At 49.1% G+C, this 271737-nt stretch overlaps 89 protein-coding genes across 89 annotated transcripts in view; 51 read left to right on the top strand and 38 right to left on the bottom strand.

The window, feature by feature from the left end:
* The window catches only part of CTRU02_215494 (uncharacterized protein), a gene marked incomplete at both ends in the record, with an annotated part of 990 nt that extends 228 nt beyond the window's left edge, over window positions 1-762 (bottom strand). Inside the window, one exon of the mRNA XM_036723804.1 lies at window positions 1-762. This exon is cut by the window's left edge and continues 228 nt beyond it. Coding sequence (XP_036584487.1) covers window positions 1-762 — 762 coding nt within the window.
* Window positions 763-2040: 1278 nt separating this feature from the next.
* On the bottom strand, window positions 2041-2157 carry CTRU02_215493 (uncharacterized protein; the record flags this gene model as incomplete). The annotated part of the gene is made up of 1 exon (XM_036723805.1): window positions 2041-2157. One exon carries the CDS (start codon window positions 2155-2157, stop codon window positions 2041-2043), a length of 117 nt encoding a protein of 38 aa, XP_036584488.1.
* Window positions 2158-2780: 623 nt separating this feature from the next.
* Window positions 2781-4581, top strand: CTRU02_215492 (major facilitator superfamily transporter (efflux pump antibiotic resistance); the record flags this gene model as incomplete). The annotated part of the gene is made up of 4 exons (XM_036723806.1): window positions 2781-2933; window positions 2982-3295; window positions 3357-3792; window positions 3841-4581. 4 exons carry the CDS (start codon window positions 2781-2783, stop codon window positions 4579-4581), a joined length of 1644 nt encoding a protein of 547 aa, XP_036584489.1.
* A 1765-nt stretch (window positions 4582-6346) lies between these two features.
* CTRU02_215491 (uncharacterized protein) lies at window positions 6347-7540 on the top strand (the record flags this gene model as incomplete). The annotated part of the gene is made up of 1 exon (XM_036723807.1): window positions 6347-7540. The coding sequence occupies one exon, from the start codon at window positions 6347-6349 to the stop codon at window positions 7538-7540; it is 1194 nt and encodes a 397-aa protein (XP_036584490.1).
* Window positions 7541-8659: 1119 nt separating this feature from the next.
* CTRU02_215490 (uncharacterized protein) lies at window positions 8660-9199 on the top strand (the record flags this gene model as incomplete). The annotated part of the gene is made up of 1 exon (XM_036723808.1): window positions 8660-9199. The coding sequence occupies one exon, from the start codon at window positions 8660-8662 to the stop codon at window positions 9197-9199; it is 540 nt and encodes a 179-aa protein (XP_036584491.1).
* Window positions 9200-10245: 1046 nt separating this feature from the next.
* On the top strand, window positions 10246-11016 carry CTRU02_215489 (uncharacterized protein; the record flags this gene model as incomplete). The annotated part of the gene is made up of 2 exons (XM_036723809.1): window positions 10246-10362; window positions 10420-11016. The coding sequence occupies 2 exons, from the start codon at window positions 10246-10248 to the stop codon at window positions 11014-11016; spliced, it is 714 nt and encodes a 237-aa protein (XP_036584492.1).
* Window positions 11017-12894: 1878 nt separating this feature from the next.
* CTRU02_215488 (Initiation-specific alpha-1,6-mannosyltransferase 2) lies at window positions 12895-13834 on the top strand (the record flags this gene model as incomplete). Its single annotated transcript, XM_036723810.2, has 2 exons — window positions 12895-13076; window positions 13132-13834. The coding sequence occupies 2 exons, from the start codon at window positions 12895-12897 to the stop codon at window positions 13832-13834; spliced, it is 885 nt and encodes a 294-aa protein (XP_036584493.2).
* An 862-nt stretch (window positions 13835-14696) lies between these two features.
* On the top strand, window positions 14697-15963 carry CTRU02_215487 (indoleamine-dioxygenase; the record flags this gene model as incomplete). The annotated part of the gene is made up of 2 exons (XM_036723811.1): window positions 14697-14975; window positions 15022-15963. The coding sequence occupies 2 exons, from the start codon at window positions 14697-14699 to the stop codon at window positions 15961-15963; spliced, it is 1221 nt and encodes a 406-aa protein (XP_036584494.1).
* A 4299-nt stretch (window positions 15964-20262) lies between these two features.
* Window positions 20263-21477, top strand: CTRU02_215486 (uncharacterized protein; the record flags this gene model as incomplete). The annotated part of the gene is made up of 1 exon (XM_036723812.1): window positions 20263-21477. One exon carries the CDS (start codon window positions 20263-20265, stop codon window positions 21475-21477), a length of 1215 nt encoding a protein of 404 aa, XP_036584495.1.
* Window positions 21478-21536: 59 nt separating this feature from the next.
* On the bottom strand, window positions 21537-22262 carry CTRU02_215485 (TPR domain-containing protein; the record flags this gene model as incomplete). The annotated part of the gene is made up of 1 exon (XM_070206475.1): window positions 21537-22262. One exon carries the CDS (start codon window positions 22260-22262, stop codon window positions 21537-21539), a length of 726 nt encoding a protein of 241 aa, XP_070059853.1.
* Window positions 22263-26287: 4025 nt separating this feature from the next.
* On the top strand, window positions 26288-27382 carry CTRU02_215484 (uncharacterized protein; the record flags this gene model as incomplete). The annotated part of the gene is made up of 2 exons (XM_036723813.1): window positions 26288-26851; window positions 26939-27382. The coding sequence occupies 2 exons, from the start codon at window positions 26288-26290 to the stop codon at window positions 27380-27382; spliced, it is 1008 nt and encodes a 335-aa protein (XP_036584496.1).
* Window positions 27383-28621: 1239 nt separating this feature from the next.
* On the bottom strand, window positions 28622-30505 carry CTRU02_215483 (uncharacterized protein; the record flags this gene model as incomplete). The annotated part of the gene is made up of 4 exons (XM_036723814.1): window positions 28622-29151; window positions 29209-30189; window positions 30249-30308; window positions 30367-30505. The coding sequence occupies 4 exons, from the start codon at window positions 30503-30505 to the stop codon at window positions 28622-28624; spliced, it is 1710 nt and encodes a 569-aa protein (XP_036584497.1).
* A 593-nt stretch (window positions 30506-31098) lies between these two features.
* On the top strand, window positions 31099-32526 carry CTRU02_215482 (O-methyltransferase; the record flags this gene model as incomplete). The annotated part of the gene is made up of 4 exons (XM_070206474.1): window positions 31099-31450; window positions 31505-31631; window positions 31683-32140; window positions 32204-32526. The coding sequence occupies 4 exons, from the start codon at window positions 31099-31101 to the stop codon at window positions 32524-32526; spliced, it is 1260 nt and encodes a 419-aa protein (XP_070059852.1).
* Window positions 32527-32995: 469 nt separating this feature from the next.
* CTRU02_215481 (PHO85 cyclin-1) lies at window positions 32996-33289 on the top strand (the record flags this gene model as incomplete). The annotated part of the gene is made up of 1 exon (XM_036723816.1): window positions 32996-33289. The coding sequence occupies one exon, from the start codon at window positions 32996-32998 to the stop codon at window positions 33287-33289; it is 294 nt and encodes a 97-aa protein (XP_036584499.1).
* Window positions 33290-35236: 1947 nt separating this feature from the next.
* CTRU02_215480 (zinc C2H2 type domain containing protein) lies at window positions 35237-38016 on the bottom strand (the record flags this gene model as incomplete). The annotated part of the gene is made up of 3 exons (XM_070206473.1): window positions 35237-36348; window positions 36383-37727; window positions 37795-38016. The coding sequence occupies 3 exons, from the start codon at window positions 38014-38016 to the stop codon at window positions 35237-35239; spliced, it is 2679 nt and encodes an 892-aa protein (XP_070059851.1).
* A 1373-nt stretch (window positions 38017-39389) lies between these two features.
* CTRU02_215479 (uncharacterized protein) lies at window positions 39390-39941 on the top strand (the record flags this gene model as incomplete). Its single annotated transcript, XM_036723818.2, has 1 exon — window positions 39390-39941. The coding sequence occupies one exon, from the start codon at window positions 39390-39392 to the stop codon at window positions 39939-39941; it is 552 nt and encodes a 183-aa protein (XP_036584501.2).
* Window positions 39942-40374: 433 nt separating this feature from the next.
* Window positions 40375-41635, bottom strand: CTRU02_215478 (C2H2 finger domain-containing protein; the record flags this gene model as incomplete). The annotated part of the gene is made up of 3 exons (XM_070206472.1): window positions 40375-40389; window positions 40476-41318; window positions 41414-41635. The coding sequence occupies 3 exons, from the start codon at window positions 41633-41635 to the stop codon at window positions 40375-40377; spliced, it is 1080 nt and encodes a 359-aa protein (XP_070059850.1).
* A 791-nt stretch (window positions 41636-42426) lies between these two features.
* On the bottom strand, window positions 42427-43065 carry CTRU02_215477 (uncharacterized protein; the record flags this gene model as incomplete). The annotated part of the gene is made up of 1 exon (XM_036723820.1): window positions 42427-43065. One exon carries the CDS (start codon window positions 43063-43065, stop codon window positions 42427-42429), a length of 639 nt encoding a protein of 212 aa, XP_036584503.1.
* Window positions 43066-46664: 3599 nt separating this feature from the next.
* Window positions 46665-47630, top strand: CTRU02_215476 (uncharacterized protein; the record flags this gene model as incomplete). The annotated part of the gene is made up of 1 exon (XM_036723823.1): window positions 46665-47630. The coding sequence occupies one exon, from the start codon at window positions 46665-46667 to the stop codon at window positions 47628-47630; it is 966 nt and encodes a 321-aa protein (XP_036584506.1).
* A 199-nt stretch (window positions 47631-47829) lies between these two features.
* Window positions 47830-49514, bottom strand: CTRU02_215475 (uncharacterized protein; the record flags this gene model as incomplete). Its single annotated transcript, XM_036723824.1, has 6 exons — window positions 47830-48304; window positions 48434-48810; window positions 48863-48967; window positions 49016-49200; window positions 49298-49400; window positions 49449-49514. 6 exons carry the CDS (start codon window positions 49512-49514, stop codon window positions 47830-47832), a joined length of 1311 nt encoding a protein of 436 aa, XP_036584507.1.
* A 2738-nt stretch (window positions 49515-52252) lies between these two features.
* CTRU02_215474 (uncharacterized protein) lies at window positions 52253-52825 on the bottom strand (the record flags this gene model as incomplete). Its single annotated transcript, XM_036723825.1, has 1 exon — window positions 52253-52825. The coding sequence occupies one exon, from the start codon at window positions 52823-52825 to the stop codon at window positions 52253-52255; it is 573 nt and encodes a 190-aa protein (XP_036584508.1).
* Window positions 52826-53086: 261 nt separating this feature from the next.
* Window positions 53087-53383, bottom strand: CTRU02_215473 (uncharacterized protein; the record flags this gene model as incomplete). The annotated part of the gene is made up of 1 exon (XM_036723826.1): window positions 53087-53383. One exon carries the CDS (start codon window positions 53381-53383, stop codon window positions 53087-53089), a length of 297 nt encoding a protein of 98 aa, XP_036584509.1.
* Window positions 53384-55611: 2228 nt separating this feature from the next.
* CTRU02_215472 (cyclopentanone monooxygenase) lies at window positions 55612-57261 on the top strand (the record flags this gene model as incomplete). The annotated part of the gene is made up of 1 exon (XM_036723827.1): window positions 55612-57261. The coding sequence occupies one exon, from the start codon at window positions 55612-55614 to the stop codon at window positions 57259-57261; it is 1650 nt and encodes a 549-aa protein (XP_036584510.1).
* A 1266-nt stretch (window positions 57262-58527) lies between these two features.
* On the top strand, window positions 58528-59927 carry CTRU02_215471 (endochitinase; the record flags this gene model as incomplete). The annotated part of the gene is made up of 4 exons (XM_036723828.1): window positions 58528-58640; window positions 58689-58787; window positions 58841-58890; window positions 58942-59927. 4 exons carry the CDS (start codon window positions 58528-58530, stop codon window positions 59925-59927), a joined length of 1248 nt encoding a protein of 415 aa, XP_036584511.1.
* A 707-nt stretch (window positions 59928-60634) lies between these two features.
* CTRU02_215470 (nuclear pore protein-like protein) lies at window positions 60635-62619 on the bottom strand (the record flags this gene model as incomplete). The annotated part of the gene is made up of 6 exons (XM_070206471.1): window positions 60635-60679; window positions 60792-61014; window positions 61067-61085; window positions 61301-61973; window positions 62064-62269; window positions 62526-62619. 6 exons carry the CDS (start codon window positions 62617-62619, stop codon window positions 60635-60637), a joined length of 1260 nt encoding a protein of 419 aa, XP_070059849.1.
* A 4818-nt stretch (window positions 62620-67437) lies between these two features.
* On the top strand, window positions 67438-69392 carry CTRU02_215469 (uncharacterized protein; the record flags this gene model as incomplete). Its single annotated transcript, XM_036723831.1, has 4 exons — window positions 67438-67531; window positions 67577-68289; window positions 68348-68704; window positions 68757-69392. 4 exons carry the CDS (start codon window positions 67438-67440, stop codon window positions 69390-69392), a joined length of 1800 nt encoding a protein of 599 aa, XP_036584514.1.
* Window positions 69393-70153: 761 nt separating this feature from the next.
* Window positions 70154-70306, bottom strand: CTRU02_215468 (reverse transcriptase; the record flags this gene model as incomplete). Its single annotated transcript, XM_070206470.1, has 1 exon — window positions 70154-70306. The coding sequence occupies one exon, from the start codon at window positions 70304-70306 to the stop codon at window positions 70154-70156; it is 153 nt and encodes a 50-aa protein (XP_070059848.1).
* Window positions 70307-71170: 864 nt separating this feature from the next.
* Window positions 71171-71830, top strand: CTRU02_215467 (uncharacterized protein; the record flags this gene model as incomplete). Its single annotated transcript, XM_036723832.1, has 1 exon — window positions 71171-71830. One exon carries the CDS (start codon window positions 71171-71173, stop codon window positions 71828-71830), a length of 660 nt encoding a protein of 219 aa, XP_036584515.1.
* A 375-nt stretch (window positions 71831-72205) lies between these two features.
* Window positions 72206-72983, bottom strand: CTRU02_215466 (uncharacterized protein; the record flags this gene model as incomplete). Its single annotated transcript, XM_036723833.1, has 3 exons — window positions 72206-72432; window positions 72480-72570; window positions 72621-72983. The coding sequence occupies 3 exons, from the start codon at window positions 72981-72983 to the stop codon at window positions 72206-72208; spliced, it is 681 nt and encodes a 226-aa protein (XP_036584516.1).
* Window positions 72984-79134: 6151 nt separating this feature from the next.
* CTRU02_215465 (endochitinase) lies at window positions 79135-80534 on the top strand (the record flags this gene model as incomplete). Its single annotated transcript, XM_036723835.1, has 4 exons — window positions 79135-79247; window positions 79296-79394; window positions 79448-79497; window positions 79549-80534. The coding sequence occupies 4 exons, from the start codon at window positions 79135-79137 to the stop codon at window positions 80532-80534; spliced, it is 1248 nt and encodes a 415-aa protein (XP_036584518.1).
* Window positions 80535-81682: 1148 nt separating this feature from the next.
* Window positions 81683-83231, bottom strand: CTRU02_215464 (nuclear pore protein; the record flags this gene model as incomplete). Its single annotated transcript, XM_070206469.1, has 4 exons — window positions 81683-81750; window positions 81911-82646; window positions 82737-82942; window positions 83078-83231. The coding sequence occupies 4 exons, from the start codon at window positions 83229-83231 to the stop codon at window positions 81683-81685; spliced, it is 1164 nt and encodes a 387-aa protein (XP_070059847.1).
* A 3422-nt stretch (window positions 83232-86653) lies between these two features.
* Window positions 86654-87388, bottom strand: CTRU02_215463 (uncharacterized protein; the record flags this gene model as incomplete). The annotated part of the gene is made up of 1 exon (XM_070206468.1): window positions 86654-87388. The coding sequence occupies one exon, from the start codon at window positions 87386-87388 to the stop codon at window positions 86654-86656; it is 735 nt and encodes a 244-aa protein (XP_070059846.1).
* A 6225-nt stretch (window positions 87389-93613) lies between these two features.
* Window positions 93614-97090, bottom strand: CTRU02_215461 (phosphoribosyl transferase domain protein; the record flags this gene model as incomplete). The annotated part of the gene is made up of 1 exon (XM_036723838.2): window positions 93614-97090. The coding sequence occupies one exon, from the start codon at window positions 97088-97090 to the stop codon at window positions 93614-93616; it is 3477 nt and encodes a 1158-aa protein (XP_036584521.2).
* Window positions 95385-95732, top strand: CTRU02_215462 (uncharacterized protein; the record flags this gene model as incomplete). Its single annotated transcript, XM_070206467.1, has 2 exons — window positions 95385-95405; window positions 95469-95732. 2 exons carry the CDS (start codon window positions 95385-95387, stop codon window positions 95730-95732), a joined length of 285 nt encoding a protein of 94 aa, XP_070059845.1.
* A 6002-nt stretch (window positions 97091-103092) lies between the features above and the next one.
* On the top strand, window positions 103093-104825 carry CTRU02_215460 (uncharacterized protein; the record flags this gene model as incomplete). Its single annotated transcript, XM_036723840.1, has 2 exons — window positions 103093-103444; window positions 103495-104825. The coding sequence occupies 2 exons, from the start codon at window positions 103093-103095 to the stop codon at window positions 104823-104825; spliced, it is 1683 nt and encodes a 560-aa protein (XP_036584523.1).
* Window positions 104826-107354: 2529 nt separating this feature from the next.
* CTRU02_215459 (uncharacterized protein) lies at window positions 107355-108972 on the top strand (the record flags this gene model as incomplete). The annotated part of the gene is made up of 3 exons (XM_036723841.1): window positions 107355-107381; window positions 107481-108394; window positions 108453-108972. The coding sequence occupies 3 exons, from the start codon at window positions 107355-107357 to the stop codon at window positions 108970-108972; spliced, it is 1461 nt and encodes a 486-aa protein (XP_036584524.1).
* Window positions 108973-109252: 280 nt separating this feature from the next.
* On the bottom strand, window positions 109253-110889 carry CTRU02_215458 (uncharacterized protein; the record flags this gene model as incomplete). The annotated part of the gene is made up of 2 exons (XM_036723842.2): window positions 109253-109918; window positions 109969-110889. The coding sequence occupies 2 exons, from the start codon at window positions 110887-110889 to the stop codon at window positions 109253-109255; spliced, it is 1587 nt and encodes a 528-aa protein (XP_036584525.2).
* Window positions 110890-111157: 268 nt separating this feature from the next.
* CTRU02_215457 (uncharacterized protein) lies at window positions 111158-111742 on the top strand (the record flags this gene model as incomplete). Its single annotated transcript, XM_036723843.1, has 1 exon — window positions 111158-111742. One exon carries the CDS (start codon window positions 111158-111160, stop codon window positions 111740-111742), a length of 585 nt encoding a protein of 194 aa, XP_036584526.1.
* A 1795-nt stretch (window positions 111743-113537) lies between these two features.
* On the top strand, window positions 113538-114710 carry CTRU02_215456 (uncharacterized protein; the record flags this gene model as incomplete). Its single annotated transcript, XM_070206466.1, has 2 exons — window positions 113538-113896; window positions 113960-114710. The coding sequence occupies 2 exons, from the start codon at window positions 113538-113540 to the stop codon at window positions 114708-114710; spliced, it is 1110 nt and encodes a 369-aa protein (XP_070059844.1).
* Window positions 114711-125646: 10936 nt separating this feature from the next.
* On the top strand, window positions 125647-128097 carry CTRU02_215455 (interferon-induced GTP-binding protein Mx1; the record flags this gene model as incomplete). The annotated part of the gene is made up of 6 exons (XM_036723846.1): window positions 125647-125745; window positions 125794-126207; window positions 126262-126316; window positions 126370-126442; window positions 126493-127342; window positions 127399-128097. 6 exons carry the CDS (start codon window positions 125647-125649, stop codon window positions 128095-128097), a joined length of 2190 nt encoding a protein of 729 aa, XP_036584529.1.
* A 2541-nt stretch (window positions 128098-130638) lies between these two features.
* CTRU02_215454 (uncharacterized protein) lies at window positions 130639-131508 on the top strand (the record flags this gene model as incomplete). The annotated part of the gene is made up of 2 exons (XM_036723847.1): window positions 130639-130732; window positions 130793-131508. The coding sequence occupies 2 exons, from the start codon at window positions 130639-130641 to the stop codon at window positions 131506-131508; spliced, it is 810 nt and encodes a 269-aa protein (XP_036584530.1).
* Window positions 131509-138298: 6790 nt separating this feature from the next.
* On the bottom strand, window positions 138299-138853 carry CTRU02_215453 (uncharacterized protein; the record flags this gene model as incomplete). The annotated part of the gene is made up of 2 exons (XM_036723849.1): window positions 138299-138780; window positions 138835-138853. The coding sequence occupies 2 exons, from the start codon at window positions 138851-138853 to the stop codon at window positions 138299-138301; spliced, it is 501 nt and encodes a 166-aa protein (XP_036584532.1).
* Window positions 138854-142667: 3814 nt separating this feature from the next.
* CTRU02_215452 (uncharacterized protein) lies at window positions 142668-143078 on the top strand (the record flags this gene model as incomplete). Its single annotated transcript, XM_036723850.2, has 2 exons — window positions 142668-142865; window positions 142911-143078. 2 exons carry the CDS (start codon window positions 142668-142670, stop codon window positions 143076-143078), a joined length of 366 nt encoding a protein of 121 aa, XP_036584533.2.
* A 1030-nt stretch (window positions 143079-144108) lies between these two features.
* On the top strand, window positions 144109-145498 carry CTRU02_215451 (serine/threonine-protein kinase SRPK3; the record flags this gene model as incomplete). Its single annotated transcript, XM_036723851.1, has 2 exons — window positions 144109-144697; window positions 144753-145498. The coding sequence occupies 2 exons, from the start codon at window positions 144109-144111 to the stop codon at window positions 145496-145498; spliced, it is 1335 nt and encodes a 444-aa protein (XP_036584534.1).
* A 3170-nt stretch (window positions 145499-148668) lies between these two features.
* CTRU02_215450 (transcription factor atf21) lies at window positions 148669-149622 on the top strand (the record flags this gene model as incomplete). Its single annotated transcript, XM_036723852.1, has 2 exons — window positions 148669-149157; window positions 149203-149622. 2 exons carry the CDS (start codon window positions 148669-148671, stop codon window positions 149620-149622), a joined length of 909 nt encoding a protein of 302 aa, XP_036584535.1.
* A 1335-nt stretch (window positions 149623-150957) lies between these two features.
* Window positions 150958-152646, bottom strand: CTRU02_215449 (C6 zinc finger domain-containing protein; the record flags this gene model as incomplete). The annotated part of the gene is made up of 5 exons (XM_070206465.1): window positions 150958-151062; window positions 151127-151456; window positions 151516-151837; window positions 152228-152430; window positions 152623-152646. 5 exons carry the CDS (start codon window positions 152644-152646, stop codon window positions 150958-150960), a joined length of 984 nt encoding a protein of 327 aa, XP_070059843.1.
* A 3461-nt stretch (window positions 152647-156107) lies between these two features.
* Window positions 156108-157892, top strand: CTRU02_215448 (uncharacterized protein; the record flags this gene model as incomplete). The annotated part of the gene is made up of 1 exon (XM_036723855.1): window positions 156108-157892. One exon carries the CDS (start codon window positions 156108-156110, stop codon window positions 157890-157892), a length of 1785 nt encoding a protein of 594 aa, XP_036584538.1.
* Window positions 157893-159895: 2003 nt separating this feature from the next.
* CTRU02_215447 (peptidase family m13 protein) lies at window positions 159896-161756 on the bottom strand (the record flags this gene model as incomplete). The annotated part of the gene is made up of 3 exons (XM_036723856.1): window positions 159896-161074; window positions 161122-161176; window positions 161737-161756. The coding sequence occupies 3 exons, from the start codon at window positions 161754-161756 to the stop codon at window positions 159896-159898; spliced, it is 1254 nt and encodes a 417-aa protein (XP_036584539.1).
* Window positions 161757-163004: 1248 nt separating this feature from the next.
* CTRU02_215446 (chromate ion transporter) lies at window positions 163005-163501 on the top strand (the record flags this gene model as incomplete). The annotated part of the gene is made up of 3 exons (XM_036723857.2): window positions 163005-163139; window positions 163226-163273; window positions 163334-163501. 3 exons carry the CDS (start codon window positions 163005-163007, stop codon window positions 163499-163501), a joined length of 351 nt encoding a protein of 116 aa, XP_036584540.2.
* A 465-nt stretch (window positions 163502-163966) lies between these two features.
* On the top strand, window positions 163967-164749 carry CTRU02_215445 (chromate ion transporter; the record flags this gene model as incomplete). Its single annotated transcript, XM_070206464.1, has 1 exon — window positions 163967-164749. One exon carries the CDS (start codon window positions 163967-163969, stop codon window positions 164747-164749), a length of 783 nt encoding a protein of 260 aa, XP_070059842.1.
* A 341-nt stretch (window positions 164750-165090) lies between these two features.
* Window positions 165091-165288, bottom strand: CTRU02_215444 (uncharacterized protein; the record flags this gene model as incomplete). The annotated part of the gene is made up of 2 exons (XM_036723858.1): window positions 165091-165159; window positions 165241-165288. The coding sequence occupies 2 exons, from the start codon at window positions 165286-165288 to the stop codon at window positions 165091-165093; spliced, it is 117 nt and encodes a 38-aa protein (XP_036584541.1).
* Window positions 165289-166422: 1134 nt separating this feature from the next.
* CTRU02_215443 (uncharacterized protein) lies at window positions 166423-167268 on the top strand (the record flags this gene model as incomplete). Its single annotated transcript, XM_036723859.1, has 5 exons — window positions 166423-166477; window positions 166530-166588; window positions 166652-166750; window positions 166805-167119; window positions 167170-167268. 5 exons carry the CDS (start codon window positions 166423-166425, stop codon window positions 167266-167268), a joined length of 627 nt encoding a protein of 208 aa, XP_036584542.1.
* A 2069-nt stretch (window positions 167269-169337) lies between these two features.
* Window positions 169338-170252, bottom strand: CTRU02_215442 (GDSL-like Lipase/Acylhydrolase; the record flags this gene model as incomplete). The annotated part of the gene is made up of 3 exons (XM_036723860.1): window positions 169338-169850; window positions 169902-169960; window positions 170042-170252. 3 exons carry the CDS (start codon window positions 170250-170252, stop codon window positions 169338-169340), a joined length of 783 nt encoding a protein of 260 aa, XP_036584543.1.
* Window positions 170253-171039: 787 nt separating this feature from the next.
* Window positions 171040-172518, top strand: CTRU02_215441 (transposon I factor; the record flags this gene model as incomplete). The annotated part of the gene is made up of 1 exon (XM_070206463.1): window positions 171040-172518. One exon carries the CDS (start codon window positions 171040-171042, stop codon window positions 172516-172518), a length of 1479 nt encoding a protein of 492 aa, XP_070059841.1.
* Window positions 172519-173161: 643 nt separating this feature from the next.
* Window positions 173162-173898, bottom strand: CTRU02_215440 (uncharacterized protein; the record flags this gene model as incomplete). The annotated part of the gene is made up of 2 exons (XM_070206462.1): window positions 173162-173604; window positions 173664-173898. 2 exons carry the CDS (start codon window positions 173896-173898, stop codon window positions 173162-173164), a joined length of 678 nt encoding a protein of 225 aa, XP_070059840.1.
* A 6366-nt stretch (window positions 173899-180264) lies between these two features.
* CTRU02_215439 (TRAF-type zinc finger) lies at window positions 180265-180880 on the bottom strand (the record flags this gene model as incomplete). The annotated part of the gene is made up of 2 exons (XM_036723862.1): window positions 180265-180704; window positions 180763-180880. The coding sequence occupies 2 exons, from the start codon at window positions 180878-180880 to the stop codon at window positions 180265-180267; spliced, it is 558 nt and encodes a 185-aa protein (XP_036584545.1).
* Window positions 180881-181521: 641 nt separating this feature from the next.
* Window positions 181522-181626, top strand: CTRU02_215438 (uncharacterized protein; the record flags this gene model as incomplete). Its single annotated transcript, XM_036723863.1, has 1 exon — window positions 181522-181626. The coding sequence occupies one exon, from the start codon at window positions 181522-181524 to the stop codon at window positions 181624-181626; it is 105 nt and encodes a 34-aa protein (XP_036584546.1).
* Window positions 181627-181725: 99 nt separating this feature from the next.
* CTRU02_215437 (endonuclease reverse) lies at window positions 181726-182469 on the top strand (the record flags this gene model as incomplete). Its single annotated transcript, XM_036723864.1, has 1 exon — window positions 181726-182469. The coding sequence occupies one exon, from the start codon at window positions 181726-181728 to the stop codon at window positions 182467-182469; it is 744 nt and encodes a 247-aa protein (XP_036584547.1).
* Window positions 182470-183416: 947 nt separating this feature from the next.
* Window positions 183417-184296, top strand: CTRU02_215436 (zinc finger protein; the record flags this gene model as incomplete). The annotated part of the gene is made up of 2 exons (XM_036723865.1): window positions 183417-183746; window positions 183793-184296. The coding sequence occupies 2 exons, from the start codon at window positions 183417-183419 to the stop codon at window positions 184294-184296; spliced, it is 834 nt and encodes a 277-aa protein (XP_036584548.1).
* A 4781-nt stretch (window positions 184297-189077) lies between these two features.
* CTRU02_215435 (uncharacterized protein) lies at window positions 189078-190232 on the top strand (the record flags this gene model as incomplete). The annotated part of the gene is made up of 2 exons (XM_036723866.1): window positions 189078-189233; window positions 189294-190232. The coding sequence occupies 2 exons, from the start codon at window positions 189078-189080 to the stop codon at window positions 190230-190232; spliced, it is 1095 nt and encodes a 364-aa protein (XP_036584549.1).
* Window positions 190233-192742: 2510 nt separating this feature from the next.
* Window positions 192743-193108, bottom strand: CTRU02_215434 (uncharacterized protein; the record flags this gene model as incomplete). Its single annotated transcript, XM_070206461.1, has 1 exon — window positions 192743-193108. One exon carries the CDS (start codon window positions 193106-193108, stop codon window positions 192743-192745), a length of 366 nt encoding a protein of 121 aa, XP_070059839.1.
* Window positions 193109-194102: 994 nt separating this feature from the next.
* Window positions 194103-195064, top strand: CTRU02_215433 (uncharacterized protein; the record flags this gene model as incomplete). The annotated part of the gene is made up of 2 exons (XM_036723869.1): window positions 194103-194212; window positions 194281-195064. The coding sequence occupies 2 exons, from the start codon at window positions 194103-194105 to the stop codon at window positions 195062-195064; spliced, it is 894 nt and encodes a 297-aa protein (XP_036584552.1).
* A 1176-nt stretch (window positions 195065-196240) lies between these two features.
* Window positions 196241-196654, top strand: CTRU02_215432 (kinesin light chain; the record flags this gene model as incomplete). The annotated part of the gene is made up of 1 exon (XM_036723870.1): window positions 196241-196654. One exon carries the CDS (start codon window positions 196241-196243, stop codon window positions 196652-196654), a length of 414 nt encoding a protein of 137 aa, XP_036584553.1.
* Window positions 196655-197057: 403 nt separating this feature from the next.
* On the bottom strand, window positions 197058-197629 carry CTRU02_215431 (uncharacterized protein; the record flags this gene model as incomplete). Its single annotated transcript, XM_036723871.2, has 2 exons — window positions 197058-197335; window positions 197404-197629. The coding sequence occupies 2 exons, from the start codon at window positions 197627-197629 to the stop codon at window positions 197058-197060; spliced, it is 504 nt and encodes a 167-aa protein (XP_036584554.2).
* Window positions 197630-202577: 4948 nt separating this feature from the next.
* CTRU02_215430 (ankyrin repeat domain protein) lies at window positions 202578-203606 on the bottom strand (the record flags this gene model as incomplete). Its single annotated transcript, XM_036723873.1, has 1 exon — window positions 202578-203606. The coding sequence occupies one exon, from the start codon at window positions 203604-203606 to the stop codon at window positions 202578-202580; it is 1029 nt and encodes a 342-aa protein (XP_036584556.1).
* Window positions 203607-205312: 1706 nt separating this feature from the next.
* On the bottom strand, window positions 205313-205438 carry CTRU02_215429 (uncharacterized protein; the record flags this gene model as incomplete). Its single annotated transcript, XM_036723874.2, has 1 exon — window positions 205313-205438. One exon carries the CDS (start codon window positions 205436-205438, stop codon window positions 205313-205315), a length of 126 nt encoding a protein of 41 aa, XP_036584557.2.
* A 1137-nt stretch (window positions 205439-206575) lies between these two features.
* CTRU02_215428 (uncharacterized protein) lies at window positions 206576-208125 on the top strand (the record flags this gene model as incomplete). Its single annotated transcript, XM_070206460.1, has 2 exons — window positions 206576-206999; window positions 207056-208125. The coding sequence occupies 2 exons, from the start codon at window positions 206576-206578 to the stop codon at window positions 208123-208125; spliced, it is 1494 nt and encodes a 497-aa protein (XP_070059838.1).
* Window positions 208126-208889: 764 nt separating this feature from the next.
* Window positions 208890-209048, top strand: CTRU02_215427 (uncharacterized protein; the record flags this gene model as incomplete). Its single annotated transcript, XM_070206459.1, has 1 exon — window positions 208890-209048. The coding sequence occupies one exon, from the start codon at window positions 208890-208892 to the stop codon at window positions 209046-209048; it is 159 nt and encodes a 52-aa protein (XP_070059837.1).
* Window positions 209049-209942: 894 nt separating this feature from the next.
* On the bottom strand, window positions 209943-210047 carry CTRU02_215426 (uncharacterized protein; the record flags this gene model as incomplete). The annotated part of the gene is made up of 1 exon (XM_036723876.1): window positions 209943-210047. One exon carries the CDS (start codon window positions 210045-210047, stop codon window positions 209943-209945), a length of 105 nt encoding a protein of 34 aa, XP_036584559.1.
* A 641-nt stretch (window positions 210048-210688) lies between these two features.
* CTRU02_215425 (TRAF-type zinc finger) lies at window positions 210689-211304 on the top strand (the record flags this gene model as incomplete). Its single annotated transcript, XM_036723877.1, has 2 exons — window positions 210689-210806; window positions 210865-211304. The coding sequence occupies 2 exons, from the start codon at window positions 210689-210691 to the stop codon at window positions 211302-211304; spliced, it is 558 nt and encodes a 185-aa protein (XP_036584560.1).
* A 2106-nt stretch (window positions 211305-213410) lies between these two features.
* CTRU02_215424 (C-x8-C-x5-C-x3-H type zinc finger protein) lies at window positions 213411-215209 on the bottom strand (the record flags this gene model as incomplete). The annotated part of the gene is made up of 5 exons (XM_070206458.1): window positions 213411-213467; window positions 213544-213675; window positions 213749-214789; window positions 214876-215019; window positions 215123-215209. 5 exons carry the CDS (start codon window positions 215207-215209, stop codon window positions 213411-213413), a joined length of 1461 nt encoding a protein of 486 aa, XP_070059836.1.
* A 3333-nt stretch (window positions 215210-218542) lies between these two features.
* CTRU02_215423 (2OG-Fe(II)oxygenase superfamily protein) lies at window positions 218543-219798 on the bottom strand (the record flags this gene model as incomplete). The annotated part of the gene is made up of 4 exons (XM_070206457.1): window positions 218543-218676; window positions 218986-219028; window positions 219107-219407; window positions 219461-219798. The coding sequence occupies 4 exons, from the start codon at window positions 219796-219798 to the stop codon at window positions 218543-218545; spliced, it is 816 nt and encodes a 271-aa protein (XP_070059835.1).
* A 2336-nt stretch (window positions 219799-222134) lies between these two features.
* CTRU02_215422 (uncharacterized protein) lies at window positions 222135-224480 on the top strand (the record flags this gene model as incomplete). The annotated part of the gene is made up of 3 exons (XM_036723880.1): window positions 222135-222811; window positions 222891-223589; window positions 223640-224480. The coding sequence occupies 3 exons, from the start codon at window positions 222135-222137 to the stop codon at window positions 224478-224480; spliced, it is 2217 nt and encodes a 738-aa protein (XP_036584563.1).
* A 4257-nt stretch (window positions 224481-228737) lies between these two features.
* CTRU02_215421 (uncharacterized protein) lies at window positions 228738-229701 on the top strand (the record flags this gene model as incomplete). The annotated part of the gene is made up of 2 exons (XM_036723881.1): window positions 228738-229002; window positions 229055-229701. The coding sequence occupies 2 exons, from the start codon at window positions 228738-228740 to the stop codon at window positions 229699-229701; spliced, it is 912 nt and encodes a 303-aa protein (XP_036584564.1).
* Window positions 229702-235434: 5733 nt separating this feature from the next.
* On the bottom strand, window positions 235435-236025 carry CTRU02_215420 (mule transposase domain protein; the record flags this gene model as incomplete). The annotated part of the gene is made up of 1 exon (XM_070206456.1): window positions 235435-236025. One exon carries the CDS (start codon window positions 236023-236025, stop codon window positions 235435-235437), a length of 591 nt encoding a protein of 196 aa, XP_070059834.1.
* Window positions 236026-237961: 1936 nt separating this feature from the next.
* Window positions 237962-238378, bottom strand: CTRU02_215419 (BTB/POZ domain-containing protein; the record flags this gene model as incomplete). The annotated part of the gene is made up of 1 exon (XM_036723882.1): window positions 237962-238378. One exon carries the CDS (start codon window positions 238376-238378, stop codon window positions 237962-237964), a length of 417 nt encoding a protein of 138 aa, XP_036584565.1.
* Window positions 238379-240770: 2392 nt separating this feature from the next.
* On the top strand, window positions 240771-242036 carry CTRU02_215418 (indoleamine-dioxygenase; the record flags this gene model as incomplete). Its single annotated transcript, XM_036723883.1, has 2 exons — window positions 240771-241046; window positions 241092-242036. 2 exons carry the CDS (start codon window positions 240771-240773, stop codon window positions 242034-242036), a joined length of 1221 nt encoding a protein of 406 aa, XP_036584566.1.
* A 1034-nt stretch (window positions 242037-243070) lies between these two features.
* CTRU02_215417 (uncharacterized protein) lies at window positions 243071-244349 on the bottom strand (the record flags this gene model as incomplete). Its single annotated transcript, XM_036723884.1, has 2 exons — window positions 243071-244060; window positions 244128-244349. The coding sequence occupies 2 exons, from the start codon at window positions 244347-244349 to the stop codon at window positions 243071-243073; spliced, it is 1212 nt and encodes a 403-aa protein (XP_036584567.1).
* Window positions 244350-245138: 789 nt separating this feature from the next.
* Window positions 245139-245405, bottom strand: CTRU02_215416 (uncharacterized protein; the record flags this gene model as incomplete). Its single annotated transcript, XM_036723885.1, has 1 exon — window positions 245139-245405. One exon carries the CDS (start codon window positions 245403-245405, stop codon window positions 245139-245141), a length of 267 nt encoding a protein of 88 aa, XP_036584568.1.
* Window positions 245406-248614: 3209 nt separating this feature from the next.
* On the bottom strand, window positions 248615-249058 carry CTRU02_215415 (uncharacterized protein; the record flags this gene model as incomplete). Its single annotated transcript, XM_036723886.1, has 1 exon — window positions 248615-249058. One exon carries the CDS (start codon window positions 249056-249058, stop codon window positions 248615-248617), a length of 444 nt encoding a protein of 147 aa, XP_036584569.1.
* Window positions 249059-249315: 257 nt separating this feature from the next.
* On the top strand, window positions 249316-249624 carry CTRU02_215414 (uncharacterized protein; the record flags this gene model as incomplete). Its single annotated transcript, XM_036723887.1, has 1 exon — window positions 249316-249624. One exon carries the CDS (start codon window positions 249316-249318, stop codon window positions 249622-249624), a length of 309 nt encoding a protein of 102 aa, XP_036584570.1.
* Window positions 249625-251613: 1989 nt separating this feature from the next.
* On the top strand, window positions 251614-252564 carry CTRU02_215413 (uncharacterized protein; the record flags this gene model as incomplete). The annotated part of the gene is made up of 2 exons (XM_036723889.1): window positions 251614-251955; window positions 252013-252564. 2 exons carry the CDS (start codon window positions 251614-251616, stop codon window positions 252562-252564), a joined length of 894 nt encoding a protein of 297 aa, XP_036584572.1.
* Window positions 252565-253510: 946 nt separating this feature from the next.
* CTRU02_215412 (cyclopentanone monooxygenase) lies at window positions 253511-255136 on the top strand (the record flags this gene model as incomplete). Its single annotated transcript, XM_036723890.1, has 1 exon — window positions 253511-255136. One exon carries the CDS (start codon window positions 253511-253513, stop codon window positions 255134-255136), a length of 1626 nt encoding a protein of 541 aa, XP_036584573.1.
* Window positions 255137-256353: 1217 nt separating this feature from the next.
* CTRU02_215411 (uncharacterized protein) lies at window positions 256354-257334 on the top strand (the record flags this gene model as incomplete). Its single annotated transcript, XM_036723891.1, has 2 exons — window positions 256354-256616; window positions 257013-257334. The coding sequence occupies 2 exons, from the start codon at window positions 256354-256356 to the stop codon at window positions 257332-257334; spliced, it is 585 nt and encodes a 194-aa protein (XP_036584574.1).
* Window positions 257335-257798: 464 nt separating this feature from the next.
* On the bottom strand, window positions 257799-258350 carry CTRU02_215410 (uncharacterized protein; the record flags this gene model as incomplete). Its single annotated transcript, XM_070206455.1, has 1 exon — window positions 257799-258350. The coding sequence occupies one exon, from the start codon at window positions 258348-258350 to the stop codon at window positions 257799-257801; it is 552 nt and encodes a 183-aa protein (XP_070059833.1).
* A 1271-nt stretch (window positions 258351-259621) lies between these two features.
* On the top strand, window positions 259622-260830 carry CTRU02_215409 (chromo domain-containing protein; the record flags this gene model as incomplete). Its single annotated transcript, XM_070206454.1, has 3 exons — window positions 259622-259721; window positions 259769-260476; window positions 260757-260830. The coding sequence occupies 3 exons, from the start codon at window positions 259622-259624 to the stop codon at window positions 260828-260830; spliced, it is 882 nt and encodes a 293-aa protein (XP_070059832.1).
* A 4737-nt stretch (window positions 260831-265567) lies between these two features.
* Window positions 265568-265967, top strand: CTRU02_215408 (uncharacterized protein; the record flags this gene model as incomplete). Its single annotated transcript, XM_070206453.1, has 3 exons — window positions 265568-265622; window positions 265736-265802; window positions 265856-265967. The coding sequence occupies 3 exons, from the start codon at window positions 265568-265570 to the stop codon at window positions 265965-265967; spliced, it is 234 nt and encodes a 77-aa protein (XP_070059831.1).
* Window positions 265968-268494: 2527 nt separating this feature from the next.
* Window positions 268495-269053, top strand: CTRU02_215407 (uncharacterized protein; the record flags this gene model as incomplete). The annotated part of the gene is made up of 2 exons (XM_070206452.1): window positions 268495-268725; window positions 268799-269053. The coding sequence occupies 2 exons, from the start codon at window positions 268495-268497 to the stop codon at window positions 269051-269053; spliced, it is 486 nt and encodes a 161-aa protein (XP_070059830.1).
* A 709-nt stretch (window positions 269054-269762) lies between these two features.
* On the bottom strand, window positions 269763-270499 carry CTRU02_215406 (Ankyrin repeat domain-containing protein 50-like protein 3; the record flags this gene model as incomplete). Its single annotated transcript, XM_070206451.1, has 2 exons — window positions 269763-270155; window positions 270206-270499. 2 exons carry the CDS (start codon window positions 270497-270499, stop codon window positions 269763-269765), a joined length of 687 nt encoding a protein of 228 aa, XP_070059829.1.
* Window positions 270500-271737: the final 1238 nt, after the last annotated feature.

Genomic DNA, 271737 nt, shown 5'->3' with positions numbered 1-271737 from the left:
GCACAAGCGGACTCCTGCGTTGGCACACAGTTCCTTAATCCTGTCAGAGTGGTGAATGGAGGCATTGTCCATCACCAGGACCGAGTTCGGCTCCGGCCACCGCCCGCAGTGGCACAGGAGCTGCTCGATAAAGTTCTCATATGTGCTAGCATCGGTTGAGCCCGAGTAGACTCGAGCAAGCTTTACGCCGTTCTGTGTATACGCTGCGAGAACCTGGAACCTCTGCTCGCGGCTAAAGCGAGCAACCTGGACGGGCGTTACACCTACCGGCGCCCATCCGTACCGACGGTGGCCAGTCCGCTTATCGCAGCCCGACTCGTCGATAAATACGAGTTGATACGATTTATACTCAGAGACTCTATACATATAGAAGTCTCGAAGGTCCAAATCCCGTTGTTGGGCTACGCGGCCATTGACCTTCCTTGACCATCCAATGGACTTCAAGGTTCTAGACATCGTGGTGGGAGATACTTCGACCCCGAACTTCTCGCGAATAAATTTTATCATCTCGTCTCGGTACATAGACGTGTTATTCGCTAGCTCCTCGCGGAGCGCCGCTCGCATGAAGGGGTCGATCTTGCCATAGCGGCCAACACGGGTTGGAGGCGACGTCGTGGTTCCGAACCGTTTAAGTTTCGCTTCTATTCTGCGCACAGCGCGGTCACTGCAGCCAACATGTTCAGCTATCACAGCATATTCAGTTCCACGACGAAGCAAACCCTCGATTTGTGCATGCTTCCAGACAGGCAGTCGGGGAGCCATAACGAGACGCAGAGAAGCCAGCTCCGGCTCGTCGGATGCAGGATGCAGGACGCAGAACGGCCAGATTGACTCGCTCCTCTTCGTCCCTGCGTATGACTCACAGGCCCACTCTGAACAGAGGCCAGAACAAGATCTTCGGCTAGATCAGGTACAATCTACCAGTGGGTCAGGTACAATCTGGCAGGGCCCACCTTGCACGAGGAGCCAAGAACGCTATCTCTGTTAGGCATGTTGAAGATAGATACAAGGCCGACTTGCCCCACTACATGCGCCACAAGGCTAGCTGGTCTGTGCTATAAGTCGTTAAATCTTAGAATCTGGACACTGATTTCGGTCTTTACAATAGCATACTGTACAATACAGTAGTTAAGCAGCAGAATACAGATTCCAAAAGTGGTTCTTGCAACCCACTCACGCCATATGTTATATAATGTGGACAGTCCCAGCGGCTTCTTGCAGCAAGGCTATGCTGAAATGAGTTATATCATGGATTTCAAGACCGAATCTACGTTTGTGCAGTTAGAACGAACAATGGCTGATGTTTACGAGGATGTGTTGTACTATCCTCAGTTGGCAACCACGCCGCTTTCGCCCGTAACCAATCCTGTTTCTCCTTCCTCATCTAGCATTTTTCTTCAGAGATTGCAAGAAGTGAATAGACACAGGGTGGAGTTTATACCTACAAAGGATGCCGCGTCACCATTCCGGTTGGGAAGCCCTTTTGCATCACAGGCATCTGTTTCTGAGTCAAGCACAATTATGCCTCAAACCATATCATGCAAACAGCTAAATTTAGAGAGAGTTCCCCTTCCCAGCTCTCAAAATCGGATCATACCTGTAGCCGGAGAAAGCCGCCGCCGGAGGAAGAGAACTGTTAGATAGAGATTGAAGATATGCCACATTAGGCCCGGCTACCGGCACTTACAAGAGCTGAATTCAATACAGTGAAAACTCGTACTGTACTGTACCAACGGGTGGTAATGAAAGCAGTTTCACCCTCTAAAACCCTCAATAATACATACTGTAATGACTGGAGGTTTTTTCTGATTGATTAGATTTTGACTTTTGCTAGAGATCAATCTAACTCCACAGTAAGAGCACAATACTGCTCTGCTGCTAAGGTGACAGGTAAAATGAGCACTGCAGTGTTGTCAGCTATTGCTAGAGCACTATTGCTTTATTCAACGGCTGGGAGGTTGACACAACTGCGATCGATGGTGTCGCGATCCCAAATAGAGTCAACATGTAAACACTGGACGGCGTTGGCTATTAGAAAGGCTATGCCTGTAGAATAATCAGTAGTGCGAGAGCGCGAGCAAGCCTTCGAAACGAGATCAACGGAAAGATTCGCACCAAGAAGGGCACGATGGAAAACTTCACCACAGCCTGAATCATCGCATAAAGCAGTAAACCGACGTACAACAGCTTAAGTTAGTTAACATTCCTTCAATCCTTATGAGAGATTATCAAGTCCATGTACCTTAAGAATGACCGTACAGTTCCCAGCAGGTATCAGCACCTAGGATCATGATGTAATCATCGACCCAAAAGCCTTTTGGCATATTAGATTCGGGCGAGCGACCTGAGAGCGACGACCGGGAATAGAACAGCAAAGCCGACAAAAATAGTCAGCTTAATAGCCTGGCTGCGCGACGCTTTCGGAAATGCATTACACAAGGCTCCTTCAACCAGTATAAGCACGTCATACGAGCACGTCACGCCGACAGACTCTTTTATCAGACACGCCCGATAGCCTAAAAAGACCGCATTTTTGCGCCGCGGTTTGCATCGAAATAAGGGTGGAGCGCCTGAACTGACGCTTAGTGAGCAGTAAATGGCTCTTTGCGGAGCGACGTTCTGCCGATTAATGATGTTTTCTTTCCCAGAAACCAGATGGCTTATAACAAGAGCTTGTTCTCCGTTTGGAAGTACATATGTACAGTACAGTATCTTAATCTTTCACTACAATACAGTTATTCTGAACATCACTCTCTCCTCCGATCTCAAGTCATCCGATCATGAACTGCCAGGATAGCCGCAAGGAGGAACCTCCAAACCAAGCCGGCCCTGATAGTGAGGTCGGCTGCGAAAAGCTCATCGTCATGGGAATTCTCGCCGTTTTATCTCTGATGGTAGCTCTTGATGCCTGCGTTATCGTTACGTCCCTGCCTGTATGTTGATGTTCCTGATGTCGACTATTGTATGCTAACTTCTCGCAGGAAATTGTCAAAGGTTTAGAGACCAATACTAGCGGAGGCTTTTGGATAGGCACCTCCTACCTGCTGGCTAATGCTGTCGCGATGCTCTTTATAGCCGACCTGAGCGAGGCTTTCGGCCGTAAACCGTGTCTGACGGTGTCCGTAGCTTTCTTCACAATCGGCACAATCATCTGCTGCCTATCTGACACCATTGCTCAAATGCTTACTGGACGTTCTCTGCAAGGTATTGGCGGAGCTGGCATTATGATGCTAAGCATCGTCATTTACACGGACTTAGTCTCTCAAAGTATCCGGCCGAAATGGTACGGAATAATGTGAGTAATCTTCGCCCTTAGGATGAAGTTAATGGACGCATCTCATGTAGAATTATTCTAGACTCGGAGCGTGGGCCTTGGGAAATTGTTTGGGCCCAATCATCGGCGGCGTCATTGCTCAACATACCACTTGGCGCTGGGTATTCTATATCATGTTTCCCTTCTGCGCTGTCGGTATGGTCCTCGTGCCATGGAAGGTAAACGTCAAGCCACGCTCGAAAACAACACATGAGAAGCTGGCCATGATCGACTGGGCTGGTGGCGTCTTATTCATAAGTTCTTCCACCCTTTTTCTCGTTGCCATTTCCGGTGGCGGCATACAGTCTCCCTGGAATAGCGTCGGCACACTAGCACCATTATGCCTCGGCATAGCTGGTTTTGTTTCGACTCTCGTCTATGAGACCCGAGTAACGCAGAAACCGTTCCTCAATCGCAATTTGTTTTGGGGTCCGAGCCCCATCGCTGTCTACATTTGCGGAGCCGTCCAAGGGCTTTTAGTAGGTTGAGTAAATCTGCACAAGGAAACAGCACGCTGACCCAAATAGCTATATGGCCAGCTTTATTATATTCCTCAATTCTTTATCCTTGTTAAAGGGTTCTCGCCTGTCAATACTGGTCTCGCGCTTCTCCCCGTGATGTTCACACTCATGCCAGGCTCTATCGCGACTGGCTTCTTTATAACTCGAACCGAAAATTGCCAATACCCAATATGGGCTGGCTGGATGTTAACGACCATAGCAACCGGTTTGACGATTCTTTGGGATGCGAATACGCCAGCGAGTGTCTGGGCCACAACGCTCGTGCTCCTTGGGTTGGGTCATGGAGCCGTTCTCAACGCCCAAACCACCGCCGCCTCTCAGGCTGCTTTTAGCAGTGTCGCCACCGTAAGGGGCACTGAGCCGAACGAAGGCATCGCAACTGCAATGTACGCATTCTTAAGGCAGTTCGGTATGGCAGTAGGCGTCGGTATTGGTGGCTCCACCTTCCAAAATGTCTTTTTACTCAATCTGGACATGGATGGCCTGCCGGGAAACCACGAGGCGAAGAGCCAGGTAAATGTGGCAGAACTCTTGCAAGTCGTTATAGATAGCAGTGCCAGAGCGGAAATCCTGGACGCGTGTATTCTCGGGCTACGCGGAGTGTCTTGCCTTTACGTTGGGTTATCAGGGGCTGCTTTGTTCGTGAGTATGTGGGTTAAGAGGTACCACTTGAATCAGTTTGTGACTACGGAACAGAAGCTACAAAATAGCGGGAAAAGGGTTTTAGGAGTAGCAGAGGCTGCCTGATAACAACAGGCAGAAAAGAAAAACCGTGATGAAATCAGGTTCTGACCTATAGGTCCTCATATCTTAGTAGGTAGTGAGACGACAACTTGAACTTAATGGTTAATCACTATCATCCTTTTTTGAATCATTTGCAAGCCACTAAGAGAAGCCGTTGTTAGTATTATGTTGGGCAAGTTAACATTCTACATGCCCGCTTAAGAACTGCGATGTTGGGGAGCGTTTCCGTTTCACAATATACGCCTAATCGCTTTCTCATTCAAATTCCAATAGCTCCCATAGAACACAGTCTGGCCTAACTCCGTAGTGGATTGCATTTTCTCTCTCAATAATCCATTGATATATGTATGTATTGACTATACGGCTGTGATTATGATTTGGTCTTGATTGCATGTGGGGATCTTTGGTTTCTGAGCACAGGACAGGCTGCAGCCAGTTGAGGCTGCATTAGTATTTCTATTGCGAACAAGACCAGAACGCCTCACCGTTGTGAAGTTGCTGTGAACGCATATCAAAGTTGAAGTCACCGTCTGAGGAGTCACCGTCTAAGTTCAAGCAGAGAAATGTCTCAACAGGTGTGTCCACCAACTGGAACGACGTTGGTTTCCTGGTCGTTTCGGTGTGTCCGTTAGGTTCCACTTACGTTGTCTCATGAATAATTGAGGCTGCCAGCTTTATGTTCACAACGTTAACGCCAAGAAATACAGGGAAGACGAACGTTCAAGTGCTTCTATTCGAGGACTTGAGGTTTACATAAAAGTCCGGTGCCTCCGGTCCCTATGGGATATTATGGCAACTGCAGTCCGTGTCATAGCTATGATCAAATGCCATGCCATACTAGTGACACCTGAATTGCAGCAAAATTACAAAGTAGGTTTAGAAATTTGTTCGCACCGGTAGTCTATTCGACTTCACTGCATTTCTATAAGATTTTTATCGCTACTAGGAGGCATGTGCAGACTATGTCTCCTGAAGAAAGTACCTAGCTATAGCTCGTTTCATAGTAACCTGAAATCTGTTGATGCAACCCCATGCTCCCTGAAACATATACTTCGAAGCTCATACAGATGTGCTCCGGATTTAATCGGACCGAGTTAATGCTTTGTGGATCCTCGCTGAATGCTTACGGCCAAGAATCCTAAACAAGGTTTGCCGCCCTGGACACATCGCTCCCAAGAAAAGGACTCTCTTGGGTAACACCGGGTTTTGCTGCTTGCATCCAGTTACTGCTCAACCTATTAATATCTTTATGAAATGAAGCGATGGCATCAATCTGCGTTTCTACAGTTGTGCGGAGTCTGGCTCTAGGTGTTTTCAGGGTGCCAATGGCATTTGTGCTACGTCCTCATGCTATCACCTCGTAAGCAATATCTGTCGGTATTTGTGGCCATCCATCTATCGACACGAAGTGGGCTCTCTGGCTCCTATACTTAGCCATTGCAAATATACTAGACAATCAAGTTATTAATTCACAAAGCTTAAAATGTCGCTCCAAAGATACAGTAGACATGCTAGCAACTCTTCGCTTACATACTTGGCAGTTCAGCCAAATATGGATCTTGGTTTCTGACAGTAGACGGTTCTACCCTAAACAGTCCAAGCTATTTGGTAATGCACTCGGCACAGTATATATGCTGTGTGGCGTCCAGGATAAGGCAAATAGGAGAAGAAGCCGTGTGACCATTTTCCATATGTACACAAGTTAGTATACAGTATTACTTCTTGTTTCGCATCCCGCACTCTTTCGGGATATTATACACACAACATAATGGGCAGCTGTTTCTCTAAATCTTTGACAAATGACGCCGAGCCAGATTTGTTCCGCGCCGCAGACATTCCTAGCAACTTACCACATGCCATCTATCCGTTCAATGAGCACAACGAATCCTGCCGCGTGCTGCGACCCTGGCAGATTCACGGAGAAAAGTCTCGCAATTTCAGATACGTTATATACACTATTAATAACAACCTTCTTACTAAACAACAATCTATCGCCCAGGAGGTAACCTTGAAACACATATTACAACTTGCGAGTATTCATGGGTTGAATGTCTTGGTTAAATGCTTGGACTACTCGTCAGACGCAGACCATGACCCAGAAGCAGCAAAAGAACAGCAGCTCTATATGGATATGCTGGCGGCAGATTTCGCGTCAGACCTCGTCTCTATGTGGGACTGCCGACGGCCTCATCCAACTTCTAGTCGTGGTACTGCCAGAATCCTCACAAGCGAGGAACGCATTGATGCAGCAATCAACAAGATACGGCATAGCCGGGAGATAGGCGACTCAGACGCTAAAAGCCAGGTTGAGCCGGAGCTGGTAGCTGCTCTATCCCGCTTTACCCAAGAATGGCCTCTAGACGAGTTTCTAATGAGGAAAGACGAGATATGTGATCAAGCGCCTACTGTTACCGCGGAAGGAATCTCCAAGCTACAGGCGCAATTTATTCTGCAAACACGTGTCGCCTACGCTAGCCTCACCAGCGAGACTGGCGCTGCGCCGACAGTAGCTATTAGTTTTGTCCCAGACGAAATTCCGAACATCACCCTTACCAATATCAAAAGACACCTTAAAACTGTTTTCGACATTTTGTCCGAGGAAGTAAACGAGTTTGGAAAGGCTATGCGCCACGATCTATATACGATCCAGTTGATCTCGCTTGGCACGACCAGCAGCAGAGGCGGTGGGCAGTGGAACATCCTAGACGGCCTTGGGCAACGAGGCGGCGACATAATCGACCATTTGCATTTGGACTGTAATGCGCTCCTTACGCATGGCCCGGGGCCCTTTCTTGGGCAGAAAATAATGCTCGGATCAATTGAGCCCGAGATTGATCGTGTTCCCGCAGGTGGAAGCGCAACGCAAGAATTCTATGGCAATGGGGGTTTTCCAGTAACGAAGGAACATATGGAAGAATGTTTCTGTCAGAAAAAGCCAGCTGAGGCGTACATCGTCAGGTAAACTTTCAACAAACGGTTGTACAGGGGGGAGGCAAAGGGTATCATGGCAGTCATTACAATAGAATACGGTCGAATATAGCATGTGTCGTTCTGAGAACCTCCAGCAGCTAGCTATTGGGCGTATCTATCATGACGTGTGTGTGATATATGTGTTCCAGCACCAGCATTGATACATTCACCATCCAAAATCTGTGTCTAGGGTAACTGTAATAAAAACCAGGTTCCGCTTCCGCCATTAAGCGTTAAGGGTATTATAAATTAAGTTACTGCCTAAGGTGCCCGTGTCACCGAAGCGCCTAACAGGAGCCACTTTTAGTCCACTAAAGGCCCCAAAACCCAATTCCCTAAGGAACCCCGTCTTTGTCAAAAACCAAGCTCGGAACATCACGTTATCACCGAATCCACTTTAGGTGAGCTCACCGCGACAAACTTTTACTTTTCGTGCAGAGTACGAAAGAGGCGCATGCAACCACAGCGGCGATACTGTACTATATAGTGTCGGATAGATATTTTGTCGCGGGATATCCGACACGCCGACGATGACTCGCTCACAGGCGGTCTAGACACGAGCTGATAACACGGCCCATCCACTGCCTTCTGGTCGCTATAAATCCACATTATTGTCTGACAAATATCTGCAGAGTATCTCCGCAGCACCGGGTGTCGGTTCTCCTATAAGACTCCTTACAACTCTCGGTTTTGCTACCTGTGGTTTTTCATCTTCCCATCTTGACTTATTCCATTCTTTTCTGTTGATCGTCTTCAAAACAAAATGCTGTTTGGCAAACCATCTCGCACGCGATGCAGCTTCAAGCGACGGGGAGAAAGGAGGATATGCGTCACGTATCAGCGCGGTACACCTATATAGAGACTTCCTTACGAAATCCTGCTGATGATTCTCGAACGTATGGAAGATTTCGTGGACCTAGCTGCTGCTGTCGAAGCTTTCAAGCCTTTCTACAAGATTTATGAGAAATACTGTGCTGTAATTATCAGAAGCATCTCGACCAACATATGCGCCAAGGTCCGCGGTTACAACGTGTGGGATTTGTATCAGTAACTGGCATTTGCAGTTCACCGCTGCTTTATACCAACAGTCTATGCTAAAGAGGCCTTCATTATGTCGTGGCCGATCTTTTCAACTCGGCAATTAGAGGAAACGCTCTATCCACTAGCAAGGGCTTTGGCTTGGTCCTACTGTATCGACGGTAACGAAGAGGCTGCCGTCGAATTCCTGAGGGCAATATGGAATGAGTCGCAGCCGTTCACTGGAAGGTCGTTTAAGATAACGAATGCGTCACCTCGACCACCACTCCGATCACCCAGCTATGCCTTTGTAGGGTCATTACTTCAAGGCCTGATGGATAAGGCCGAGAAAACATCAATACAAGAACAACTGGAGGAAATGAAGTCTCGACAGGAGCTCCAGTTCTGGGTCGGAGTTCAATTTAACAAGGAAGGCGCCCTAGTTGTGCGAAAGACAGTCGGTTCTATACGTGTCTACTATCCACCACGTATTCTCCTCAGCCAATCTGGTGTTAAACTACTAAGAGCTATGCCCGGGGGGAAAGCGCGGGCGAAGGAACCACGCAGGAGGCACAAGCAGCGGGGCGGAACCCGAGCGACGTTTGTATACCGCTTACGCTCTCTGCAACCCTGATTGCGTACAGCCTGCGCTGAAACTGCGGAAAAGCCGCAAATGGTATGTATGATTCTCTTTCTTCCTTTAAGCTTAGATCACTACAGTAGATCCACCCCTAGAGTAATATAGATGTAGGCTTAGGTGTTTATACATATATCTAAGACTTCCTTCCTTTCCCATAGTTAATTGCTAATCATATAGCGGTTGCTAGTAATACCCGGTTTATTGTATCATATTGTTAAAGTGAAGGATCAAGTAAACCTGCGTCCTCGCCTCACATCTGTATTGTGAATAAGCTTGCAAGCTCCAAACATACTCTCGATCGTCAGTGGCCGCACGCTCTCTCTATCCAGCAGCCTCTTTCCCGTACATGAATGTCGGTCACAGCAATGCAGCGCTTACAAAAACCGGAACAAGCGCAAGCAAAACAGTAAAGCCCTTGCCATGCCGTTGTGAGCCGCTACTGACAATCCTAGAGGGGCTAGGGGCTGTGGGTGTGTTGTACGTCCATGACGGGCTTGCCGTTGCACTAGATCGATTCCATATGCCTGTTTCGATACCGAGGCTTGATATACCGAACCCAAAACTGGCAGGCTCTCGGGTCACCTCGGCAGGTAGCGTAGTCTCCGTTACCACACTGGAGCTTACTGGGCCAAGCTGGATAGCAGGAAATAGTGTTGGAGGTGGTTGCGTTGTAATCGAGGGAGTGGGACAAGCGCATAAGCAGTCGGCGCTTGATACAGATTGGTGCGCGACAGGTGAAGAGTCTAAGTCGGCCGTGATGATCTTCGCGGCTCCCCAGATCTCCATGCTGGAAAGAGTATCTTTTTGGTTTTGTTTTATTTTCGCTGGCTTTGAAAACCTACCGTAGAGCAGTAACCAAGGAAGGCAGGTCCTTATGTATTTTCTGTTCTTGGAGCAAAAATCCGCTGTTGATATCTAACTACATCCGGGCTCCGATGCAATAGTCACGTGCTACCAGAGATTGCTTATCTACAACTCTAGCCTAAGCTGATTTGAAACTAAGCTCCAGACAACTTACATCGAATTCCAAAATCACCATTATGATTTCTAAGGTTATAATATTCTTTCATGTCGTCTTCGTCGGAGTAGTCTTATACCTTACCATTAAGGTCTTACGCGACGAGGACAATGAGAAGCAAGGCATAGTGCAGATCTTAGTAAGTAAGCCCCGACACAGCAGGCAAGATGCGGTATGGTTCTCATTACAAAGACAGTTGCGTGACCAGGAAAAGCGGTTCGTGCCTGTCCCAGACATCGTCGACTCCGTAGGCGCCGTTGCAACCGTCATTAAGAGTGCAGCTTCGAGCCTCGCAACATCTGCTATTGCTGCGGGCGAGTCTTTGATAACGGAAAGCCTTCCGTCCAGCATCTCAATAGGGACAAAATTTGCCTGCATAGGATCCGAATGCACAGCGATTCCGGGTTCCGGGTTTCAACTGGGCGAGAGTCTGGCTGTATTCGTCCCTTCTGCCGAAAAGATCCGGGAGCTTGAAGGATTTGTAAACAAAAGCCCGAATTTTGAGACTATTCTGTCGGTTGGACTAGGTCTGGTCTTAATCTCTGCGATATCACTACTCGCAAGCCTCAAATTCAGACCACTTAGATTCGCAGCCCTGGGATTGAACATTGTTGCCACAGTTCTATATCTTACGTTAACAGTGTTCACTGTGTTGATATGCGAAGCATCTCGAACTGTGGGGGACCTACTCAAAGCTCGGACAGAGCGAGGTGATGTGTTCGAGACGTCGATCGGGAATCTCGTCGTTGGTGTATGCATGTGCGGCATGACCCTGGCGTATATGTTTTTTTAACCAGATAAGTAGATAGCAAGGATGTCTAAGTATATTCGTTGTTAAGAAGTTGAATCCTTGTGAGTATGATTTGAAAAAATATGACTTGAATTACTTTTCTACAAATATGTGGTTCTAATTGAACAAAGACCTTAGGATTCTAGGTACACCAGATGTTGAGCCTGATGCTAGTCCTAGTTAGGGAATAAACAGCATGTTATAAATTGCAGATAAATGCATACACGTTTATGATCTAGCTTCTACAATGTTAGTAAAGGGTAATGCTTATTAAGAATACACATCTCCAGCATTTAATGGGCTCAACTGTCTATCGCACCGCCGGTACACCTACATCACCTAAACCTAGACTCAACCCTTCCATGATCCGGTCAGCCGATAATAGCTGGATAAATTACTTTCCATTGAGTTTATTACGGCCTCCTGCGATACGCTGCAAGGAACTTATTCAGAACTAGCCGTTTGGTGCTGGATTGGAGCGGCAAAGTTATCCGATCCGTCACACAAAGCGGCAAAGATTATGTATCAATTGGTTCACTTCATAGCCTCTTCCCAAGCCGCAATCTTAGCTATCCTCTCCCATCTGCATGTGCTCATCAGCCAGTAGTGGAAGTGGTAGTACGAGATTGAGGCACATAATCAAGCGTCTGCCATGCTCATAGAGTCTAGTAGATCGCCATTCTGATTTAATAGAGAACGTGTTCGAGTTCAAAGAGGAAGATGGATTTGCACATAACTGTACATCGTTGAATTCAACATTGTCTTCAAGCAAATGGAGGTTATATATTCAATTCTGTTTCTTCAGCATATGGCTACTTTAAAATTGCTTGGGAGCTGGATCCGTTGACTGGTACCGCGAAGTTCCAATTTCTTTTGATCACTTACGAAGAAGATAGATCGACATTAAAACCGACAGCCACCAAATTTCTTCCTCTTTTACTTGATTAATAATCATCTAAAAGTGGGTTTAAACCAAGCTGCAACGTGGTGGCTTCTAGTCACTCATTACGAACGGCTGAACGTTGCTCCAAGCCGCTCTATATCTCATACTTTGACCCTCGCATTCGTCTCTAAAGCCCACCAGTGCCTACCTCTAGCGGTGATTATCCCCATCACAATGCCTGACGCTGGGCAGTGTTCGACCAGTAGATAGCCCATATCTTCTGTTGTGACTTTGTCGGGGAAAGTTGCCTATGGAAGTCACCGGGATGACACGATTGGCCTTCTGTCACTATGGCTTGTGGTCTCATTGGGTAAAGTCTGTCTTACTGAGCTTCTGGCTGCTGATTGACGCACAATTTGAGTTGCGGTCGTGTAGAATGAAATGTTGTCAAGAGTGATGGGCATTTTCGGTTGAACGTTGGGATATTTCAAAGTTCCAAGGTTTGCAAAGTTGAGAGCTGAAGATGGAAGGAACGCCATTAAGCTTAAAAGCTAGTTTCGGATTTCTCGATCTATTTTAATGCCATCTAGACTTTCTATCAATTTACAAGTAAATTTCGTCGTAAAACTAAGTACTGTATTGCGTACAGTACTATAGCAGCATAACCACTTATCAATTGCGCCAGGTTTAAACAGGCAACTTACTTACTGATATTTCCTCTTGATCCCTTTTCCAAAGTAGGCTATAAAGTTCTACCTTATATTTATGTTTTAAACGAAAACATTATTAACAGACATAGTCAATAGAAAACGATGACAATCAAGTTTGAGGATGTTATCGGCTTTGTGTTGAAGAAGCGTATTTATCTTGTTCTGCTATGGCCGCGGTATATGCCCCGAGCCTTGGCAAAATCTCTATTCATTTTGCTGTCTGTTCTCTGGCTTTCTAATGTCTTTCCCATCAAGGGAAATATCACACAGCTCAACAGCGCTGGGTGCATGGCAAAGCACAGCGTAAGCTCAGCCCGATCAGACTGGACAGAGCCGCACGCGGAAAGCCCAATCCCCAGGAAGATCTGGCAGATTATGTTACCCAGAGATGGCACCAAAAATACTTTTTTCACGCCCGAAAAGCTAAAGGAGACAACAATGTGGCTAGCCTTGAACGTTGATTATCCATAGTGAGTGCCTCCAAAGTTGATATTCTCACTCCTCTTCTAATCGACATGTGATTAGCATGCTCTTAGGCGAAACTGGAAGCAAGTCCTTTATCAAGCGCTGCTTTACGCATGACCCAACAGTGTTAACAACATACAACTCCCTCCCCAACGTTGCAATGAAATCAGATCTTCTGCGGTACCTGCTCCTCGCCGTAGAAGGCGGAACTTACACGGATACTGATACCGTCCCCCTTAAACCGATTGATCAGTGGGTGCCCTACCACCTTCGTGGACTGACGAGGCTTGTTGTCGGTATCGAGTTTGATCAGCGTGAAGGTACCATCTGGTCTGGCATGCTACACCCGCTACAGTTCTGTCAGTGGACAATTGCTGCCGCGCCCGGCCATCCCGTTTTTCAGAAAATATTAGCACGTATTAGCCGTTCCACCGCTGAGCTAGTAGAAAAAAACAAGGCAAAAGAATTTGGGTCAACTTGGAAACCTACCAGCTTAGAGGTCATGAACTCAACAGGCCCAGCGGCTTGGACGGATGTAGTCTGGGAGCATCTGCAAGGAATTGACGAAGAATTAACAGACATTAGGAATCTCTCTTACTTAGAGGCACCAAGGCTATATGGTGACGTTTTGGTTCTGCCAATTGATGGGTTTGGAATGGGTCAGCGACATTCAGGCAGTACTAATGATGGAAGCATTCCTGATAACGCGCTGGTGAAACATTTATTCGAAGGTTCTTGGAGAGAAGATACCCGCTCGATATGATCTCATGTGTTCCATCACTACTCCGTATATCCCTCGGGTTTCAAGGCATACGAGCGTGTTTTGTTACAGTTGTAAGACCATTTGAATTGTATTTTTTTTCTCAATTCCAGTCCACCTGCTCCGTGTCTCTACGAAGACTCGTACAGGGGATTCATCGACACATCGTCCTGGCAAGCAGCCGATCTAATCTGGCAAGAAGAGCTGAAAAAAATGCGAAGGATCGCAACGGATCCTATCGTCTACCAAGGAATCTGGCGCGGAAGTTCTTATCACAGGATGCGCATTTCGGTGATCTTAATCTGTATCAGCACCATGTGAGTTGCTATTGACGGCGATATCTTCCAAACATCTAGGCCGATGAGCTGGGCGGGCTTCCGACACTGACGATGGAATTCAGTTCCGAGATGACCCACAACTTCAGTGCCAGTCTCCACTCTGACAAACACTCAATCCGGAGCGCCCTTAGAACCCGGGTTGACATCGGAGCCAGTTTTGGCTCCCTCACCATGCAAAAGGACGCCGAGAGACCCACTCTCCCAAAGAAATTCTCTAAGAGTCGCAAATGGCGTCAACTTCTAAGTGTGGTCAAAGTCGGCCGACACTCTGTTCACTAATAAGTTGAAAGTTGTGTTTCATGATCAAGGTTGTCAGGTGCCGAAATAGCTTTTGGATCGAGCGATACCAACAAAATTTGGAAAAAGTTACCGCCAATATTGTCCCAAGTTAAGACTAATACATTAGGAGAGTGACGAGAAGAATAATTGGAAGCCATCACGGTCATATCTTTGTCCCCGATAACCCACGACAATGAACCTAACTGAACAACGTCAATTTTACTCTAAATTCTAACAACTGTACGGCAATGGCATCACAACCTGCAATCTTTTTCGATGTTTCCCACGGCTTTCTTCCCTTCGAACCTTCTGCGGAAGAATTTTCCGACCCAATTTACCAACCATGGGACCACTTGATCAAGCAGCTGCCGGCATTGATCAGATCAAAGAGCATTCAGTCAGTGGTCAGAACCCTCCCGCTTCTTAACATAGAGAAGTTGAGAGGCGAAGCGGAATTTCGACGCGCATACGTCGTTCTTTGCTTCTTGTCCCATGCTTACATCTGGAGTTCTACTCCGCCGAAAGAAGTACGCCAGTCCGTCGCTTGGGAACAAGAAACATGCTTATTGTGTTCAGGTATTGCCTCCTACTCTGACGATACCTCTCCTTGAGATCTCTGTGTTTTTGGAAGTACCTCCAGTCACTACATATGCTGCTTTAACCTTATGGAATTTCACAAGCACCAAAACCGGCAGCTTCGAACTAGATGATATCAGGATCCACTACACATTTACCGGTACGATCGATGAAGCGTGGTTCTACGCCGTGTCCATAGCTATTGAGGAAAGGGGTAATCAGATAATTCCTCTCATGCTCTCCACCATTCAAAGCATGCGAAACAAGGATTATCTGACTGCTAAAGACGGTATGCATCGACTGGCAAACCATATCGATGGACTGTGCAGCGTTTTAGGCCGCATGTATGACAAGTGCGACCCAGACGTGTTCTACCATCAGATCCGGCCTTTTCTGCAGGGGACGTATGACCCATTTCATCTTCCAAACGGCGTGTACTATGCCGAGGGAAAAGGTAGTAGAAGCTGGAAACGGTTCAGAGGAGGGAGCAATGGACAAAGCTCTCTTTTCCGGTTTCTCGATATCACACTAGGCATTGAACATGGCTCAAACCACTTTGGCGGCGGTAGCTTTTTCCAGGAGATGATGGAATACATGCCGGGGCCGCATCGGCGATTCCTTGACCTCGTCTCTCGTGACACCAGCCTCAAAACACATGTCATGTCAAGCGAAGACACGGATCAGGGAGAACTATTGACTGCTTTTAGACGGTTGATTACTCAAATGACGAGTTTGAGAGACAAACACTTGGTCGTTGTGGCTCGATATATCACCATACCCTCCCAGCAGAGTGGCGATAAGCATCAGGGAAGCGAGGGGCTTCGTGGCACAGGCAACACTTTGCTCATGCCCTTTCTAAAGCAGTCAAGAAACGAAACAGAACTGACAGGCAACGAAGGCTTCAGTTTAGGAGGCAGAGACGGGGACTGTGCTGCTTAGTTATCGACGGTTGTGGTGACGGAACGAAGGGCATACGGAATGTGTGTTGAAGACGGGTGTGAATAGGGGTATGGAGCGAAGGGTAGATACGTTTGTAGAAAAGGAGCCACGTCAATGCCTCCATGGTGGGCCACCTAGAGAGCCGAGGATAGTCAGCGCGAAACTGTTGATACGGAAGTATTGTCCTATTCGTCGTTTCCGAACTGATATATAGGGGTGACGATGCGCATATTCTTGGCCTCATCTACCTAAGTCCCGGCTAGCACAACAACCGGCGCTTTCTGCGGCGTCAATCTCAGTCATTGATACCTTCTCCACTTCACAAAGCCAGGTCCGCACAACGGCCCGGATGAGCAACCAGGTGTTATAGAACGAGCCGTCAGAAGGGAGCGATCAATCAAATCTAACTCTTCCCACGTGATTAAACTCCTACCTTATCTGGATCGGATTCTGATTCGCCATCTCGAGGAGTATGTCGATGTGGACCGATGTGAGAAAAATATCAGGGGCATAGGCACAGATAAGCCGATTGACCTTCTTGGGCTTCTTATATAAATGCTGATTCCGGGTTGTTTGTCCTTGAAGTATCAGAACTCTTAAGGTCACCCACACAACATCACACTTTCGGGGCCGGTAGTCTCAAAGAAATGGAAGCATCCTCTTCCAGGTAAATCCTAACCAATTCCAATCCCCGCTAACTTCTGAAATCCTTCTGTTCTTGATTATGCATCCCTAACCCTTTTCTCTAGTACTAAAGTTCCAGTCGGGAACTCGTTGCCCGAGAAAACTTTATTTGACGACCCCGTTGTTCTTGAACTAAAGAGAAAACTGAACAAACAAACCAACGCATACTTATGCAGCCCTACAACGAGTGCGTTGCCAGTCTCTGACAAAATTACTTATACCGAGCACGATTACAGCCACCCACCTCCGAGACCAAGACACAACTGTAGTGACAACTCAACACTTTGCGATGAACAGACGGAAAATGGTTCATCTGACAAGCGCACTGTGATAGATCTTACAGGCGACAGCGACGAGTAAGTCTGGCCTTTTAGAGCTGGGGGGTGAGAGAGTGTAATAACACATCGTAGAGAATATGAAACTAAAACAAATTCACAACTCAAATCCAAAGGCTGGAGCTGCTCGGCCATAAGTTGGATCCAAACATTTCACAAAGATACTGTGGACGAAGAGGAGGCCTATATATGTGGTTACTGTGGCAAGTTTTACTACACGGAAAAATGGAAACGCCAGACGGGTTACTTTCATTTTTTTGATAAGCACAGATCAAAAGAATGCGACAGAAAGAAAGTGATTCATGACAAGTTGGATGATTTCAGACATCATACGAAGTATATGCATGGTGGAAAATTAGGCACGTGGACAGGGGCATTAGAGAAAGCTTGTATCGTAAAATAAGTTTCAGATCTCACGCTTTAGTGCCGTCTATTCATATAGCTGTGTTGACCACGTATTACCAAGAAAATGGCAATGGGCGAGGCTTTGTACAGAGATGGTAATGGCGTATGATTACAATATTAACGGGATTGGTGGTAAATGTGGCAAGCAATTCACACCAGAGCATATCTGTTGCAATAGTCAGAAATCCGGGTAGTTAGGGCGCTATGACACCCTAACCACTCCGATTACTACTTCGGCCGGTTATCACGTGACCGGCATGCAAGAGGCATGGCAAGGGGGATATCTCCCTGCCACTTTAACTTTGCCATCAATAAACATCTATCCTCGCAAGGGTGCGGGTGGCGCCAGGTAGGTCGTTATGGAGTGCTTCCAGTAGCTGTGTCCAGCCGCAACTGAACCGACAGACCCTCATCCCCCATCGTCTATTCCCGAGCTTTCGGTGATGCCTCCTCATTACCGGTTGCCAATTACTGGCTGCCACTATTTTTATCTCCGTTTGAGCGAATCTAGTCTTCACAATACCCTGTCCGCCCGGTTCCTCTTCCCTAGTTGGTCTAGGCCTCCAGCACATGTGGTCCGATCCCGGATGATGCTGGCTCTGCCTGCATGACCCCACCTGTCCTCCTCCTTCGTTGGTGTTTTGGGCTGTATGATTGATACGAACCGCGTTGCCCACTGGCCTAGACCTGTCGGCTACAATGACATCTGTGTCAAGGTATCTAACGGGGAGCGGAGCGTTCTACTCATTCATATTGATAAATCCGGCGGCGCTTTTGATATTCCATATGACGCCTGGAATTATCTGACCACAGGGAAGTCGGCAACTGATGACCCAGTAACAGGTGGTGGCATCCTGATGACTTGGGAGACTGTCGATCCCAACGATTGTCGATACCTACTGAAGAATGCCAAACTATTCCGTTCTGCTATAAAAACATTTTGGGCGCTCGTCTTCATCCCTCTTGCTATTACTTTGGGTGTCTCACACTAAGTCCGTCACTTCCGCTCGATCGCCTTCAAACTGGTCTTCTACAAACGTTATCTCCCTGGCTGCCGCCCTCCTCGCCGTTTAAATCGACCAAGAATGAGCAAAAATACTACCAATCACTCAATCGCGCCGATACAGAAACTTCACAACGACATATTTCTAGAACTCCTCCTTCGCATCGAAGATTTCACAACCCTGGCCAGTGTTGTCGGAACCTCCCGAAAGTTTTATCATTTGTTTAGGACTTATGGTCGTGTTGTTTGCAATAGCATCTTAGCCAAAATGTTGGCTAGCTGGAGCCCCTGTGAGCTCCAAAGTTTGTTAGACCAGCTGGATTTTGCGGTCAATCGCTGCTTTATACCAAGGGTCCAAGTGGAAGAAGCCTTCACTGCTGCATGGTCGGTTCTTGCTACCTGGCAACTTCAAGAACGGCTTCTTGAGCTGGCAAGGGAGCTGGCCTGTTCATACTATCTCAACGATTGCAAGGAGGCTGCTGTCAAATTCCTCAGAATGGTATGGAATGGTTCGCATCCGTTCGAGTTGCCACAACACGCGGTACCTATGACTTCGACTTATCGGCGTTCACAAAGTTATTATATGATAGGGGCATCCCTGTTATACATGAAATGCGAGGGTGAGGCAGGGGATAGACAGATAGCGGGAGAACTTGAGCATATGCTCTTCAAAAATTTATATCTGAGGTAGCAATACAGGTAAGACATTAGCCAACGTTACAGTACTGTATGTATAGTACAGTACAAATCACTACTTCTATCCCGTATTAGATGGATTCTGCCCCATCAGACTAAATAATGCTATCCAAGGGAGTGTGTATAAGAGGTAAGGGAAGCCTGCTCGAGCCGAAACTGGCTTTCTCAGCCGCAACAAGAAAAGGTATGTCGCTTTACAAGAGATATAGTATGTACTATTTCTGGGTTGAATGCGAAAGCATTGGTCCTATGGTGGGAGAATAGACTTTTCAATGATGACAGGCGATCTCTAGAACTAGCTTCACAAGTTGCTCTTCCATATCTGCATTGACCAACCATGCTCTGCTATGCACTATTCGGTCTCTATAGCGGATTCACTATCGGCTGCCATTAAGCTTCATGACTCCTGAAGTACAGTAAAAGGCGAATAGCGTGTCGCGAAAAATAACAGTTATTAGTTTTAGGTTGGATCCACTTCTGGCGACTTGTGGCTTTGCAACCCCACAAAATTGTATTCTGGGGGTACCATTTGATTACTCTTAACAATTGCAAAGGAGCCAATTCTGGTTGTTTCTGTCTGTGCCGTTCTTATTATGTGCTTACTCCCCTGTCCCTTACTGTAACTCTTCTGGATTTTACATATATGATCAGTATTCCACCTCCAGCCTGATTTCCAGCCGTCCAATATCTTCAACAACTAAACAGTTGCGTGCTCTCTTTACCATGGGCTAGTCCATAGTATCTAGACATTGTAAGACCATTCTGGCATTATCCTCGATATGATTAAGATGCGTCGCACAGACAGCTCTTCCCTTTTAGGCAAGAGAGGGGGCTTTTAGCCAATTACAGCTGCGTCATGCAGCCTGACGTTGCCACATTATGGCAGCAAAGTGCATTTGGCTGATGAAGCTAGCAATGGTGACCACAATCCAGGATCAAGTGTTCTACATAATTTTCCCAACGCCTTTTGATCAGTTGTTGAGAAATGGTATCTGTTGATTTTAGCCAAGTTTCCAAGTGGGTGAAATGATGGACCCACAGAAGCCCGTAGAAACTCGTAGAATTATGGGGGGGAAACCCCAGCATGACCATACTGGCAGCTAGCGACGAGCGTGAGCGACGAGGCAATGTGGCAACAATCGTTCTCCAATTCCTCAGCTGAAGAGACGAGCCATCATGGAAGACCTCAACTTGGACTGGTCGTTCGACTGCGCCAGTGACAGCGCAACAGCTGAACGATATAACCATGTCGCCGACCATCCTACCCTGGTAGCCCAGCAGGCAGACCAGCCCAGCAATGACGATGTTTTATCACTCTTGCGCCTTAGTGATTGGGACCGCAACAAAGAGTATAACAAAACTAACCTTGAATGTATTCAGTACGACCTTATGTGGAAGGTATCCAAATGTCAGAATATCAGAGCGCAGTGTGCTTTTCAAGATACAGATCCAGATCTCGTCCTAGCCCCGAGCGACCTCTGGAGCGACAGCCTTGAAGCACAAGTCAGAGCTATCTTGAACGACGATAAGACCTTTCCAGGTGATTTATACGTATGCGAAAAAACGATTATCAACATCTCCATTAGTTCCAGCCGTCAGCGTGGCCTGAAGAAGTCATTCAAGGGCTTAGATATCGATTGGAAGCTTGTGGATAGCCACATGGAAGGCCTTAGTGATCTGCTTATAAAGCGGAAAAAGATAACCCTGAGTATCGAGTTCATTTATAGGGAGGTTACTAGCGAGTCTACGACTGTAAAGGGCAAAAACAAGGCGCGCAGCGCTACCGCGAAACAAAAACTTCAGAGAGACGCCGAAGCTGGTCTTTGGGCTCGAATCTACGAAAAGTATCGTTGTCGAGGCGAGAATTGCAGGAAAGGACCACACTGCTGGCCGGACGGACGAGGATATCACCATGCGCTGCTGCCGAAGCACCTCGAACCGATCGCCGAATACATTAAAGGGACAATGAAGGAAGGGGAAACAGAGGAGGATGTCAATATTGATGTTGAGATCCCATCAAGAATCCTTGGCGAAGTACTTAGTGACAGCCGCAAGCGGAAGGCAGAGGACTCTGCCGACTGCCGCAGCTGTAAAGCCTATGGGAGGCATCGTGATGCTGGTTGGGACCTTGGGGATGTGGTGGGGGATAGAAAGGAGAAACTAGAAGAATATTGCAGCTGGTCCTTGCAACAAGTTGAGAACGACGAGTGGAGAGCGGCGCTGCAGGTTGCGATTACCTGGTCGTTGCATGAATACCTAGACCTGAATACTATCAAACAGCACCCGAAGGACACTGCTGCTTTGATGGTTGCTGGCGGGGTGAAGGCGGGCATTGCCTGGCAATTTGTGAGCAACGTTAGAGTGTTTCAACAAGAGACAAGGAAGTCTTAGAACACATAAGACACAGATAGACTTTCATCTTAGACTCTGCATTCATAAAGTTTTTATATTCAATTGGGTGGCTGTGTGATATGTATTCTTGCATGTCGAAAGTGACCTTCCGCCACGTCCTCATCGTCACCGACCACGTCGACGCACCACTCTAAAAACATTTTAAACTGCCTTGCAATGAAATCTTCATTCTCATGCCACTTTTTCTTAATGAACTTTTTGAGCACTCCAAAGTGCTCCTCAATAGGGTTAAAGTCGGGTGAGTATGGCGACAAGAACTCTAGGACAACTCCTGCGTCTCGGCACATTTGCCTAATCTTCTCGGAATGGTGCCACGAAGCGTTGTCCATTACGATGACGGATTTAGGCTCTGGAAATCTACCACAGTGATGTAGCAATTGAGCTATGAAGTCTTCGAATAAACTACTGTCCGTTGATCCTTGGTATACTCGCCTTAGCATGATGCCATCCTGCGCGTAGGCTGGGAGAATATGCCATCGTTTTCCGCGACCGAACTTAGTGACCTCTACAGGGGAGGACCCTTTCGGTGACCACCCCCAACGCCGGTATCCGGCCCTTCTGTCGCACCCAGATTCATCAACAAAGACTAGTTGATAGGACTTATATTGCGATATTCTATGTAAATAGTGGTCTCGGAGGTCGTCATCTCGTTGCTTCGCGATTCGACGGATTGTTTTTCTAGTCCAGCCAATTGACCGCAGGCTCCGACCGATCGATCGCTCCGAAATCGTCTTTCCGAATTGGCGATAGATGAAATCTGCCATCTCAAAACGATACATGTACGGCTTTTTAATCAGTATGTCACAGAGAGCTTTCTGCATAGACGATGACATGCGGCTACGGCGGCCACCGCGCCTTGTTCTTTGGGCAGTCATTTCTAATGGTTGTCGCTTTAAGCGTATTCTCTGAACGGCGCGCATGGTGCACGTAGCTGCAGAGGCAATTATCCGGTTCTTAAACCCTTTGGTTAGTAGAGCTTCAATCAGAACACGCTTTGCAGCATCCAGTTGTGGCGCCATAGTGATTGGTAGCTGACATGAAAGCAAGAATAATGAAGTGGAAGAAGAGCGAAGCGGGAAATGCATTCGAGAGGAAGGCGTTGATTACCCTCTCTCTTTTTTCCCTTTCCCCGGGGGACCAGCAGCCAGTTCTGGCTCTGTTAGTTGTTCTTCTCTAAGTACAATTCCACAACAACCGTAATCAACCAAGCCACATAAGCCACAGGCCCACCCCACCACTACTAAAGTTGTTAACTTAAGAATCAGCGACACTCAATTCGCCTTCTACTGTAAAGCCTGGATTTAGTGCTGTCAAACTACAATGATAACCTTCATGATTGACTAGCCAGCGGCGAATATGCTAATAGAGAATGAAGCCAAAAGGAGCGCGTCAGTGTCGAAGAGTCAGCAACGGCGGCTCGTTCTCATCTTGGAGGACATCGTGCTGTTCGATGCCATGTCACCAGCGAGACACGTATGGACAAGTCTAAGATGCAGTCCAGTCAATTCGGAGATTACGGAGGTCACTGTGTCCCCGAAGGACTCATAGCCCACTTGGAGAGGTTGGAAGCCGCTTTCTTTAGAGAAGTGGATGACCCAACTTTTTGGGACGAATATCAGTCCCAGTATGACTACATAGGTCGACCTGGCCGAGTTTATCTTGCTGGACGCCTAACTGAGTATGTTGGCGGCGCGAATATTTGGTGCATCCGCGAAGACCTAAATCATACAGGCTCCTACAAAATCAACAATGTTATGGGCCAAGTTCTTCTTGCAAAGACGATGGGAAGGAAAAAGATTATCACGAAGACTGGAGCTGGTCAGCACGGTGTAGCGGCGACTGGCGGATGACTCTAGCAGTAACTGGGAATCACAAATGGCCAACCCAGCCGCAGAAGCCAGTACAACTGAGTCGAGAGCATTAAATTCAGCGCCTTCCACTTTGGCGGTGTGCGACGGTGAGTGACAAGCAAACATCAAAGGTGGACGGAAACATACCTCAAATTATTATGACTAATAAGCCGCAGGTCGACTTCACATACCATGTGCTCAGCTGGTACCCAATGCGCCGAAGCAAGCCATGGGAACCTGAGGGCAGCTTCAGAAAAAAGACTCTTTCTGGGCTCCGGAACGAGTTGCCCTTTGACCTCTGTTCGTCAAACGCAAAAGCTCTCCGTCTTCAAAGGGTGGCCCCTCGGACAAACACGGAGAATCTCGTCTATCCCGAGCAGGAAGATCAATTCAATTTCATTAAGCGGCGTCTTGCAAGGTTCATCATCGCTTGTATCGCGGAAGCAGTGGATGGAGAAACTGTACATGTAGATTTCGAAATTGAGATGCTGCCTGATGCGGACTTCGCAAAAAGAATAAGAATTTATGAAGATTTAGACTTTGAATGGTAGTTGTAATAAATTTATATATGGTTTTTGACGTTTGGACTGCTGTAGCTATAAGCCAGTGCGGAGGAAGGACCAATCAGGGACCAACCAGATTTATTTTGGACAATCAGATACAGCCTGTCAGGGTCGCAGCTTCACGGAGCAGACTTAGAAGCAATAATTAGATTATGATAGCCCGTAAGGTCAGATCTAGATACAAGACGTAGCGCGAAGAGGAAAGAGAAGTCGCGCTATGCGAGCGGCGCGTCGCCGCAAGAAAAGGAGTCATGGCGAAGGCGAAGCCATGACTCGTGATACCTCTGACACCACCCTGGCACGCGATCCCGTGACACAGCCATACCATGAAGTAAATGGAACAGTACTATCAGAATGCTACTGTACCTCCTTGGGCTTAGGCCGCCAGAGAATATATATATATATTTGCGAACATATGTACACGCGTTTTCAGAAATCGGTTTGAGCTGGTGGTCCTATGAATAGAGAAGCGGGAACTCGGTTTTGGAGGAATCCAAACTCAGTACGTAACGGTCCAAACGCCCACGCCACTTCTGGCTAATGCACTCAGGTGCTAAGGCGATGGAAACCAGTCGCTCCTTGATGATCGCGGGTGGTGTAGGTGTGACGTTGACAAACGGTCTTCTGATTGGTTGTAGTTGGGCGAAGCTGGGCATTCGGTGTCGGAGGAACCAAAGTCAATGCTCCGGACGTAATGGTCAAAGCGTGATCCGACTCGATGACGGCGCCCAATCCTGCTCTCCAGGCGGTGAGCAACTGGTCCAGCTCAAATGGCTCACATGGTTCCGTATCCACTCTCATGCGGAGACGAGCTTGATTGAAACTTCTGGGAAAAGGCGCATTCATTGGTGGGCCGCTTGAGTGATCAACCTCCCCGCCACCTTGTCCGTCACCTCCCACTCTGTTCTCTGCACGACGGAGCTACCTGCGCCATCCCGGTATGACTAGCCCTCAGTTGATTGGATTATGTGCTATAGCAAGTGTCGCTGTCCGCCTTACGTTCGGTTTCACTATGGATCTAGTATGTGAGGGGATAGGCGACAATTTCTCCGTAGTGTGAACGTCAGACCAGCTAACTTTATACAAGCTTGGCGGAATGCCCTGTCTCGGGGCTGGGCGGCCACGCCTGCAAGCCTCCACTTGCACTATTTGGTGTTTACGTATACGTAATCAACAGATTGTGCATATCCGCTTGAGCAAAGCCAACCAATCATACTCGCCTCCAGCCTGTCACGGAATAGCATACTGCCGATGTCCGCCAGTGCCCACTATCCAGGCCCAATCATCTCAACTTCATCTTGTACATCACCTGTTGTTTTCGCTCTCCATCCTCAACTCTGTCTAATTTGAACCCCATCTACATCAGCGTCTCGGCTCGCCTCCCTTCCACCCTTCGTCTTGCGCACGCACTCGCTCATGTCAGACAGATCTGTATCCAGTGTCCTCTTTATTCATCTGCTCCTGGCTGCTTGTCCGACTCCTTGCGCGAGTAGGTCTGGAATCCCGTCGGAACTCATCCAAACGTCGCCTTCGCGGCTTATGTTTGGGTCTGTCACCCGTCGCTCTAGTCATTCTACTGCTAGTTCAAGGGCCTTCAATGCATCTCGAGTAGGGTCTGGATCACGCCGGCACTTGTCTTGTCTATGACCAGCCTGCGACGGGCTCGTTGAAAGGGAGGAAGGGACGACATGATCACGGTAAGTATTAACCCTTCTGGTGCCTGTCTACTACGTTCTCTACGTATACATCCAGAGTTTTGAATAAAAGCGAATACAATATGTCGTCCGACGAGGAGATTTTCCTTAAATGCAAAGAGGTCTTTGTCACGTACGGAATTAAGGGGTAATTAGGATGGTGTCACGGAAGGCACTATGAAGGACGTGGAGATTAGGGTACACTAAGGGGATATTAGTGTGGGATGAAGGGAAGGGAAACCACTGCACACCAGTGGTTCACCAGAGCTATAAAAGGCAGCGTCCAACCTAACAAAGGGTTGGGAGGCGAGAGATGAATGCAGTCACCCTTGAGAACCCTATATTCTGACCTCTCCACTCTGTGCCACGAAACCTTCTGACAGTCTTCGCGGTGCGTGAAGATATTAAAGGTAGACGACGGCCCGAATTCATTGACCAGCCCTTCAGATTTGTCGCCAAGTATAAGTCGTCAGGTTCGGTCGTCTTTCGTCTTAGCTTCTCCATCACCGACAGCGCCTTAAATGAAACCGTTATTTATCTATAAATTACACCCAACCGTATTGCATCACTGAGGTCTATTATCTGCGACACGAGCAATACAAGCAAGGCGCCTCACATTGAAATCGTCAATCAGAAACTAGACTGCAATGTAATCCGCCTCCAGTTCCAGCTGCGGGGCGACATGCATGCCCAAGTCATCGTGCCGACGGATTTCAACCTCGATGAGTTCCCCGACAGCCTAGCGCGGTGTGCCTTTAACACTGCCACCTCACTCGCGGCCGCTTCATTATTTTCCGTGTACGTTCCGCACAATGTTTTGTCGTTGAAGCAGTTGGGAAATCTCGTCCAGGCAATTCCGCAGTTCCCGAGTTTGACGACAGCCCAACAGAACGAGTATAATCGCATGGTGGATTTGCGCGGGCTAAACAATGGCAAGGGTGGCAAAGAGTTTACACCCGATGACCAACGGACACCAGCCACGAGCGAGCCGCATGATACCACCATTCCCTTTAACACTCCACGTTACCCAGATTCACCCCCCGCATATGAAGAATGCCTGAGTGAGGGACAGCAGTCGAGAGCCAGGTCCGATGTTGCAGCCATCTCTGCCGACAGTCCCGTCGGCGACCGTGCCTTGTCGGAGTATGGAGGCAGGGAACGGAATGCTTTTAAACGCCTGCTCAATCGCGGGAGCGAAGACATCGACCTGCCCTTATCTAAAAGAAACGCCCAACTCTCAGGAAACGTGTGGCGATCCCGTCTTGCAAGTCTTGACAGCCATCAGAGCATGTTGAAGTTGCGGCTCGAACGCCAGTGCCAAGAAATCAGATAGCTAAAAGAGGGTGCCGAGGAACTTCAAAGGCAGAATAAAAGAATCGAGGGACAGCGTGATGACGGGGAAGAATACTGCTGTGTCTTGGAGAAGCGCCAAGTTGAGAACGAGGAGGCCATCGAGTCTGTAGCCATCCATGCTGACGAGCTGGCTGGAGAGTTCGAGAAGCTCCGGAAGCAATTGCTTGACGTTTGTGATGAGGTGAAGGACTGGGCGGAGAATAACATGCAAGAGATGATGGACAAGTACATAGAGAATTGGCTTGAGGAGAACATGAGCCAAAAGTTCATGGACAAATGGCTTCAGGAGAACATGGGCGAAAAGTACATGGAGAAAAGGCTTGAGGAGAACATGGTGAAAACCATGAAACGTCACATCGAAGACCAGGTTGCGACTAAAATAGCTGAAATGAAGACGAAGATGCGCGAAGCCCTTTTAAACTAGGGACTGCTGCTGCTTGGATACCAGTACATTTTACATCGCGACAAAAGCTAAAGATTATGTGCAAAGAATCCAGGCCCATTGCTCGGAAACAGAAGTGAAACAGGATGAGTTGTGGGTATAGACGCTGATGATAGTTCTTCTCTGCTGTAATATAGCCATACCAGACGACTGTTTTTATTGCTGTGCTTCATTTGCCGACGTAGCTGGAAGCTTAGTAAACAGGTCGAAAGAGCATGAATACACATCGAACGACTCTCTTTCTAGTCGTATCCATATCCTGACCACAGCTTTATCAGAATAGATGTCACCAAGCAACATTCGAAATACAAGCTGCAGCTTTGCTGCTCCAGCAACCAAGCATAAGGCAAACTATATGACGACCTGTCGATTGGAAACATACTCGCGGCTTAGATGTCGGGCGAATGCAGGAGGGTGTTTAATACACATCCCTGGCTGTCGATTTAGGTGGTTAGTGGTCTAGGGACAGCACAGGATGTAAGGACTGGACTGCTACCGATTTTGTGCTTTGTTCGTCTAATTGGAAACTGATAGAATGATAGTAGACGTTGAGCTTGTAATAATGCTCCAATATTCTCATTGTAGAAGGCTATAGTACGAGATAGAACTCGGCCTATCTCATCAGCCTGGAAGAAGTCGATCTCGCTTCGCGGTGAAATGCCTACAATGGATACTAAATAGGTGCGATTCTGTTGATAGGTGTAACTTGGGTTAATCTGCCCTCGAGTATTAGAGATAAGATGACTTATTAAGCTGTACAGTAGTGAAGCCTTCTGTTTATCGTCCGCATCTTCCTTGGTGGTAGTTTTTGTTCGGCAATTAAGCCAAAATGTCAGTGTGTCCGTGCAAAAGTCTCTGGTTCGGATTTCGTCCTCTAGCGCTTTGCAGTTCTCAGTGGCAACACAGTACATAAAGACTATCGACTTGACAACGTGTAATTACACTTCTAGATTAGCCTTGCGAACTTAGACACTAATTGATACTAAGGATAATTTACAAGGTGTACCCGTCTTTTGCTATGTATCTTCACTGTCTCGTTGCATCGACTATAAAGCTATGTTACGAGCAGGTCAGGGCAACCAACTGTGGCACAAAGCAAAAGCGTCGGTAATGATGACTCCGGCATTATTATCCCCTGTTCTACACGATATAGCTACGCCGCACAGCGACCAACTGTACCGACCGTAACACCTACAACAGTACTTGGTCTGACATCCTTTATCAAAGCCTCGACTTGTGCTTCAACTGGCCTAGTATGTCGTCCTTTTCGTTCCCAAATGTTGTTAATCCACCAATAAATTGTTCCAGCTTCTCTTCAGTAACGATTGGGGCTGTGATGTAATCTCTGGCGTCCGTCCTTGCTACCAACTCAGGAAGCATGGGATTTAACTTAGTAAAAGCCTCGTCCTCATCATCCCAGATTTGGTTATGGTTGCCAAGGCCATGTTCGATATACCAGCTGGCGTCTTCTCGGATGCAAGACCGCACGAAAAGATCTAACACTTCCGGGGCCACACAAGGGCTCCGTAAAGCAGCTTCGTAGGCTAAGCGCTGCCCGGTGGCTTCAATCATTCTCCTGCAGCGGGGAAGAATGTTATTATTAAAGCTGTCGCCCCGGTGGCCGCCAGGCATGGAGGAAAGCTTCGCAGCAGCCTCTTGAAAGAGGCCGATTTCGTGTTTTGCTAGCGGGCTGTTACCATCGTTTGGCTCGGGCAGCGAGTATTTGCCCATTAACAGCTCCGATGCTAGACCTTTTGGTCAGGTTAGCAATATACCGTGTCGAGCGGGAGAGAAAGAAAAAAACCTACGAATGCAAATAACTAGCGTATCGCCCTCTGCTATCGAGTTTCCTTGGAAGGTTGATGCCAGTTCGATAATCTGGTTGTAGGCAAATAGGCCCTGCCACCCGCACCGCTCTGCCAGTTCAGTTATCAGATGTGATGACTGTACTACAAGCGTCTTGAAGGCAGCTGCGAGGCCTCGGCGCACATCCGGGTTATGCTTTGGGTTCATAAACTCCTGAACAGTCCACAGAGCATATGCGTGGAGCACCTCGCCATACGCAAGCGCTTTCAGGATAGGGCGATTCTGGGTACTAAAGCGTATAATTGGCATAGTTTGGCCATCTCGGCCAGTCCCAATTTGCCGACGCTGGCTATATGCTGCAGCGATGCAACCTGCTATTTTGATGGCTGACACGCCCATAATGGACAATGACAAAGTTCCTACGGATACCCTCCAGATCTGCGTGAGAAAGTCTTCTCTCTCATTTTTTGCCTTTGAAGTTGATCCGAGTAGTGCGCTGGGATGTAGCCGCACGTTATTGAATGTCGTCACGGAATGATCAAGTGGTTTTGTACCGGGCCGTATCGGGAGGAATCGTGTCACGATTCCCGGACACATCCCCTCCGTACTGTTAATCGGCGTAAGGAACGGTTTCACCCCCCGGTCTTCACCCTTTACGAAAAGGCGTGCGAAAACGACAGCAATCCGAGAGATACCTGCTAGCGGCGTAGCAGGCGGCATAGCTTTGGCAGCGGCAAAGGTAGGCGTATTCAGAATAAAGAAGCCGTTGTCTTCCAGAGTAGCAGTTGTTTCCAGATTACGGGCATCGAGGCCGTGTCCCGTTTCTGTAAGCATGAACTCTCCGCAAGTCCTGAAGTTGAGGAGGTCATCGAGTGTCGTAGCCAGGTCGGGTCGGCTCGCAGCAAACCCAGCAATTGTGCCAATGCAGAGATTCAGATGAATTGTCGAAATGATGAAAGCCGTCATGTCTCTAGCGGAAACCACTAGTGGAATTCAGTAACCAAGAGTGTTTCCACTTTTTCTTCTTAACAGACGTACGTACTATCAAAGTGGAAGTCCCAAAACTTTGGTGTCAGGTGAAGTACGTCATCAATCGTCAGACCTGCGCCTGAGTTAATAACAAGTAAATAGTTACTGGTCTCTAATAAAAAGGTACTCGCCACTTGTTCGACAAAGCAGCTTAGCACGCTTATAGTGTAATTGAATGTCGGACTCTGATGCCTCATGGCGACTCTCATGCTCTGGCTTCCACACGTCATGCTGAAATATAGATGGACGAATAGATGAACGAGGACTCATTTTGTAAGATGAGGGGCAGGATCGAAGTAGGTAGAATGTTGATTTGTGGTGTTATCGTTGACCGTGAAATGGCTTGGACCAGAATAGAGCATAGTTTGAGATTCTGTCCAACTACCAGACTCTACAACCTCGCTAGGGTATTATACCGTCGTAATATATAAATGGCGAAAAAAAGTAGAGTATTTTCTTACATCCGTACTACAGTAGATACGTAGTGTTAGCGTCAAAATGCATTTGTGCGGAAATTTGCGTTAAGGAGCTTCAAACGGCTTACCCACGGGGCGCTGATCGTTTATCCAGATTCGCACATCTTCTACACCACAGGTTTCCGTATGTGAATATAGGAATCCATAGTCAGCTGTACAATAAGGAGCCAAATAAAGCTTCGTTGTATTGTAAATCCGCTTTGCCTGTTGTCACGGTTAGGGTGGTATTCTGCGTATCTCCGTGTTAGCACCTACGCCACCACGGCCATTCAACATAGCTACTAGGTCATGTTCGCCACATATTTAAAGAATAACTTAGCCTTCTAAACAGAATATTCTACAATATTCAATTCACGACTTATCAGTTCTGCTTATATCTTGGATACAATGAACCTACCTCAAGAAGACGTCGCTTCGCCGCGATCAGTTGAGAACTGCCACAAGCTTCGGCAACTAGCGACAAACCTTCTTGGTGCCGTTACGGAGTATACCCTCCGCGGCAATATGAGTGGGACCCAAGAGACTTCTTTGAAGTCTAGGATTGTCAGCATTACCCAAGATATCCGCAGCCTCGTTAAGGACCCGAACGATCAATGGCAGCTGCACAACATCCAGAGCCATAAGATGGCCGCCATCAAGCTTTTCTTTAGCTGGCACGTCTTTGAACATATCCCCTTGTACCAATCCATCTCTTACGTCCAACTAAGCGACCTGCTGAGCGTTGATTTTCCACTTCTCGGTAGGCGTTCCAACATAACCCCATACCGAATACAAGCTTTATTAACTATACAAGTCCGAGTTGCACGAATGCTGATCTCCACTGGGGTTCTGGAAGAGGACGGACCCGACCGGGTTGCGCATACTGTGAACTCTAGGATCTTTCTTCCCGATAATCCTTACGGAAACTTGAACCAAGTTGTGTAAGAATCTGCTTAAAGAGTAGTAGTGCTTCCGTTTAGCTAACTGCATAGGCTGGAATACGGATTGTCTAACTGCCATGCCGTTCAGTATTTCGACAAAAATGGACGAAAAGAACCGGATGGTGTCGGACCCAGTCCTTTCACATTCACAAACGGTCTGCTTGATAGCAATATATGGAACATCTATGAGGACCAAACGAAGGCGGATATCTTCATGCGCGCAATGACAGCGTTAGACCGCTTCGCGCCTATTACCGGTACTGGACTATATAGCTTCGCGTGGATTGCAAATGCATCCACGACGGAAGACAGTAAAAGGCCGCTGCTGGTTGACGTTGGTGGTGGCAGGGGCCACGCTGTTGAGGCTATCTGTAGAAGCACTGGACTGTCATTGGAACGCTGTGTGCTGCAAGATAAAGAGCCTGTCATCTCTAAACTTAAAGGATCGGAAAGGCTCTCGGGTCTGCAGCTAATGTCTATCGACATGCACAAGGAGCAACCAGTTAAAGGTGTGTTGCCACGCTCTCGGCTAGATCCAAGCCAAGCCCGTCCTTCTACTGACCTGTGACCAGGAGCACTAGTATACTACATCCGCCATTGCCTCCACGACTACAGCGATGACGTAGCCCGCGGCATTCTTCGGAATATCTCCGACGCGATGACGGCTGATAGTACGCTGCTGATTGCCGAGCAGGTGATAGGCTGGCCTCCGAAGCCTGAGTCTACCGCCATGGACATGCTTATGCTAGCTGTTGGTGGGAAAGAGCGGACCGAGGCAGAATGGCACCGTCTTTTGCAAAGCTCCGGGCTGGTGCTGGCACGAATTCACGAGACCCCTGGCTCGTCGCATTGTGTCATTAAGTGCATTAAAGCCGCTCCTACAACGCCTAACTAGCGTCAACTCGCGTAAGAGCATAGATTAGGCCTTGCTGAAGAACGGGTTACGAGGCCGGGAAGGAGTAGTCGATAAAATAGAGCACTATTTGGATCTGAAAACTGGGGGAATGGTGATACATATGAGACTACACTCCACATTGGAATCCTTGGAGCCAGTTTCGTGTGTCAAATTGGGGACCCACACTCCCATGTTCTACTCGATGGGTCAAGATATAATAATTAGTTATCGTAGTTATCGTACATACAGTACTGTACTGTGTAGTACTGTATATATCCATATAGACCGGGAAAATATCAGGTTCCCCAAATTGGCTACATAAGTTAGACAGCCATATAATTTCGCATCAACCTCTCCTCTCTGTTTATCCTTGCTCGCAAAAGGGCCGTAATCAATGAGGACAGTAATACAGTTAAGCGACGGGCCTAGATGTCAGCCGCGGAGGGTCTACACTTCCAGGTACGACCAAATGGTCTTGGAAAACGATAAAGATATTGACTGGTGGTGGTCTCTGCTGGCTAAAATCTTTTCGTGGTTGCTGTTAGCGGGATACATCGTATTCCCCTCCACATTTGCATCCCTACAACGATCGAAAACGCTAGAGAGTATCGGCAAGGTTGGCCACATCGTATCCGGATGGGTGAACGACTTCCTAATCTCCATCGCCTCTATTCTCTCAGGAGGGGCTTCCATTGGCCTGGCTTACTTATGGTTCAAATGGCGCACAAATTACATCTGGGTAAACCAGCAAATCATCATGTGAGTCTCACGATCCGTACCCAAATCCGCCGCTTATAGTCAGCCCTACGCTTGTAAACTCTCTCATGGGGTTTTTCTCGACCATGCTTAATCTTTATACTGTTCATGGTGGCGAGTGGTCGACGACTTCCATAATCACAGCCACCGTGACGGCGTGGTGGCTTTGCCTATCTTGCATATTATGTCTTATCTACCGTTACCTGCTTGGGAAACTTCAATCAGTTAGTGCACACGATGTTGAACAATGGAATGATTTGGACAAGAATTAGAATATACATAACGCTAGGAAACCTATTAATCATACTTAGCTTTGGCCTTGTGTCTAGTTTTAAATCTTTCGCACGTCTTGGCCTCTTTGTTCTCCCGCCTATAACTAAGCAGATAGAAACATTTCGAATACTGTATCTGAGGATTTGAAGAGGAGTACTGTACAGTAGCAAACGTACTGTAATGTTCACTAGCACTATGCGGTTTGAGGTCTATCTCCTGCAGGCTTCAGCGGTTTTCGGTATGTGCCCCGTTCGAGTTTCGCCCCAAAGGGAAGGGGGGCTAGGACACTTGCACTTTGTGCAGTTCAGTAATGCGTCAAAAATTGACTGTGCTGTTTTTCCAACGGTAAAGGACGGCTCCTCAACTGAAAAGACGAAAGGTTTGGCTCCAATCATAATTATAGGCCAATTTTACGATTGTGCGCAGGAGAAACTGGATTATAGTATTGAGCTTTTGCGCGAATTGCTAGGGTAATGCCATCATAGATTAGTGCCCCCTCCATCGTCAACCACCTTATGAACAGCACACCCATTTCCTACTCCTCTTCAACGTCATGTGGGCAATCGCTTTCCTCATGCAAGCAAAATCATTTTGCAGCGGCTTGTGCGCGCCGTTATTTTTCAAAGAAGACAAGTTGGAGAATGGCGAAAACATATGGATCAGCACGGCACATTCTGGCGCTGCCATTCACACCGTAGTATGGGATCTTTCTCAACTCGCGAAGAGTACATGAAACACATCCAAGAAGGTCATAAAGTCAATCTGAACGACTCCCAGCTACGCGCTTTAGCGAAACAAAACTGTCGTAAGACAGCAAATTAGTGTTTGCAATGTAGAAAAGATGAGACCGCAATTCAGGGTGATATGGAAAGCCACATTGTTACAAGTGACTAAGGGAAGACAAAAAAGGACGCCTAAAGTGGCAAGCTCTCTTCTGATGCTTCAGAGGCACAGGTTGAAAGCATTCGTAAGAGCCAATCGATGAAAAAGGTAGTACCCAAGGCGCTGGATTATACGCTGTCAGCAAGCTTTATATTAACTTGTCCCTAAAGTTTAAACACGGAAGCTGACCTGATTTTGATTGTGAAAAATGGAAAGTTAAAAGTATATAAGAGGAACACGTACATTTTAGGTACATAGAACGCCAAAATCTGAGATCGTTATTAAAAGTCATCTTTGTATTGCGAACTGTACCCTTTTGCTTTCCCCAAGCCTTGTGTTGATAATGAAATTTTGTGCCATATCCATCAACTATCTGTGACCTTGGTAACCCCAAACAGGTTTCGCTTGTAGATGTCTTGGTCAGTCTTCTTTCACGGACGTCGCATTGCGACATAGTGCAAGATAGACCAATCAGATATCATGACAATTTGAAATACCTCGTGAATAATCTAATACTCATATCTTCTCGATTTTGATTCGTCCAATGCCATGGTAATGATCCCTTTATATCAGTCAAGTCTGTCACGGAATAAACGTCAATAATGCCTACGAGCAGCAACCGATTGCACGCCGTCAGCCTTGGAAATTTGAAGTGACCAGAGTTTCGATTGTGTCTTAAACCTCCCACAGAACATCCACGTCATCGAAGCGGCTCGTGGGTCACAAACTTTATACATGGCTCGGCAGGGTTCTTTCCCGTCCAACGAGCCTGATGAGTGAGACTGGGAGACCGAAACACTTATCTTAACGTCTCTCGGCAATACCTTAGTCGGTCACTGGCTTCCAACAAGAGCTCCGAATGTGACTGCTCAAGAATCCGTCCCAGTAAGCCTAGCAATTCGGCCAATCCCTCGCTAAGGTTCATTGTCGACTCGTCATTCAGCTCATCCAGCGTCGCAAAGCGGGCAAGATATGGAGCAATTTCGCTGTGTTGTCCCGGCGGCATGTTTTTACTAGGGGCCTCTTGTGCCTGGACAAACGACCAGATAGTCAACGCAGCGTAGTACATGATCCACGGTCGGTGAGGATCAGGTTCGTCGCGGCAAGAGTAGAAGACGGATATGGGCTCGGGAAGCGATCCAAAGCTATTAATCCGTGTCTTTGGTTCTCGCTTATCGACAAGGACACGGTATAATAGCTTGAACGCATGTAGCACGGCGTGTCGCGTCGATGGAAAGGTAGACCAAGTCCTTATTCGTGCGACAGCGCTACAATGATCCCCGGTGGAGATATTCCTCCCAATTAGGCGCTTTACGCCGGCATATAATTGACAGTCGACTATGTCAACGTGGAAGCTGATGTGTGCCAAGTGATAGAGTACGGCGGCGGAGTGGATGGGGCCATTTGAGCTTGTGGGCTGTCCCGGCGCTTCCGGTGTGTCATCTGCCCCAACAGCATTGTCGAAGCTCTCCTTCCACTGATCGAAAGCCCGGAGAAGGATCCTCTTCCAGCCTTCATGTGTCTCCGTGCTTGCTGTGCGAAGGTCATGCCATTTGAGGTGTAATTCGCGGCGGGAGAGATGCCAGCCGACGCTAAGCAATCCGGACATGATGATCATGCGGCCAAATATGTGCGTCTTTACTTCTTGTCCATGCAGAGCGCTCTTCAAGCCATCGAGGAAGGACACCTGCTTGATACCATACATTCTATAGTTTCCTTCAAGCTGGCGAAAAATTTCAGGCGTGGAAGCCGTCCAGAGGCCGTCATCGCAAGGCAACGGAAGCCGTATCTCATGTGGTGCTATATCTGCTGTATGACCGAACATGGCTGCGTGCATGATATCCAACATAAAAGCCGCAAAGACGACACGATGCATGGACTCTGTTTCGGCCCATCTGACCTTCGGCCCATCTGACCCAACATGTCCTCAAGTCGAGCGAAGTACTATTCCTGGATGCCGAAGCTTGTTCTTCGGGAGGGAATCCACTGCCTGCTATCCCGATGAGGGGACTGCCTCTGCGAAGGAGCGTCAAGGTAGCGGAGTGATATTTGTGGGCTCGCTCGTGGAAACGCCTGGAAGAGAACATCTTCTCGTAGAACTCGAGCAACAGAAGCGACTGGGCGATGAAAAGTCCCTCTGACGATGATGCTTCCTCCTCGGCGGTAAGTATTTCCCAACGAAGACTAGATATTATGACATCGGAAAAGCCTCCGTATTGTTCTAGGCTACCTGTCGAGTCTCTACTGCTTAGCGATGCGGCTCCAAGGGCTAGCATGACCATTACCAAGTAGATAGGGCAATAGTTGGGCGCAAATGTTGGCTGATGTACGATCGGTAGCCTTGGTGAGATGTTTTTCCAATATTCCTGCAAGCAGTCTCTCATCATATCCAAGTTCAGTGCAGGCAAATCTCCGCCACTTTCCTGCACCAAGTCATGGATTCGATGTTCGAATTTAGGTTGTTTCTGGCGGAAGACCTGCAGCCAACGCAAGACCTCTTGGCGGCGATGTTCGCTAATAAGCATGTCGCTAGCCTCGACATGAACCGGTAGTATTTGGTCAAGCTGTGAACGACTGTCAAGCGAATCGTAGTCGTAGTGGATGTTGTTGTTGAACGTCGACTCTAGGCCGCCTTCCAAGAACGGGATGCTTGAGGTACTGTCGAAATGGCTGAAACTTGCTTGGGGGTCGAACAGCCAGTCGACAAAATTGCCTTTTGACAAAGCCTTGCCAGACTGAAAGTTGAATAGATTAAGCGATGGTACTGTTGATGACGCCTCCGGGCCTGACGGTTGACCGCAGCCAAAGAAGTCGTTGTTTTGGCGCACTATGTCGATTGATACCTTGTCAATGGACGGCCATGTTGATGTATGTCCAACACAAGCGGTCAATTCGAAACCAGGCGTGGCGGTTGTTAGCATGGACGCATTATCAAAGTCGGGATTCAACAGGATGGCTGCGTCATGAGGTCCTCTTGACGGTAGCTGACTTGTTACGGGGAACGGCGGTCGCGATGACTGATTTATTTTTGGCGACGACACGACAACTCTGGGAGGCGCATCTGACGCAGCGGAAGGAGTAAAACTTGGAGCGTCCTCTGAGGTCTCTTGTTGGCGCCGCACGGAGGCGGTGTCTTTGTCTCTAACCGCCGCTGTCGCGCTTTCGCTGTCGCTTGTCTCCACCATGATCTCTTCTAGAACAGGGCTGCTATCCCGATGACGATACGTAGTAGAGCGCGTATTGCGGCGTCGTCGGCTAATAGGGGGTAGGCCGTTGTACAAATCTAGTAACTAGCAACTAGCTGTCAGCACTGCGAGCAGACGGTGGGAACCTCTTAACGTTATAGCGGTTGCTTACGAATCGATTTACGTCAGGTATTTTCTGACCCTTGGGCACGTAGATTGCTCCGTCCAGTTGTTCGTACGTGGGATTGAAGTGTACGGTGGCGGAGAAGACCTTTGCGTCTTTACCTAGTTTGACGGCTCTGTGCTTGGCGGTGCCGCCACGCTTGCGAACTTTCTCCTTGGACGCGTGGTCGTAGGTATAAACAACCCCATCAGACGAAGGCTTCGGTGCCATGATGCCCGATGAATTATGATACAAGGCTTAGCTCTTCTTTCTTGACCCCGTTTCGGATCTTATGCCCTCTTCTTTTTTTTATTAGGCTTATAATGTTATTATCTTTTTCAACAAGTAAATCCATTTCTGGCTTCGCTACTGACGCGGCCAGATACAAGCTGGGAGTCGAAATTGGCTCTAACAGTCTCTCCAACGAGTGCGATTATGGAATACAGTCTCTTACAGTATCACAAGTACTTCCGCAGCGTCCCTGGTACATATCTCCATAGCTTACCACACAGCTAGTTAGTATAGCTCAGAGGTGGGAAACACCATGTAGAAGAAGTGCCAGTGTTGGGGCGTCGGGGCAACAGACCGCATATCACCGGGAATCTTACTTAGCAAAAGACGAAACATAGAAAGACTAAAAGAGTTTGTGCATTCAGGACGATATTGTAATTTTCCTAGTTACAACACTATAACACCAACCCAACAGCAAGGACACGGATCGGACTACCAACAAGATCTGCCACGCCAAGCGCTTTTTTTTTCGGAACAACTTTAAGGGCAAGGTTTACTTTCCTTTCTAACCTACTATCTTAGGAGCTAGAAACGGCTTTTAACTATTGCAACTGAAATCCAGCATATAGGCAGCAAGTCTTTCGAGCCTGGCACTATACCCCCGAATTGACGGGCGTATATGCTGCGTTTTCTGCATTCCTATATACAGTGCCAAACTAGCCTGTGTTTGAAGGTTTATATAGTCTAGTAATAGCTTTTAACCTTAGTGTGGACTGCAAGACTAAGCACATGGTCGTAATAATAAAAACGGCTTCGGTTAAAAACTAGTATTTAAAGGCCGCAGTCGATACTTTTCGTCAACAAGGTTACGCTTTCTGGGGCCGGATTGCTTTACGTTATAGCTTGAACTATAACACACAACTCGGAAAAAGCCTCTTTTCGTACTACACCATGGAATACTACGATGAAAGTCAAAATGAAGTAATACTTAGCAAAGCCATCCAACACGACTTTGTCGGAGTTGAGAGGACAGCCAACTCCACCGATTCTTGGTCTTCCGGCTTCAATACACCCTCGTCCAGCAACAACGGGTTTCCCGCTGCTGATTTTGAACAGCCACCAGCAGCCCTACAAGGGGACTTTTACGTTAACCCGGAAACAGAGGACGCACCCACGACGACAGTTATGCCTTGGGGGTTGCCCGGTCAAGTTCAGCATGGAGTAGCAACAATGACATCAATGCCGTCACTAGGCCGAATGGACAATCTGGATCAATACAATAGCAATGAAGTACACATGGTAATTTGCCAAACTGTTCTCATTAGTTCCCTGGTTATTCGTAGGATAGGCGATAATTTGTTCGTTAGGATGACATGATTTTCCATGTCCTAGTGCGAACACCTGAACGACTTTTCAGGCGGGAAATCGCCGCGGACGCATTTCAGCAGCACCAACTTGATTCACAACGAAAGTCAGATACACTACGCTACATGCTCACGACCAACACAGACCTGTTATTGAGAGACTCAATAGGAGACACAATTCTGCATACGCTAGCTGGTGACTTCGGTCAGCCGGACTTGTTTACCGAGACGGAGGGGTATGATATTCTTAGGCTCTTCTTCGACATAGGCAACGACGGATTCGGACCATTAGTCAAGTCTTGTTGTCTCTCGATGATTAACTCTCAGAACGATGGATACAGCTTTACCAACGAAGGAATCATGGGACCGTTCATGCATACCCCTCTCGGCGTAGCCATCTTGTATAACAATATTGAATGTGCGAGATTGCTGCTCCAAAACGGTGCCGACCCTAATATCCCAGGCGAATGGGGAAAACCGCCACTCTTCTTTGCACAACGGAACCGCAGTGACGAAGCCATCAGGTTGCTAATTGAGTCTGGGGCATTTGTTGAACCTTAGTTGGTGAGTTGAAGGCTCGCAGTTGAAGCCCTGCTAGCTATAGCTTTTTTTGCTCAACTGCGCTGGTGTGAGCGCACTGCGTGTATATTAAGTTAACAGCCCCCGAAGAGGCGCCCCCTGAATTTGATGGCGATGTGTAGACGTACTGAGTGTCTTGTGGATCTAATCTAATGGCTTTACCATGTCGCGAACACAATGGAGAGAATCACCAGTTTAGTCTCTGTCTAAGAATCAATCTTAGTATATTTATTATGTCGTTATACACACGCGTAATACTCGTTCAATCATTAAATTGGCGTCGAACGAATATCTTCTGATTATCCGCCACAACAGATAATAGAGAAGCCAATATTATCGCCAGTGTGGGTAATTACCTCCTTCTGCCTCCAGTGCTCTAGCCTGACTTTGGAGATGAAACCGCAAAGCAAGGGCCTTAAAGAAACGGCTCCTTTGCTGAATGCGAGCGTCAACCCCTCGCGTGTTGTCGGATACTTTGTCGGATACGGTTGTTGGCGAGTTGCCTAATCGACCTACACGGTCTCGACGACCTGTGCTATTCTTAGGGCTAGACAACTCCTTCCGCAATGAGTTGTTTTTGGCCTCCCTCCCGCCCTCACTGCTCTGCTTCGCCTCTTTCGCCTCCTTCGCCTGCCTCGCCTGCCAAAATGTTATTGCTATATGCTTGAAAAGCTTAATCCTGTTCGCATCCTCGACTCCGGTATGTTCTCCAGCGTCGGGCACTGCTTCAGGCCTGGGTGATGATAGAGTCACATTGCTCTGTTCGTCCCCAACATTCTCAAAAAGCCAACTGGGCATTACTGGGCTGTCTTCCTCCTCAAGCCCCGCTATGTCCGCCAGTTCCCCATCTGGGAGGAGAAGCTTGGACCAATCCGCGGAGTTTTCTCTGAGAGTGGGCTGCTGCGCCTCGGCGTCATCCATATCCACTTCGGCAGGGTTGCCTGTGTCAGTTACGAGCCCGTCCATAGTTTCTGGTTCTGCCACAACATCCACAACTGGGCAGCTTTGGGCGTTAGCAGGAATGTTATCGTTCTTTTCTTGCTCGTAGTCCTCCTTGTCGTCTTCCTCGTCGTCGTCGTCGTCGTCGTCGTCGTCGTCGTCGTCGTCGTCGTCGCCGTCGTTATCCGAGTTGGGGGACGTGTCTTCTGGGGGCTCTACTATCCCAGAGCCCTCTTGTTCAAAGTCCAGGTCGTGCTGAGCGTCTTCCAAGACCTCTCGTTGGTGCACTGCGTTGTCTTTGTCTTTGTCTCTGACTGCTTCACTGTCGCTTGTCTCCACCGTGATTTCGTCTAGGACGGGGCTGCTATCCCGACGCCGATGACGGGTGGAGCGCCTGCTGCGACGTCGCCGGTTGATCGGCTGGAGGCCGTTATACAAGTCTAGCAACTAGCAACCCACCTATCAACACTGCGAGCGGACGGCGGGAACCTCCTAACGTTATAGCGGTTGCTTACGAATCGATTTACGTCAGGTATTTTCTGACCCTTAGGCACGTAGATTGCTCCGTCCAGTTGTTCGTACGTGGGATTGAAGTGTACGGTGGCGGAGAATACCTTGACGTCTTTGCCTAGTTTGACTGCTCTTTGCTTGGCGGTGTCACCACGCTTGCGAACTTTCTCCTTAGCCGCCTTGTCATAGGAATATACAACCTCATCAGACGAGGGATTCGGTGCCATGACGTCTGAGGACTTATAATGTAAAGCTACTATCTTCTTCTTGACCTCGTTTCGGATCTTACTGCCCTACTATCGGCCCTGTTCTTTTTACTTAGGCTTATAGTGTCAATATCTCTTTCGAAAACAAAAGTCATTTCTGGCTTCGCTACAGACATGGTCATACACGAACACCGCGAGCCTGGAGTCAAAACTGGCTCTCACGGTAGGCTCCATAATACTCCAACAGGTGCATTGTTAGAAGTCAACCTATTCATCACCAACCAGTGCAGGGGCAATCCTAGCCAATTCCGCGGCGCGCGTTCCGGACTACCATAGTTTGACACGCAATGACTCCGGGTTGTAGCTTAGGGTCTAGAATTTCCCACGTAGCATTCACTGCGGATAGGAACATTGATTCCGCGACATCGGCTATAGCGGGATTCGTTCGGAGGTGTCACGGCACGTGATGAAAGGAATATGCGGACCACTCCACCGCAATTTTACCAAATTTATAATTTACGTTGAAAAAAGAAACGAAAAAATTGCCAAATTGGACTACCGATCTGCAAAGGCCCTGTATCATTACTAATGCGCATTAGGATAGAACACGGTCTGGTCGGTCGAAGGAAGCTGCAAACCTGACTCAGGGACATATCGCAATTATCCTAGTCAACGTTCAACACTATATACTAACCCACATAGCAAGGACAAGGGCCGTAGAACCAACAACGCAAAGCACTCTTTCTAGGGATAACAAAGGACAATCTTTTCTTTCTTTTCTCTTTCACTGCCTTTCTCCATCTGTTTACGCATTATGCAAGTCGAATTTTCTTCTTTGATACCCCGCCCATACTCTGGTCCCCACTCTTTGGAGAGTATTCCGGGCTGCTTGACATCGCGCCCTTCACGGTAGCATGATTCGCGTTCATGTTACCGGTCGCCGCTCCTGCCAAGGCTAATAGCGGATAGAGACCCTCGTCAAGACCCTGATCAAGACCCTGACCAACACCCTGCTCAATACCCTGATTTGAACCCTGATCGGCGCCCTGGCCGATACCATGACGTAGACCTTCCGGAAGATAGCTATTATAACTCTCACCCCCTACGCTAGACTGCAGCTCAAGTATGGAGCCTGGACTGTCCGATACTTCCAAGTTGACGGCGTCAAGAAGGCCCGGTGACAAAGGCTCGGCAGCTACTCGGAACCGCATCAATTCAAACTCCAGGCTCCTAATATACATCGTTTGGCTGGCGACGGTCCGACTTTGCAGCTCGCTGTCAGCCTTGGTTTTGTCGTAGTCTCTTCTGAGTTCGAATATCTCGGCGTCTTTTGAAGCAGCATATTGCTGCCACCGCGAGACACATTTCTCCATCTCCACAATGACAAGTGTGACAAGTCTTGCCGGCAGGCTGTCGAGACCCCAGTCGGTTGTGTGCTGCGGCATCTCCATTGTGAAATACTGTAAGGGTGCTCGTCTAAACAACTTAGAGCGCTCCGCTAGCTGAAAGGTAGAGGAGCCCAGTGCCTTTTCAGTCATGACTACTGATATTGGTTCCGGGCGGTTGGTAACGCTTGTGATTGGCTTTTCTGATACTGCTGCTCGTGCTTCCCATGGCTGACTGACACCGAAATCTGCTCTGGTTCTGCAGCCATAAAAGGCGCCCACCCAAAGCGAAGATTTTGGCTTCAGCAAGCATTAGAAAACCTCCAATACCCAGTATCAGACACCATGGACTTTTCATTCCCAACTGCATTCCAGAAACCGCCGGTCATGTATCAACATCAGCCTCAAAACCAGACCTTCCAGTCTTCGCGTCAGGCTTCCCGGCCGGGGCCATACCAAACCCCCCGAGGCCAAACCGGCCCTTCGCGGCGAATCCCTTACCAGACGGCTAGGCAGCCGAACGTTCCCCCGAGTATCTCTCGGAACGATGTGTCAGCCGCTTACCCCTCAGATAGCTTACCTCAAAGTCCCTACGGCCATCAGGTAGAAAAACCTTCAATGTAAGAATCAACCCGCTGCTGCTTGCCTGCTAGCGGCTTACATGTAGCAGATCCCCAAATGCTCCCGAGGTCCAGAAGGCCAGCCAAGGAGTCGCGAATGAAGAACAGATCCTCCAGCATCTGAGGGACATCAGTGCCGCATTATCTGGCATAAAGCAACAGTTGTCTAATCACGGGCAGGAGTTTTCCACTTACCGACAGGAAACATACAATCATGCAGCCAGGTAGATCACGCTCTCGGCATTCAATGTTACTACTGCTAATTTTAACTCCCAGAATTGAAGACCTGACAGATGCGGTTGATTATATACGACAAAATTTAGAAGCAGCAGGCGCCTTTCTTGTATCGGGCGATCCTGCTCTCAACGACAACGGGGACATGACCAAATTACTCAACTGCTAGTTAACAATGCGAGATGGCGGCTTGTACCAAGACGGACATTAAGGGAAAGGGACTCTTGCAATAGCTTTGCTTTTACATGTTATCTATCCTAGTCTCATGAACGCCTTAACATTTTCATGATTAGAAATTATCATCATTCATTTTCTTTATTAAACTTCTAAACCGCCTTTCCGTTTTACCTACTTCCTAACCCGAATGTCCCGAATAACGCAGATTTCGGACATGTGCTTTTAAGGCCGAGGACATCTCTAACACACGCTAAATCCCGAAGTCCCTCACTTCGCAATCTCTTCCGCTTCGCCTCCTTAACCTGACTCTCGCAAATATCTCCTCGCAATTCTTGTTGCCTGATTAAAAAGGGAGTAATCTAATATGCTGGTGAGAAAACAAACTTTCCGGTTGTAAACAAGGTCCAAATGATGGCGGCCTACGACCAACCCACATGGCGCATTAGCGTAGATCTAGCCCTGTCTCTGCATACGTCCCCATCCCCGTGGACGGGGCATGACCAATCTCGAAATGGCGATATCTGCCGTGCAAGGCTGGTTTAGGCAATGAAAGACATACCCCTTGTCCACCTCGTGTAGACGTCCAATAACAGTCAACCTTATCCAGACAACACTGTCATGAGAGACCTACTACGTACATGAAAGTAAGCATTCTTCCGCTTGTTAATTGTCGGAAGGCGTGAACTGCATGCTTTTCACCGGCTTGCTGTGCTTAGCCTCCGCTTCCCATTGGCCCTGACGGATGCGTCTGCACACAACGGAGCTCTCCTCGATCCAAATGTCACACTTCGTAGAGTTCAAGTACAAGGGTCCCTAACCCTCATGTTTCGACGTTTTTCACTACAAATGCCGCTATTTCTAATTCTTTATTTGCTTAAATTCGTCGGTTAATCGACACGCTGTTTTGAAGAATAGCGAATTGCTGTTAGAGAGAAGCGCATCCAGCAGCCCTGGAGGTCCTACCAAGCGACTGCCGAGATCACTACGAAGAGAAATATACTCCTCTTGAGACCTTTCAGCCGCCAGCCGCCTATTGTCCCAACGACCGGGCCTGCCGTCTGGTCGGCATGGAATCCATAGGAAACTTCAACAGCGGATTAGACCCCAACCTTCCCGTTTATTGGGTCAATCGACCGTCTTTGACTCCTCTTTATCCCCTCCCCCACCACAGCAACCATCCAACGCACAAGCCTTCCGACTACCTATCCGGGGACTATCACACTCTCCCCGGAAAGCTGTTGCGGATTGCCAACTCCCTTGCTCAATGCCAGCCGGCCAACAAAGAGCCACTTGGCCGGCCCTACATTCGAGTGGGGACTGGGGCATGGCAAGGGGGGTGGTCACGGACCACCATGGGAACCTGCCTGGAGCCATATGGGAGACTGCCCTGACAGAAGATCCAACGGCGAAGCTTATGGCCATGGAAAGAGATAGTCTTGACGATTTGGCCTGCTTTGTATGCTACAACCTTAGGCCGCGATCAGATTTCGATCGTGAGCAGCCGAGGACTGCTGTTAAGCATGCAAATGGACGGCCTGAGCCTTATGACGACGTCAAGCAGCCTGTGGTCTCGCCGCCGGCGCACCAGCATACATGAGCGCGGCCAACGTCTGACTTCATTGGCCGGGTTGCATTACTGGGTATGCTACTGCCAGACTTTGCGCGCCTCATTAAACGGCCCGAATCGAGACATTGATGTCTGCCCGGGTTGCCGCCAAGCCTGTCCTTTACGGAATCCTGCACTTTGTTGATCGGGCAGACATACCTCAAATGCCCTCCAGCTATGTGGGGTTGGAGACCGGCATTACCCTGGAGAGTGTTTGGTTTAGGGTAGGTGTACTGTAGTAATTGCAGGGAATATGTCGCTATCCTGCTTTACCAGAATAGGAAAGCGTGATGTGGTACCGGCAGGGGTTATCGCTACATGGAGGAAATCGTGAGAACCCCGAAATACAGTAGACGCTGTAATTAATCTTTTTCACGGTTAGTAAAATAAGAATCAGACTCCGTTTCAAAATCATGCTTGATTTTTTCCAATGACTTGTGCCACCTTGGGATCCTTCCCGGCTCCGTGAGTGTGAGTAAAAGTACATTATCCATTCTACATCCAACACAAGGTGGCGGCAGGCCGCGCACTAGTGCAAGCGGGACCATGCCGCTGTACTCCACGGGAAAGGTGAACGTGATTATTTGCGGATACCAAGACAGAAACGTGCCAACAACAAAGGAACAAGCAACGGATGGACCCCTTGGCAAAGGCTTATTGATCCTATCGGGTGCGTGATGCATATGGCCGTACACTGAATGATAGCAAGCCCTATTTAGCCACTGATTATCCCGTGTCTCCCGAACTCAACATTTGCTAACTATTCGGCTGGGAAGATCCTAGAACAGTCCATTATACCACACGCTTGATCGCCTTCTTTCGGCACTATGGCGGCGAACAAAGTACCCAATGAGCTTTGGATAATGATTGGCCGAAAGATTGAGTCAGCAGCAGAGCTCTTCGTGATGATTCAGTTAAGTCATCGCTTCAATCAGCTTTTCGGGCCTCTCCTTTATTGGCACAACGTCAACATTGACAACAGCTCTGCCCTGCTGTGGGCTATCGAGCAACGTTCGAATCAGCCACAAATGGTTTCAATAATCAGAAACTTGCTGGAAGCAAACGCAAAAACCGACATCACAGATGAGTCTGGCAGGCGGCCACTGCTTCGGGCAGCGGAGTTAGGTCATAGCGATATTGTACAGATACTCCTCGAGAACAACGCAGACGTCAACGCACAAGGCGGTCATTTCGGCAACGCTCTCCAAGCTGCATCCTCAGCCGGCCATCTGGTCGTTGTGCAGAAACTCCTCGACAACGGTGCAGATGTGAACGCACGAGGCGGTTATTTTGGCAACGCTCTCCAGGCTGCATCCTCAGCCGGCCATCTGGTCGTTGTGCAGAAACTCCTCGACAACGGTGCAGATGTGAACGCACGAGGCGGTTATTTTGGCAACGCTCTCCAGGCTGCATCCTCAGCCGGCCATCTGGCCATTGTGCAGAAACTTCTCTATAACGGTGCAAATGTCAACGCACAAGGCGGTCGTTACGGAAATGCCCTCCAAGGTGCAATAGTAGAAGGTCACGACGAGATTATAGAGCAACTACTCAGTGCCAAGCCACAGAGTAAAGATCATGAACTCCGGGTTGCATCCTTTATGGGCTACGATAAGGCCGTATGCATGCTTATCAGTAAAGGTGCAGACGTAAACGCTCACGGCCTGTTTGTAAACGCTCTCTACGCTGCTGCTTCAAAAGGTCACGATCATATAGTTAAGATTCTTCTCGACAACGACGCAGATGTTAATGCGCAAGGTAGTCACAATGAGAACGCACTCTACGCTGCAGCATCAGAAGGACACGAGGAGGTTATCCGCATGCTCCTCGAAAAGGGTGTGGATGTTAACATGCGAGGTGGTTGTCATGGGAACGCTGTTCGGGCTGCGTTTAAGAAGGGTCACAGCAATATCGTGAAGCTTCTACTTGATCATGGTGCGGATATCAAAGCACACATTGGCCGGAACGGCATCTTCGAGGGCCGAGGGTATGAGTAGAGAAAACAGCCTAGGTCACCCCTAGCAATAGCAATACACTGTGGAGGCCCAGGTATAAGTTTTCTCGGGACCGTAATGGCAGTTTTGACTATGCTCTTCAACATAAGGTAATTCTTCTGACTTAACCTACGTAACCAGTCATATCAACGTCTTTAACAAGTCAAAACATGAAGCTAAGTATACACTATTTAGATTTCAATCAACCCCTATAATGCGTGGCCGGCGGTACGGAAAGGAGGTTTGCATCGTACGTTGTATCTCTATGATTGCTCACTTTCGACCCAGGCCATGATATTTCGAATGCTCTCGTAACTGTAATGCCTCCGTTGGTATTTATCCGTAGAGGCGAGGGTATATCCGGCTTTTTAGAATGTTGCGCTTCATGTGTGTCTTGGTTCCTAGGTTCGTCAACCCCAAGAGATGTTATTCCATCAGGAGTATGCTGAGTCCGAAAGTGCCCCTGTTGTGATCTCGACGAAGATCGGTGCTTCGATTTGAGGTGGGCGAGCAAATTCACAACCAAAAGGCGTGCAGCAGGCAAACTGGCACAGAGTAAGGCAGCCGCCTGTTCGATAAAAGACCACATAACAATGTCAACATGGTCCCAAGTCGCGTCAAATGTGTCGGCGTACTGGACTAGAAATTTCATCCGAATCATGGAGGTTAAGCAAGCACTAGAAATCGACGTTTAGGTTAGTCGCCGATTGTCCGCATGAAGGAAAAATAGTAAAAAATTGGAAAAAAAAAAGGAAAAAAAAGGAAAAGAAAAGAAAGAAAAAAAGAAAGAGAGAACGGATGCGTACAAGAAGCCGATGCTGAATAGGGCTAGCAATGCAAGACGCCGATGGAGCGAGATCTGTAGCCGCCATATTTGTGGGATAGGAAGTACAAGAATCGCAACGTCTTCCGCTATTGCCAGAGCACTATTGCTGTAGCCGACGGCTGTAAGGTTAACGCACCTCCTTTCGGTTATATTCCGGTCCCAAATCGAGTTTATGGGCAGGCATTGTATGGCACTAGGTATAAGCAAGGCCGCTCCGTGCAGAAAGATCAATAGAGTCAGAGCACGAGCCAGTCGCTGAAAGGAAGTTAAAGGAAAGATCCGCATCAAGAATAAAACGATAGATAGCTTTCCGACGGCTTGGAGTACTGCATACAACAGTGAACCAACATACAAGAGCTAGAGTTGGTTAGACCTCCTGTCGGATCAACGGGATAAATGCTTGTTAAACCTTGAGAATAACGGTGCCGTTGCCAACCTGAATCGTCCAGTAGTGCATCCCAAATCCGATGTATGCAATATATAGATACGTAGTAGCGAGTGCGCCCAGCAAGCCCTGGTCAAAGTTATCAGCGATAGTCTCAATTGAAATTCGAATACGTACGGCAGCCAGGATTGTGATGTAATCATCGATCCAGAGTCTTTTGGCGTATCTCGCTCTGGCGAACAGTCGAAGGACGATAGTGGGAAACACAACGGCAGAGCCAACGATGATGGTACGCTCTACAGCGAGGCTGCGTGAAGCTTTGGGATACGCCGCGCATAAATCTCCTTCAACAACAGCAGCGGCTTCTTGGAGTCAGCACGCTTTACAGCCATAAGTTGTGAGTCCAAGTATGTACATGCATACCCAGTTGGTCTCCAAAAGAGCAATAGGTCTGCGCGCAGATTGATAACTCTGCCTGTAACGTGATGTTGCTGCAGACGCAGGTCGTCACATCTCCCAAACCGCAGGCAGCAGACTTAAAAGAGTCGATAACACAGTCGTACTAGTGGACTTAGGCATTGGAAATCAACAAGGAGTGACGGCTTCTTACAGCGCAAGCAGGCGTCTTGGACAGAATCTCGACTGCATCAGCGGCCTGCGCCTGTTGAGGCCACATGAGAAACAGAAACGGTAGCAAAAGTTCAAGGGACATGGCGCTGGAGTTAGCAGTGGCCTACGAAATCTTGACCAGGAGCCCGTCGTCTTTCAATGAATCTGAAACCAGGCTAAGCTCGTCCTGTATAACAACTAGCAAGTTCTTGGACTCGCCAAGGATAACGGTCGATAACGACTTCACATTCAAAGCGGCTTCCTCTGGTGCTCCGAAGCTGGAGACATGACTTGGTTGTATTCATTAAAACAAACGAGTCTTACGCTCCGCAAAAGAAATCATCAGCATCTCTAATCGACCGTAATTTGCGATAGTTAGAATTATTTACGCTGTCTAATTGACATCTATTTACGTCCTCTACGAAAGTTTCTCTGTCTATTTCTTACTAGTTACCAAATGACTACCCTGGGATCCCAGTGTGGGTGAGTCAGGCCTTGGTATTTCCGTTCCAAAATTACTATCAATCCTCCTTCTCAGAGGGCTAACATCTGAACTAGATCCCTTGGTACCATCGGCCGCGTTCGTCCAACCCCGACAGGAAATAATGCGTCCTAATTCATTTACGATCGAGAAATTGATATTGTTCTCTGAGATGTCGTCTTCGTATGCATGGATTACACGATTGTAGCGATGCATGGGCCTCCGCAGATTTGAAGTGTCCGTTGTGGGCTCTTTGCCGCATATATCGTCGTTAAGTATAGGCTCACAGGGGCTTCTTTGTTGAATAGGGATAGCCCGGGTTAGCCTCCATAGAAACGTAGACTTCTGATACTGGCCATAATCGTCATCCGAATCCGAATATAGAAAGCTCTGGTCAGAGGTATCGACTAGTGGAGGTTCCGCTTGAGTCCTCGAGGTTGGGCCGTTTGGATGCGTTCGTTTTGGCTCAATTGGCTTCTTCATCTTGTTGTCAACGGTACTACTACTGTAGCTGGCTGCGTAATATAGTTGCTTTAGAAGGGGTTATTTCAGTTTATGTCTCTCTTGTTGGTATGTAGCAATGCAAGTAGAAATGATATTGCAAAGATTTCACCCATGAGCTAAAGCAAATGGAAGTGAAGAACAATACCACGCTATTCGGCAGTATTCAGGTACTAAAATGGATATTCTCCTCTTGCTTGAAAATAGGTATACTACGGAAGATTGGTTATGTTTAAGGTACTGTATTTTATTCGCTACATGATATCCTGTAAATCTTAGAGACTATAGGGCTGGAAAGATGACGTATAACCCCAAACACCCGGGTAAACGCCAGTGATAGATCCATTTCTGGCTATAAAGTAATATACTAAGCCTCCGTTAACGAGCTCTGCAACGAGCTTGCCATCGACCGCCCAGCCAAATTGTCCACACGAGCTGCTCGGCGCTTGGTCGTCAGATCTAAGAATATCTTGGCGCCGGGCAGAGTTGCGTTTTCTGTAATGACGGCTATTGAGTGAGAAACATAAGTCTGTCAACCGTATCTAGGTTTTGCTGCTTACCGTGGCATCCTTCGGCTGTGTTGAGCAATACCGTGGCAGTCCGAACCTCGCGGCTCCGCGGCTCCTAATGATTATGACTGATAAAGTGTACTAGGTGAGTCTTTCGAGGCTTGCATACGAAGCTGTTTGATACTGTATCAATTGAGATGTACAGTAGTAAAGATTGATTCGCGGCTTAAACTATCGGTGCAGGCGCGAGGTTCCTTGGACCGAATGAATATAAGTCAGATAGATGATATCCACTTTCGGCTTTACATCTCACCCTATTATCGCCAGACTCGGAGACATTTGATAGCCGCGGTGGCGCCATGTTTTAAGTGTTGTCTTGGCTGGACTTGGTCAACTTGACAGAGCGGGACGAAGCCTTATCCCATCGGGTGCGGCAAGGCAACAGGTACAACATTGTGAACCACAAACCGGTCCATATTTCTCCAAGTTCAGTGAGAAACAGGCATAGGACTGGAAGGAAACTCACACTGTCTGTTCCTGATTAGCTATAACTCCGCATGCTATGTATCTGTTGCCTTGGCGCACTCGATGGGATAGCATCGCTTGATCCTCACATCACATGGTTGCAGAATTCCAAGCCGTTATTAGAACATGACTACTACAGTGTACAGTTTTCTCTTTGACTATTGTACAGTACAGTATGTCTTTGATTACTATCAAGTTACTGTAATTCTTTCTATTTTACTGTGTTTATGGTGTAGCTTCATCTTCGTCCCTCTGATTTAAACCTGATAATAAGTTATCGTCGCTGTTGTGTACTATTAGTGCTATTCAACCTAGAGACAGTGAAGCAACTTTGATCAGGTGAAGCATGCCAGTGTAAATGGGCGACTGTAGTTATTTATGTCTCTGATGATAGTATTAGTGGTCCTTGAATACTTCGTGCTCATAACATCGTTCCTTGGATTACGTCCTATTTCGGTGAGCTTAGTTCGTTCGTCACAGTGTCTCTTTAGCTTAGGTTAATATAAAATACCCTAGCAATAGTGTCCACGAGTCTACTTCTCGTCGGGTCGTAATTCAAAACATCTTCATAATTGCAGACAAAAAGGCTCAAAGAATTAGAACAACTTTGTGGTAAGAGACAAGTTGCTAATGAGTAATTGCCCCCGCGTAAGAATCCACCGACAGATTGAAGCCGTAGCAACAGCTGTATGCTTTGCAGTACAACGAGACGGTTGTGTCCGCCGTTAATCCTATTGCAACTAAAATAAAATCCACAGTAAGCCCCTTCGGGGGCACTATCCAGAATAGTTACAGCCAGTTGTGCCGCGACCTCCCCGGTATTGACATTATCTTATTGTTCTTAGCATCTACGATTTGGAAGTCATACTGCTTATCGCTGGTCCTGACGGGAGCAAAGGTAATGCTTTCTGGGATTTCCTCGTTTGGTCCTTGCCGGATGTTCTGACCAGGGGCGGGGCCATCACATCGGTCCCCCTTGGGGAACAAACGCCTACCGACACCGATTTCCGCTTCTTGCATCCACTCGGTATGAGACATTTTTGTCTCACGATCAAAAGAATCGACAATACCGATTAGTTGTTGGGCGATTGTATCGAGAGATGTCATGAGAGATGAGCGCCTGTTGGCGAGGCTTCTCCAGTAGTCAAGCTCATGCCGAAGACGACCTACCTCGCGGGTAAGCTCCTCTAGTCTCTTTTCTTTACTAACAGGCGTTTTCTGAAATTGTATATTGCCTGCGAGAGTGTCCATTGCATGCGTTCTACCTCCCAAGGCTCCTACTTCGAAGTCAATGTCCGTTGGTATTTGTGGCCATCCATCTGATGGTAACAAGCGGTCTTTGCGTCCCCGAGATGTCGCCATCATGCTCTAGGGAACAATGTGTTACTACAAGGTTTACTCTTGTGTTCCAAGCGGCTCTGACTTTCGTATAGGGCTGGCTCTAAAATGGATTTTTCTGTAAGTCTAGAATAGATTTTATGTTTCTATGTAAGGAACTTCGAAGGTACAAAGAGCGGAATTTGGATTCTAGCTAGTGGTATTCTAGGACGTTATGTATAACGGATACACTCTAGTATACATACATAAATTGGGGACAGTACAATGGATTTTTTTTATATATGGTTAGAATGCCGTACAGTTTGCTAAGTACTTGTTCTTATCGCTGCGCATTGAGGAAGCTGTCTTTGCTAACAACATCCGCAGCCTTGTCGTCAGCTCGCGAAGCTCGTCTAGAGCTTTGCAAGCCGTTAAACAGACTTGTCTATAGGCTAGGATGTCTTTCTCTAATTCACCTATCTCTTGATAGAGCGAACGCATGGCAGCCTCGCGCTGCTCGCTGGTCTGCTTGGAGATTCTAGAGAGCAGATCGTCAAGGTCGAAAGTGTCTGAGTATACACTGGAAGTTTGTCTGGCTGCCATGTTCTATGTACTAACTTGCGCGCAGAGGAAGAAATGGAATTTTTCTAGTTTTATTTTAATATGCTTATAAGCATGCAAGGAAAGTGAAGAAAAGCCGGAAGCACGAGGGCCGGCTTTGGCTTCAAAGATTCTAAATGTATCCTGCCAGCACTGACCAACTACATTTAACCTATAGTAACAAGAGCAGTCTCCAGAGATGTATGGAAGAGCAAAGCAGTCAAGAAGCAAAGACTGGCTCCATAGGTTACATTCTTAGTTATCGGCATAACTTTTACATATATAGCTCACGTTTCACGAAGCCTAGGGTTGCCCACCTACCCTCTATCTAGCTAGGTCTACCTTACAGATTTCCCATGGGGGCCGAAAACACGGGGACAGCACGGCGGATGTTTTCTACTCGACTCGACAAAGAGGGAATGGAAAGAAATAAAATGCATTAAATTACAAACTTCTAACATGCTAGAATTGTTTACAATAGGTGTTAAGTTGAGCCAGGGTTTCAAATTATCATCGCTGGCAGGAAGCCACGTCAACAGCGGAATGAGATGGCTCAACGCTGACGGAAGATACCACGTCGGCAGCGGAATTGAATGAGATTGTTCAACGCTGGCAGGAGAAACCACGTCGACAGCGGGATAAAAGTAATGGAAAGTGTTCATCGCTGGCAGGGGAAACCACGTCGACAGCGGGATAAAAGTAATGGAAAATGTTCATCGCTGGCAGGGGAAACCACGTCAACAGCGGGATAAAAACGAGATTGTTCTTCGCTGACGGAATATACCACGTCGCCAACGGGATAAAAGTAATGGAAAGTGTTCATCGCTGGCAGGTGAAACCACGTCAACAGCGGGATAAAAACGAGATTGTTCTTCGCTGACGGAATATACCACGTCAACAGCGGGATAAAAGTAATGGAAAATGTTCATCGCTGGCAGGTGAAACCACGTCAACAGCGGGATAAAAACGAGATTGTTCTTCGCTGACGGAATATACCACGTCGCCAACGGGATAAAAGTAATGGAAAGTGTTCATCGCTGGCAGGTGAAACCACGTCAACAGCGGGATAAAAACGAGATTGTTCTTCGCTGACGGAATATACCACGTCGCCAACGGGATAAAAGTAATGGAAAGTGTTCATCGCTGGCAGGTGAAACCACGTCAACAGCGGGATAAAAACGAGATTGTTCATCGCTGGCAGGAGAAACCACGTCGACAGCGGGATAAAAGTAATGGAAAGTATTCATCGCTGACGGAATATACCACGTCGCCAACGGGATAAAAGTAATGGAAAGTGTTCATCGCTGGCAGGAGAAACCACGTCAACAGCGGGATCATAAAAGAAATGTTGTGGCTGCCGAAATGTCTACCATACGGATGACTGCTCCTTTTATATTTTTTCTTAATAAACATGCTTACTAACGCAACCTAGCCGTTTCATGCATCTGGGGTTGATCATTTCCATTCCAGGTGGAAATGCTGAATCAAAAGCGGATAATGTGGGAACCGTGAAGGCAAAGGACAAGGAGCTCCCCTGGTTGTGAGGGGAGTAAACAAAAGATCCGCAATCGGTTTGCAATCACCTCTTAAGACGCCAGAACTAGCTGAGTCTTCTATGAAAGACCCGTATGCCTTCGGGTTACAGTATCCTTACATATCACTTGGTACATCATTTCCTGATCAAATTTGACACTTGGGTAACAAGCTGATGTCCTTGGAGCCGTATACGCCGCCCCTATGGACTATCTTAAGCCGTCAGTATCTTAATGTGGAACCATTGATATAATATTCATCACTGACATAATGCCTGCTACCTTGATTACTATGTAGGTAGTAGCCGAAATCGCAGTAAATGTATGGCCGAAGCAGCACTTCGGTGTGTAGCATACTCACGAAGGAGAATAATTATTCTCTGTTACTAACTCTGAGTTCAACATATTGGGATACAGTATGTATCAATACCTTATCTGCTCTATACTGTAGTTTGCTCTCAAGGATTCAGGTGGTTATGGCGTTTAGCTACAGCTAGAAAAAGACTACTGCTGATGACGAGGACGTGCAAGCAAAAGAGTAAGAGAAGCATGAGGATTCCGCATTCACTAAAGAATATTTGAAGGCCCTTAGACCTGACGATTTCTTGGTTGTTATAGCGTTTCTACTTTACTAAATATATGGTGATATCCTACTTTCAACAATCCTTTCCTCCAAGACCCTTTTTTCACCCATACGTAATGGCCGACTATCAGATCGGAAGTGAGCACCCCCAATCGCTCACCAGCGACTTCGTCATTGTCGGTGCTGGGTTTAGCGGCTGTTACGCTCTTCACAAAATCAGGGAGCTCGGGTACTCTGCCAAGATCCTGGAGGCTGGTAGCGACTTTGGAGGCGTCTGGCACGTTAACAAATACCCTGGAGCACGAGTTGACTCAGACACTCCGTCATATCAGTTTAGCCTGCCCAAAGTCTGGGAAACGTTCAACTTCGAGGAGAGATTCCCTGGGCATGAAGAGATTCGGCGGTACTTCGCACATGTCGATATAACTCTCGGACTACGGAAGGATACTATTTTCAATTCTCGTGTAGACGAGGTAAAGTACGACTCGAAAAGTAAGAGGTGGCTTTTTCGCACAGAAAAAGGCCAGCGTATTGAATCGAGGTTCGCTATTTTCGCCTGCGGATCTTTCAATAAGCCTTACATTCCTGCTTTTCCCAACCTAAATGCCTTTCGCGGCCTACTTATCCACCCATCGGCTTGGCCCGAAGGTGTCAAACTGGACGGCAAGAAAATTGGTATCATCGGCCAGGGGGCATCAGGGCTGCAACTCGTTCAAGAACTCGCGAAGCAGGATATTCTGTTAACTGTTTTCATACGAGAACCATGCCACACCCTTCCGATGCAACAGAGGCGACTATTATATCGAGAATCCGAGGAGCTGAAAAACTACTATGATGGCATATTTTCCAAGGCTAAGTTCGGCTCTTCGTCAGCTATAGGGTATAATCAGAACTCCGATTTCTATCATCAGGCAAGCGACAGCGACAGGGTTGCGCTTTACGAACGCCTGTGGGATAGAGGGGGCTTTGGGTTGACGTTATCAAACTATCGAGATATTATGTACGACAAGACGGCAAATTCAAGCCTATACGAGTTTTGGATGCGTAAGACTAGGGCTCGAATGTCTAATCCTGAGAAGATGGATATCGTTGCACCATTGAAACAGTCCCAGTGGTTTGGCGCCAAACGAGTCAATCTCGAGATGGACTACTACGAAATGCTAGACCGCCCGAACGTTAAGCTTGTTAATCTCAAAAAAACACCGCTTAAATCATTCTCTCGAAATGGCGTTGTGACTGAGGGCCACGACAGTACTTTGGACCATCACGAACTGGACGTCGTGATTTTGGCTACGGGCTATGACTCCGTGACGGGAAGCTTATTGGGTATGAATATCCACGATAGGCACGGAGTGCGCCTGGAAGAGAAGTGGAAAGACGGAATAAGCACCTACCTCGGCATGCTAGTACCTGAAATGCCGAATGCGTTTCTCCTGTACGGGCCTCAAGGGCCTACAACTCAGACAAACGCCCCATCTTTTATCGAGTTGCAAGTGGACTGGATAGCCAATCTTCTTAAGAGGATGCGAGACGAGAGTATCGACTTTGTGGAGCCCTCCCAGGAATCTTGTCGGTTATGGACAAAGCAGGTAAACAATGCCTTTGAGCCAACGTTGTTTCGAGAAAGCACGGCATGGTGGACTGGTGCGAATATAGAGGGGAAGAAGGTTGAGCCACTTGTGTTTTTCGGCGGTGTTCAACGGTGGTGGCAAGAGTGTCAAAGTTCTCTGAAAGACTGGTCTAAGTTTTGTGTCTCTGGGATGTAAAACAGTCATATAAAGATATTTGTATATGCTTAGTCTTTCTGCGAATTCATTTCTCGAAGCAGAATGCGCTGGAAGGCTCCAGGCTTTATCGGCCTGAGCTGTGATAATGGACCTGCAACTTGAAGTGCATGGATGGTTTAGTTTTTATTGTGAGAAGTATGAGCACATCCAGCAAACTCACTCGAACTGTTGTTATTGCATAGCTTAATCAACATACGTGAGCGTCTCCAACACATGTTATTTGACCGAGCTGCTTCGACCTCCTACGAGTAAATTAACTACGAAAGCGCCAGTGTCCTCTCGTGAACTCTGCAGGGCGTGGCTCATGGTGGACATTTTGCAGGCAGATAATAAGGATTAGACGGTTCAACGAAAGCCAACGGAGCCACACTTGAACATCGTCTGGGATACTAGCACGGAAATGGTTGTTGTTGTCAAAGGCTTTGTAACATATGCCGTGCCCAACAAAATCCTAGTGACACAATCTGCTGCTTCTGTCCTCTCCATCATACCACCAATCCATAAATCTCTTTAAGGTTCGTCATTTGGAGCCCTAAAGAAAAAGTAAGCCCAGGTCTGTTTGTGCCTTTCAGCCTACAATACCAGAGGGTTGACTTGAACCGACTGCTATGGTAAGTCCTATTGAATAAATGTACAAATTCCTAGACCGAAAGCGATACCGATTTCGTCTCGGCCAAGGTGTTCTCACTGGTTTCATCGTCATCCAGCCCTGAGTCGGTTTCGTCAGAAGTTCCGCCAGATTTTTGCAGAGGTGATATGTGGATAGCTAAAACTCACCCCATGGGCAATTTCGAGTGCAAAATCGGGTTTCATGGTCAAGGCCTCACTTCATTTATTTGGTGCGTCAGGTTCGTGTTGAAGGGATCCCAGATCTGGAAAAAGGGAAGACTTGATGTCCCGAGGTAACTGTCGGCCTTGTCGCAAGTCCAACTAACCCAATCACGTCGCTGCTCGCCGTTGACATGTGGCTTGAATCATGCCTATTATATGCACCGACTCTGTCATCTATAGCATGCCTTACCGTTGGTCGTAATCCTTGTTCTCTCGTCGAATAGGTGACTTTATGAGTAGTTGACTTTAAGCAGGTAGAGTAAGTGGTTGACGGCCATCTATTGTGGCCCTTCGATAGTGATCTCTCTGCTGTTCAGCCAGAACTGGACGCCTGCTCGCTCCAAAGTTCTTAAAGCGCGACGGCCCCTAGTATAATCCAATGCCTTTTCACAACTTACAGTACTGCCAACCGCCATGTTTCAAATCGGCTGGGTAATACTTGCTTTCATCTACGCTCAAGCCGTGGGTATATGCGCAAGCGCCAATTGCCTTTCAGGATATCGCAATGCTGTTTATTTTACAAACTGGTGAATGTATAATCGCTAGGATATGAATTAAATACTTACGGATAGAAGGTCTATATACGCTCGGGGATACCATCCTCACGATCTTCCCGCAGAGCAGATCAGCGTTCTCCTCTATGCATTTGCTAACGTGCAGAGCGACGGTTTGGTGTTAGTACGGCGAGCCATATTGATCAAAGCCTTCTTACTAGCGTTACAAACAGGGTCTCCTCTGATTCTTTTGCGGACCTTGAGAAGCCATATGACGGCGATTGTAATTAGTAAACCACCCAGATTATCTTTTCGGACCACTTACGGCTCCTAGCTAGGAAAAAGTGCGAGAACGACGTCTGCGGATGCGTGAAACAGCTATATCTCCTCAAAAAAACCTACCGCAAGCTTAAAGTGCTCCTTAGCATCGGCGGGGCGACATATTCAAGCAACATTGCTGCGGCCGCTGCTACCGAAGCAAAGAGAGCCCTCTTTTCACGAAGTGCGATCGCCCTGATGAAAGACTGGGGGTTTGACGGGCTTGATATTGATTGGGAGTATCCCGTTAATGAAAAGGAGGCGCAAGACTTCGTCCTACTATTGGGCAAACTACGGTCGGAGATGGATTCATACGCAAGCCAGTATGCGCCTGGCTACCATTTTCTCTTAACGATATCGTCACCCGCTGGGCCTTCGAATTACGACATATTGCCGCTCAGTAAGATATCGGATATTATTGATAATTTCAACCTGATGTCCTACGACTATTCCGGTCCATGGAGCTCTATGACGGGACACCAAGCCAATTTGCACTCAAGTCCCATCAAGCCTAACTCGACACCGTTTTCTACAGATGCCGTCGTCGAGGACTATATATCCAAGGGCGTGCTGCCTACCAAGATTCTTCTTGGTATGCCCGTGTACGGCAGAGCATTTCAGCAGACTGGTGGGCTCGGCCAGGCCTACTATGGCGCGGGCAACGGGTCGTGGGAGCAAGGCGTGTGGGACGCCAAGGCCCTGCCACGACCTGGGGCGATGGAGTATCACGACACGGCAGTTGGTGCCAGTTACAGCTACGACACAGATACCCAGGAGCTCATATCCTATGACAGCCCGTCAGTGACCAGACAGAAGGTTGCGTATATTATTGAGAGCGGGTTAGGTGGGAGTATGTTCTGGGAGGCGTCTGCCGACCGAGGTGACGAGACAGGACTTATCCACGCCAGCTTCAACGCTTTAGGAGGGGCCGCCAATGTAGACTGTTCTGAAAACCTGCTGCATTATCCCAACAGTCGATATGCAACTATCCGCAATGGATGAGATACCTCCAAGTCGTCAATATTGGATTTGCATTGTTTTTGGAAGTCGATGGATATCATCATTGGGTAGTACGCCCTCTAGTTAAACAATGACTTTGTACCAAAGAACGCAAATCTCATCTAGTTCTCTATTTCTCGACCGCCTTTGTTTTCGAATCTAGCATTGCCGCATGGAGCTTGAATAACACCTAATGCTTCATTACAGCAATAATAGTGCCCTGCAATAACCAAATACACCACAGGCTTGTGGGATGTATCGCAAGGGAGCATGCAAGTTCTGGCTACAGCATGGTCGTTTTGACTTATCCGGTCGAGTACACGTTTGAGATTCGGGCTTTAACTTCTGCAACGGAGACGAGGGGGTCGAATAATCTTGCGGGTCCTCCAGAGGTAAGGTGCAATAATAATACTGCACGGCTTGTAAGTAAATGAAGGGAAATTATGTACTGTACAGTAAGTAACGCCTGAAGCTACTTTGTCAAAGTCAATCGTATACAGAAAACAATCCCTAAATGCCTGGTCTCGATGTATAAGCCATTTATACTCGTTTTGTGCCAGGTTTGAAGCTGGCTAATCCTGTAGGGATTCACACAGTCGTGTGGCACTAGACGAACGGGGTGAGAGAATCATGCACACGTTGCGAATGAGGCCTTTTTAATCTATTCTGTCTCTTTACTGTGCAAATCACAGCTGATGTAGCGTTCCACGCTACATCATCCTTCTCCTCCCCATCTCGTCGGGCGCTTGAAACTCCTAATGCGAGGAATGTTCTTCATATTGCAAGCTATGAACGGATATTTATTCTATTTTCTGTTTTCTGTTTCCTAAGTATAGGAACCGGTACGAAGTCACATGATATACCTACTATAGCAAATCTGTCCGTCAGATGGTTGAGCTGCATGTCATTGGCGAATGGTGGTTGCTGGAACGGCACATCTTCGATTCGCTTTGATATCTTGCCGAAATCTCCGCAGTAGACCTTTGCCTGCTTAGACGAATGACGGCCGTCTCTTCTAGTTTGCTTGAAATCGTTGTTTTCACAGTCTGACAGCTTGATATCAAGGAGCCTTGTCCGCAACTGGGCCGGGCTGAGTGGGACGTCTTTAGCATCCCTTCTCGGCCAAAGGTCTTCGGACAAACCGAGAGTCAATGACCCAAACTGGAGTGCAACGCAGTCTCGTTTGGAATGGGCGCACCGCTGAACCTGGGGAGAGCTAACAGAGGGGTTAGGGTCATTGACCCAGTCGATCAATGCTTCGCTGTACTCGTACAGCCCCGTCAGCATGCACTCGATCATCCTTTCCCTCATCCGCGTAATAGATTCTTTTCAAGGTCAATACCTCATCAAGTGCGTTTATGGATCCTTTTTCTTACCTTCGACTCCCGGAGGGAGCGCCATGGAGCTGAATGAACTGACGGTGCTCACTTTGGAAAGTTCGTTGAGATAAGATACCTGCGGCCTAGAAACACCAAAAGCACCGCCAGGAGAGGTGAAAGCTGAGGAGGCAGGCTTGGTTTCTGGAATGGGAGCGCCAAATGCTAGTCTTTCGCCGACCCTGTTGAACACAGCAGTAATGCCGAACTCCCAAGCGATCCAGAGCCAGTCAGGCTCACGCCCTTCTATGTCAATGAGAAGAGAGAGTTGCTCCACCCATCCCTGGACCCATGGTTCAAAAACGGCGGTGAGAAACCATTTGTCTGAGAATATTGCAATCTCCCTTAGCTCAGAGAGGGTTAAAGTGGAAGGCACTTGCCCGAACTGGATGTGAATGATATTCATCAAGGTCATCACAGCAGTGTGGCTATCCTCTCTGTAATCTAGGACAGGCCGCTCATCTTTACACGCCTCTACCCATTCACCTTCAAACATGCGTCGCCACACCTGAGAGGCTCGGGCCATCGCATCTGAAGAGACAAGGAGCGCGTGCAAGACTGATTTACCGTTTTGACGGCATTCAGTGACAATGGTTACGTTGTTGGAACCATTTCCTATGGTAATTGTCCGTTCAATGCGCCCAAGAAGCTCACTGGGGGCGAATATCCCTGACTATGAGGCCGTTAGCCTCATTCGAAATTTTCCCAGCTCCATTTCTTGCAAGGGAGCCAGGTTCAGCAATCTATCAATTCAATCACTGACCTGCGTCTTCTTTGGCGACATTTCTAGTGGCGTAATCGAATGATTGCTATCGTTGAAGGGGCCGGGGCAGATGGTCAAATATCCGTCGTTGAACTTGGGGAGAAAGTAGATGGTTGAAGCATCGGAAGGAGGAACTGAAGACGGGAAAATGCGAGGGGGGCGACACGCCTCCACGGTGACCTTAAGGCGGCGCGTACTCCTCACAGCTATCGTTCTGTTAGCCGGCTGGCTGTTCAGTCTCCGATCGGGTATGTTGAACGACGCTCGCTCATGGCGGGGGGCATGCTACACCCCGTCCTTTACCTGCACGGCGCATCCGAAGCCTGCGTTTGTTGTCTCACTCCCACAAGTGCTGCCCTCCCCCGCCCACCCTGACCCCTGAACAGTATTGTGATACCCCACAGGTCGGTCATACAGGACAGGGGCATGGCGCTTCCGCTCATTTGAAGCATCTGTACTCACCGGTGCCTTTATACCCCAAACAAATTGGGAGGGCCTTTATGGAGAAGACGAGGACGTCGGAACCCAGCTCAGTTGGGAAGATGCCGTTCTCCATGAAGTAGAAAGAGATACAGGAGCTGAACAGTTGGAGGCTGAGTCTGATCAACCAGCTGGTACCGACGAAGGCTCTGGACAAACCGGGGACGCGGAAGTCGACCTGGGGAAACCAGAAGGCGGCACGGGAGACCAGGCAGAAGCCGGCACCGATGACCAAGCCAAGAATTCTGATGCCCAGAGTCGTCCGTACCCATCCCCTGTGTCTCTTCCACCGACAGCACTTCTAGCTATGACGATTCGGGATGATTCGGAATTCCTACAAGCAAATGCTCAGAAAGGTGAAAGTTTATATGATGTCTTTGAAGCATGGAAGGCAGCGTTTGCGGCTGGACGACAGGCCACGCCGGTGGGCATCTTTGAAGGAAAGCAGATCGACAAAGCAAAGCTTCAACGACTGTTAAAGAATCCAAGTTGCCTACACAGGCGGCAGATGCCTCCGTTACCGCGAAGCCATGCTGATCTTAGAAACCACCCCATGGGTACGCTATTCGAGACGGCGGAACAACAACATCTACGCAGTCACGCCGAGATGAAATCTTGGATTGAAATAAGTCGAAAAGACACCCGTGCGAAGGACTGTCAGGTCCTAGACTGCATGTGGGTATACGTATATAAATTCGACAAGCATGGACGGTTTCAAAAGGGCAAAGCACGCCTCGTGGTCAGAGGAGACCAGCAAATCAAGTCAATACATGAAGAAACCTATGCCGCAACACTAGCAGGACGGTCTTTCCGGACACTGATGGCGGTTGCTGCACGCTTCGACCTCGAACTAATCCAGTATGATGCCGTTAACGCGTTTGTAAACGCAAAGCTAGACAAGGACATATTCATGCGCATGCCTCCAGGCTATCGGAAACCAGGAATCATCCTGATGCTCCAGAAAGCGTTGTATGGCCTAAGAGAGTCACCACTCCTGTGGCAAAAGGACCTTATGGCTACGCTGAAAGACCTCGGGTTTGAAACCGTTCCACATGAGCCCTGCTGCATGATCAAAGGAGCTATCATTATCTTCTTCTATGTGGATGATATAGTCCTGGCATATGAAAAGAAGAAAGAGAATGAAATCAAAGAAGTAACAGGAAAGTTACAGAGACGATATAAATTAACGGGGGAAAACCACTACAGTGGTTCCTTGGAATCGAAATCATTCGAGACCGAGACAAGAAACTTATCTGGCTATCACAGTCAGACTATATTGACAAGATTGCTAACCTATCTGAAGATAGAGATCAGCGACATGACATTCCCATGAGACGCGAAGAGCTAAGACCGTATGAAAAACAAGCTAGCATAGCGTCCATAAGGCGATACCAACGCAAGATTGGATCAATTCTATATGCTGCCGTTATTACTAGACCTGACATAGCTTTCGCAGCATCAAAACTAGCCAGGTTCAACGCAAACCCAGGTCCAGAACACCACAAAGCAGCAGACCAGGTTCTGCTTTATCTGAAGAAAACCAAATCGCTTGCCTTGCAATTCGGCGGAGACGATGAGTTCTTCGTAGCAAGCGATGCCTCGTTTGCAGACAATACAGAGGACCGCAAGAGTTCCCAAGCCTATGTAATGCGATTGTTTGGAGGCACTATCGGTTGGAGAGCTAATAAGCAAGCAACCGTTACTACTTCAACAACAGAAGCTGAGCTACTTGCTCTTGCTCAGGCAGCCAAAGAAGCTATATTCGTATCGCGACTACTTAAGGAACTTGGACTTCAATTGGATGAATCACGGATACGAATACAATGCGATAACATCCAGACAATACAACTGATCAACAAGGACATCACCAAGTTGCAGACAAAACTCCGACACGTTGATATACACAACCACTGGTTGAGACAGGAAGCTCAATTGAATAGAATCAAAGTGGAATACAGACCTACTGCAGATATGGTTGCAGACGGACTGACTAAACCGATGAGCCATACGCCATTCAAGACGTTTATCAAACAAATCGGCCTAGTGGACATCTCCAACCACCTAGAGAAGAGAAAGCTGCCCACACTGGGAGAAATGGAACTTCTAGGTGAAATGGAAAAACTGGAAAACTAAGTAACCCAGCGGATCAGTCTCTGCCTAAGCGGCCTCAACTGGGGGGGTGTGTTAGATTGACGCCTGCGTCCGGATAAAATGCTAGGAAATCTAGCTTAGTTGCATTCTTGCAATATGCTGAAACCGGGAAGAACGGGTAGATACAAAACAGAACCCCGCTTCAACCGGAATGGGTAGAATCACTCAATCAACAACATGAATCACTCTTTGCTCAATGAACCCCAGGTGTATTGCATCAAACTAATATCGTTTATCTAACACCCCTAGCAGCAACCCGGTACGACCGAATGCACGTTGATAAGTGGGGCCGCGGCAAAAAATTCATGGCGGTATCCCATCGACTGCGAGAAGGCAACAGGTACATACACATGAGGGGAATTAGCCAGTAAGAATACAGCCAAGACTTTTTCTAGCCAACCATATGGCCTAGATATTTGGTATCTCTTTTATCTATATTCTGACTATGGAAGAGGTACCAGCAAACATCTGTATCACATATCGCTACTCCATATTGCTGGCACCCTGACCTCGTCTTTTTCCCATGGGATCGTGAGTTTCCTGTAGCCTCACCTAATGCCTTCTTCTGTCGGTTACAAGCCACACAGCGTAGGGATTCTTCCGTTTATCCCTTGTGAGTTGTTACCGATCCCTAATTTCTTATATAGTTTGTGGCTTGCCTTCTTGCTCTTCAGCTTTCCAGCTTTCCAGCTTTCCAGCTTTCCAACTTTCCAGCTTTCCTGCTTTTCTGCTTTCCTGCTTTCCTGCTTTCCTGCTTTCCTGCTTTCCTGCTTTCCTGCTTTCCTGCTTTCCTGCTTTCCTGCTTTCCTGCTTTCCTGCTTCCGCCCTTCGGGCCGCCTTCATTGGACTCAGGCAGCAAGGTGTTCTCGGGCACACAACAGTTTGCCCCGCAACTCAAGCTTTCGCCCTCTTCAGTCGAATTTTCTCTCCAACACGACACCCATCATCACTATGGTCATTCCCACCATCAAATGATTAACCATAACTACGACATATAGATACTATTCGAAGTAAAGGTATCACAAAGGTCATGCGTCAAGTGCAAGCTGAAGAAGCTGATGTTGGGACAATATGCGCCCAGGAGGTACAGGCAATGCCCTCAAAGTTTGCGAAGTAATCAGCATGCTGAAACGTCAACAGCTGTCTCTGAATGAAGTCGAACTGGAGTGGCAACTGGTTCCAGATCTGCAAAAGAATACACCGACACAGCATGCAACTAAGGGGTCGGTGTTGGCGATTGTAGTTGACATGACCGAACCGAAGGGGCACATCCGAGTTCATGATAGCCAAGACGAGCAAGTTGGTGTGGTCCAGGGTCGGGCTAACAAAGGCTGCATGGTGATAGTCCCCTGGACACCTGGGTGGCAATACATCTGTTACGGTCCGAACCGTGTTGCTTATGTCTATTCTCAAACTCAGAATCCTACATAATCTGCTCTAATTCCGTTGAAAGACGCATTATCTCTCCAGGGTTGCATCTGAATGTGACAAAAGGCCACTGCTCACTGTCAGGTATTGTGAGTTGCACTTGGAGATCTGATTCCTTGGTCACCGCTAACAGCCGGAAAGTGTTCAAAACCCCCAACTTGTAGACCTTCCCAGTGAGTGGAGCTTCCCACCAATCAGTGTGTGCTGTGCTGCTAGTGGAGTTGTCTTACCGTCGGACAGCCGTGGGCCATTTCTTGGCTCAGCAATGTCCAAATCACTCAATTCGTGCTCCTCTGTAATGCGCCTGATCTGCGGAGCTGGTTCTCCACGAAATTCAGTGTCGGCAAACTTGCGTTTACAACCTTGCACCACTTTACAGTGGTCGGCCGTCGCAATGGCTGGAGGTTCTTGATATCAGAGCTGCTCCAACCATGGAAAGAGTACCTACAATTTTCTTTGATTCCATTCTCATGCTTTTCTCTATATTTGCCAGCCACCATCTTGAACCCGTTGGATATTGTGATTATCCGTTTTAACTGCTCGAGGAATGCGTCATGTTTCTTTATCTCGTAGAGTGCAGTCTATGAAAAAGTGAACGAACACAGTAAAAACATGTCAAAGCCGACATCGTCATGAATCCTCTTCAGGAGTTTGAAGGCGGCCTTGCGCTTCGACATAGTGGATGCGCTGTCTTCAGGGCGGCACCCCCCATCTGGAAACATGCTGATGGCTGTGGAAAGGTTGGCCTCGTGCCTGCTAGTTGTTTCCACATTGTTCTCGAAATACTTCAGCAATTTCTGCAAGGATTGAATATGCTTGTCCATGATGAGGAGAGAGACGAGGACACGGGAGAGAACGAAAAGTTCAAATTAAGGAGAGGGAGAAAGCAAGAAAGTGAGAAAGTGAGAAAATGAGAAAGTGAGAAAATGAGAAAGTGAGAAAATGAGAAAGTGAGAAAATGAGAAAGTGAGAAAATGAGAAAGAGGAAAGGTGAAAGACAGGAAATAATGGAGCCTCGGCTGTCTTCAGGTAAATTCGAAGTCATTTCGGCGTATGGCGGATTCGCACCATTCAAATTATAATAGGCTAGCTTATCGGTCGATACTGATTGGCTATACGCGGAGCAATCCTAAACATGTCCATGGCTCTCATGCGGATATTAACGTAGTGCCCAAGATCAGATGGGCAAGCTGAATCATCAATAGACCACCGGATCTGGCGATATGAAAATCCGAGACACTTGAGATACTACTACTAGATTCAACAACGAAGAATAATATTTGTCGTTGCTCGCAACGGTTTCAAGGCACACCGCATGAATGTCAATACCACAATGAAGTCTGTTTGCGTACCCCCACGTTGTGGAGTTTGCCGTTTTGAGATCCAACACGGCGACAGCATCGTTGCAGGTAAGATCCACATAATATTTGTGACCACTAATCTGATGTTCTTAGTGCGGCCGCTCGACTCCGAACGATCTCAGCCTTACAAGCATAGTATTGTGGGCTTTACCGACAGCGACCCGGACATGGAGTTTTTCGAGTGCTGTGGCAGATGCCATCATGATGAGCAAAGAGTTGGCTATCATGTTGAATGTATTAGTGGCATATCCAACGCAACACTATCAAAAATTCTCGAGACAACTGCATCTGCATACGACCCCCCCGTAATTGCCCAACAAAGACGCATTCGATGGTTTCAGTCCCGTTTAGCTACAATCCTCAAAACAGCAACCCGCCATATTCTCCATTTACCGGAGGAAGTTCGTAACATCATCGCCAAATGGGCCTTGGACTCTCGCATTACCCGTCATCGTTTGGCCACCGATTATGCTATCAAAAGATGCACGGGGGAAATGGGCGTCGTGTCGTCCGGGTTGTCCGTCAAGATTTGCGAGAAGATTTATGCAAGATATGTCGATTTCGAGGGTGTCCAATACATTGCCTACTTGACGAATACAGCCAGCGACGAGAGAGACATCATCCTGTTCGATCCAAGTTCACCAACATCCATCGACAGCTTGTATATTTCAAGTGATCATCTAGGCGTCCGACAGCTGTTGTTTGCCTGTTCCTCAGAACAGTGCACCATCGAACAAGCAGTAGGTATTTGGTGGAGAACAGTGAAACTGGAAAGCCTCGGTGGTCTTATCCGGTCTCGTAGTGATGTAAGTATAGGTCTGGTACGCAGGTAGTCCCGGCAGCTAAATCTACTTCTGACATTAGGGATTGAAACTGCGCGATCTCCATGGTGCAAATACTGTGTTGTCCGATGTCTTTTGGGATCTTCCACAGTTTCCACCCAGGCATATTCGGTTTGAAAGCCTATGCAATGCAGAACCAGGCGATCACATGTCGACAGTATCTTGTAACGATCCACAGAACACGGCCTATTCTCTCTGCTGGAATCGAAAAATTGTGATGCTACATTCACACCGAGCCGAGGAGAATCTCGACTTTTATCAATACATGCGAACCACGGACGAAACTGCCTTGTGGTTGTACATGCCAATGCATGCGGATGAGATACTGACTGAAATTTGGAGATTCAATGGTCCATTCAAAAGTGCTATTGCTCTACTAGTTCGTCTCGTTCTCTTCCTGAGCTGTTTTGAGGTCTGCTCACATCGCACAGTTGGTGACGAATCAGGGACGCTCGATCTTTCTAGGGGTGCAGCCTCGCACAAACTGGAGCCGTTCCGACTACACTCTTCTTGACCTACCTAGCAAAAGCTCGAGCCGTATTTACGCTGAGACGACAACATTTGGTGTACGAAGTTTAGGCTTCGAGACGCCCCGACCTAATCCCCAAGATCGAATACCCAGAGTTGATTGGCCAATCTCGTCATATCCGATATTTCGCCCTCATGAGAACTTTGCCTGGAACAGAGCCAAACTCAGTGACGTAGTTCAGTTTGTCCCATGCTACGGCAATATCCACCGAAAAACTATCATCATTGGACTCTTGCTCCATTATACCGACGGCAAAACAGCTTGTGTTGGTCAAATCAGACTCGATCGCTTAGGAGATGCTTTAAGTATTCATTCTGTTCGGAAACTTTGGCTAGGTTTTTGGCTGACGGACGACGGACCTTGTGTATCGCATGCTGTCTTGGCCCCAGAACAGCCCACGCTGCTAGATTGCGAGAGTTGGTTCGGGGTGGACTGGTGTGGCGACCTTGAATGGTGGTTTTCTAACCGACAGTGTCAGCTATTTTACCAAGGGCGGCTCAGTCCAAGAACAACCATGTTCGGGAGGAGCAGAGTATGAAAAGTGCACTGGTTTCTAAGGACCTGTTCGGAGAAAAGGTGTGTTTGGGTGAGATTGTACTTCGTCCAAAAAGGACGTTGCTCACATGCCACATCATCAACAACCACAACAGCAACAAACAAATGGCGATTATTTGATAGTTGTAAGAAATTTTACGATGACAATAGCCTGCATACTTAAGCAACCCTAAGCTAACCCTGAGGAACTAGAGTGCTTGGCGAAAATGGCTTCTTGTGCTAGTCGATGGGATAGGCCGACCCTTAATTTTATTTCATCAATTTCCTCCCACGCCTCAGCAAATATCAGCTGCCATTCCACCAACTTATGAGCATCAAGAGAAATCGATAATGAAATATCGTAAGTCACACTGTTCCACTTTCAGCCTGTTTCAACTGTTGTACAATCGACATGAGTGTCTCTCTAAAATCTGCTACACACACACACAATTTATTACGCCCGGCGGCAATGCCGAAAGGGCAACTAAAGCTGATTACATGTACATTTCTGACTTTGTGCCATGGTCTCCTTGAAGCCCATACTGTCTCCATTTTCTGCTTCCCCCTCCATTTTCTGCCCTACTCGCTACGGATTCCCGCGTTTTAGTGTATTATGGATTAGCATGCAATCTCGGAGCCTATTCTGCAAGTGTTCAACGTCCTATCTACGGCGGCTGAAGCGGTGCGTGCTGTCTGTCGCGGGTTGATGGTTGATTGAGATTATGTCGGTTTTGATTAGTTAAGGTGACTCTCCCCCTCCGTTTCTCATCTTGCGTCCAGCCGACCTGTTGCCAGCGCGAAGCGTATCGTCGCTCGAACTGCTTGCATGTTTGGCGTCCATTTATCGTCATCCGTTGCGCTTTTGCCCCAAAGGTAAAAGGATATGTTACTTCTCTGTGTTTTTGTGCATTGGAGCATCTCTGCCTGATGTGTCGTCCACTTTGTGCAGCGGAAGAGGAAGTGCTCGACTGTCTCTGTCGCTCGACCGCAGACACAGACGTGTGAGGGCACTACATCTATCCGATGCAAATAGTAGTTCAGTCTCGCCATCCTGGTTCTAAGCTGTGCAAGAGTGGAGGCTTCTTTCCAAGTGGCTGACGGCTCTACTCTCCGGAGTACGAGCCCATGTGTTGTAAAGCTAGAGATGCCCGACGGCGCTGTCGCTGATTACATGAATGGGGTTCATCATTCAGTTGATTCGTTTCACATCGGTACTCTTCGCGTCTCCGGCATGATGGATGCCGCCGGGCGTAATAGGCCTAATAAATTGTGTGTGTGTGTGTGTGTGTGTGTGTGTGTGTGTGCCTGTTTTCGATAGGTCGCATAGAAGCCACGGCAGTTTTGCACATAACAGGTGATTCAAAAGGAGTCAAGAGGTTGATGGCGCCAGAAGTGGCCTCAAGCCAGGCATTGGCAGATTTGATTTCAGTGTGTCTCTACTGAAAGCGTTGCAGGCGAACTCAACACCAATTCATTTGGGAGCCAGAACCGTCTTTCTAACGAGAACCAATAAGCAATCCCAATGGCCTTCCTAGTTGTCTGGGTATTTAAGATTGCGCATAGCTCGTGTCGCCCTAAGTCTTTTTAAACGTACATACATACATCGAAACACCTTGGAATTAACTCTAATGGACTCTCTCTGGCAAGTAACGCGTTAAAATCAGTGAAAGTGAGCTTACAGGAAGTAGGAACAATCTAATCGTTGAAGACGAGCGCTGTTGCTTAGCAGTTTCCTTAGCTGTGAATATCCCACATGATGGCTCGCAGGAGATATCAGCGCAGATGAATGGTGCTGTAGGAGATCGGTTCATGTCATATTTGGTAGGTTGTCTCCGCGGCCCACTACATGGTCGAGAATTTATCACCAAAATCGCCGCGCTGCTTGCATGCTTCAAAATACGATCAAAATCAACAACCTCGGATCTTTGGCAAAAGGGAAACCTGGTTTTTGAACTCGATAAAATAATGGACTACGACTTCAGGCACGTCTACGTTAGCATGAGAGTGTTGGAACAGACCTTGCGGTTCTCTGTTCAGGCACTCGAAATTCAATCACCAGGTGAATCTTTTGCGCGCGGTTTACTTCCTCCGTCTTACGGCCATAATCCTGGCTTGGTGTCAAGTCGGCAGCTGCAGCTGTACTGCTGTATCCGTAGCTTGTTCCCAAGTACCCACGAAGCATCAATGTTCCGAGTTCATCGTCTTACTGAACCGGCCAGCTTCGACTTGCCTCGGTCCATTAAAGGCTCAAGCGAAAGCGATTTTGACTTCGAGTTTTCCTCTCAAATAGAATCAGAATCAGATGTTCTGTCATCTGAAGATGAACACACAGAATCTTCGATTTCAGAGTCAGATTTCAATACGGAGCCAACCATGTCAGATGATTACCGTTCCGGGGAAAGCTCTGAATCGTACATAGATGAGGTGGATGACCTAGATTGAGACCAAAAACTTCCTTTTCATTTCGTCCAGGGCTATTTTTACAGAAGCTGAACCTGATTTTGATTATCTGGATAGATTCTACTGACTACTCCGTTGCTTCATTAAAACTCGATGTAACTTCCATTACCGCTGGCTATGTCGCACTCTCTTTACAGGCTTAATAGTGCAAGGATTTTAAGACACAAACTCAAATAGTGCAAAAGTAATATATATATATATATTTCGGTTCGTTTTTTCTCCAGGCCGCTTACACGGCATGTCATCCCAACGGGCCAGCCCAAGAGTTTTACCTCCCCTTTTTACCAAGTATCGAGGCGAGGATTGATTGTAGCAGCTTTCCTCAACGCGTAAGGGCCATATGAAGCAGCTATGAAGTTACTCTGCATATGTCAGCACCAGAATACGTCTTGCGAGGTTCTCACATACACTGTCGTCTGGTTGGTGCCCCGACTCTAGTATTTTGAGAAAGTCCAAGGCATCGTCGGACCACCCAGGTATGCTAGCCCCCAGGTGCTCCATAATACACTGCAGAAAAGCGGCTGCAATCTTGGGAGATAGAGCTAAAGCCAGGCCGGGATACGAGGAAGTCTCAAATTCGGGTACTCAATGGTTATTGGCAGGTGCACGCTGTTTGGTTGTACATTCTTACCAATTTTAACAACACCAAAGGGCGAAACTCGAATAGACCGGACTCCAAACCGCATCGGCAAATCTTGGAGATGTTTAATGCCATGAAGGAGCTAGGAATGCTAAGCTAATGCGACCAATTGACTAACTAGGACTTACGAACCTGAGACATCACTGCAGCTACCTCCAACTCGGAAGTTATGCGAAGGTCAAATAAATTCAAATCTACAAGCTCATATGTTATATAGACGCTGTCGCTAAGGTAGAGACCAAAGAGTTGTACGATATTTGGATGTGATGATCTGGCCAGAGTTCGGAAGCATGCGATAGTCATATGAGGCACCTCCTTTACCACAACTGAGTGAGGGCCTTTGAAGTAGCCTCGGTGCACACCAATCCAGCTGACAGCATCACCCCGTGCTCTTTTGTGATCATCTTTCGGATGCCTTTCGGCATAGACTGCTGGAAGCGCTCTCACGTGGGTTATTTCGCAATCACCTTGCAAAAATGGCGCACGCCTTAACATGACTGTAGAGTGGGCAGCAAAAAGCAAACAAAAAAAACAAATTAACAAAATGACACGGCACTGCCAAGTGGACCTCATGGTATTATATGTTGGGCTGAAATGGGGACCACAACAGGACAGTCATGCATTAAGGTGAAAGAAGCGAATAAGAACCGTAGAGTATGTATCACGCTGGGTGTTGCAGGTTTCGGGGTTAGAATCATCGCTCCAGACCTGACCAATTTTCATGGCCTAAGCGAAAGAGCAGCTTGTGGCGTTGTCTAGTATCGGCGAACTCAACGAAGCCCTCCACGCGTCAATAAGATGCTGGTATCCTGAACTGGCGTTAATGGAGCGACAGAAAAGCGTCCCTTTTTTCTCCTGCGTCACTGAGTGCAGTTCTGTAAAGTATTATGGCACTGTGCAAGGCAGTATTGAGCTTAGAGCAACTATATCTCCACTTTTGAACACAAACATTTTCTCTTTCTACTGGGGAAGGCTACTGTACTGTACTCCGGGGTACGTTGATTTACTCAACAAAGTCAAAAGAACTTGGCACGGCTTGATTGTTACAGTTGGATCCGAAATCGGTTTCCGGCATTATTGTTCTGGCGTTTCCAACCAAGAGACAATAATGGACCTGTTTGCTGACATGGTACCTGCGAACGCCTCCACACTACTTGCTAGAGAGAAAAGGACACAGAAAGTGGCAGCTGTTGTGGGCGCTCAACCCTATGTTTGCAAGGTAAAGAGCTGATCATGGATTACCTACAGGGGTATCATCATCTTCTGTCAGCAAGTGGATACCAAAATGTCCAGGAAAGAAATGTTTCTTGTGTGAAAAGCATGAAACCGATTTCGAACACGACTGTAACAACAACTTCCGGGCGGCTTCAAAGGCTCCTGAATGTGTACAGATTCATTTTTTTTCTTTTCCAAATCTCACACTATCTATATTAGTGGTGATTTGGAGGGCAAACTTAAGCTTAGAGTGGCTCTTTGTGCTGGTCTGAAAGCCATGTAGCCCACTGATTTTAAACGGGGTCACATGGTACTGTCGTGCACCTGACAAGAACTTCAAGGACATGAAGGAAGGTTTCTATGTAGTTTTACACACACAGAGAGAGAGAGAGAAAGTTTATTACGCCCTGGCTAAGCCATAAAAGGCTCTTGTGTCTATCTTAGATGCTCCCGTTGTTGACTTTTACGTTTGGGCAGGGCATAGTTCCGGCTGAGTACTGCTCTAACACCTCCGTAAGCAGAGTAAAATGGTGTTCAATCAGTTCGTAGGCGCGATCCTCAAGAGAACATGAATTAACAAACCCAAAAGCCGTTTGTGGCTTCTTAACCCCAAAGAGTAAGTCCTGCCTTTCTCTGTACAGTATGTAAAAAATTAAAAAAAAAAAAAAAAAACTCGTAAATGCCAAGACTCAAAGTTATCCGCGAAAGCAGAAACCGACTTCGAGTATTTCTCCGAAATATTGCAGTCACCTGGCGCACATCTGGCAACACTTGCTAGTTCCTGCCCCACAGATTATGGTAAAGACCAGAAAATGGGTGGCATTAGGCGATAGCGATAATGGCACCACTGAAACCAGAATGGCTCCAGACAACGGTCCGAACATGACTGGATCGTATTGAGCAAACCTAAGTCGGCCTGGACTGGACCAGATTGAGCCAGAGGGAGCTTGACTGAGCCAGAATGAGCTTGACCGAGCCAGAATGAGCTTGACCGAGCCAGGATGAGCTTGACTGAGCCAGAGGGAGCTTGACTGAGCCAGAGGGAGCTTGACTGAGCCAGAGGGAGCTTGCCTGAGCCAGAATGAGTCGACTGAGCAAGAATGAGTGACTTCGACTGAGCCTGGCTGAGGCCAATCCAAGTTGACGGATTAGGCAAGGCACTTTGGCTGTCTTGAACGAAATTTTTAACACTAACTATGATTTTGTTTGTTAATAGCGTCCAAAGTCAACTTTTGTTCACGTCACGCTTATGAAAAAGTAACTCACATCATAGCTGATAGAGCCGCCACTACTTGAGTACCGGGGGGAACTTGATCGCCATAGCGCATCGACTAACAAATAAAAAACAAGAACAAATATACTCATAGCATCTCATGAGCAACGAGTTCAACGTTTCACACCATCGCTGAGTAAAAACAGTGATGAATCAGGGCGCTAACCCGGCTTTTCTTGCGATCCTGGGTCCAGTCAAACATTGGAAATAGTAACCACAGCCTTGTACTAGGTGTGTATACCTACTCCATCGTCTGTTTCTAGGCTGTATCCGGGTTTCAAGCCTCATTCTACCCGCGGAGACGACGCAGATGATAAGGACGATATTGTGAAACATATGATTTGAGACCCTGAAATCATTGAGAATTTCTGCGATAATCCGGCGTTACTCAGCTACTCGAAACATATTATTAAGCAGTTTTGTATTGCGTGTAAATGACTGGAATTACTAGTTCTATCTTTGTTTTGCCTTAGAATTATGTTTCGCGACATTTTCCTAATTACTGCTGAACGCTATTTAACAGCCGCTCGGCAACCACGGTTAGGGTAGCCTTTGTTTCCGGCCCGATGGTGATTATAATGAGCTTACCGTCATCTGGGAGTTACACTGGTGTCAGTAGCCCCTGGCGAAAGGGCTGTTTAAAGGAAAGAGAAAATACGAAGACAGCTCGCGTATTTGTCTCCTTATCGATGTCTTCGGGTTGGTGAAGGTGACGTAACTGTAATCCTCAAGTTGGGTGTGTCGGCTAATTTTCGGTATTCTTGCCAATATTGGTCATAATAACGACTCTTCCCTCTGCCAGGACAAATCGCGTGTAAGAGTAGTGGTCTGTATTTTGTCTGGGATGATGCCAGAGAGGATTGAACCACATTAATATTTAGGCTTCCTTCACATATGCTCTGATAATTGTCAACATTGACCAAAGTACAGTATGCCACCAATATCGGAACATGTTACTTCTGCAGAGCCATTCACCTGATCCTCTTTTTCAGGACGCTTTCTTGCCTCTTTCGGCTACAAAAAGAGTTACAAGATGTGATAGCTGCCCTCCAATGTTATAAACGTGGTTCTAGATTAGGGCCTATTTTACACGGTGCATCCTTTCTGGACTGGACAGTGTACGAATCATGTATCAGTGGCTTTGTCTCTCTATGTTCACTGGCCGTCGAGCGTGAAAATCACTGGAGTGGCGGGAGTTTCAAGTGGTTAGTTCAGTGTGTATCTTTGAGGGCGGCTGGAGTTGTCCACTACCGCAGGCTTTGCGCAAATCCCAACCCTGTAGTTAGCGTTGGACATTGGGATTGATCTTCTGTTTAAAGCCTCCCTGTTAGTTTTGATTCCATTCGTGCTACCCTCATTGCCTCCTTTTACTTTTGCGATCCGCGTTTGAATGCGTCAAAAGTGTTCCAGTTGCTCAACTATCTCTGGGTAGAGGTATGACTTAATCAACCAAAAGAGGAGAACGCATGTCGCTGTTACTTACTGAAAATACACTGTTCCAAGTCGCAGACACATCAGTACGCCTAGTGGTGGCACCGTGCACCTTAATCTCGCCTCATTATTGTTACCCAGCTGTCCATTTGCTAGTACGTAATGTGTAGTCTGAATGAAGCTATTTGAAATGATTTAGCCTTGGTTGAGTATCCCAGAGCCTCCAATCAGGATCCTTATCATAGTGATTCATCTTGGTGATTCTGGGGATGCTGGGATCACCCTGTCCTACCCCTGGCCTCACCATAGTGATACCCAGCTTCCCCTGGATGGTGAGCTTAAAGCAGCGAAATGCACCCAACTCACCCTATTGGTCAAAGGGTGATGACCCGAGGAACCTCCGAATGTAGATTCCGTCTGTTGGCATATTTTCCAAGGCTAAGTTCGGCTCTTCGTTAGCTATAGGGTATAATCAGAACTCCGATTTCTGTCACCAGGCAAGCGACAGCGACAGGGTTACGCTTTACCAACGCCTGTGGGATAGAGGGGGCTTTGGGTTGACGCTATCGAACTATCGAGATATTATGTACGACAAGACGGCTGTTACGATCGGTACATTTAGTTACTGTACGCCGTAGCTATATAGTGCAGAACAGGGGATAATGATGCCGGAGTCATCATTACCGAAGCTTTTGCTTTGTGCCACAGTTGGTTGCCCTGACCTGCTCGTAACAACGGCAAATTCAAGCCTATACGAGTTTTGGATGCGTAAGACTAGGGCTTGAATGTCTAATCCTGAGAAGATGGATATTGGCGCTAAACGAGTCAATCTCGAGATGGACTACTACGAAATGCTAGACCGCCCGAACGTTAAGCTTATTAATCTCAAAAAAACACCGCTTAAATCATTCTCTCGAAATGGCGTTGTGACTGAGGGCCACGACAGTACTTTGGACCATCACGAACTGGACGTCGTGATTTTGGCTACGGGCTATGACTCCGTGACGGGAAGCTTATTGGGTATGAATATCCACGATAGGCACGGAGTGCGCCTGGAAGAGAAGTGGAAAGACGGAATAAGCACCTACCTCGGCATGCTAGTACCTGAAATGCCGAATGCGTTTCTCCTGTACGGGCCTCAAGGGCCTACAACTCAGACAAACGCCCCATCTTTTATCGAGTTGCAAGTTGACTGGATAGCCAATCTTCTTAAGAGGATGCGAGACGAGAGTATCGACTTTGTATAGCCCTCCCAGGAATCTTGTCGGTTATGGACAAAGCAGGTAAACAATGCCTTTGAGCCAACGTTGTTTCGAGAAAGCACGGCATGGTGGACTGGTGCGAATATAGAGGGGAAGAAGGTTGAGCCACTTGTGTTTTTCGGCGGTGTTCAACGGTGGTGGCAAGAGTGTCAAAGTTCTCTGAAAGACTGGTCTAACTTTTGTGTCTCTGGGATGTAAAACAGTCATATAAAGATATTTGCATATGCTTAGTCTTTCTGCGAATTCATTTCTCGAAGCAGAATGCGCTGGAAGGCTCAAGGCTGTATCGGTCTGAGCTGCGATAATTGACCTGCAACTTGAAGTGCATGGATGGTTTAGTTTTTATTGTGAGAAGTATGAGCACATCCAGCAAACTCACTCGAACTGTTGTTATTGCATAGCTTAATCAACATACGTGAGCGTCTCCAACACATGTTATTTGACCGAGCTGCTTCGACCTCCTACGAGTAAATTAACTGCGAAAGCGCCAGTGTCCTCGCGTGAACTCTGCAGGGCGTGGCTCATGGTGGACATTTTGCAGGCAGATAATAAGGATTAGACGGTTGAACGGAAGCCAACGGAGCCACACTTGAACATCGTCTGGGATACTAGCACGGAAATGGTTGTTGTTGTCAAAGGCTTTGTAACATATGCCGTGCCCAACAAAATCTTTAGTGACACAATTTGCTGCTTCTGTCCTCTCCAGCATACCACCAATCCATAAATCTCTTTGAGGTTCGTCATTTGGAGCCCTAAAGAAAAAGTAAGCTCAGGTCTGTTTGTGCCTTTCAGCCTACAATACCAGTGGGTTGACGTGAACCGACTGCTATGGTAAGTCCTATTGAATAAATGTACAAATTCCTAGACCGAAAGCGATACCGATTTCGTCTCGGCCAAGGTGTTCTCACTGGTTTCATCGTCATCCAGCCCTGAGTCGGTTTCGTCAGAAGTTCCGCCAGATTTTTGCAGAGGTGATATGTGGATAGCTAAAACTCACCCCATGGGCAATTTCGAGTGCAAAATCGGGTTTCATGGTCAAGGCCTCACTTTATTTATTTGGTGCGTCAGGTTCGTGTTGAAGGGATCCCAGATCTGGAAAAAGGGAAGACTTGATGTCCCGAGGTAACTGTCGGCCTTGTCGCAAGTCCAACTAACCCAATCACGTCGCTGCTCGCCGTTGACATGTGGCTTGAATCATGCCTGTTATATGCACCGACTCTGTCATCTATGGCATGCCTTACCGTTGGTCGTAATCCTTGTTCTCTCCTCGAATAGGTGACTTTATGAGTAGTTGACTTTAAGCAGGTAGAGTGAGTGGTTGACAGCCATCGGTTGTGGTCCTTCGATAGTGATCTCTCTGCTGTTCAGCCAGAACTGGACGCCTGCTCGCTCCAAAGTTCTTAAAGCGCGACGGCCCCTAGTATAATCCAATGCCTTTTCACAACTTACAGTACTGCCAACCGCCATGTTTCAAATCGGCTGGGTAATACTTGCTTTCATCTACGCTCAAGCCGTGGGTATATGCGCAAGCGCCAATTGCCGTTCAGGATATCGCAATGCTGTTTATTTTACAAACTGGTGAATATATAATCGCTAGGATATGAATTAAATACTTACGGATAGAAGGTCTATATACGCTCGGGGATACCATCCTCACGATCTTCCCGCAGAGCAGATCAGCGTTCTCCTCTATGCATTTGCTAACGTGCAGAGCGACGGTTTGGTGTTAGTACGGCGAGCCATATTGATCAAAGCCTTCTTACTAGCGTTACAAACAGGGTCTCCTCTGATTCTTTTGCGGACCTTGAGAAGCCATATGACGGCGATTGTAATTAGTAAACCACCCAGATTATCTTTTCGGACCACTTACGGCTCCTAGCTAGGAAAAGGTGCGAGAACGACGTCTGCGGATGCGTGAAACAGCTATATCTCCTCAAAAAAACCTACCGCAAGCTTAAAGTGCTCCTTAACATCGGCGGGGCGACATATTCAAGCAACTTTGCTGCGGCCGCTGCTACCGAAGCAAAGAGAGCCCTCTTTTCACGAAGTGCGATCGCCCTGATGAAAGACTGGGGGTTTGACGGGCTTGATATTGATTGGGAGTATCCCGTTAATGAAAAGGAGGCGCAAGACTTCGTCCTACTATTAGGCAAAGTACGGTCGGAGATGGATTCATACGCAAGCCAGTATGCGCCTGGCTACCATTTTCTCTTAACGATATCGTCACCCGCTGGGCCTTCGAATTACGACATATTGCCGCTCAGTAAGATATCAGATATTATTGATAATTTCAACCTGATGGCCTACGACTATTCCGGTCCATGGAGCTCTATGACGGGACACAAAGCCAACTTGTACTCAAGTCCCATCAAGCCTAACTCGACACCGTTTTCTACAGATGCCGTCGTCGAGGACTATATATCCAAGGGCGTGCTGCCTACCAAGATTATTCTTGGTATGCCCGTGTACGGCAGAGCATTTCAGCAGACCGGCGGGCTCGGCCAGGCCTACTATGGCGCGGGCAACGGGTCGTGGGAGCAAGGCGTGTGGGACGCCAAGGCCCTGCCACGACCTGGGGCGATGGAGTATCACGACACGGCAGTTGGTGCCAGTTACAGCTACGACACCGATACCCAGGAGCTCATATCCTATGACAGCCCGTCAGTGACCAGACAGAAGGTTGCGTATATTATTGAGAGCGGGTTAGGGGGGAGTATGTTCTGGGAGGCGTCCGCGGACCGAGTGGACGAGACAGGACTTATCCACGCCAGCTTCAACGCTTTAGGGGGGGCCGCCAATGTAGACTGTTCTGAAAACCTGCTGCATTATCCCAACAGTCGATATGCAACTATCCGCAATGGATGAGATACCTCCAAGTCGCCAATATTGGATTTGCATTGTCTTTGGAAGTCGATGGATATCATCATTGGGTACTGTAGTACGCACTCTAGTTTAACAATGACTTTGTACCAAAGAACGCAAATCTCATCTAGTTCTCTATTTCTCGACTGCCTTTGTTTTCGAATCTAGCATTGCCGCATGGAGCTTGAATAACACTAAATACTTCATTACAGCAGTAATAATGCCCTGCAGTGACCAAACACACCACAGGCTTGTGGGATGTATCGCAAGGGAGCATGCAAGTTCTGGCTACAGCATGGTCGTTTTGACTTATCCGGTCGAGTACACGTTTGAGATTCGGGCTTTAACTTCTGCAACGGAGACGAGGGGGTCGAATAATCTTGCGGGTCCTCCAGAGGTAAGGTGCAATATAATACTGTACGGCTTGTAAGTAAATGAAGGGAAATTATGTACTGTACAGTAAGTAACGCCTGAAGCTACTTTGTCAAAGTCAATCGTATACAGAAAACAATCCCCAAATGCCTGGTCTCGATGTATAAGCCATTTATACTCGTTTTGTTCCAGGTTTGAAGCTGGCTAATCCTGTAGGGATTCACACAGTCGTGTGGCACTAGACGAACGGGCCGAGAGAATCACGCACACGTTGCGAATTAGGCCTTTTTAATCTATTCTGTCTCTTTACTGTGCAAATCACAGCTGATGAGAGTTCCACGCTACATCATCCTTCCCCTCCCCATCTCGTCGGGCGCTTGAAACTCCTAATGCGAGGAATGTTCTTGATATTGCAAGCTATGAACGGAGATTTATTCTGTTTCCTGTTTTCTGTTTCCTAAATATAGGAACCGGCACGAAGTCACATGATATACCTACTATAGCAAATCTGTCCGTCAGATGGTTGAGCTGCATGTCATTGGCGAATGGTGGTTGCTGGAACGGCACATCTTCGATTCGCTTTAATATCTTGCCGAAATCTCCGCAGTAGACCTTTGCCTGCTTAGACGAAAGACGTCCGTCTCTTATAGTTTGCTTGAAATCGTTGTTTTTACAATCTGACAACTGGATATCAAGGAGCCTTGTCCGCAACTGGGCCGGACTGAGTGAGACGTCCTTAGCATCCCTTCTCGGCCAAAGGTCTTCGGACAAACCGAGAGTCAATGACCCAAACTGGAGTGCAACGCAGTCTCGTTTGGAATGGGCGCACCGCTGAAGCTGGGGAGAGCTAACAGAGGGGTTAGGGTCATTGACCCAGTCGATCAATGCTTCGCTGTATTCGTACAGCCCCGTCAGCATGCACTCGATCATCCTTTCCCTCATCCGCGTAATAGATTCTTTTCAAGGTCAATACCTTAGCAAGTGCGCTTATGGATCCCTTTTCTTACCTTCGACTCCCGGAGGGAGCGCCATGGAGCTGAATGAACTGACGGTGTTCACTTTGGAAAGTTCGTTTAGATAAGACACCTGCGGCCTAGAAACACCAAATGCACCGCCAGGAGAGGTGAAAGCTGAGGAGGCAGGCTTGGTTTCTGGAATGGGAGCGCCAAATGCACCCCCAGGAAAGGTGAAAGCTGAGGAGGCAGGCTTGGCTTCTGGAATGGGAGCGCCAAATGCTAGTCTTGCGCCGACCCTGTTGAACACAGCAGTAATGCCGAACTCCCAAGCGATCCAGAGCCAGTCAGGCTCATGCCCTTCTGCGTCAATGAGAATAGAGAGTTGCTCCACCCATCTCTGGACCCATGGTTCAAGAACGGCGGTGAGAAACCATTTGTCTGAGAAAATTGCAATCTTCCTTAGCTCAGAGAGGGTTAAAGTGGAAGGCACTTGCCCGAACTGGATGTGAATGATATTCATCAAGGTCATCACAGCAGTGTGGCTATCCTCTCTGTAATCTAGGACAGGCCGCTCATCTTTACACGCCTCTACCCATTCACCTTCAAACATGCGTCGCCACACCTGAGAGGCTCGGGCCATCGCATCTGAAGAGACAAGAAGCGCGTGCAAGACTGATTTATCGTTTTGACGGCATTCAGTGACAATGGTTATGTTGTTGGAACCATTTCCTATGGTAATTGTCCGTTCAATGCGCCCAAGAAGCTCACTGGGGGCGAATATCCCTGACTATGAGGCCGTTAGCCTCATTCGAAATTTTCCCAGCTCCATTTTTTTGCAGGGAGCCAGGCTCAGCAATCTATCAGTTCAATCACTGACCTGCGTCTTCTTTGGCGACATTTCTAGTGGCGTAATCGAATGATTGCTATCGCTGAAGGGGCCGGGGCAGATGGTCAAATATCCGTCGTTGAACTTGGGGAGAAAGTAGATGGTTGAAGCGTCGGAAGGAGGAACTGAAGACGGGAAAATGCGAGGGGGGCGACACGCCTCCACGGTGACCTTGAGGCGGCGCGTACTCCTCACAGCTATCGTTCTGTTAGCCGGCTGGCTGTTCAGTCTCCTATCGGGTATGTTGAACGACGCTCGCTCATGGCGGGGGGCATGCTACACCCCGTCCTTTACCTGCACGGCGCATCCGAAGCCTGCGTTTGTTGTCTCACTCCCACAAGTGCTGCCCTCCCGCCCACCCTGACCCCTGAACAGTATTGTGATACCCCACAGGTCGGTCATACAGGACAGGGGCATGGCGCTTCCGCTCATTTGAAGCATCTGTACTTCGTCGGCGTTCCCTTCGACCCGGAGTGCTATTCCCATACCCTTTGCCTCGTGAGTGTTGATATCATTAACCATCCTAGGTCTGCAAATAATAGCTTTGGTGCTGGTTCTCGGTCAGCAGCAATCCCCTACATGATGGGGGAGGTGCCGGGATTCTCCAAGCATGGCCAGCGCCTCTGTATTCCTTGTCGCATCGAGCGCTTTCGGAGACTTCGACTTTTCTTTTGCCTGCACAATTATACCATCCTACGGCCAGCGGGCAGTAACACGAGATGCAAACCTGCGATGTGCATGGATGACGACAGTCTCCGAAGAAACGGATGAACGAGTTCGAATTCGTAAACTCATGGCCATCGTGAGATTTTCAAGTTGCTCCTGACGAACGGGGCCAGCGCATATTAACAGTGAAGGATTGACGTTGATTCTGCCTGCGTCTTACGATGGTGGACTCGACTGCACTGTCGTGCAAGGTGGGTGGGAGGCTGGTGGGATGACTTGCAACTGGAAGCTATGGCCACCAACTGGTTCTTCTACCAGGGTCATCCGCCCGGACCTCCAAGGGTCTCTCTTCCTCTCCACCTCTTTAAACTCACATCAGTGCATCCGGGTATTATCCGCGCACTCATGCTGCTGCGATGCGTGGTGGTCACAGCTAGAGGAGCTACTTCAGAGATGGCCAAAAAGCAAAATGATCCCACCTGCTCATTTACAATCGGCACTGTATGCGTTGGGTCCTCACCGGCTGCTGAGGCCTAGCACGTACCTCCCCCCCCCCGTGAGGTGTTCAGCTCAATCTGTTTTCATGTATCCTGCCAGACGGTGGATCCGGACATTGACCATTGCATATATCGAGGCATGCATTCAACTGTTAGATTGACGCCGGCGTCCGGATAAAAAGCTAGGAAATCTAGCTTAGGTGCATTCTTGCAATGTGCAGAAACCGGGAAGAATGAGTAGATACAAAACAGAACCCCGCTTCCACCGGGACAGGCATGAATCGTACAATCAACAACATGAATCACTCTTTGCCATACACTCGGTTATTTCTCCTATATTAAACTATCCAAGTCGGCATTTCGTTCATGAAACCTCCGCATGGAAGGACATATGTAAATGGCCGAATTGTCTGGAGAATCTTTTCATAATTCAAGCGCAACTTACTCAGAAGCGATGGGCCTATTGGCTGCGTGACATACCGCAACTATACGCTCATACGTCTGACATCATCCTTGTCGCTGTCTCCCGATGAGACAACTGGATAAAAGCCCATTTACTCATCTAGACAGTCTTTTCCTACTACATCACATCATGGGCGCAGCTGGCTGGTGGGACGTACTGCCGCGTGACATATCCTCCGCTCCACAACTCGTGCACAAGCTGTCAGGCTGCGTTCTTTTGCACGATTCTGTTACCTTACGACCGTACGAGCGCATGGACTCCAGTGCAGAGCGCTCTAAACTGCAAAGGCGCTCGCCTCAACGCTCTAGCAGCAGCGGAGCGTACGTAATGCGCCGGAGCAGGTAAGATCACCCTTAGGGCAGGCAGAAAGAAGCGTCCCATTCAGTCTCTCTACCGCAGGTCTCAGAGCCTGCATGCTCTCGACCCAAGCCAGAATCTTGACAGCCTCTATCGCTCCCCAAGTGCTTGGTCTGTGCGATTTGCCGCGAAGCCAAAAGAAAGGTGTGGGTTAAGTAGTGCTTGGTCAGATCATTCGGATCATGTGCTTGTAGCGGGCTTGTGTGACTTCGGAATGGCAGTTGCCCTCTGGCACCCACGTCAAATGGGCAGCTTCGCTGCCTTGATGGCCTGCTTCGGATGCGACGAGATGCTGGTGAATTATTTCAGCACGATGGCCGGATGTATCTCACCGAAGATGGATGCAGGGTGAATGAACGGTATTTAGTTTTGCAGAACTTCCCGACAACTTCTATCCCAGCTTAACAAGATTACGACAAGTCCATCACGACCCTCCAACCGAGAAGCTGAAAACAAAGCACCCCTTGAAATAAGAAGCTCTAATCTCTGCAATTAGTGGGCAAGACCCATTGGCAATGTATAGGCAAGTTGTGAAAGAAACATAAGTGAAGACAATGACCATCATTAATGACTGTACAATCTTCAAGCACTATTTTCACAAGCATCATCAACAAGTCGATAACGTAGTGAGGTGCAACGCAGTGCGTTGACACGCATTGGGTTGTTGATGTCTTAAGGATTTAGGAGTTTCCCTTACCTATTACAATAAAGTTGCGATCAACTGCAGGACGTGAACTGGTGTGAATTCGTGGCATGTTGTCGTGAATTCTGAAGCGCACCCTCGTTTACTACGCAGGAAGCGATGAGCTTATTCAACTGATCTAACGCTACTGGAATCTCACACGATAGTTGTAAAACCTTTGATCATGTATGAGTGAAGGCTTGAGCCCTGTATTGATTGTGATCCAATTGTTGCAATGGCCAGAATAATCGTCGATAACGCCAACGACTTGGATTTATTATTTACTGGGTCTAGGCTGGCAAGTTATCTACCGTCAAGCAGAAGAGCCTTTGTACTGCCCACAACGCGAAACCACCAAGCCGCAGCACGTTCCAGTTGCTCTAGTATCATACGTCTCGTGGAAATAGATACCACCGATACTTTAGGTATTATAGGTCTAGCGAGGATAGTTTGTTATGGCTATTTAGTAAATAGTTCGAATACCAAGACCGATACGAGGATATTCGGAACCCCGTCGCCACAACGTAGCTAGTTTCATTTAAGTAGATTCAAGGGATAACCAACTAGCAGTATATTACCTCGGCCCTATATACTATCTTATAGAGGAAAATATTCCTCGAGCTCTTTTACTACTTAGTAAGGTTAGGATAAATATCGACGACGGTATAGCGGCTAGTGAAGTAATTAGCAGAATAGGCAAGTATGGAGCGGTACTTTAGTTTCGGAATTATTATATAGACGGGAAGCATTATAGAACCTATTATCAAGCATAGCATAAAGCAATACGCTGCATGGGAAGTGTAAAAGGCAGAGCAGATGCATCGGTAGACACTAGAGTTAATGCGGAAGTTACTAGGACTCGAGAAATCCGATATAGTCGTCGAATGAACGACCTAGCACGCTTGCTTAGAACCAGGGGAATCACGAAGACTAGAACAACGAGATATATTCTACTACAGTGGCAACGCAACCCATCAAAGGCTACCCGAGGGTCAAATACCGTGCAAGATACTATTAGAATTCCCAAACACATCTATAACGAACTAGGCACATAGTAATCAGGCTAGGAAAGGTGTAAAAGAGTGACTTGATTTAGCAAGAGGGAAGCACGTACTTATACGCCAACACCCAAGTTCCAGAACTCTGAACCAGGCCTCCGGCGGTGCTATTCATTTGTCAAAAAGCAATAAAAGTCGTTGTTAGTCTCAACCTAAAAAAATCTCGCCATTACGGGTCTTTTTAACTAGTCTTCCCTCGATACTTTCCACTTAAAGCTACCACAATTATGTTCAATGTCGAACCCTACTTCCCCTCCGCTCCCTGATAATGAAGACCATTTCTTATCTAGCTTGCTGCCGCATACACAAAAAGGAACCACCGTTCCATCATATGCTGGAAACTCAACTCTCCTGGCTATCCTGCCACATTTACACTGCACAACCTTAACCTTGTCGTGTTCAATATCCCTCATATTAAATCTCCATGATTCCCGAGTCCTCCTCGAATTGAACCAGCGATCCACGCAGACCTTGCACTCCGTTTGCTTCAACACTATCCAACAACTGGACAGAGGTTCAAGAGTGGGACCACATATGTTTCCACATGTACATGACCATACTCTAGCATTTTTCAATTCAATAATCTTCCAGATAGGCGGCATTCCCCTGTTCTGAGTACACCTACTCAAATAGGTACCCAACCGTGGGCAAACCACGATCATCCTCTTGGTAACACACGCATACGCATGTACTATACTGGCGCCGACAGCATAGAAGAAAACATGACACTTTCGGTCGATAGCCTCCTGGCTCTCAAGCTTTTCTAACCAAAAGTAATCACTCCGTAGCAAATGAGTAACCCAGGTATACAGCGTCTTGCAAGTAAGTGCTACCCGCACTAGTGACTCGTCGTTAATTGGAAGACATCTAATGATGTTCTCCAAAACTTCTTTTGGGAATCCTAATAAAGAATTTACCATTCTTTCATCTCTCGATTAATCTCACACTCTTCGTTCGTTCAATGTCAACATAGAAACTTACGTTTCTTTCTATGATTTTTGTCCCCAAAAAGTCTAATTCTTTGAATTCCACAAAAGATGCTTTCCAAGTCTTCGCCGCAGGCGCTGTACAAAAAGATGCTCTATCCCAAAAGGAACGAACGCAGCACGCAGGTGCGTAGTGTAGGTGAAGCTATCATCCTCCCTTTTCCCAAAATTGCGGGGGCCTGTCCCCTTTATATTTCTCGATCGTCCTCAGATACTAGACCCAGAAAGGTAACTTCTGGTGCACCATGTGGGACCACTCGCAATCGAGGGCTCCGCTTCGACTACTGTCTCCACTCTAGTTGGTAGATGGTCACGTCCTCGGACCTTCGAGCTCGTTTCCATTACCTGTGTCTGTAGCCCCTCAGCCTTCCTCCATCGCCCTAGCTTTCTATAAGCCAACGCAACGTTTCTTATAATCGCCCTCGCGTCATTAGCTCGTTCCCCTACTTGCCAAAATAGCCCGTCCGCTTCTGCTGCCCAAGATAACAGAGCTTGTCGACTACGGGCTTTCGATGCGGCCCCTTCTTCCGCGAGCATCCGTTGAATTATCTCTGAACGATCATCTTCTATTGCCACTACCAAAGGCGTTAGGCGTAGGCTAGTGAGTGCATCCAAATTAGCTGCCTTTTCCAGAAGTAATTCGAAGACCCTAATATATTTATTTACGGGATCGGTGCTAGTTTATTTGCATCGCCAGAGCCCTCTTCTACTTCGTTTGCAGCCAAATGAAGCGCTGTCATTCTCGTGTCCGGGTCTGCCTAGTCGATGTTCACACGTGTGCCTCTCAGTAATAATTCAACAACCGGAGCACGTCCGTAGAACGCAGCCCAAGATAGCGACGGCATTCCGTTCCTGTTCGGTGAGCTTGGATCCGCCCCCACGCTCAAAATCATTTCAACGACCACAACACTTCCGCTCGATGCGGCACACGAAAGGGGCGCCAGTCCGTCGCGATCAAGCGAATCTCGAACGGCTCCTTTCCCTAGAAGTAGCTTGTCGACTTCTTCATTTCCTCTCTTGGCCGCCCAATGTAGCGGCGTCATTCCTCCACTGTCGGCCACGTCTGTGCGAACTCCTCTCTCTGAGGGTGGCTTAAGGGCTTCAGTTAAATTTAGGCTGACTCCCTCTCCTAGCAGTAGCTTAGAGACTCTCTCATGGCCTGTTTTGGCCGCCAAATGTAGCGGCGTGACTCCTTCCTTATCAGGCGCATCGGCAGAGACGTTTCTGTTTAGCAGCAGCTTGACGAGTTCTTCATTTCCTCCGAAGGCTGCCCAATGAATTGCCATTCGTCCCTCCCGGTCTTGTAAGAGAGAATCTACTCCTTCCGTTGTAAGCGGTAATGTTACGGCCTTGAAGTGGCCGTCCGTTCGTTCTCTCCCGCGGCTGTTCTGCTGACGGTCCCGTTTCCCTCCTTATGTTCTCGCCAGTTCATGACTTCTTTGCCTGCCTGGTCTGGCATCCCCTTGTCCTGGATCCCTGCGTAGGCCTATATTCATCGGATTTCGGTAGTGAAGCCCGACCTATGCTCCTGAGCAACTATGTTCCTGACTTCCCTCTTGGCTTGGCCGATGATCTGATAATAACTGCTTGGTTATCAAGGTAGATAATCATTCTTTTTCTGCTGTGAGAAAGCTGGCCGCAACAAAAAGTGCTTTCGCAAGGGATGTCCCGGTATGGTCGGCAATCTGCACAATCAGACATGAACATAGTTGAACAAAAGTCGGTGGTAGGAGGTAAATAGAAGGGTGCGCATTCAGCTTATGAAAATTAGCTCGATGTGGCATAATCACTCGCTCGGGCTATGCTCTTGACATATCCGGCCAACCAGTTTCAACGTTTCCTGAAGAGTCCCTATGTATAGGGCCTGTTTGATATGTGGAGTGCGGGCAAGTCGTGCTCGCCACAGAGCCCGTCGTTGCACCCTCCGTTGGTCCTCACGGCTTCTGTTAATGTGACGCCTGCGGGTCAGGTCACTCCAAGCCTGGAGTTCCGGTTGCCGCGGCCCTGTGCTTGCCGCCAAGGGCTCGTTGACCAGGTGGAATGCGATGCACAGGGTCCCCGCTAACCGATGTCTGGGACCCCTGGTGCGCACCATAATGGTTCGCGGCCATGCAACAAACAAGAACAGATGGTCCTGTGCGGCCGCCAGGTTCAGCACCAAACACACCCTAGGCACATCTGTACAGTCGCGGATGTGCCAACCGGGGGCATCTCAGGTCCGCGCCATTGCCCAACGAAATGCGCTCGGCCAATGCGGCTTGCCATCTTATATGCCAACCCACTTGCTGTTTACACCACATCAGGTCGAGTGACCAGTCCAATTGTGGAAGGCTTGGCCGGAATGGAGATCAGGCATGCTCTATCCCATCAAAAGTACTGACTCTCCTGAAGTTGCGGTTTTTAACCCTCTCCAAAGTGACTTCCCAAGAAGATAGATCCTCTATGTGGGAAAAACCAGGGACGTCCGCCGACTTCACAAGTTGTAGATCACCCATAGGCCACTCGGGCACTCCGCACACTGGCCCTGCCAAAATCAAACATCATGGGTTCAGTCACTGGAGACATTTTCGCGTCCGATGGGACCACAAAAACCACCAGTCTCCAGTCAGCGCCCGATGTGGACTTCGATAACGGCCATAGCGACATCACGATTCAAAAAGCCGGTTCACTCCTACCGGCACCTCAAAAATTCTTGTCTCCTCAGACGCAATGCGACGAGCTTCCAACATATTAGCCCCTTCGCTGTCAGGCTCATTTGCAGAAGCGCAAGGGCAGACGAACAGAAGATACCAGCGAGGCCGCAGTGACTATTATGGATATCATCCACCTACGCTTCAGCCGCGTCCCTGCCACTATACGCCCAACAGAATTTGAAGACCTTGCCATATTCAGCGACAAGTTCGACCTCACGCACGTCGTGGCTGAATGGCTGGTTGAATAGGATTGCTTGGCAGATCGATTAATCGGGCAGCGAAACCGCGTGGTTGTGGATTGCCCGTAGCCAACGCAAACCGTGTCGTTGTCCGAAACGACTCCATGTTTGGCTCCCATTGATCGTTATCCACCCTCTCTGCCGCTTGGCCGCAGTTCCATCGATGAGAGGGTGCTGCAACATACGTATGATTCGATGGAGAAATGAGTTCAGTCTTGCAATGTTGTGCTCGCAATGCCACTTCGTAGAGCGAATGAACTCAATATGGCCCGAGCTATTTCCAAAATGCGATGCTGCTTGAAGTTCGCAGCTCGGATGGCGGAGCCAAAACCGGATCAAACATGAATTTATCTGATCGGGATCCTTACCAGGCTCAGGCAAATTAACAAGCTCCATTTATGGTAATCTCACGCAAACCCTCATTCCCCAAGTTTACAGGTCTCCGATCTTTCGCCAAATCGAACACTGGTCTTCACCTTTCCATCGCCTTTCTTAGGCGAGGAAACTTCGCTCTTGTAAGTATTAATCGAAGTGAAACTCAGAGACATGATATGCATCCCTAACGTCACTTCGCTGTCTCTGTAAACTACACAACCAGCGAGGCTATGGAAGCGATGAAGTTCAAGCTTGCAGGTGGGCGACAGTACTAGCAGAGGTAAACTTTCTATTGAGAAGCCGAAAATGGCTGCTGGGCATATCATACAAAGGATGTAAGCGTATTGGGCAATGGTTTTGCTTTCTTGTGTCCCATGCAACCATGCTTGGGAAGTCACTTCCCCTCCCCGAAGTCTGTTTCGCAATGGAACGGCCATGAAGCCCATGTCTTGGCTATCTACAAATCTTTTCTGATGGGTTTGGAGCTACACATATGAAGGAACTTCTCGCTGTTTGGGACCTAAAACAATCAGTTGACGTCTCGCGCTCTCCCATTTGACCTGGCAAGCGCCCCGCTTGCAACCCTCCCTGTGTCTACAGGATCCAGACTTCTCATGAACTCTCTCACCACGCTATCTAGCCGAAAGATGGATCTCAAACTGGATGAGTTGACTCCTTTCACCTTCAAACCGCGCAGGCTCCGCGCTCGGCTAAGCGCTACGTACGCCTGCCCGTGCTCAAAGATGTTTGAAAGATCAACAACGACACGGTCAAGGCTCAGACTCTGACTTTTGTGAATAGTGATAGCCCATCCCTGCGCGAGAGGGATCTGTGTTCGCGATAGATAGCTATAGGGTGACTGATCACCGTACCCGATGACAGCACAATCGGGCCCGATAACCCGCTGCTCGCCATTTGCGAACTTGACTTCGGGAACTAAAGTGCGTCAACAACGCTGTCAAGCGTGGCCTCGGATTTTGGGGAGTCGTGGGCTCTTACAAAAGACCTCGTTACTACGTGCAAGTCTGAGATAGGCCACAATCTGGTTGTGCCTCTCGATCGCAGCACGAAAGCCGTCTTTGTCACTTTCGTAGTTAATTTGCTGCGGCGGCCGAGGCTCCTCCACCATGCAACTATCCACGAATCCAACTACGACGCCTTGACGCCCGTTGCAGAGACCACGGTCTAGATTGACATCGTGAATGTCGGTTCGTCGTCGGAGTCGTTGGTGTCCTCGACAGGTGAGCTTTAGTTGGTGCTGCCGCTTCGGTGACTGCTCCGAGCGCGACTCGCCGCTTTTATTTATTCATTCAAAACGTAACTGCGAGACTGATTGTTCTCTCTCAATGGGTGGTGGCACGTCTGGCCACTCGATGGCGGTTCGGGAATACGTCGCATTGCGGTCAGGGGTGACAGAGAAGTGCTTTCCCAGGAGGGCAATTCAACCCCTGAGCCTTACAACCCCACTCACGGGCTGCCGAGCACCTGTCGACAAAAAAGTGACCCTGATGTGCGGCAGCCGACTCGCACTGTGTGGGACGGAAGTAGAAGACGCCGTGAGGGGTTCCGGGACGGGGACGCTCTGCAAGTGTATGTACACTTGGCCTGGTGTTTTTGCGGGCCGCTGCACCTTAGCACCGACGGCCTCTTTTTTGCCCTGCACCAGCTGTTCGTTCTACAATAAGGTCTACGGCGAAAGCCTCGATCTTCTCCAAAGGAAACGATAGACTTGCTGTAACGCAAGCCTCATAACTCATCGCATCCATGCTCTGTAAAGTGCTTAATCTGAAGCAAATCGAGTAGTATATCGCATAATGAACGACAAGTACAGGAGGTGCTACCTGCACTAGACTGTCATCCACCACTGGAACGTGCTTCACGATGTTCACCAACACTTCGTTTGGGAATCGCAGTAACAACGATTTATCCATCATTTCAATCCGCTTACTCTCGCTTTCGCTCGAATCGCTTTGCTTTCGATAAATTCCTTCCGTCATATTAAACCTCAAGCCATTTCCTTTGGTTAGTATCCAGAAGCAGGGGAGGGCCAGGAAAGGCCTGACAAGTACATAGACACAGAACTAGTATCGGAAAGACTAGTATAGTGATTCGGCCCAAAGCTGACAGGGAAAGCAATTTCTGAGCGGAACGGTTCGGTATCTAGGAGCGAAGAGCCGGAGCACTTATGATCGTACACTACATTCCTGCCATAGGGCGGTCTGAGACAGGCTATGAATAAATCCATCAATCAATCAGTCAGTGATAGGATGTCCTGGGACAGGTGGGGTGTTACTACGTCTCTATTTACGAGGAGAAATCCAAGTCAAATCGTTAGAAACCTTCCTTGCATTGGTCTTACTTCTGTATGTTTTCTTACTAGTACGGATAATGGCAAACGTGGCAGGGATCTAAGCGCCGTAACCCTTGCCATAGCGATAACCGGGCAGAGGCGAAAAGGAGTGGTCGCTGTGGTCGCTGTGGTCGCTGTGGGTCGCGAGCATTGCTACACCGTCAGCGGACAATACTGTACCAGCAGAAGAAGCAAAGAGATAAATGTTGTATTGCTATTGTGCCGATTATGGCGAGGAAACGGCAAGACCTCTACGTGGGGTGTGAAGTGGCTATCCACGATGGAGGAGCGCGGGCCGCCGATTGTGGTACCTCCTGAATACCCAGCATTAGCCCAAAACGGCTTACATATTTCGCAAACTGGAACACCGCCTTCCGTGTCCGGCTCAATCGCAACTGCTCCTCGCTTCACTTCCGTCCGTTCCCAAAATGGTGAAGCCACCGTTAGCCAAGCCGTGATGATTAGTGACGAAGATGAGGGTTAGTCACTTCTGAATCTAGTTCTATGCACCGCCAAAAACCAAGAGACTTTGGACATTAACTTTACCAAAGCCGCGTTGACGCAACAATGCTCGGCCGCGATGAACAGGCAATTCGGCTACAGTCATGATGCTGATATGATCAGCACAGATACCGACTTCACACAGCAGCTGTATCACTGCACAAAGAGTCTCTCCCGTTGCGAGCACATCGTCCACCACCACCACTGTCCCGCCTCTTGGCACCACATCTCGACCCATTTCGATTTTCTTCCCTCTTGATTCGTTCAAAGCCGAAGATGAAATGTGTGACGGAGGTTTGATGACAGAAGCAGTGGGTGAGGGGAGCTTACCGGCCTCGCGAATCAGCGCTAATGGCACGTCGGCCCGTGAAGCCAGCGCCGACGCAAAGACGAAGCCACCGGCCTCGCAACACACCACCGCATCGACTTCAAGCCAATTACCGGTGAAGTGAGTGTGCAGCAGAGAAGAGCACAGGGCCAGCCCACCCGGCTGCTCAGATATGCCAAGCACGTGACGAAATTCAATGCCTGGGCGCGGGAAGTCGGGTGACGTGTGAACCATATCGGCCAGTCGATGTAGGTCCTCGTGTAGGAAGGGGAGCAGATATTGTTCGGCAAACGTCTTCGCCATCTCGTCACCAGCTGTGTCATTCTTGAAGATGAAGCTGGGGCGGTAATGCACGGCCCCCGAATTCAACCCTTCAGCGTCGCTGTTGTTATTGTCCTCATCGTCAACAACGTCGTTGCCGTTACGCCATCCTCCACGGGCCCGCAGTGTCTCTCTGCTAGCTTCAACGCGCACATCGAGCATCTTCCTGTCTGCTACTAGATGTGATAAGGATGCTACTGGCGCTTCATCCCTCATACCAGTTATAAGTAGCACGTCAACGTCCGCGGCGTTATATACGACATTCACAAAATGTTCCTCTGGAAGCCGAGGGTTTTCTTGTACCTTTTGTTGGAAAAATCTTATCAGCGCTGACCGGTGTTGCTCCTTGTATCTTCGGTCGTAAAGCAGGCCACCGAGGTCAGCACCACTCTCTTCCGCGTATTCTTCCTTCATGGCACTGCTGATGCTGACGACTCGTACTGTTAGACTGTTGCCGGCGCATCTGATGAGCAAAGAGGCCCAGGCGTCAGCGCAATAGTCTTTACCGGCGCCGCTGTCACCCGTAACAAGTAAAATGAGCTTCTGTACCATCGGCGCTTTCGGGAGAGGGCACGTGTAAGAAAGGACACTGTAAGGGTCTGAGGCGTGTTTCAAATGAATCAAGCGCGGCTGGTTCGGTCCGAAGGCCTTACTCGCTAGTGCGGCGTCCCTGGGGTCCGGCCCTAGGTCGGCGCCGTAAGTTCCGCTGCTCAAGGGCAACAGGTCCCTGGCGACGTCGTAAACCCACTGCTCGGCGGCTCTGGCATCTTCACTGCGATCTTGTTCACGGGGCCAGACACCTGTGACAACGCAGGCAAAGTCCCAGTCTCGATTGCCGAACGCAGTTGCATCCTTGGCCACGTCGCCGACCGCTCCACCGCCTTGGAGCAGATGGAGATAACAAAGTGGGGAGGGACGAGTTTCAATGGCCCTTAACAGAGCATTTGCGACGGTATCTCTTCCTATGCCCTTAAGGAATAAACACCGCTTGAAGGAAGACGTCTTACCGCCCACATGCCCGCCGTGCATCTCAGTCATGTACATCTCGGCCTCGAACAAACCAACACTGTCTAAGAGCCTGCAGTTGGCTTCTGAACCCAGCACTTGAGTCAGGAGCGTGAGGATGGGCGCAGATGTCGAAGAGGTAAGCCCAGTCGTGGTAGATTCAAACAGCGTCACACCAAGATATAGCTGACCGGCGTCCCAGTATAGATATGCGTCTGCAGAACAGTTTCGGGGAAGATTGCTAGCGACCGATTGGTCAAATTCGCGAAGCCTGCGCCGCACCTCCAGACTGTCACGCATGGGGATAATCCAGTCTCTTGTTGTGAAGGTTGGAGCCGCATACGCCATGAAAGTAACGCTGACGACAATGCCAAAGTTGGTTCCAGCACCTTTCATCGCCCACAGCAGATCTTTTTCGTTCTCGGGTCGCACGGCACCTGCTGGTTGGTGTTGGCGTGGTACGTGACCGACACAGAGGACCTGACCAGAGTCGACGCTGACAATTACGGCGCCGACCACAGCGTCGCACGTGAGCCCGTGAAGCCTAGCCAGATGCCCGATGCCGCCTTGTAGCCATAAGCCGGCTCCTACGCTAGGACGGGCGCCTAGAGGCACTGTCAAGCCGGCCGCCATGGTCTTTCGGACAATGTCGCCCGTTGTACACCCGGCCTCAGCGATGACCAAACAACCGGAGCTGGATCTCGGTTCTTCCACATCTTCCCCCTGGGTGAGAACATGGAGTCGATCGAAGGCAGCCATGTCAACAGCGACAACATTCGGCCAAAGACAATGGCCACTATGACCCCCGCCGATAACGGTCAGGCCGACATCGTGGTTGAGAGCCCATTGAACACAGTTCTGCACATGTTGAATCTCAGTCGGCCTCATGATCGTGGCAGGGCAGCTGAGACGGGCCTTCCGGTTCTTTACCGTCTTGTTAATCACCACAGGCACCTTTGCCATTAACTCCGGCAACGCCGTGGAATGCCGAGTAAAGGCTGCCATGATGTCGGGCGAGCTGAACAGAAGATGTTCTTGAGAGTCGGCTTCCTCCCGACGGCCCAGGTCACGACACACCTTGCGCCACTTGACTAGGACGGCATCGTCCTCCTGTACCGCAGAACCCGTGATGAAAGAAGCAAAACAATCTATGGTCTTGTCGTTATTTGCCACACGAACAAGTCCTGTAGGGAACGAAGCCGTTCGATGGCAGACCAAACCGTCGAGGTCCATGGTGACATCGCGATGGAAAACCACAACCATTCCGCCTTCTGCCTGCTCGACAAGCATTTTCAGCGCTCTTTCAACGAAGCTGCGTTTCGGTTGCATGCCGTACATACTATGGCAGAATAGGACGACGTTAAACTTTTCAATAGCATCACCTGGGCCGGTATCTTTCCCGACGTAGCTGTCTAGATCAAAAGGTACTGGAAAGATGTTTAACGCGTTTTCCAAATTTGGCAGCGGGCGATGCTTCTTCGTCTTAGGGGTGCAGAGCCATGTCCCCAATTTAGTGGCGAACAAACTGTTAGGCTCAAAAGCAACATAGCTCCTGATTTTCTGCCTTAAGTCAATTGACAGATGGCCGAGTACGCTTTCCGGACCGGGTCCAATTTCTAGCACGGAAATATGAGTGCGCGAGTTGAACAGAGGGTCGAGCAGCCGAGATAGTTGAGGGTAAACAAATTCTTGATACGTCGTCCAGCATGAGCCTTGCATTAAAATATCGAAGCCAGCCTCATACTGTGTGTCAGACAATGGCTGCCTTGCTGAGGATGGATTCACCTGCCTCAGAGCCTGCTTCAAGGTATCGAGAGTAGCCATTTTGGTTTAGCAGAAATATGTGGGTGGTTCTCTTGACTGATTTGGAACGTTGATTTGGGTGAGCATCCTGAAATTTGAGTTCCAAACATTTCTCTACTTTTCACTTCGTCCCCCCAGGCTGTTATAAGCCTTGAGTTATGCCTGGTCTTTGCCAGGTCAGATGGAGATTTGGACCAGCAGGCTGTGCATGCTGTCAAACCCCAGAACGGGCAGCTTTTGGCCATCAATTCAATCTCGATGGATGCATTGCATGAAAGCTGCATACGACGGTTTTGTATTAAACTGCAGGCCACAAGGCACAGGATTTCATACGGCTTAAGCGACTCAGTTGTCAGTTTTCATGGGCTTGCCACGACGGTGCAGAAAGCCGGACGAACGGCTTTGCTTGGAAAATGTGCGCTAAGTCCACATCGCGATTGTGAATAACCGACACCACCCTATTTCCGCATCAATAATGTCCAAGTGTTCGGCCTCCTGCAGCTGCATCGTGTCACCATCTGGATAATTTACTTGCTGGTGAGCGCTGCGGAGAAACAGAAAGACGACAAGGATCTCGTATAGCGACGCGATGCATGCTGGGATGCACTGAGCACAACCCCCAAAACCAACAGTGTTGGCGCTGCGCAGGGAGAATTTTGATTCGGGTGGGATAGGGGAAATCCGGCCGCATCCCTCGTTGCTTGGGGGTACTGACTGCACCATCACGCATGTACACAACTCATCAACTTGCGGGACTTTCCCCGCAATCTAGTGCCAAAGGATGAGGTCCTAGTTGAGAACTCTGGTGTACATACGTGCTCGCGCAACTGGGTCCTCGACCATTTATCTGTATGGACTGCCTTGCGCTCTGTTCGTACTATGTTGTCACGGGATCGCGTGGCGACGCGCCGCTCGCATAGCGCGACTTCTCTTTCCTCTTCGCGTACGTCTTATATCTAGATCTGACCTTACGGGCCATCATATTCTAATTAATGCTTCTAAGTCTGCTCCGTGAAGCTGCGACCCTGACATATGTACTCGCTTAGCACATTGCCGTCGACTGTACGTTAGACGTTAGTGCACGGGAGCTACTACTGTGATCCACATAGCATTTGTGGCCTGTTTGAGGTACAAAGTCAGCTGCAATTTTCTCTTACGGTTTACCAAAGGATAACCCAATCATTCTATTCCGATCCCCCTTTTTCTGTAATTTTATTTTCTCAGTACCCAACCCGTCAGTCCATGCAAGCGAATCTATCCTGGATCTGCATGTCTTGCATTGCTATCATGGCAGCTGGCGCAGCTGGTCGTATGGACGATTAAGCCGAGATTGGAAGAGCGCTAAATCTTGCTGCTACCAGCTAGTAGAGGTGTGTGTTCGTAACAGTAGAGCATGTCGCGTCAAAGGCACGGTGTGCGGCGTGGTATTCTATCACCATGGTACCTAAGAATGGGGGTGCCCGACGGCGCCCCACAACGACCCGAGGGTGGGCGACGCGCGCCCGCCAAGCTGCAGTCACACAATGCAACCCCTTCGTTTGGTTAGCCGCAGTTTCTTGCAAGAGCTGCGCAGATAAGGTTGGCGCCGCGAGCGTCATGTGACGAGCCGAACAAGAAACAAAGAACAACAGCTGAGAGGGTGTGTTGTCTCCTGCATTCTTGTTCGCGACCACTGTGAATGTTCATCAACCTTGGAACTTTACGCGCCCAGGAATTCGCGCCAATGCACCTATTAATGGATGCTATGCGGGCACAGGCATGTGCTAAAGAGTGGGGATTTGAGTACAACCAATCAGTTAATCGACTGTCAGACCTGACTGGACAGAAAGTGCTGTCCTGAGGCCGTTTTACCTCACATATCCACGTTCAATGATCTTGGCAGAGAGCTACCAATGGCTGGCTTGGAGGGCTCACTTGCTTCCAGTTCCACCTCAGGCTCGTATGCTGCTCGACGCTGGTCGATGAGCTACAATTGGCCAACCATAAAAGTCTGAGCCACAACTTGACCCAAGGGTATCTTAAGTTGCAGCACTAACAGGGCAAGTGGCAAGCTTCCGAGCTTCCGCGGGGATAGTCAGAGCACAAAGTACATCTTGGCGCTTTGAACCCTGTCCCAACAGGTACGCCGCGATAATCCAGCTTCAACAAGCAATTATGGGCAGCCTTGGTCAGGCGGCAAAGTCGAGCCTGTTATGACCTCCTATTTTGTGAAATCGGTAACCCAATCGCGGCCGATGCAGTGAACGTTGGAGGTAATGAAGAATTCCCAAAGAGAGAATCACTAGCAGGCAGCACCGCAACCCAGGATGGAGCCACTAACGGGGTATTTATAAGTAGACGGGCAGCAATCCTCCCCAATCTTTTTTGACGCTTGCATCTTTTTCTTATTGCTTTAAGTCATACGAACTAGGTAGGTCAAAGCCTTCTGATATACTTCACACCTGTTAACGTATACTGACTTGAAGTCACAGGGGCGAACCGAGGGTTGTTAACGGAAAGGGCTGTTTCCTTCAGCCGCTGGGACGGCAGATCATGGCGAATAGTAGGTGCTCAATGCGGCCGAGGAATGTATTTTTTGGACACGGGAGACAGCACCTTAAACCTGTGATGAATGGTGCCCCCCTGAAAGAATGTGGCATGCTTGAGGAGGGCGGAATCGAGGAGGATAATTCACCCACTCATGAGACAACTGACTGGGCAGCCTGTTATAATCCTTCTTGTGGGGTTGGATGCAAAGAGATGCAACTGGACAGACTTGGCCGTCAGCTGAAGAAGAAATGGGAAAGTCACGGCCGTAACCAACAGGATGTCAAGGAACTGCTCATGACGTTTCTAGTTGGACAGGATGACAAAGTGACCTTCAAATACAGGGCAAAACAGCCCAGAATCTGGGTGCTGGATAGGGAGCGGTTTGAGAACAAGGGAATCTGCTTCGTAAACGAGGCTGTTGTCGTTTGGGAGCCGATGGCAGGAAGCTCAGAGAACGGGGAGCAGTGGAAGGGAGACCCACCATCACATATTGTTTTATGTGGTCAGCGTACTTTGTACCTAGAGAATGACGATGAGGTTGGGTCCGCAGAGTGGTGTTTGCATGACAGGATGCTATCGATGGTTACATTTCATAATTCGGAATGATTGGGAATTGGAATTTTGGCTTGACAACGTTTCAGCTCCCTGCGGTGGAAAAAGTGGTGATGTTCTCGAGGAACGAAAATGGAGAAGATGGGGGAGAGAACTAGAAGCTCGCATCTGGGGATAACGGATTACGCAAGAAAAAGCATGAATTTAACTTGAAGCAGAATGGAATCATAGGAATCAATCTCATCGTCTTGCCTTACTCTCAAGTCCGCATCGACTTTATTCTGCGGCGTCGATTCGGGATTGGAGCTGTCGCCTCCGACCAGTGTGCATGTGGACAAGCGACAGAAACGGTCGAGCATTTTCTCTTCCGTTGCACCACCCAATGGACAGCACAACGCGTACCGATGGTGTGTCATAAGAGCCAATCACGGGTTACTGCTCCTGAGTTGATGATGCCGCTTGCAAACTTCCAAACGTCAGTGCCCATCATAAGCTGAAAGCCTCCTGTGTCGAACATGGCACGCCAGGCAGAATGATAGGTCAGAGGCGGGGAAGGGACTATCGACGTTGGTGACGAGCCACAGGTTTGATATTTTTTCCGCAACGGACGTGTGGGCTTCCAACACCCCGGCCGGAGAATTGCGAGCGCTGAGGCATATTCGATCTCTACCAGCTTGGGGCAGATTCCGAGCAGACCTATCAGTGCATTGTTCGAGTAAACGCATTCAGCGAATCGAAGCATAGTCAGACTGTCGAGATTTGGAACCTGAGCAAGAGCAACACAGGCGCCGAGGCCGATATCACTGCAACAGGTGATATCGAGTTGCTCCAGATTCGGTGCTCTTTTCAAAAAAAGGAAGGAGTCCTATGAGAGGGAAGTTCTGTTCGGAAGAGCTCCCAAAAACCATGGTGAATTGCTTCAGATTCGGCAAGTCTACGTCGAGAATTGAAAAAGACTTGGCGGGGATGTCGAAAAAGATTGAAAACTCTTCGAGGGCTGGAAATATAACCAGTAAAATACATGCTGTGCGTAGCATGTCTATATTCCAGGGACGGGCATCCATGATAAGTTGGAGGGTTTTCGTGGTCGAATACGCGCGGTGGTCGTCGAGGTTAGACTGAACGGTCAAGTGCGATTCTGAGATCCCAAAATCAATTTCCACTTCATAATAGCTTCTTGTACCCTCGACAGAGAACAGTTTTCCTTTGGAGTTATATTCGATCAGCAAATGTTCTATTCGGGTAGTTTCGGGATTCGACTAATGTTGACGTCGTGGCTAAGCCGCTCGTTGCCACTGCCATCTTCGTTCTGTGGCGCATTGAAGGTCATCTTCATCAAGCGGGTGATTAGGCAACTGAAAGGAAAAGTCGCCTTACTTGGAGGCATGGAGCACAATTTATGTAAGCACTACTACGCACCGTAGAGTCTTCTCGGTATGCAGCAAAGATTATCCGCAGAGTACAAATTTTATGACCTCATCTTCAGGCTTTCGCATCCTTGCAGGATGGTCATGCGCAGGCAAGTGTCATGCATCGACGGGCGCATGTTTTCATGTTCAGGACGGTCGCCGTATGATGCTTTTGGGAATCGCATTCCCACACGTTGGAACGCGGTGAGTCATACTACTTTTCCATTGCACATCGGTCATGCGAAAAACCATGGGTCCCTTATAGCCGTGCTGCAGAAATTGGCGTGGAAGCAGGCGCAGGATGAGTGCAACGCGGCCTACTGGCGTCTTTCACGGCAGGCTGCGTCTGGCTATCTGTTCAACCAAGAACACGAGCCCGAATCCGGGATGTTGACCCCTAATTGAAAAGCCTTCGAAGGTGGGCAACCTCGCACGCGGCTAACCTTGAACGGGCGTGACAGGTAATTAACCGGTACGCTGTATTCTCCACTTGGAAGAGGCGGGGCGCGGGGTTGTCAAACTGCGGAGCACTAGCCGTTTGCTACCACCAGGTTCTACCTCACCGACGTGCTACATAGATGCCCCGCTGCAACACGCGGCGAAGTTGGATGGTCATGCATTCACCGTGCAGGTGCCACGTCGTCGATGCTTTGGCATGCGTACCGGCCTTCAGGGGGATCAGCTGCGGCTGCAGCCGCTGGACAGCCACCGCCATGCCAGGCGGCAGGTGTTGTGCAGCATGAAGACCCACTCCGGTGTGTAACTCAGGGTGACAACAGACACCCCAGTTGCACCCGCATATCGAACCGTTAGACACGGCGGCTCTTGAGACGTCAGATTTGTGTTTGGGCGGGCCCTCCGCCAAGTACTATGACTACTTGCCTAAGTTGACCGATACGTATGCAAGGCAGGTGCATTAACTTCTCCCAGAGGAAGTCGCCGTATTGGGGTCTGCACAGCTGGGGGTCCGCTGATGGGCATCCGTACAGTTCGACACAGCCGGAGACGCTATCTGTGTTGAGGTTTCATGTTTGTACTGTAGCTTGAGCTCCCATGGCTTCTGCTGGGGTATGTTGTTCTCTGCTTTGCCGCCTTGGGATGTTGGCCGAATCTGCAGCTCTGTTTGGCAATTCAAGGGGACGGGTCCTCCGCGATTGGCTGGAGGAAGAACTCTGCCAACACGACGTGGCCAGTTTGAAGAAACGAGCCGAGAACGGTTACATTCTTGGGGTATCCAGTCCCTGTTTTGAGTATCTGAGGCCGGGGACTAGCAATTGAACTGTTGCCCTGGTTGGACAAACTCGTCCGACCCCGATGCGTGGCTACCCAGCAAAGGTGGCTAAGAGGCGAAAAAAGTCCGGTCAAGTTAAAGTTGGTAACCGCTACCTAAACACGACTGCTGCGAGTGAAAAAGGAACAAATCTGTCAACCAAGTTGATATTCCGCAAAACACCTGTGACACCTGTTCAACGAAGAGTAATGCTGGGCTCCTCACACCGGAACAGTATGTGTGCGCCACGGCCGTAATCAACCATGGATAGGTCTCACAACTTTTGGACGCCGTCGCTGCAGGCTGAGTTTCATCGCAAGCTTGCATCCCTCCGACAACTGACCGAGATCCCATCCGAACCACGAGCTTACCCTTTGCAAATGATGTCACAATCTCAAACCCACTCCCTTTCCACCAACGATGAGATTCGAATCGCCGATTGCATTTCTTTCCTCGCCCATTGTAAAGAGGGAGGTAAGTTCGTCTCAACGGTCACCTTGCGCGAACATCCAGACCGGTTACAAGTGGTACTTGCCGGCAACACAAAACCATCATCGAGCGTCTGCGAAGAACTCACGAAAATCACGGCTCAATTAAGCAACCTTAGCAGAGAGGGTATGTCTTGTGAGAGATTCCTTACGCTCAGAGCCTAATATTCATGCCAGGTGGCCTGAAACATACGGTTCGAGAGCTCCTCGACATGGTACTTTGCTTTAGCAGCAGCCGCATTCTTGGCAGATTGCGTCCGTCGTGGATGTCACGGCCCCGGCGTCTCAGATCACCACAACTTTCTCTGCAGGAAAACTTGAGAGACTGCATAAAGCAAATTCGAGAAATTTCGTGCGCTCCTGCGCGAATCGCACAGCTCCTCGAACTGCTGGAGGACTTGATGGAGGCTCTGAAGCTTGTCGACCATCGTGTGGAGATCAATGCCCTACCGGAAACTCTCAAGACGATCGTTATGAGTTGCGCGCAACTGGCACGTTTGGGGAGCACAAATTCGATAGAGGAACATCTGAAATCTTTGGGGTTTCGAGCACAAATTGCCGAGAGCTCAGAGATCCGCCAGGTTGATAAGCTGGCGAGGTACTTCTTCACATGCAGAGACCTAGCTCGACTTTCTAAAGAACCCAGCTATCGACATTTGTTCAGCCATATCGAGATCACGACGCTGGAGTCCTCTCCTCGCTTGGTTCGTCCGGGGAGTGTCCAAAATTGCTTCGTTCACGCGGAAATTCAACAGGTCTTCTACTTAGAAAAGCAGCCACATGCGCCAGCGCCACGAGCAATCGGATGCAGCAAGTCCGCATGCTATTTGTGTGATCTGTTCATTCGTACACATGGCGACTATGTGGTTTCTCAGACTCATGGTCGTCTCTACGAGAAATGGACCCTGCCTGATGTTGATTGGATGGACACCGCCCAGGCGGGGAGACTTCAATGCGTAGTTCAGAGCATGATAAGGGACATGCAACAATTGATTCAACGGTTCGAACACGGTGAACGAATTAATTATCGTTACCCGCTTGAAAGCCGGGCATGTCTGCCTTTGTTGAGTGGAAACAACTCAAGCCTAACTGGACGACGCGTGGAGAGTGAGGACGCAGTCCAAAGACGGCAAAGCAATGCTGCAGACGAGATGCTCCCTAGATGCCAGTCGTTGCCCGCTATAGTCTCACCTTTCATTAAGATCACCGAGCGAGACCTACCGTGGAATCGATATGCGCGGATGGGGCAAGGGCCATTGCACGTTCAGATCGATGAGCTCTCTATTCACCTGGAGTTTGCGTCGACAGCGACCGGGTTACTTTCGATCTGTCCTCAGCAATTCGACTCCTCCGACGAAATCAAGATCATGAGCGCACTTGACATCCCCACAAACGCGGAAATTAACATCCAACGTCCTCGAGCCTCACGGAGGCTAGCATTCGGGCTCTCGCTCAGGACAACCCGGGTTATTCAGGTTGAGTTCATTTGGGAGACACCTTTAGTTTAATAATGCTTCTAGGGCCAGTGCGATCCAGTACTCCTAGTCAACGGAATGAACGCAAGCATAACTCTAATAACAACCAGACCGCTCAACACCAAGGCGTACCCTTCCGTCCATTTTTCCAAATCTTGCCAGTCGATTGTTGTAGTCGCGTCGTCGAAGACCTTCGCCATCGCCAATATCGAGCGGGTTGTGGGGTTTACTCCCAGCACGTCCCTCATGGCCTTGTTGGAGAAGCCGGGAAATTTACTCTTGAAATTGCGTAAAGCTGGCCAAAGGGAGCTGGATTTCTCCATGATCTTGTCGACCCATTGTGTACGATTGAGAGTCATAGCTGCTGCCGCGTTGGTTAGTGCTTGATCAGTGTTTTTGTGCTCGGTATACAACCCTGTGAGTCAGAGAAGAGAGTCAAGGGATTCGGTTGCTGAGTCTTTTCGACCTGACGACAGTCGCTTTGCAGGCTCCACTGTGAGGCGGGCGATGTTCGTGGGAATGGCAGAGTTGCCCAGGCTGCCGAATGATTTGGACGAAGGGCAGCCGAGGACGGGCTAACATCGGCGCCCGGTGGCTGCTGGATTGATTGGGCTTTCCCATGTCCTCGGAGTGACGCCTCTCATCTCACATAATCTCCAGGCTCCAGGGCTTCTCCCAGAGCTGCAATTGGCCAACCATTACTTGTGGGTTGAGCCACCATGGAGAGGCGCTTTCCATGCCCGATAACAGGGAGATTCAGGCCGGTGCGACCCGATTGGCAACTGGCGATTTCCCGAACTTCCCGCCCCATGTTCTGAGAATGACCGCCCCACAGGTTGTTGGGGTTTCTGCGGCCAACCTCTGTGTCTGTGGCAAATACAGTAATGTTGCTGATGAAGAGGGAGTAGCATGTTCTGGCGTTCGGACTGTGACTCATATTGAAGCCACGGTGTTCGACAAGTCCCAGCATAATCCATTTTTGGAGTCATCAGTCACGTGGTCCTACGAGTACTATGTGTGAACACATGGCATTTCACACGGTATAATCAAGCGTCCGTGCCCTCAGAGACCTTGAAGAGTTCAACTCAACAGGACACTGTTTTCGCACCTAGCTGTAGCGAGAAGAGCAGAAAATGGAGGAGTAAGGATAAGTGGAGACAGTATGGGCTTCAAAGAGACCATGGCACAAAGTCAGAAATGTACGTGTAATCAGCTTTAGTTGCCCTTTCGGCTCTGCCGCCGGGCGTAATAAATTGTGTGTGTGTGTGTACTGTATGTATCTCTTCTCAAACTTATTGTTTTGAGACGCATCTTCTGCACGGTGCGCACCGAGCATGAGGCTTGTGAGGCTATTAGCTGAGGCTCGAAGCCGTGCGCTAGTCGAGTATCAGAGCATGCTGGGCAGCATCCCATTGCGGCGTCATAGGCATGTCCCACATCAACGCGTTGGTTATGGCGTGTGAAGGAAGAGGGAGAACCCTGGGACGGAAACTGGAAGCAGATACGGGACACCACGCACATTCAGGACGCTGGTTCTTGACAGAATACAGTACCAGTAAGTCATCTCTGGCTCTACTGTACCAGCGGTGATATCAAGGGTACTCCATCACTGATCACAAGGATAATCAATCAAGCCACTTGATCCACAGCTCCACAGCAGGATCACTAAAGAAGTTAAGTAAAGAAACCAATACAGTACAGCCGCGTTCGAATCGGATTCATGAGTTGTCCTGGACATTTTGCTACCCACTTACGGAGAAGGTACAATGACCCATGCACAGTACCTGTTACTGTAGAAAGATGACAATACTTCCTTGTGGAATCCATAATCAGCTCTTTCCTTTGCAAACACAGCGCTAAGAGCCCATAATGGCTGCCGCTATAGGCATCCTTTTTTTCTCTGGAAAGTGATGTGGAGACGTCCGCAATGCTATCGCGCCAAAATGTCTCCGCTGACTTTCAAGCTGCTTCTGGCCCTATATCGTTCCAGCCAAACCACGGGAGCCTGATTTGGCTTCATTCTCTCTACAATGAGTTCGAGTCAGCATTCTTACGGTACAGTGTATGTACTGTAGTAAGAGAGATGGGGGGCTTTATTTGTCCAAAAGCCAGAACTGGATCTACGCAACCTTTGAGTCTATTTCGGTGGAAAGGGCCCGTTAGCGCCGATACGGTTTACATTAGCGTAGGTAACATAGAGCCGGATTTGGATTATACCTTATGAACATCCCAACCCTTAGTCAGAAATCGTGCTCATGTGGCTGAAGCCGATCTACTGTAACGTGCTCGACATCATGTAAGGTTGAGGAGTTGCGAAAAGCAGCCATTGATTGCGATTTTTGAACACCGTGATGTTAGGATCTTAGGCTTCATATCCCAAAGTGCCATTTTGGGCTCCTCAACACCAATTCACGTTGAGTGTACAATGTCTGCCACCCAGTAGACAGAACATGTTTCTTATAAGATTGAGCATCTTGTCTCTGGCCTCAAACTGTATGGTACTGCATAGAACGGGAGACTAAAACTTCGCTACAAGCAGGATACGTCAGCAAAAAACCAAATATGGACAAGGCGGACCAAATCGCAGCGGTATGTGTCCTTTCTTTGTTTTATATTTTCTTCTGTATTAATAATGAATTTTCTCTTTCCCTATCAATCAGTGCAATATCTGACTAAATCTGCTGGTAGTGCTCTCAATTACGAGCTGTCGGGCTAGGCGACCGAATCATCTTTCCTTCCGACTGTCGATATCGAGATTTGGTGGCACCGCACTGGTCTTTGACGGCTGAGCTCACCCCCTACTGCGTCATTCAACCGGAAACCACCAAAGAAGTAGCCAAAGTTGTGTCAGTACTTAGCCAAGCGAAGGGCTGTCTCTTTGCCGTCCGCAGCGGTGGTCATACGCAGTGGCCTGGAGCAAGTAATTGCAGTGGAGGCATCGTCATCGACCTTTGTAGGATGAAGAACGTCGAGTACGATGAAGATCGAAACATCGTTACAGTACAGGCAGGTTGTCGATGGAGGGATGTCTACAGCAAAGCTGATGAGTACGGCGTCACAGTCAATGGCGGTCGTATGGGTGATGTCGGTGTCGGCGGCTTCCTGTGCGGCGGCGGCATCTCGTGGCTCTTGCCTCGATACGGCTTTGGTTGTGATATGGTGGTCAACTACGAGGTTGTTCTCGCTAACGGCGATATCATTCATGCTAATCATTTGGAAAACGCTGATCTATTTCTCGCGCTAAAAGGTGGAGCGTGTAACTTCGGCATTGTCACACGTTTCTATCTCGAGGCGATTAAAGGAGCGGAGGTTTGGGCGGGTATGTACATCTGCCAAAGTTCAACGAGCACACAACATATCAAGCACTTCGTGGATTATATCGATACGATTGAAGAGAAGACAGACACATCCTATTGTCTTCTTTGGGCTTGGTCTTCTGAAGCGAAGGATGTGGTTCTCTCCGTAATGGTTTGCAATACCAAGGGTGTTGTCGAACCCCAGGCCCTCTCCGGGGTTATGGAAGTCCCATGGACATCCAAAACGGTAGACAGAAGAAGCGTGACGGCGCTCGCCCTGCATCTGGAGTCGCCACAGCCCTTTTAGTAAGTGCCTTAATTAGCCTGTGGCACTTCGCTGGATCTAACAAGCTTACTTCCCTAGCAACAAATGGTTGACGGCTACCTTTGCAAACGACAGCCAAATTCTCACCAAAATTGTCGAGTTTCACGAGAAACTGATAGAAAAGCTTAAGGTTAGGATACCTGAAAATGATTTTAGCACCGTCTGTTGCGTACAGGCGCTTCCTAAGCTCTACGCCGAGCGAAGCCTCAAGAAAGGCGGGAACGTTATGGGCGTAGAGAGACTCGGAGAGAACTGCTTCATACTGTTGCTAGGCGCCCACATTAAGGTGTACAAGGATATGGAGTACGGGTTCAGGGCACTTCAGGAGTGTTATGAAGACATCGTCAAGGACGCCAAATCGAATGGTGTATTCAAGGAATGGCTGTACCTCAACTATTCGGATATGTCGCAGAACCCACTGCCGACCTTTGGCGAGGACAATGTGGAGAAGATTCGAGCGGCTGCATTGAAGTATGATCCCAACGGCATATTTCAATCAAGGTGTCCCGGCGGGTTCAAGATCAGCAAAATCCCAGGCAAGGACTGCAAAGAGACATAGAAACCAACTAAGCAGAAAACCGCCTTAGTCTGCGGTCATTAATTCTAGCTCCATTATGAACTTAGTTTGAAAGTCTAATTTTTTATGTTCGTCTGGTGTATTCAGCCAGCATTGGCGTCAGCTGTGACAATCATTTTCATACTGAACAGCCCCAGACCGAGTCGCTCACCATTTGCGTAGTCCGCTTGATGAATGGTGAAAAGTGGTCATCTCATATGTTGGATCAGGACTGTTATCGACGTCAGATGTAAATTCCTTTCAACTAGCTGTCACGCCACAACTAAGATGCTTTTGCCAGAGCCTTGGCCAATTCCGTGAAGTCCCCGCTCAACTGACATGCCGTAATACGTTCATTTGGTGTCGGGCTCAACATTCGTAGTGTTAGCTGATGAACCTGGTCTACGTTTCTCTTTAACTGCTCCCGTACCAGCCTAATGCTTTGCAACCAGTTCCACATAGCTACTGCTGCAGACGACGCGTCACTGCTATGTACGTCCGCAATCAACCATTGCTGTCCACTTTCCGGGATGGCAATGTAATCGAGTAGATATACCGCCACGATCCCCAAAGCATAAACATCACCTGGTGTCCCACGTCGTCCTCTTGAGAGGAACTCCGGTGGCAAATACCACGGCGTGCCGCCAGTGGAAGACTCCGCTGTTGTGGATGTTCCGAGGCCAAAGTCTATCAGCTTTGCACCTATCTTCCGATCATATAAGATGTTGCCCGGTTTGATGTCATTGTGGATGAGCTTCTTATTGTGGAGGTACTTCAAAGCTGCCGCCATGTCTCTGAGAACACGCTCTGCGTCCGAAGAATCTCCCAGGAATCGCTTGTCACCTTTGAAGTCACACCACTTGCTCTTCCCAAGGTCAGGCGCGTTGACATGTACCATGTACAAGACTTGAAAGTGAATATCGCCTCCAAGTAGTTGCACAATATACTCCTGCTATAAATTAGAGGCGGGGTTTCTACCGGAATGGAATCATCACTTACGGATTTGATTTGTTTGTGGGTGTCGAACTCTCGTTTCCAGGATGCAGCACATGAGTCAGCACTTCGGCCAGGCCTTCGCTTCAAGACCTTGACAACAATAGTTTGTTTAGGGAATCCCGAGTGCCTCGCCTGAAAGAGCAAAGCCCCTCTTGTATCGCAAATTGTTTTCATTCGAAAAATTGAGAATTCACATGATGGACCAGTGGCAAGCACCGTGCTGTGTTTCGGCACATCTATCAAAGACGCGATAGACTTAATCACCTGAAATGACGTTGAACCTTCCCGAGCGTTGCCTTCTGAACAGTCGACGTCTGCTAGTGGCCGCTTCTTCCTCGGCACCCGTTTGGGTCGGCAAACTAACGAAAGGCTATGTTTTCGAGGGAAGACTTGGATTTGAAAAATGGGGAAACCAGACGAGATGCACAGCCAATATCCTGGGCTGAGGGCAGCAAGGCAAGATCGTTTAATTGATTGCGCCGCAGCTACGTCTTGCAGGACCAGGGGCTGGAATACAAGGGGAGCCTCGGAATGGTTTTTGACTCTGACTTCATCGGTGGTCGCGTCGTAACACAGGTCGCACAGTATCGGAGATTGAATTCGGCATGTTGTAGGCCGATGTTCATCGTAGACGGCCAGACATGATGCTGGCGCACATCTGCGTACTGTCTTTGGCTTGGGGTTGACCAATTCTAGGCGATGCTGGCAATCGGTGACGTGGAGGGTCTCGACATCGACGGGTAAAATGAGAATCCTGTAAGATAGATGCTTCGTGTCCAAGTCGCAAATGTGGACCTCCAATGTTTGGGAACTTTGAGAACAAGTCCCGTCACCGAGAGCGTTTTGGTCTGCAAGATGGCTGTGCTTGGGGGCTCCGTGGTCCCCTTCAGAGAATGGGTTCGTGGCATCTGTCGTTTGGGTCATCCTCGAAAGTGGCAAGGCAAGCGCCAACAGTGATTTCATACATGACTGCGGAGTGGGATCTCTAGATATGCTTAATGGGAGCGCTAAAATGCGTCCAGCAAACTGACCATTGTTTCAAAGATATTCGTCAGTGACCAACACATTTCGTTGCAGGCGCCAGCGCGTTTGAGAGCGCGTATGCGGCTAAACATCGGATAGCAAAATTCACCACGGTACTCCTCCTGACCTCCTCACCTACTCCAAAGCTCCGCAGTTTCATACTAGCACAATGAGCACCATGGGGTCCTGGTCTCCCGATGACGACCATCGCCCTGAAGAGCTGCAACGGCAGGCGTCGAAGTTTGGTTACACTCCGGCCGAGATCATCGACGCCTGTAACACCGCAATGGTTCCAATTCTCAGTATCCAGGAATTCGAGAAGGTCGTTCAAGAAGTTGGTGATCAGGCCGGGTCCCCTCAGGAGTTTCTGCAACAATTGAAACAGGAACGCAACAGCAAATTAGCGAGTATGCAACGAAATTTCAGCAGCATATCTGACGAGTTGGCTGCGCATTCGTCCTGTCTATCTACATGGTGTGCCTCCATTCGGTTCTCTCGCAACCCTTCTATTAATACCTTAATCGAGCTACTCTCCGCCCAGACGAACAGCACGCCCAGCAGAAACGATGTGCCAATCGATATACCTGAGCCCCGAATCCCACAGAAGCGACCGACGAAGCGAGCGAGGAACCGAGGCGGTGGCAATGAACGAACCACGAAGACTAGAGCGCAGGCGACCGACTCGAGGACAACCAAACGCTCAACAAGCAGATACAATCTCCGCCCGAGACGGAAGAAGAATTCGCTTCGTTGAGCCAGGCTGATTTAGCTGTGGGATGCGCATGCAACAAATTTACGCTCGTTTAGCCAACTTAAGATGTCATCTAAGGGACTGATGTGAAGCCTTTTGACAAGCCGGGCCACAGAGGAGATTGAGACACCCTGACAAGCTGGGTTGGCAGAGACACGAGAAAGGCTTTGATACCGAGTCAAGTTGCTCAAGCGAAAAATCATCGGCACAATGATATCACGAGAACGAGGCTCTGTACGACTGGGAGGCTGCCCGTGCTGAGGCTTTGGCGGTTCGCCGAAAAGCAGTCGATTTCGGTCAGGCAGGTGTGTGGCAGCAGGGTTCACGACAGACCAGAGGATTGGTACTGCTGATTGTCCAAGAGCCAGAGAGCTGGACTGCTGGGCTCGCACAGTGAGAGCGATTTTCTTCACGGGGAGTAGTGCTAGGCAGAAGACAACCTCACCATGCGGCAAGCCGCCTAGAAATGTGACCTAGCGCAAGGTTGCTTGAAGACTGGCGAGCGTGAGGATTGGATAAACTGAGAGTCTCTCCTCTAGGGCCAGGCCAGGGAGGCCCCAAGGACGGGAAAACACATGCCACGAACGCTCAAGGGCGTTGTGAAATATTGAACAGTACCCTGGGGCCTGATCATATGTAAGGTAATGGCAGATGGGAGGGTAATTTTATACGACATGCATTAACTATACTCTATCACTGCGTTGTTCGTCATCCCTCGTAACTGCTTTCAAGTTATCTGCCGAAAAATACCCGCCGACAACTAGCTCTTTGCATAATATCAGGCCCGGTGCACGTATGCCTCATGACTGTCAATACCATTTCCACTGACGACCTGGCGCGGGACTGGACCGTCGTAACAATGATTTTTTGGCCATCAGGAACTCATTGCGCCATGTGGAAGGTGCCAAATATGGTTGATTAGTTCTTGGCCTCGTCGAGATTGTGGGTCGCCAGAACCAGACGATTCATCGTTTAGCAGTGCAGCCGTGACTTGGCTTGGCTAGGGATGGCCGCAACTTGGCGAGCGCGTGTCACTCCGTCCTACTCTGGTCAACCAGGCGCTATCATGCATGTCATTCTCAGGTACCAGTGTGCAGAGCCATTCCTTGGAGATACCATGTATGACGGGAGGTCTTGTACGCGCGCCCCTATTGATTTTGGCAATCGCTCCGATCTCGGGCGCCGAAGTTTCTTTTTCTGCTTGGATTGAGAAAAGGCCTGCACGAGGGCGCAGGTCCCGCGATACGCCGGGATGGATAGAATCCCTACAGCTGCAACATCAAGGGCCCTCCAGTCTATGCATAGATATGCGGAGGCTCTCTTCCGCGCCCCAATGTCACAGGAAGTACATCCATTTGCGTCGTTCCAGAGGTGGCATTAGCCTCTGCAATCAAAACCAGGTTCAGCTTCCACATTCTGACGAGCATTTGTCAATAACTTACATATGTATTGTGCATTTCGACGTAGCAAAACCTGGCGCGAGTAGGCGATTATGGGTCCTCGGAAAGTGGCTCTTCAGGTACATTCCAACCCCGCACGATTGCATGATTGGGGTGCTACGGTGTAAACTTTGGCTGGCTCGGTAGGATGCGGCCTCCCGTCATGCAAGCAAACGCGTCCATCAGTGGCGGGCTGCCGCTACCTAAAGTGGTATTCCCCGCCATCCCTTTGTTGTGGCAAAGGCAGTAACTGTCAACAACCTACCTCCAACTTTACATCAGACACAATCCTGTCAAAAAACGCCCACGAAAAGTACGGCATATTTAGTTCACTGCCCTTTTCTCATTCTCATAATCCAATGGCAGATTTGCTCGTAACAAAAGACAGATTCTTGGAGACTGTATGTCTTGCCATCAAGTCCAGCTTCGCGCTCCATGAAACCATACGTCGCTTCCGAGATGAAAGAGCTCTCAAAACGGAGCTCAGGGAACTGATTAGAGTCTCTGGCTCCCTTGTAGAGACATTCCTCGACAGTCCAATCCTCTTTCTCGACAGCTCTACCCTCAATTTATCTCTTCTCGTGGGACTACTCCAGCGCTGTAGCCAGGCATGCGATGATCGGGCGACGCAGATACGTCTTCAGCAGGACGTCGAATTCACAGCTCGGCTAGCTGTATATCGGTTTAGTGTTAGTATTGCCTTAGTAGATGCAGGCCTGTGAGTGACTCCAACTCAGCGAACATCTTTCTCAATTTTTGTGCTAAACTGCTGAACTTGCAGGCGCCGGGTTGATATTTCCTTTGAGAATCTCGACACCTATAGCGACACGGTTTTCGATACCGCAGACCACTTGAGGGCCTACCTCGAAGATCTCCGCAAGCAGATTGAGCGCCTCGGGACTGCCATGGGCTTGCAAGCGATATTCCAAGAATGGGGAAACACTCTGGAAGTTCTCCACTGGTGTGACCAGCTGAATGCGCGGCTTCAGGAAAGGAGAAACACTCTGGAAGTTCTCCACTGGCAGCTGAATGCTCGGATCGCCAAATCTCAATCAGTATCAGCAGAGCACATGCATTCTCCAGGCCGTACATCGGCACGCAATGTTCTTCAACGTTTTCCGCGCGAGATTGTTCTGTCTCTCATAGATCTTTTCCACGACCAAGACACACAACTCCAGGAGACGGTAGACAGTTACAGCCAGTGCAAACAAATTCTGTCGGAAGCTTTGTCTGAAGCAGCCCATACCTCACCAAATGTCATCGAAGACATCAATTTAACAAACCAACAATTTAGACTTTGTGTCTCAACAACCGGTACACTGACTTCAACTAGGAGGCTACACATCACAGACGGATCCCATTTCCTAGGTGGGCAAATGTCAGACGCAACAGTGACGTCTTGTATCAAAAGTCTCGCACAGCTTAATGAGCAAGTTAACTGCCTGGGCAGACCAGTTATTTCACTGGAATTGGCGAATTTTCTCATGCATGCTTATCGAATACTTTGGTCTTGGCACTGTACTAGGAAATGAACATGCACTCTGCCTCTAGGAAGAGCTTGGTTTCGAGATTCTGCTTGAGGAGATTTGGTTGATCGGCATGATCCATGGTGCCTGTAACGCTCCGATTTCCCTTCACCAGCCCGCTAGATGGCCTCCCGGTGCCCCACCATGGCACCTGATTTATACGGTACTGGGCCTTGCCATATTGAAACGGCAATATTTGTTTTTTCCATGACACAGTGGTATCGAAAAGCACAGGCAGAGCAGTCAGAAACTCGCGAAGAGGAGCTTCGAGTTGCTAAGGATAAAGCCCTCCTCATTCCCACCCCCACTAATGGCCGAGCGTCGTCATGTTATATTGAATCAAGTGCGGGCAGACGATGAAGGGACCCTAGGGGCGCACGGAGTAGAGAAGGTTGGGAAAGCGTTACCCTCGCATTAAACACAACATGTATAGTTCTTTTCTCGTTGGAATGAGTGTTATTGGATTCCAAGGTAACGTTGGGCCGTTACCACATCACATGGCCGACTGTCGGAACGAAGCAGTGGAATGGCTTGTAGTACGTAGGCAAAACCACACGACACCACAAAAAACCTGACCTCCGATCCGTGGTGCACTCCCCGTCGTGGGTCCGAAAGAGTGACTCACTATCTATAAACAACGTCTGAAAGCCGTTTGGATAGGTTGGGAGCCTGTCGTAGGCCTGATCAGGCCTACGAGTGACAAGCCTTTCACATATAAACGTCATCAGATTGGGTTTGATATGCCTTGAGGGCCGGCTTATTTATGAAAAACACGTTGCTTACGCTTTCTCTAAAAGATCTGTAATGGTTGTGTACGATGTCTCTTCCATCCTCCTATGGCCTTTTACTCGCGCGCTGCCCCGTGCCTCTACATTAGTGGGCCTCATGCGCTTTCAAGCCCCTTCGGTTCAAGAGCAAGAAGACGATCGTCATACTTCGCCCTATGGCCCCTACAGTTGGACTGCGCTACTAGATGTACTAGGTTCGCCGTTTCCCATCAAGCTGGCGGACGAATCTTGCAAGAAAGAGCCATTCACTCCGCTGTTGGGAGGCGTCAGATGGGGAGAGCCTTCCCCACCGTCCGGTCATCTCAAGTTTGAAACTCAATGCTATCGCCCATCAAAAGTGTTGATATGCACAATAAAGAAGAAGTGCTGCTTCCAAACAAAGCAGAATATTTGCAGCTCATCCTCTCTGTTTTGTCCAAAAGCAAAGAATGATGAGCTTGCGAATACATTGGATGATATCGAGATACGTGCTCAACGCTGTATGACTTTACCGCAATACGTAGAGACGTATAGGAGGATAAGTATTGTGCGTGGCTAGACTCAAACTATTCAGGAGAGAACCCCTAATGAAATCAGAATAAAATAGGATGCGAATGACGCTGATGCTGTTCAAATCATCTGGCTCGTCATCTCCAATTGGCTTTTCTGTCACTTAGGAGGGAATGTTAGTCGAGTAATGTGGCCGGCTGTAGATGAGTGTCTTAAATAACGGAGCTCTTCTTGTATCTTAACAGCACAACAATGGTAGCTGGTCCAATGGAAGCAGGCTTAGCGTCATATTGACTCTGTATTACATCACAGCATCACATCACAATTATTGAAGTTTCGGGCACAAAAACATAATTCTTTTTGTCGAGCTCGCAAGTTACTTCCTGTTGCAATGGTCAGAATACCGGGTTGAAGTGCCGTACGACACCAATTCCCCCTTTCCATTTCAGCTGTCACGAAGCGGAGAGCCGTGTCGCAACGGAAGTGTCACGAGCAGGATCAGCGGCGCCGAGACGGGCACCTAGCAGGAGGAATAGCGGAAACAGGATTTAGAATAGAAAACATCTACGGGTCCCATCACCGTTACACAACCGTTGGGAAGCCGAGGACCGATAGTCGTACCGACCGGCGTTATGAACCACTGCCCAGCTAGTGGCTAGACGGTTATAAAAGTAGTAGGCGTCATCTTGTAAGGGATAAGGAGGCTAGAGATAAATGCAGTCACTATTTCATACCTACATTTTAGTGCTATTGTTCTTGACCTCTTTACTCTGTACCATTAAGCCCTTGACATCAGCCTCCCACTTCTACTGAGTTCTTGGTAGATAACTGCGATTATTATAGTACCGTGACAATTTTAATGATATGAATCTTATCCCACTTTCCGTGTATTATGAGTTCCATGCGAGCACTCTCAAACTTAATTGAACTAGTCGTCGTCCTCGCAAGAACTTGGTTGTAGTTCAGGAACATGGCCGCCAGATTTATTGATGAGGCATGATGTTCCTGGTTCTATGATTAGCACTCTTCATCATTCAACTAGTGCAAATCGCCATTTTCATACCATCAAGTATAACAAAAAATCATAACAGAATATCTGGCGACCGTTTCAAGGGGTTATGGCACAGAGTTAAGAGGTCAGGTAGGTGGTAATAGCAACTGTATTTATTTCTGGCCTCCTGAACCCTCCAGGTTTAGGGGATCTCCTCTTACATTGGCTAAAATCCAATGGCTGGATGCCGGTGTCTGGGGGTTTCAAACATCAGTATTTTGCCCAAATGCCAGCACCCTACTGCCCCAGTTCGCGGGACATTCACTTCTCTGTGACAGACAGTCTCACATCTTTACTTCAACATTACTTTTAGAAGGCTACTGTAACTCTTCACTACTTCTTTCACCACACAATTGGAGCAACCTGGTTGCCCTGCTCAATACATTGCGTATGATCCACCAAAAAAGTAAGCTGTCACCCATCTGGCCTGCTTAGTCCTTCTTCATCCTACCGCCAATGAGTCGCTGCTCGAGAACCACTGTTAGTGCTACTCCAGCGCGACAAGCCTGAGTCGCCTCCAGGCCGCGACTGGTTTCTTCGAAGCTGACATCGAACGAGACTGCTACTTTGGCGACCTCCTCATCGAGAAACATATTTCGTCTTATTGAGTGGCTTATCTCCAGCCCCAAGATCAAACCGGACATTACCCGTATAGGTGTAAGAAGAATTCTTCAACGCGCGGTGAAATTCATTGATGTATGTTGCATATGAAAAAAAAAAGAAAGAAAATGGAAAAAAAGCTGTAGAAGCAAAAGTTAAAGAGGATGTGAGAGATGTATTCCTCTTGGCTGCCTGTTAAGTCGTCTATTCATATTGGTCCTGGGTGGCCTGTAGCCGGTGGGCGGGCGGCAACGAAGCTACTTCTACCCGGAATCTCGACTCTTGCAACAATCAGAAACTGGAATAAGTCTTGAGCACTTTCCCACCATCATCGTTCGCAACGGTGGGCAGTTTCTCGTCATCTGCTTCCTCACGCGTTGCTTGGAGAAAGATTATTGACAAGGTTTGGTTCCCTGCGGGAGATGGGCAACGGCCTCCAGAGAAAGGCCAAGAGCTGGAACATAAAGGCTGAGCCCGAATGGAACAGTTGAGGGCTCTGAGAAGGTCTTTGTAACAGCACACCATCCTTGGTTCTGAAAACATTCTTTTTCATCATGTATGTACTGTAATATAACATGCCATGACATTTGATTAAAGTCAAAGATTCCAAACCGTCACTAAAGTCATTTACTTCGTCGGTAACTGCATCCTTGAGCTTTCCCCCAGATTCGCATTGACGACTTGGTTAAATCTCCACTGGATTTGTAAGTCTTTCCTGCGCGCGACATCTATAAAGTTCATAAGTTTGCCTCCAGCGAAAAAGTCCCCATTAGCAACAAACTTACAGTATCCTTCCTGCACTCAGGATGTAACACGGCTCAAAGAGCACCCAAAGACGAGGTCTCAATTCCATGCTCGTTGGGTGGTGGAAGGTGAGTTTTATCGCATTTGCTGGATGGGTTTGTGGACTCATCCACTTTTACACCAGCCACATTCGTACCTCGTGGGTCAACCCTCGCCCCCTGTGTTAATCCCGTCATGCTTGTCTTCCTCGCGATCGCGTCTGGTAGGTATTTGCGTGTGGATCTCCAGTTTCCCAAGTTCCGATTGCAAAGGTCGAGGCCCCTCTTCTTGGACGCGAAGCTCCTCCTTTTCTAGAGCGTCAATCTCCTTTTTTAGAGCGTCAATCTCCTTTTCTTTCTTGCTGATTAGAAGGCTAAGGAGTAATAAATTATTCTCGCGTTGGGCAGTTGTTGTGAGCTCGCTCTGTGGTGATTCCTGTTCCATCGCCGAACTATCTTCGATTTCGACCATCGTGACAAAAGTCGAGGTACCTTCAATCCACTGGTGCCACTTAATGAGCTGGTCGGTAAAGTGGCAATTACTATGTGTCAATCAAACTAATGTGACTGAACATGAATAGAACGAGGGAAAAGATGCGGGATGCCAACATTGACGATGTCGAAGGGAGAATGAGGATCACACCGTCTTACCGCATATTTACTAAAGCAACACAGTGTGATAGCCAACGCGACGCGTTCTATGTTACCTTTGTTGGCATAGAAACGTGACGCGTCGGCGCAATGTTTATCCATTGACGCCAATTCGAAGGTTTGTCCCCCTTTGAAGAGGGTAAGGTAATAATCAAGAAATGGATGCAGCCAGCAGATGGCACCAGCTGGTACACAAAGCCAAGTGGACACAAGTCATGGTTATAAAGTCGGGATTCCGCTTATTTCTTCCACAATTATGCAACATGGGTCGGACATTAAGAGACATTGAAAGAGCTCTTTTTGACTTGTGGAATGGTTTGAACGCCGACGTAGACAAGGACATCCTTAACAGGTGAAGAAGGCTGTCGCGCTGTGTACTGTACACTGGGAGTGTAGGCTTAATTAAGTCTCATGATTGGGTGTGTTGAGCTTCCAGAAGTTGCACTTTTTGGTGCCATGATAAGGGTTTCCGGGCTCAAGCAGCCTTGACGTCATTATGAAGATGGCTTGTAGCTGATTCGATGATTATTGGTGGTTTCTGTGGCTCCTGCCTAGATGTTCTTTTCCACATTTGGTACTGTAAATGGGTGCCGTAACTGAACAGGCAGTCTTCTGCTCCGTCCCTAGTTTTTGCTTGGATTTGTCGCTGTTACCCAAGAGCCTCAGAAATGACTGCCATTGCAAGGCCTAGTTCAAATACCCTCCAGCAGGGTTTAATGCATGACTCAGTACTGCACATGTGTAATATCGTATATAGAACGTCCACGCGACACGACTTTGCCTTGCGTGCTTGGCTGTTTGAAGTTCCCCAATCTCTAGTTCGACAAGGATCTTTTAACAAGACTAATTCAGATCGGATCAAACTGAGTTGCACGTTGTCAATTCTAGATGTATGGAGTACTCTGGTAGTGGACCTAAACGCCAACTTCGCCATGGGGTAGTCCTTGAGGATCACTAAGCAAGTCAGCCTGTGCGTGACTAGCTCTCGCTTTAAAAAGTGGAGATTACTTTCGCGTCCACGTTGTTTGGCGCAAATCCCAACCACCACACCGTGTCCTTTTCCCCGCCCTTCACATTCTCTCTCCAGCCATACCCACTACATCTCACACATCTTTGTCTCCGTCAGCAACCGTGGAGTCTTGGTTCGCGACCAGAGTACCTTGTAATCCTCTTTCGTCGGATCTTCACATAACTACCCGCTGTTCCTTGGACGACTCGCTTCGCTCATTCCCTGTCATGTCAACCCCTAGCGCCTCACTTTCCCAATATGAACTGCCTAAGGACATGACAGGAGAGACTCGTCAAATTGCCGACGAGGCTCTCAAACATTTTTCGCTTAACATGTCTTCTCCACCCCCGGACGACATTCCCTTACCAGTTAATGGTTGCTGCTGCGAGTTCCCTAGGCATTGTCATTAACAAAGTCATGGATCCCAGTCATAGAGCTAAACTGGGGAACGAAATTGCCGATAGAGCAGGCTCGATAGAGTAGGCTCCGTGAATGATATACATGGGACGAACATACTTACACACGCGGCTGAGCAATACAAGATAACGAGGTACTCCCTGTTTCTATTGGATAAGTTCCGAGTGCTAACGTTTTGGTTAGGAAACTAAGGCAGGCTGTTTTCGCGAGCATAGCTGAATTCCTAGCCTTAGATGACAAGCTCCGGCACCCGTCCGGCCCACCTACGAGAACCTGGGACGAACGATCAGATTGCGCGACCGCGGGTGACAACCAAGATAGCGAGTGAATAGTAGGCGATAATGCATATACATTAGAGCTGTTGGCGATATAGTTAGGGAGTTGTCGCCTAGTTGCTAGGGAAGAGATGGCTGCACCTCTTCTGTACTTGGACCAGGACCAGTGCCATCAAGCTCAGACAAGCTTGTAAATCCACGCTTTTTGTGCATGAAAGTCTGTTGATGGTACTATCATTTAAGGGGTAGAAGTAATGACAGATACCTGTCTAGCGGTACGGTAGCATAATCCACGCTGTTTAAGCAATATTGCGACGTCAAGCTGTGCGCGGTCCAGACCTTACGATAACACGTCCTGTTCATCGTCCGTAATTACCAATCCAATACGGACATCTCTATTGAGTGGTACACTTCTACCTACATGTCAGGCGAGCTTCAGATTTCGCGGAATTTTCGCGGACTTCCTATGCTGTCGCTCATTGATTGGAATCCTTCCGTGGAACATATATCTGGAAAACGCGCAGGTGCGGTCCTGTCCCGCTTTAGCGTGTGTAAAAATACAATAGTGGTCCATGTAATTGACCATCCGAAGCTAGCCACGCGTGCCACGCTGCTTTTAGCGTTGCCGGCCGCCCCGGTGTTTGGGTAAAGTGGCAAACTGGATTGAGTGATCCGTGTATGGCACTGTATACCTAATCTCAGGAACTTGATGCATTATCCTAAGATGCCAATCAACAAGGCGTAGGGCTTGGAGCGACATCACCCGGGCGGGCAGTGCCCAACGGATTCAAGAAGTTGCAATCGCGAGATAACACCCTCTTTGGTGACTTTGAAGAAACCAGTTTGCTATAGTAACTGCAGACACAGTCCAAAAGGGCACTCTCGTCCCTAAGCACAATTGCATGAACCGCCACATACTCCGTGTCTAGTAAATACCACGGTCTGAGATAGCAACTATAAACTGGTAGGTTCCAAATTTCTAGATGTCAGCGCTTGAAGATGGGGTAACTCAGGCGCGAGATACATACCTAGTTATATGCTGGAGTCAGAGTCCTCATCCGCCGCATTGTTCGCAGTCTCCGCTCCTTCCGCACTCTCATCAGGCGACTCCGTGACTGAGGATATGGTGGCGATGAGGTAAGATCGTAGACTCGTGGCGTTCAGGCAAGGCTGTTCCACAGCCCCTTCAGAAGTCGGTGCTGAAGATCGCACATGTTTTCTCCCTATCAAACGAAGCGCCCATTCGCATTCGGCTTTGAGGCGCGGCTTGTCCGTGTTTCCTGCATCAGAGCATGACCTTCATAAACGCCACGCGCATCAGTCCCATCGCAAAAAGTAATGAAGAAAGGGCATACCTAGGAGAAGAGTAAATTTGGATCCCAGAAGTGAGTCCTGCCGCTATGCTTGTGAGATCGCCAATGCCGCGGCCTCTGTACTTTACCTTCTCCCAATCCCGGAACTCATGACATTCTTCACGTATCTTCACAGCCAAGGGATCAAGGCTTTTGTCTAACTCAGTGCAGACACCAAGGCACATTCTCAATACAGCTTCCAAGGGAGGCAGATCGACCTCGTCAGGGGGTGAAGTTTTGAGCCATTGCAAGTGGCTGAAGAGTAATCCGAACTGGCCCTGAAAGCGGCACACTGATGCAAAATCGCTTTTCGCAAAGCGGACGACATTGTTGATCTTGTTCGCGATTTGGTAAGCCGACTGAAGCACCAGCTCGTAACTTTTGTCTGTCATGACTGTGAACTGTGTGTTGATGAACAGCGACGCAATGAAAGCCAATTGCTCTGCTGCGAGCACCGAAGGAGGTAAAGCCATAGATTTATGGCTGCAGGCTCCAACCTGCCCACCTACGTAAGCAGCGAAGGGGCAATTCCTGTTGGCGCTAGCAAGTGAACAAGATAATGCTTAAGCTGCATTTTTAGTGAGACGCAGTTCGAATGCCTGCACAAGGGTGCAGGGCACGGCGACCCGTCGGGCGCGGATTCGACAACTAAAAGAATTGGCTGGGGTGGTGCCTCCGTTTTTTTCTTCCTCCATATCGCCGTTGTGGACTGGTGCGACCCCGCGACGCTCGGAGTGGAGGAACGGCCACTGAACTTGGCACCCTAACATTCTAAGTCATCCACAGTGCACATAGCGATACGCTACTTTGCCTGTTGACACAATGATGTCCATGCTGAAGCGTTGGTGTCAGTCATGCGTCCTCGTCACTCTGCATCATGCAGGCTGGCGGCTCCGTGATTGAGGCCTCGGCCTGTTGGCCTGCCCCTGACCTGACCTGACGAGTCTGCCTTGCACGTGTAGCCTCAGCTAGCCTGACTTGGGACGCGCCTCAGAAAACCACACAGTTACCAGCGAAAGCTTCCCAAATGTCAGGAAGTGTGCAGCACAATGGCTCTCTCTCCCTCTCCCTCTCTCGTTCTACGGATCATCGAACTGGGCAGGCGACCGCACTGAACGCACGGACCATCTGCAAGCCCCTCACATTTACATGTTCACACACGCAGTCCCTGTATGTAGCTCCCGACGAGCAAGGCGCACTGCATTCGCAGCCCTGGTCATCCTCGGCGAGTAGATTTGAATGGAGATCAACTTGAGACTCTTACCGCGGGACAGTGATGACCCGCCGCTTCACGCCATAGTAGAGATGGCCAATATCCCTCTCGCAGCATGCGATGACTGATTCAACGGCGAAGTCCCACATGCTATCGACGAGACCGAGACGCCGAATGCACTGTTGCCAAAGTATGTTGCATTTTCCCTTGTGGAAGACCCACAGATCTAGCTGAGGTTTCCTGTAACCACGCTGTAAAATAACCGCTCGGCACCACTGACGACACCAAACACATCAAACCCCCGCCTTCGCAACTGCACCTTGACCTCCATTCGCCCTGGAAAAAAAGCAACAAGACTTTCTGCGAAGATGAAGATGCGTAGAATCAGCCGCTTGTTGAGTTAAAAAAGGAATGAACGTGGCGAACCGATTTGAAAAGACGGGCACATCCAGAAGTACATGTGATTTTCCATGTCGCCATTGTCATCGAGGTGCTATTGCCTGAGTTCTTGACATATTTGGGTGCTCGTCCATTCGCACGCCATCTCAGCGGCTCGGAAGAGGTTGTTAGCGTAACTGCCATGAGGCGGCGGACGATTGATTGGTGTTACGTCCTCTACGCTATGTGGACCATGCTGGCGACCGTTTACTGGCCACTCAGCCGCGGTGGTATCTTCGGCAAATTCTGGCGAGCAACCTGCTGTATGTGTTGTCACGGGCAAGGCAAAGCCTTCAGCTGACCCTGCGAGGACGTATGATAGTTAAGTCTTCGGCGGACGTGTCTCGGTGGATTTTTCTAGGTTTGGATATTGAAAATACGCTAGGTTAAGCTTGACGCTTTTTGAGACTGAATGTAATGTTACATTGATGGTTATTTTCTGCCTTTGAAGGATGTATTACGTTGGAAGTTTCCTTGGCCAGCAGCGTGATGTCGCTCCAGGCTTGCTTCAACAGCGTGCGCAATTTTGTCGGTGAACATTTACTGAGGGTACTTCGTGGTGCGAGTCAGAGTGTCCACATGAGAAGTTCAAGGCATTACTTGCGGCCGCCAGAGTACTTGAGGAGCGAATCTTTGGTTCCAGAAAGATCCTTTGTCGACGGGGACCCTTTGCCAGCATCCTACCTACAGCTCCAACGAACGTAACGGGCCAAGACCACTTTTCTTCCTAGCATTAGTGTGACGATAGTGTCAACGCTCACCGAACACACCGAGCTAGGTGTGTTTTACGTAAGCTACATGAATCGCACACCGTGGTCGTGTAAGTAGGCGCTTCCTCACGCATTTACCCTCTTTCTAAATCAAGTCACTCTTTTACACCTTTTCTAGCCTGATTTCTATGTGCCTAGTTCGTCACAATTAGATAGGTTCAAAGCTTCACAAAGTGAGCACGGAGACGTTCAGTGACAACGCTCATCGAGACGTCCCGCATCTACCCGTGTGAATCCAGGTAAATGATCACACGAAGAGGTAGCCGCAGAGGCAGGCAAGTACCTGAAAGTCACCTGTGCATTCGTACAATAGGACCACGCAGGAAAGCAGTGAGATGCCACTCATATGTAAGAGGGACCAAACGAATCTCAGAGAGCAGGTGGGAAAGGATGTCTAGGATGCTGATCGGATTCGTACCCAGAGGACTCATAGCATCTTTCTTTCATGTTATTAAAAATGCATGGATCACGTTCCGTCAACTGCCGCATTGGGAAGAGCTTCTGATCTTGTGCGTCACGGAATTTATTTGGCGTTTTAAATCTCAACAAAAAAATGCTCAAGATGAATTAACTGCAAGTCTGAAAAGTGAATAGTGGTTGGGAAAGGTAAATACTGAAGATTTCAAAGCAATTTCTGCGTTTATTTTGTCGTTATCGATAGCTTATCATTAACAAAAGGTTGTAATTATCAGCTTACGATCCGAACAGTTCGTTGGGACCAACACCCCTGCTTTTTTGGCAGCAGTGACATTAGAGTTCTCAACTTCCTGGCTAGAAATGCTTCAGAGGCTTCGCACTCCCAATGCAGCCAACCTTGCGTTAGTTTGGAGGAAGTTCTGTCGTTCTTGTACGCAGGTGCAGGGTAATCGTCAATTCTGCATGATTGCGAATTGCGATCTCGATGGACAGTTTTAGGGTTCATTCTATGGGGAAATGCACAAACCCTGGCCTTTACCAAGGATACTTATTCTGTCTATGAGGTCGAGTATTAAAGAGTCAATAGTTCCCAATGCCGGGAATTTTCTTTGATAGGTTTCAATTTATGATTTCACTTCTCGTCGAATAAGCCTTGTCTCGCAATACTATCACAGTGTCTTAACTTTGACCATGGCATGCGAGGGAATCGGTTTAGGAAATCAGGCTATTTTGGCTAAGATTGACAAGCTGAGAGAGTTGAACATTGGTGCAACCATCCCATTGCCCCAGGTGGGTCAAACTCGCGGATTTATTTTCAGACAACTCATTTCGTGACAGCTTCTCGTCGTCGGAGATCAGTCGTCTGGGAAAAGTTCTGTGCTGGAAAGCCTTACAGGGTTCTCTTTCCCTCGCGCTCCTGGTCTCTGCACTCGCTATGCGACTCAGATTACATGCTGTCGCGAGCCAGAAACGTCTATCCGCATCTCTATCATTCCTCGCCCCGGCGCAGATGAAATCCTCAGGGCTAAGCTTCTTGAATTCAAGCGCCAAATGTCGGGCATGGATGGCAATGACTTTGCCCAGGTCTTCAAAGACGTTTGTGATCTCTACATTGCTCTCATATTGCCCACGCTGATGATACCGTTTCAGGCTAACGTTACGATGGGCATTCGAATGGATGCAACTCAGGAAAATACTGGGCTTGCTGCGTTCAGTGAAGACATCCTCAAGATCGAGATCAGTGGCCCTGACGTCTGTTCTTTCCAAAGCCTTAGTTCCCTATTCTATGACTGATGTCCTGAATAGCAAGAGCATCTAACGGTGATTGATGTCCCGGGAATTTTCCGGGTTCCCACGCCAGGTAAGCCATAGCTGATCCACTAGAGGGTCATACGCCGACTGACGGTCACGCAGGACTCACCGCAGAAAGCGATATTGTGCTCGTCGAGAGCATGGTGAAGTCGTACATGGCAAACAGTCGAACTATGTCAGTCCCGAGGGTTCCCTTTCCAAGAAGGTCTAGTTAACTCGTGGCAGCATACTTGCAGTCATATCATGCAGCGTTGACATCGCTACTCAGGAGATTCTCAAGCTTGCCGAAGTTGCTGATCCTGACGGTGTGCGAACAATGGGGGTTCTTACAAAGCCGGATCTCGTTACCGAAATAGTTACCCAAGGTGTGATTATTGACCTGGTTCTCGGAAAGCGCAGTACCCTCAAACTTGGATACTACATTGTCAAGAATCGTAGCGCAGACGACAATATCTCCTCACTTTCCGAGCGTGCCGCTGCCGAAAAGGCGTTTTTCATGGCACCTACTTGGTTGCCGATCAGGGACCGCTGCGGCACAACGTCTCTCAAGCTCAGGCTCCGAGAACTACTTTTCCAAATTTCGAAGCAAGAAATTCCCCATGTGAAGTTGGACATCGAGCAGCGTTTGCGTCAGAGCAGGGCAGATCTAGAAGCAATGGGGCCTTCCCGATCCGACCCGAGTTCGCAGAGGATGTATCTGGGTAAGCTGGCCTCCAGGTTCTTGGCCGTCACTCAGTCTGCTTTGAACGGTTACTACGCCGGCGATAAGATATTTGGCAGGCTGCCTCAACTAAAACTTATAACGAAGATTATGAAGCTCAATGAGGTCTTCTCAAACATTTTCTGGAAACGCGGTCACAAGCAGCATTTCGGGCCTACGTGGGATGACGAGGGTGAGAATTCATTTGGACGCACCATCGATCAGCTTCCCTTTGAGATCGACCTCGCCAGATACCCCGAGCTCGAAGGTGTAATCCGTACGGATGGCTATCAATGCCCCAAGCCCTTGAAGGGTCCCATCATGAGTCACATCGAGGAGGTCTTTGAGTCAAGCCGTGGACCTGAACTTGGAACAGTAAGCGACTCTAGCTGCGAATTGCATCACTACTGACTCATAACACCTTTTTTAAGTTCGGCGGAACGATTCTTGCTACGGTCTTTGAAGAGCAATCGGAGAAGTGGGAGCAACTCGTGATGTCTCATGCGAGCAATGCCATTGCCCTGGTCCACGATTACATTTTCCAGCTCCTTACTGAATTGTGCCCAGAAAAGCAGGTAAGGGACAATCTATGGGATGCTATTTTACTTGAAAGGCTGGTGGACTCGTACCAGCGGGCGATGAGCCACTCGCGGTTCCTTCTAGATATCGAGAGGGGAGGTATGCCGAACACTTTCAACCATTACTTCAATGCAAACCTTCAGAAGAAGCGGTGCGAGCGCATGACCAAAACTTTCAGCGCTATGGCTGTACACTCACCCTGGAATGATGAGAAGGAGCGATATGTGCCTATGAGTAAAGTTGGTCAGCATGCTGTTGACAAGGATAACGGGCAGCAAGTGTGTGAGGATATCCTCGACACACTAACGAGCTATTACAAGGTATCACGCAAGCGCTTCGTCGACGTCATTTGTCAGCAAGTAATTTTTCACCTTCTGCTCGAAGGGAGCAACAGTCCGCTGAAAGTTTTTGACTCGGAGCTGGTCATGAATCTCAACCACGACAAACTGGAGCAGATCGCGGGGGAAGACGCGGAATCGAAACATCAGCGGCAGGCCCTAAAAAAGGAGGTGAAAAGCTTCGAGGAGGCTTTGAAGATTTTGCGATCTTGAGTAAAAGAAAGATTGTAAAGAGTGGCTTCCGCAATGTCTAACGTAAACCATTTTGGTCGAGCGAAGCCATTCAATCTAAGAACCAGACAGTACACTACGATGGAGTCGTTCATTTATAAAGTCTAAAGCCCGAGAATGTCAAGCTGAATGAGCCATTATTTAGGCCTTGAAGAGGATCAGTGTCGTGAAGTTTCTTCGCGCCACTCAGCCCGAACTGCCTCTCTGACCTTGCTTATGATTCGTTACAAAATCTCTAGACCATTCCATCAAAATGTGTAACAAGGTAGGGTGCCGCATGCACAAAGGGCATTGGACGTATGCTGGTCGACAGCGGTGCCAGTTTCAGCGCTTGTAGTCGGTTGGGATCGGTTCCGTTAGTACAATTGTTGTCTCAAGAAGCCGGCCCTTATGACAGGCCATTGCCTCATCAACTTCTAGTCTCAAGAAGGGTACGTGGAATGAATCTATGGTTCCTTGTATGTGAACCGACCGCTCGTTAGCCTTCCGATAGATATCTGGCATTGTGTGCTCCCGGGGTTATGCCTGAACCCGGCTGCAACTTTGAATGTCGGAAATCCGAAGCCGCCGGTCGACTAGCCGGAAGTGGCAATGTAGCATACACCAGATGAATTGAATGATAGGATCTTCTTCTTCTCTGTTGACGTAACCGATATCTGGGAATATGAGATTCATCGCCAAGTCCCATATGAATAATAATTCCTATGATAAGGTAGACCCTGTCTACAGAATTCTTCTTCCCCTTAATTATTTATGGCTGGCTCTTCCTGGAGCCGAATTATTGACCGGATAAACGCCTAGCTTCCCCAAAATTGGAAAGCAGTAGTGGCCCAGCCTATAATTGATGTTTGCCTAACTTGGAACGGCGATCAAGCCTGTGAACCGAACTCGCCCTGATCCCAAGATTACCACAAAGACCGCGAAATGACCTAACGTGCGATTAAGCAGACTCAAAAAAAAAAAAACCGTTAAAATATTAAAGGTGAAAAGACGCGTAGCTTACTATAACAGCAGAAGGACGATCTCAAGCACTTTTTCTGCTACCAACTTGGAAGCTGGGGCGATGGACGGAAGCTGAGATGCTGCAGAATCAGGTACTAGCAACGAGTTCGAAGGTGATGTGACTGATGTGCTTGCTCCTGGCTCTGTTTCTACGCACGTGAAGAAGCAAGGTGTACTGGCGGCGACGAAGCCGTGGGAAACAATGAGGTGGTCAAGTCGGAAAGGATATCAGATCAGTCTTTCCCTCCAGCCGACTTTAATCGCCTACTTGGCAGGAAAACTTTCGATGAGTGTGTCCTAACATGAGTTGGCTAAAACATGCTGGCTGCAGGCAAGCGCTGGCCAGCCAGTCTTCCATTTGGTACGAAGCCTCTGCTTACACTATTGGCCAGCCTTGCATGAACCCCTCACACCCTCGAACCCTTCGTCGCGGAAGTCAAACGAGACATTCGCCGCATGCAAGCTCCAGGACAGCCCCCCGGACAACAAAATACTTGGCTGGTTTTCTGTGGTAGCAGACATAGAAAAACGGCCCTTTTTTATCACCCGTGCTGCCGAGTAACAGCCTAGGAGGGCTCCTGATGTTTTGGGAATTGGGTACTGTAGTACAGAGTACAGCAAACGATATGGACTTCAGGCATGACGTTCTGGCCGTTGGGCGACACCCCTGCAGCCCATGTTGCTTCGCCACAGCCACCGAGATGTGACTCTTATCTGGTTGGCTGGCGGTAAAAACTGTTCGTCCCAACCAACACGCAAGGAGGGGTTGGGAGTGGGAGGGTAGGGATGTGGGGACTGAAGCTGACCCCCAGAAATATGTCCTGTTGCATGTCAGCTGGACGTGTAGAACCGCCAGACATTACATCCTGATCCGGCGAAATTGTTGACACCTCAAGGATAGCTTTTACAACGTGCCGATTCAGGTCGAAGTATCCACGGCCCACTAGTACACGTTTTGTGGTGAGTGGCGCAGGGCAACCTCCCGCTGAGGTTCCACGGGCGTTCGAAAGGCGCCGATATTCCCAAGACCAATAGAAAACGTTGCGCGAGGCGGTGCATCTTCCTGGTCTCGAATTGCGCTGTTTTCCACTTTCTCTCTTGCAGGACAAGCCTTAGGGGATGCAAGCTGGGAGCAAGCTGGAGCAACACAAATTTCATAGACCTCCCGAAGGCAGGCCCGGCTCGTTACTTTCAGGCAAAAATATTGGGTCGCAATCTCTTGCCCATGGAATGCAAGGGCTGGGCAGGAACTCACCATACCTACAATAGTCGCAGTGGTTCCAACCAAAATACCTGAATCAGGCATGGGGTAAACCCTTGCGCAGACGTTGTAACCAGTCAGAACACTCGGTGTGAGACCATAGCAAATGGAGGCGCTGTCATCATCGAAGGCTAACTGGCAGCAATGTGGCAGACATACGCCAATGATCACCGAAGGCCATGTGTTTATAACGCGCTGCTAATCCACACAGCCTTTTCGACTTTTTCCCCTTCCTCTTGCCATTCCCATTACCTTTCAGTATGCTTTTAAGGAACGACCCGCCGGCCTCAAATGGCCAGTCTGCTCCGGAACCACTGTCATTTTGTACGGCATGTGCACATCTGAGTCAGCAAGGTATGTGTGAAGTGAATTACCAAGGCACTATCGTAGTTCTCAGGCTTACCCTCCGGATAGGTGCGACCCAGGCTCCTGTCGTTCACGAATTTCACAACATAACAGTGGGAGATTATGGAAAGGCAATAATCTCATGCCAACCAGGAGCAACAATGAAAATTGGCAACGTTACGGGGGGCCGCGAGAGTGTGCTGGTTATTGGGAGTTTTTCCCCAGGGAGTTTTTTCCCAGAGGCTGGTGTGAACGCACCAACATCGCCACCAGAAACGAGACTATGTGCACTAGAGGCGATTGACAAAGCGGAAAAACTGGAAACCGGCGCTAAATTCGGAGGTTTTAGACTGGACGAGAAGAGGGCTCTTTTTCTTAGCGATCTCACGTGCAATGCGAAGAGACAGGAATTGGAGCAATGCTTGAAAGATGTTGGTAGCGACTGGGATATGTCAATTTGCACAGAAGTGTACGTTTCCCTGCTAGCGCATTGTAAGAGATGGCTCAAGAAAGGAGTCAATGGGCCTGTAGTGTGTCCTAACTGGCTTTGGGCGGTGCGAGAGGATATATATGAGGACATTCAGAAACCTGAGCCTGGTCGTCTGGAACGGATGCGAACATGGGTACAGCAAGCCCCGACATGCTCACTCAAGAGAGGCAAATGGGCCGATCACATTTTGTTGTCTCTGTGGGAAGAAGCAGAGAGACAGCATGATAATTACCTGTCCACGATGGTTGCTTTTACGTTGACATATAAGGAATCATGTCAGAAAATGCCTATTTAACATGGATAAAAGGGCTGATAGCAAGTTGATGGGGTTTTGGGAGGAAGCAGCGGATTGAGGAGATAACGGCCTTGCCAAGTTGCCAGCCGTTTATTCAACTGAGAACGAATTGTGTCAGTAAAGGTTGCCGGAATTATCCAGTATTCGCTTTCGTGTTGATCTTTTAGCGTCTCTTAAATATGAACATGCGATTTTTAAGCCATCTCCCCATAGTTTCGGCGTGATGGTTCAAAGGAAGTGACCAAATGGGAGACCTAAGGGCGACTGCATTCACCCCTGATAGACTTTAGCGTTTCCCTTATACCGGCTACAGCCTACTGTTGCGCAAAACGTCTGAAATGTTGTGCAGCCTTAATAATTTGTGCCATTTCTCTGCCTTGGTCTACGGCCATTTCCGCTCGTGACACAGCCGTTTAGAAAGGGCTATTGAAGCCTATGAAGGGCCGATGCCGTCTTAGGAAGAATTGAAATAGTTTGATTTCCGATCAACCAAGGCCAGAGACACAGCATGATCCATTGTAATGCCTACGAACGTCGAAGGCGCTTGCCCACTGGGGTAGAGGGCAGCACTCTTACCCACACTTGCTGGAAGCGTACATTGATTACAGCAGCAATCTCAACTCAGTATACCCACTTTACAACTACGATTTGAACGTGCGGGCAGGATAGTCAGATTTGACTCTCTCCTGTGGCTTCAATAGTATTGACTCTATTTACAGCTCCATCTATAGTATCAGAGATCCTTATGATCATTCTCTCGCAAGATCTGTCGGAGTCTGTCCAGTTCGGCTGTTTGATCACATTTTAGGCACTCCAAATAGAAAATTACTGAGCCCAATTCTTCTTTCGAGACATCCTTAGTCACCAAGACCCGTATAGACACCTCAAATGATCGGAGTTTCGCCACAAGACTTGGTAATACATCGAGAGTTCCCTCGTTCGAACGAATCGCACCCGTAATCGTGTTGGCGCAAATGGCGTATTCACGCAATAGACTAAGTAACTCCTCCGAAAAGACGCCTGGCAATTCTCCTTTGTTTAGCTCCATTTGTTGCATGTTCATGGTGGTTTTGAGAAGCGTCTGCGCAATATCGTCCTTCATAAGCAACTTGTAAACCTCATGAAGGCCCTCGTTCGCAATTACTGCATTTTGATACACAAACATTGATGACAGGGTTTTGCATAACTCGAGAGCTGCATTGAGTCCGACCAACTGATTGTGTAAGATCAGTTTATCTTCGTGCTGGGTTCGGATGTCTGTGAGATCCTCTTTTATCCCCTCCAACTTGCGGTGTTGATCTGGTGAAAAACAGCGTTCAGTCCTGGATTCAATCAGCCAAATCTATCAAAATCGGACAGTGCTCTGAAATACCATAATGTGCAAAGACCTATCAACTTAAAGTAACAAGCAACGAGCGTATCGAAGCCAGAGGCTTTGCCCAGCGCCATATCCATACAAGACTTGAGTTTGCCTTGACTTGATCCCATGCTGCAGTTATCCAAGCACGAAGTAAGAGTTCTAATCGCATCAGCAAAACAGTTTACCAGCACTTCTACCCTATTGAGTAAGGATTCACAGGAAGCGAGAAGTTCAATCTTGGCATCTGAAGATTCCAGATCCTTGTAGAGGAGGCCTGCCCATCTTTCTCTGTGGTTGCTCAACTTGTCCAGAAGCACCCGGCAGTCCTTTGCAACGTCGTGTAAACCGCCGTTTTGCGCAGCACAGTGTGCAGCTGACATTTCGCACCCTGGGGATCGCAATCGTTTGAGTAGGTTGAGGTGGATGGAAACCTAGTCTAGCAGCTTGAATCGATTGCGTGATGATTGGCCGGATTGAATATCTCGCTTTCCCCGCAATTGTGACGTTTTCGAGATGCGCAGCTTGGCTTTCGAAAGTGAGGGGTTGCGCTCAGTACAACTTTATTCGTAGCGAAATCTAAGATGCAATGAGTTTCTTATCCTCTAATCGATGAGCGAACAAAGTAGTGGAAGAAGATTTCAGCCTACGCCGCAAAATTTGTGGAGGAAGCAATAATCGAGTGTTGTTGTCGGAGCGAGAGATAAAAGAATTCACATACAACTTCGACCTCATCAGGCAATGTACTCTCCTTTTTCTTCTTCTTTTAATTTGGTAACGGGACTTGTGGGGATGACGGGGGATGTGCCAGTAGGGAGTGACTTTGAGGTTCTTGCTCAACCATCGAATAAGTTGGCGGTGTTGTACAAAATACCCATGCAGAGATTCCGCTCGCAGCACAAAGCTTCTGCCGCTGAGCTTTTCTGTTTCTTTAGGGTTTCTGTATGTTCACACTCCCGCGTTGGGCGCTACGCCCAAATTTTACAACTCGCGGCGTATCGCACTGTGGCGCCGAGCCAAGGACGAGCACCTGCCCAACGCTGCAAAAGCCTAGCGTAGCGGATGGAAGGGGATCACAATACTCGTGTTGGTGCAAAGCCCCATATTTAGGAGTAACCCTGCTGTCCCGTAACAAGGGGAGGGCGGGGTAGGTTGCTGACCTCCCCAATCAGCAGGCAGCGACCATTTTTGGCCACTCCAGATAGCCATTACTATGGTCTCATGGGTAAGTTAAACCCCCAACCAGTGTATCGCCCCACAAGCAGAAGGCCCGCCCACCAATGATAGCAACCAGCCTGGACAGCTAACGTAAGCGAAAGTTATGGAATTTCCTCGATTTCTATGCTCACAGGTATTTAACTGGCATACTTCTCCCCTTTATCTACTACGAGGTAGTTTTAAAGTAATAGCTTTAAATACGCTGCCTTTCGATATTTTATAGCTATTAAACATATAAATGCCTTTTATATAGGCTCTTTCAACGTTTTAGCGTGGAAGAGTAAATATTACACAGAAGGCAAAGGGTGGCAGTATAGCTACAAAGTGGTCGAAGGCGGCGTGGTCCACGTATCCCCACAGGTACAAGAGCAGGGGGTTTTACTTTTGCCTGATACCATAGTAAGTATGACAAGGATAAGTGATTGTGATTGCAACAGTGGCGTGCGCTGCTGCCCCCAACGATCGTCCACAAACACAATGCATTAATAAGAGTTACTCACTTGCGTGATAGGGCAGATCTCGGCGATACGCCGGGCGGGCTGCAAAGCCAGCAGTCTTGCAGGCACGAGCGTATTCTGAGGCTTTTCTAGCAACTAATGAAAATGAAGTTCCGTAGGCGACATGTGTCTACGTTGTCATGGTTAGAAGATCCTGCAAAGTAAAACGTTGGCGCACTTGCGAATGGTGTGCATTTGCGCGTATTCCTGACCACGTCGAGTGCCTAGATCGGTGAGAATTCACAGTGACCTATTGGGGTGTGAGCAGCAGTAAGCGACAGCGGATGATGCAACCTATTAGTCGTTGCTTTTCCTTCATTATACCACTCACCAAGTAGTCTTGAGCCCACGGTGCCTAATAATAGCGGCGTTGTTCGCGTTGTGAAGGGAAGTGGATATCAGCCAAACGGAGCGGCTGGGAGTAATTGCTGACAGCCCAATCGTCATTCATAATGAGCGACTCAACGCCTAAGCGGCCGCTGTGCCAAATACAAAGAATGCTATGGCCGGAACAAACCTTCTAGGCAGGTTATCGCTGCTGGAATGTTCTGGCCGGGCGGGCATTTGTATCCGTTAGCTGCAAGGTAGATAAGCTGTGTAGCCAGCGAGGGGAATCTCTTGTTGGCGGCACCAAAGCCCCATGTTGCGGGGTTCTTTTGCAACGCGGGGCGCCTACAGAGAAGCTCGAGGAGCTCTTGGTAGCCAAGAGCATGATAAGGACCGGCGGTCGCGCAACAGTTGCGCGACTGCTCCTCAACCAGCGGCTAGATATCACGCAATAAGTCATCAAGAAACGATGCTTGCGAGTGCATTTCAGTGGAACCCACTTTAAGTGCCTGCACAAAGGCGCAGGTCACAGGGCGACATGCCAGTCGCAGACCATCGTGGGTGTAGCCGCTTTCTAAACTCACTGAAAGCCACGAACGGCATCAAGGTCTCCAAGGTCCGCTACAGGTATTGCCTGACCAACTACGAGGAGATCTTAGGAAGAGGACTTTATGGACGTAATTTGTTAGCGGGTGCAAGACTAAAAGTTATCCATTACCCCCGATGAAAGCCGCTGGCTGTGCCAAGTTGATAAGTCCTTCAGAGCTAGCTGGTTTCTGTAACCGAGTGGCCTCTGCCCTGAATGGTCTGGAACAGTGTGCACCTTTCGGTTATGCGGTGCACAGCACCACGACGGAGGACGCCCATCAATGAGCATGTACCTCTACTACACATCTTGGCTCAGGCAAGCCCGCAAACCCCCCGTCGGACAAGGCTCGCTGTCCCCTCCCAGCGGGCCACTCGTATCGCTGTTAGTGCATTCCCGCCTAAGGTCGCACCGCCACCTAGCAGTCGCCTACGGCCTGCAGCGTAACAGCAAGCAAGGCCAACAAATTGCAACAAGGCATTTGAAGGAAAAGATGGGATAAAAGGGGCGTGCGAGAACCAATGGGGTCCTTGCCCACTGCGAAGCCAAGCCTATCTGGCACCCGAGTACCTGACGCTCCAGGATATAGCTTTTCATCAACGGACTTGCGCTGATGGCTAGTGGTTAATGGTCAGTCTGGTCGTCCAGATCACCACCCTCAGCCCACTACATGGGTTTATTAGCCGAGCGAGCCTGCAGCCTCTTCTGCAAAAGCATATGAAGGGGCTACGACAATAGGATATTCTCCTGTGCGGCAGTTTTTGCCTCTCAACTTGTTAGCCAATTCGAACAGTCAACACGAGCAACAATGACCGACGCAAGTTTGTACCAAATAGGCCAATAAACAGTTGGAGATGCTCTGCGTTGGCATACTTTGGAAAATTTTGCGCGATGTCCAAACATTACGTCCCGGCAACTCTCACCAATTCATCACAGAATTACTAAAGAGTCCGAATCGCCAGAATGTCCGGGAAAGTTGCCTGAATGCGAAAGTTTGACCACCACTCAAATTGACCGGCAGAATCTAGAAAAATGGATCGAAACTGCTCAAAGGAAGCTGCGAGAGCCGTTGCGAGGTGATGTTGAACGCGTGTACAACTCATGCCAGCAAGTTGGCATCGACTCGTCAGCCACCTCGCTCGGTGAAATTCAAAGCACCAAAGGATTTTGGAGTAGAGTGGTATCAGAGCTTTCCCCCGCTATGCGCATGCTATATGGACTCAACTGGGAGGGATATGTACACGAGAGCTGGAATAATCCGAAGCACCAACTTTCGATGGATACCGACCAGATTTGGACTGGTGTAAAAACCCGTGCAGCCAAAATTATGGAGCATTGGGACGAGTTACAAAAAATCAATGTTGAAGCCTTCGGAGTGGCTTGTGCAGGCTTGATACCGCAAGCCAGAACAACATGGCTCAATCGCAAGACCAAAGACAAACTTCACAAAATCCCCATTGCGCACATATGTGCCTATCTGAAAAGCTGTAGGGGCCAACGACCTTCTCCGCAACAGTTATGGTCTCCGATGCTTCACCTCGAGGACCTTGTCTAGGGCGATAAACTTCCACCATTTTTCGAGGTACCTGCGAAGCGTCACCCGACGACATTCCGCACATTTGACAGTCACTTCGCCCCATTGGGCCGCGCCGCGCTCTGCATTACCGACATCCAGCTGTCGGAATAGCTCATCTTCACGGGCCAGTCCAGCAGCAAACACGAACTGGGATTGGACTAATGAACGTCAAGACATCGATTTGGCCTTCAAGCGAGCCATACCTATGTCGGGGAAAAATACGGCATTTCGTTTGACTGTAGCACTAGCATGGACGTAGTTTCCGCGGGGTGTACTATTACAGTGCTGCCCAGCACTGGTTTCTGGCTTTTAGAGGCCCAGACGCACACATACGAAATCCTAGTCCAATGCGTTTAGGGCCTGGTGGAGGAGGTTGAAACTAGCTTGCCTTGGATTCGGACTCTTTCTTGTCGAGCATCCACAACAAGGACAATGGAGACTGGTCATTCTTGGGTAGATCTTTCCGGCTGAGGTGCTATGACTCTGAGCACATCGTCGACTTAGATTATCCGTGTCTCCTGACGAGAGCCTCACTCTACGAGGCTCAAAATGACTTTTGGCAAGTGAGACTTGATCCCCGGTATTGGGAAGATCGTCTTGAAACGTCTGAAAAACACGACGGGAAGTTGATGAACCTGGTACGCACCACTTTCGGGCGCATCCACATGTTCAACACCATCAGAAGCCTTCTTCAAGAGATGTCAAAATTCCCTTGTCCAAGGCAGCCAGAGAGCTTTGCTGAAGATGACAACTTCTTGAGACTCATGGTCTCTGTGAGTGGCGTCGTCGACAGGTTTATAGACGAACAATTCAGCCAGCTGAAATATATCGAATGGCCTAACCAGGGTTCAATCATCTCATTGTTTTCTCATTTATTTGCGCAGATGAAGGAAAACAACTATATTATCCGGCTCGTGAGCCCATTTGAGGTCATGCAAACGGTTGAACGAGAGCTTGTAAGAGCTTGCAGGCGCTGAGTGACTCATCTGTATTGTTAGTGTGTTCACAACATACTCTATTTCTGGTGTGTATTCAATGCGCTGCAATACTGCCTTACAGCCAACAACTTAGCAGACTGGCAGATGAATCGAGCGCGTCCCTTGGGGATGCACAATCAGGGTTCTCAGTGCAATGGGCCAAAAACAAAAATGCAAATTTGACTACTTGTCTCGGAAAGGGAATGCTCAACAGTCCGAGTTCTGGAGCTATTTAGACTATCTTGGTTTTTGTCAAGTGCCCGCTAACTTTTCGGGTCCTCTCTCGTCAACTGAGCTTTCACAAGAGTCCCCTGTAACAGTTTTCCGTGTCAAAGCTGCTATAACCAATGTTGCCGAGAATGAGAATCCAGATAAGAGGCCGATAACAATGGCATACTGCCAAGAATGTCCGGCTACAAACCAAAGCGCGAGGCCCAGTACAAGCTGTAATATTGTACAGTCAAAAAAGATGATCGGTGTCCACGCTACTGCTAGGCACACCCGAGTGGGCTTGTGGCTCTCTTCAAACGTGAGTGAAAGCATAATTGTAGTCGTTGCGGTGAATGCTGCGGTGATTGCTGAGCTGACGATCAAGCACGTCGATAAACTATGTAAAACTGACGGAACAGCGGGCGACTTGTCGAGCAGCATGACTATAGCAGCGCACCCGAAGACCGCAGAAGCGACGGTAAACGTCGGATATAATCTCCTTAAACGGGCAAACATGACGACGTCTACGTGGATAGTGTTAGCACTTGAATGAACGGTAATTCTGGCGAGACTTCTACCATGTGGTGACACATTCATCTTGCTTTCTATTATGGGAGCTAGGTATCGATTGCTTAGCAGAAATGCATCCTCCTAGGCTAGAGACGCTTTATGAGCGGTATTCGTGACTGAACATGGGCTTTATAAAGATGGTATCTGATGTTCCACAAGTTGGCCAAAATGCGAATTTGGCTTTATCAGCCAAAAGGCCAATTCGGCTTTCGAGACCACATGTACTCCAGTTCGCACGAAGGGGCTTTTGTGAATGTCCAGTCTTGATTATTGCGTCAAATTACTCTTGCGCTGTTCCTTGGCCACAACCATATCAATGCGATGTTCATGACTGGCTTGATTTTTGCAACTACTGTACTGTAAAAACACCGTGTTTACTACAGTATACTTAGTCTATCACCGAATCGCATCAACATTTTGACTGCCTTTCTTCACCTTCATTCTCATAGCCCAATACTCTTCAACAAAGTTTTATGGCATACTGTACTCTTCAGCCTGGTTCTCTGGCTTCCAGCTGCGATCTGCATATCTAACCTATGACACATACAGCTGTTTCACACTGCCTTTCACATTGTGATTGGCAATTTTGAACGCATGCCACTATTCCCTTTTGCTCATATGAGCTCAGAGGTACATAGCAATTGCTGTAGTCTTACTTGAAACTATCAGTGAGCCCATGACTGGCCGGCTACCGCCGCAGACAGATGACGAGCTGTTGAAGTCAGCCACTTATCTGATTAGGCACGGAACTTAATTCCCGTGATTCCGAGACGTTTGGAACCTTGCAACTCTCTTTACTGATACGAGTGGGAAATAAATCATTAAGCCGAGAGAATGCGAGGCGATGGGGTGGATGGGAACTGCCAGGCCGTGTGGCCGCTATCAAAGTATATAAAGATGATGAAAAGCCCTTCCCCAGGGTATTTTGCGTTACCGACTGATTCTGCGTTTATTTCTACCTACATTCATTGTTCAGGAAATGATGACGTCCCCAAGTACTCCAGTACAGAGGCTACCTTCATCATTTGGAGCCGTTGAACAAGAGTGTCTTGTGGAACCTGGGTATCTGTTGTCAGGAGTCGATGAATCACAAACTTCAAGGCTTAATGATTCATCGATACTTGTGTCTGAGACTGAGTCTTGCAGAAACACGACCACAATCTCTGGACAAACAAGGAACGAGGCGATCCTAGAAGGATTGCTGTCGCCTGCAAATGTGCCTTTCCCCCATGGCACATCATATATGGAATTCTCGTCACTTGAGAAGTGCCCTGAAGGCCTCCTTGCATATCTTTGGCTCTCCAAAAAAAGATGTTTGACGATATACCGCTGGACTATAAGCAGCTCCAGCATGTGGCTGCTAGTTCTTATTCTCCATATTCTTGTTCTTCACTTGCTGCTGATGAACCGTTGATGAGGTATGTAACCTGTATGTTTTCTTCTAGCAGAATCTAACTTTACTAGTCTAAGTTGGTCTGCTGTTGGTCTAGATCCCGCATTCTATAATCAAGACCTCTGCTCCTATCTTCCACCAGTGCCTGCGAATCTCGACAACGCGTCAGGAGACGTCGTTTGCAATTCGGCGCTGATATACTTAACCGACCCCCTTTACGCAGGTAGAGCTCAAATCGTGGGGACGGTCTATGATTCTGAGAGGCCCCATCAGTTCTTCAGCCCTGGACAAGTGAGATTTGATTTTGAAGGCCAAAGATTTACGGACATAGACTGGACACAGTGCATAGACAACTCGAAAAAGAGTCCTTACAATATAAACGACTTCAAATAAAAGGTCGATAGCTCTAGATATATTTGGAAGTTAGGTAGTTTAGGAAGGTCTGTTCTCAGTAGCTATTCCGCTCTACGTGGATAGTTGTATATGTTTCGACCTATTTAATTATAACATCGATTCAAGTGTCTAGTAAGGCAATAAGGGCATGTGTATAGTACATAGATAATGAAAAGACATTGCATGAGCTGTTACAACACCCTAGAGCTGTACTACTGTATATAATAGAGCTACCAATCTTGCACTCTGTAATGCTGCATCCAAGTAAGGCATTATACATAGTACAGTAAGGAACCGTGTCTATTTAGTTCATTGATACAGTAGTCAGCGAAAAAGCCTTCATCCTATTCCCAACTCTCTGATCTCTCTCCGCTCGGACGTGTAAGCTTTTTGCTGCTTACACAGTGTGGATATTTTGTTTGTTTTACAGATCTACATCGTAGATGTGGTGTACGTCAGCTTAGACCGGATCCACACACTAGAACATGTTCTCCATCTCCAATAACAGACGTTGGGTAATCCAAAACTGGCCCTTCAACCCACTTAAGACCCCTGGTGTTGATGACACAAAAGCCATTGTTTGCTCTAAGAAATTGATGGAGTACCCCTGTCAGTGAAGAGCTCCAGTGGGTTGGTATCGCCGTGCTAGTTCAAACTGTGTCGATGCCAAGATGCCAGACGTCCGTGCGGAAACACATCAGAGAGTTGCAGAGAGTTGAGAATAAGCATGAAGCCCTTTTCGCTGACCCCTGTATCATAGTATACCCCTTGTTTTGGCCTGTTGTCGAGCTCTATTAGCTACAGTAGCATCCTAGGTAAAGACCTAAGAAGATAAGTGCTCCAGACAAAACAGGCAAATATCGTTATTTCGTTGTTCAGAATCAGGTTTGGCTTAGTATAGTGATACTAAACGTAACCCCGGCCGTGCAGCCATTTTCGGCTAAAGATGGCTAGAATCTGTGGAGAGCTAAATCCATAATACGAATACAGTCTGTGTAATATATACAGTACCTTTACCGATAGTACGACAAAAACCGGGTTCAGCTTCCGTGTTCAAGCTTCAAGGGTATCATAAGCCAAGTCACTATGGGGCTTACTCACAGTGTGTGGTCTGGTGCCTAGTGTGTCCGGTTCATCAATGGCCTAACAGGAGCCATTTTCGGCCCTGAAGGCATGACTCATAGTGATGACAGGCGCTAAACGCAACACCGTTTCTTCTCCCTCCTCAGTTCCCTCGTCCTCTTGCTGCTTGTTCCAGGGCATGATCGGCTTCGATGCCTCGATATAGCTCCTTGGCTGACACGGTAAGCTTTCAGCACGTTCGCTAGCTAGCTACCGACAACCGAGGTTGGCCCTCCAATCCACCGAAGACCCCTGGCGTTGGTAACCTCGGCCCCAGTAATCGCAACCCGCACCAATTGAAGAGCAAGAGCCCCTGTTACGGCCATGTCCCAAATTCATCATTTTGGCTTGTGGCGCCATGTCAAGAGACATTCCTGGAATGACATCTAACCCCTCACGCGGGGTCGGCGCCTGCAGCTAAGCCAATCAATCACGGGATATCCGACATCAGTATTTTGATTCACCATTCAAAGAACGTCCACCTCCTCCACGGTTCAAGTAGTTAGCGTGATGATTTTACAGAGATCTAGGTCCCTGATTCGCTTCGGAAGTACTGATTCAAAAACGTTTGCCTAGTTCCCTAAAGGAAGGCGACTTCAACGGTTAAGGGTAGGATTCTTAGCCTGTGGAATGGACAAACCTATATTTGGAAGGATTTACACATGAAACCATGAGCTAACCACTCCCGGAGGCGTGGGCCAAGAAGGTATGATAGCGGTGGTGATTGGTGAAAATTTGCCTGCACTGGTGAATCCATATCTGCAGCGGATAATGTTCTGGGAAGTCCCGTGCCCCAATAAGCAGCTCTGTTGGCGCTAAGCTGTGCTAAAGTCTGGCGGATTGGCGAGGACACTCACCCTCGACGAGATTTCTGGCTTTCCGCTTTTTCGCTGGATATATAAATGGCGTCTTTTGGAAACCATTGCCCGCGAAATGCAACCCCCGACACAACTCATTTTGGGCTTGAGAACGGAGTATCTATTCATTATGAGCAGTTCTCGCAACGAAGAAGGAGGGAAAAAACGTAAGGGAAAAGGAACGAGGGACTCAAAAAGAAGAAATCAGCGAACTCGTGGAGACTATACCAGTAGGGTGACAACAGCTGGTGCAGGCACCCCAGATGATCCTTCTGTTAGTCACTCCTCTGACTGATCTCCATCTGCTAATGACTCCAAGATATTCTGGTACCTGGGTCGTCCGAAGAAAGGGGCGGGTGAACTTTACGAACAGATGATCCGTGATGCGGCTGTGGTAACTGGTCTAGGAGTGTGGTACATCAGGTATCTTCGCCCTTGGCCCTCACGGTATTTGGATAGTACCTACCAACTGATAAGCGCATTATAGGAGTCTTGCTCACGACACTACCTCACTTGGTGGCTCATATGTTCGCGATGATCCACACATCACTGTCTTCGCAGATCAAAATTTGGGGGGGAGCTCAGATGAAGATTTCGACTATGAAGGCCATATTTACGTTGCTAGGGATGAGGATGGCACTCCATATCGACTCCTTCACCCCGAAGAGTTTGAATTCCCCGATCTGTCTGCTCCTGTGGTCCTTTACAGTGCTGAACAGGAGCCTATGCCTTATTACTTGGACGATGCGTATTATGATAACTACGACTATGTAGAAGATGAACCGCAGGCCGATGCAGGTACAAGTGAATCTAAGGGCAAGAAAAAGAGAAAGAGGAGAGGGAAAAAATAGAGAAACCAATTCGCTGTAATCCATAGTTATGACAAGTTCAGCATAAAAATAATTGACTCGTATTCAACCTGTCTGAGGGCCTTTAAGCGATTTTTCTGCTGACACTAAATGTTATGCATACCGAGAAGCAATTTAGCATAGCCTTACTGCCATATCTATGTAGTTTCATTCTTAACATGCCTAATATTTAGTGCGTGAAAGAAAGTGTTGGTGTCTGTTGTTCTGTCAACTGTTTGAGATGTCGTCGTACGGCGGCTTGAAGCTCGGCGATGCATCCTATTTTCAAATGCCGCTTTGCATGATCAGCGTCTGCATTTTGGTCTGCTTCCATCCCAATCGATGAGTCGTATAGTACTTATTAAGACCGTTGTGGTTGTGACCAGATGTGCCTGGCTCAATTTGAGGCAATTACTTTCGAAGAGCTTGATACAGTACTAATTCTCTGTCAAATGCACTGTGGAGCACGTGACGTAGGGTCGTGCATTCAGAACTTAAATACCGACGACCTCCCTCCCAGCCTTACGCAACAGCCTTGGACACACCTTACCGCTAGTTTACTTCAATTCTTTAGATCAACAGATCAAAAAAAAATAAAAGTGACGAGGAAAAGACATTGATCCTTTGTGAAAATCCATATCAGCATTCTTACTTATTTTCACAGCACCAATGGGCACCACAAGCCGACTTAACAGGGCTCCTAATCGTCAACGGCAGCTGGACCTACTCACGCATCCTGATCATATGTGGAGGAGGCTCTTCGTCCGCGGAAAAAATGACGAACTCGAGAGACTTCAAGGATTTCGCCCTGGTGGATACTTTCCTCTTCATTTACACGATGAGCTTCACAACGGCCGGTATCGAATCATTCACAAGCTCGGCCATGGCGGCCTTGCGACTGTCTGGCTCTGCAGGGACGAGAATGCCGATACACCCACATATGTGGCTATAAAGATTCTTGTCGCCAGCGAAGTGGAACACGAAAACGCCGAAATCAAACTGGCAGCTGCCCTGAAAAAGAAGGGCCTAGACAAGATTGCCGCTGGACAACACTTGTGTCTTCCTCAAGAGCACTTTATAAGCCAGAGCCCAAACGGACAACACATCTGTCTTGTCTTCCCTGTGCTTGGACCGACGGTACATGATGTAACAGAACTGTTCGGCCCCGGAGAAAGCTTGCCCAGGACTGTACAAGAGATTTCACGACATGTAGTAGAGGCTTTGGGTGTGTTGCATGAGAACGGGGTCTGCCATGGAGGTATGCTTATTTGTTCAGCGCATTATCATTAATCAAGGCACTTAACATATTACAGATTTAAGACCATCAAATATCCTTCTAGGCTTACAGAGCCTCGATGGCTTGAGAGTAGATCAGGTGTTTGCACGTCTCGAAGTGCCAGAAACCACCGATATTATCATTCGCAAGGATGCCCACCTGACTTCTAATATTCCTCACGCACCGAAATATCTTGTCTATCCGGTTGACTTTGGAAGCATCGATGCAGAATTTGTACTACCACGTGCAAATATAATTGACTTTGGTCAATCATTCAATTTGTCTCATCCACCTGCGAGCTACGGTATTCCAACTAACTACTCGGCCCCGGAAGTTGTCCTTGATCATCGCGGTACTGCAGCTATGGACATGTGGTCACTGGGCTGTACGCTATACGAAATACGGCTAGGACAGCGGCTATTTGACGTCTTCCAATTGATTGACACCCGCAAAGAGGACTATGTGAATGAGGTTGCCTCCCTCCTTGGGAAACCCCCTGGGCGATGGGCAGAATTCTTCGAACAGGACGACGAAGCCGAGCTAGACGTATCCCCGGACCATCCATACCTGCAAGAAGAACGTGTTTATTCAATATATGAAAAACTTGCAAGTCGCCATGACTGTAGAGGGCAGGATTGTGACCACCCGCGATTCCAAGTCATTTCAGAAACCGAGGCTGCAGATCTAGCGGATCTATTGGAGAAACTACTAAAATATCAGGCGGAGGAACGGCTAAGCGTGCGAGAAGTATTAAAGCATTCATGGTTCAACACAGATTACTGAATTAGACTTTGCTGTTTGCCTACCTTTTTAAAATTGAACACATAGCCTTGTGAATCGATCACCGCAGGTCAAGGCTTAAATAAAGATCTTACTTGTCCTGATTCAAACTCTTTCCATAGAGGTCCCCAATATGGCGCGATCTGCCATATTTTCCAACGCAAGACTAAAACACAATCAAGCGGGCAGGACGGGTCAGAAATATCTACTTAGAAGTGGACGTCAGATCACTCGGGTTGCTACAGGCGTTAGCGAAAACTGATCTAGCACGGCGGTACCAACGCGATGCAGCCGTCCACTGACAGGGGTGCTCCATGGATTGCTTAGAGTAAATAGTAGCTTTTCTATTATCCATACCAGGGGTCTTAAGTGGGTTAGGGGGCTAGGTTTGGATTACCTAACGCCTGCTATTGAAGATGGGGAATTGAAGAGTGTGTGATCCGGTCTAAGCTGACGCATACTACGTCTGCGATGTAAATCTGCAATTCAAACACAATAACTACACTATGTAAGCATCACAAAGCTTACACGTCCGTGCGGAGAGACATCAGAGAGTTGTGAATTGATACACACACACACACACAATTTATTACGCCCGGCGGCGGAGCCGAAAGGGCCACTAAAGCTGACTACACACACATTGCTGAGATTATGCCTTTGTCTCCTTAAAGCCCATAAGTGATGTCTCCATTTCCTGCTTGCACCTCCATGTCTGCCTTTGTGGAGGTATAGATCTGAGCGCAAAGGGTGTTGATTGGCCCGGAAACTCCGGATGCCTTCCGAGGTTCGGCGGAGTCATGAGTTCATGGAGTGCTAGCTTCAGGCGTGGCTGGATTCATCCCGCGCATCGCACAGCTGAATTTTCACAGCAGCTTTGCGTTGCGGAAGCGCATCGTTGGTTCAAGGGCGGAATCCTCCCCAAAATTCCGATAGACCACAAGTTTCTTACATGCTTACATCATATGGCAGTAAGTAGCTGCCGACCATGAACCAGCTCGTTCACTGATTCTTAAATGAATATGACCCAAGGCTCAGGACTGAATGGCGCACATTCGGAAGTAGGACGGGAGCTTATCAGAGAAAGTTCGAGCGCGACACTGTAAGCTGAACAACATGAAGCGGGCCAGTATGTCACTTCAACTCTAGGCTGCAATACCAGTGTCTTTGCCTGTTGCAGACTCGGAACATGGATTGGTACAGCCGCGAGGGCGCTGCAGCAGTTCCCAACAGCATCGAGATCGGCTTACATACAATACGTCCGATGCGTTGCTTATGACCGGCAAGAACAGGTGACACTTCAGAATGACGGAGCCTGAGGCATGGGCGCGCTCGTAATCAGAAACTCAACAGCCTTGGATGTTATCATTAGACCAGGCTCCAACCCTCGACAAGGTCCCTTAATAACGCGGCGTTGTCTGTCACATATAGCTATTCTCGTCGGTCCTTGCAGATGATACCAATGTGAACAAACCAGTTTCAACAGTTTTTATGCGGACACAGGCGTCAATCTAACAATCGCATCGAACCCCTACCTTTCCAATGTGCCCGTCAGTAGCTGCCCATCAGTCCGCAATCCCCCCGCAGCAATGTAAAGCCTAAGAATTTTGATTGGTTGGAAACACCGGAAGCCTTCCCGATGCAGCCCAGGTACGCTACGAATACTCTATGGGTCATGGGTTGCCAGCTGCAGGTCTGTTCGGAATCGACTCCGCTGGCAGCATTGGATACCCGCTAAGGCTGATGGACGCATAATGTCAACGAGCAAACTAAATGGGTAGTGGACGAAGGCTTATTAAAGAGGAATCATATACTATATCAGGATTGAACTATTATCCTCACAAGCAACTGGTATATCTTAATCTGCTCATCAAGTGGGCAAATGGTATGCTTAGACTGGACGGTCTGTACACGCAATTGCGATAGCGGTTCCCCAGAAAGTAAAAACCCTGCGATCGCGGAAGTTCAACAGACAGACGTCCCGTACAACGATACACCTCAGCCAAGGAACCTTGTCAGTCTTGCATGCAGTACTAAAAATTCGAAAGCAAGGATGGCTCGGCCGCTAGGGATGCTGCAGCAGAGACCCACAGCATTGAGATCAGACTTTGAAGCGTCGTGCAAGAGCACCATCTGGCACAGGTGCATCGGGGTCGGTGCCGGATAGACCGGTACGAGTGGAAAAGCTTCAGGTTTCGATTCGTCTGATGCTGTGCATGAGGCTTGCACAACATGGAAATCATTACTTAGACCCACAGAAATAGTCCGAGACATGGGCGCGCTCGTCAACATGATTCGGCTGTCGCAACAGCACCGGAGCTGGTCTCCTTTTATTGACTTCTTCGTTCTCGTACTTTCTTTGCATGCTGCAGCCAAGTTTCCCTGTACTAACGAAAAAACAGACAAAGACTTGAATGACATCGTTGAAAGTTCATTGAGAAATATCATTATTGGATAGAACAAACGATGTAGTCAGCAAAGTGCTTGGACGCAGCTTCGTGTGAAATAAAACCTACCATAACCTACTACCCAAAATTATGAGTGTGAGTTGATTCTTCTTTTGTGAACATTGGTGATGCAATAGAACCAAATGTTCCACCAAATTGAATCAATTTGCATCGTTGACCTAATTCTCTGCGGCATGTCTCTGCGGTACATTTCCGCGGGGTGCTTTACGTACAATAGCTGATAACTGGGCAAAGATATGATGACACACATGTCCTGCCTTGGAGGCTCGTTTATGAGATGTGATAGACTCCGCAGACAATGTAAGCCAGCCCCAAAAAGCAAACATGTGCCCGGTCCTCTCTGGAAGCAGCGCTGTCTATCTTTGCAGGATGAGGCGTCCGATGGCTGCGGATGCTATGCACAGCATTCCAGACCAATTTTCGCTCTCAATTAGAAGGTTTCTAAACACAACCGAAGATGTATTATTGCATAGAGCGGGGAACCCTTAACCATGCCATTTTTATTCTTTGCCGCTGTCCCTGAGAACTGCTCTTCTGCCTGATTACTTGCGTCTAACATTCAACACTACTTCATTCAAAGTTAACGTTACTGTTGCCTTCACCGATCCGGCCCAACAGCTGGAAAGCCTACAAAAATTTCGTAAGCTTGTCATTCTACAACCGAATGCAAACTCAAACCATTGATTTGTACCTACAGAGCAAGCCCTTATGGATCAGGGATGCCACACCAGTCCGATCATAACGACCGAATCTGACTATGGACCGGCGTTTAATCATGTCATGCTGCCGGATGAAACTCCCTCTTCATCGCCTGCTAGGTGTTTTCCATACCAGGAGTGGCCTGTATTGAACAGGCAAATGTTTGGGTCTATGTGCACCTCAAGCGACTCTCTTAGTGCAGTGGATTTTCTACAGTGGGAGGCAGAACATCAAGCGCAAGTGCCATTCAACGAACCCGAAATGACTCAGGACCATGTGACACCTAGCGCAGCAACAAGCCCTGAGAGCTGGTATTTCTATCAACACCACGATCTACAGTCGCCAGTATCTGCTCTTGTCAGCCCGCCTATCAATTGGCCAGCTTCGCTCTGGTCCAATCTTTCTCCAGCAACAGCATGGCAGCTTTACCAAGACAATCAAGGCACAGGAAGGGTCCAAGGACGAACATCAGCAGGGGGAAGTGGTACCAAGAAGCCAGTAAGTAAGCCACTCGCAAGACGATTCTCACTAAATATCAAATAGGCTCCAAAAACAGTACTATTCGAGCCTCCGGACGATCCGTTTCCCCAAGGCATAAATTTGTACGATAGGAACTCCGAAAAACCGTACGTCGACGGTGAATACCTCAAAAGCGACATGCCGCTAAGTCGAGGTAGGGAGAGAAGCTGTAGTACAAGTAACAGGGCAGCCGCAAAGCGGTGCCGCGATAAGGCGAGACGGCGCGAGCTTGATCTTGTAGCCATGGATAAACATGTCACCGAAGAACGAATGTACCTTGAAGCTTGCGTTGTGTCTCTAAGGGAGGAGGTTCTTAATCTTAAAAGCAAGATCCTCCAACATAGCCACTGCGACTGCAAAGCGATCAGGATGTACATCGTGAAGGCAGCCAGTGATGTGAGCCTTGGCGCAAACTCCACGACTCGGGACGCAAGGACAGGATGAGAAAGAGGGCTTTAATCTTGCCAGCTGAGATAAGATAGCAGTCGGCTTTTTAGCGGGTAGAACGCCATTGCATAGCAGATGAATATGACGGATGTAGATCCAATAGGGTTAAGTAACGTTTGAGCATGACAGACTGAGCCAGGACTAGAGGTGGGGCCGGCGTGACCGGCACGAAATTCGAGACATGGTTTTGAGCGCTGATCGACAGTAAGTGTCACTTTTGCTTTCCTGATTTATGTATTACCCATGACTTCGGTTTAGACGAAAACTCTGTTTACGGCTTCACAAAACGCGATCAATCTCCCGTTGATTAACATACACACTGAATACTAAAGGTGAAGATTAATTATCTGTTAGCAAAGACACAATTATTGAGTATCAGTCTGTGTCATTGCATAACATGTATCCAATCCCAGACTTTGTAGCTTCACATAGTTGCAGATGAAAACTCCTGATAGTCCTCGGTTTCACGCACTCGCAGTTCCTGGAACCTTTGCACCAACCTCTCTGCCTTTGCCGCAGAAGGGTCTGTTACCGCCAAATCCAGATCGACTACCAAGGAGTGTGGGACACGATCTGACATGTCGTGATGCTTACCCCTGAGCTCAAGGTCTCGCTTGATGGACTTCGCGTACCGTACCTCCACGACGCCCCTCTCAAGTGCCATAGAAAGCAAGCTTATCGTGATCCCCCCTGCTATTGGAAGCTACAATAGAGCGTCTGATAGCTCGCTATGCAGAGGCGGAAGTAGAAGTTCCACTCTGAGCTGTGTCCAAGAACGTTAACTTCGCGGAGTATAGCATTAGCAAGGTAAAGCAATGCTGAGTACCAAAAGAGGCAAAAGGAGGATTTCGGGAAGGCTTGTCGGTATGATAGTACGACCCTCTTGAGCTGGTTTGTGGAGGCTCTATACACAGCTTCAGGTGTTGCTTCTTTACAAGCAAAAGACCGAAGTTGCAGTGTAGAGACGCTATTTTGCCGAATGAGAGGACGGAACAGATCGAGGACGACGAGATGGTGATAGATGCTGTTGCGGGTCGTTAGAATTATATTCGCTACATTCAATAAACTCCACGGAAAAAAGAAAATAGGTGGTTGGACTCACTGCAAGGCGATTGATGGTGTGTACGCTGGCTATCTTGAGCCGTTTCCAGTGGTGAACTATCTGCCCATAATAAAAGTCGTCCATATGTCTCTTCGGCAAATACCAGTGACACAACCCCAGCGTAGGGGAGTTGGCGTTGTCCATATGTAACTCGAATCATGTCGTGGGCTATGAGGAAGAGACCACAATTCTCTTTGAAGAAAGCATTTATGTCCCCCTGGCGCTCGTCATCATCGGACAAGGATACCCGAAGTGGCATGGAGAAAGTCCTGTCTGGTATCGGATAGCATGGCGGATGCACGATCAAGCGTTTGTGTAGATGCATTGATAAAAGCCTGCAGTGAGCTAATTAGTAGAAAGAACACGCTTGTCTATCGAAGGGATAACCCGAGGTTTTACATACGTTGAGCAGTTGAAGAGGGCCCAGGCAGTTTGTGCGGTAACTCGTTGAGCATCCGGTCCTCCGTAACACTCGAGGTCAGGTGCCTCAGAAGAATTGACGTTAAAAAAGCCAAGCCGTTTAGCCATCTCTAGAGCATCGTTAAGGTATTCCACGTATTCTATACCTGCCCCACGGGAAATTGCGGTAATGGCCAGATAATAAACCGCAGAAACATTGCAGATATTGTCTGTTTTAGCAGTCTTACCGCGCTGCCACAGTTTCTTGGCCTCCTTGTAAAAGGCGTAGCCTATAATTGTGGACTGTGGCTCAAAAACTGTATATCCTTGCTATGTTACGACGAGTGTCAGTCTATGTCGATTTGCATTGTCAATGCATGGAAACTTACACAACCCCACGCAAAAAGCGAACTGACGAGAAACCTAGAGCAAAACTGATTCCTAGACAGCAGCCCGTCGAAGAACAAATTGACAACAAAAAGAGGAATTAACTGGTGGCCGGATTCAAAGTAGGTTTGGAGCACTCCAATGGCGAATTTGTTGCTGATGGATACGTTTATCCATCGGGTAATGTCTAGAGAGAGGAGCTTGTCGTCGCACAGCTCGGGCGGCTTTGGCGGCACGATAAAGTGTGAGACGTCAATGTGCTGTTTTCTCCTTCGTTCACCAGGAAGTGAGAGGCAAAAGTAATCATCGTTCGAGTCGAAAATGCTGAAGTTAATTACCGTGCAGGTCAGCCATCAGAATGAAGGGTCTTAGTGACGATAAACAACACCAGAAATATGTTGGGTTTGGGAAGCTCAGACGAGCTTATTAGAACCAACTCAGGAACCATGCTATCTTGTTGGACCTACACTTTCGGGCGACTCTCATTCCAGATAATTTTGCTCGGCGAAAGAAGTTGCTCTAAGTCCAATTCCGAAGTTTTTAAAGGTTCCCAGGGCGGGATAGGCAACGGGGTGTCTCACCACCAGCCCAAACTTCAGAGACGACTGTGTCGGCGGCAGAACCGCTCGGTTAAATGTCATCTGTGAAAGCCCAAGACAGCGAAGTCGAAAAGCCGAGCTAATTTCCACCGGACGACGACCTTCCTTTAAAAACTGAAGGGCTTGTAAAGCATTCTCCTTGGGAAGGTGTTTCAAAGTGCCGAGCAAGACTGCAGCATCTGCATTTTCTGCAGCCTTAGCCTTGTCCACGATCTGACTTCCAGCGGGGATGGCGTTCAGAATGGTTTGCGATACTGTCCTGTATTCACACTTTATGCCATGGCGCAGACATTGGAACCAGACCAGTTTTCCATCGCACTGTTTGGAAATGTCAGCCGTATTCTGTTCATCAGGCATGCCACCTCAGTACCCAAGGAAATCTGAGTCAGGGGCTAACTGTCAGAGATGTTGGTCACGCACAGCAGCCTTCTTCTCACGAAAGAACATGCAAGCTCTCAAACAATAGTTCCCTCATCTTTTAAGTTTCTTGGAACTTATAAATCTGCCGACATCGTCGGCGGTGTCCATCGTCATGGTCGCCGTTGCCCCTGGCTTTTTGGGTGAGCGAGGCAGAAGTGCTTTGATTCCTCTGGCATCTTGAGACATCAGGGCGAAAGATCCGAGGAGGTCTCAAACGAGGATAGAAAAACCAGAAAGTTGGAAATGTCGAAGGTGGTGAACTGTCTGGACAGGAAGTTTCGGGGCTGGCCAAAAAGGGAATGAGCACTGGAGCAAGTTTAAGTGCATTTGCCACTGTGAGGGGAACCAACTGGACTGGTCATACGATCGATCGCTTTGTGTAACAGCGAAATAAATTCTATTAGTCACATCAAAGACATGTCCAATCAAGCGTCATTAACTCATGATGTTAGATAATGGATGCCAATTCGATGCAGCAAAGCTGTGACTCATTTACCAAAAAGTTATTATTATGCTGGATTGAGGGATTCTTCTCATCGCGGTCGAAACGGGGTTCTGTATTGTATCTATCCGTTCTGGCTATTTCGTGCATATTGCAATGTTGCAAACAAGCCAGTCAAAAGAGCCTGTTATCCGGACACAGGTGCTCGTCTAACAGAAACACGTCAATCGCGTAGTAGGCAATAGACCTATTTTGGAAATCTTCTCCTCCTTCTCTCCAACCGGCTTGACCTGGCCGTTGACGAGGCTATGACCAATTTCACAGGCCGGTCCCCAGAGACAACGACAATCCCGACGAAGCCGGTTCCGACCGGCTTGATGATAGGGATCCCTGCCAGTCGAGCTGCTGTCCCCGATGGCTCTAGCACATACATAGAAAGAACCCATAAGGCTAGTCTCCGAGGCCTGGTCGGCATCAGACGATGAGGCAGCAAAGCAGGCCGTTCTGAAACCGACACGACGGGTTGTGACAACACTAACTGCCTTACTTACGGGAGCAATCTAACACCTCTTTCTAGATAACCATTTTGCTTGAGTCTGACTCTTCCGAGACCTCCGGAAGCAGCAGGTCGGAGCTTCTGGCACCTACCGGAAGGACAGCGGGATAGATGAGATCCTAGTTAACGACAGGCAGACTGAAGAACGTAGTATCCCTTGGGGTGAGATGCATTATATCCCCACTATCGATCGGAAGGTGTGTTGTTATAAGTGACTTTCTATCAGTGTCTCCACACTCACTAGATTTTCCCTTTATCCTAGATTAACCAGTTCACCTGGAAGGATGACGCCCTTGTATACTTATTAACAACAGTTTTCCGACAGGGCCGGGATGTTATCCACAGCCAGAACACGTAGACAGCAAAGGTGTCTTTAAAGTATTGGATGGTCCAATGAAATCATCAGCTCTGATTAGCCCTACCTCGCTCTTGGCAGAAGTGAGGTCTTCCAACAGTCGAAGGAATACGGGCATCCTTGTGAAGCCAGCAAAAGCAAACGCTGAAATCCCAGTATTGATAAATATACCAGGTGTCTGTATAGACGGTGATGTGGAGCAATGAAAACTCGTTATATAGCCTTGCTTAACGAGGGGAAGGAAATGAAGGTTATCGCCACGGCCGTTATAGGCCGATATAGCCTCCTGCGCACACGAGTCTGGCCGGCAGTCGTATGACTAATGTTCCGACTCCCAGACTTTACATATGCGGCCACGGGCGCCGATGATGTTGACATCAACAATGAGAAGCTGTTCGCCAGAAGAACCCAAAGCAAATAGCCAGTTCAGTCAGGGCAGAGCTTCATGGCTGGTCTTGGGGTTGCGAATTGTAAAAACAGAAACAACTGGGGACTGAACTGTCATCCACTCAGAACAATGCAGCGGCCATCTGTCTGGATGGAAACCGAAGGTGCTTAAATGGAAACCGTCAACTTGCGACAAGAAGCAGCCTCAATAATTGCGACGAGCGATTCGAAGCGATTCAAAGCGGGCGGCTTGGCCGCGTTGAACAACTTGATACCCCTTTGGACCCCCTATCAGCGGCGGCCAGTTTTAGCCTAGTGACAATCGAGAGGGGGAAAGTTTGGGTGATGGAATAGGAAGGGGGTGTTTGCAGCCATATGTATGCCTGTCTCTGTCTTTCTGATTAATGTCTTGAAGGTGCCACAGTCGAAGCATGCAGGATTAAGATTAGACATCCGGTTCAATCATGAGGAAATTGTGTGGAAATTGGTTGGCTTGTTGTTGGGCGGCCTCGAACGAGCGTACCATTCGAAAACGGCTTGTGATGAAGCGATTGATGCTAAACCGTCATCGAGCGTTGGTAGCAAGCAGTGAACTATGCACAGCCCGCAAAGGTGCATGAAATCATTGACCTTGACAGCTGAAGGCGATCTCTGGGCCAGTCAGTGAGTCGGCGATGTGGATGCAGGTCGTGTTGAGTTGCCAAAGTCGACTTCATAGTTGATTGGCCCATGATGTACTTCTGTGAGCAAAATAACGTTGGCGGTAGAGCACCCAACCACTACAATCACCACCCTTACCACATCTGGGCAACCGTCACCAGCCTCTGTCCCCAAACAGAACCCAGCCTCTATGGTCCAGCACCCCTGGCAGGAAGTTCTTATTCCTGGATCTCGCTTGCTTTCATTGCAAGGCTGCCGATGCAGTATAGGCGGGTCGCATCAGCTATTCGCTCCGCACCCTCGGACGGGCGAGGCCAGTTCCAGCCTGGTGGTGCCAATGACGGACTTTGCAGATGTCCAAGATGGCATGCTATGTAAAGCAAGACGCTACAGAAGAAAATAGAGAAAATCCAAGTAAAAAATGAGAGACCTAAAAATATCTTTGCCCGCTCGCGGTACATACATTCATACTGTCTTCCATTCCAAGATAAGAAAGGCAAGGAATGAAGAGGGAAGAAAAAAGAAAAAGAATCAATGCCCAATGCTCAGAAACAACTGTACACCGCAGGGTTCTCCGTGGCTAACAGCATTCAACTTAACGCCAAACTACACACCCCTCCCGTCGCTTCCCTATCTTCTCTTGAATCGTCCCCGGAATCATTCAGTCATTGCTCTTTTCTGCCCTTAGAGCCCCATTGCTATCCAATCAACGCAACTCCTACACGCCCTTCAAGTTTCTTGTCCAACATCTCTCTCCCCCCCTCCTTATCATTACTTCTTATCATGCAGACAACTGTTGCTCTGCACGTCACGAATTGTCATCTCCCATCTCCCACGGCCCTGATGCTTGTTGCTCCCAGAACCACGATACCACGATACTAAATACCGTGGCAAAATCCGAACCTTGCCGCTCCAATCAACCTGTCGCCGCCCGACCTCCTTCGTCATTTTCTCAAGACGATTGGTGAGAGTCGAAGCAGAACAGAGCCACAACCAAAGGCAAGCCAGGCAAGGTAGCTAAAGGGAATGGTAATCGCGCCATCGACCTCATTAGCAGTGCCCAATCCACCGCCCTACCGACCACTCCGCCTCCTGAGACATATTTTTCTACCAGGTTCAAATAGCTTCCTTCGATACCTCCCGACACTCCTGTGCCGTTCAAGAAGACCTTTGCCATGTCGGACGAGCCATTGCCGTCACTACGAACCCTCCCCCCATTCCTCCCTCTTTCCCCTTCTTTCCAGACGAAAGCGTTACAACCGGCATGTATTTCTCGCTGGCCAGCTGCGAAGCAGCCACCACTGCCGGCGGCGGCGTCCCCATCTCAGTCGACTTACCCCGACGACAAAAAGGACTCGATCGGCAGTCTGCTGTTAGCATATCCGATGAGCTCGGGCGAATCACTCATTATGTCACCGGATGGCAGCGCCAGCCAAAGAGACTCGGCCCCAGTATATGCCTCCGATCGGTATGAAACAAGGGGAAGAAGGATTTTGACGACCAACCTATTGTCTTCCGTTGACAATGAACACCACGGCGCACAAAGCTTCACGGTCAATAAGGGCCTGCCGCCTCACCTGGCAAACTACAACAAGCAAGGGCCGCTCGCTCCGGCCAAGCCGGACCAGACTCCGACTGTTGGCAGCCCGACAAGCCTTGTCTCGAGCTCATTGCCGCAGCGACCATTTTGGGGGAGTTCTTCTGTAAAATCTAACCGCAAAATAGAAGTCTCCGAACTTCAACTAGCAGTCAGCTGTGGGTCGACGGCCGCCTTGCAACCATACACCGCGCAAACCTCATACTCGGTCGCATCCCCTGCAACCGAGCGACAACAGCAGTCGTCCCCTCGCAGCACATCAAATGTGCCCCGCCGACATACTCGACCCGTCCCCTTCCAAAACCAGACGTCGGAGGCAGGCAACATGGGCCAAGAGGTCTCAACATCGAAGGGCAAGATCTCGCACCTGCGCGATGGCCAGGAAGACGCAAACTGGGGAGCTTCTTACAGCGAGGCGACGCTCTCGCCGACCCAGTGCTTGCCGACGTCCAACAACGAGAACGAGGATGTCAAGGTGCACATTGTCGACAGAGTCGTGTCGCCCGTTTTGATAGCTTTGTCTCCTGGATCTGCATGTGACCAACCAAACAGCAAGCCGAAGCCGCCGATTCCGCACAAGGCAGTCACGGCGCGCAACTTACAAACCACCCACAGCCTGCCTCAGATGCGGGTGGGAGGGCCCGTCACCAGCAACGAAACCCCTCTTACCATCACGAGAGACTTCGCAGTCAGCCCCGTCATTCCCCATGCCCGGAACCAATTGTCGCCTCGCTCCGCCCACAGCCAGCAAAAGCTACAAAAGGGCCAATGGCAGCAGTTATCCCGGGAGAACGCGCACTACGCGCCTCGTGCGCCGGCACCGAGCCCCGCTCAGGGTGATCAGCGGCCAACCTCGCGAGACCCTCGCCCTCACCCGCAGCCGGACGACTACCGCCGGTTCAAGATTAAAGGCCGGCCGGCTGTCGACCCGCGCCCGTCCTACTTCCTCTTTCAAGACTCGGAGAGTCCCAGCCTCGGCATAATTTACAAGGCGCTCCCGCTCAAGGAGAGGATGCTTGACTGCTACGTCAAACACCGCGTCATGGACCGCACGCGCAATCGCAAATACGCCCTCACCTGCCAGACGTGCGGCAAGGCCGACACGGAAGACCGCTACCAGTGCCAATTCTGCTATGTCCGCATGTGTGGCTCGTGCCTGCAGGTCTTCAACAGCAATCGCAGGGATCTTAGGAAGCTCATGGCGCATTTGGAAGGCAATCCGCACAGCGGCGGCTCGCAGAAGCGTCCTGCCACAGCTGCAAGTATCGAGCCGACAGGGAAGATGGGAGAGCAGAAGCAGCATACGGTGAAGGTATCAGTGGAAGAATACTATCAGGCCCAGTCTCAACAGGTTGCGGCTTGATCACGGACATTACCATTATTTGCTTTGAGTCTGGGCCCCGCTGACCTGGGCCCGCGATCCTTGCCTCATACTGCCGGTCTCTGTTTCATCCCACTGGTCCGGCTGAGTTCACGGCGCCCGCACTTGTAAATGCTAACACAGAAACAAAGAGAAGCAACACATCCTTCTACCTAGGAGGCAAGAGCGCCTCAGACGATGAGAAATGGAAGCCAAACATGCAAGCGGTCCGAGCGACGATACGATTTGCGCTGGCAACAGGCCGGTTGGACGCGAGGTGATGAAAGACGAATATGGAGATCAGCCCTCCTCCCCCACAACATCAAACTCGACATGAATCCAACTACATACAGTAGCCTCATAGCTAGCCGTCGATTGAGCAAGCCAAAGGAGAAATCAAGGAATTGACTGTGTCACTAAGTATCTTTCGTCGCTTGCTTCTCTGGGCCTCGATGGAAACGGCATTTGACAAGATAATGTGATAAGCTTAGCCAAGCCAAATTTCTCACTCGGTTGCCACAGCCTCTAATCCCTCGCCGTGCTTTCGGTTGTACTAGAAAATGTTATCTTTGACCACTTCGATAGCCACCAGGATACGTACTATAACGCAGTCTTCACATCGAGCGCCATGTACGAGGACCCACCCTGGACAGTCAATGCCGTATTTGAATTTGTTGCGGCAAGGATAGAGATCCATGGTTCCCAGAAAGAGAGTTATGCGAGAAGCTTTGTTTTGACTTAGGCAGAAGTCTGCGTGTCTCTACCCACAGGTGAGGGAAACCACTCACCATATATTCCCACATTATTAACCCCTCGTGGCCACAAATCTTAGGAAACACTTCCATTAGTTCCGATCTCAACGAATGGTGCAGAACTTGACCATCGTGTCACATGTTTTGTCAAGGGTCTGATAGGACTGCGTGCTGCCACCAAGCTCACTGGGCCCAGCCAATGAGTTTGGTCTTCCAATTAACGAAGTTGGGCACGCCCCACCGACGGTGCAAGACACTTTGGGCTTGTCTACCTGTCATTTGACCGTCCAATTAGTGTACGACCTATTGCATCGAACACTGTCCGCAACAGTTCCGTGGTAGGTAACAGTGGATATCAAAGAGGATATTCCCGGCCTCGGCAAAAGTAATGTTCATTCGCACTTTGATTGGATAATCCTTACACACACACACACAGCGTTTATTACGCCCTGGCTAAGCCATAAAGGGCTCTTACGTCTATTTTACATGCTCCTTTGTTGAGATAGATCAGTTAATACTGTCTTTCATCTGCTTATGCATGCGTTAATGCGATATTCAACCGAACGATGACATGCCCAAATAAGCTACTATCAGCTGCCCCGTTTCTTGCTTACTCTGATGGCGCTGATGATTACTTTAACGCAGAATAGACTTAAGAGGGGCCAATACCGTCTTTTCCCGTCATCGTTCGCGTACTGGGTGGACCTCGGCAAGCTTTCTTTCCTCCACCATCTTGTGTACAACTCGACAGTTGGTCCCACACACGGCATTGCCATACGTCCTGGCCGCATGTACCCATCCGAAGTGACTGATGGAATCGAAACCCATTTTGATCAAAGTTCATGAAAGAAGCATGGCGATAATCTTGCCGCAAAGCTGCATTTGGATTAGATCTCGAAAGTGAGATCTAGCTGCCTTATTGAGTGACAAACGTGTTATTCGGGCGTACTGATACTAGATGACGGAGACCGTCAATGTGTCGCAATAGAGCCCTCACATGCCAACCGAACACCATATCCTTGAGTACATGACTTCTCCCAACACTCCTTTAGCGCTTTACCACAGCTCACAAGTGGGTTCCTGGATAGGACAGTTAAAAGCCCTTCTGAAATCCTTTGAGTTACAGTATCCAAGGGGCCTCTGATACGGGCAAAAGCAGGGGAATGAACATCTTTTATGAGGCTTATGGCATCATACTCCTTTGTTGGCGTAACTCTGCACCAGTTCTGTGCATACTTGAGGAAGAACAGCTGATCATGCGAGAAGGCGTTCTAAGCCCGGCAAATCAAAGTCTTGAACCTTTTTATCCGCCTGGGCATGCTTCCACGCCGCATATGCGGTTGTCAACCCACCTGCATCAGCTATGTTCTCGCCGAGCGTAAACTTGCCTCTGACGGAAACACGTGTGCCGTTGGGTGCCAGAAGAGTGAAGTTCTGGTACTGGTCGACGAAGCACTTCGTTCGCTCTCGAAACCCCTTGGTACTGCTATTGTCCCACCAGTTTACCAGAGATCCATTTGGTGCATAATTGTGTCCAGTGTTACCAAATCCATGTGTCAGTTCGTGTCCGAGAACTGTCCCGAGGCCGCCGTAAGTAATATATGATGGGTACCCAGCAGCAAAGAATAGTTTCTGTTGCATGGCCGCCGGGATGACGATATCGTTTAATGCAGGCAAGTAGTATGCATCAACCCGTGAGGGCAACATATACCAAAAACCCTTTTCAGTAGGCTTGCTTAGGTAAGACCAAGTGCGGTTGGTTGAAGAGAGGGCAAGTGAGAGCATATTTTCTAGGTGGCAACTGCCAATAGAAGCACCACTGAAATAATCCGAAAGACTCTTTGGATTCGTTGTTTCTGGGGATTGATCTGGGTAGCCGATTTTCTTCGTGATAGCGTTCACCTTTTCCTCAGCAATCTTTCTAACAGGGGGGGAGAGCCAGTCCTTATCGCCAAGACGAGCAATGAACGTGTCCTGAATGGAGCTCATAAAGCTTGTTGTGAGTTCACGGGCTTCCTTGGAGTATGATTTGTCGAGAAAGAAGCGGCTGACAATCCAGCCGAGGCCAGATAGGAACTGAGTCCATTCTGGCCCAGCGTTAATAGAGCTAACACACTGTCTCCACCGAGGTACTTTCCCGACAACCACAGGATCCAAGCCGCCAAGCAAAGATATCATATCGTTCAGACGGTTTGTGACATCAGCTTCGACATAGCCAGAAAGCACTGTGGTTGCTCTCCAGATGAAAAATGTCTGAAGCGTCTCTGCAGTTGTGTTGGAGAGAAGTTGAGACAGGTTGCCGAAGTAGCCGGGGGAGAAGACTAGCTGTTCTGGGGTGTATTCTTGTGGTACAAGAGCCTTGACGATGCTACCGTGGTCAAGCTCCGGAGCTATCAGGGTGACGTCTTCCAGCTTGAACTTCTTTGCTGGCTTCTACAGAGGCGTTAGAATTGCTCTATATTAAGAGGTGTCTGGCTTACGTTTTCACCATCACGACTATCATCCGTTTTCACTAGGGCCTGGAGGTTGTACAACCTAATCGCGGTTCCATAGCGTCAGGGTGAACGGTTTTAATGTTGTTCATTCCGGGTTTCATGAGACTGTAAACAGATAGTGTCAGATACTGACAGGCGGGTGACCTTTCAGGCAAAGCACAATCTAGATGGTCGCCGTTGTTCTTGGTTGGCCATGTGCTGAGGCATAGTTCATAGTAGCACGTGTATTAGGCTGCTCACGTAGCTATACGTTGGCTTCGTAGGAGACAATGGATCGGCCCTACTACGGACTGTTATACTGTTTACACGTATGACCTGGCACAGCTTTCTTTCATAACACTATTATCAAGATATAGAAGTCAGCGTAAAAAAGCCTTCATCCGATTCACAACACTCTGATGTCTTTCCGCACGGACGTGTAAGCTTTTTGATGCTCACACAGTTGAGCTTAGCACGTTGATACGATAGTGAGTTTTTTAACATGACTGAAAGTAGTAAAGGTGGACTTGAGTACGATACGTATGTTCGTAGTTCTACATGGTGGCCTAAGACGTCGAAAGAGGCGCACGATATTTAGCTTAACATGAGCTGGAGGCCTACTGAAACCTCACGATGTTCATTGAGCGTCTTTTGAGGCCATTGTTGAGTCCCGTAATACCTCTAAGTCTTGAGTTCCAGATTTTGCATAAATGCACTAAGACTATTTGACTCACATGAAGTGAGTCTGCTTAAGCGCATCATTTGACACATACGGTGGTGGATCAAAGACAGATATATAACCCCAAACAAGCGGGGAACTACAAAAACTGGCATGTGACTCAAACGTGGCTCGGTGTTACTTTCCAGCAGCCGGTAGTTACTATTCACCTCACAGGTAGACAATTATCTTTCGTAATACATTACCATTACACACCCGCCATTAGAGTATCTAAGCTTATATGTTTATGCGTTATGTCGACAGTCTTGCGGGTGTATAAGTGTTTGATCACCCACGACTCCTCTGAACTGCCAATAGCAATCATGAAATCTCAATTGCTTATGCTAGCCATGGCTCTCCGGGCCATAACATGCTCGCTGGCTTCTGCTGAGCAACAGAATGCCGTTTAATTTTATAACTGGCATGTCCGTCCCGCACTCTCGTGTTCGATCAATCGCTGACCATGCTATCTACGGTCACGGTTTTCAACCCGACATGCCGCTTGTCTCTAAGATAACAGCGATGCCTGCACGCGGTGAGTCCCTTCCATCGACGCTCCAAGTCAACTCGGCTACCGCTCAAGTCTTTAGAACCAAAGAAAGATTCAAATGTGCTTCAAAATAAGACGACAGCTCTCCTTACATCTCACCGCCCCTCAGAGCTTGTTGCTCGTTCTTCTCGTAATGCCGCAGCTATGGATGTTTTAATTCGACAGTGACTAATGGTGTCACAGGCAATTCACGTAAATGAGCGCAGAGCTCACTGTTGATATCGCCATACTAAATCTGACAATCCATACCCTACATCTATTGAGTTCGAAGTACGAAAGACATGGGTCTACCGTTATCTGCCGGTACTATTTTGTGCACCCCAGCTCTGGTGGGGACCGTCAGAGGGAGTTTTATCGGGGTGAGTCACTCCTTTCTCGAGTGTCACTCCGTCCGTCATGTTGATTGGTGCTTAACGGAATTAAGTTACCGGGACAAGCCCACGTGCTCCACATTGAGCCAATGACTGGTGCAGCTGCACCCATCCTAATTCAGTGGTCACTACCTTAATTAATTTTTATTAATATATTGTAGAGGACGGAGCTGCTCCTTCAGTTGTTCCCTTGCTCAAACTTTTCCTGTTTATTCATGCCAGCCAGCCCTTTTGCCAAAACAAGTTCAAGATGGCAATACGGTCCAGTAGCGTCTGGGGAAGTTGGCGACCTGTCAATTTGAAGGCCAAGCTTTGGAATACCATCAGCACCAATTACCACCTAGGTTTCACATCCTTCGGCGGCCCCCCAGTGCACTTCAAGATCGTAAGTACTGATGACAAAGCGCGCCAAGCGTCGCACACAAGCCTTTGGGCATTATGCGTACTAAGGAATACCTGTCTCTATTATAGTTCCAAGACAAATTCGTCCAGAAGCTGCAATGGATCGACGATCAAGTGGTAAGCAAAGGCTTTTCTTGCAGATTATTTGCAAGAAACATAACGCTAATGAAAATACAGTATCAGGAACTTTTCAGCGTCTGCCAGGCCTTCTCTGGGCCTGGCAGCACCAAGATGCATTACTGCATTAACCTAATTCATGATGGTTTTCTCCCTGCTTTACTCAGTTTCTTCATCTGGAGGTCGGTAACTATAATCACTCAAGCAGTCTTTTTTAGTTTGATTTAATTCATTCTTAGCTTGCCCGGGGCTCTAGGAATGTATGGGCTTTCTATCGGAGTCTCTAACATTGGAGATACTCTTCCTGGTCCCGTTTACGCACTCCTCTCGGGCCTCAACGCGTCAACTGTGGGCATTATCGCAGTCGCTGCCGCTCAATTGTCGGAAAAGGCCATCACCGATAGGATAACTCGATTACTCGTCTTTTTTGGAGGTGCGGCGGGGATTCTGTATAATGCGCTTTGGTACTTTCCTCTTCTCATGTTCGTGGCCGGGTGTGCAACCGTCGTCCATGACTATAACTGGCTTCATGGCCCTATCAAGACTGTAGTGGGTTTGATGAAGAATCCGACAATACGGCTTAGAGCACAAGAGCCAGAGTCTATCGAGCTTTCACAGGCACAATTTGTCGACCTGGATAATAATGCTACGACCACTGCCGCTTCTCTCAGTACTACCAGGGAACATGATGCGATGGCCCGCTCGAGCCGTGCAATTAATGCACGGACTCTCCCTGTTGCCGAGAATTCACATGCGGGGGCCGAAGCAGAACCACGCGTCATCCCGTCAGAGCGGTCTCTCAACTTTTCCTGGAGCTTTGGCCTTGGTATTATTATCTTGTTTATCATCACCTTCATCGCAATTATGGTCCTTCGTGGCGAATTGCCGGTCAAGACGTATCTCTTTAGTTTCTTCGCCAACATGTATCTCGCAGGGACTATTATTTTCGGCGGCGGTCCTGTTGTCATTCCACTGCTCCGCGAATATGTTGTTGCTGAAGGCTGGGTTAGTCCACGCGACTTTCTTATCGGCCTCGCGATTCAACAGAGCTTTCCCGGCCCCAACTTCAACTTTGCGGTATATCTCGGAGCTCTGACAGCGATACATGGTGGATACAATTCGGCTGTTGGAGCAATACTTGGATTTATTGGTATATTTGCTCCGGGCCTTATTACAGTCCATGGTACAATGGGTATTTGGAGCGCTATTCGTGGCCTTAGATGGGCCAAGTCACTCCTAAGGGGGGTTAATGCCGGTTCTGTGGGACTTATCTACACCGCGGTTTATCGCTTGTGGCAAATCGGGTATATTGACGAAAGCTTCCAGCAGGGCACGAGCCTGGCACAGGAGCCTTGGTGGGTTGTTGTCACAGCCTTGAGCTTTGTCTTTGGCTACTCATTCAACTTAAGCCCTCCAATTACTATCATCATGGGCGCCGTCTTGGGCCTCATCTGGTATGCAGTCAGGCTCCCTTAGCGATTGCTACGTTGCCTGTTACGCTCAGCACCTTTTCGAGCTTCAAGAAACTGTTCGTATAGCGAGAGGTGGGGAACGGTTTGTACTTAGACAGCCTTGAATGCTGTATATCAGCTCAACCAAGGCATATAAGCAAGGCAGCAGGCGTATAGAACAGAACAGTCAGGACAGACCGACACCGTGTTCTAGTTACTTGGGTGTTGATGAATTTAAAGCAGCAATTCACTTAGCTACCCAATAGGCGGAATCGTACTCATCTATCCACTCTTGAAAATCAGGGCCTGCCGTTGCCCAACCCCTGATTCCTTCAGTCAACACCAAGCTTTCCATATCGTCAGGACTTATACCATGGTCGTCAAGGTAGTGTGTGAACCACCCGGCTGCTCGCGTGCCCCTTCCACGCGATGAAGCGTTAGACATGTCAGTCAAGGTTACCAGATCGTTTTCCTATCGAGTCAAGCCAGACAGATCTGGACAACTTTACTGCTCACAGCAGTACCATATAATTTTATGCACACTAGCTTCTTTGAAGATGCCATAAAGCGTCGGGATGCTCGGATATAGGCTTTGCGCTGGCAAATTGATGGAGCCACGTATGGTGCCGCCCTAGTGTCAGAGGGTTCCGTGGCACAGAGTGAAGAGGTCAGAATGTAGGGGTTTCAATGGTAACTGCATTCATCTCTGGCCTTTCAACCCTTTGTTGGGTTGAAAGCCGCCCTTTATAGCTTTGGTGAACCACTGGTTGGGCAGTGGTCCCCCCTTCCCCTTATCCCCTACTAATATCCCTGTAGTGCTCCCTAATCTCCACGTCTCTCATAGTGCCGCCCGTGACACCATCCTAACTACCCTTTAATTCCGTACGGGACACGTTCCCCCCCTCTGTCTCGGCCTGTCCACAGCGTCGATGAAGCCGGTGCCCCACCGGAGTACCACCGGTGATCACTGCTTTGTGTCTCCTTAACACCTCGTGCTCTTTTCCGCTGGTTGGCTGCCTGCCTGGGGACAAAGGCCTATGCCCTGTATCCCGTATCAGGACTTTACGCTTTCCAGGTTCGGATGCTCCCGAAGATTGGCTCTCGCCCAATCTCGGACCAGTGCTCAGCCGGTATCTATACCTAGACTAGCCTGGGTTGCCTCCTCCGCTAGATAGACAATCAGCCAACAGGGCAGGTGTGAAATTACACTCGTACGGCTGTACAATTTCTCTTAATTCTCCGCGAATCGGGGTTTTGTGGGTTTTCCCGGGCCCCGGTGTTTCCGGGCGCTAGTGGCCGAAAACCGCCAACTCCGATACGAGATGGAATCGGCATTTTCCATTCTGTCTGCCGGCGGTACCGGGACCGGTCCCCACCCGGTACCAGTCTGTACTCCTCGTTTTCAACACCATCTTGGGGTCGAGATATGCTGTTGAGCCTTAATTCCGCTCGCTTCTTTCAGGGTTTCGTGCCCGCGTAGGCCCTAAGAATTCTGTTAGTTTTCCCTTGTTGCTTTCAACCTCTCTTTTCTACTTTTTCCCTTCGTCAGTATCCCCTTTCAGCAGCAGCAGCAGCACCAACAGCACCAGTGGCCCCCCAGCTCCGTCTCCTCGGGAGAGTTCCCCCGATTCCTCCGTCTCTGCCGTCGACGACGGTCGAGTGCTCTGCGGCGCCCCGTGTTGTCGCTGCCTTTTGGCAATGGCGAACTGGTCTCCTACCAGCAAGGAGATAGTTCAATGCTATGAGTCGAAGGGTCGGTAACCACTGCCTCACCGGTGTTCCTCCTACTAATTTCCTGTTTTTAGGTGCTTCTACGAAGTGTGCCCGTTGCGCCGCCATGAAAGGCGGTAAGGTGTGCGTTCCTGTAAGTTCTTCTTCCCCCCCTCTATCGAGCCGCTCCGGTGGCTAACCACTGCGTCGTCTATAGGCCACCCGACAAACTCTCCTCGCCGCCCAGCGGCTTAAAGAAGTCATGAAGGAGGCCGCTCACAAGGTCTCCATCAAAGACTGGTGGGATGCTGAGAAGGTATGCTTTATGCCGTTAATACACCAGTTGTCAGCCAGTGCTAATCCTCTATAGGACGAGGTAGTCCTGGCGCAGACCGCGGCCAAAAAGGCCCTTCAGAAGAAGAAGGACCTCGTCAACAATCCCGAAAAGCGCAAGCGGGAGGAGGAGAAGAGCGAGCTGCTCCTCCGGGAGCGCGAGGTCGCAGCGGCTGAGGACCTGGCGCGTCACACCAAGAGCCTCGTCCGTGCTCAGGAGCACATCAACCGGTTCCTTCGGGACCAGCGTGCTGCCGAGACGGTGGCTCTTGACACCGCCCAGGCTCAACTGGTGGCCCTCCAGTCCATCTCTGCGGCTCTGACCGCGCGCAACAAGATGTACCAGAAAGTTGTATGTGTATTGTTCTACTCCTACTCTCAGCCAGTGCTAACCCGGTGTAGCATATGGAACAACTCGCTGCGCCCTCCGATGGGGAGGAGGAGGAGCAGGATGTGGAGGAGGGTGGGGCTGCGGCCCAGGATGACGATGAGGATGCTTAATTTTTCGGCTCCGGTTTTTCTGTTTTTCTGCCGTGTCGCCCTGCTTTGGCAGTGGTTGGTCACTGGTGCTCCTTCGGGCAGTTTTTAATTTTCGTTTCTCGGTTTTCTTTTTGCGGCTTCGGCCAGTAATGAATACAATACCCGGCCGGCGTGCCCTGGTTTTCCCGGTTTTGTCCAGGCATAACTCCTCCAGTACCTACCCAGTGCTCCGTCGCTGTAGAGAAACCTCGTAGAGTTGTTTTATGTCGTCTGCTACGTTTCGCTGTGGTTCCCACGAATCTTCCCCTTCATAGCCTTTCCACTTAATGAGGTATCGCCTGTTGCGTGGTGGGCCTTTATGGGCTAGTATTTCGTCTACTTCGTAGATATTGCCTTCTTCTCCTTCGATTGGGATGTCCCTTGGCTGGACACCGGGGCCGTAGAATGGCTCAAGCTGCGTCGGTGCGAATACATTGTGAATGCGGTATGCAGGGCCAAGGTCAAGCTCGTACGCTTTTCCTCCGTTAACCACCTGGGTGACCCTAAACGGTCCTAGGTACTTATCCGATAGTTTCCGTGATGGGCGTCGTTGGCGGATATTTTTAGTTGATAGTAAAACAGGGTCACCTACTTTAAAATGAATGGAGAGGTGTCTTTTGTTGTAAAACTTCGCGTATGTATTGTTTGCGTCCTGTAGTGGCTGGGTAATGGTGTCTCTCCTGGTTCGCATGTTGTCTATCCTTCCCTGCGCGGTTGGTACGACTGTCGAGTCTTTGTATGGCGTGACATCGTTTGGTCCTTGTGGGAGGTATCCCAGTAGTGCCTCAGCCGGTGGTAACTTAGTTGCTTGGTGCCAGCTATTGTTGTAAACAAACTGCGCGATAGGGAGCCATTTAATCCAATTGTCTTGTTCCATATTGCAGAATACTCTTAGGAAATGTTCTATGTTCTGGTTTTGTCGCTCTGTTTGTCCGTCTGTTTGTGGATGATAGGCGATGCTGAATTTCCGTTTAATTGCTAACTGGTGGCACACCTCTGCCCAGAACTTGCTAGTAAACAAGGACCCCCTATCCGAAGTCATTGTTTTCGGTATTCCGTATCGAAGAAAAACTTCTTCAATTAGGAGATTGGCGAGACCGTCTGCTGTAAGGGTCTCCCTAGTGGGTAGATATATGGCATACTTCGTGAAACGATCCACCATGACTAATATAGTATCGTAGGGTGAGCCTGACGCGCCCTTAGACTTAGGGAGCTTTGTTATGAAATCCAGGGATATGTGTTCAAATGGGCTGATGGGTACCGGTAGGGGTGCGAGTTCGCCGTATGGGAGGTGATGCCTGGGTTTGGTTCGTTGGCATGTTGCGCACACCTTCATGTAGTCCTTAATATGACTTCTCATCCTTCCCAGAAAAATGATTTTCTGATTCGTTTAAGCGTTTTCGTGACCCCCTGGTGTCCTCCGGTTGGCTCATCGTGGAATGCCGACAGGATTTGGCCCTGTACCCCGTGATTTTCTGGCACATATATAGCGTTTTAATACCATAGTACGCCGTTATGATCGCTTTTCCAGTGTTTTCCTCTGCTAGCCCATGCTTTGCCTTGTACGAAGCCGTCTGTAGCTTGTGCTGTAGCGATGGTATCTTGTAGGCTAGGCGCTAGGTCTTCCGGGCTGGGTTGGCCTGGCTGGCCAGAGGTTGGCTGTCTCACTCGGTACGCCAGGATTCGAGGTCCAGCAAAGCGTTGTAGGAAATCTTCGAGGAACGCGCTGCGGGCTTCCTCCACCTCCGTGTCTTGCGGAAGGTGGTCAGGCCTTCTAGACAGGGCATCGGCTGCCTCAAAAACAGAATTTCAAGACCTGCGCATTATCGCTTTTCTCACAAAAATAGTAGGCCGCCGGATGAGGCATATAGGATATTGATAAGTACTATAGCAGATCTAATCTGTTGAAACCGTAAAACTAGAGTCTGCATCAACTCAAAAATAAGACAGCAAGGTCACAATGTATACCACGACTAAAAGGATACGCTAATCCTAGCACCTTCTCCCTAAGCTTATCTACTGATGCCTATGGTAACTCGTGGAGCCCGTTGCTAATCAGAACGATCACCATTTGACCTATCAGGATCAGGCCCAACAGGTTTTGTAATCCAGTCTTTGGGTATTTGTGTGATGAAGTCATACCAGTAATTAGCCATGAGGTGATACCCCTTGCTCGACGGATGGATGCAATCCCGATATAAGATCCCGTCGCCCAGACTCGCAAAGTTTACGGCCAGAACTCGGCGGCCGACTTTTCTCCTTTTCTCAACGACGCCAGGGATCAGTTTTTGAAAAGAAATTGTCTGCGGTCGCTGGTCAGGGTCGCAGGTGTTGATGATTTGGGCCACGAGAACAGTCGCATCCGGGCAGACGGTAACTATCTTGTCGATGAGGTTACCAAGCCTTATTGCCGCACCAGTAGGATCATGTCCTTGTTGAGAAATACCAGGCCTTGGGTTCATGTCGTTGGTGCCGGCGTGGATGAGGACGATATTAGGGCGCTGTTTTAGAGATGTATAAATGTTGTTGGTCATATATTCGATCGTCATTCCGACCCAACCCGCCTTCGTCATATTAATACTATAGGAGCAGACAGATACTTAGTATTTACTCACATAATATGGGTCAGACATATTACCTGATGACGTCGTGCCGGCAAAAACAACCTTATTACCTAGTAAATACCAAGGTCAGATATAGGTCATAGACAGAGCAACTGACTATAGTGAATAGAATTAAAGGAGAGGATACTAACCAAAGAGATTTTCTCTTAACTTCAGTCTGCAACCATTCTTATCAAAACTAGACCAGCCTACGGTGATGGAGTCACCAATGGGGAGAATTCGAAGTTCGACACCTTCTTTGATGACCTGCCCAGGGGCTACGCCCTTATACTCAAGATAGCTGGCCGCACCGAGAGTCAGTGATGCGAAAAGATTGGCAACAATAGCAATGGTGAGTTTCATATTGAAAACAGCTAGCAAGCAGTTTGGAATACGAAAGGACACCATCCCAACAATATGAACCTAAGTAATCCACAGTAGGGTAGCGGCGGCTTTAAGTAGCAGCCCTCATAATACTCTGAAGGCCACGGTTGCCCAGTCCGAGACATACGGGCTTCTGCCTATAAGCCACTTCGGGGCTCGGAAGCAGCGATCGGCAGAGCAGGCTCTGGTTCTGCTCCAAGAGTACATCTGCAGAGCATGGGGGAAGAGAAAGGTCCTCAGTCTGGTCAGCTTCGACGTCAAAGGCGCATACAACGGAGTGTATAAAGAAACACCACTTCAGAGACTCAGCGCGAGGGGAATCCCAGGAAAGCTGGTGAGGTGGGTCGATGCGTTCTGCTCGCAACGGACAGCAAGCATCCAGGTCAACGGCCAGGACTCGGAGGTCCGCTCCCTGCCTCAAGCTGGGCTACCTCAGGGCTCACCGTTGTCGCCTGTCCTGTTCCTCTTCTTCAACGCCGATTTGGTCCAGCACCAAATCGATGAGAATGGAGGTTCGCTGGCATTTGTAGACGACTATACGGCATGGGTCACCGGACCATCGCGAGAGGCGAACAGACAAGGGATCCAGGCCATCATTGACAGAGCCCTCGACTGGGAACGACGAAGCGGGGCGACATTCGAAACAGACAAGACGGCCATCATACACTTCACCCGCAACTGGCGACAACCGGAAGATTACTCAACCTTCGACATCAAAGGGGACACAGTCAGGCCCAAAGACCGCAAGAAGGTCCTGGGCGTGATCATGGATACCAAACTCTATTTTGAGAAACATATCGCAGAAGCGGCGTCGAAAGGCCTCGAAGCCGTGCTGGAGCTCAGACGACTGAAGGGCCTATCTCCGTCAACGGCGAGGCAACTCTTCGTGGCGGCGATAGCGCCGACAATAGATTATGCGTCGAACGTCTGGAAACACAGGTGCAGAGCAGCCCAGATGAGGGTCATCAACAGGATACAGAGGATTGGGGCTCAAGCGATCATTGGAACCTTCAATACAGTGGCCACAGCGGTCGCCGAAGCAGAAGCAAGCATACAACCAGCTCAGGAACGATTCGGCAGGAAAGCGATCAAGTTCTGGGTGCGTCGCCAGACTCTGCCTACGAGTCACCCGCTGCGACGTATCAGACCTCAGAGCTTCAAGAGGCACATCTCACCTTTCCAGAAGATGGCCACAGCATACCAAGACCTACCAGTAGATAGGCTGGAGACCATCGAAGCGTTCCCCCAGGCACCCTGGGAAGACCGAATCCGTACGGTAGTGGAAGAAGACGGCGATAGGGCGAGCAAGGCGGCCCAGACTGGGTGGGCCGTGAGGGCTGCAATAGGCAGCTCGGCAAGAAACGGAATCGTGGGCTACGGAACAGCAGTACTGCTCCCATTGTCACACAGGAGAGGCGGCTCCATGACGACAGGATCAACCACCGTCGGCCCTAGGACAAAGCAAAACCCATATACGGCGGAACTCATGGCGATAGCAGCGATGCTGAAGTCTCTTTCGAAAAGGATCCGTTATCGTGCAATCTATGTGTTTTCCACCAACAAAGCGGCCGTCATAGCAGCAGGGGGACCGCGACAACAATCAGGCCAACAACAGATCCGTCACATTAATGAGGCAGCAAAGACGCTCACAAGTAAAGGCAACAAGGTTACACTCTTCTGGCTTTCGGCTGAGGTAGAGTCCGATCTCAAGCTCCAGGCTAAAACGGCGGCGAAAGAGAGTACGCAACAAGGAAGGACGCCGAGGAAGAAGCCAACTAGGGCCTACTCAACCACACTTAGAAGCGCAACGAGGAGAGTACAGAAGTACTGCAGACTACCAGAAGGGGTAGGACAGTTCTCGAAAAGGGTTGACGTTGCCCTGCCGGGAAAACACACACGGCAACTGTACGACTCGTTTTCATGGAAGGAGGCCAGCATACTGGCCCAGCTGAGGACGGGGATGGCAAGGCTCAGCTGGTACCTGCACCAGATTGGGGCAGCCGCCTCGGAGCAATGTGCATGCGGACAGGCCGCAGAGACGGTCGAGCATTTTCTCTTCCGGTGTACCCAATGGACAGTACAACGCGCACCGATGATTCAACGAACTAGTACGCATAGAGGCAATCTGTCATTTTACTTCGGCGGGAAGACCGCATCCGACCCCGGCGATTGGTCGCCATACATGGACGTCGTGAAGTTTGCCATGGCAACGGGACGATTCGATATGCAGATCAACCAAACATAGGACAGCAACAGCACAACACTAAATTTCCAACACCAACCACCGACTAACCCCTCACGCACCCTCGTGCCACCGACAGCAGGACTCGCTTCAGCCGCCGAAAATAGGGACCTGAACACTTGGAGAAAGTGCTCCAAGATGGCCTGCTACTGTATTAACCTCACGAGAAATAGCAATCATCGGAAGGAGCAATCAAAGAGGACGCAGACGGAAGTGGATCTCACATATGGGGCTTATTTGGAGACCAGGTAAAAACTCAACAAGGGGCCATGTAAGATAGACGTAAGAGCCCTTTATGGCTTAGCCAGGGCGTAATAAACTGTGTGTGTGTGTGTATCACTCTTTGCTCCATCAATCTCAAGTGTATTGTGTCAAATTCGCATCGATATTCTGACAATTGAATGCATGACCTGAAATATGCGAGCGACTCCAAATGCTCATGACTTCTAGCTTTTCTTTCGGCCATCCTGCTCCATACAGAAAGATGCACTGTGAAGTCAGCCATCGCAATGCGTCCAACACAGCAACAGACGAGTTCACTAACCTCGAACAACATCATTTTTTCTTTTCTGAGAAGGTGGTGGATTTAATCCTCACACACATCCTCAACCAATTTACAACTTGCTTAACATAACTAGTCCCTTCTCTACCACTGCGATTCGCTATAGGATGTCTCAATCAAACCTTGAAGGCTCTCATTAGCCGTTCTTAGTTGTTGCCGAGTAAAGGCCCGTAAGTCATTCTCCAAATGCAGAAGACCGCTCGAACGAACCAAAACCTTTTCATCCTCAAGCTTGCGTAGGTTTGTAACTTTGTCAGCGGGGTTTTGTTCGTCAGGCATTCCGACGTGACTGCGTCGTCTGGTGGGGAAATGATCGATTGGAAGGAACAAACTCAGATCCGGTGGGGCAGAAGATGCACTCCCCTTCGTTCCATTACAATCGTTCGATTTTGGCTTTGACGGTGGTTCATAAAGTAGCTGTTTATTTCCTTGCTGAATAGCCTGCATTTTTAATCCCTGTTGGGACTGGCGCCCGCAAACCTCCAATGCATCTGGACTCTTTGGTTTGATATTAGACTGAAGGTGTACTGCGACAACAGATCCTGTTAAACTGAAGGTTGATTGTGTTCTGTACTTGAGATCTTACACTTTGGTGATATTTGCGAGTCGTGTAACTCATTTAGGCCATCACAGCTGCACTTCGCACTCGTCTCCTGTGCCGAAGATAAAAGAGTTTTGGAGACTACAACTTTACCTTGCCACGTATCAATCAAAAGGCACGTATTGTCAACTTCAGACTCCATGCACAACTGCGGGAAAGCCTGAAAGTCACCAAGTCTCGTCCTAACGCAATTTAGGGAGGTGGAGATTGAGCTTTCCATCACAGAAGACCGTAGCGTGTGAACAATGTGTTGTTTGAAAATGACGTGTAGGCAGGTATGTATAATCTGGTGGCTGTTCGGATCAGCGCTAGGATACTTATATTCTTGGCTAAGGGTTGATCATTTCCCTTTTCACCACTATCAGGACCCTTTTCTCCTCGCATGTTCACGTCATTTGGTTTCTGTAACAAGTGTCACGGCCAGTGATCTCCCTTCAGAGCCGAACTGTACTGCAGTCACACTGTTCCGGCGGACAGTGGGCAGTACAACAGGCGGCAAGGTCTTCAGGAAGGACCTCAACGACTATACAGTCTTTCAGGGACGAATCCGGAGGCTTCAGAGGCATAGCCGGCATCATAATCAACAGTAGACTTCGTAGCTTAAAATGTTGATTTGGTACTGTAGGAGTCACAGCTATGAAAACATCAGGGGAAATGACGTACCGTAGACGTTTCGATATCGGTGCTGGGGAAATATGGATGTAAAGTGGGTAGTTTTGGTCTTGGCAAAAATGAGGTCAGTCCGTCCCCGATGGGATACAGGAGCCTGAAGTTCCGCGCTTAAGGGACCTTACATTTATGTCGAGAATAATAATTTCTGTGCGGAGTAAGACAGTTTGAATTGTCTATGCAGCTTTCTGCCTTCGTTTGCTGGTGCCTGGTGCGTTCGTTTAGCATAGAGAGATTCTAGGTGATATGGAAATGGAGCAAAAAATGATTTCAAAAATGCTATGGGAAAGCCTCTTACGTAAGTCGTTGACCACATTAGCATTTTCTTCGAACGGCTGACTCTGTGAGCTCTCTAATGCGGTTGGAAAACATTCCTTGGTCACGAAACTGAATGTCATATAATGCAAACGCCCTGATTCAGTCCGTGACGGCCACAAAACGGCTTCGGTTCCTAGCCTTAACGCCACCACCATGCATGTAGAAGTCGAACCTCCAAACTAATTACAAATATCCCGCCTCCCGTAGAGGTCTTGATATTATGCCATCATAGCCCCTTGGGAATGCATCGTGGGAGACCGACATAGAACGCAGATCCGAGACGCGTTCCTTGGGCTCAGAAAGCGGGTTTTCGGCTCTGGATGATAAGTCAAATATTTTCCAATCTACAAATCCATCTCTTTCTGCTCCGTCAACGCTAGGATGTATATTTCGAGTCTTCCTCCTGCTCCTCCCGCAGCTGCTGCGGCCGCCATACTCGACTGGAGTAGGTCCTGCGCTGCGCCGGAAATGTATTCCTCGATGTGAGAGCAGCTACATCCGCCGTGTTAAAGAACCATGTTCTTCAACATCAAAACCTTTCCTCGCAGTATGGCTGCGTCGGCCGTCAAGCTCCGGTTGATTTTTTCCATAATAGATGCCTGCGACTGCAACTCCTTTATACCTTTCTGCTTCTTCTGTCAGCACTTATATGCGGCTTCACGGTTGCGAGCGCGGATGCGGTTCTTCTTGTCTTCGGAGCTGATTTCGTCCCTGACTTCACAGCCGCACTGGCGGAGGCAGTAGAGGCACGGCGGGCCACCGCAGCCTTCCGTTGCTGTGCTTTCGTTCCGGTCGATGAGGCTCCTGTTATTGTGGAGGAAGATGTATGCGTAGCTCGCGCGTTCGTTTCCGAGAGACGATGTCGACCTCTCCTTCGTTGGGGTTGCTCCGTAGTTTCAGCTGGCTGCGGCTTGGTTTCCTTATCGGTCCTGAGAAGCATGGGGGCGACTAGCGGAGAAACACTGCTTGTTTGTGATGATGCGATAGAGCTCGTCGGTGACGACACGGAGTCGCTCGCGGGCGAATCCTGACATCCTCGTGAGCTTTGAATGGACGACTCGAAAATGACCGAAAGAGACGCCCAGGAGTTGAAGTCAAGGCTGACGGCGCCACAAGGACTGGTTGCGATTCACTGACTGACGGTTTTTGCGCGTTCAACTTCCACTAATGCTGAAGGAAGAGCTAGGCCTGTTGGTTTTGTGGTTGGGCATACTGCTGCTGTAGGTGCTGCCGTTGCAAAGTCTTTGTCGATCGTGTTGGCGAAAGCGCTGGGGGGTGTTTCGAATAAGGTGCTACTCGTTAACCCACTTTGAAATGGACTCGCACCTGCCGACCCCAAATCCATGACTGCTGGGCCCAGCCGTGGACGAGGACAGAGAAATAGAGTTTACCAGGTTAGCTTTGGTTTACCAGGCTACGGCCAGTTGGCTCAGAAGGGCCGTTATAGCGTAGACTGTGCGGTGATGGCTGTGCTCTTCAGGTATTCTAAACTGTCGTAACAATTGAGCTCAATAGAATGGCAAGCTGCTAATTTCCTCGCCTGAGAAAGTGTTCTATCTTCTGTACAGCTGACATCTAGTCCAAATAAAGTTGATCGTTGAATGAAGAACATTTGTAGTTTAAGGAGGGGGTCAAAAGAGGAGATAATAGGTGCTCACTGAAACAAGCATGGGCACGCGGAAATCAACACACTTCCCAGCCCAGTCTTCTACATGGCATGGACATCTGCCATACAGTATGTATGGCACGGCATAATGGCATGGGCAGGACAAACCAACCATGGGCGGCTACTGTATGTACCCTATGGATCACAGACTATTCGCCTACCACTACAACGACTGGAGGGCCTCAGGGCCAGATCACTATGCTGAGAAAGAAAGTGGTTAACACCTGTGTGCTAGCACTGTACAACGAGGACCCAAAATGCTGCCCCCCTGTTAAAGTCCTGATTTCGTCGCCCCAAAGGAGGAGGTGCGGAGGTACGCTCCGGGTGAATTAACACCTGATTGGGTCTGCAGACTAGTCACGTCTGCGGCCTAGTTTTGCATGCCAAAAAAACCACGTAAATGCGGTCGTTTTCCAGCCTTCCCGGGCACACTCGTGACATTGTCTCCTCCTCTTCCTCTTTGCGTCAAAAATGTGCAGCCATAACGTTTACCGAATGTCCGGGGATAGTAATTGACCCGTTAGTCCGAGGACCATCCAGGTTCTAGGTGGCGAATGCCCCCGGATCGTAAATCGATTCATTATACCCAGCTTTCAATAGTTTTCAATAATATAATACGGCCATTCAAAGCTTCCAGAGAGCGTTGCGAGACTTTTTTTTTTTTTTTTTTTTTTTTTTTTTTTTTTTTGATTCTAGAAACGCCACAGTTGAATGAGCTCATGAGATCGCTCTCCCATTCTCAAGTTCCATTGCATCCTCACGTCTCCTGTTGTTAAGCAACGAGCCTTCTCCCTCAAGCATTTTCAAAACAACCCAAGTAATGGGAATCCCACGGTTACTGTCCATTCATGGCCTCCTCGTAATGGCAGACTGTGCACGCCCAATTTTGACCTATCGAGACCGAGAGACCAAGACAGTATACGGAAGGTTGTTCCGTTTGGCGGGGCCAACTCCGATGGGCTTTTCTGATTTCGAATCTGGTAAATCCCATAGTATCCACCCCAGCATATGAGACAGACTGGGGCCCCCTAGTCTTCTCACGGACAAAAAGCTCCTGGGATCCAATGAGTATCAGCCGCTGTACCACTCGTGCTAAGTTGTCTCGAGGGGCCAGTTGGCAATAGACACATGCCTCTGAGGGGAGTTTGCCAATCAGGGGACGGCCAAGACATTTTCTAGCCTACCAAATGGATCAGATTATCGGGAACAATCGAGCTTGACAGCCCGGTAAGAGAAAAATCGCTCCGAGGCCGTACCGAATGAACAGAAAGGTTGCAAACGCACCCAAAGCTCGCCAAATCCGCCTGCTTACACGCTAGCGGTATGGGGACTATGTGTCAGTGAATTACTCCGCGGTAACCGGAGGCCCCGGACGTGCCTGCCGATCATTGAAATTGAATAGGTACCTGTACCACTACCAAAGAGGCTAAGCTGTCTCCAGCGAGCCGATACCTTGAAAAATATTGGTTTTAGACGTCCCGCCCATGGGTTTGAGCGTTCCTACTATGATTTCGCCTTACAAGCCAAGAGCTGAGACAAAGGTCAATGCGCTTAATTCAGCTGGATCATTTGGGCAGACTTGTATTTCTACCAATCGCCACTAATCAATCCGGCGTTCATCTAAGAAGCCGTGCCAGGCTGGATTGAGGCTGATACAAGCTAACTAAAAGGCTTGATTATTCGGCGCTTCGGTTTGTGGCCGATCGGTCATCCCGAAACCACTCAGCTTCAACTCAGCCCGTTTGTAGTCACAGGTCCTTTCAGAGAACAAAGGTTCAACGAAGTGCTGATTCTCTGTCTTTCCAATTGTGACGACAAAGTGGACCCACTATTGTTGCTGGTACAATAGTGGCTTATATCCTTCGTCACACCAATTAGTCAACGTGGACTTGCTGCCGGTCTTGTGTCATCGTTCGCTTTCGTAAATTTTCCAAGGTCATCCCATTTTCTCTAAAGGAATTCCCTCGTCGCAGATTGATTCCAAGTGTGCAATTCCAAAGTGGCGGTCATCCTCCATCGCACTAAAACAAAGCCTAGCGCATTATGGATGATTATGGAATCAAAAGGAAGGTCACGAACTCAAATGCATGTGCGGGACGTTGTAAACCCCCATAGTTGCCTTACAAGTAAGTAGCCGACTACAACACGTTTTGTAAGACAAATAAGGGAATGTGAAACAAGGGAGAAAGGCTGGAATTCAAATACTGTTGTGTATCTGTCCTAACCGCGAAAATCCTTTCACTTTTTATGGCAATGAGTCAAACATATATGAGGGAGCGTTCTATAGAAGGTAGTTAAGTCTCTGAACAGGTTAAGATACAACAACGCCAGTGATACGCTTGAATAAGCAGTCCAACCCTCAAGCGATTATTTGTTGAAATCTTGCGGAACTTCTTCGTTTTTCGGCGCACAAGCTTGTCTTACGGCGCTTCATTGACAACCTTGTGCAAATTGACGTCGCTTTTCCCGAGAAATCTATCACTGATTCTTTCAACGTATACTGTACATTTGACCACCCGGAACAGTCCTAGATCTATCCTACTCGGTTGCCACCATGGCTGCACCTATCAGCCCAAACCAGAAGTCATCACCTCTACCACTAACGCCGTGGCGACAACACGGCGAGAGGGCTCGTTTGTCAGATAATTCGTACTCCGTCATGAGAAATCTTGAGAATTTGGAGACTCACCTCCGGGTCGCCACCAGGGACCAGCTTTTGCTCCTTCAAGCGAGCACTATTGTTCACAGAAGCGAAGGCAGCCAGCCCTTGGGAAGCACACCTGAGCTTGATCTAATGTCGCGGAGTTTGTCTAATCTGTGGATACTGAAAGATGAGCTTTAAGGCTTTCTGCCGCTTGTTTGGACACCGAAACTGTCAGGGAGCTTTGAGTGGCAAGTCTTCTAGCCGCAAAAAAATCAATACCGCATAGTAAAACAGATTAAGAGGGAGCATCAAGAACAACCTTGGAAAATGAAAGTGAGCATTTTTATAGATCCCAAAATCATCTTCTGAAGAAATAGATCTTTTCACGTCGTAATGGGGAAAAAATAACCCAGCGGCGCCTGCGGAGTTTTCCTGTTCCTCCCACGTTTCAGCCTTTCTCCTTCAGAGCCAATGTATCATGTGCTCAATCCCTCAAAGCACAGCAAAAACCGGGAGAACGCCAAGAGAATCGCGAATCGTGAGTCCAGTTCCTGGGGAGTTTGGTTATCAATGGTGCTTGAGAGAGAATAGGTCTTCTGCGGCTGATGCCTTGCGTGCGTTGCTGGGTCAGAAGGGCGAGAATGTCGTCGGCACTCTCCGTGTTGCCAGATGGAAGCGTAAGTTGAGAGGCAAACAAGAAACCTCCGAGAACGGGAACTTAAAACTGGACTAGACCAGAGAAGTTGCTGAAAAGTGCGGCAGGTGTCAAGAATCGATAGGCTGTGGCTCATACGGTTTAGTGACGCTATCGCACCAGGCTGTCGAGGGCTTTGAGAAGCTATTCGCACTCGAGACGAAGCTTCGACGGCCTTGAGATTCGAGGTCATGGAAGTCGTTCGCTGATCTCTCACCAGGACCATAGCCTACGCTTCGTGGTTCGCAGCTTATCTGACGTTAATCTTGGAAAGTGAGCATCCGTCACATTCCACAGTGAGAGACATGCTGTCCTTCGTGCGGATGTCTGTACCCGTCTCAACGGCGATCAGGCCTCGCACAACGTCTGCGTTTTGCTCTACTACTGACGAAAATAGAGGCTGTCGATCCAAAATTCACACTTTTTCCGTGGTGGGCAGTTGACTCTCTTTTCGCGCAGTGGCATGTGAGTGTGTTGGCCGTTCTGGATTATTCATGCTCAGTGTTGCACAAAAAAGAAAAGAAGAAAGAAAATCACGTCTGGTCGTGATGTGGCATCATTTTGTCAAGCGATAACAGTCAACTAACATGTCTGTCTATCCACTCCTGCACCGCTGAGCCTTCTCTTGGTCTGGCCCTGAGTGAGCATTTGACTTGTTGAGCGAAAACTTGCATATTTCAATATGCTGCATTAGGTGCGCCCTCTCGAATTTCGATTCGCATCCTTGGCCGGAATAAGGACAAAGCACTTCCAGCTTATCGAGTAGGTCAGATAACTCGGTTGATGGTCTAACATCGCGCTGTCTGAGGTTTCTTCTGTCCATCGGGCATGTTTTGCTTAAATCCAGGTGACGATGGAGGCACGAGTAGCAAAAAGCGTGATGGCATGGCGTAACTAAAGGTGCGACCATATGGCATTTGCAAATGGGACAAATGAGTCGGTCGTCAAAGCTTCCAACATACTCGAGTATTTCAAAACATAGATTTCGAGATTCATCAACGCCTAACGTAGACGGCTTCGTGTTCCCATGTCTCGCTACCTGGCGTTAGCGTGGGGCGGGGAGCGAGAGTATATAACAGAATCTAGGGCTGACCGTCGGGAGCTTGAGGAAATAACCAACTATCTTTTGATCTCACCGCCTGTTCTAGTACAGAGTTCACAGAGGGTGTTCTCGTCCGTGTGGAGGCTCCGTTGTGCGGGGAGGGCGGCATTTAGTAAGAGATTCGACGAGGAAATGAGGAGCGCGATGGTTGCACAGTTCACTTCCCACGAAGACTTCCCACGAAGGCGTTCTAAGTAAGACCGCTGCCGATAACGAGATGGATGTCAGTCTATGTAACAGCCATTTTGAGCAGTCTAGGGCGCTAGCGCCAGGCCGTGCAGGGCGCACTACCATGGGGCCCGTCTGACGTACCGATGATGGGTGCAAGTTAGCCAGCAAGATTCGGCAACCGTAGTTGTCGGTGGTCTATCCAAGTCACTCTGTGTCAATGCCTTGCTGCGAGCAGGAGAAAAGTGGACGTGGATATTTTATCACCATCACATATGGCAAAGGGGGGGAAGGAGTGGGGTACTAAAACCTGGCCAGTCACAGCGAGAGTTCTGGGGGATTGGATAATAGCGTCCACCGCCCACGCAAAGTCAACGTCGCACAGACGCGATACAAGGCACCCACTGTTAGCAATTGTTAAGAATATAGAAGGCTTCGGCCCATCGCACTAGCATCTTCCATCATCAGCCCACGTGAGCCAAATCTCACGATCATGGCGGTCTCCCTAGATGTAGGGCCATCGATCACAGTACATCTCGACGGTCAGGGCGAGTCCGGAAACCGATCGCCAAGGTCAGAGTGATGGAGCAGGTCAGCTACCAGGATAATGGTGAGCTTAAAGACGAGATCAACAAGCTTTCAAGTCTCGTCCAGGATCTCCTACGACGGGACGCCGAAAGGGAGTAGTTCCTGAAGGACTGTTTAAAAAAGATTGAATCCTTGGAAAGAAAACTCCGGGAGGAAAAACAGAGTTCAGCCCGGCACCAAAGTGGTCTAGCAAGCTCTATGCATGCTGTCGGCACAGAACCCAGCGAGACTGCTCCGAGTCTCCGACGGCATTCCTTGGAGACAGTTCAGAACCGACCGGTACCGGTCCATACATACGCGACGTTGGCAAGCCAGCCACTGGCCAGAAAACAAAACGAACCAACGCTAGCAAAACAAGTTACAAAGCGGGCGCCCTTGAAAGACTTACGCGTCTTCGCGCGCCTGCCCCCCGAAAGCCCGCTTCGAAACAAGAAGGCCTACGACATTTACATGTTCGTTCGAGAAAAGCTCGGTCCTCAAGTTCGAGGAGCTCTCAAGGGGATAGACCATGCCAAGACAGGATTAGCACTCCTACCTTCGTTAGCTAATGGCGCAAAAGTCTTGCTAGACAACAGTGAACATGTTGCTGCCCTTCTTCAGGCGCAAGCAGTCGAGCAGCGCGATGCGTGGATCCGGGCCTACATCGCAAACGTCCCTTACACCAGGCATTTTTTGGTAAGCATCACCGAGCTAGAAATCTCGTCCGAGGAGCTACTCGAAGAAATCCAGCTTACAACAAAATATGCCAGAAAAAGCATACTTTTCCAGAAAAGACGAAGTCGAAAGGCTAGGTACGGTTACAGCCTGGTTCAAGGCGGAAGCCGTAAGGCAACTACCAAGACGCCTCCGTTTGATGGGGGCCAGCGTTTTTGTGAACCTGCAGTTTCCGAAGGAGAAGAGGTCTCCCCAATGCCACCTGCTCTATCACACCCAAAGTGGTGAAAGGGGTAGTCCAGAGGAGGAACAAGGCACAGCTACGGGCCATTCGGGCCGAGAGAGAGAGAGATCGTGGAGGATTGCGACCCAGCAGTCGCACCAACAATCCCGAGAAGGAGGAGAATTGATGGACTGTATTCCGTCACATGGTACACAACAGGAGAGGGGGGACCTCTAGGATTCTGCAAATCATGCAAGCGAACGTGGCCAAGCGACCGTCTGCACACGGAACAGCACTGAATCTAGCGTACGCGGCTCAGATTGACATACTCCTAATCCAAGAGCCCTCCATTCGCTCGGAAGAGAGGAGGCTCACAAAATACCATCCTTGTTTCGAGATCTTTACCGCAGTGGATAACTGGGTTGAAGGCAGACCCAGAGTGCTCACTTACCTCCGCAGAGGAACGGGGCTACGGGGCGTACAAACACGCCCTCTATCGGTTCCATCCACGGACTTGCTCTTCCTACAACTCTGGTCCGGAAAGAGGGAACTTCTCACAGTCATCAACGTGTACTATGCCCCTTGTAGCTCGCTACGACCTGGTCAAGGAGTTTGGGATATCATAGCAGCCTGGCAACCTGGACCCCATGAACGAGTGCTGGTGAGCTTACCAGAAAAACATTCTCATAAGACAGAAAGATGCAGCTGCAGGAGGCAGATGGCAGATGGCAGAGTGCATGATTATAATTGATGCAAACGTAAGGGGGCGCCATGTTCCAACAACGCTGCGGGCGCGGCATATCCATTGGCACAATCGTGTCAATGTTCAGTCATTGACGCGGGGTGACCTTAGACGGCCACTCTTCCAATGCATGCCAAGACGGGGATGATGATACAAGCAAGTAGGTCCTGTATTCCCCCTTCGCATGTGCGGGGCAATGAGCATACAAAGAGTTGACATTCTGCTGCCCATCCCAGCAACTCACCTCCCTGATATTCATGCCAAACTCCGATGGCTTTCACTTGCGGTACATGCTGGCAGACGTGGCCGACTTGTAGGTCTCGCGATCAGCATGTAGCCGCGAAATTCCATGAGGTTCCCGACTTCGAATGCGACAGTTGCGACCGCTATTTCCAAAGTCAACAAGCTGTCGAACAGCATATGAACGCTCGTGACCACTGGGCTGATTCAGCCTCTGACGAACCGAATCACTACTGCGACTACGACTCCTGCTCCGAGGTTTTCCATGATGAGGAAGACCTGAGAAACCACGAGATCGAGAAACATTTCTATTGCGACCCATGCGACCGAGAATTTCAAGATTTAAACAGCATTAAGATGGTTTGTCATTAATCCAGAAGCCACTATAAATGTCTGACGTTTGTAGCATCGCAATAGCAAGCAGCATCGAGGTACAAACATATCTTGCCCTTTCTGTCACGGTCCATACGTGACTACAGGCGGCGTTTTCCATCATCTTGAACAGGGTGGATGTTCAAAAGCTCCCTTGGACCGGATCAAGGTCTACGAAGCAGTCAAAGGCAAGGACCCAAATGGTGTGTTGACCGAGCGGTTGCTTAATTGGTCTGGTTCGAGCAGTTTTGAGGCGACTCACAAGTCCTACAATGCCCGCGCTCAGGCTTTTGAGTGTTTCCTCTGCGGGAGTCACTTCGAACGCCTCGACTCACTCAACCAGCATCTTAATTCCCCTAAGCACCAGCACCAGCAGGATCTTTACCACTGCCCGAACAGAAGTTGCGGCAAGAAGTTCAGAACCTTGGCTGCCGTTGGTAATCATTTAGAGAGTGAAAGCTGCAACTTCATGCGCTTCGAGGATGTTCAGGAGACGGCTAAACGGATTTTCGACCCTGGCCACATGATCGCGTTTTAATCCGAACTTCATAGAAAGAAGCCGTTGTAATTTGTTGTAAGCTACAACGTATTAAAAATAGGATCTTCTAGTGTTTCTACTCCTTAGTATTACTGAATCGATTGCCGGGAGAAAGTTCCGAATTCAAGTTGGTCTGCAAAGTTAGCAAAGAAGCGGTAAGGGGGGATTGGATTATAGCCTGCAGGTTTATGAACACTAGATTTCTCACTGCCATGAAAAAGAAACATCATATGCAGGAGGCCGTCTAGACCCACTTTGCTACTCTGAAGGCTTATTCGTCAGGTCTAGGGAACGTTTAGCTTGTTACTCTCCGCACTTTTAAGTGAGGATCCCGCCTCTAGTTAACAACTCATCTTTCCGGTATTAAAAGTTCGACACAACCCCTCTCTCTTGTAGGTCGATCAGCCCAGTAAGGGTAGACAGGGACCACCCTGATCCATGCTCCAAAAGTGGCTCTTCAAAAGTCGAACGACAGCGGTTGGTTGGCAGAAGTCCTCGTGGTGGAGCACCGCCCTGCCGATGGTTCCAAACGGCTCGTGCCTGAGAGGCTCATCCAGCAGAGGTGTCCCTCCCAGTTGGACTCGGCCGCGTGAAGAAATAATCCAGACCGACCAATACCACGTCTTCGATATATCATTGAGGAGAACTCTTCACGCGGACTAAAAGTTCAATGGGTGGGGTACCCGCCGTCCGACAGCGATACGACGTGGGATCCTCCCTCAAAGATTCGCGAAATTGCTCAAGAGTCGTTCGACGACTACATCACCCGAAAGCAATCCGGCGAAGGGCATTAAGACATTCGTAATTATGTGGAGACTTCCAAGTCAGATATTACACATTGATCTTGTTCTGTTATCGATCTTCTAAACTTATAATCAAAATGTGTCACCCAAGCGAATCGGGCTTTTCCCTTCTGATATGCAAGGATTGATCTGCGATCAGAATTGAGGATGCAACGTTTCCGTTAACCTCCCTGCTGCACAACGCTATGTGGACGTAGAGTAGGCAGTCTGAGATCCTTGCGTGCCCCTTGCGTGCCCCCTTACCTACACTACAGTCAGGTGAGCACGATCGACTGGACAGTGACCGATATCGAGCCAGCGACTGGTGAGTAGGAAAGTATGAATCCTCCGGGCCCCAGCGATGGAACTTGCCACAGCACAATCCAACCGCGGTTTTCGACAGCGCCACCCCCGCCGTCCCTACTGGCACCGGACACCACGAGAAGGTCTGCCACATCGTCCTACTACTTATTCAAACAGCATCTACTGTGCTCACTGGAGACTAAACGAGATGGGATGAGCATAATCAATATTGCTGGCTGCCAAGCTGTTTTTGCCTGACAGTAACTACTATTTGCATCGAATCGACGTAAAGCCCTCACACGTCTGTGTCTGCGACCGGGAGACGAAGGTCTCTGAACAAACCAAAACCAACATAATCCTAATCAACAATCACCCCGCGACAAACAGCACGCACTGCTTCAGCCGCCGTAGATAGGAGGTCAAAAGGTGGAGAAGCAAGTAGAAAGGGAGCGCAATGGGGGCTTTAAGGAGATCAGGAAAACAGAAATGTACATGCAATCAATCAGCTCTGGTTACCCGGTTCACCGCGGGCGTGATAACGAGTATGTGGGTGGGCGGGGTGGGGGGAGATAAGAGGCAGCCTTCAGAATCAACCAACTATTTGCGCAAGGCAAACCTCCAGGCCCAGCCCGCTCCAAAGCCAACGATAGCGCGAATGGCGACAGACATAAATGCAACGTAAACGTGAATTGAGACTTTCCAAAGGGAATCGCTGGCAGGTAGCACTGCAACACAGAGGTTGCAGGGAAAGGTTCTTGATTCCCAAATCTGGTGCTGTGAGCTCCTTTTTGTGGTTACGCCATGCTGCATTGGGCTTCGCCAACAGCTGAGGCCTGACACTGCTGAATTTTACAGTATTCGTGCTGTTATGTATGCCTTCGAAAGCATCCAGATCGCGGTGAAAAACTTGTGGTACTGAGTCGAGGGCGTTTTTCCCCACCTAGCCGAGGCGGGGTTGTAGAGCACTGCTCCAGTCGACTACCATTGTCTGGTAGCTTCCGGAGATCCGGGACTTCATGGGGAACAAGCGTATTTGCAGCCGCAAAACAGCAATATGAGGTTACCCTCGACGACGCAGTACAGTACATGTAAGTGGTGGCGACTTATTGTCGAGCGGCGACTCCTAGACGCGCGCCCGTCTTCATCGCGTGCGGACGGGGAGCCGGGCATATCCTATCCCATCTCCTGCTACTGTAGCATCGCATGTGCGGCGGCGCTGAGACCCTCGCGGGGCAAGATGCTCATCACCTCCGGACGAACGTGCCTGGGCCGGCTTGCACCCTGGTGCGCGCTGAGGTTTAACACCGACTGGCTATGCGCATTGGTCAACGGTAAGGACTTGGTCTGCTTCCTCCCTAAATGAAGTTTCATTATTTGGCAGTAGACTGAGAGCTTGCAACCATTCGCGACTTCGCAGAGTTGGTACCTATGCGTAGTCCTCGGACTTATTACTGGAAGAAGACGAGCTGGCAGAACGTCATGTAATTGGCCAATCTTCCGATCCCACCAAGAAACTAGTTTGGCTTGAAAGCAAAACATTATTTACCTGAGTAAGCAAATGGTCAACCACAGTGGTCCTCCTATTTGTGTCGTATTGGGGTGTGAGCACCAGTAAGCGCCAACGGATAAGGCAACCTCTAAGTCGTTGCTTTTCCTTCATCATACCACTCACCAAGTAGTCTTGACCCCACTGTGCCTAACAATAGCGGCGTTGTTCGCGTTGTTCGCGTTGTTCGCGTTATGGGAAGTGGATATCAGCCAAACGGAGCGGCTGGGTCGCTGTGGCCGCAACTTGGCGACCGCGTGCAGCCCCCTCTCGCGTTGTGTACAGCAGCCTGCAGGGACGTCCGCCTGCCTGCGTATGGAGGGTTATCAACCACAAAATGGCAAGTCTGCACGCCCTTCCCACCCCTGGCGTGGTTTGGTCGACGGATACGCATCCTTTGCGCACTTTGCGCGGAAGAACAAGTGACGATTGGACACTAGTTGTATATAGCGCCCAGTCATAGAAAGTGTCGTCTCTTGTCGCCATGGCGCCTGGCATCCATGTCGATGTAACTGCTAGTCGAGGTTTTACAGCACCAACAAGCCAATCAAATAATCAACAGGCTAGGTGCAAATAACTATTTCGCGGCGGAGTCTTGGTTGCGTCGTAATCCAGCGTATCGTATACTTGAACGGCTCTTCTAGTATAAACATGCTATGCACTATAAGGGACAACCAAAGTGTCGGCCTGGGACGCCGATGGGGAAGGGGGAGGCGCTACTGTACTTTTCCTGTGCCGCTTGTGGCCCTTCCAACAGCCAGGCCTGATACAACAGGTGCTTTTCCAAAGGCGCCATGCCAAGCAGATCAGCGGCCGCATTAAACGACCCCTCGACTCCGTCCTCTGTCCTTTTGAAACAAAGATACACTCATTCGTCGCGGAACTCTGGTTGACCAACGAACGACAGGGCGCCTTTTCTGATAAGGAGCCTCTCACAGTGAAGCATGGCCGATTCTCATCTTTCATCACACGAAGAGTGCTCGAGCAGCCTTGCGGATCATCCGATTGGATACCGATGGCTGAAGCGGGCTACGCCAGTCCTGTATGTTCGTCACATTGTATTTGGTCCTTTAATACATCTGCTGGTCAAGCGGCCCAGCTACATCCCTATCCTAACAGAGAACGACCGAAAAGCCGACAGTCTGGGCAGGTAGTAGTCACACAGGTCAGCGTTCCGTTCTCAAGCAATGAGTTGCGCCGTTTCTTCGTCCATTCAGCCCTCCTCAGAGTCCTATTAATGGTAGAGGTAATGCCGCAGGCATCAAACTCGTCGAATAGTACAGCAAGGGTTTCTTGGTGTTAATCCATATGAACCAATGTTTCTTGTAGTACAGTAATAGGCAATGTCACAGGGCAAGAATCAGAATGTAATGTACAAATCAAGACACGGTTGGGTTGTTGGATACGATACTGGACTGCGGGGAAAGTCCCGCAGGGTTGATGAGTTGTGTACTTGCATGTTGCGGGCAGGTGCAGTCAGTGTACCCTCAAGCAACGAGGGATGCGGCGGGATTTCCCCCATCCACTTGCCTAATCAGAATTCTCCCTACGCGAGCGCCAACGTTGTTGGTTTCGGGGTTGTGCTCAGCGTATCCCAGCATGCAGCGCGTCGCTGGACAAGAAGATCCTTGTCTTCTTTCTGTCCCTCCGCAGCGCTCACCAGCAAATACAATTTCCAGGTGGTGACACGATCAAGATAGCTCCGAAAGTGTGGCAGGCGCTGTGTTTCATTCTGCGGTACGGTCTGTTGCCATCGTCCATCGGCCGCGCGTCCAGTGTATTGTTGTATGCACCGTTGCCGTTTATGAGAAGCAGTACGAGAAGCGGTACATTTTTCTCAATGTCGTTCTGTAATCTCTCCACATATCGACATCCCAATAGAGGAGTAGGATGCCTTGTCATGCGGGAGGCCGTCCGTCTGAGTTGACTGGCTGTCGTTACGACCACGTCAGAGTATTCACCAATCTCAGTACATGTCTTTCCTTTCCTTCTTCGCATAAATTTTGCCGCTACTTATGGCAAGCATTTGAATATTTGGCAACAAGGAGCCTTCATTACTGACGCAGCCACAAGTTCTTATCCCTACATTGTTTCCCACTCTTGGTTGCTTAGGTGCTAACGACGTATCTACCAACCGACAAGTCATTACTATGGAGACTGAAAGTTTGACTTCTGTTCACGGTGACATTGCCGAGGGGACCCTGCTCTCAGTCGATCAAGAACTCCCTATAGCTGATGGGGTCATTATCCAATTCCTCATGCAACGGGTGCCGGAATTTCGCAAGTTGCAGGAGCTTCGCAAACAAGTAAATATCATGATCAAAAGACAGGCTGATTTGACTCTGATCTTAGTGAAATTTATGTAGGGATGGAACAACCCTCAAGGCGATCAGTATTTTCGCCAGCAGCGCGATAGAGCCGACAAGGCCAATGCAAGGACTGCCAGATTCTTCTACAACATGATGCAGCGGATCGGACAAGAGGTTCACAGCGCCGTGGGAGCCTTTGCAATTCAGGACAGCAACCTATCGCGACCGATGGTTCTCGACATGTGCGCGGCCCCTGGAGGATTCCTTCACACAGCTCTCGAGTTGAACCCGAAAGCTCAGGCGGTGGCGTTCAGTTTGCCTGTCGAATCTGGAGGACACAAAATTCTTATTCCAAACAGCAAGAGGTTCCAGTTGAAGTTCTTGGATATAACGATGCTTGCGGCAGATATGGGATTGGTGGATGTACCCGTTGAACACCCAGATCACAGCAGTTTCTTGCCGCAACAGCTGAAGCCAGGCGATCTATTTGACCTGGTGATTTGTGACGGCCAGGTCCTCCGAACCCATGCCCGCAAACAATACCGGGAAAATCGTGAGGCTTATCGGCTGACAGTGACGCAACTGTGTCTTGGTCTCGAACATGCAAGACCAGGTAGCACAATGATTGTATTATTACACAAACTTGAGGCCTGGGACACAGTCTTACTTCTGAACACATTCAGAGAATTCGCCACTGTAGGGCTGTTCAAGCCGAAAACCAGTCATGCTAAGCGCTCGTCGTTCTACATGATCGCTAGGAACATTCAAAGTCAAGGACCCGCGGCCGCTCATGCGATTGCGAAGTGGAAATCAATATGGAAGGCGGCGACTTGCGAAACCAATGAGGAGTTTGTGAAAGTTTTGCGCGGAGGCGAACCCAGTGTCAAGGAGGTGCTTGACGAGTTTGGCTTAGAGCTCATCGTTTTGGGAAAAGACGTTTGGGCCACTCAGGTCAGAGCCCTTGAAAAAGCTCCTTTCATTAAGCAACGATCGTAGCGATAGCCGTTGGTTATTGCCTCAGACTCTTTCCAATGTCACACACAGACAAATACACGCCTGCAGACCTTTACTACGTCTGACAGCAAATCCGAAAAGGCAACTACAACGGATTATGATTGATTCACAACCTCGCACGTTGTTCTTTTCCAAGGAAGATTATCATAAAACTGCCGGATATGCTTCCCTGGTAGTGCCGCACCAACTTTCTTTGATAAACTTCCCACGATCGAACTCGACGCCGAGCGGGACTGCAAGAAATGGGGTGCACACCATTTGTGTCTGAGCCGTACAGGAGCCATGAATCCGGTAGTCGGCCTTAGAGCATTTAGCCGGTTATTGGGAGCAGATCATTACGAAGCTTCACGTGTTTACGTACACAACGCAATAGCACGTTGCGATACTCATCATCAATTCATAAACTCTCTTCACCGCATAATATCCCAACGAAGCACAGGCATATCTTTCCGATATTACGTTCACCATGCGGTCAGATAGCGCATAGATTTTCCTAGCAACTCCTCACAAAGCTGTTGCAGTAGGACCTTTTCTCACTTTGGGATTGGAGAAGCGTCGTTGGGGAGGCAAACCACCGAGGACGGAATACTGTCGACACTTCTTTGCATATGATAAACGACCTGGCGGGTTTAGGTCTATTTTCCCATTGGCTAATGCGCGTCATCGGGTCCTAGATAAAAGCTCTCCGACCGCCGCATATCCACCTTGTTCTGCCCATGAAAGCCCCGTCCGACCACTAGGGTTCATCATTTCAATCCCTAACCATCCCTGTGTTTATGAGCAACTCTACCACGGCCTCGTTTCCCACATTCAGCTGCCCACAAGAGCAGTGTACGGCCGTCCTTGTCTCTAGAATCTGCGTCCACTCTACAATCAAGTAGCAGACTCAAAACGTCATGTCCGTTCTGAGCTGCCCATGAGATCGGACTTCTGAGGCGACCGTCACTTGCGTCGATATCGACTCCTGCATCAAGTTGAAGATGGACCACCGCTACATGACCCTCTCCAACAGCCCAAGAAAATGCAGTCCGTCCATCCGTGTCTTTCAAATCGATGCCAGTGTCTGTTATACCAAGAAAGAGCTTGACTATATGATCGTGGTCGTTACAAGCTGCCCATGAGAAAGCAATCCCTTCACTGCGGTCTGCCTTGGCAATATTGACTTTCCCCGTCTTGAGCAGCCAATCGCAATGCTGGCGGGGCCATTTTGGACTTACCATATAAGCGGAGTCCAGCCGAATTCATCCGGTAAATCAATGCCTGAATCGAAATGTGCAGCTGCTGCGTCGAGGAAACTATGTGCAACACCACCATGGCCAGACCCAACGGCCCAGGAAAGTGGCGTCCTATCATCTATGTCTTTGGACAAAATATCCACCCGTTTCGTACCGAGCAGCAACTTGATGACCGTGTCGCAGCCATTCCCTGCTGCCCATGATAGAGGGGTTCGGCCCCTTTTGTGTGGGGCATCAATGTTGATTTCGCCTGCTTCGAGAAGTAGTTTGAGAAAATTATCATGCACCATCTCAGCCGCTCGCGAGAATGGTGTTCGTCCTCTTCTATCCCTCCGATCAAGCTCAAATTTTCCCTTACGGAGAAGGAGTTTCACCGGCTCAACGTGTTCGTTGGCGGCCGCCCAAGACAGTGGTGTTCGGCCGACATGATCAGCCGAATCCACATCGGCAACACCATGGTTGATGAGTAGTTGAGCGATCTCGCTGTAGCCCTGGCCTATGGCCCGAGAATGCTGTCCTACCGCATCCAGCTTCCGCTTCGATATCGATGCTTGCCTGTGTTGAGTAATAGCTCGACCGTGGTTTTGTGTCCCCCTATGACAGTCCAAAATAGCGGAGTACGGCCAAGGCGATCGGAGTCATGGATGTTGATTCCTCTATCTACTAGCAGCTTAACAATGGCGTCGTGCCCGTGCTTGGCAGCCCAGGACAGCAGAGTCCGGAGTTGAGTTTAGGGGGCTTCGGCCGGCTCTCCAAGAGATATGAGTTTATGACTGTGCTGCTCAATCCGAAATATGACGCGAGATGAAGCCCCGTGACATTGCCAGCAACACGCTGAGAATATCCGCGCCAGGGGCGTGCTCTCTCAATCAGTAGTGCCTGGCCACAAGCAAGGACTTTTTTCTCGCTTCGTAGAAAATTGATGATCGCTTCGTCTTCCTCCATCAAGCCTTTCTGAACGTGCTGACCCCAGTATCTCGCTGCCATAATCATAGAAAGGGTACCTTTTTACCCTCGCCTCAAAGTCCTCGTCGCTCTGGCAGGAGCCGTCGTTGAACGCGACCAACGACAAGTATGCCGCGCAGACTTTGCCGATCTTTCCTACAGCGTCGAAAAAGCAATTCAGATGTCTCAAGTACTCCAGCAATGAGGGTTGGACAAGTTGAATAGCGTTGCCTTTTTCATTCAATGATATAAATCCCTCGCAGGCCGAGATCATGCTGGCAACAGCCGGAATATTGTCGGGGTCGATTTCAGTCATAGCGTCCAGCTCCACGGCGATGGCATGCTATGCTGGAGCTCCTCTGCTGACAGTGGCCCTCTGGCAAAGGCAATGATTCTCAAGGCATCCTTAGCAAGTTGTTCCGAAGGCGACTCGTTGATTCTGTTGATGATCCCGTCGAACGCCTCTGTAGTGGCGTCTGGTCCCGTTGGAAGCTCTTTCAGCATATTTGGAGTGGGCTGGCGTGACACCCGACTCGGATCATTGCTATGGTGTTGTGATATCACTATGAGAGTCACGAAAGATAGGACGGAGCACGCCGTCACTCCGTCGCTGCTCTTCAACGTGGTCGGGCACTGAGCCGACCGTGGTGAGAGGGCGCCCATTTGCGTGCTAGGCATCCCGTCGCTTCAAGCGATACGCCGAGCGAGTTGGCCAGACGTATTGGCGGCAGCCATGGCCCAATCGGGACGATGTACGCGCGCGCCCTGCGTGCAATATATCGGCACACACCCCCATTCCGGTCCTGAGATCCGCCCTAGGGAAAAACGTGCGCGGCATTGACTAGAAGGTGACTCGTCAACGACTCCTGGGCGGGCCGGACCGACACTGCCGGCTGGTTCGTTTGCTGCTTAGGACAGGTTGCTTTCGTCACTAGACCAATGTAACAGGCGTTGAAGGGAACGCTGCAAGGGAGAAAAAGAAGGCTTGAATGACTGTGAGGCGAACAGACCGTTCAGAACGAAGCTACGACAAGGTTTCGATGGCGACCAGACTGAAAATCGCAGAGAAAGAGGGAGGTAGATGGCAGCCTGTGGATCCAAGGAATTTGATCGACCGCCACAACAGCGCGTACGGGTGTGACAAGCAATTGTCAAGTGCCAAGCTGTGCGGCGCTTAGCTACTGGGGTTGAGACGGACCATCATTAGCATCCTAGGACGACAGGCCAGCTTGCGGCCAGGCGCACGACTGTGCAATCTACGTGGCCACTATGTGTATAGTGATCAGGCTTGAAGTGCACAGTGCCCACTGGCGGCGACCGAATGCGGACTGTAAGCCACGTCACCGACAGCTCCAACGACACCTGCGTGGAGGAGCCCATGGGTTCTCTGTTGGGGCGACGCTGGACCCCGGCCACGGCTCAGGAGGTCAATGCACACAACGCGCTTTCCCCTGCGACAGACGACCAGGATGCCTTGCTGGACCCGGCCTCTCTACGCGCCCACCAGCGGAGGCTGTGTCGCCCGCTGACGGCTGCGGCTCTCACAGTCTGGTCATGCCAGGCAAAGCTGGCCGGGCCTTGGACCGGACGCGAGTCGCCTCCTGCATTTAGTATTAACGTCTCCAACCGACCATAGGCGCTTCTTCAGACGTCAGCCGGCAGCTGTATCTGCATGGCAACAGGAGTCGCATTAGTACCGTCCGCGCGCCTGTCTGTTGTTGCCGTAAGCCATCCCTTCACATTCACTTCAAGACCGGACCAAAGCACCTACAACAGGGCCCGGTATGTTTGCCCCGAGATTCATCGTACGTTCATCGAAGTAGCGTCGTACAGTGGCTGACTTCAGGAAGGCTCAGCATGATTATCACCAGGGACCTCTACGGGCTCATCCCTAATCTCGCAGATTGGATGAAAATGATGTCATCGAAGGGCCACACTGTCATTCTCTTGGGCAAAGACTTACTCCATCTGGCCGACAGCTCTTTCAACGACTCCTTGGACAATAGGGTGACCCTTAAGCTGTGGTTGGCTGTTGTTGCGAAAGATATCGGCATAGAGGACAAAGCCGGTGGCTACAGTTGTCGCATGTTGATAGGGGATGATGTGGTGCAGTATTGCTCGAAGCAGGATTTAACGGAAGCCCATATCAAGGGACAACTTCAAGGTCACGTTGGAGGTCGCTTGGTCCCGCTCCCAGGTGCCTACGAGAATAATCGCTGTCCGCAATGGTTCAAGGTCGACGGAGGGCCCAACATCGACCTGGTCTGGACCAGAGGATACGATACCGAAGAAGGCGCCGATGTATACCTGTGCCCGGTCGCATTCGAGGGGCGATGCCCTCAGGAAGTGGAGGGCTTCAAGATGTCCTGTGACCCGCTCACCCCGGGCTGGGTCAAGGGGGAGCCAAAGCACCCGCAGGACTTGCCCTGCTCGATTCCCTTCGTCTTCGTTGAACCGGACGCGAACGGTCAATCGAAGGAGGCTAGTATACTCCGATCTCAGCGAAGGACGTTTCAGAGCCGAAGCAAAATTCATTTGATCCTGAACGTCGCTTGTGGGAGGGGCCTCGAAGCGGAAGTAGTCATCGGCGGAGAGCCCTGGATATCCTTGGACAGCATCGTCTATGATGGCTGAGGTCAGTAGATATGGCTCAGGGGAGGATAATATCGGGTTTTCGTGGGTGGTCGAAGAAGCACCTTGGTTCAACATGGAACCGACTTCTCTCGATCCGCTGGGAAAAGACCGGCAATCCATGAGGGCACTGAAGGATGTTGTCACTTAGTAACAAGAAAGAGGAGTCTCAGACGAACAGCCGTGACATTGTTTATAATAAATGTAGTTCAGCCACGACTGGGCCTTGCTTTCATGGCCCACCCTAGTGGGACTCTGTTCGTTCTGCTGCGTCTCATTCATTCTAGTGTCTCCAGCTCGTCCTCCAACCAGAGCCCCGATAGACCATTGGCCTAGCTTGTAAAAGGCCAGAATCTCTGCCCAGGGAGATCAAGATAGAACTGAGAGAAAGATGTTGCATATGCCAAAGCTAGGTGCATTCGGCGGGGTTAGAAAGCGCAATGCAAGGTCGGGACACATATCGCAAAGAAAGAGAATCTTAATGAGATGAACAACGTTCAGCTTTTATGAACTACTGACCGTTGTAGAAGTTAAGCTTTGTGTCTGTTCCATGTTTGAGTGTGATACTTGCGATGAACACCTAAAGGAAAATGGAGGGTTGGGGAATTTTCTTTATTGCTTGGACAGGTGGATGTAGCAATGGTAAATTATCATCGCGAGTTGCTCTGATAAGACGGGCAGCGTCGAGCAGTTACATAACTGGCGCGTATGCTTTCCTGGCAGCGCTGCATCGACCCTCTTGGAGAATCGCTCGACCTTGTCAGGCAGCACGCGCTCATGTGACACTTTTGAACGTGCTACGTTAATCGTTGTTGAGTTCATCATTGGAAACTGTACCTGAGGTGTGGCGCCGTCTTTAGTCGCTTCGCGCGCTTGTGACTTTGCTTGCTTAAGCAGTTTGTCTTCCTCACTTGCTGCCGTCCACTGTACTGCGATGATGTTGTTGTCCTTGCGAAGTTCCTCCACCGAATCGTACACGCTGCGAATGTACACCTGTCCAGACTGCTGATGTGTTACGACCCAAGATTGGTTAAGCGCCCAGAGTTAGCCAACACATAACGAAGGAAACCGAACGGGAAAAGAACCCGATTGATTGATCTTAATATATTAGGCAGATGTCCCTTCTGGCCGCAGTGGAAAGATGCAGAAAGTTCTGCAGCCGAGTCTGTAAAGCTGTGGATGGATCGCCTAGGGAATGAGCACCCCTCCACGCTGACGAGCATGGCCAACCTAGCGGCGACATATAGGAACCAGGGGCGATGGAAGGAGGCCGAGGAGCTAGAGGTGCAGGTGATGGAGACGTTTAAGAGGGTGCTTGGAGAGGAGCACCCCGACACGCTGACGAGCATGGCCAACTTAGCATACATTTGGAAAGAAGAGAGACGACAAGGCGATGCAGTTCATCTTATGGAGGATTGCGCACGTCGCAGACAGCAAAGCCTCGGTGTAGAACACCCGGATACGATTTCTTCTATCTCAGCCCTCACAGTTTGGAGAGACCAACTGGAAAGAACTTGTTCCCAGCCTCTACGACGGAGCAACAGTACTAGTAGGAAAAGGTCTATTTACTTGTGTATACCATGTTTTAAATAGCAGGCACCGCCATACTTGTATCTATGGATGGAAAAGTGCTGACGCTGATACTTCTTAACTGGTAGTGTGTATTTGTTCTAGACTCTAGGACATGTCTCTCCGATTATGACAGTATATGCTTCACTTATGGCGGTCTTAACGATCTACCCCCAAAGCCCGTAGATGCACTTCCACTCGCATTCTAACCAAAGTAGCGATATTACTTGACGCCTGCTTAGGATAGTGTGCGGGTTATCCGCTCTTCATTGGCCTACCTGTAATAGACCCTTCACTGTAGTGTTGGCCATGGCACAAACTAGGAAGGACACGTGAGAAGGCGTTCATCCTGGGTCTTCATTTTAGATCAAGCAAATTCAAATGATTATCATCTCCGTTTACTGCAGGTCGCGTACCATTGCATTCTTCACTTCTCACCGCTCTCAACGGGACGTATACCGATGAGATTCGGGCTGTCTCTATCATAGAATCTACCGAACGCCTCTTTTAGATTTGCGTCCTCCAAGCAATCAAAATTCACTCCAGCATGTTGCCACAGCTGCGACACCACGATAACTCCAGTTCTACCCATGAAGTGCATTACAGGCGCACCCGTACTATTGTTCATTTCGTTCTGGAATAATTCGGCCACCTCACGGCTCCTTGCTCGGTGCTTCCCTGGTTGGTGTGGAGTGGCCAACAGTGCTACGTCCAGACTGGTTAGCATTCTACCGACCCGCATTAAACTATAACAACCGCTCGGTCGTACTCACTTGTTGCCACCGTCGTCGCGACAGTGCAGATCAGCAAATAAACCACAACCCGAGATTCCTTAGATAGTGGCTCCAGCACCTTTGCGTCTCCACCTGTGTTGTATGCATCGATACACAGCGGTATGAACCACTTAGGCAGTCTATTCATCGCATCGTCCCATTCCTTACTCCCCTGATCTCCCTCCGACGTCGACTGGATCCAAGCAATCTCCCAGTTCAACTCCATGGCTAAAGCAGCCAGCATCCCAAGCCGCTCTACTGTAACCTCAATAGAAAGAAACTGAAGCAAACTTGGCGCAGTCGTTCCATCGCGTGATATCCTGTGACGTGGTGGCGAATTCCAGGTGAAGCCCCAGTCTTCGGGGTTTAGCAACCTGCCTTTGCTAAACGCAGCGTGTCCGTGTACATTGTTCATATTCAACACAACTTTGCTGCCAGCAAAGTAGAAACACGGTAACATGTATAAAAAAAAATTATAGAATTGTAAACCGCTTGAGGTTTCCCGTTCGGCTCGAGCCAGCGGCCCTCCGTCCTTAAGTAGGTTCTCACCCCAAAAGCGCCCTTGCCCTGCTTCCTGCATTACCAGGGCGGCAGATCGGGTCCAAAGTCATGGCGCGAAAGCCGCTCATCACAGCCGCTGGACTGGTCTTGGCAAAACGCACTTGACATAGCACCCCCAACTCAAGTATGGCTGCTGTGATGAACCCCAGTCAAGACTGGCACTATCATTGGCCAATGAACGGCAGGACGCGGCTTCTATCCCAGACCGCTCTCGATGACGCCATATCAGATCCTGCAGCAAATCAGGGCATTGTATGCTATCAACCCAACCACGGAGGGCGTTGCGACTCTGACAACCAAAGCCAGATCCAATCGCAAGGTTACTTCCGTCTCAAAACCAATGAAACACAAACGTTGGAGGGAACGCAGCAAGGAAGAAAAACAACGCTTGAATTAATTATTGTGAGGTGAACAGATCGTTCAGAACGGAGCCACATTAAGGTTTTGATGGTGACCAGTCTGAAAATCGCAGAGAAGAAGAGAGGCTGCGTCGATGGCAGTCTGTCTATACAAAACTGTCGATATAGCAGGACAATTAATCTACTCTGGTCGACCCCATTCTGCTGGAAGTTGGGCAACAACAGCGCGTATGGGTGCGACAGGTCGTTGTCGAGTGCCAAGGAGTGCGGCGCTTAACTACTGGGGTTGAGACGAACCATCCATCATTGGCATCCTGGGACGAACGCTTGTGAGCGGCCGTGCGCTGGGCGAGGACTGGAATCGCAACAGGCCAACTTGCAGCCAGGCGCATCGCTGTGCACACAATCCAACCCTGAGCGATACGCTCGTCGGACGAAATGGCGCTACCCTACAGGCAGATAACTGCTACCAGGGTCGCCAGGAATGTGTGTCCGTTCCGGCATGCACACCAGGTGATGGCGCAACATGACCGTCCGCAGAGTACCGAAGTGCAGAGTGCTCATCGGCGGCGACCGAACGCAGGTCGGAGGTCACAAACAGCTCCAGCGACACGCGCGTGGAGAATCCCATGGGTTCTCTGTTCGGGCGACACTAGGCCCAGGAAGTCAACGTACACAAGGCGCTTTCCCTGCGGCAGACGAACCAGGATGCCTCGCTGGACCCGGCCTCTCTACGCACCCGCCAACGCATTCAACTACACGCCCAAGAGGCTGTGTCGCTGCGCCTGCTGACGGCTGCGGCCCTCACAGTTTGGTCATGTGAGGCAAAGCTGGCCAGGCCTTGGACTGGACGCAGCAGTCGCCGCCCACACGCCTGTGCGACACCTTCTCCTGTAAAAACTTCTTCTTGGCAACCAGTGTTAAGATTTGTTAGGTTTTTGCAGGGCTTCGGCCCGCCTGTCGATCGGAGCCGGACTGCGTCGAAAACGAAGGACACAATCGGAGTAAAGCGACGAGGACGAAACGACGCGACGCAATCGGATCCACGCAAAGAACGACGAAGCATATTGGTTAGTAGGAGGGATACGCCGTGTCGCTTGGCTGATAGTAGCCAATGGACAAAAAATGGGTCTCTCTTTCGAGAAGACGATGCGAAGATAATGGGGAAGTCATCAATATGCTTCTTCTCTTCTCGAGTTGGGCTTGGCCTGCTCTTTTCTCCGTGGCCCGGTAACGACAAAAAGACCCAAGTCGCCCTGACTCACCCAGTACTAGAATCCCTTCAGGAGGTACCCTTGTTCGATAGCCGTACATTCAATTTAGCGAAACGCCTGTACACCAGACTGCTTTGTTGGGTTGGGTCCATATGTGAGACAGGTCAGATTGACACACCCTACCGCTTCCTGGATCATCAATATATGGTGTGGTGCGAGGAGACTAGGAGTTCTGCGATTAACATCAATAAGGCCTTGTGGACTGCAATGAGAACTATGAATCTTGAACCCGTGCGACCAGATCAATGCTAGTATTATTTTTGCCCCCTGAATCTCAATGAATATAAAGATGATGAACCTACCGTCAGCAATCTGGCTGCAAGCCTAAACTAAGTGAGACAGGTGAGACTCTTCGCCGCATATTCGACTAGGGGAGCTTGAAGGTTAAGGAGCCATATGCAACTGACCGGACCCCCTCATTGTAGTTCACCGAGAATACCACCCAAGAGAATGCCAACATGCCACCGGTTTTGTTGGCTACGACTGGCGAGGTCGTCCACACGAAAATAAAGCTCCTGATGAGACCAGTGCTACCGTTGGGCGTCAATGATGCTCAGGAGCAGATCAGGGAGGATTTTCGGCCAAAGCCGCATGGTCGCGTTTCACGGGAAGATGCTAATTGGCAACAGACCGCACCACCGTGCCGTACTATGTCAAATGTCGAACGAGTCTTTTCCATATTACAGCACACATTGACATATCTTCAGCTGACAGCTTGCTCAAACACCAAACTGTATCTGTTCCTGGTGCACCACCAAAAACCACAAGGCTTTGATCATTGACTTCACCAAAGCCGCGTTACCGGTTAAGTGGCTTGGCATCAGAGAAAGAGCACAGGGCCAGCCCACTCGGCAGCTGAGATATGCCGAGCAGGTGACGAAACTCAATGCCTGGGCGGTCGTTGTGTAGGAGTGGGAGCAAATGGTGTTCGGCAAACCTCTTCGCCGCCTCGTCCCCAGCTGTGTCGTTTTCGACGATGAAACTGGAACGGTGATGCGTGACGTCTGGGTTTGATCTTCTAGTGCCGCTGTTGTTGCCGTCTGTATTGCCAGCAACATTGTCGTTGCCGCTTTGCCATCCTTCAGTCTAAGTTGCATTTGAGACCGGCCATACGCGACCGGTTCGATCCGAAGGCTTTACTCGCTAGTACGGCATCCCTGGGGTCCGGCTCTGGGTACGCGCCGTAAGTTCCGTAACGCTGATGACAATGCCAAAATTGGGCTCCGCACCTTTCATCGCCCACAGCAGATTGCTTTCGTTGTCGGGGCGCACGCCAGCGGCTAGATGGTGTTGGCGTGGTAAAGTGCGCGACCGACACAGTACCTAGCCAGACTCGAAACTGACTATTACGGCGCCGACGACAGCGTCGCATGCCAGCCAGTGAAGCCTCGCCAGATGTCCGATGCCGCCTTGTTGCCATAGTCTGGCCCCTGCTCGAGGCACTGCACACCCGCCGTCACGGACTCTTGGACGGCCCGTCGTACAGCCGGCGCCGGCGATGACCACGCAATCTGAGCTGGATCCCGGTTCGCCTACGTCTTCTTCTGTCGTGAAAATGCGGATCTGATTAAAAGCACCCATATCAACTGCGACTTGTCATTTCTTCATCGTGTTTGGTCAAGATGCCGAAGCTGTTGTTGGCATTGGGTTACCTCAGTCTTTTCCAGCACGCTGTGCATGCTGTCACAACCAGCTTTTGGCTAGTGGCTCAATCTCGGCGCATATACTAGGTTACGTGGTAAGGCTGCATGTAATTACTATGTTTTAACTGCAAGCCACGCGGAACAGGAAGTGGCCACTTTCCATGGGCTTGCGGGAACTGCGCTGGAAGCCGGACGGACGGCTGTGCTTGCAGTACATAGACATGCTACGCCCGTAAGGTCGTTGATAAAACGATGCAGCTTCCTTTTGCATCAGTGATGCCCACGCGTTCGGCCTCCTGCAGCTTCATCGTATCATCTTGTAGGAAACTTGCGTATGAGCTAGCGGCGAAACAGTTAAGTAGTCGGGTGATTGGAGGAAAATCCCGCCGCTTCCTGCAGTTGTTGGGGGTGCTGACTGCCCCTACTCTCCCCGCTATCCAGGGGCCAGGGATTGAGGTCATAACATCAGTACTCCATTGTACGTACGTGTTGGAGCAGAGCAAAGCAATCACACAGGCTCTGACTAGACTAGACCCTTGACCATGAAATTACCATAGGCTACTCGAAGTACCCGCTCCGCACATCGCCTTAGACTGCACGGTGTTGCAGGGGCACTTCACTTGCCTGTAGGCAATCTGTCGCGGCGGGATTAGTCCAGGCAGAAGAAGGTACTGTCCTTTTCCTGTGTCCCAGACACTACCCTCGGAAGTTTCGAGACCGGCAAGAATCTCCCGAGCAAAGAAAACCACGGCTCTACAATCGGCGTATTTACCCCACCCACCCATCACGGATCATCAAATCTTGTGCCCTGATTGAGACACAGCTCAACTGCAAACTTGCCCAAAGTTTGGTTCGATCCTGAATCAATCGGCCTATTTCGCTCTACGACTTCCATCGTCATTTGCCATGTAACTGGAAGTGGTGCCGCCGCTGCCCGGCTTATGCCTGCAAAGCCCTCCGCGCCCTGGGCACGTAGTGTCAATTTGGACCAACCTTTCATGAGCCATAGTTGCTCAGTCAATGTCTTGAATTGCCTGAACTAAACATGAGGCAATAAGAGGATACACAATATCACTGTCGGGGTCCATGAATCAACTTTCGTTGCGTCACTAGCTTTGTCACCAGCTTTGGTTCACGGCAACGCGAAGAACTTGCAAACGCATCACAAACACGCGCACTTCAATGGTGTCTTTAGATTTGCCGCTTGTCTGCTACTGCTAGTTCTGTCAACATTGAATGTTTTGGAGCCGATTACCGTTCACGACGATCCTGAAAATGCTTTTCCAACTTTCCACGCAACCCAAATCAGATTGAACTATTGTAAGGCTCTCAAATAATCAGGAATCCTCGACCGCTTGAGTCGGCCCAAACTTCTCTTGCACCTTCTGCCGAATACGACTTTCGAGATGAGCCCCAACGGCGTTGGCTGGTTCGTACCATGACAAAAACGTATCACCTTTACTCCCAGCCCAGTCAACCAAATCAAAGGCATTGTGAAAACGACCGTCCCCAAACGCAAGCTTGAATAGACGTCTACGGTAGGCAGGACAACGGCGCTCGTCTGCTTTGTACAGCCGTAGTATCTTGACCACATCCCCCGTATCATCCGCCGTATGCGGAACTTCAATTGCCTGCCACAGAGCTGTCTGTCCCGTATCAGGGTTCACAACATCCCATGCCGTAGGCTGAGCCTCCAGTAATTCTCGGGTTGCTGCGGCTGAATTGTGCAATATGGGCCAAAAGATACTTTGGCCAATTTTTGCTCCCGCTTGAATAAGCTGTGTTGCTACACGCCATTGCTGGTTTGCTTCGGCGAGGAACAGCGGCGTATAACTCCACGATAAACGCTCCCCCATGCCATAACGTGAGTAGTAGAGGATCTCGCTGTCTTTCTCTGCACCGCTTTTAATTAAGAGTCGAACCATATCATCAAGGCCGAAAGATGCAGCTAGATGGAGGAGTGAATAGCTGGCCTGAATAGATTCTTTGCTAGGCTTGCCGCTATAGTCGACGGGTACTGTTGGTATTGTAATCTTATGCTGGAATTGTCGGTTTGTTTGGGCTTTGGAGAGTGGTACTTGTTCAATAAATGATAGGGCCTTCTGCAGTTCTACCATGTTCACTTCGCTTGAGAAAGCATCGTCTCGCCAGGCGGAGTGAATCCATTCAACAGCGTAAAACATGCGTAAATGGTATAATGCGAGTTTATAGAATGGTTTGCATTTGACCACAAGTAAGTGAAGATCCCTCTTCTCGAGGTACTCAAAGATCATTGCACGGATCTCAGAAGGCAATTTCCAGAAAGACTCTACAGTCAGCTGAGGCTTGATCTTGGCCTCATGAGGCAGCTTTCGGGAAGACTTCATGGTCGGATGAGGCTTGCTCTTGAAAGAAAGCGAGGAATGGAGGCTGACTCTATCCACGCATAGATATCCCTGATGTAGGGAGCACCACATCATTTATGTCTCAACAGACCTGTCAAGTCTGTGCCTGTTCCGAATAATCTTGGCAGTGGCTGGCGTGGAGGGCTATGACTCTGGAGTTCTCGGTTGCCTCCAGTCCCACCTCAGGCTACGTACGGCTGGTCAACGAGCCACGATTGGTCAATCATCCACGGCTGGGCCACAACTTCGACCAGGGCACATGCCAACCCGCCCAGAAGCCACACGCAAGTTGGAGCACCAACAGGGCAAGCGGCAAGCTTCCGAGTTTCCGCAGTGATAGTTGGAGCACAATGGACATCTTGGCCTGCCCCAACGGTACGCCGCGGTGGCCCAGTCCCAGTGAGCAACCAAGGGCAACCCATGGTTACGGCGGCAAGGGTCCAGCCTGTTGTGACCTATCAGTGAGAGCATTGAACCAATCGCAGTCGATGCATCGTGGCTCAGGCTATCTCCCATGGCACCATTAAGAAGCGTAATGGAGGAACCAACAACGACTAAGGATCGTTCGTTGGAGGAACGACACATATGGAGACTTCCCAAAAGCGGAAGTAGCACCCCAACACGGGATGGAGCAATCAACGGTTGTTTGTAAGCAGACAGGCAAAATACTTCCCACAACAAAACTGGCTTTGATGTTTATGTTTTTCTCCCTTTGCTTTATCTAATAATACGAACCAAGTAGGTCAAAAGTCCTCTACACAAGACAAAACCGGACGGAGACGTCATGCTTAACCTCCGGATCCATGCGCTGCACCATTTGCTGTTTGGGATGAAATCAAGACAGTAAACATTCAAAGCGATATCCGCGTGCCAGCTTATGTCTGAACTCGAATGTCAACCGAGGTCGAGGCTTTTTCAGTCGCTGAGCAGGCCGTTATGGACAGTGAGCTTCTCGCTGTCGATCCAATGCCGTCAGCAGAGACCAGACCAGCAAAACCGACGACATTAAACGACGAGCATCATGTTGCCGAGGCCACTGATCATTCTCCAATCGGATTCCTTCTTTCTTCGTGACACTTAGTCTCGACCCTGCGGGCTTTCAGTGCCATTCTCAAAGGCCTCTGTGCGGAAGGCCCATGAAGCTGTTGAGACTACAGCAAGGATGTGGATCGATTCTTTCATAGCCTGCCTTCCTTGAGCCTGTAATCGAGATTTGATTTTATGGCTTCTAATCGCAGGCAGGAAATGTTTGGCTGTGTGATCAAGATTTACGAGATTTTCTTTCCTTGTTACGGAAAGGAACCGGGATTGACTCGGTTTTGTGTGACCTCAAGAAACCCTTGTAAGCTGTTTAACTACGGCATCTTTTTGCAGACTCATTTGTGATCAGGACAGACAAAGTATCCGAACAGAGCTAAAGACGAAATGGGCCAGAGAGAGTATATGTTCGTGAGTTTATACTCGATCGTTGCAGGCGCAACTGTGCAGTGCCGAACCGCAGTTAGTGGAAAATGAGTTGTTTCTATTGAAGTGTTTCAGCTGCGACAGACGTGATGAGAATATGACGATCCAGCAACTGAAACGGGCTACCGAGCGCCACAACAAAACCTATGAAACATCATTCTTCTGCCGCTGGTTCCAATGCTTTCGTCTCTTGTGACGCAGCACATAGTCTTTTCTTGCTAACATCATGCCACAGATATCACATTCACTAGCGACGCGAGGATACTGCATCTGTGTCGCCCAGTTTCTGTGCACTTTCCAGACATGCCTTCTCTTTTCCTTTTCCTCTCGGAAGCTCGATACACAATCATTCTTGGGACACTTTCTGTGCTGCAATATGTGGTCCCTGCGGAAAGCGTGAGCCTAATTTTCGCTCGACCAACGATTGCAAAATATCCGCAAGAAAGTCAAACTTACAAGCCAGGATCGATATAAGAACAGTCTTTCCAGCGACAGCGGTTGCCTCTTTTGGCTTCTTTTTCTGATGAAGATGTTACATTTGAAGCAGGATGACCAGTGACTTGTGAAAAACTGAGGCTTTCTCCGGGCCACAAGAGCTGTGGACCCACACCCGAATTCTCTCCCAGAGCAGCATCGCCTTCCTCTCCCAAACCGCCCATCACCGTCAAATTCGCATTCTCACTGCAGACTGTCGTCTGTCGGTGAAGCGATGACAGCTCACCAACATCTCAAAAACATTGGGAGGGTGACAGGGGCCTAGGGTTGGCAAACGGGGTTGCTGAGAGATAGAAAGATAATTCGGCCGTAAGATCATCTTCTGTGTGACGGGTTGTCAATGGACCTGGATGATCTGAATTCGATGAGTTCAGGACGTTCTCGTGGCATGGCGAGTCGAGTCTGATTGATAACTCGTCGTCGTTCCATGACAGAAGGGGATCATTCGCCCCGACACGAAATGCTGTAGTGTGCATGATGGCCTTGCCAGTGAGGGCAATAAAGAATGACACCCGACGGCTTGGTTGGAAAAATTATCAGCAGTCACTCTGTGGGTTTTATAGGAGCTGAGATTTACCCCTCACCTAACCGTGCTCATCTTATTTGGTTGTGAAACTTAGGATCCCACCCGAAGTTTCTTTTTCATAAACGCCGATACCTACCGTTACCTTTTCGTGCAGAATGACCGCTGTTTAATCCTATGCCGCATACGTAATCTTGACCGCCACCAGTTCTCTTCCTCATCAGTGATTCGTAAGTCGCCCTGACCAATCAATCATTCCGGCCCCCCGCATGTTGCTCTGCCCACCGCCAGACGCATCATCGAAAACAATGATACGGGGCTCCAAAATCTGAGATAGAGAGTATGTTATATATGTTCATCCTATCATGTCGATAATGAGTAGATTGCAGGCTGCATCATCACCCGCTTCGATATGGCTTCTGAGATCGCGCCCACTGGTGACAGACAACGGGAGGATGACAAACTCGATATGGTTACGCTCACTAGCAATCTTACCATTCAGCAAGAACCGATTCTTGCGGGGAATTATTCAACCGACCGCAGTGGTGCGTCCATAGACAACTCAGGAAAGGCTCAGGAGCGATTTGTTCTCATAACTGCCTTGCTTAACCTCATTGATCCTGTGCGCGGTGAACCGACGGCTCATAGTCTCGACAGGCACCCGCACGACGACTCTTGGAAGCCTACTCATCACCAGAAAAAGTTTCTTGACTCGTTTGCCTTGATCTCTTCGACATCCAGAAAGGGGAGTGACACTGCCTCTGCCGCGTGCTTGGAGCAGGGTAACCCAGGCGGGACGATCCTTCGTCTTGCCCGGAATATGGGCGTTCCCAATACCCTGATCGATCAGCTTCATGATATCCTTGAGGATCTCATTGTGGTTTCTAAGAGGGGTTCGTTTTTTCCAACATGAATATGAGAACCGAGACGCGGACATTTCGGATTATAGAAAGAAAACCGCAGGAAATGGAACCAGTCATTTTGAGAAAGGTCACCGCTCTGGTTGAAGACAAAATTCGCGGACTCTTGGAGAAGATTTGCTCTTCGGAAGTTCACGCTATCATTGGAGATGTGATCACTAAATTGAAGCAATTACCTGCAGATGATGCAGAAGCAGAGAGCTTCAGGTTATGGGTCGGAAACCTATCTTTACTGGCAGCTTCAGATGCCGGTCTAGACCTTGAACATCTCATCATATACGTGAAATGGGCATCACGCGGCAGATGGACCTATTCAGAACAGCTTGAAGAAGCCTTTGGGTCAGAAGATGGATCCCTGCCTTTGTGGTTGAAGCACGTCTATAAGCTCGGGCGATACTATGCTGCAACGAAAGCGATGCTGAAACTGGCTGTAAAACAACCAGGCGTATTCACTGGCATACATATCAAGGCCGTCGAGGCGCCTAGGCAGGAGAATTTCGCGCTGGGCAACCGGAGAGAGCCTCTCCTGATGGTTCTGCGGAATATTACCAAAACTGACCCGATCGAATTGAGAGAGAAACTGGGCCAAATCTGGCTAACGAGTGATCCCGAGAACAAATTTCTGCGAGCTTGTACTTTGAAACTCACAGTTCATGCCGAAATGCAGCTTCTCAATTTCTATGACCGAAATCCTAACCTTACGCCGAGGCTCTTGTTTATGGGGACAAGCAAGAAATCTTGTTATCTGTGCCACGAATTCATTTTACGTCATCCCTTGAGCATCGGCGTATCGGCTTGCCACCAAAAGGTCTACCCAAGCTGGGCTCCTGCTCCATGCCGTTCTGCTGTCCGAAAGAAGCAGAAGGTTCTACTTTGGAATCTCAGTAAACACCTTGAAGAAACGGCCGCCCGTGATCTTGAAACGAGGTTCGGAATCCGGCGATTGCCTACCATGGATTCGACTGCTGGGCCATCGCTCACAACCACAGGGACCCTTTCAACAGGGTTCTGGACTCAAAAGTCAGTTATGAGTGCAAGCACAGCAGAAGATCAAGACATCGGGACTTTGGGCAGAATGAATGACTGCTGCCCTCCGTGATCGCTGCCAGGTAGTAGCTAAGTAGCAGGCTGTTGGGAACAATTGGCAGTAGACTAACCCAGCCCCGAGCAATTGTGGGGCAGGCTAAATATGATCAAAGGTTGAATGATAAGCTCATTAGTTTGAATATAACTCTGGATTCGAAGTAATGATGTAGACCAACTTGACTGCATGGCGCGCCACAGGGGCTGATGGCGGCACGCCTTTGAACATGCATCGATCACTGTTGTCAAAGGCTGTGCGGGACATAGTGAAAAGGTCGTTCAGGTGGCCCAAGGTGAGCCGCATTCATCTCTGGCCTTCCTACTGTAGCCTCTAATGGATTAGGGGCGCTTACCTATCCGGGGGGCATCACTTTTTGGGCAGTGGTGCCTGGACTATTACCCCCTTTCCACCGTCCTCTCCTTATATCCTACTTGCAAACTGACTTCCCGCTGTGCTAGCCCGCCGACTCTTCCTGCCTCGTGACAACTGTGCTTGGGCTAAGGTTGTTGAAGCCTGATGCCACAACAGATTGAATCATCTCAGGCCCACCCCTGGGGCTGGATGAGAACCTAAGGCAGCCGACGTCAACATAACCTCTATGTGATGTCCTGTTTCCGCCCTCCAGGTCATCCGTAGTTGGGCGTCTACCGCGTCTATGTTGCACGCAGCAGACCTGGACAAGACTGCGACTCTGCGATATCGACATAAGCCGTCATCACCAACATGTACTGCGTTGTCTAGGGCAACCTTACATAACTGTTCATTCAGCGGCTGCAAATATGCCTGTTCCCCGTGAAGGTCCGGAACTTCGGAAGCTACTAGGCAATGGTAATCAACTGGAGAGCAATGCTCCACGACCCCGCCTCGGCCAGGTGGAGAACAACGCCGTCGACTTAGAACTGCAGCACAACTTTTTCACCACTATCTGGTACTTTTAAAACGCAAAAAGTAGCATCGTAACCGTAAAAACCAGCTCACAATACTACTTTTGGAACCAGGAACCTTTGCCTGCAACCTCCATCCTTTGTTGCGGTGCCTGCCAGTGATTCACTCTGGGAAGTCTCCCTTTATGTCGATCTTCCTAGCTTCCTTCGTGGCTGTCAATTCCAGCCGTCCCTCCTTCCCCATTCGCAATGCTCCACTACGCTTCTTAACGGCTCTGGAGCTACGGAGTGGGGCAAGTACAGTGTGCTCTGACTATCACTACGGAAACCCGGAAGTGTAGATACCACTGTCATGCCATTTGTCACGCAGCCAATAAGCCCACCACTTATGGGGTGAAAAAGATTATTGTATTGAAGATACTGTCTAGAAGTGTATGTGTTGATTATATAACCATTGATTCAGAAATTACCTATTCGGAGGTTTGCATGGGTAAAATGACGACCTCGTTAATTTTATACGGGAAACAATAGCCGGGGTTGATGTTAGATAAACGATATTAGTTTGATGCAATACACCTGGGGTTCATTGTGCAAAGAGTGATTCATGTTGTTGATTGAGCGATTCTCCCCATTCCGGTTGAAGCGGGGTTCTGTTTTGTATCTACCCGTTCTTCCCGGTTTCCGCATATTGCAAGAATGCAACTAAGCTAGATTTCCTGGCTTTTTATCCGGACGCAGGCGTCAATCTAATAGTTGGATGCATGCCCCGATGTATGCGATGGTCCGTGTGACAGAATGCCGTCGGAGACTCGGAGCAGTCTCGCTGGGTTCTGTGCCGACAGCATGCATAGAGCTTGCTAGACCACTTTGGTGCCGGGCTGAACTCTGTTTTTCCTCCCGGAGTTTTCTTTCCAAGGATTCAATCTTTTTTAAACAGTCCTTCAGGAACTACTCCCTTTCGGCGTCCCGTCGTAGGAGATCCTGGACGAGACTTGAAAGCTTGTTGATCTCGTCTTTAAGCTCACCATTATCCTGGTAGCTGACCTGCTCCATCACTCTGACCTTGGCGATCGGTTTCCGGACTCGCCCTGACCGTCGAGATGTACTGTGATCGATGGCCCTACATCTAGGGAGACCGCCATGATCGTGAGATTTGGCTCACGTGGGCTGATGATGGAAGATGCTAGTGCGATGGGCCGAAGCCTTCTATATTCTTAACAATTGCTAACAGTGGGTGCCTTGTATCGCGTCTGTGCGACGTTGACTTTGCGTGGGCGGTGGACGCTATTATCCAATCCCCCAGAACTCTCGCTGTGACTGGCCAGGTTTTAGTACCCCACTCCTTCCCCCCCTTTGCCATATGTGATGGTGATAAAATATCCACGTCCACTTTTCTCCTGCTCGCAGCAAGGCATTGACACAGAGTGACTTGGATAGACCACCGACAACTACGGTTGCCGAATCTTGCTGGCTAACTTGCACCCATCATCGGTACGTCAGACGGGCCCCATGGTAGTGCGCCCTGCACGGCCTGGCGCTAGCGCCCTAGACTGCTCAAAATGGCTGTTACATAGACTGACATCCATCTCGTTATCGGCAGCGGTCTTACTTAGAACGCCTTCGTGGGAAGTCTTCGTGGGAAGTGAACTGTGCAACCATCGCGCTCCTCATTTCCTCGTCGAATCTCTTACTAAATGCCGCCCTCCCCGCACAACGGAGCCTCCACACGGACGAGAACACCCTCTGTGAACTCTGTACTAGAACAGGCGGTGAGATCAAAAGATAGTTGGTTATTTCCTCAAGCTCCCGACGGTCAGCCCTAGATTCTGTTATATACTCTCGCTCCCCGCCCCACGCTAACGCCAGGTAGCGAGACATGGGAACACGAAGCCGTCTACGTTAGGCGTTGATGAATCTCGAAATCTATGTTTTGAAATACTCGAGTATGTTGGAAGCTTTGACGACCGACTCATTTGTCCCATTTGCAAATGCCATATGGTCGCACCTTTAGTTACGCCATGCCATCACGCTTTTTGCTACTCGTGCCTCCATCGTCACCTGGATTTAAGCAAAACATGCCCGATGGACAGAAGAAACCTCAGACAGCGCGATGTTAGACCATCAACCGAGTTATCTGACCTACTCGATAAGCTGGAAGTGCTTTGTCCTTATTCCGGCCAAGGATGCGAATCGAAATTCGAGAGGGCGCACCTAATGCAGCATATTGAAATATGCAAGTTTTCGCTCAACAAGTCAAATGCTCACTCAGGGCCAGACCAAGAGAAGGCTCAGCGGTGCAGGAGTGGATAGACAGACATGTTAGTTGACTGTTATCGCTTGACAAAATGATGCCACATCACGACCAGACGTGATTTTCTTTCTTCTTTTCTTTTTTGTGCAACACTGAGCATGAATAATCCAGAACGGCCAACACACTCACATGCCACTGCGCGAAAAGAGAGTCAACTGCCCACCACGGAAAAAGTGTGAATTTTGGATCGACAGCCTCTATTTTCGTCAGTAGTAGAGCAAAACGCAGACGTTGTGCGAGGCCTGATCGCCGTTGAGACGGGTACAGACATCCGCACGAAGGACAGCATGTCTCTCACTGTGGAATGTGACGGATGCTCACTTTCCAAGATTAACGTCAGATAAGCTGCGAACCACGAAGCGTAGGCTATGGTCCTGGTGAGAGATCAGCGAACGACTTCCATGACCTCGAATCTCAAGGCCGTCGAAGCTTCGTCTCGAGTGCGAATAGCTTCTCAAAGCCCTCGACAGCCTGGTGCGATAGCGTCACTAAACCGTATGAGCCACAGCCTATCGATTCTTGACACCTGCCGCACTTTTCAGCAACTTCTCTGGTCTAGTCCAGTTTTAAGTTCCCGTTCTCGGAGGTTTCTTGTTTGCCTCTCAACTTACGCTTCCATCTGGCAACACGGAGAGTGCCGACGACATTCTCGCCCTTCTGACCCAGCAACGCACGCAAGGCATCAGCCGCAGAAGACCTATTCTCTCTCAAGCACCATTGATAACCAAACTCCCCAGGAACTGGACTCACGATTCGCGATTCTCTTGGCGTTCTCCCGGTTTTTGCTGTGCTTTGAGGGATTGAGCACATGATACATTGGCTCTGAAGGAGAAAGGCTGAAACGTGGGAGGAACAGGAAAACTCCGCAGGCGCCGCTGGGTTATTTTTTCCCCATTACGACGTGAAAAGATCTATTTCTTCAGAAGATGATTTTGGGATCTATAAAAATGCTCACTTTCATTTTCCAAGGTTGTTCTTGATGCTCCCTCTTAATCTGTTTTACTATGCGGTATTGATTTTTTTGCGGCTAGAAGACTTGCCACTCAAAGCTCCCTGACAGTTTCGGTGTCCAAACAAGCGGCAGAAAGCCTTAAAGCTCATCTTTCAGTATCCACAGATTAGACAAACTCCGCGACATTAGATCAAGCTCAGGTGTGCTTCCCAAGGGCTGGCTGCCTTCGCTTCTGTGAACAATAGTGCTCGCTTGAAGGAGCAAAAGCTGGTCCCTGGTGGCGACCCGGAGGTGAGTCTCCAAATTCTCAAGATTTCTCATGACGGAGTACGAATTATCTGACAAACGAGCCCTCTCGCCGTGTTGTCGCCACGGCGTTAGTGGTAGAGGTGATGACTTCTGGTTTGGGCTGATAGGTGCAGCCATGGTGGCAACCGAGTAGGATAGATCTAGGACTGTTCCGGGTGGTCAAATGTACAGTATACGTTGAAAGAATCAGTGATAGATTTCTCGGGAAAAGCGACGTCAATTTGCACAAGGTTGTCAATGAAGCGCCGTAAGACAAGCTTGTGCGCCGAAAAACGAAGAAGTTCCGCAAGATTTCAACAAATAATCGCTTGAGGGTTGGACTGCTTATTCAAGCGTATCACTGGCGTTGTTGTATCTTAACCTGTTCAGAGACTTAACTATCTAGGTTTGCGGTACTGTATCTTCGCGAAAAATTAGCGGTTTGTAAGCGAAAAGCGGTTACTAGCCGCTCCGTGGTTCGTTGTCAGCGTGGGGCAGCAGCCCACGCACCTTCTCCGGGCGTAGCCCGTGACAACTAAACCATATTGTTCGCTGACCATTTACACAATGACACTTCAGGGTCTGGTTCAGGGTCGGTATTTTTACCGGAAAGTACGAGCGTTCAATTTATTGGTGGGATAATCCGGCCCATAATCCCATGGCCGTCATCTATGGATATGGTATTGAAGACGTTTAACTTCTCCAGCGTCATCTAAACCGCCTGCAAGTTCCCACGACTCAAGGTGTCGTTGTGTCCTTCAGCGGTATATGGCGATCAGTCTGACTTAGATACTTAGGCAGGTGTATGTTACACTCGAGCCATTACATATCACGTCCTCACATAAATTTAAAATAGAAGCGCGATCTAAAGCTTGTTGATGACTTTTCTGCTTTGATCGCTGAAGACTTTTACTCGTGGTGTCTATTGTTGCGGTAATTAGTATGCATTATAAAGAGCCCCAAGTAAGGGCTTAAGGGTTTTCAAGAACGAAACATACGCTATCAATGTCGTGGTAACCCTCAAAGCGGCAATACTTATGATGACAGTCACGAAGCCATCTGCAATGATGTCCAGAGGTACAATCGATGTCGACACAATTCGAACCCATGCTGCAGGGTATACCACGGGACTAACGAATATCAGCAGGAACATTGAGTGCATGTGCCATCATTGAAATCAGTACTTGCCTTCAGCTTTAATACCAGCAGCTCTCCCTGACTCAGCTTATCGCCATGAATGTACTGGCAGGCTAGGTTCTTACAGTTGTTACGGAGATGGTAGTAATTGCAAAAGTTGGTTTCGTGCTTTTTCACTTTCCCGTTGAAACTGCTCTCTGCTGCGGGGTTTATCTCAGACAGCTCCTCGTCGACGCGCTGGCCATCCTTGTTGAGCAGGTAATACTTGAGGACTGGGGCCCTCTTAGCAGGCGAAATGTCGATTACGATTGTCGACGAAGAGTTTGTCACCGCAGACCACGAAGTAGACGTCTCCGAACCGTTCAAGGGCTGTTTGGGTGAGTTGGAAGGGTTCGCAGTTACAGCTTTCGCAGATCCGCAGTTATTGACCGGCTCGGTTTTGGTCATAATCACCAATGGTCTAGCGAGGGCGGCGGTGGGGCCGGCGGGAGGTATCATATCACCGGCGGCCGGTCGAGTGACTCTCTCGGATAGCTTCTCCGGCATGAATATAGACTTTAAGCTAATCATGGGAAAGCCGAGCCGTTTGAATCCTTCTTCGGCCGGTGTTGTCTCAACTAGCGTCAACTTTCCGGCTACTGTGTGGTCTAACTTATAAGGTTCAAGGACCGGTAAGTATCCATTATCGTGGCAAGGCCCGAAAAAGATGTGCCTGCACTGGTTCACGCGGACCATCACACGGAGCGTCTCGCGGATCTTGTGGTCAGCGGATTCCTTGCCGGAGCCAACGTCGATAAAGCTGAAGAGGGGCTGCGCGCGTCCAAGCCCACGTCCAAACTCAGCAAGGGTCCTCTCGTTTGCAGTATTTGGTATGATATCGGAGGCATGGAGCCTCTTGGCTAGTCCGTCGATATTGAGCACTACCTGTAGGATAACGTTCCAGTCTTCGGTAGCCACATTGGGATTGGCACTGGCAACTTGTTTTTTGAGCTCTGTACACAAGAAATGGCCGGCTTCAGCGCCGCCTTCGGCACCTCTTCTTAACAAAGCCTCTTGGAAAATCGCGCCATCGCCGTCAATGATCGCAAAGATGAACGGGCTGGATTCCTGTGCAACACATTAGTTGCCGTCGGTCTCGCTCTCATTATGAACAAGGTTTGTAATGCAATATGAGGTGATGCGATTGGACATACATTAGCCTTAACTTGGTGAGTTAGTTCTTTGGCTACGTTGTCGGCTTTGGTTTGCCACATGCGACGCGATTCAACCTCGTTTTCAAGATCGCCGCACTTTTCATTATACAAGTGCTGGAGCAAATCGAACCTTCGCATAAGATCCTGTGGATTTGAGTCAGTAATGTCCTCGTAGCAAAAACGGCCGCATCCATCGTAGTACTTTAATCAGGTAACCACGAGAGCTGGCATTTGGGCCCAATCTGACCTGGATTATTAGGTCGCGGGTGCGATCACTGTCGCGGCAGATTTCCAATTTTTGGGTATATGCGAATAAATCCACTCCATTGTCCATGGCTGATCTATGTCGTTGTCTTCGGATGTGGCGCCAATCGGTCCCAGTGTGTATTACTAATTTAATGTGTCGCCAGATGGAACGCCGTCGGCACTGGGTGTGGATAGACGTTAAAAGCAGGCGGGATGTGTTTTAATGTCTTTTCTTAATTTTTGTTTTCTTTTTTCAAGACCGAATGGAGACTTCGCATTGGTTAAGCTCGGTAGGCTGAGCCAAATACTAAGGCTCCTTGCCCCTCTGTACAATGCCACAATGATAGGGTTGACTGTGGCGGAGCCAGATATCTGCAGGGTTCGAAAGCCGCGGCGACGACAGGATAAACAACCAACTGGAACGTACATCGTCGTGTAACGACGTAAAGGCACAAACCGCGGTGACAAATATAAGAAGTAGACGTTTGCTGTGCGGCGTGGTTATCGGTGAACGAAGGACTGGCTAATAGACCTGCAGCAAGCCTTGCTGGTAGGTATTAGTCGCAATAACTTGTGCGTCGTGATGGCGGCCTCTACTTCTTTCCTAGGCGCCCAGAAACACCGCTCAGAGTGTATTGGTGGCACCAGACAGGCAATGGGTACTGGAGATGCTCTTCTTGCGCGTGGTCGCTGAGGTGAAGCCCCATGGACATGCATACAACCACCATTGTTATGGGCTCTGCAGCATGCAGCCGAGTGGATACGGATCGAGGCAGAGAACACGGATGTCTTGCTGACAAGGGTAGCAAGGATCCATTGATGCAAAATGAGCCTGATCCGGGGAAAGTGGTTGGGTAGCCAGTCAGCGGAGCAATGATGGCCTGGACCGGGACCGCTGTCGGATATCGTTTTCGGCCTCGACGAGGGAAATTTGAGGAGGTCTCATGCATACCTCAGTCTACATGGTAATGAACGAAGTTTGCCCCTCGGCGTGGCGCACGAACCTCCTGGGAGCCCCCTGGTATTCCCTGGCGATTGCAACTTCTTGCTCTTCCCTGACACGGCGTGTCGCCTGTTGTGGCTGGCCGTCGTAGGCACTTTGATCGCAGATTTCGGGGCATCCCAACGGGCGGCGAATTGGCGGTACATTGCCCTGAACTTCAGTTCGTCAATACATGCTTCTCATAATGCAGAATGAATCGTGCGCCATCCAGTGTACATGGAGGTCGGGTTTTTTCACCGTTAAGAATCCTGAACTCAGGTGGGTGGGTACTGATGATTTCGTAAACCTATCAAAACACATGCGCATAATTTAGCGCCCTAAACTACCCCAACATGGTTGCATGCTCCCCACAAGGCAGGCGTATCGCCTGGCGGAAGTGCCCAGTTTCCACGGGACGGATCGCCATCAGTTGAATCCGCATGTACCAATACATTTCTAAGCCCACAAGTGAACAAACGTGACACTGTGCAGCCTGTGTGTGTATTGGGCAGCGACTGACAAGAGGCCAATCGTTTCAATATCCATCTTTACTTCATAAAGGCTGATGTGTAAATAGTTAATTGGATAAACATTCTGGGCATTGTGCTGATCAGAGATGTTCTAGCTCGGCTTCCACTCACCGACCTTGTCACCCATGCCCGTGACCAGAAGCTTCGCTTGAGAACTATCTCGAGCTGCTCTCATCTGCATCTGTCGTACTGGCTCATATTGTCAACCGTTGGTTTTTCAGTCGTCCGAGCTTGCTCCAACGAGAAAGAACGTTCTCTGCCGCAGCATGCTGACAAGTACTTTAGCCGCTCAGTCCTCGACGCGGTGCATAGCGTGGTCAATGGTGCTGCCGTATGGGCCTACCTATATTAATTGACTCTTGGAACGCTTCGGGGAGATCGGAATTGAGTGATGCTAGCGTGACATTCAACTTGGGCTAGGACCCCATAGTGTAGTGATGCATAGCCCATCAGTCGGATGTTCCGCATTGCTGGGGGAGGGGCTTCTAGGAGGGCAGCCATTGGCCCACCGCGCTGCAAGTTGGGACGCGCGATGCACGGGCCTTTGACAAGCCCGCCAGTATCGCCCGGCTCGCACAGAACTGGAATGTCACGGCTTTCTAGAATGGCACCGCAATGGCATTTTGTAGCGAGGCTGCGGAGACTAACGAAGTGTAGTATCCAGGCCCACAAACCAGAGCTGAGCAATTCATTGGTGAGAGGCCTCTCGTGAGATGGAGCCAAGATGCTGATTGTGTGGTCAACCTACATAGTAACCAGGGCACACTGTAGCAATTCCCGAAAGGTTGTGAGTAAAAAGGGCATCCAGCTGTGGTTGTCCGCCGCCAGGCAAAAGTGATAGATGGATGCATCGTCACCGCCACCTTTCTCCGATGGGATGGAGCTCAGTGCCAGGGTCGAGGACGTCCACCGACGTGCGGAGGTCCCATCGCACATAGGTTTCTGACTTGCATATGGTCACCCTGCGTGCCTGCCTCTCGAGCGCTCCATTGCATAGAAATCACCATAGAACGTGCCGTACGTTGGCCAACCAGAGCATTGGTCTTGGGGTGGACCACTCCAACAGCAAGCCAGCATGCCAAGAATGCGATACAATGAGCATTTTAGTGGATAGCGCAGAAAGGTTGACACCTAGTGACAGCACAGAAAATATTCAGTATTAAGCAGTAGCTTAGGGTAAATGTGAACTCTAGGGCTCTGCTGGATGTCTCTCTCGGCCAAAATGGCTGAGAAACCAGCCACCGTGGAAGAATTCTCTGAGCCCCAGGTGTGCAGCAGCAACGCTATTAATATCCTCATTCATATTCAAAGGATAGCATCTCCCAGGCACAAGCCCCTGTCCCGTGCAAATCGATAGGCCATTTCACACTCAGGTGCATACAGAGGCCACCCTGCCATAAACACTCGATCATACCATGTAGTCTCTCTGCCATGCTAGGTCTACAACTTCCTTCGCCATTTCATACAATACCCAAACACAAACGTCTGCGCTCCATGTTATCTAACACCCCACCTATTCACATGTTCCTAATCCATTGAGCCCAGCCAATACTTCGCATCCCGGCCATGTAAGAACAGGGAGGCAGTCCTGCAGCGATTTGGCTCTGTTTCGTGAAATATCGACGCAGCACAGCTATGCTTATGCTCGACATGTTGGAGGCAACCCAAACTTCCTCACTGGAGGCACGGGAAGGTTTTCCGCACGACAAATGTAAATAATTGCAGGAGGACTTACTGAATTTAAGTGTGATATACCTGGATACGTCTATGGAACTTTTGAAAAACAAACTTGTGGGGATCAAGCCGAACCCTTTGAATTACTCAACCAACTCAACACAACGGTATATTACGTACACGTAAAGAAATGATCTTTTCTCTCGGATATCAATCTGTCCGTCAGCACCTTGGTTCACGTTGGGACTGCTGTTGTGTTGACAACGCGTGTAAACCTCGTCGAAGGAGCCTCGTTGGACTCAAAGTCCGGGAGTCCTAAATCTGGGAAGACCTTCTGCACTTTGCGGGCTAGGTACTGGTGCCACTTGCCTTTTACTTCGACAAATGTCGTCTTTGCCCAACGATTGCGTGCGTTTCGCTCTTGAGTCTCATTTAAGGGCGGAAGATGGTTGAGGGGGAGTCGTTCCATGGAAGCGTTCCAGGAAAAGTCGAAGAACAAGGGAAACGACAATCGAGGGGGTGCCCCAGCTTCTGGTCGCCTAACTCGATGAGGGCGCGAGCAAAACCGACCGTGAGTCAGCTGGTCGAACATGTCACCAACTGGATAAAATCCAGGATGTTAGCAGTAATCCGTTGATCGCGTGACTCGAGATATCCTGAGTTCAATACCAAACGTACTGTTTATGACCAGCGCGCCCTCAATGACCGGCACATCAACCCACTTATCAGCTGGAGACAAGACTTGTAGCTCCGTGAGACAACGAATTTCGTAATAGCAGCCAAGGAGAAAAATACTTACTTGTAGGCCAGTTGAGTCGACTTTCAAGATGGTGAGATACCCAAAGTCTGTATGTGAACCAATTCCAAACCCGTCCTCCTCGTTTCTGTCCTTGGAGGGGTCCGGGTGAGTGGACCGCACATCCGTCGATGCCGCTACCGGGGCGTACTTGAAGCAGCGGAAAAGGATGACAGGTTCTGGATCAAGCCAGCGGCGACGAAGGTCTCTTCTGTCAAGGCCCAGGCCCTCCGAGAACATGTCGGTCAGGACCTTGCCAAGGTTGTTAACTTGCTCGAGGTATGCCATGACGTCAGATCGCACGCTGGGGAGAGATTTGTCAGGAAAGCGATTGCGTCCGTGGAGCGGCTTTCAAACAGATGGTGATCCTCGGGGTGCTCGGGTCCGATGTAGAGGCCTTCTTTCCAATCTTTATGGCCATGGGTTTGTTCGCCGCCGAGAGGCATATAGCCTCGCCACGCGACACCTCCTTGTGCAACATCCAAAGCCATCTTGTCTTTCAAGGGAAGGTCGAAAAACGATTTCGTCGACCGCATTAGAGCGAGCTGTTGATCGTTCGAAAGGGAGGTGCCAGTGAGCAAAAAGAACCCCCAGGTCGACGCTGCTTCATAAATCTCTCGAACCACCGTTTTGGAATTCTTTGCGTCGGGGTCGGAAAGGTAAGGGGCCATATCAATAACGGGTACCGCTTCCATGTTGACCACTTCGGAAAGGCTGGTCAGGCGTATTTGTGAGTTACACCGTTCTACTCTCAGCAGCAGCAAAGACGATGTCTTGCGCAGATCAGTAGAGGCACCATGAACCGCGTAGAAATTGCAAGGTCGTTGGAAAGAGTCTCGGGGCTCGACATAAGAGAACGAATCCCGCGAGGTGAGGTCCGGGGTTTCATTCAAACCAAACAAGAATACCTAGAGCGACCAAACATGGGAAAGTAACCACCATACGCCAGCGTGTGAGCGGGGTCATACTTCTTTGAAATACCTTGCACAAAGAGGCGCTTAGGGAAAGGGGAAAACTCAGGTCAGCGTTCTGGCGGACATAACCAATGCAGTCTTCCAGCAGTCAGCGTCCGCTCTTGATACTTGGCCGTAGAACGGTGCAGATGCGCAAGGAAAAAAAGAAAGAAATCGGAGCGGTCACCAAAGATGGACATGTGTGTTCGTAGAACATGGCGCATTAAAGGCACAGTGTGCTGCGTGGTACTCTATCAACACGGTACCTAGAATGAGGTGCATGATGGCGTCTGGTCAACTGTGCGAAAGGGGCCAACACGTATCCGCCAAGGTTTAGCCATAATGCAGCCCCCGGTGTTTGGTCGGCCAAACGACAGCTGTGCAGCTAATATTGGACCCACGAACGCCATGCGATGAGCCGAATGAGGAAGGGAAAGCAACAGCTAAACGGGCGCGTTGTGAACTGCGCAGTCTAGCATTGCTCGCTCGCGGCCCACAGCGACCACTGAGATGCTCATAGACATAAGCACCTGACGCGACCAGGAATACGCACCCCCGAGCTTTCTGCAGTCCCACCCCCGCCCCCTAGATAACATAGATTGCAGTCTCGTTCATACATACATACAGTACTGTACTATTAAGTAAATGCTGATCTCGTTTAGACAACGCCACTCTTGTCCGTTTGAGAAAACTTTATCCGACGTTCAACATTTTAGCAGCTGCTTTCGGTGGCAGTGCTCTCTTGTTGCTGATGAACGAGACCCCAGTGCCCGTATCGGCACTGGGTCACCTTGTAGCATACCTCTTGGCCACTTCGGCAGTAATGGCAACTTTCACAGTCATTACCACTACCATGCTCTCGTTTAAGTTCGATACTGATCAAGACCTCACCGCGATGGACTGTTTCATGGCTTGGGTGCCGGTTGTACTTACTGACTGCGGAGTCCTGGCATTCGCTTGTGGGTTCGTCCTTTGGTTCACCGCTAGGCACAATTGGTTGTGTGGGGCGCTCATTGGTCTACAACTAGAAGTCTTACTTCTCATGACAGCCAAGACTGCATTCTGGATGTGGAGTACAGTCCAAGAGGACGTAAATAAATAATCAAGGAGCCTATGTTAATCTTAAAAGTTCGGGAGTGTTATGTGATAGAACCCGTTGTTTCTACACGACGCGTTAGTGCAATTGAAAAGTCCGGTCACGCCTTGCCATAGAGCGCCGACGCTGAATGCTTTCTGGTGGGCAACAACATTGTCCATTGCAGCCTGATGTTTTTTCGTAGTTCCGCGCCCTGCTTTATGCGGTGGGGTGACGATGCATCTGCTCTGCCTCTTCGTACTTCCCCTGGCTTTCAAGTACAAGTGCCAGGTTGTTCATGCTGGTGAGTGTCAATCAAATGCCCAGATAAACAGTAGGTCTGTACTGCATTCACATGCAACTTTATATGCGCCAGGAGCGCACAATGGCTGGGCATTCTTGTTCTGGACATGATCTGCAGCAAAACAAGCCGCGCACGATTTTCAGTCACCCTTACTGTCTTGAGCAAATTGGCATGCAGCAGCTCCAACAGGTATTGGTTGCCTTGTTAAACCATTCGCTTCCAAGGCCAATCAATCCTTTCTTCCTTACACTTGCATGTATAGTGCGCTTGCAGCCAGTGAATGCAACTCTGGTGCTGCGTGCCCGCCCCCGTGGTCAACTCAACTCAGCAACCCCAGCTGTCGGCCTCGTAGCTACACTTCGCCTGAGACCCGCACCAAGTACTCTTAGAAACAACAACAGGATCGCAGGCCAAATGGGCATACCGCGCGCACCTCTCTCTGAGTCGGGCGGATTTGGAGAAGGATCAACCATCGGAAAGCAAAGGCTGCCAGAGCCTGACATGTTCGAGGTCTATTCTGCAACCATGCAGCTTCCGCTGCGGGAGGCCAAGTGGGTGGAGGCGCCCCATCATCGGGCTGGCAGTATGGAAGATACGATGCTTAAAACCCACTGAAATCCCTTTAGTTTCTGGAAAAATATCGCTTGCTGTTCACTCTTCCAATTGTTCACTCTTCTACCGGCGAAGTATCCTCTTGCGATGGACGTTCAAAAGGTATCCAGTGAGGATTGGTTCACTTCATTGCTGCGGCAATGGGAGCAAAGCGCAGCACGAGCACAACGGCGTAAGGGGCAACTGGTGCGCGACCACCCTCCCAGCAATCAGCTCGTGTCACAGTTCATGATGAAACTGCAAATGGCTTCTTCCAAGCAAGAGTTGTGGTCAGGCACCATGGCCACGTCGCAACTCCCTCCACCCTACGCTCCTTGCGTACGGCCCATGAGCGAGCTTGAACATATCGCCATTTCCGACATGAAGCTTGAGACACACCATCGAGGCATGAGAACAGCGCTTCGCGTCCTCACGCCACCGGATCGTATGACAGCCGTCATGGCTATCGTGGAGGACGAGCAGGGGACGGCCCTGTTGCTCCAATTGTACTATCAGCCGGACGAATCGGTCGTGCCCGCCAAGGAGATCATGCAGCTTGGCGACGTTTTCATTCTCAAGGAGCCCTTCTTCAAGATTGCAACCGATGGCTCATACACACTGCGGGTTGATCACCTTGGCGACATTGTTCGGTTGGCGAATGGCGATGATCGCATACCATTACAGTGGAGAAAGCAGCCTCCAACTCTCAAGCAATCGAGCAAAGACATCCGACTTCAGGGAAATGAAGCAGTACAGAAGAAGGAATGGGCTAAGGCACATCGCCTGTGAGGGCACCCAGTTCCTTTGTTTTGATCCTCTCCCGAGTTAGGTCATGTTTATGAGCAATAATGCTGATTCCCACAGATACACGTTTGCCATTCAGACTGCGGAGACACCCGACGAGGAACAGCTGGCTAGTCTGAACCGCTCGTTAGCAAACATGAGACTTGGACGGCCAGCGGAAGCTTTGTCGGACGCTAGACGGTGTAACAGCCCTTCTGAACCTTCCGAGAAGGGTCTCTTCCGGGAGGCGCGGGCTCTGTATGAGCTGGGGTACTTTGATCAGTCACTCGAGAGGCTCGAGAGTCTCACTGCTCTCTATCCAAACAATACAGCCGCGAAGCCCGAGATACAGCGAGTTAAGGCTCGCTTGCGCGAACAGCATACGGGTATCTACTCTTTCCGTCAGATGTACAAACAGGCCCAAGAGGTGCCTCCATTGATCGACTGCGCTACCTTCTCCGCGCCCGTCGAGGTACGCGCATCGCCTGGAAGGGGCAACGGCCTCTTTACGGTAGTCCCGGTTTCTGCCGGGCAGCTGCTCATCTGTGAGAAAGCTTTTGGATACGCCTTTGCTGACAAAGACCATCCTGAGACCATGAACCTCCTGATCAACATGGCTACAAAGAAAGGTGTCGTGGGAGGCCAAGCCCGCCTTCTCAACCAGCTCATACAGAAGATGTACCATGATCCTTGGGCACAGAAGTCATACCACGAATTGCACCATGGAGAGCATGCAGTCCCTTCTGTCTCGGACGTTGATGGACACTCCGTGATCGACTCGTGAGTCATCATTTGCCCTGGCGATTCAATGCGCCGACTGACCATCGAAGCTCTCTGGTCGCTCAGATCCAGTCTCTCAATGCCTTTGGCGCGCCGAAGACCTCCCGCGATTCATTCTCACGAAAGATCGCTAGCAACGGAGGCCAATGGACCGTTCAGGAGAGCGAATTCGCAACGACCGGGCTCTGGCTGTTGGCCTCGCGGATCAACCACTCGTGCATAGGCAACTGTCGCCGTTCCTTCATCGGGGACATGCAAATCATCCGCGCGACAAGAGACCTCGAAGCCGGCACCGAGCTCCTCTTCGCTTATCGGGCGCCGCAGCATCTGGAGTCCTATGCCGATGTTCAGAAAGGCCTCAGCTCATGGGGCTTCATGTGCAACTGCGAGCTTTGCCTTAGCAGAAAGGAAACCACTGACAAGACGCTTGCCCATCGCAAAGCCCTTACCAAGCAATTGTCAAAGGTTCTCAACAGTCACCAAGGAACGGTTATCCCAGCTGTGAAGCGAATTCTTTTGCAAATGGAGAACACCCACTCGCCGGGTGTTCCCGAAGATATCCGTCTGGATCTGTGGGACCCGTACTTCGCGTTGGGTGCCGTCTTGCTCTCGGGAGGCAAGCCTGCGGAGTGCATTCAGATGATAGTCAAAGGCATGGAGACGCTGGGTTTTGGCATTACGACAACTGCTAATGGCAAGATGGCATTCCAGGTCACGCGCTGGGGGTACCTGACTGACATGACGCCGTGGGCGTTTCTCCATATCTACAGAGCTTACGAGAGGCTGGCTCCGGAGCTTTGCGTGGCTGCCAAACAATATGCTGGCATGGCTTACAGTATCCTGGTAGGCGAAGAGGAGACTCTAGGGGACGAGTTTCCACAGCTCGCGTAGCTGTCGAATCAGAACGTGACGCCGGAAATGTGCGGCCAACGGAAATGTCAGCTGACTCACAGCCGTGGCTCCATTCCCCAGCATCTCTCTTGCCAACGACATACTGTACTTCTCCTAACGAACAAAGTTCTAGCTATGAGCTTACGCCTTTATTGTAGCCCTAATTGTAGATTGCAATAATATCTAACTGTATCCTATCGAGTGCGGCTGGACCTCATTTTTGCCAAGGGCGGGGTAAAGCCAATAGGGGAGACTCCAGAATGGTCAAACGAATGGGAAGGCGGAGACAGGGGTCAGAGTTGAGACTAGGACCAAGAAGGCAACTTTTGGTGCTTAGCGTAACGGGCAAAAGTGGATTACATTTGAGCAGTCATGCTGTATGATGAGGACGATGCTTCAAGGGCTTGGTCAGAACCTACGGCCGGATGAATCATTACAGCCACGCAGCAGATATTTACAGCAGATATTTATTTACAGATAACAGATGTCCTTAGGATACCAGCGAGTAGCATTTTTACATTTGATGACCAGTACTGGTCTCGTCCCTCGGAGCTACACCAAGGCATATGCACTGCGCATGGTTGTGAGTAAAAGTTATTAGACTTGTCGAAAACGAAGATCAACGGGATTCTGGAGGGAACACCCAGAGAGCGTAGTGACATCACGGTACGAACATTGGAAAGCTCAAGCGTATGGAGAAGCATATAAGACTAGTCTAGATTAGGCAACTATTGGTGGTAAGCGACGCGGGCAAGAGTGGAGATAAAGGAGCCACTGAGAGAGAGGTTGGCACAACCGAAAAGGGCAGTTTTGCCTGCGGTAAAAATGTGGGACAAATGCTTGGTGTGAGAGGGTAGCCGAAAAGCATATAAACCAGGCGTCTTTCGCAAAAATTGAAGGCAACAGGGGGACACGCTTGATTTGCCAAAAACAACAGAAGAGAGGGGCGGTACTGCACTATTCATTTTACAAGAACGGAGAGCATAGTGATATTTTTCTTGGAAGGGTGGATATCAAAATGGCAATGTCGAGGCCACAGAGTGAGGAGCTTAGGGACGTTGATGAAAGTATTGTTCATGTTAGGCCTGCTAGGAGTCCCTTTGACCATTCGGTACCAGAGAATGATCAGGGATGTCCTTGGGATTGGTCGACGTGTTTCACAAGGCGTTGTGAGCTTCATGAGAAGGAGCAGGCGTTGCGACTTGGAACCAGGCTTGTTTGGAGATGGCCTGCGTCTGCGGCTCCAGATGAATGGGCTCGATTAATTGGGAACATTTTGATAGGTGGGATGTTCAATACGTGGAGGGCGCAGGTTCATGTTTGGATATTGGATGAAATGGCGAGGGAAGTAGTAGACGAGCATGCTAGAGTAACGACATGGTATGATCAGGTATTTGTGGCAGGATGGCCCCTGTATGCACCTGATTATGAAAGGGCCTTTCGGGTTTGCACGGGACAGAGGCTTGTGCCTGGAAGAAGTTATCCTTTGAATAGGAATGAGGATATTAGTAGAACTGGCTCTAAGGCATTCGACTTGTTTTATAAGCTAGGTCAGTGGTCTGTGTATGCAGAAGATGGAGGAGACCTCACAGGAATGGTTGATGAGTCTGTGCATGCACAGGAATCTTTTGATGGTCTGGATGGAGATGTTATAATGGTGAACGGTATTGAGAGTAGCGCACAGCGTTCCTTTGATAGTCTGGATGGAGATGTTAGAATGGTGGATGGTACAGAAAGTTGCGCACAGTGTTCTTCTGATGGTCTGGGTGGAGATGTTATAATGTTTAACGGTATAGAGAGTTGTCAGTGATGACATGGACTGGCTCCTGTACTTCACTGTACTGTATCTACAAGCGTGAAAGAGACAAGATTATTGGACGGTTCGCGCGGAGACGAAGGAAGCGCTGAGATACAGAAACACAAGGAAGAGCACACAGTACATAATTATTTTGGAAAGAACGAAGTCATACAGTAGGAAAGATTGTTATACAGAATAGAGGCAGTATTGTAACCATGGTAAATGGAAAGATGCACGTGACTAATCGCAATAAATGGTGTTTAATGCTGGAGGATCTCCACTCGCCTACCAGTCAGCCGAGAGGGAATGAGTGAATTGGTCCAAGGACATAGAGAGGCTCGCGAATGTCGTACAGTGCACGGACCGCCGATACTCCCGCCGTGCCTCATCTCTAGCTAATCGCAATTATTAGAAAATCTTATTAAAACATAACAAGAGCCTCCTCAGTGGTGACTTGCGAAATGGTAATGCATCAGATTATATATGCGACTATTTTGAGGACAAATAATTGTCAGAGAAAAAAATAACAGTTAGCTCTGGTTGAAATCGGATAACTCGACCTGAAGCACAACCAATGAAGATCGAAGAATCCCTGTGCACCCAGTGTGTGGGTCGGTGTTCCGGAGGAAGCCACATGAGACTGTCAGAGCCTTTTGTGATCCACTCTTCATTCGCGTCAAGACCAATCACAGCTGAGGCTGAATTTGATGTGCTTCTCTGAGGAGCAGCTGTGAAACGGTAGCTATGGATTTCAAGCGTCATTGGGTTCCAGAGGTTCCAGAACCGGCCCAACTTGTCACTTGGTACCGACAACACAAGCTCAGTAGGCAAGAAGGTGACCTGTGTCCTGCTGTCGCTCCACACCGTGCGAGTCGGATAACTGGGCCCCATGCTTGCCGACAGTTGTTGGGCAGCCGTGGAGTATGGTTGTACTATGTAAGCCTCAGTGGGTATGAATCGCCTCTCTTGGGAAAGCAATCCTCTGCCACCCTAATTTGACTGCGACGTATCCCCAATCGGCCATCAGGAAGATGTAACCGGTATGCCAGGGGTGTCCGGTACATTGACTGAAGCAACGCGCAGTGTTGCCCAACGGCTGTTGACCGGCTGTCACCCGCCGTTCTCTCCGCGCGCCCAGGGGCTCGCTCGCAGTCGGGGAGCGGCACGGCTCTCGCCAGCTACGCCGCTGCCCAACACCGCTGGCCACTAATCATGAAATAAGACACTCAGGTTTTTAAGAGGCACCTTCACTTGCAAGCCCTGATTGTTTCCGTCTGCTCTCGCAATTACTTTTCGACAAATGCTTAGCCTAAAGCGCCGAGCCGCGCTCGCAATAGAAAGCGGAGGGATTTGGCGACAGTTTGATGATGAGGGTAGGACTGCACGCTGTGAGACGCCAGATGACGGCAGTGTCACAAAGTTTCTGACAACGTCGAAGGCTACGGGCCGAAGGGACCTGACAGCAGTTTGAGACTGAAGCTTGTCAGACGTAGGAGGTCTGTTGTAGTTCTAGGACCACTCACGTTGTGGATGGCAAATGGGGAAAGACTGCTCTGATTGCTATGAACTTGTGGGCGGCTTGTTCACACGTTATGGATCGGCTACAACTGCTCTATGACGGTCATGAGGGCGTTAAAGGTCAGCATTGCATTAGGGATTATGCACGGTAACCGGCCGACCTGGCATATCACAGAATGATTCCCACTTTCGTTTCTCCTACCTTTTTACTTCAATTGCTATGTAACAGCAAAGTGAAACCCACGATTGCAATGCGACCATCGCGCCCTCATTATGTCGAACTGAGATGCCACTTTTGACAGCTCCAGTATTGTAACTTTTTCATGCCGCTTTGAAGGCTTTCATATTATTGACGTGGTACGTTCATTGCCACTGCAACCTTTTGTGAACATCCATGTTGACACTTGCTAAGCAGAAACCTCGAGTCAAGGTCTATGACAATGGAACAGCCCAGATACTGACATCTTCAGCAGCCGGCGTACTTGAGACTGCTAGTCGTCAAGGTCGCATAGGATCGCATATGCTGCCCAAAAGCTCGCTCGTGGAAAAGCATAGGGAAAGGCTTGATAGGGCGTTGGATCCTACCAGTGAGGCTCTTACGGCGTCGACGAAAGTGTTGGTGCCCGCACCCTGGGAAGCTGAAGCAAAGGAAGTGGGGTCTCTTCGCCCTGGGCAAATAGTCCCAAAAATGGTCAACGTAGACGAAATGAGACACGAACGATGAGTGTGCATGTGATCTTGGCGATTATTGATTGGGCGTTGTGATGGACTGAGAGCATGACCTGGAGCCTGACCGATTTGGGCACCGGCGGGGGCAGCCATAGCGAACCACAAAATGTGCTTTGGAACTTGTCGTTCCACCCTTGCAATCGGTTCTTCCAATTGACAATAGCACCACATTACCCTGGCTTACGATCGATATTGAAAGCGCATTATACACGATGGAATATCTCTCTAGCGAGGAACGGTCTTCGTCACCCACAAGGCCGGGTTCGAAGGACAGGATCACCCAGTTTCGTCGGCGAAATCCCGGTCACCAGCAGCGCGAGGCCTGGTTGTGGGAGAATGTGGCTAGGGAGGTGGTCTATTGCATCAGTCATCCTTCTCTCAAACCATCAAACACCTTGGTGTCTAGCGCACCAGGTTACGAACTGGTCTGTAGCTACAACTGGAGAGTCAGTCAGGATGCGAGGATCCACATACCTGGTAGGGTTGAAGTACCTTGGGAAGATGCCACACATGAATAACTTATTAGTAGGTTTCGCTGCGGTCTTCCAGAATGTCACCTTGCCGGTTGCCGTTCCGGCAGATCGAGGAACCTATTTCATCGATCAAAACGCGGCACGCGTCCCTGAATATCCTTTCGCGCCGTTGCTTCGCGCTACAGCGTCAATGAACCCATCTTTTCGCTTCGAAAACATTGATATCTTGGTGAATCGAAACAGCCTTAGAAAACTTCTCGACTTCTCGGCGGGACGGCTGCAAGATAGCTTTCGCATCAATCTGCACCTAGTATACCAAACTCTGGTCATCGAGCGTTGCGAGAGGAACGCCCGCGAGCTGATCAGTGGTTCTAAGAATTCGGGGTGGGGCAGGAACTTCGAGCGCACGTTTACGACGTACCCAACTGGCCTTGAAGACAGTACATCACACCACCGGGCTCTTCGATACCAGCTGGGCGATCTCGCGTGTGTCGTGCGTTTTGAGGTGGACGCATGCTATGAGCAATTGAGCGAGTGTAGCGGCTCGGATTCGCCGGAGCGCGCAATGGAGCGGTTGGCATTAGACGACCACGAACGCTGCAGCTCTGTTTACAAGCTGGGAGGAAAGGCACCAAGCCGACCTCCGCAGGTTGGTCACGGTCTTGACCCAACTACGCGACGCCGTCAAAGAAAATGGGGGTAAGCACTGCGTCGCGATCTATGAGAAAACCACAGAGGCCCAACAGATCAGAGTGTACCCAGCACTTGGTACCACAAAGGCTGTGCCAGATGATTTGAGACGCATGCTCTGGGGCTCAAGATCAAGCGGCCGGCCCCCGCTTTGAGAATCATACTTTTTTTTTTCTTAACTCGAACTCGATTAGCTCCGTCTTGACCGTACTTATCGGAAATTCCACTGCCATAATTTTCAGTCATTCAAATCTTGGTGATTGTTTCCCTTCTGCAAAGGATTAACTCAAAGTCATCAACAGCTGAGTCAAGCGGACATCGAGAATCGATGTCGAAATTTTCTAAAAAGCTGCGCGTCTGGAGGAAGTGCTCCTCCATCCACTCATCTGTACTGGACCTTCCGCCATCTCCTCAATATCATCATAACGGCCGGTGCGTCCAGACCGCCGCATCCATCTAACATTTTCGCAAAATTTTGCATGAGACGCTGGCGGGAAACTCCAGGTTAGAGGTACGGTAAGGGTCCATGGGCAAGGAGCAAAGGCGTACCATAGGTACTGAAGTGCCCGGAGACGAAGGAGGACGACGAAGATGTCGAAAGTTTAAGGCCGAACAACGCTTCAGACGATTGCCCACTCAAGTGTTCGTGAACCACGTTGTTGGCCATGCGCAGAAAAGCTCTACTGTCGCTGGTGACGCTTTGTACCTTAAGTATTATATACCTTATATACCTTGAATATTTGAGGCATTTGATAAACGTCAGCTGTTGTTCTTCCCTGCGAGGTTTTTATCCCTTTACAGAGGAAGAAGCTTATATCAATGAAGGGTTGAGAAATGCTCTAAGCGTATCGAGCAGCTGCGCGCATTGGCCACTTTTCGGGTGAATGATCGCTCGAGCAATAGTAGAGTGGGAGGCATCTCGTTTACGTTACGTGTACGTTACGCCATTGCTTTCATTCTGGTGCCTCCAGATCCTCCCGCGCGGAACGAAGAATCAGCACCAAGGAGGAGTAAAGCTGAAGGTCGGGCTGTCTTCGTCTCCTACCATTAGGAAACACAGCTCGTCGCAACTTATTGATAAGTGGGATCAGTGGTTGATAATTAGGTGTGAAATGCCGCTGAGCCTTTTTAAGAAAGGTTTTCTTGTCATCGATCATGCCCTTCTTGGATGCGGCCAGCTTGTAGTCATTGTCATAATTCCAGTCATCAAACACAGTCGGCCCAACGTCTTTTCCGTTCGCACCGTAGTTAACGCATATCCAGGACAGCACCCAAAAAAAGACTCCAGGTGCTCGCCCAACAGCGCTCTGATGGCCATGAACGCCCTCGTTCCTGTCTTTCCCTGCGCACCTGATGCGATTTGCCGCTGGAGCGGGATGGCGAGGTCGAGATCAATCAAAAAACGCTTCCAGTGATGAACTGCCGTTGCTCTCATTGATCATGAGATTGTTGATAGACACGTCTCGGTGAAGCACCCCTGCATTATACAAAGACTAATGACCTTCAATGCAAAATGCTAAAGCCGCTAGTAGCGCCGCCGGAGTGCTGGCCTCGTAAGTGGGTCTGCCATAGTCTCGTAGAACAACGCGCGGACAGACTCTGTTCGGCGAAGACCCCAACAATGATCTAACCTTGATCGGTGAAGTAGATCGTGATTGTGTATGGGGAGGTAAGGCCGGAGCGTGCTGGCTAGACGATCGCTTTTTGTTCGTGTTACTAGCACTCAGCCTTACCGTCCTATGAGTGATTGGCTAATACCCCATCGTAGCGTCTAGCTTGTCGAACATTGCTTCGTATGTCATCATCTGTACCGTCGATCTGTGCCGTCTCGTGGTGATAGTATCGAGCTACGTTAACCACACCTTTATCCGTAACCTGTCTGAGGAGCTCGCCCTCGACGTCGCGTTCGGGGTACTGCCACGAGTCTTTGACAATTAACTGCGTCTGTGGATATCCCTCAGGTTGTGCTCTCCAACAGCTTGTGGCGGCAGATGGATTACTCTTGAGTTCCCCAGGCACAAGCACCTCTCGCCAGCGTACACGAGACTCTGAGCTACCGCTAACGTGGTTGACTATACCAACATCTAGTTTTCGCTCAGCCGTAGACCCGTGTATCGGTTTATTCAGTTCGGCCAGTAGTCTGCGTGGATGCGTGTTGTTCGGCTGACGGGCCACTGCGAATGTAGATTACCTTTGGAGGATGTCTTCGAGCCACCGTAGCACATCCTGCTCGCTTGCAATCTGGGGTCATCCCTTCCAGCCGTGTCGGAACAACGGGTCATTTCCCTGCAGGCATTGATCGAAAAACTCCAAAGACGCTGCCTCCAGGCCAGCCACATGTCGAAAGTATGCGTCTTTGAAGCCAGGAACGCCTACAGACATAGCAACAAGCTCTTCTTTCAGGATGCCATCGACTTGCGGTGTTCGGACGAGTTGACGAAACTGTTTGTGGTGTGCAACCAAGAATTTTGTCGATGTGAAGAGGCTCGTGTTCGAGGGGGTGGCGTAATTTCCGAGGTTGCGCTCTCTGCTTGATTCCAAATAGCGAGATCGTCGACTTCTCCGGAGACAGCCTCCTTCAGGAGAGGCTTAACACAATCGAAATCGGACTCGTCGGATGCGACGGCAGAGATGAGTCGGAGGAGATCGCTTTGGAGGGTGCCCTGCCTCGTTTTCGACAAAAGTTGAGCGGAAAGAGTATGGCCTTGCAGGACAACGAGGAGGGGAAGTGCCAAATTGCGAAGGTCTACATATGAATTAGCCAGACATGACGGGAAGGCGTACACCAGCGATCGCACCTTTTCGCGTAACGTGGTCCAAGGCCTCGGAACCGCAGGGCGTCTCTATGGCATGACCAAGAGTCCTGAAAGTGCTGCGAATCGCATTGAGTTATTCCCCGATCGGATTGCTTCTCACCTGCTCTGCTCGGTCAGACATGGCGGACAGGGCGAGCGAAAGGAGTAGAAAGGTGAGCGACGTTGGGGGCGGCATGGATACATGGTTCAGCTAGCTGAGCTGCTCTCGGAAGTTTGATATTCCGATAGCCCGCAGATCCACTTCGGACCACGTAATTGGCCCAATAACTCAAAAATCAGAGCTTTTGTCTAATTGAACTCAACGTATTGCTTGTATCAAAAGGTATTGTGTCTTGAGGAAAGGGTTTGATTTGGCATATGTAAAGGAACAGACGCCGATCTATCTCGCGTGGAGGATAATTCCTGATGAAGGATGAAGCAGATACGGATTTATCTCTGACGAGTAAGGAACGGCGCCGTGTGTTAATGCTTACGAAGGCCAGTGACGATCTATTTCAGAACTCAGTCGTCAGCTCAGTTGATCCAGCACTGTTATACTGAAGCCTCACCTCGGTTGTTCGGTCTGCATACGTGAAGGCATACTGTAGCTCAAAACAGTTGAGCTAATGAGGATGGCCCGTTCGCACATAACGCCCCGGGGCTATGGCATACAGTAGTACGCCGTCAACCATGACTCTGTTGATTATTGTCCTGTTCTGACGTGCGTCCACAATCAGGTTATGTAGCTGAGGCTTCATGTGTAAGGCAGTCCCGTCGCGTCAGGGGCAGATCGACAGGCTGAGACTGCAATCACGTAGCCGACAGGCTGCATGTTGCAGAGTACGGACTGAGACGTTGGCAAGGCACGAATGTGTGCGGCACACCCCGGGGCTGCATGCTACCGTCTACATCAGATGAACCTCACGGCATCTTGCTTTTTGCCGTAGGAAGGCTACGACTTCACTCGTGGTCAACTACACAGCTTCAAAACGGGAGGTTTTCTTCGTTGTTGAATAAACTGCCATTTCCTAACAAAATGCCGTTCTATCGTCTTCTCGTTCCTTGTAATCTACAATATGGTGAAAGACGCCGCGTACAGGCTCCGAATGTAGCCTTCGTGGTCGTCCTCCAGGACCCATGTGCCAGAACTCAAACTTCTGTATCGCTCTCAGCACCCGCCAGCGCTGATAGGGTGCAGACTTCTTGCCGAGAGCAGAAAAGTCCCATGTGCAGAGCATGAGGGCAAAAACCGGCATAGAACTGCTCAGTGAAGAGGTGAACTAAGTGGCTAGCTAACTAGGCGGGGAAGGCTTTGGCTGTTTAAGGGTGGTCTGCCACCTCGTGCCACCTCGCAGGCGGCTCCAATAGTGATATCCAGGTTACCCACAAGTACCTTCGCTCCTTTTGCTCGTGTTCACTTGATGTAGAGACGAAACAGGGGCGCCGAAGGCGGCGGAAGACGACTTGCATATGTCATCGATGTGTAGGCGGAAGTCAAAAATTTCCGTCCCAATCGTGGCGATGACTGAACACGGGGGTTCTTTCATCCCTGATCGCCCCCTGGCATTGCCACATACCTAGCGGTTCGCTCATCTATTGTCATATGATTACCTCGTTTTTACCTATAGCTTGCAACAGTCGGCATTCAGGGGGATTGGGGTCGTTCTGAGCAGAGAGGCGGTCCCGCAAAAGGAAGATTGAGGTCCATCGAGTGACGGTTGCGTCTGAGGAAATCCCAGAGTACGGCAGCAAAAGCTCCTCTACATGGGTTTCGTTCTGATCCTCACTTGGCTGTGGTGTTCGCCTGCGCAGGAAATAATAGCCTGACTCAACCGTACTTTTGACGTTGTCGCCTGGGGCGAAGATTGTATTCGTGTGTCATTGCACATGCGCGCTTGTCGGTCGCCTTCTTTCCTTCCTTCGTGACTCGTTTGTGATCACATCTTTGCTTGGTCTTCACCGCTTCTTCGTCTGTATATTCTCGGGCTGGAGTGCAGGTATACTGACTGGCACATGGCTTTTACCACTAGTGGTCGCCAGAGCGGAGGCAAACTGGGCGATGCCATTTAGGATCCGGTTGTGAGATAGCCGCATGAAACTCTGCCATTGGGTTGCATTAGAAAGTAACGTCGGGTCTGCAACAGGTTCGTCAGCTGCATTGTTGAATATAGCTTCCACATATCCCACCGCTTTGTCGCATCGCTTCTGCAGCAGCTGCAGAAAGTCTCCGCGTAAGTTGGTCTGGCTACTGACTTGTTGAACAATCCAGTGAAAGTCTGCGTCTCCAGAATTGGAATGGACACAATGTTGAATTTTCTAAGATCGATTTGGATTCGTTAGATATGCATCCGAATTCCGAGGCTAACAGGTGTTGCAAGTCGTTAGTGCTACCTGCGTTGTCTGGAAGTGACGAGCCCATGATGCCTAACGTGCTGGAATGATGATGATGATGATGATGTATTTAACGTCCAGAGTGCCGAAGGACGTGTCGGGCAATACCGACATAGTCTATACTAATCTAAACTATGTTACAGGCCACCGTCTTCACCTAACGTGCTTGTTCAATGGGTCGGGCAGATTTCAGAGAAGAAATTGGTCGCCTCCATCCATTCGCATAGAAGGGAGGCTCCCTCTGCGGAACCTAGCAGAAAATCAAAGCTTGCTTTCGCCATACGTTGGCGGAGATGGCGCGGCGTCGCTGCTGGAATGAGATTACGAAGTGTGGAAGCAGTGTGAGCCTGAGGAGTCTGACAGTCGTGGTTGATACCCGGAGTTTAGCCGTGAGCGCTGGATCGGCTGGCGTCTGCGACATGTTGTATTGGCTGTTGACGGACAACCAAGACCTGGATCAAACTTATCCGTGAAGTTTACGATATTACTACGATGCACTCTTCAGGCTTACTACCAGCGTATAACGCCTCCTGCTCTGCCATGTCTTGCTCGACTCGTTTTCAGACTTCGCTCATATATCTCTTACTGTTTTTAAAGGGGTTTTGTCCATCTTCTGCAATAATCAGCTCACCAACCCGTTCGTGTTCAGCCCTATTCCAATCCAGATAAGTCATCATCTCCTCCTTCGTCCAATCCCTTGGCGCGTGTGAGGTACTGCAGCGTCCTTTCATCCATTTATAGTCAAGACACCACTCATAACACTTTTTGTCATAACGTAGCGGAAGCCCCATTGCCCTCCGATATTCCTGGTTTGTTTTGACACTCCCACGAGGCCGAGCAGCATACCAGGCGCTTCTTGCTGTACAGTACCGTCCGTATATCGCCTGAGGTGAATCGTATCTTGGCAGCGAGGGTGAATGCGAATGCGCAAATGATGATAATACCCGAGGTGGTGATATACTGGTCTCTACCACTATAGCAATAGTCGGTTGAACTAACTTTGGTACGTCCTGCAAGGCGTTTGAAGGAAGTTTCTGTGTGTCTGTCGTCGTCCCAGTAAATATCGCAGCTGATACTGTGGCTGGATGTGGAGAAGGTGTCGGTTCAGGCAATACATGCGTGTATCGCAGAGGGCACGCCTTTGAAGTCATAGTATGGCCAACTGTATGACACCTACTGCACTTGCTTGGGGCCCGTGAAGCAACTTCAACAACTTCGAACCCGCTAGGCTCTTGTCTAGTGCTTGATTTGGGAATACTGGGATTCTCTAATTGCAACCTGGGCTCTATGCGCTGGCGAGGCTTCAGCAATAGCTGCGGCGCTCCATCACGCCTCAACTGCCAATGTGCATGGAAGTGCTCATGTAGAAGAACATGATTCTGTTCTTGTAAAGTCTTCAATTTGTGTATGCATGGGAGACCATATACTCGAGAAAACGTCCCCGTACAGGCTGTGGAAGGATTTGTGTCTTTCTTCGTGAGCAGCTTCCGTTGCTCTTCTACTTTGCGCAAGGCTTCATGCGATACCCAGCCAAGCACTGCGCCGTACATTGATCCCGAAAGCTCAACTGGTATCCGTATTTGCTGTTTAACTTGATTTGACTTTAGATCCGATAGCTGATTTAGTAAAGCATGCTTCATTGCTTGCCAAGCTTCAAAAAGGTCTAATGTGGATCGTTTCAAGTGCGACTTAAGTAGTGCATGAATACCCTCAACTCGCGAAGTAGCCACATTGCCAAAATGGGTATGCTGCTCGACCTAGGCTTTCACTAGCTTCTCCTTGTATGGTTTCAACCAAACGGACGTAACATAGCCGGCTTCTTCGAGATGGTCCAGAAGATATCGTTCCTCAAACTGGGAAACGCGCTCCTCAAAAACCACCTCCGATGGCGAGCTGATGATCGAATGCCAGGAGATATCTCAATCAGAATAGGATGAAGGGTTTTTCGCTGAGTACTATAAACAGGCGCGAAGGACTGTATCAAATACAGAAGGTTGCGAAGAATCATTTACTGACCATCGTTTGTTGTTGTTGATGAGGGCTAGCTTTTAGCTATGCACGGCGTCTTAAAGACATGCATCAATATTTCACACAGGTCTCCGCGGAACTCAGCAACCAAAGTAAGTGATTGAAAAATCTGGTGGCTTCGGCTAAATGGCAAGGGCGTTGGGAAAGGCAGATGAGTAATAGATACACAGATACTAGTACTGTACCGTCTTGGACGGAACAATAGCACACTCATCGGTCTACCAGACCGATCAGAGTAACATGCAAGAGGAAATCGTGCAACACTATCTGCAGACTAGTGCCGCCACACCGCCTGTTGAACCGCCTGTTGAACCGCCTGTTGAACCGCCTGTTGAACAGCCTGTTGAAACGCCGCTTTGCCCCCAGCTTTTGATGCTACCCGTTCAATCAATATCGATTCTTATATCAACAGGCACCAGGGCCACCGGCTCAGTGTTATACTGAAGGATATACAGCAGTTCAGCGGGCAAATCGTCGTTGACAATCTTGGAGATGCCTAGCCAGTCTTGTACTTGATGCGTTCGTACCAGGCAGCCCGAGTTCGACCGCCTTTGCTCTCTATGCTGTTAAATTAGCTTCCGCCCCCGTTGGCGGCAGTGAAGCCCAAAGTGCTTCACTGAAATTGCATCTCTAAAAATGCGTTTCTAATTGTACATCCCCTATATCGAACTGGTGAATCAGCAATACACCCCAAAGCCACAGCCCCTCAAGCAACTCTCTCTTTTTCACCCCTCAAAGCCCCTATCCCTAAACCCATCCTCTAATTTAATTTCCCCCCAAATTAAGTCATTCAACCCCGCAACAATTCCCACACCCACAGACGCTTGGCTTATAAGCAGTGTTCAATATCCTCTCATCGAAGTTGACTAATGTACGGAGAAAACGTCAGGCTGTTTGCCTAGGCGATGCCATCAACAAGTGAAAGCGCTTCCCCTCTCGACATATGAACTTGACCTAGGTGCAGCAAACATCAACTTGGAATGTATGAAGGCAAGTACATCTCTGACTTTCTAGGTTCAAGTAACTTGCTCTCCAAACTGTTGGAATTATTGATTTATATTACCAAATCTTTCCCTCCCGGTAGAAATACATAAGGAGGTCGTATGCAAATGAGCCTAGGTCACCAAAGAGCGCCTTTGCTTCATCACTGTCTAACAGGTCCTTGTGTTTAGCAAATTCCTGCAAAATAGTGTCACGCAAGGCCCGATCAGTATCAATGGTCGAGGTGTATGCTTCATGAGCAGCCCTCAGGAAACTGGCTGGATCCCATTCTCGAATAGTAGCAGTCTTGAATTTGGTAATAGCGAGGTCCTTGAGACCGCTAATTGCGTAATTTTCTGCAAGTGTGTATACTCTCGCGTGAAGTAGAATGCTGGGAATTTTTACTTGGCTATTCTGGTCTGTCTCTGGTAGACCCGCGCCGTGGTTAAGTATTTGAGGCTGTTGGTAGTCCAAGCGATAAAAATACTGGATCATTATGTCGACAATAGATGGTTCATCGTCCGGAAGACAGATAACGCTATCGCTAGCTTCCTGTATGCCTATGTCAGCTCTTGTAACTTTGTTAAGCAGAAGATGGCTCACTTTAAAAGGGTTACGGCATGCCACAGCGAGAAATTCGGATCGAGGACAGGCAATTGCGCGGTGGACTAGATATTTCTGAGAGGTGGAGGATATTATTAGATATGAGTAGATTCCGGTTGAGTATAGGCTGGCTTTGTGTTAGAACGTAGCTAGATCGGTGAAGGTCACAGAGCCTTGAAAAACTTGCCTCTCGAGAGAGTCATAAAGTTCTTTCCGCGGCTGACAGGTGGGTTCCATCTTAGCCTGACTGCGGTGTCGTTCGAGAACGGGGGGAAAAGTCCCACCGCGTTTGTCCCAGTGCCGACACACGCGATGACTGCATCTGGTAGCTTCCCTATTTTCTCCAGACATTGCCTTTTGGTTTCTTCCCCCATGGCTGATTGAAAGGTCCGCACAATTAGGGGTATCGGGTAAGGTCCAGATGGTGTGCCGGCTAAATAATACAGTTATGTGCAAATATTCCTTCCTCTTTTAAAACACTCTTTTATTCTCTAAACCTTCTCCACATAGTGTGAAATACCCTCTGAAACACACTATCTACAGTCACACACCTGCATACCGGCTAGGAAAAAGCGGTTATTCCAGGTATTGTGGCCTGTCGCCCACACTGTCATTATGTAATTGGATCAAACACGGGCATTTGCTATATACCTTTGAGTACCTCCAGCGCTAGGTAATCACTGCCAATTGCAGCTTATTTAAGAGCCATTTCTGGATTATTGTCGACCATGCTAGGTAGATCTGAGTACTTTTCTGGCTCCACTCTGATTTAAGAGTGAAGTTGTGTGTATTCAAAGAGGAAGATATTTTTGCACATAACTGTATGTCGTATCGGTGTCCGCAGCACAAGCACGCAAGGCTTCATTCATTGCTTCCCGACGTGTTTGGTCTCCTGTCTTGACTGTGGCAATTTTAGCTCCCAACATTTCCATTTTCCCCATGTTGACTGATTGTCTTAACTCGTCCTTCTTCAACAAGAATCAATAAAGTGACAGATGAAGAAGCAAATGAGAATACGTACCGCTCCAACGTAGACAACACACTGTAGGCCAAACTTGGCGCATAGAGAGGCTGTACAGTCGCGTTCGAAATTGGTTTCATGCTTTACACTTGAAAAACATTGTTTTCCCAGATATTTTGGTATCCACTTGCTGAGAAGGTACAGAACGACACATGCAAGGTACTTGTTAGAAAAGTACTAATACTTCTGTGTGTAATCCATAATCAGCTCTTTACTCTGCAAACAGTAGGCCAAGTGCCCCTAACAGCTGCTTCTGTCGGTATCTCTTTCTCTCTGGAAAGTATTGTGGAGACGTCCGCAGGTACCGTGTCGGCAAGCAGGTCCGTTATTGTCTCTTGGTTGAAAGCGCCAGAAGAGTAATATCGGAAACCGATTTCGGATCCAACTGTAGCAACCCCATGCTGACCCGATCCCGTCTCCGTAATGATCCTTTTTTTCCCCATTCGCTTGGCCAGGAGAACTTGACCTAAGGCATTAACAATGCAGCACGATCCAGTGTGGTTTAAATCTTCTCGAGCGAGCCAAATTGTTGCACCACCTGCGTATGCAGTCAATCGGCTAGCCAAGTGAACATGACCTGGCCGGCCAATGTAGTCGGAATAACTCTGATACTCTTCCCAAAAGCCCACATTACCGACTTCCCGCATGAAGGCGGTCTCAAGTTCTGACAGAAATGTTGTGAAACACTCTGGCATGTATTGGCCGCCGTATGCCCCAAAACGCCTAGATAAGGCAATCATCTCTGGCGAGACTGTCGTAGCCGCCCTCTCAACGCCAAAGAAAGAGTCATGTAGTACCTGGATGTGGTGAGTGGAGCAGGTTTTTGGCTGCGTCAGCCAGCCGATTGTGTGTTGCGCTGTGGTGCAAGGCCTTTTAACCAACCAACTGCGTGTATAGCGACCTGCCCCATCCTGGGCGATTTTGTTTGACTGGGTTGAGCCATATCTGGTTCTCTATCAACTTACTGGAGCCAGAACATGATGCGGGGCACGGCATTTCGTTCTCAGAGACAGTTGGCCTGAGCAATAATTGGCGATGGTAGATGCTCCATGGTAATCAACATAACAACCAACTGTGAAAATAACAGCCAAAAATAGCTTATTATTGCAGCCCCACAAACGTCCAAATATCGATCGTGATCTTTTCCGAATCCGACGGTTCAACCAAGATGATGCGGGACACGCGCTGCATATATTTACACACGCTCTGTGCTAATGTTTGACATTCAAAATTGACTCCTCCCTTTCCTCTTACCAAAACATTATGAACACCCCGGCAGTTCAAGATTTCAAGGATCATGGGTTTCTGCCTTCGGACCCGCCGTGCAGGCGACTATCCTCCCCAACGTATCAGCCTTGGGAAGAAATGATTTCTCAATTGCCGGCCTTGATCAAGTCAGGAAAAATTCGGAACGAAACCAAGGAGCTACCGCTTCTGAGTACAAAGGATTTACACCACGAAACAGAATGGAGACGCGCATATGTTATCATGTGCTTTTTGGCCCATGGCTACATTTGGGCCTCAAACCCTCCCGCAGAGGTTTGTCGATCACTGCTACGAAGACTGATATAATAAAACTGTTTCCAGGTCCTGCCTTCGAACATAGCTGTTCCACTTCTCGAGACGTCTAACTTTTTGGAAGTACCTCCGGTCGCTACCTATGCCGCGTTGGCGTTGTGGAATTGCAGAAAGAGTGAGCCTGGCATGATACAGCTCGAGAACCTCACGGTAGAGCACACATTCACAGGCACAGACGATGAAGCTTGGTTTTACATAGTATCGGTCGCCATAGAAGCACAAGGCGGGCCGATCATCTGTCTCGTCGCTTCTGCTATTTCAGCCATGCAAGAGAAGAGATACGCAGCGGCGAATGAGTTTCTGTGGGAACTGGCTGTTCAGATTAGCAAACTTAGCGACATCTTAGGGAAGATACAGGAGAAGTGCCGCCCTGATGTCTTTTTCCACGAGCTCAGACCTTTCTTACAGGGTAGCACAAAATCAGCGGGTTTGCCGAGAGGTATTTTCTACGACGAGGGTCACGGAAAGGGAAGCTGGAGGCAGCTCAAGGGTGGAAGCAACGGGCAGAGCTCCCTAATTCAACTTCTCGACATTGTTCTAGGGGTAAAGCATGCCCCGTTACAAGGCAAATCTAGCGATGCACCTCAAGCGGAGTCGTCTGCATGTTTCTTTCGCGATATGCGAGAGTACATGCCTGGACCTCATCGACGATTTCTAGGTCAAATTGCTGATCATCCCAACCTCCGCGAGCTCGTTGGCTTGTCCGCAGGTGATGAGGCGCACAAAGAGCTTTGGGAGGCCTACACGGCCGCCACGCAAAGCTTGACTGAGCTAAGAACTAGACATTTAGCGATTGTCACTACTTATATCATCCGGCCATCCAGGAAGAGTGAGAGGCAGGAGGAAAAACGCGAAGAACTCCATGGTACAGGAGCCACAGTGCTGGTCCCATTTTTGAAACAAGCTAGGAATGAGACGCGTCAAGCAGGGAAAGAAATACTCGCAGGTTGATATAGCTCAAGCGGAGGGATGACTCTAGGAATAATGTATCTTACAGACCGTATGACATCTTTTGTGGGTGGAAACGCGGTTCTCGATTACCTAATCTGTCCGTATACTTAAATCCGGGTTCTTAAACTAACTTAGGCTGAAATTAGCTTTATATAAGGCTGTTGGAGGCATACTGTCTGAAAGATGTGTCCATAATCGATAAGATATTCGAAAGACCAGGGCTTGGCGAATATATGTATTGTGAGCCATCTTGGCTGTCTGTGGAAGGTATTCCCAGAGGTATCGCAAATAGCTTGCGTTTGCGCGTTGTGATGTGACTAGGGAGTACTCCGATCTACACACGCCTGAGATAATCCAACATGATACGCACAAAGAGAAAAGCCATGATGAATGGAGATGTCGCCTTCCGCGCGACACGATAGTCTCACGCGCTTATGCGGCTCATCAGCGGGTGTCCAGTAACAGACGGCCTGCAGAGTCGTATAGGGCCACCCCCGGCGCTCCACCTAAGCGTCAATCACCTGGATGCAAAGTCCGCATTTGATGCTGCGGTGATACAGCCGTGTTCGAAATCGGTTTCGTGCTTTACACACAAGAAACATTGTTTTCCTGGACATTTTGGTATCAACCTGCTGATGAGGTACACAACGGTCCATGCAAAGTACTTGTTAGAAAAGCGACAAGACTCTATGTGTAAGCCATAATCAGCTCTTTACTTTACATCTATTGGGCCAAGCGCCCACAATAGCTGCCACTGTAGGTACCCTTTTCTATCTGGAAAGTATTATGGAGACGTCCACAACTACTGTTTCAGTAAGCAGGTCCATTATTGTCTTTTGGTTGGATGCGCCAGAAGAGTAATGTCGGAAACCGATTTCGAATTCAACTGTACTGGTGATCATGTCTAGTAAGCTACGGTTACAGGGGTGCTTTCTAGAAGACTTGGCGCAACTTTTGTTGCTAACTACTCTACCCTCGTCGTTTTCTTACTACTTAATCAAAAAATTCAGCTTCTTTTTATTTTTACTATAAACTTAAAATAGTAGTGGCATTCCTGCATTACAAGTCGATCTTTTGCTCTGATTCCCTCGGCTCTGAACTGTTGCTCGAACTTCCCTGACGGCTTTGACACCCAGTCGGGTCTGGCTGATATGTCCCATCTCAGGGTCTCTCTGCCGTCTCGCATGTCGAATCTGCTGGGACACTTGCCAAAAGAACCGGTGAATCTTTTTTGTATTCCTTGCGGGTCGGCAGACGCGCGCAGCAGCAGCAGCAGTTAGCGACTTCTGGGATTTCGTGTCGTGGCCAGGGGCTTCCATGTGGGTGTCTGCTGTTTCTTCAATCTTCGTAGCGCCTAGTGTCGTCTGCATCTCCACCATTTCCCAATCTGTCATGTTATCGTTTGAGCACTCTTTTGAGCACTCTCCCTGCCCGCTGTTGTCAACTGGTCCAGAAGTCGGCAGGCAAATATTATTGGTGAGATTATCGCAAGTTGATATGTCGGCATCCATATCAAACATGTCGTGCATGCCAACCTCAAGCAACCTCATAAAAGAGATCTCCTCGGCCGCGTTGGTCTCACCCGCGACATTAGCGTCACTAATGGTGAATTCCGCTGTCATTTCGTTGAGATTTTGACTAAACAGGCACGTTTCTGTAGACAACTCATGTTGTGCTGGGTTCATGGGATCTTCATCCAAACCAGCGTCGTCTTTTTGGGCGTCCAACGCGAGGCCGCCGAAATCGGCAACATAACTGTCGATAGCTTCGACGTCGTGGGGGGCATCTGGCTCCTCGTGCGCAATTTCCTTGACATCGTCATTCGCATTCGCGGCTTCAGCTGCGCTGGCATCGTCCTCCCCCGTCACACTGTCTGCGAGCTCCCCGAATTTGTTATCGCTCGTCTCCAATGTAGCGTGAGTGGACTCAGGGGTCATAGTTTCCCCCCGTCGACGGCGTGTGGCCCGGCGCGTGGCCCTGCGTTGGCCGCCGATCCTAGGCATGCCGTTGGCGAGTTCCGCAAGCTAGTCCGAACCCATGTCAGTTCAAACCGCTCAAGCCTCAAGAGACTTTTCTGCTGCCAAGACTCACAAACTGGTTTACGTCGGGAATACTTTGGCCTTGGGGGACGTACACAGCCCCGTCTAGTTTTCCATAGGTCGGATTGAAATGGATAACGGCCGAAAATACTCGGGCACCCTTGCCCAGCTGCACGGCTTTGCGTTTCGCGCTTCCTCCACATTTTCGGACCTTCTCTTTAGCCTTTTTGTCATATACAAAGGCGACCTCGCCGCCCGATGTCACAGGAGCCATGGCTATGTGCCTTGAGAGATTCTGATAGAACGTAGGTTCGAATTTGATCTAATCGATCACGGTATTGGCTGAGACTGCATGCCGTGATGTGACTGCATCGCTCTCAAATATGACTTCTCTCGGATAAAAGCCATAATAAGCTCTATGGTATGCTGTGATATGCGACGCTTCGAGCTCTCAGTACTTTTTCTCTCCCTTACGACTTGTACGGTATAGCGCTTTGCAGATGTTGAGCCGATTTGTGCTCTACCAGCCGCAACTTAGACAGCTAAAATGGCTTTCCAACCGTGTTTGCAGGCTGCGCCATCTTTTAAGACCAGATGGCTAGCAACTAGGCATTGGCTATAAGCGTTGTTCTGGACGACGAGTCTTTCGCGTTGCCCCTGCATCCACTACATCCAAGTTCTGCTCTTCGTGACAGAAGATGACTTGACTACTACATGTGTGATAGGATCTAGACTGAGGGATAAGAAGCAGCTTGGTCTCGATCACTTGTGGCAAAATAGCGACTAGGTTACAGTATAAAAAGCCGAAGTCAAGAACACTAAACGTTTATAACCTACAACCATATGTACAGCAAGCACGGAAATTGTCTAATACATTAATTTTACTTAATTGTGCGCTAAATAGAGAGAAAGCAACATCCTCATCCTCCATCAAAATACACGTCTCCCTGCCGAATCCATGCTGGCATCTACGCGGAAGGTGAGTTGAACCGCGTTCGGAAGTGCTCCTGTTCAACCAGTTAGAGCCAATAAAGATGGTATTCACTGATCCCCTACACGATTCTTAGGCGGCAAAATCTTGTGTTCTCTCTATTGATACGTCATGACCCAAGACCCTTGTGGTTATTGAAAGTGGTAGCTTTGGAGAATGCTGAAGGACTGTTTCCACATTCATTCCGTGCAAATCATTCAAGAACTCTTCGTCCGTGCTATCGTCGTGATAATTGACGGACACGGTATATACATGCGCTTCATTAGGGATGTTGCAAACTTTCTTTAATATCTGGAGCTGGCGCCGACGGAGGAGATCGGTTTTCTGTAATGTACGCATGTTGAGTTGGTGACGGAAAGATTTTGTCGGGAGAGATGAGCTTTCTAAGCATGCCACCTAGGGTCTGTCGGGCTTGTAATGAGAGAAGTGAAGTGGTCTGATGCCCTGGGACTGCAAGGTTTTGCTCCCGGGCGGGTGGCCCTCTTTAGTACTATAGTATTAGTGGCGTTGCCTGTGTCTCCGTGGCTTAGCTGATTGCACTTGCGTAACTCGCCTTTCACTTCACTGTTATGTGGGGATAAGATGGGGAGAAACCGCGGGAAGCGTGCTATACTGTAGGCAGTTGGCACTAGCCAGATTATTCAGAAGGGCTATCAAAAGCAGCTAGACTCTCGAGAACGACACAAATGGAGGCTAGGCTTATACTAAATCGTTGATTGGCTGGATTTCTAAACGTGGTAACCCTGACCCTAGCGTCAAGACCGTCTTGGTCCAGAAAATGGGACTACAGTACGGAGTCAATTCTTACTTACGAGTCAGAGATCCATGTCTCTCCACACAAATTAAACCAATGGAGCTACTTTCTGCTCTGAGTCACCTGGAGAATCTAATTCGGACCCCTCCCTGTCGCAAGACTCGACACTTGATTGGGTCGATGGTCCATGTCATTTTGCGTCAACGAGGGCTTCCACATACAAGCATCATCCCAGAGAGGAGGTTGACAGAGGACTAGTAAGCTACTCAGTATTTTATAGTAGGGGTACTACACATGCGGGGCGTGTCCTTTTGCAGCCAGCAGCAAGCCACGTCTTTTCTCAACCGGCCGTACCACGGTACTAAGAAGCGGGCGAATGACTCGACCAGATTCAAATGAACGCCTGCAGCTAAAGCCGAGCGGTTTGTCGCCATCTTCTTTGTTACTGACGTAGACCTGCAAATAGCCGCGTTAAACGTCAAGGCTCCATGTCATCGAGTGCTTTTGGGCTATATACGGTATTCTTCACTAGATGACATAATGTTCTTGATTGGCTATAGCCCAACGTGCCATATGCTGAAGTCCAGCAGCACTTAATAGGATAGTAAGGTGCCTGGCGTTTACATTCTCTCTCAATGTGTTCCAGACTTAACTTTCGAGTGAGTTTCACGAGGACAGATGGATGATGTGCTATCTTGCGACAAAGTGCACAACATCCGTTACGTGTCCTTGGAAATTAAGTTAATAAGAATCATAACTTCCGATCTTAAGGCTTAAAGATTACTCTCAATTTTCACCTGGTCCAGTGTTACGGCCAGCTAGTGACAGTAGCGTGTCTGCTAACAGAAGTTGAGGCTACAAGATTAACTATAGGTTGCGTATCGTTTCACCGGTAGGTCGTATTCGTGTGAGCTAAGCTGAAAGTCATTCAATGATGAATCACAAGTTGGTTGCTGAAGAACTATCTGAGATGCCTTGAGCAGGTACCCAAGTCCTGATCTATGTACATGCCTTGGAGTGAGCGTCTAGGGTGGTTCTGGTGAGCGCTCACCCTGCTAATCATGAGCGCTCACTGATTCCTTATCAGTGCCCCCTACCTTATCCTCACGTGGCCTGTACATAGTATGATCGTTCTTCCGCTGCAGAGGGTGACCCGTTGTTTCCCCTGTGTCTTGTATATGTCTGGCGGCGTAGCCGCTGACTTGGGTGGGCCTGTCAACCCTCTGTTAGGCATAACGAACGGGGTCGTAACATCCAGCCGTTATCGCACGGATAGAAACCTATTGAGCATTTCGGCATATTTGCGGCTGTAGAAATAACCTGTTTAGCACTTCAAACCAGAGGAAAACCACTAGACTTTATACAAAAGATCTTATTACACGGAGGACATTCTATATGCAAGACACAGAAGGGGGCTTAGCAGTATGATAACACTCAGCTCAGAAGTAAAGATCATTTACCAAGACTGTTCGTTTCCAGAAGCATCACGAACTATTATCACAGCGGCTCGTATGAAAACGTATGGGTGCTACTGTCTATTATTAGTTGCATTTGTAAAAGATGGGGGAAAAATAACGAATAAAAAATCTATACACCAGTCGACGGAAAGCTTCGTAGAAAGACTAGCACCAGAATAAATCATTATTCCAAGAAGACCGATGTCTACCGCCGGTACTAATACCGAGAACAAGAACGAACTGACGTTTCGAAACCAGCTCCCCGCCCAGGTCGTATCGCCTGCAAGACGCTCTGCGTACACCACCATCTAGGATACGGTATTATAGTCTAAAAGGAGCTTGTCAACATGACAGCACTCAAGGGGTAAAGGTCATCTACCAAGAAATTGACTAACCAGGAGTGTGCATGGGGGTGTGTGATTCCAGCATCATGGGGTCCTGTCATAGCGATTCGGCTGATTACAAGGGTGATATTGTGTATTATTAGTTACGTTTGCGAAGAAAAGGGGCAAGGAAACCACCTATAAAGCCTAAGCACCGGAAAGCCTCGCAAAATGAATGGCACAAAAACGAAGTATAACTGCAAGAAGAAGGATGTCTGTCACCGGCACTGGTATCGAGAACAAAAACGAAGGACGCGGAGCATATGATGCCACTGGCGTTCCGAAGCCACCATCCCATCCACAGCCTAAGCCTAGATAGCAGATAATGAGGTAAGTCCTGTCGACGACATTGCCGTTTGTTCGGTCTAACACGATGCAGTCGGATGGCGATTCCGTGGAGTATAGAGTATCCGAGGGTCGATTAAGTCGCGAGGGCCAGGGAACTTTCGCTGCACATATCAGTAACACTTCTGGCTAGAATATTACAATTTTAAAATATCAAGTTCTTCAACAAATGCAGATAGACAAGTAGTACCTTTGAGAACCGCCTTGTATGATATATGTTGCCAGTTTAAAAGCTGCCTCTGCTGTGAGAGAGTTCTGTAGAAAAAGGCAGGCAAAATTCAGGGAAATCGATAAGCCGCTACTTAGATTCCTTTTTCAATGCTTCTTGTTTCGTTACTTATAGCATCTTCCATAGTCGGAGCGTCGTCTTTAACATACGTTCCATACAAAGCAAATGTGCCGTACCGGTTATTGACATCATGCTTGGCCCTTTAAACCAGAAGTTCGTATTCTTAGTCGCGGTCAAATCATGAATAGCGTCGGCCATTTTCTCTAAATTTCAATTCAAGCAGTAGACGTAAATCAGCTCTGGCCCATACTTCTATCTCCCATCAGCACCATTCCAAGTCACCCTATCGTCCTGCCCCGACCACCTGGGAAAAGGTTGGTCTAACGAAGACGGCCCCAAAGTGAGACAGCCAGAAAGAAACCAAGATATATTGAGAAGCGGCTAAAGCTGGCATCATGCGAAGCGGTTGCGCTGACGGGGAGAGTCGCGGTGGTGTGCACTGTTGGCTTGTGATATGTCCAAGACGGTTCAACATTGCCACCAGGCTTTGTTGTTGCTGTTATTGTTGTTGCTGCTATTTGAATGCTAGCGATTGTGCTGACGTTTAATGCTTCGTGGCCCAGACTAGCATTCCAGAACCGGTGGTTAGATACGAAGGTGTTAGGTAGTGCGGTTGTATGAACTGCTGTCGTGGTGATCGCGTCGCCTCCAGTGGCCCATGTACAAATTCGAGAAAGCTCAGTCGCCGCGCCTGAAGACGACGGGACGGCACTAACTCTCGGAGGAGCCGCAGTATACACATTGGCGAACGCCCAGATCTCCATTGCGGCGGAATTCAACTTCGCTCGATACACGACTGAGGCTACGAAGTAATCTTTTGACCAACCCGTTATATATGGCATTCATAGAAGCCGAAAATGGCTCTAAAACCTACAGCGTTGCTCGTAGTACGCAATCCTGTTCTCAAAAATGTGGGTAATGAAAGTGCTGCCAGATTTGGCTCAACTGGCATGCTGTCATATACAGCCCTGATAACGTGAGACGTTGATCGTATCTCCATCGCGAACTTGCATCATCAAAGATGACACGACTGTCTTCGCAAACCCCGCTCCCTATTTATTTCGAGCGAACAATAACTGATAGATATGAAGACCTTTTATTCTTCCCCACCGCGACAGATCATTCTTCGCCAGCAGCAGGACCAGGAACCCTCCCCAACCCCGCTGTATCTCAGCTTGGGATAAAAAAAGCGCATAGCGTTATGGCTAGCAGCACCAGGGACCAACCAAAGTCGCCGTTCCGCCCGGAGAGCAAATTCTCGTTAGTAACTACACTCTCGTCATCAGGCCCAACAGTATGTCTGAGAGACTTGGAGCTCATCAAGGGATAACGTTATGGGCCAATTATCTTGAGGTCAGAGCATCCGCAATACTTATGAAGTAATTGAAGCATCGCACTGGCCCTCGGCTATATGCCGTTCGACCAGACATGGGCTACCATGAAGCGAATCCAGTCAGAAATAAAAGCTTTTCGCGCTTCCCCTCGATCCTGGAATGTAGAAGCAGGACTATGTATCCGTCTAACTTGCACGTTAAAGCTTTGTGGAGCCGTTGAGAATTCACAGACGGGAGGCACCGATTTAACCCTACTGTACTGTACGATAATACTGTACTTTGTCTACAATCATGCTATTATTTCCCTTTGGCATGCTGCTCTGGATAGCGAAATGTGGTGATACTGTATCTTGGAATGAGTGGTTAAGACATAACTGTTTTGAGTCGTACCTAGCGTAAACCAACGGCTGGCGGACATCCAAATCGGCTACCATTGAAACACAGGGGGGCAACTCCAAACGCCAGGATAGACACCTATCACATGACCATCGTGGGACATAAAGTAATACGCCGTTCTGCCATTGACAAGCTCCATGACAAGTTTACCGTTCGTAACCCAGCTGAACGTAGCTCCAGGTGTGATTGATTGACTGACATTGCGATTGTTCCTCTTCCTCGGGCTATGATGGTCGGCAAGCAGTCAGTCTTTGATCATACTGAAACTATAACGTCTGACACGTACCCTGGACCACGTAGCCTGGGAGGTTTTCCTTTCTCGCTTTGGACTGAAGGAGGCGGCGGTTTGAGACTGGCGAAGGGGTCCAGTTCGGCTTTCGATGTTATTGTCATATACCTGACAGGAAATTGGGATGTTGTCAAAACTCACGCTTTGGCGCAGCATCCTGCATCTTCACGAATGCCATATCCTTCTCAAACCGCGATGGTCAACGCACGCCACGTAATATTGTACTAGTATCGACACCGAAGTTCGTCACTGTTTCCGGCTCGTAACGGTTTGAATTTTTTTGTAGTATGATTTTCAATGATGGACTTTGATTTGGAAAGGAGTCATTTATAATACATAGTGTTAGAGGTTTGACTACTGTAAGGCCCTTCTCACTAGGTGACTATACCTTTTGCCAACATGACTTGATGCGCCGGATATGGCCACAACAAGCTTTAAATATAAGCAAGATAGCCGGTTCAGGAACTGCCTTGCAAGGGTGGTAAAGCCCGCTGTGAGAGGCTAGCTGCGTTGAGGCGACTCCGGATAGAGGTTGGTGGGATTGCCAGACGATAATGAGATATTTCCTGGCTACAGTACTGTATGTATAAGCGACACTTACTGTATGTTTGCGTCGGATTTGTGTCCCATGGCCTTGGTTTGTACACATGCTAAATCCAATTTTGGATTTTCCCGGAGATGCTGCAATATGCTGCAGCCAACCGCACAGAACCAAAGCTCCCTGCCTGATCCTGAGTAAGCACGGGTCCTAAGGACAAAAGGATCAACCAATCCCTTGATCGCGGTATACTGTACGTTGTATGAGCAACTCTAACGTATCTGAACTTTCACATCCAGAGCCAGCGGCAACGGATCTTGGGTAATCTCTCTCAGACTGGAAATCCCTGTCGAGATTACTCTAGATGTTTACGCCTGCCTCGCTGTACCACTAGTGGAGTCTGTCTTGGCTGAACAGTACCTTGCAACAGAAAATCTTCGTTTCGGCCTGGTTTTTAGCCTCATTCGCTTGGTTACGGCCGACTTTAGTTTCCCACACGATAGTTCCAAAGAGCGACCAAAACGGATTTCGGAACATGTCAGCAGCGGATTCTGGCTCTGCTGATTGCTGCTACTCAATGAGAATACGGACTCTGTCTCACAGAACTGCTGTTTCTCAGTGGCAATCGGCAGATTGTGAAGTAAAATAAGAACGAGATGTGCCCTTCTGCTTCATCAGCATCCATCACGTACGTAGTTAACAGGCTAGCTTCATCTAACTGTTCAACTCGCCCTTAGCCAGACGAAAGCTTCATTTCACGGAATGGAGCATCCAAACCAATACTCTTTAGACCCATTAATCGGTTCTAATCCGTATTCCTTGGAAGTCGAAGAGGATGCTGTCTCTTATGATTCATGGTCGTCTGGTGTAGACACGCCATCTTCCAGTGATAACAGTGACGCCGACCGGGTTGTTACACTAATACAGGACGCGCCAACTGACGAGTTGTCTTACCCGGGATATGAATATCCAGAGCCACCCGGAACGTTGTTTTCGGCTTGGAGAGCCTCTGACAGGAGCAGTGACGCTACTAGCTTGACACTTGCCTCAACGGGTGATTGGCATGGGGATCGGGAAGAACAAGAAGGCGACAGAGCAGATTTGGTACATACCACTTGCCAAAGGCCATTACAGCTGGGTGCTCTCTGACATACAAGATAGAACAACTTCATTTTCCATGTTTTAATTCGTACGCCAGAGCGCCTATTCAGACGCGAGGTATCAACGAATGCTTCGCATCAGCATCAACTCGACTGTGGGCTGAAAACTCAAGTCTTACACAATATCCTCCGAAGTTTTACGGATCTGTCCCTACGAGACTCGATTGGAGACACAATTCTGCATACCCTGGCAGGTGATTTTGGGTTGCCTAACTTGTCAGCGGAAACCGAGGGTTATGACATCCTTCAGCGGCTCTTCGACATTGGGCCGGGCGGTTTCGGGCCATCGGTAAAGTCCCACTGTCTGTCTATGATCGATTCAAGAAATGAAGGGTATTGCATGATGGACGAAGACCCTGCGGAACCTTTCATGCATACGCCACTCGGGGTCGCCATCTTATACAACAACCTTGCCTGCGCTGAGCTTTTGCTCCAACACGGAGCCGATCCAAACATCCCAGGAGAGTGGGGACAGCGTCCGCTGTTCTTTGCCCAGCGGAACAACAGCGAAGAAGCAATCGAACTGCTGACCGCCTACGGAGCTTACCTTTGACGAAGCATAACACAAAGGAGGTTAGTCTTGCGTAATTAACCAACAGGGTCCACATAGTGTTTCGCAGGAGAATTTCTTGTAATTTGATCTATTGCAGCAAGCCAGACAGACCAATCCCCGGCATCGGCGGCAAATAGCAATTGTCTGTACTGGCAATCGCAGCATTAGATACCTGGTCCCACTTTTACGAAAGGTTCTAGGATGTCATACATTCACTACTACAGATAAAATCAGTTGCACATTCTATATGTACTGCTCGTTTAACTGATTCTATTAGAAAATGACTCTTAGGTCCGTTTCTCTGGCGCGGAAGATTAGAGCACTTCTGGTCCCAGCCGAAGTCATTGGTGGGGGGGGGGGGGGGGGGATGACTCCACTACCCGAGGAAACAAACCCTCTTTGCGCCAGTTCCGACGCTTGCAATCTAATCGTTAATTGACCGTTCATTATGGGTTTATAGAAACTAGCAAACCCGGCTCGTTCCGATCTCCCCCTATCCATGACCATGTATCTCGTCATTTCCAAGCAGCGACATTTTTGCAGGGCACCAAGGAAACAAACAAGCTCAAAATTGCACTTTCCATAGCGACGCGATACGAACATAGTATTCGACGCCCTGTGTTGGTCCGAAATGCCATGGCGCTGCTTTTAGTTGGCTCCATAACTGTGCCTTCGCGACATATCGACGGAAGACCTCGAAAGGGTGTGAAAGAGCTAGAATCAGCTTTTGTTAGTGACACCTGACGATATCGAAGCTGTTCCTACACAGTACTAAGTCGCCTTTTAAGGCACGGAAATGAAAAATGAAGAGAAAGAGAAAGAAAGATTGAGAAACAAAAATTGAATGAAAAGGACTTGATCTAGTGAACCTGCCACTGTATGTATTATCCGTCCACACTCATACCACTTCATTACCGTTTTGGATACCTCTCCTATCCCCATCACGATGAAAGGAACTAGCGCAGATACGCTTGAAACAGACGTCATCATTGTTGGCGCGGGATTCAGCGGCTGTTATTCACTGCTCAAGATCCGACAGGCGGGATACTCGGCCAAAGTTCTTGAACGTGGAAGTGACTTTGGCGGCGTTTGGCACTTCAATCGATATCCCGGAGCCAGGGTCGATTCCGACACGCCCTGCTATCAGTTCAGCTTGTCCGAAGTTTGGGCTGACTTCCATTTCACCGAACGTTTTCCCGGGCATGAAGAAATTCGCAGATATTTTTATCACGTCGATGCAACTCTTGGTTTGCGCAAGGATACCATTTTCGACGCCCGAGTGGACGAAGTGAGATTCGACTCCACGGACAGATGCTGGCATTTTCGCACGACAAAGGGTCTGCATGCGACCTCCAAGTACGCAATCTTCGCATGCGGTTCGATGAACAAGCCTTACATGCCTCTTTTCCCCAATCAGGACATGTTCGGTGGGCCCGTCATTCACCCGTCCGCCTGGCCCAGCAACATCCAGCTTACAGGCAAGAAGATTGGCATCATCGGGCAGGTTGCGTCTGGTCTGCAGATCGTGCAGGAGCTTGCTAAAGTAGACTGCCAGCTAACAGTCTTCGTTCGGAACCCCTGCATCGCGATCCCCATGCACCAAAGACAGCTGTCGAAGCGAGAGTCAGAGGAGATGAAACACTATTATGACGCCATATTTACCAAAGCCAGGTTCGACTCGTCCTCGGCTCTGCCCTATAACCAAAATCCTAATTTGCTACGCTACACGACTGAGGCGGAACGGACAGGCCTTTTTGAACGACTGTGGGATAGGGGTGGCCTTGGTCTCACGCAATCGAACTATCGCGATATTGTGTTTGACAAGACGGCTAACGCCTGCTTGTACGACTTCTGGGTCAGCAAAACGAGAATCCGGATGACGGACCCCGAGAAAAGAGACATTGTTGCGCCTTTGGACCAGTTCGAATGGGTTGGAGCGTCACGCGTCAACCTCGAGATAGATTACTACGAGATGCTGGATCGGCCGAATGTCCAGCTGGTAGATCTCAAGAAGACACCAATCCATTCATTCGACAGGCAAGGGATTGTAACCAAGGCCGGAGACGCCACCATCCACCACGATTTGGACATCATCATCATGGCCACCGGCTATGACTCTGTGACTGGTAGCTTGCTTGACATGAATATCCGCAACAAGCACGGCGTCCGGCTACAGGATGCTTGGCAGCACGGCATCAGCACCTATCTTGGCATGATGGCTCCCAATATGCCCAACGCATTCGTGCTGTACGGGCCGCAAGGGCCGACAACGCAAACGAACGCACCGCCCTTTATTGAGCTTCAGGTTGACTGGGTAGTCTGTCTCCTGGAGCGGATGCGCGAAGACGGCCTGCGTTCGATCGAGCCATCGGAGGATTCTTGCCGCTCGTGGAGAAGTCTCGTACTGGAGGCCTTCGAGTCGACCCTTTTCCGCGACAGCACTGCGTGGTGGACTGGCGCAAACGTTCCCGACAAGACTGTTGAGCCCCTTGTCTTTCTAGGGGGGGTCCCGCGATGGAGACAATGGTGTAGCCGTTCGCTGGAGGACTGGGCAAGTTTTGTCGTGTCATAGCAGCCCCGATTGGTTCGGGCTTTGTGGTGTGGTAGGAAAGACGCGGAGAACTTGAGTAGGTTGTTTTCAATGTTTACTATCTAATTTTCGCCTTCTATGCATGTCGCTGCTAGGTGGGTATTGGGCGTAGTAGCCAATACGTTATGATTTCGTACTTTATGGAAATCGACGAATCAATCAAAGATGCGATAGGAAACTCTTCTTCTCAATTATAGTTCTGACTTCTGACTTTAAGGGTAAGTCCTGGGGGCACTGGAGCGGTGAGTTCCCACCGGGGCAATTCCTGCTGAGGGACATCCTGATATTTGCTAGGCCCAAGCCGATAGCATAGAAAAGGTACCCTAACTAACGTCGCTGATGCGATTGGCTGATCTGAAGCCTTTTGCAACTTTCTTTATAACTTTCTTAAGTGGGGTAACTGTAGTAAAGATAAGAAGGCTTTGCGGTAGAAAGAACGATACGTTTAATGGGAAAAAAGGATGTCTGTGGCGACACTTAATCAAGTGACGACAACTCCCTACGTCTCCTTTCAAATCAAGTGGTATAGCATCATACCAGGGTGCCTAGTAGAGCACTTCACATGTGCCTAGGAGACCACTGGCTATATATCGAATCGCGGCTAGATGGAGGCAAGCAGTTTGACTTCTTCTCAGTTGACTGTTTATTTCTGGTCTCTCGTTTTCGTACAGTACTGTACTGCAGCGTAAAAAGTAGCAAATTGCGAGTTTACTTGTGAAGCACTTTGCGGCTATATCCAACTATGGCTTTGCTTATTCATGAGATACTTGTTTACGTTCAGTACTACATTGAGGATAAGCGGCGGCTTTGCGCTATTGCATAGTCTTGAGGAAACAACCTGAAGATGACTCAAACCCATTTCAACTATCTGCTTCCAAAGGGCCCCATACTGTCAACAAAAAAAAAGGACAACTGGGAACAAGACTTATTGCAAGACGCCCTATAGCCTCTTCTGGAATGCAGTTTGAGGTCATAGTTGTCTCTATAGATCTACGCCAACGAACTGCTGGGAGGGCCGAACACGGTAGGAGTGAAACCGTAGTTTAAGATAAAGAGCTGGTTCTGGCTGCGCAAGAATGTCGACGTCCTTCTGGCAGGCCTTGCGAAAGCAGCTCTAACAATGTTGCCGTAGTTGAAAAGAACGCAATGTCTACGGTCTGATAATCGATCTGAACCGAACTGCCGTATCTTGCATCAACATGGATGTGCCTTATCTTACGCTTAACGGCAGAAGCGACAACCTCACCGCCAGACTCGTCGCAATCATCGTACAGGAGATGACAACGTGCATTTCACGCTGGCGCGAGTATGCCACCTCGAAAGATTCCCAGCTCCAACAACTTCATAGAGAGAACCAGCAATACAAGGCACGCATCGAAGGGCAGTGTCAGACCATTAGCGAGCAAGAGGAACGGATCAGGCGTTTGGAGTTCGAGATGTTTCCTATGGAGATATCTCCCATGGAGCTGACATGCCGTACAGTTATGTGCAAATATTCCTTCCTCTTTCAAAACACTCTTTTATTCTCTAAAGCTTCTCCACATAGTGTGAAATATTCTCTGGAACACACTGTCTATAGTTACACACTTGCGTACCGGCTAGGAAAAAGCGGTTATTCCAGGTATTGTGGCCTGTTGCCTACACTGTCATTATGTAATTGGATTAAACACGGGCATTTGCTATATACCTTTGAGTACCTCCAGCGCTAGGTAATCACTGCCAATTGCAGCTTATTTAAGAGCCATTTCTGGATTATTGTCGACCATGCTAGGTAGATCTGAGTACTTTTCTGGCTCCACTCTGATTTAAGAGTGAAGTTGTTTGTATTCAAAGAGGAAGGTATTTTTGCACATAACTGTACCGCGTCGCCAGCGGCGTTTTCAATGACGCTACGAGGCTCGAAGACGTCTGGTTCCATGAAAGACTTACATTCAAGCTTTGTGGGGGATGCATTGGGTGATGCCCCGCAGGAGACGTATGGTCAAATACCCGACGATGATAGTGCACACAATATGGACGACGTTTTTTCCCCACTGTTAGCCTTGGCAGTGACTGCAGCAGAGGACACGACCACAAAGGATGCTGAAGCAAGGGATTTGCCGCAGACCGAGAGCAAGAGCCCGATGAAAAGGCACATAGAAGAGGTAGAAGTTGCTTCGAAGCGGGTCCGTCATGTGTGACTCAAAGGTCATTAAACATGTATGGTTGCTGTCGGCAGTTCCTATAGCCTTTGGTGATAAGTAGAGCTCAATTACTGAGGACAGCGACAGCTCATCACAATACAAGCCAAGTATGCAATGAGCGCAATTGCGTCTAATAGTATACAGACGTGATCTGGAAAGTGAATTACACAAGTCGTGCCACTAATTAGAAGGTATCCGGGAATCTAGTGAGTATGCTAGAGAGGAAGCGACTTGAGCTCACAGCTGCAACTGCAAATATGCAAGTGTCGTTTGAAGTACTGTATTCAGGTCATCCCAAGATCGAATCAAAGCATTCAATCTGAGAGCAAACATCGAGGAATCGTCTTATAGTTCTGTAAGGTCAAAATAGACATGCCCTTCACGAATAATCGACATAAACGTGATCAATTACTGTACAACCTTCAGGACGACTCCCATTCATAGGTATTCTCCGCAATCTGCTAGGCCTCGGGTGTTTTATTCCAATATCCCTTCACGAGACCTGTCGCATTCTCTAGATTGGCTTCCGGCTCTATAGTCGTGTCCCATTGAATCTTATAGTGAGCTAAGCCGTCCACATTCTTCCTCCCGATGACCTCTCCTGACCAGTTTTCCAGAGTATGGTCGAGTTGATTTACCAGCTTTCTTCTGGTTTCAGGGTAGCCATGGCAGTTGTTCCAAGCAATTATGGAGGGTAGCATGTGCTGAAGTCTGTCTTCAGATTCCCAGGTCGGTTTCCAAATTACGTGGTAGTAGATTGTGTCGTCAACGACGCAGTGTCGTTGAATCCGCTCCATCTCCCACTCGGTTGCGGATGTGCCATTCTCATTCTTGTTTTGGTCGCCTGGTTGTTTCCTCATGGTGAATGTTTCAAGGCGTGAGCGTATCCACAGAGTATGACGGATTGTACGTAGTAGGCGCCAGTTGTAGCTTGATAGGCAGGCAGTAAAAGGTAGGCTAACGTTGCAGTTTAAGCAAAGGTGGCTTTTCTTATAAGAACTGTTCAACAACATGTATTGGCGGATAGAAATGGTCTGATATGCTTGTTGAAACCTCACGTGACCACAGTGACTGATCTTTCTTTAGATAAGGCATGAAGCCTGAGCGCTTATTACTACGGGCGAGCGAGCGGGGGCCAGCTTGCGACTAGGAAAAACTCCAGAAATTGACATGCCATTTATGGTCGAAATCAGTTTTTGGATCATTGTTTAGAGGCTCTCTCGACGCAGTCGATTGTGAGTTATGGCAGCATTTGCTGACAATGGACGTACGGACAGATCATACAATACGCGTCAGAAGCAAACACCGCTTCTTTGTGGAAGTTAGAAACAACTGAAGGATTGCCCTGTTTGCTTATGTAAGTTTTGCCAAGAGTCATTTGTTGCTTTCTGGAGATTTCTGTCAACAACGTAACTAGGGATTCCGCGTTTCCCTACACACGCTCTCAGCATAAAGGCAATTCCTCAGTTTAGAATTGGAGGTTTATGCTGGTCGTGATGTTCCCACAACCAATTATAACTCGCTGGACACACCTGCAGCTCATGCCCGTATGTTACACTCAATGAAGTCAACGAAAGCGCTCATGGAGGTACCCACGCGAAACGCTGCAAGTCGCCTGCCAAACTCAAGATCTCGGCAACGGCTTTACACCATCATCTTCATTACTGTCATTGTCTTCACCACCATCTCCCAATCACATGATGACCAGAGCGACAGATTTGCGCCGGGATGGGGTGCGGGAACTAGTCGTATACTTGGGACGAATGGCCCCACAACGTTTTTTGATTGGAGATCCAAGCCATGGCGCCAATGAGCATCGCGCAGGACTTCGAAGCTCGGCCATTTGACAGACATGGAGGCTGCGCCATTAAATCACATGTTCAATCCATGCTCGATTCGCGGCGGCAAGACGAGATACTAGCGACATTGTCATGAATGTGTTTGCTGTTCTATGTCCAGCCGGAGATGAATGTCATAGGGCGAAAACCCCCATCGCAAGGGTGAGCCGATGCGCCTGAGAGCGTGGTGCCCCGTATTAGCCTCTGCGCCTTGCTCCAAAATGTAACGGGATGCGCCAAATCCCTGTTGGCGGAGGGCCTACTTGGATAGTTGCTCAAACTGATAAATAGGTTGGCTAGAAGCTAGTGCACTTCTTTTGTTTATATCCTACGCACTGCATTTGTTGCTTCCTTTACTCTCACGCACGAAGCACGAATTTCTCTACACATTGCACACTAATCATCCCATTTCCGTACTTGACCAGACACTTCATATGCCGTCAACTATGCACATTGCGCCAACGGCTCCGATGGACTGTTCAGAAGAGTTAAGCAGTCCTGTCGCAAAGTCTGAAGATGCTACTGTCTTCTGGAACGATGTACTAGGTATGATGTTCTATTTGATGCCCATTTCGATACTAATTTGTAAACAGTCGCAATAGAGAAAGTCTTAGTCGCAGCTGACAGGCAGATCCAGCGCTTCGATGCTGAGGAGCTGGTTGCCCACCGTCTCGACGAGGCATGTGACACTCAGTTTGAGACCCAAGTCCGTTGGAAGGGAAAAGATGAGACCTGGGAGCCTGAGGAAAATATCGCAATAAAGAAAGCCACAGTTGCCACCGATTCGATGTGCGGACGCGTTCATGGAACTGCGGCACAAGATGTCGCAGCTGACACGCAGATCCATCGCTTCGTTTTTGAGGAGCTGCTTGCGCACCGTCGCGACCCGACATGTGACACTCATTTTGAGATCCGAGTCCGTTGGAAGGGAAACGATGAGACCTGGGAGCCTGAAATAAACATCCAGAAAGATGCTCCGTTGGCCTTGTTCGCTTACTGGAAACGCCTGAAGGGCGGACGGGAAGGTGCGATGGTGGACAATGGATTGTGGCACCCTTTCAAAGTCGAGTCTCACAAGATCAAACCCGCTGGGAGCGTCTACTTGGAGGTCGCTTGGGTCGGGTCTCCTGAAACATCTTGGGAGCCAGAAAAAGAAATTCAAGAAGCTGACGAGAAACTTGTGAAAAGGTACTGGGCGTCTGTTGGCGGCCGTGCTGCGGCAATGAAGAGACCGACCGAGGTTAAGTCTTCGGTAAGGATGAACAAGAGTTGCAAGGTGACGCATCCGAGCCGTTCTACAGGTAAACGGAGCCGTTCTAGGCGACACAACAGCTTGGAGCAACCGACAGAGGAAAAGACCAGCACCATGATAACGTTTGTGGTTCGGGTTCTTGCGCCGGTTTTCTGTCTGCGAAACCCATTTCGCCTAGTAAGAAGGAAACCATGCGTTCTTTGCCTGTGCCTAAGGGTGACAATAAAAATTCAGGGGAAAGTCTCCAATAAAGACGTTAATTACAAAAGAAATAGTAATCCCACCTACCTGAATCTCATGTTTCATAGACACGACACGACTTACCACAGTAAGAGCCACCGAGACCTGTGTCGGCAGTCTCAGAATTGTGGCATGTCTATGGCGTGAAAAGGTTGCTACGTAATTGACGAGCTAGTTTGCTTCCAAGACGGTGCTCTAGGGCAGCTGCCACTACTCATAGGTCGATGAATAGCTTTCTATCGCTTGACGGTGTATTTGATAAAAGTTTAGCCACACAGCAGTCACGAGCGCAAAACCACAAGAAGAGTCAGCAATAGCTAAAGATGTTCGGGACCGATCAGGTTCATGCTGAAGGCCTATGAAGTATGCCTCTTTGAGAGGTTGGTCCTATTTTGGGAATAAGTAAAACCTGACCATACGGTAGTGTTAGATATTGCCTGCAAACTCAAAGACTATGGCAGTATTTGGATCTTTAATTACATCGAAACAAAGTGATGACAGTAAAATTAATCTGAGTTAGAACTATAAAAACTCATGATATGTCTTATATTTTGGAGGCTGCTAGGTAGAACTATGCTGTGCTACTTGCTATGTGCTTGATGAGCGTCTCATACACAGCAGGTGCTGGACAGAAGACGACTACTGTTCCACCCTTCCGAGTGCTCCCTTAACCATCTGTTTTCATTCTCAATATTCCCTCCGTCCGGCAGGGGTCCCCATGACAAGCCATTCAGACAGTTTGTGATCTTTGTCACCGTCGCATCGAGATGTTGAATTCTACCAAAGTCAGAATATGTCTTGAAAGTGCCCTAGCCAAGGTAACCTACTGCTCTATATAGAGTCTCACTTGTTTTGATGTTTTGATGACTCGATCTAATCGGCCTCTGACTGCCAATAATCGGTCTGTAATATCGTTCCTGTCGTCGTTAAGCATTTCCCTATGTTCCTTGTAGCTGTGCCAGAACTGAGGTAGACTAACGTGAATTGCCTCGGTTGCACTTCTGTTGAGTTGCCGACGTATTGTGCCGATAGGCCAGCATTCTCCAACGTTTCAGACGGCAGGGTGAGCCCTTGCATGTCCGAATCAATGAACTGAGTATTCTCAGCCGGCAAGCTACTGGCGAAATATTGACTGCCGTGTTTTCGGGCGTCCGGCGAGTTTTCGGCCTGTCCAAGGTGACCTACTGTGGACTGCTGGTCCCGTAGTCGTTGTCTTCCATATGGCAAGTAACCCGCCGGCTGACTTGTCGGCTGTGACGGACGCTGGGACATTTTGAGCGAAGGGCCAACGGCTAAAGTGTGCAACAGTGAAAACCTCTTGGGGCAAAGACGATTGCTGTTTGATGCAGACATGGTCAGCACAGATCCGAGACGGCTCAAAGTCACTTATAGTATTGCGGCCCTGATCCGCCGTTGCGGAAAGCAAGACGATGGGCTTGCATTACGGAGTGGCCGCCAAAACTCCCATTCAGCATAAAAACGGGATTAGTATTATGTCGCGACACGCTCAACAGGATTCGCTTGGCCGCGCAATTACCTCACAATCCTTTCGGTACCGCCAGCCTATGCATGATGATCTTGCGATCCACTCCGTCACGAAGGCGCAATTACGGATAATCGCCGGAGAGGATCTGCCTTCTCCAGCCAACTTGATAACTGCAATCATATCCAGTTCGGTGGCTTTTCTGTTTGTGTGATGGATCAGAAACTAGAAGTGGAATAAGGCGCGAACATGAGCCAGGTTCAGGCAGGGGAAGCCCTCCGCTGAGGTATCTAATCCAGTCGCTCATGACTCGAGCCCAGGCCAGCCTCTCTGTTGGGCGGTGATATTGCTGCGAAGGGACAATCACGAAAAGCGGGGCGGAAGTTTGACAACTGCTCGCCTTCTGTCTGCCTCAAGGAGCAAATGTTTGATTTAATCCTGGTCCTTGTCATTCGCAACCCTAAGCCGTGTTGGTATCTATCCACTTTCGATGGCCCGTTGAACCAACAAGATCATCTTGTCTTCCAATTGGTCGAAGTCGTTCCAAGGGCCTGCAATTCCCGTAATACCGACCCGGCCAGACTGCAGTTGACAAAACTGATGCCACCTACCTTATCTGACAGTTCCAAACAAGGGATCAAGAAGTCTAGGACCCTCCAGCAGAACCCTGATCTCCAGGGTCCTCGCTTTGGAGTAATAACAAAAAGATACTTCACGCCGTTTTCCACCTCGCCACTGAAAGTCGTATTCACTGGAATCTCATTTGTTTTGGGGGAGTATGTGAGTAAGCGAGGTCGAAACGATAGAGACTTAGATCTGCTGCTACCTAGTTGCAATTCTTGATCTGCCCGTTGTTGGTACCCTGTTCGATTCCTGTCTACTTCCCAACCTGGATCCTTGTCGGACGTTTTGCATGGGCAACAGCGCCGGTGGTCCTCGGCTCCGTCACACCCTCCGATTTGCTTGTCTTTCTACAAATTGCTTTTTTTTTTTTTTTTTTTCTGTTGCCGACGTCAAATTCAGCTGCAACGAATGCTAGACATTACCCCCGTCGGTTCATAGAAACACCTACTTATAACATGAATAAACACATCGCAATCGATAAGCCGTTCTGCTCTAGTGTTGCCTTACCGCGTTCCTCGTGCATTCTAAAGTTTCTTGCTCCCTTCATCATCGCACGCAACACCATGAATTCCGATGTCTATTACAGCCCCAAAGAGCCAACACTTTCAGCAGATCACAACGGCCACGTTTCGAAAATAGTAAGCACCCCTTACTTGACAGAATATTCAAGCAGCCAATCACCCTATTTGCCTGATGCGACAGAGAGTGTTGCGGGCAAGCTGAGAGGTAAGAGAGCATCTACTCTCAGCGGTAAGAAGCGACGAAACGACTTACACACCAAGGCTTCCGTTCGGAATTGTCTCCGCGTCCTTCGTCCCCTCACCCAGGCAACTTCAAGTGAACCTCCCACGGCTGCGCGATTTAGACATTTTCCATCCAGCTAAAGCATCAAACTCCACGACCTCCATGACCTCCTCCATGACCTACTCGCCTCGTCTCGTCGGATCTTGTGAAAGCTTTCCGAGACCCGCTACGCTCTCATCGGATACCCAAAGTCCCATACCATTGGCGACAAACGGATGCTGTAACGGCCTCCCTCTCTCCAATGCAACCCCGCAATGCCAGCATCGGTCCCAGAACTCGCCATTGGCCGTCGAAGGCTGTCTTCTCAACTGGCTTCCGGCAAGCCCTCAAACCAGCGCACCGGCCTCGCGTCGGCGTCGTCGTCCAACAAGCCGTCCCCATTGCAACGTGAGGTATACTTCGGAACAACTTGATTGCATTGACAACCTTCACGGCAGCGGTCTATCTTGGGAAAGAATTACGGAAGAGTACAACGCCATGTTCCCCAGCGACGCCGAGAAAGGACACGAACGCAGACCCCAGGGCCTCCAGGGTGTCTTTTATCGCAGAAACAAGCAGGCCTCTATTTAAGAGAGAGTGACTACATGATAGCGTTGGTTTATTTTCTTTCAGACGGAAGTCACTACAATAAGTTTGTTCTGCAGCCCGAAAGATGCTCGTTTCGAACACCTCTCTGCTAGATCCAATCACAGACCTTGAAAAAGCTATCCAGGTTCTCATCCTAGGAGGCCAAGGACTTACGTACTCAACTGACAGACTGTCTTGCCTGATGGGAAACAGGGCTACCCTAATTTGGCAAGGGGCTGCTAGGGCCAGGAGGTCCTTCAGCGCAGGAGGCGAGGCGGGTTGTGGGAGACCCTTCTCATTCATGAGGGCGTGTGCTTTCAAGAATACTATAGTAAGGTCATGGCGCCATCGCTGCCGGTGATCCATCTGAACTTCCCTAGGGCTGTAAAGTGGTACCACCCACCACACAATCAAGGGCCATCCCCTGACCCGGGTGCTCCGGTAAACGCAGTCTGCCACGTCATTTTGAAGGCTTTGTGTTGGAACCAGGATGTGACCTCTAGAACATTGACAGTGATTGAATAAAATCAGCACTTGGAATTGGGCCCAGGGTTCCTGTGGTAAGGCCCCGCTTGTTATTAGATCCACAATCAAATTTACATGACTCGCTCAATCAATCCTCTTCCGTTTTTACGCTATGCCCTTGTGCCTGTTTTATGATAGGCTTCGACCAGGGTGTACGCCGTACAGGCTGATGTTTTGAGGGGGGGGGGGGGGGGGGGGGGGGCGGGATGGGAGGAATTGCACGGGCATCAACTCCGAGATTGGACCGTTTGTCAATCTGTTACCCAAACCATCGGCCCCCTGTCAACCTCGTCTAGATATTGTTGCTTGCAAAATGTGATATGCGGGATGAGCGGAGGGTAAGGTGCACGTTTTCGTTCCAACAGCAACAGTAGTGTGAGAATCCGGACCAATGTCCCCTTTCTCCAAGAAAGAGAAAAGTACAACAAAAAAACGAGTTGTTCCAGCCTATTGGTAACGAATGCGATTGGCACGCTTGAGATCCGTTTCTGCTGCCTGAATCATGGCACAACATCGTGGCGTCTATGTCTCGTGCCGTATTAAAGAGTAAAAGCACTGTCCTGATTGTATGAACAACGACAATACCGAACGTGCCAACTTTCATCGTCGTTGGCCGCAGACTATTGTCTATCCTCTCTGACAACGTTGATTTGTATCACTGCTTCGAGAGTGACGTCATGTATCCATCTCGGCAACGTGCTCGGCGGCCTGGCCAATTACGGTACAGGCGTCAATCCTCCCGAAATCGAGTCCGGCATTGTGACGCCATTCCTACAGCGCAACCGGTCCAAGCCCTTCAACAGAGGGCAAGTCTTACCCGCGACAGCCTGGTTTATCCGAGAAATGTCACCGAAAACCCATTGATATCCCCCATATCAGACCCCCTTTTCGAAATCAATGGCCCACATGATCAAGACCTCGGCAAATATGAGGGTTTTGAGCGTGCGCCTGTGTTAGTAACTACTTCCTTACTAACACACTGACAGAAGGCTGACAACCTTAGGTTTACACTAACACCTCCGGCGATTCAAGAGCCGCCAGACGTTTGGTTTTGCTACATCATAGCTATAGAAAATGCTGTTACCAAGATGGAAAAGGAAAACGAGAAACATCTCAATGCCATTGCGTTGCTGTAAGTTGAGCGATTACGCCACCGGAATGATGCGGCCCTGACGTCCTGTGTAGACATGACGAGCTGAAATCCAAGGTGACTACGCTTGCTGTTGCCGTCGAAGACACCGCGGCCCTAACGCCAATTTGGGATGGAATGACTGAGTGGGGCCAACAGGAGCAATGAAAGCAAATTCTGTACTTAGCTTTTGCTGCTTTGTTATGTGTATTTTGAGCCGGGACATGGCGTTGCATTCTCTTTGGCTTTTCTCATCTAAACAATCCGTAATGCGAAAGACTTTCGACAGAAATATCGTACTACAGACGGATACAGATTCTACTTGACGCATTGTGAGGCCAATACTCCGTGTAGACAATCAAGCAGGGCATATTCCGATTTCCAATCGTTTTCTGGCACTTCTTTGCTTTGCCAAGCCGGCAGATCCTGGTCTTGACGCGTTGACCATGCAGTGGAAATGACAGCCCGCCAATTTTCTGCTCGTATCCAGTCACGTGTCGCTCTTCGGCATCCACAGATCCGCGCAGTTTGGCCGTTAGCCTGAAACTTGTGGGTAATAAGGTTTACGCCGTTACCAAACTGTCGGGTCGGATCAGGGGTTGGCGTAGGGGGCCCTTTTGATTTCTCTTTCCCGAAAGAGAACGCAAAGCCGTCGCCAGCGAGGTGGGTCAATAAAGGGTCTCGTCTCAAAGGGTCCAACATACATGCAACAGGTGGACGACAACCCTTGTCTTTCAATTGCAACTGGAAGTAGTTTCGCTCCCATAGCGGAGCTATAGTTCAAGTCAGCACTTTGTTAGGGCCTATCGTTTCTCAAAATGGCACTTGGCAACAGGGTGCTGCATACGTCAACAGTCACGTGGGGTCCACCTCCACTAAGCAAACAACGTCAAATTAGGATGGTCACTGAATATTGTCACCTTGGCCAGAAACATGGAGCCGACATACTGCACCATCAAACGTCAAGGGTAGCAAGCTAGTTCCGAGCGCGAATCCAGACCCCGCGGTACGTTGTATTGAATACCCGCCAGATCTTTGATAGCTTTGGGCTAACTTGCCTATACTGGGAGTCTCCACTTACGTTCTGGCGCTAGCTGCCTTCCAAAATGCAGGCAAAAACGTTATTTAATCAACCTCGTCTAGAAGACTAATCGCGTCTCGGCTTTTCCTGACTGAAAGGTTTGTTGGTTTGGTCCCCCGCACGACGGACCACCAGACAGTGACAGTGGGACTTTACATGGGTATACGCCAGTCACCCTCGTCGTGTCCCAACGTCCTCCCTTTGACCGACGACACCTGGCCAAAGTTGCTCTATTGCCGAAAGTGAAATTGCACATCGCTCCATACTGCTGCAGTACTCTTAGGGGCCAAACCAAGTAGGCTTTATTGTGTTTAGCAGCTGCCAGTTGGATTCTCTAATCGAGTCACAGTTGGAGAAGACCGTCGATGCCGATGTAGGACATCACCAAGAGGGACACAAGCACGTATGCATCATGGGCCTTTGGCCCTCTAGGCTCATATGACTTTTTGTCGTGCCAAACGATCCTCCCTCCCTTTATGTCGAGGAAGCTCTTGAGCGCTCTGGGACGAACGTTGACTCCACGAACTAATGCACTAAGCAGCCTCATCCTCTCGTCACAATCACATTCACTAGGTCAATATTTCCCCTTTTCAACGGAGAAACAAATAGAAGCGGTCGTATTACAGTCTATCTCTACCACTATGACGATTGGGACTATCGATCCGACCGCGGAGCAATCCCATCCAATGCTTCGTTCAGCACAGCTATCCTGCCCTAGGTCGACGGTTTTAAGTATGTGGCACTTTCCATAGGATTCGTATGGCGAAATGAAGAAGGTTGAGGAGATTGACGATAACGCTGAGATAAATAATAAACCAAAACGCCGTCATAATGCAGAATAAGGTCGGAGCGCAAATCTGTGTATGTAGTGAAGATCCTCGTACAAGCAAGATGCTTTTTGTGGCAAATATGCCGAATTGAAGAGACGGCTTGCAGGAAAAACTGATGGTGGGTAGCTGGCGAGATGACCAAGGCTCATTGTTGGGAAGTATGGCAATTGGGAAAAAAAAAAAAAAAAAAAAAAGAAAAAAGAAAAGAAAACAATTAGGCACATCCAGACTGTGGCTAGAAAAACGTCGTGCTGGGCGGAACACTTCGCGGTCTAGGCTACTTCCTAGCCAAAAACGCATGGCACAACTGGGTTCAGAGAATTGAGTCAGCCCCTGACCATGTACTGTACTCCGTAGACAACAATGGACCGCGTTCTCGGCTCCACGGTCCGCAATCGAGACCAGTGTGGGGCTAAGTGACTTTAAAGAATACTAAGTCAGTTATGGATCGCATCGTAGGGAGTATTTTTCGGCTGGATGTGCACGCCACGAGGAGCCAATTCTAGCTCCAGGTCAGGAAGCCACCCTCTGCAGTGTGAATGAAGACAGGGAACTAGAAGCAGGTCCAGAACATCACGCAAAGAAACTGTAGTTGCTAGAAACGCTGAAGAGACGGCAGAAACATGCTAGATACAATTTTGGATCTGTTTGACGAAACCAAAGATGGCTTTATACAAGATTAACCAGCGCCACATGTGGGAGTAATACGGTGGTATCGAAGCAGTCAGTTTAGAGGTCCAAGCAAGCAAGCGTTAGAGACACATTCACTGTGAGGCGATTTCAAATGAACAAGACCATGGCCATTGCATCCCCAAAGAGGATGCTCTACAAGCACGACAAGAGGGCCAAGGATAAGGTCCGAAAGTCTGGCGGCAGTGCCATGAGGAAAGCGATACAGTTAGGCGAGGAAGCCCGTGTGTTTTCGGCCGTCGTCCACTTCAACCCCACATATGGACGTCTAGATGGGGCTGTATACGTCCCCGAAGGCGAAAGCATTCCAGATGTGAACGCATTTGTAAGCTCGGGCGAAAGCGACCCTTGCAGTCTCGGAGATGGCAAACAAAAAGCTGATGCAAATTCTAAACCAGTTATTGGAACTTCTGAACGGCCTGCACGGCAATAGTCGAAGCCGCGACCCACAACAACGAGCTAAGACGCGACATCAGGACCCACAGGGCAGACAAGATGGCAGCGCAACTCCGCACGACGAAATAATAGTGGGGATTGGCAGCACCGAGATCGCCGCCGCTCAAGCGGAAAGCAGCAAGGAAGCCGATGCGGACGCCGATGTCTCCAACAACATTCCTGTCGACAGTAACAGCGCAGACTGCGTTGCATTCTAAAAGCTAGCTACGACATGACTCTCATAGCAACAAGAGACACCGACGATGAGACTGATGACAAGATGCAATGTACCAGGGATACAGGAAACGATTTGGCCGTGCATAATGCGGCCCGGCCTGTTGAAAGCCACGAAATGCCCGATGACGCTGTCGTACATGGTGTGGGTGGACATGATGAGTCAACTCGCATGTTTGACGCCGACATGCATGCGATCCTCGAGACGGAGCAGGCTGAAAACAGAGGCCAGACCGAGGGTGTTTCTGATTGGCAAATGGTGGAAGCACAAGATGCGAAAGTCCAGAATCCACGAGTGATGGGTAATAGCCTCGCCAGGAGGAAGCACGCAGTATGCAACTGTTTTTGAGACAGGTGTCTTTGCGTATGCGGCTTGCAACCCAACAGGAACGGCTTCCGCTACACCGGATCGCTCATCAAGACAGATGGAGGAGTGTATCACAGCTTAGTCAAAGGCGTTGAAACTGAAGGCATTACTAGTGAATTGTCCGGTTTGTAGTTGTAAGGAGTTTTAAATTGATTCTTATACGTGAAGTCCGCAAGGCTACTCACCCTAAGCTTAACTTAAAGGAAAGAGAGAAAAACTAAAGAAAGAAAAGAAAAACCGTTCACAGTAATTCTATTAAGCATAGGCCTTGTAGAATCCTCTGATTATTACTTAGTATATTGCCTAGAGGTTGAAGACCTGTGTAGTTAAGCTCGATTGGGACTATGTGCCTTAGTCCCTAGCACCGATAGAATTTCTACTATCTTATGATGCCCTTTGCTATTTGCAACTCCCAGCGCGTTCTTGTGATATCCACCTCGAGCGTTGGCATCCGCATTATTAGCAATGAGCGTAGAGACAACTTCAGCGTGGCCTTCTGATGCTGCAGCGTAGAGGGCGTTCTCATTATGGCTGCCTTGTGCATTCACATTTGCGCCACTGCTGAGAAGGATCTGCACAGTTTTGTGGTGACCTTGTGACGCTGCAGCGTAAAGAGCGCTTCCAAATCGGCCCTGTGCGTTTACATCCGCGCCTTTGTCGATAAGCATTTGTGCAGCCTTATGGTGGCCGGTGTGGGATGCAACCTGGAGGGCATGATTCTTCGCATGCAAAAGCCTTCAGGCTCAGCACTGAGAAGTACGCGTATAACCTCATCGTGACCTCGTAATGTTGCAGCATGAAGAGCATTGCTTTGTTCGTAAATATTCGCACCGTTGTTAAGAAGCATCTGAACAATGACCTGATGGCCTGCCGAGGATGCAGCTCGGAGAGCGCTACCGAGATCACCAGTCTGTGCGTTGACATCTGCTCCGTTGTCGAGGAGAAGCTGGACAATATCGTCATGGCCCAGTTCCGCTGCCAGAGCCAATGGCAGTTTGCCTTTTTCATCTTGCTTCTCGACATTCGCCCCTGCTTCCAACAGATACTTGATTGTTGAAGTCATGTACGGTTCAGTCGAGCGTTTCTTAATAGCCTTTAGTAGGACGGGCTATTGTCGCGGTTGACCATGTGCCAGTAACGAAGTTTGAAGAGACAATTGTAAAAACGATTCAACTGGATCATGACAAACAGATCCTTTGCTGACTCCTTTCTTGTCCAACCATCATGATAACTCATTTGGTAGAGAGATTCCCTTATGACGTCAAGATGAATGTAGTCGATTTGTTGGTGAAGTCGAGTTTTTAGGGCGTCAGCCAGTGCTGATATTGAGAGATAAGGACAATCAGGACTAAATAGGATATGCTGCCGTTCTGTGACGGATGCAGCCATCGGCAGCTGACAGTCATAATGGGGATCACTGACCATTGCTAAGGGTTGCCGTATGTTGGTTACTACTTTGCTGTTGGTGCTCCTCTGCGCGATTCCCCGCGATTAATTACTGTTCCTGTACTACTACTGGTAGACGGGTGACTCGGCCCCATAGTCCCGTTTGCCCGAGTGGGTCACTAGCCAGCGCATGTTGATTGCTGCTACAATGTCGTTTAGTAGACGCACAAGTAACACAAGAGGGAACATAGAAAACGGCTTGCAACCTTTCATAGCCAAAATTTTTTTTTTAATTACCAAGTCGGCAGAATCTGTATCTGAATTTGTCTAGTAAGAAAGTGGGAAAGCAGAACAAAAAAACGGAGAACAAATCGCAGCGTTTAGTTTCCAGGGTGCCCTTGATCTTCCCTACGCGGGGATTATGCTGTCCAAGGTCAGGCCCTCCTTCCTATTCCAGTAAGGTAGTATTGTAGCTCCACTTCCCCTGCATCTGCTTGTTGTGAATCCGCCGGAACCAAGCAATTAACGAGGCCGGGCCAAAGAAAACTCCCTAGTCACGACGGGCCTACCAACAAGGCCTCAAATGCTAGAGCGAGTCAGTTGATGCAGCTGACATCAGAATCTTGTTTCTGGGCAGCCTTTCGTGTAACAAGCAGTTCTTTTGAAAACAATCTTGGGCACGATGGGGTCTGGTTTCCTCCCAATGGGCGCCCGTTGCCCGCTCGGAAGTGAGGCTGGCCAAATATCTCTCCGAAGTGTGTTCGGCGTTGGACAAGGTAGTTGGCAGGGTGAGGAAGCCCCAGGATGAGAGGATGGTGGTTCCCGGATGGGTAACGGATAGGCTTGTGGGTGGGTTTCTTGTGTAGAGGGAGGAGGGGTAATGTGTGGTGGATGTGGGCCTGTGGACTGATTGAT

The sequence above is a fragment of the Colletotrichum truncatum genome (assembly GCF_014235925.2).
Source record: "Colletotrichum truncatum strain CMES1059 chromosome Unknown Contig_0016, whole genome shotgun sequence".
NCBI classification, from domain to species: Eukaryota; Fungi; Ascomycota; class Sordariomycetes; order Glomerellales; family Glomerellaceae; genus Colletotrichum; species Colletotrichum truncatum.
Note: the sequence above shows the minus strand (reverse complement) of the source record. Positions and strands in the feature narration are given on the sequence as shown.